A 254,027-nucleotide genomic window follows, 5' to 3' on the forward strand; every position below is an offset into this window, starting at 1 on the left:
TTGTGGTAGTGTTAGACATAGTAGGGGTAGGGTTAAGGGTATGTGTAGTGAAAGTGTTACAGATTAGGTGCAAGGGTAGGTGTAGTGCTAGATATAGGGTAATGGGTAGTGATAGTGTTAGGGGTAGGGTTAGGGGTTGGGATAGGGGTTGGTGTTAGAGTAGGCTAAGGTTAGGTGTCGGGGTAGTGGTAAGGCTAGGGGAAGGGGTAGGGGTAGGAGTAGGTATAAGAATAGTCTTGGGGGGCGGGGGGAAGCCCAGGTTGTTCAGCTGTTTAGCGCCACCTTCAGCCCAGGGCCTGATCCTGGAGACTTGGGATTGAGTCCCACGCCGGGCTCCCTGCATGGAGCCTGCTTCTTCCTCTGCCTATGTCTCTGCCTCTCTCTCTCTCTCTCTGTCTCTCTCTCTCCCTCTCATGAGTAAATAAAATCTTTTTAAAAAAGGAATAGGGTTAGGGGTATGGGTAGAGGTATGGGTAGGGGTAGGTGTATGGATACGGGTTGGGTTAGGGGTAGAGGGTGGGGTATGGGTAGGATTAGGGTTAGGGATAGGGATATGAGTAGAGGTAGGGGTAAGGGATGTGTAGGGGTAGGGGTATGGATAGGGGTAGGAGTAGGGCTAGGGTTAAACGTAGGGGTAGGGGTAGAGTTAAAGGTAGGTGTAGGTGTAGAAGAAAGGGTAAGGGTAGGGGTAGGAGTAGCAGTAGAAGTAGTGTTAGGTGTAGTAGTAGGGTTAGGGGTAGGGTTAGTGGTTGGGGTAAGGGTATGGGTAGCAGTAGGAATAGCAGTAGGGGTAAGGGTAGGTGTAGGGGTGGGGGAGGTGTAGGTTAGGGGTAGGCATAAGGGTACAGATAGGGTAAGAGGTAGGAATGGGGTAGGGTCAGGAGTAGGGGAGGGGGAGGGGTAGGCTTAGGCATGTGGGTAGGGATAGGGGTATGGTAGGAGTAGCATTAAGTGTAGGGGTAGGGATAGAGGTAGGAGTAGGGGATGGGTAGGGTTAGGGGTATTGGTAGGATATGATTAGGGGGAGGGATAGGAGTAGGGTTAGGGTAGGGGGATAGGGGTAGCATTAGGGGTAGGGGTTGGGATAGGGGGAGCATTAGGGGTATGGGTAAGGTTAGGTTAAGAGTAGGGTTATGTGTAAGGGTAGGTGTTAAGGTAGGTGTACTTGTAGGAGTAGGGTTAGGGATAAGAGTAGGTATAAGGGTACAGTTAGTGTTATGGGTATGGTTAAGTTAGGGTTAGGGGTTGGGGTAGGGGTTGAGGCAGGGGTAGGGCTGCAGTTAGGGGTAGAGGTAGGGGTTGGGGTCAGAATAGGGTGGATATAGGTGTAGGGCTAGACGTAGGGGTAAGAGTAGGGTATGAGTAAGAGTAAGTTTAGATGTACGTGTAGGGGTAGAGTTAGAAGTAGAGGAGGGGTAGATGTAGGGTTAGGGGTAGGGGTAGGAGTAGGGATAGGTGTAGGGATAGTGGTAGGGTTAGTTGTAGGGGTGGGGGAAAAGTAGGGTAGGGGTAGGTGTAGTGATAGGGTTAAAGGTAGGGGTAGCAATAGGAGTAGGGGTCAGCATAGTGGTAGGGTTGGAGCTAGGCTTCTTGATAGGGGTAGGAGTATTAGTAGGTTAAAGTTAGGGTAGGGGTATGTTAGGAGTAGGAGTAGGAGTATGGTTAGGGTTAGGTGTAGGGTAGAGGTAGAGTTCAGGGTAGGTGTAGGGGTAGGGGCAGTAGTAGGGGTAGGAGTTGGTTAGTTGGTTTAGGGATAGTGGTAAGGGCAGTGGTAGGGGTAAGGTTAGAGGTAGAATTATGGGTAGGGTTAGGGGTAGGTGTAAGAGTAGGGGTCGTGGTAGGTTTAGGGGTGGGTATACGGTTAGGATAGAAGTAGGGTTACAGGTAGGGTTAGGGGAAGTAGTAGGAACAGGGTTAGGGATAGGGGTTGGGTTAGTAGTAGGGTAGGGTTAGGGGTTGGTAAGGGCTGGGGCAAGGATAGGATTAGCATTAGGGGTAGGTGTAGTGGTGCTGGTACAGATCGGTGTAGATTTAGGGGTAGGGGTAGAGGTAGTGTAGTGGTAGACGTAGGTCCAGGATTAGATGTAGGGGTAGGGGTAGGAGTAGGGGCAAGTTAAGGGTAGGGTTATCACTAACCCTTTTCTTTCTTTTTTTTTTTTTAAATTTTTTATTTATTTAATGATAGTCACAGAGAGAGAGAGGCAGAGACACAGGCGGAGGGAGAAGCAGGCTCCATGCACCGGGAGCCCGATGTGGGACTCGATCCCGGGTCTCCAGGATTGCGCCCTGGGCCAAAGGCAGGCGCCAAACCGCTGCGCCACCCAGGGATCCCTCACTAACCCTTTTCACAAAGGGTTGGGGTTCGTGTGGGGGTAAGATTAGGGTAGTCAGTGGTAGGAGAGAGGTTGGGGTAGGAATAGGTGCAGGGTTAGGTGTGGGGATAAGGCTATGGGTAGGGGTTGGGGTAGGGTAGGGTAGGAGTAGGGTTACAGGTAGGTGTAGGGGTAGGGTTCAGGGTACAATGAGGGTCGAGTTAGAGGTAGGAGTAGGTTTAGGGTAGGGTTATAGGTAGGGGTAGGGTTCAATGTAGGACTAGGGGTAGGGGTAGGAGAAGGGGTAGCATTAAGGCTAGGTTTAGTGGTCGGGATAGTGGTACATGTAGGAGTAGGGTTAAGAGTAGGGGTGGGGTTAGGTTTAGTGTTAGGGTTAGGGATAGGGTAGAAGTAGGGGTTGAGGTAGGAGTAGGGGTAGGTGTTGGAGGAGGGGGAGAGGTCGGGTGAGGGGGAGCGGCAGGAGTAGGGTTAGGTGTAGAAGAAGGTGTAGGGGCAGGAGTAGGGGTAGGGGTAGGGGTAGGGGTAGGGGTAGGGGTAGCTCTGAGAAGCAAGTGTTTTTCGAAAGCAGCTTTCAACTAGCCGTGGGTTCTCCCTCCCTTATGTTAGAGGCAGGTCAGAAGCTGCGGGCAAGGAACGCCGGTTTCTCGGTTTCTCGCAGCGCAGTGGGCTGCGCTTCCCGCTGGGCTCCACACGCGCCTTTGATCCAGGCTCTAAGGCCGGTGGGTGAGGGGAGCGGAAAGCTGCTCTCCAGGAACGCTGCTGCTCACAGTTCAATACCCAGCGCCTCCATGGCCCCTCCGGTCCTGCGGAGCTAGCTCGGCCTCCCGTGGCAGAGCGGCTAGTGCCTAGGGGCAAGCTGCAGGCCCGGGGATCTCGGTCTGGGGTCCCGTAGAGCGCCTTCCGTGGTGCCCCCTAACCTCGGTGCAGCGAGCTTCTAACTCCCATAGGTGAGAGGCGAGAGGAAAGCTGCGTTCAAGGAATGCTTCTCTCTGAGAGTTGAGCCCGGCGCCTTTCCATTGCACACCTGCTGTTCCGGTGGGTCCTTAACCAGTACGTGAGAGGCTAGTGGAAATCCCGTACAAGGAAGGGTTGATCCCAGAGGTAAGACAGGGCATTTCCATTTCGCCTCCTGTTGAGATAGTTTCTAACTCCCTTATGTGAGAAGCGAGTTGAAAGCTGCATTAAAGGAATGTTTGTTTCTCAGAGCTAACCCTAACCCTCGCCCTACTCCAACCCATACCCTTAACTCCACACGTAATTCTACCCCTACCCCCACAGTGGTCCTACCCCTAAACCTACCCTTACCCCTACCCCTACCATTAAAACTAACCCTACCCCTAACTCTATTCTTCCCCCTAACTCTAAATCTACACCTGTCCCTACCCCTCCCCTAACTCTAATCCTATCCCTAACCTTACCCCTAACCCTACACATACCCCACCCTACCACTACACCTTCACCTAATACTATCAGTACTTCAAACCCCACCCCTAACACTACCCCTAGCTCTACTGCTACCCCAACACTAACATACACCAAAACCTACCCCTACCCCAACCCCTATTCCCACCACTACTCCTAACCATACACCTAACCTTATCCCTACCCCTCAACCTACCTCTACCCCTACCCCACACCCCTACCCCTAATCCTACTCCTACCCACAACCCAACCCCTACTCCTAACCCTACACCTACCCCTAATCTTATAGGTACCCCTACCCCTGTCACCAACTCCTACCCTTAACCCTCACACTCACACTAACCCTACCCCTACTCCATCCCTAACCCTACTGCTAAGCCTAATCCTACACCTACTCCTATCCCTACCCTACCAAAACCCCTACCCCTACACCTGCCTCTTCCCCTAACTCTACCTTTACTCCTACCCCTACCCCTACCCATACCCATACCCTAATCCTTCTTCTACCCCACCCCTATACCTAACCTTACCCCTAACACTACCCCAGCCCTACTGCTACCTCTACCCTGACCCTACTTCTACACCTACACCTACCCCTATCTTAACCGTACTCCATCCCTACCCCTAACCATAACACTTCCCCTACCCCTACTCTACCTCTAACCCTCCATTTACCCCTACCCCTACTTATACCTCTACCCCTAACTCTGCTCCTACTCCTACCTCAACCCCTACCCCTAACCTAACCTCACGCTCCCCCTACCCATACTCCTACCCCTAACTTTACTCTTACACATACCCCTCTCCTACCCAAAATCCTAACCATACTCCTACCTATACCCTATCCCTACCCCTAACGCAGCTCCAAATCCTACCCTAACCTCTACATTTAACTCTACCCCTATACCTAATGCCACTCCTAACCCTACCACTACCTCTAACCCTATGCCTACCCCTACCCATAACCCTAAACCTATTCCTAGCCCTACTCCTACCCTACGCCCACACCTAATCCTACACAACCCCTAGACCTAACCCTACACTCACTCTTGCCCCTACCCTACCCTGACTGCTACCTGTACTCATACCACTACCTCTACCCTTACATCTGCCCATAACCCTACCACTAATCTTACACCTACACCTACGCCTATCCCTACCACTCCTCCTACATCTACCACTACTCCTATCCCTAACACTACTCCTACCCCTAACCCAACCCCTACCCATAACCCTATCCCTAACTTAACCTTAACCCTGCCTCAAGCCCTAACCCTATGTCTACACCTACACCTACCAAACCCCTAACCCTAGCCCTCCCCTAACCATACCCCTGACTCTACTCCTACCTTGAAACTTACCCCTACCCTACCCGTACCACTACCCCTACATCTACCCATACCCTACCCATAACCTTACCCATACTCGTAACACTCCATCTACCCCTACCCCTACTCATAAACATACTCCGACTCCTACACCAATCTCTACCCCACTCCTACCCCTACAAGTAACCCCACCCCTACTTGTACCCCTACCCCTAACCTGAACCCTACCCATAGAGTATCTCAACCCTACTCCTACCCCTACCTATAACCCTACTCCTACCCATAAACCTACCTCTTCCCCTAACCCTAAGACTACACCTACCCCTACCTTTACCCCTGCACCTATAACTACCCGTAACCCTGACCCCACCCCTAACTGTACCCCTACCCTTACACCTACCCTTATTCCTACACCTAACCTCATACCTACCACTATCACTACTCCTACCCCTACACCGACCCCTCCCCCTCCCCTACATCTACACATACACCTAACCCTACTTCTACCCCTCCCCCTCCCCTACACATACCCCTACCCATATACCTACACCTAAGCCTACCCCTAAACCTACTTCTACCCTACCACTAAACCTAACTCTACATTTACATCTATCCCTACACCAACCAATACCCCAACCTAATCCTACTTCTATCCCTAAACCTACCCCTAACCCTACTCCTACCTCTAACTCTACCCCTAACCCTACACCAAACCCTACCCTCCCCCACCCCTAATCTTACCCCTACAACTACCAATACCCTAAACACTAACCCTACCCCTAGCCATAACCATTGACCCTACTCTTACTCCCACACATAACCCTACCCTCCAATATGCCTACCCATATACCTAGCCCTAATCTACCGCTACCCCTACCCCTACCGCTAGTCCTATCCCTACCCCTAACATTCCACCTACTCCTAAATCTACCTCTACAAAAAACCATACTTGACTCCTACCACAAACTCTGCCCCAACCATACACCTAACCCCACCCCTATCCCTCACCCTACCCCTACCCATACCCTTACCCCTACCCACCCCCAACCATACCCCTAACACTATATATACCCTTACCTCAACACTACCCTACCCCTACCAATACCCTTATATGTACTCCTGCACATACCCCTAAACCTACCCTTAATCCATACCCTACCCCTACCCATACTCTACCCTTAAACATACTCATACCACATCCCTACCCATGACCCTACTCATATCCATAACCCTACCCCTACCCCTGACCCTAAGGCTAACACTACACACACTACCCCTACTCTTAACCATAACCCTACCCATACACCTACCCCTAAATTTACCCCTAATCCTACTCCTACCCAAAACCTAACCCTTACATCTAACCCAGTCCTTAACCATTCCCCTACCTCTAACCCTATCCCTGACACTACTCCTACTCCTACCTCTACCACTACCCCTAACCTTACCTCTACACCTAACCCTATCTCTACATCTACCCCTAACCTTATTCATAAATGTAATTCTGCTCCTAACCCTACACCTACCCCTATCCATGCCCCTCTACCCTAACTTACCCCTATTCCTACCCCTAACCCTGACTCTACCCATACCCCTAACTAACCTTCCATCTACCCCTACCTCTACTCTTACCCCTCTTTTCCTCTCTTAACCCAAAGAACTTACCATACACTGCTAGAACTTACCACACTCCTAACCCTACCTTACCCCTAATCCTAAACTAACCCTAGAAGTTACTGCTAGAACTTACCATACACCTAACCCTACCCTACTCCTAACCCTACCCTACACATACCCCTACCCCTATACCTAAACTTATCCCTAACTACCCATACATTTACCCCTAACCCTACCCTACCCATGACCCTAATACTACTACTATCCCCTCACACTGCGCCTACCCATAACTCTACCCTTAACCTTGCCCCTAACCCACCCCTAGCCATAGCATTAACACTACCCCTACCCCACCCCATCCCTGCCTCTACCCCTAAGCCTACGCCTACACCTAACCCTACCCTAACCCTACCCCTACCCCTAGCCTTACCCCTACCCATACACGTGACCCTACTCCTACATCTACCCTACCCTACCTGTACTCCTAACCCTACATGTAGCCCTTACCTAACCCTACTGCTAACCCTAACCCTATCACTACCCTTATCCATAATACTAGCCCTACCCCCACACCTAGCACTCCACCTACCCCTAACCTTACCAATACCCATAACCATACTCCAACTCCTACACCATCTCCCCCACCCCTACACCTACAGCAAACCACACCCCTATCCTTACCCCTCTCTCTATCTGCACCCCTATCACTACTCCTAACCCTACCCCTACCCCTAATGCTACACATACCCTTCCCCTACACATACCCTTCCCCCTAACACAACCCTACCCTTACACATACCTGTACACATACCCCTATCCACCCCCTTAAGCCTACCCCTAACCCAACCCCAACCCATAAACCTACCCCTAACTCTACTCCTACTGCACTGCTTCCCTTACTCATACCCCTAACCCTAATGCTACCTATTCCCCAAAACGTATCCTATCCCTACCCCTAAGCCTAATCCTGCCTCTACCCCTAAACCTACCCAAACATCTACCCCTTCCCTTACACCCAACCCTATCCCTAACTCTGCTCCTACTCCTACACCAACCTCAACCCCCACCACTACCCCTACACCTAACTCCACCCTGCCTCTAGCCTTACAACTAAACGTATGCCTAACCCTACCCTACACTTAGCCTATGCCTATGTGCTCCCCTACCCTATCCCTAACCCTAATGCTACCACTACCCCTATTTCTACCCCTACCTTTACTCCTCCCTATCCATACCCTGAACTCTACTCCTAAGCAAACCCCTACCCCTATCCATATCCCTGAACCTAAAACTACACCTATCTCAAAATCTACCCTACACCTACCCCTAACCCTAACCATGCCTCTAGCCCTACCCCTACCCTTACTACTACCCTTAACCCTACCCCACATCTAGCTCCACTCCTACTCCACCCTGAACCTATTCTAAGCCTAAACCTTACCCAAAATCCTACTCCTCAACCTAGCCTATACCTTTTTTTTTACATTTTAAATTTGCCAACATTCAATTTGCCAACATATAACACCCAGTGCTCATCTCATCAAGTTCCCTCCTCATTGCCCATCATCCAATTAATTACCCATTCCCCACCCACCTCCCCATCTGTAACTCTTTGTTTCCCAGAATTAGGAGTCTCTATCTCTCTTTTGTATATATTTTTAAAGATTTTATTTATTTATTCATGAGAGACACACACAGAGAGAGAGGCAGAGACACAGGCAGAGGGAGAAGCAGGCTCCATGCAGGGAGCCCGATGTGGGACTCGATCCGGGGTCTCCAGGATCATGGCCTAGGCTGAAGGCAGCGCTAAACCGCTGAGCCCCCCGGGCTGCCCTGTATATTTTTTTTAATTGGAATTCAATTTGCCAACATATAGTATAACACGCAGTGCTCATCCCATCAAGTGCTCCCATCAGTGCCCGTCACCCAGTCACCCCATCCCCCTGCCCACCTCCCCTTCCACTACACCTTGTTCGTGTCCCAGAGTTAGGAGTGTGTCACGTTTTATCACCCTAATTTGTCCCACTAATTTTCTCTCCTTTCCCCTATAATCTCTTTCATTGTTTTTTATATTCCCTGTATGAGTAAAACCATGTAATGATTGTCCTTCTCTAATTGACTTACTTCACTCAGCATAATACCCTCCAGCTCCATACACATCGAAGCAAATGGTGGATGGGTATTCATTGTTTCTAATGGCTGAGTAATATTCTTTTTTTTTTTTTGCTGAGTAATATTCTATTGTACATATATACATCTTATTTATTCATTCATTTTTTGATGAACACAGAGGTTCATTCCACAATTTGGCCTCCATGGACATTGCTGCTATAAACACTGGGGTGCAGGTGTCTTGGCTTTTCACTGCATCTGTATCTTTAGGGTAAATCCCCAGTAGTGTAATTGCTGGGTTGTAAGGTAGCTCCATTTTTAACTCTTTGAGGAACCTCCACACAGTTTTCCAGAGCAGCTGTACCAGTTCACATTCCCACCAACAGTGCAAGAGTGTTCTCCTTTCTCCACATCCTTTCCAACATTTGTTATTTCCTGTCTTGTTGAGAATTTTCACCATTCTCACTGGTGTGAGGTGGTATCTCATTATGGTTTTGATATGTATTTCCCTGATGCCGAGTGATGCGGAGCATTTTCTCATGTGCTTGTTGGCCATGTCTATGTCTTCTTTGGTGAAATTTCTGTTCATGTCTTTGCCCATTTCAGGATTGGATTGTTTGTTTCTTGGGTGTTGAGTTTAATAAGTTCTTTCTAGATCTTGGATACTAGCCCTTTATCTCATGTGTCATTTGCAAATATCTTTTCCCATTCTGTAAGCTGTCTTTTAGTTTTGTTGATTGTTTCTTTGGCTGGGCAGAAGCTTGGTATCTTGATGGAGTCCCAATGGTTCATTTTTGCTTTTGTTTTCCTTGCCTTCATAGATATATCTTGCAAAAAGTTGCTGTGGCCAAGTTCAAAAAGGGTGTTGCCTGTGTTCTCCTCTAGGATTTTGATGGATTCTTGTCTCACATTTAGATCTTTCATCCATTTTGAGTTTATCTTTCTGTATGGTGTAAGAGAATAGTCTAGTTTCATTCTTCTGCACATGGCTAATTTTCCCAGAACCATATATTGAAGAAACTGTCCTTTATCCAGTGGATAGTCTTTCCTGCTTTGTCAAAGATGAGTTGACCATAGAGCTGAGGGCCCATTTCTGGGTTCTCTCTTCTGTTCCATTGATATGTGTCTGTTTTTGTGTCAGTACCACACTATCTTGATGATTCCAGCTTTGTAATACAACTTGAAATCCAGCATTGTGATGACCCTGGCTCTGGTTTTCTTTTTTAATATTCCCCTGGCTATTCGGGGTCTTTTCTGATTCCACACAAATCTTAAAGTTATTTGTTCCAACTCTGTGGAGGAAGTCCATGGTATTTTGATAGGGATTGCATTGAACATGTAAGTTGCCCTGGGTAACATAGACATGTTCACAATATTAATTCTTCCAATCCATGAGCGTGGAATGTTTTTCAATCTGTGTCTTCCTCAATTTCTTTCAGAAGTGCTCTGTAGTTTTTAGGGTATAGATCCTTTACCTCTTTGATTAGGTTTATTCCTAGGTATCTTATGCTTTTGGGTGCAATTGCAAATGGGATTGACTGCTTAATTTCTCTTTCTTCAGTCTCATTGTTTTTTTAAAATATTTATTTATTTATTTATCTATCTTTATTTATTTATTTATTTATTCATGATAGACTCACACACACACACACAGGGAGGGAGAGAGAGAGAGAGAGAGAGGCAGAGACACAGGCAGAGGGAGAAGCAGGCTCCATGCCGGGAGCCCGACACAGGACTCGATCCCGGGACTCCAGGATCGCGCCCCGGGCCAAAGGCAGGTGCTAAACCGCTGAGCCACCCAGGGATCCCCTAGTCTCATTGTTAGTGTCTAGAAATGCCACTGATTTCTGGGCACTGATTTTGTATCCTGCCACATTGCTGAATTGCTGTATGTGTTCTAGCAATCTTGGGGTGAAGTCTTTTGGGTTTTCTATGTACAGTATCATGTTATCTGCGAATTGGGAGAGTTTGACTTCTTCTTTGCCAATTTGAATGCCTTTGATTTCTTTTTGTTGTCTAATTTCAGAGGCTAGGACTTCTAGTACTATGTTGAATAGCAGTGGTGAGAGTGGACATCCCTGTCATGTTCCTGATCTTAGGGGAAAGGTTCTCAGTTTTTCCCTGTCGAGAATGATATTTGCTGTGGGATTTTCATAGATGGCTTTTAAGATGCTGAAAATATTCCTTCTATCCTTACACTCTGAAGAGTTTTGATGAGGAATGGATGCTGTATTTTGTCAAATGCTTTCTCTGCATCTATTGAGAGGATCATATGGTTCTTGTTTTTTTTCCTGTTGATGCGATCTATCACGTTTATTGCTTTATGAATGTTGAACCAGCCTTGCATCCCGGGGATAAATCCCACTTGTCATGGTGAATAATCTTTTTAATGTACTGTTGGATCCTATTGGCTAATCTTGTTGAGAATTTTTGCATCTGTGTTATTAGGGATATTGGTCTATAATTCTCCTTTTTGGTGAGGTCTTTGGTTTTGGAATTAAAGTGATGCTGGCCTCATAAAATGAATTTGGAAATATTCTGTCCCTTTTTATCCTTTGGAACAGCTTTAGTAGAATAGGTATTATTTCTTCTTTAAACATTTGATAGAATTCCCCTGGGAAGCCATCTGGCCCTGGACTTTTGTGTCTTGGGAGGTGTTTGATGACTGCTTCAATTTCCTCCCTAGTTATTGGTCTGTTGAGGTTTTCTATTTCTTCCTGTTCCAGTTTTGGTAATTTGTGGTTTTCCAGAAATGCACCCATTTCCTCTAGATTGCCTTATTTGTTGGTATAGCTGCTCCTAAAACTTTTTTTAAAAAGATTTTTATTTACTTATCCAAGAGAGATATAGAGAGAGAGGCAGGCAGAGACATAGGCAGAGGCAGAAGCAGGCTCCATGCAGAGAGCCTGATGTGGGACTCAATCCTAGTACCATGGGATCACGCTCTGAGCCGAAGGCAGATGCTCAACCGCTGAGCCACCCAGGCGACCCTCATAATACGTTTTTAAAATAGTTTGTATTTCCTTGGTATTGGTTGTGATCTCTCCTCTTGCGTTCATTATTTTATTAACTTGAGTCTTTTTTCTTTTTAATAAAGCTGGGTAGTGGTTTATCTATCTTATTAATTCTTTCAAAGAACCAACTCCTGGTTTTGTTGATCTGTTCTACAGTTCTTCTGGTCTCTATTTCATTGAGTTCTGCTCAAATCTATATTATCTCTCTTTTTCTGCTTGGTGTAGGTTTTATTGCTGTTTTTTTCTCCAGTTCCTTTAGGTGCGAGGTGAGCTTGTGTATTTGAGTGTTTTGCAATTTTTTGAGGGAGGCTTGTATTGGGATGTATTTCCCGCTTAGGACTGCTTTTGCTGTATCCCAAAGATTTTGAATGGTTCTATCTTCTTTTTCATTAGTTTCTGTGACTCTTTTAATTCTTCCCTAATTTCCTGGTTGACCCATTCATCTTTTAGCAGGATGCTCTTTAACCTCCATGTGTTTGAGTTTCTTCCAAATTTCTTCTTGTGATTGAGTTCAAGTTTCAAAGCATTATGGTCTGAAAATATGCAGGGGACAATCCCAATCTTTTGGTATCGGTTGAGACCTGATTTGTGACCCAGTATATGGTCTACTCTGGAGAAGTTCCATGTGCACTTGAGAAGAATGTGTATTCACTTCCTGCTCTTACAGGAGACGATTTCAGGTTTTCATCATTGTGGATGATGTCAGCTACGGGAACTTCTTGCACAGCCTTTATTCTGTTGATGGATGTTTCCTCAAAACCCACTATGTTTTTTATGTTGTCTTTTGTCCAGTGCTTTTTCTGCAACTCTCGAGATGATCGTATGTTTTTTTTGTCCTTTCTCTTTTAATGTGATGGATCATGCTGACTGATTGCCAGAGGGGAAGTGGGTGGGAGATGGACAAAATGGATGAAGAATATTAAGAGCTAGAAGTGTCTTGTTCTAAAATAAATAAGTCACAGAAATTTAAAAAGTACAGCCTAGGGAATAGAGTCAGTATTATTGTAACAACTTTGTATGGGGACAGATGGTGATGACACTTCTCACGGGGAGAGCTGAGTAATGTACAGAATTGTTGAATCACTAAGTTGTAGCTCTGAAAGTAATGTAACATTGTGTGTCAACTATACTTCAATAGATATTAAAGAATAGGAGTTTCTGATAGAAATCATAGGGGGTCTGTGAAAGGCATTTATACGGCCATTACAGATATGAAGGCATCTCTGCAGAGATGATAAAGATTTCTCAAATGTCTTCGATGTTAATTTTTAAAAGATTTATTTGAGAGAGCATGCAGTGGGGAGGAGCAGAGGGAGAGGAAGAATCTGAAGTAGACTCCTCACCCACCTGGGGCCCAAGCTCCACATGAGGCTCCATACCACAACCTCGAGATACTGACCTGAGCCAAAATCAAGAGTCAACATTTAGCTGACTGAACCACCCAGGAGCCGCTCAAAGGTTCTTAAGTGCAAAACCCATGCTGTGAACCCTGGGGGGCAGGAGGACATCGGCAACCCCCAGTCTACCTAGAAGGGTGGGAGGCCTGGAGGGCCTGAGGATGGGAACTAAGGATGTGGGAGGGTGCCTGCATCCCCTTCCCACCCAAAGTGGTGACAGGACCCTCCCCCGGGACCTTTAGCCTTCAGGGTGAAGGGCTAAGTGCTGATTGGACGCCGCTGACCTACAGTGATAATGAGGGACCCCACTGTGGGCAGAACTGTGGCACCCCATGGTTCCACCACTGCCTGGCGCTCACTCTGTATCCACAGGCAGTCGGAGGCACTCATGTTCCGGATCTGCTCACAGTGACCAAACTATCCCATGCTCTCCAGTACCCCAGTGCATAAAGAAAAGGTGCTCACACAGTGACAGGTCACACGTTGAGTGGGAGCTGCTCCCTGCTCCCCTCAGGCCATTGTGGGGCCTGTGGGGCCAGGTGGGGGTGCTGGCCTCCCAGGCTTGGGTCGAGAACACCCCGGCCCCCATGCAATGACCATGAGGCAGGTCCTGCAGCCCTTCCACAGCTCCATGGGATGAGGGCAGCCACCCGGCTGCTCCAGTCCAGGGAAGAAGGCTGCAATCGGAGCTCGGGCAGCTCACTCGGGACTCCTGCTCCCCTGTAAGCTCTGTGCTGTGCAAGGGAGACCCAAGCCATGACCTTTCCAGCCCGTCCTAGATGCATGGACCCCGACACGTGATGACAGCCTCCCCTGCCCCTCCCTGTGGTCCAGGGTTGATGGTCAGGGCTCTCTGGGTCTTCCTGGCCCATGATCCAGCTTGCTCTTCATGAACTGGAACATGGAGTCCCTCATGCTCCCCCAGCCCCCCCCTCAGGCATGCAGCATGGTTGCATTCAGGGTGGGGAGTTTGGTTGCACCCTTGCTGGCATAAGTTTTTAATTTTGATGAAGTCCAGTTTGTTGCTGTTTCCCTTTGGTCATTGTGCTTGTGGAATCTAAGAGAAACCTTCGATCCCCCCCAGGCCCGCAGGAACACTCACTGGTTGACCCAACCACCACCATCTCGGCGCCAGCCTCAGGCTGGGAGACATCACCCCAAGCATCAGGTCAGCAGTTCCCTGGAAACTCCTGCCCCTCCCCCCACCCCCGTGGGCTCCTGATAATGGGGTGGGAGAGCTCTGTCACCTCACCATGATGGCACATCCTGGGACAGTGGCTGGGAAGGTAGACTGTAGGTGGGCAAGCTACAGACAGTGAGTGCCCATGTGTGATGCTCCAGCCCAGCATGTCCCCCTTGGAGCTATGGGGTTGTCTCCATGCTCCTGTCAGGCAAAAGGGGATCTGCCCACAGGGAGCACACAGACGCATGTGTCCTCTGAAGGTTTTCATGAGGTGTCATTCTTGGATGTGTTTGGTTTGCAGCACCATGCAAGAGGACTTGGAGACCCTGCTGGCCTTGGAAAGGGCTGATATAGCCCAATACCATCAGGTGAGGCCCAGACAGGTACCATAGATGCTAGAGCACCCACTAGAGGTGGGGACCATACTTGCAAAAGCAGGTGAGGCCCAGGAGGGGATCAGAGCCAAGGATGAGCCAGGTCAGCCTAGACAAGGAACATAGTCACCAGGAACAAGTGAGACCCTGAGGATGGTCCCGGGCATCAGGAACAAGGGAGGGTCCATCCTGGATCATAGTCATCAGTAGCAGATGAGCCCAGGCGGTGATCATAGTCACCAGGTCCAGGTAAAGCCCAGATGGGACCAGAGTCACCAGGTCAGGTCAGGTCTAGGTGGGGATCATTGCTGGTAGAAGCAGGTGAAGCTGTCAGGCTGCCCCCACCGGGCAGACAGGCCCTTCCTCTCATGCCCAGCCAATCTCAGAGGGTCCTGGGCTCCCTCAGGATTCAGGATAGAGAGGAGCCAGCCATTCTGCTCCCTTCTGTCTCCATGTCCCTGGCTCTGATCGGTCCCTACCACGGGGCCCCCTGTTTCAGGCACGCCAAGGAGGGTATCCACAGGACCTGTCACTGTGGAAGGTCATGGACTATCAGGGCCTTCTGCAGTGAGTCCCATGGATGCCCCTTCATCCATCTCAGAGGGGTGATTTGCATTTGCAGGAAAGCCTTTCTGGAGGCTGACCCATCCCCTCAGGTCAGGACCTCATCCCCTGGAGCCCTCTGAGGGCCTTGTCTGAAATGGGCTGGAGCTGAGAGAGGCAGGAGGCAAACCCAGGAAGTGGGTGGAAAGGGATCTGGGCTTGGGGGCAGGCCCCTGGGCACTCAGAGGAGTGGCCTGCATGCCTATTTTGGGCAGGGCCAAGTGTCTGATTCATGCATGGGGGGCAGGGGGTTCCAGTCCCTTCAGCAGGGACTCCCAAAGGTGAGGGGCTCTGGGGCTGTGGTGTGGTGAGGACGGTCTGAGCTGGGGCGAGTCTGCAGGGGTGCTCCTCACTCACAACCACCAGGCTAGGGCCTCCACTATCCCGAAGTCTTCTGCAAGGCTGCAGGTAGATGCCCGGGACAAGACAAGGTCAGGGAGGGAGGGTGGGCAACAGAGGGAGGGGCTGAGCAGCTTGGGCAGGAGGAGGGAAGAGGAGAAGGCTGCCTGGGGCAGGAACAAGGGAAGGGGACAGCCCAGTGGCCTTGGTCAGAGGGGAGGAGGCTGCTGGGTCGATGGTCCCACAAGAACCTCGCAGAGCCTGGAGACTCCATGTGGGGCCTGCGGAGCTGCTCCTGGCCTCCTCAGCCCTGCTCACTGCCCAGCGGCTGTTTGGATGAATCAGGGGTGAGTTGTGCTCAGGGGCTCTGACAGGACAAGAGGTAAAATGGGCCAGAGTGGCAGAGAAGACAGCAAGAGGGGTGGAGTCAGTGGACAGCAGGGGGACGGCCAGGGTGCAGGGGGAGGCCGGCTAGACGCTGGGCAGTCAGGCCCTGGCAAGGTGTGTGTGTGGGGGAACCAAACCTGGACCATCACGGGGGCACCCAGCCGCGCTGACAGCTCCCAGGCTGGTCCATACCAGGATGGTGGCAGGTCACCTACTGGGGGTGCCGAGGGGCCCCCGCCCAGCCCACCACCACCACCAACCCTTCTCAGACCCCCCAGAATGCTGCCCCCACCTGCCCACAGGCAGCTGGCAGCTCCTGCCCTCCCTGGGGGGAGGCCTCCCCTCTGGAGTCCCCTGGGCCCAGACATGGGGGCAGTGCGGCCAGGGCCTGGGCCTGAGGGCTCTGCATCTCCTGCCTCCCAGGGAGAAGGAGCTGCCTGGCCTCAGCCCCTATAAGGCCAAGGTGAGAGCCCATCCTGGGCACCAGGCAGGATGTGGGCGATGGTCTGGGGGCCAGCTGTCTGCAGACCCTGTCCCCCAGGATGTCCCTGTGGGTGTCTCCCCAAACCCCTCGTCCCAGCACTGCACGGGCTGCTGGGAACACGTGCCAGACCTGGAGCCACAGTCAGCAGGAGCAGCCTTGCGCCTTCCTGGCTCCTCTGAGTCCCCGCAGGGTGACCGGATGCAGCACTGAGTGCCCCCCTCCCACGGCTGGAGGCTCATCTACTGCCCCCACTTGTCCTTTTCCAGAAACATCACCAGGAGACCCAGCGCGTGGACAAGTGGCTAACAATGCTCAGGAAATGGGGCCACTACTACCACAGTGAGAAGGTGGGGGACTGGGTGCCCCCCGAAGACACTCTCCTGATGGAGCTGGACATCCTCAGTCTCCTCCTGCCCCGTCCCCGGGAGAGTCCCCTGCCTGGGGAGAGTCTGCTGCCAGAGCTGAAGCCTCCCCAGGCCCAAGGACGGCAGTGGGGGATCGTCAGGTCAGGGCCACGGTCCCCTGCTTCTTGTGGGGGATGGGGCCCAGCTCTAGGGAGACCCAGCCTCTCCGCAGACACCGTGGAGCCAAAGCCAGAATCTACTAGATGCCTCCTGCTCCCTGGGCTCCAAGGGGCAGCCCTGGGCCCGTCTCACCAGCACTGCCTTCCTTCCTGCAGCTGTGTCATCAGGTCTATAAGGGGGTCCTGCCCCAGGTGTGGGGACAGGTGTGGTTGCGTTTGCTGGAGATTGAGAACCCAGGGAAATATCAGGTAGGGCCCTTCTACTCCAGGCAGACGCATGGCCCTCAGGGGAGGCCTGGGCAGGAGCCGAGGGGAACCCGGGGGGAGGAGGGGAGGTCAGCTGCCTGGGGACCCGGGGTGGCCCCAGCATCTCCTGGTGCCTCTCCAACCCGAGGGCCCCGCACACCTCCCTGCTGCCCCCACCTCAGTCCCACTGTTTCTGGAGCAGGGTAGGCTTGGGGTCCAGAGAGAGACAGGGCTGAGGGGCTCTGAGTTCCTGGGCAGGGTCAGTGTCAGAGTGATGGGAGCTGGCCCCCTGGACAGGCCTGGAGCTCCGAGGGGGGCCGAGCAGATGGACTGGGGCCAGGTTCCTGCTGGACGAAGCAGGATGAGCCCTCGGGTGGGGATGGGAAGGGGAGGACAGCCAGCCGGTGCTGAGCCCCACCTGGGAGGGCGGGTCTAGGGCTCAGGAGGGCACCAGGAGCAGAGGCCCCCCCAGACCTTCTCAGTTTCACCACGTGCCCTGAGAGGGGCTGGTGCCCTGGAGCAGGTTTCAGGGAGCAGCCTCCCCGGAGGCGGTGGGGGAAGCTCAGGGCACAGCCTGGGGCTCAGTCCTGGACAGGCCCTGTGCTGGGAAAGGGGAGGAGCCTTGGGCTGACCCCTGGGAGCCCTTCCCCATCCGGGCTGGCCGTCAGTCCCTTCCCCACCCACGACAGCTGAGCACAAACCCTCACACAAGCCCCATGGGCATGGTGGGCACTTGTGCCAACCCTGGCTTCACAGGATAAGGAAGTTTCTGCAGGACACACTCCCATGGTGGCCAGCAGTGCTCCCTGCTTAGGATGGCAGTTGGTGACAGTTTGGGTCTGTGTCCCTGATGCCAGCTCCTCCTCTCCGGTTCTCACAACAGGAAATGAAAGAGGCCCAGGTCTCCTCCTGGGACATCAACAGAACCTTCCACAACCACACCACGTTCTGGGACAGCTATGGGGTTGGGTGAGGCTGCTGGGCATGTGGGGTTCTGAGGGCCCCAGGGGAGGCCCGGGGGCTTCTGGGTAGGGAACACGGGGTCCCCGAGGCCAGGGGGAATGACGGCAGCAAACAAAACACTGCCTCATGTAAAGTACTGGGGATGACCTACGTGCCCTCCATGTGCCCCCCACGTGCCCCCTGGGGTCTCAGGGATGGGGAGACCACCAGGATGGGGCCTCCAGGGGTCACTGTGTGAGCTGAACCCCAAGGGGGTGTGGAGCTGCCCCATGAAGAGCAGGGGGCAGGGATGGGAGCTGTGGGGGGCAGTAAAGGGACCTGGGGGCCAGGCAGCATGGCCACAGCTGGACCACAACACACATGGACCCCATGAGGGTCGGACGGGTCAGGGTGACACCCACCCTCGGTGTTTTTATGTATTTCTGAATGCTGTGCATTTTATTTTAGACAATTTGCATTGTTTGTAAACATACATAGTATGATGACCCCCCAGATGCTGCCCCTGGTCCAGCCAGGGTCCTGCACTGACCACACGGGGCCCCAGCAGCAAGTGTGTCACAGAAAACCCCAGACCTGGGGTCGACTTTATCTGTAGACGTCTCCATATGCATCTTAGAGAATGGGGATGCCCTATGTCTGCATGCCCCCCACACCATCCCCCCACACTATCCCCCCACATCATCACCCCATACACCATCTCTCACAACATTCCCCCCGCGCCATCTCCCTCTCCACCCCTACACCATCTCCTCCTACACCACCACCCCCGCTTCAACACCCTGCACCATCGCCCCCCCCAGTGCTATCACCCCCACACCATCCCCCCCACACTTCCACCCCCCACACCATCACCCTACACCTAAGCCCCCAGCGTCATCTCCCCCCACACCATCTCCCGCCACACCATCCCCCACACTCCATCTCCCCCCACCCCCACACCATCTCCTCTTACACCCCCCCCCCATCACCCTACACCATCAGCCTCCACACCATCATCGTCCTATAAGGATGTGGTGCAGCTGCTTAGTATGAGACATGTTCTAGCCTCCTCTGGCTGCCTTGAGGTTCTCTGGACGGTCTGTTCCCGTCAGAAGCCTGGGTGTCCTGTAGAGTCCCCAGGGGCCACACGGGTGGGAGGGGAAGGCAGTGTGCCCCCAGACAGGGTGGGTGCAGGTGGATGGAGCTCTGTCAGTGTGTAGCATGCGGTGGCCGGCGGTGTGTGTTGGAGCCCGGGACCCACAGGGGCTGACCTGGAGGGGCACCAGAGATGGGGCTGAGGAGCCACCAGGCAGGGGTGCACTGGGGCTTCCTGGGGGGCTGCTCAGACCATGTCGATGCTCCTTCCTGCAAGGAACCTGCTAACCCCTGTGTCTCCCATGGCCACCCTGCCAGGGCTGCTGGAGGCTGGCTCACCCTGGACCAGGGGGCACAGGTCAGCCTGACCCAGCTGTGCTCTGAGGTGCGGGGGGTGCAGACTCGGCCAGCTGTGCAGGAAGGCAGGCGGGTGGCTTCTGGCAGAGCTGAGCAGGGCCTCATCCCTATACATCCCCAGTGTGCTCAGAGATAGTGACAGCAGTGGTTCGCATCCTTGTATCCGTGTCAAACCTGCAGGAATGTTCCCTGCTCTTTTCACGACGGCTCAAATCTGGAAGCCCCCGAGATGCTTTGGGATGAGCAGGCACAGGGTCCCCCACAGAATCCAGTTCAGGGACACCTAGGAAGGCCTGTGGATGTGCTCGGTGCCACAGAGGCACCGGCTGTGTTTGCTGAGGGCATGCAGCCAGATGGGGGCTGCTGGTGTTCCCAGGACATGGGGAACAAGCCAGAGCAGGGGGAGGATAAGTGTCAGGAGCTGCCGGGAGCAGGGCAGGGGGAGCACCTGACTCCCAGGGGGGCATTCAGGGTCAGGGGCTGCTCCAGGGCTGGAGGAGGCGCTGGCAGCTCTGGGAGAGTCCAGGAGCTGCACACCCCACAGTGGGAGCTTCCACATGGAGGCACATGGAAAACCCCAGAATGCAGAGAAACCCCCAGCATGCTGTATGTGTGAGGTCGCTGTCACCATGTGCAGACCTGACCCCAGAGAATTGGCCCCCACTGAGGTGCCCCAAAGACCGCTGGCCTTGCTGGACAGGGGGCTGGACTGAGCAGAGCACCCTGCTGTTCCCCGTCCTGGGCAGCAAGCTCTGTTCCACGTGCTGTCTGCCTATTCCATGTACAACACCGTGAGTGTCCCTGCCCCCAGACCTCCTACCCCACGGGTGTCCCTTGTCCTGAGTCTTGGTGACCAACAAGACTCATAGTTAGGACCTCAGCTCCCACTGTCCTAAGATGCAAGGGAGGGTCTCTCTCCTCCGAGACCCAGGCAGGGGGCTGGCGTGCAGACCTCCCTGTGGGAGGGAGGGCGCCTGAGTGCCCAGGTGCTGGGGCTGCCCAGGGCTCTCGGGTGCACTGCTGCTGTCCTAAAACTCGGGTCTGGACCATGAAGGGACAGCACTACTAATCAGAACCCGGCCAGGAGGAAGGCTCCCATTCCCCTGAAGGGCATGAGGCCGTGGTTGACCAGAAGGCTGCTCCATGGTGCACTCCAGAAGGGTCTCCTGAGGAACCCCAGCTCAGATGCTCCATGGCTCTGTGGTGGTGTCTTGGTCCTGCTTCCCTCGTGGGACCTCCCAGGGGCCACAGTCAGGCCCCCGACCTACCCTCATGGTTGGGTCTCCAGACCTGGTGGGTCCCCTGCAGCCTGGCATACCTCACGGAGGCCCCTCCTCCTAGTCTGAGGAAGGGGACCCTGGTGCAGTATCTGCAGGGCTTGGTAGCGGGGCCATGTGGTGCTGCCACCTGCTCTCCTGCCCTCTGGGAGCCTCCTCTGGGAGCCTGGGCTGTGGGAGCCTGACGCCTGCGCAGGGAGGACTCAGAGGGGTCCTCGGGGGTGGACACCCTCCATGGGGCTCTGGCTCTTGCAGGAGGTGGGCTACTGCCACGGCATGAGCCAGATTGTGGCCATCCTGCTGATGTTCCTGACTGAGGAGGATGCTTCTGGGCGTAGGCCCAGCTGATGACTGGTGAGAGGCACACCATGCACAGTAGGGGCTGGACAGGCCACTGGATGGGATTGGAGCTCAGGAGAGCCTCCCTGCAGGGCTGCTCCAGCTGTGGGGCAGGCGGGGACCCCCACCCAGCCGGCCTCACCACTGGCAAGGGCACTGCCTCCCCGGGTGCCCCTCGGGGTCCTAGAGCCACGGCCACCGGCCCCACCATCTGCAGACCAGTCTTGCATTCCCGCTGCTCTCTGAGCCTCCTATCTGGCTGCCTGCTCGCCCCCCAGGTCCCCCTGCCAGCCCATAGCCAGACGAAGCCCAGGGGGCAACATCTCCCCCCTCCTGGGTGCCCCCAGCCTGACTCCCAAGCCCCAGAGAGGACCGTGCACACACATCACCCTCCCTGTGGCCTGAACCTGCTGCCCCTCGGGGCTGGGGACCTGCTTGCCCCCGCGGGAGCCACTGCAGGAAAGAGGGTGCTAGGTCAGATGGGCCTGGTCCTCAGCCCAGGGCACCCACTCCACAGGGTCTCTGTGAGGATGAGGGTGCCTGGGCCCTGCTACCCCCAGCCTGGAAGGCAGTCCTGCTCTCTAGAAAGAGCGGGTCCAGTCAGGGCTCAGAGGGCTGTGGGCACACAGGGGTCAGGGTGTGGGGGAGGAGGCCTCTGCCAGGAAACAGGAAACCCCCTCCCACCCCCGCCTGGTGCAGAAGGAGGCCTGCGGCCTTCTCAGGCTTCTTCATTCCAGGGTTCCCCAAACTGCTGAGGTCCCAGGCCCATCATGAGCACGTTCTAGACAGCTTTCCCCAAGCTGAAGAAGCACATGGTAAGTAGAAGCTCCCCAGAAGCTCTGTCCTTGTGGCCTGGGGCAGGGGGGGCAGCCGGCACAGCCCTTCTGAGCTGCCCAGAGTTTGGGGTCACATTCCTCCTCCTGGGAGCCCTGGCGGTGCCCTCGGGGCTGGGCAAGGCCATGGGGAGTGTGTCCGCCTGGTTCCCCGGGGCCGCGGCATGGGGTCTGAGCACTTCCTGCCCTCCGCCAGGACGAGGGTGTGCACTGGCATTTACACCCCCAAGTGGTTCCTTCATTGTTTCATCGACCTGGTAAGGCTACCCCAGGACCCCTGCTCCCTGACCTGCCCCCTGATCCTGGTGGTGGGGGGTGGCCGAGCTCAGCCCCACCCTCTAGACAAGCCAGGCCCAACCCTGGGGCCATGAGGCTGAGGCTCGCAGCCCAGACCCATCCTGGAGAAGCCCAGAGGGTCCCTGGAGGAGGGGTCCCTGGTCTCTGCCTCAGGGGGCAGATGGTCTCTGCCTCAGCTCCCCCAGGGAAGGCCAGGTCAGCCTGTGGTGTGAACGAGCCCTCGGCCCATTCTGCAGCCAGCCTGGGGTCCTCCTGAGGCGTGCTGCCATCAAGTGGGGGCAGAGTCGTGCCCCCCAGGTCAGAACCCAGAGTAGCCTGGAGCCCTGATCTCCCTGGGAGGAGTGCACACACAGGAGGGGCTGTGGGGCCTCATCGGATGCAGCCAGGGGGTGCACAGGAGTAAGTGAGCCCCTGGGAGCCCAGGTGTGCCGGGGTGGTGGGGGGAGCAGGGTGTTGACCCTGTGCTCTGAGCAGCACCCAGGCCTGGTTGGGGGTACTGCTGGGCAGGTGGGTGGAACAGGGCTCCGTGAGAGGAGCAGCAGGCAGGGGCCTCCCCTAGCCATCGCACTGCCCACAGCACTCCTGGGCACAGCTGGACCCCCAGCCACCCAGGAGCCACAAGGCAGGACCCCTCTGGGTCTGACTCACACCCACCGTCCAGAACGCTTCCTGGAGTTGCCCCTGGAAGGTCTTCGGGAATTTCTGCAAGACTTGCTGGCCCAGCCCTGAGCCCTGGAGGATGAGGTGGTGCTCAGACACCTTCGGGCCTCCATGACCCAGCTCCAAACGATGAAGTGTAACCTGCCTTTCCTCCCCCCAGGTGGGCTCAGGATCCCGTTTCCTCCTGATTCAGCCTGCTGCAGCCACCCACAGTAGAGAGTGCCCCCTGGGCCTTCCTCCTCATCATTTGATGTCTCCTCTTCTGTTCCAGCTTCAGGGAAACCAGGCCAGGGCTGGGCATGCGGGCACTCACTGCAGGGGCTGGGCACCAGCAGTGTGGAAGGCTGTGGATAGGGTCAGGCCAGGGGGGCCACATGGGAGGCATGAGGACCCCTGGGGCGCCCCAGCTGGAGACACACAGTCTGGAGATGCTAACCCAGTTTGCCTCTTTCCAGCGGGAACTGACAAGTTCTCCATGAGGCCCCTGGGCTTGGAGCGAGTGTCTCCAGCGCCCGGGCCTCTCCTCCTTTTTCCTACTGTTGAGACGCTCCCCAGAGTGGATGAGATGGCCTCCCCAGGCTCAGCCACCCAGTCTGAGCCACCTGGACCCCCTCCTGGCCAGGCCATCCTCAAGGCCGAGGAGCCGCTGCAGGAGGGAAGCTTCCCAGAGCCCAAGGCTGCACACCTGTGTCCGGGAACACTGGGGGCTCTGGTTCTGGCCCAGCTGCCCCCAGCCCAGGACCCCTCGCTGGCCTGGGGCTACTCCCCCAGCGATGGAACTCCCTGCTCATCCTGCCAGTGAACCAGGAGGGTGCAGGCAGGTGGCCCCTGGACATGGGCTTGAAGACAGAACACTGGGTCTCCTTCCCTTCGGCACTTGCCTGGGCCACCCCAGAGGCCACATGACAAACCAGGCCCTGGAACCCCCCTGGGACTCCCATCACGGGGTCCACCTGATGGTCCAAAAATGACGCTGTAGGGCCCAGGACACCCTTCCTGCCCTGTGGCCATTGCAGCTCAAGCCCCTCTCTGGGCAGGGACTGGCACAGCCAGGGCAGAGCCAGGGCAGCGCTGAGTCCACTGCCCCAAGGCCCCGCTGCTCCAAGGCCCCCCACAGGCCTGGGGCCCTCTGACCTCTGCATCCACAGGGAAGCTCGATGCTCGTGGGCCTCTGGAGCAGAGCATGATGGTGAGTGTGGGGGCCCTGAGGCCCTGGCCAGCTGGCACCATGCCCTGCCTCATCTCATTGTCCTTTCTGGAGGGCAGCACCTCCCACCCCACAGGACACAAGCACCTGACCAGAGGGACCTGGGCCGGCCTCTCCCTGGGCACTGTCAGGGCAGGGTCGACATGAGCTCCCCCAAAGCCAGGATGAAGACTGATGGGTTCCAGCCTCCCATGGCCCTAGCCAGTCCTGGATTCTGCCCCAAGGCTGAGCGACCCCTCTCAGAGCAGTATGGCCTCCTGGGACCTGGGCATGCCCCACAGATCCAGGTCGCTGACCTAGGGCAGCGCTGGAAATAACAGGAAACCCCAGGGCAGGGCCAGCACGGACAGGCCGGTGGGCCCTACCCTCACCCACCCTAGGAGCTCGGCCTGGGGGCCAGGCAGTACTGGGGACCGAAGGACCCCAGCCCCCTCCCCACTCCCTCCCACACACAGGCAGCCCCAGGGCTCCCCCACTGGGGATGCTTGCTCCTCAGGAGCTATCCCACAGGGTGGCCCCAAGGTCTGGCTCCCAGCTGGAGAGGCATCAAGGACAAAAGAAGCAGCCGGTGCTCAGCTGGGACCCACTGCCAGACACGTGAATGTGGCCAAACTGGACCTTCAAACTCAGCTGACCCTCCAGTGGGAAGTCACTGCACGAGTGAGCCCAGGGTCAACCAGGAGAACCCAACTAGCCACCCAATGCCAGCACCAGAAATGATAAAGATTGTTGTTTCAAGCCATTTCAGTGTTAGGATGACACAGCCTGAGGATCAGATAGCTGCACAGTGATAGATACACACACACCCCAAAATGAACAAAAGTCAAAATCCCCCTCAATGTTGTCCAACGGCAGCAGAATGGTTACATACACAATGCTCTCGTCACACGATAGAATAGATTGAAGATACTACAAATCACCACTGCAGAGAGGTGTTGGAGGCATGGAGATGTGCCTGCTGGGTTCAGACAAAGAGCGAGGAGCGGTAGGAAACATCTTACAGAGGGTGGGCTCTGTCTTAGGAAAGGACACCAGATCCCACAGAGGGCTACAGATGGTGAAATCTTTTCTTCTAGGAAATAGGAAAACCCTCCTATTTTGTTCTTCATAATTCTATTTCAGCCTCCCCCCTTCATCCAAGCCAATGACCCTGCAGGCTTTTTTATGACATTGGGTTCTAAAAGGAGGCAGAGCTGTGGCTACCAGGTTCAGGAATGATTACTGCCTAGGTTTATGTTGATCCACTAAACTTGTGCCTTCACAGCTCTTCTCTCCTTGCAGCACGAGGGGAAACACAGGTCTTATGATGAAAAAAACCCACTCCCACTTGGGTGGGACCATCACTTGTGGAGAATGTCATCTGGGCAAAGTAGTGAATAGGTCGCAGGTTAGACTAGCCTGGTTTGAGTTTTTTCCTGAAGCAAGCACTTACCTTCAATGTCATGTTTTATTTGTTCATCCACTTATTATTTTGTAAATATTTTATTTTTATGTCATCTGTATACCCAACTTGGAGTTCAAACTCACAATCCTGAGATCAAGAGGCAGCGACCAAGCCAGTCAGGCACCCCAGTGCCATGTTTTGTATCTCTTTGCTTACTTACCTATCTCTGCATCCAACTGGAACATTGAGTCCATGACGGGAGAGCTTTAGCTACCTCCGAATCCTAAATGTTCTTGCTATATTGCAATCCTAGAACAACATTTGCCATTGAACAGCACTTCAAATAAATCGTCACTAAAATGAATACTGGTTAAGGAAATTGTCAACTTTTCACATGTGTGGGCCCCACTCCCTGGGCTCCCAGGGAAGCTATGGTTTCTTTAACATTTATCAAGGTCCAAATGACTCCACCAAACCTCAAAGTGTGGGCTCAGTTTCTGCCCTAACACATGCTGCATGTCTGGTTCAATTAACAGGTATCAATTAATCAAAGGGAGTCTGGCTGGCTCAGTGTGGTTGGTAAGAACATGTGACTCTTGATTTTGGGGTAGTAAGTTTAAGCCCCATGTTAGGTGTAGAGATTACAGAAAAAGAAAATCTTTAAAAAAATCACTCAATCGGTTGATCTGGGGGAGACACAGCCCCGGATCCCACAGGGGCAGGGAGCCAGTTTACAGGTCTATGCACAGTATTATAAGCAGCAGAGCACAATCAGAACTTTCAGAAGTCTGCTAAATAGAGTGGGGGACACAGAAACCTTAACAGTGCTCAGGTGGTGAAGTGGGGGGCAGCTCCTGGAGCAACAAGGTGGGCTCAGGATCCCTGGGGTCACAAGGACAGTGGCGCCAATTGTTCCCAGGCACAGGAGCCAAGAAACTGGCTTAGGGGCCAGCTGTCTGCCCTGTGTGGCCTTAAACTGCAAACCCCTGTGCAGTCATGGGGCTGCTTTGGTGGGACGGGCCAGCATAGGGCAGAAGTGGGAGGAAACCCTCCCGGGCTGGAAGAGCACAGGTCTCCACCAGGGGAGTCCCTAAAATTTGAAGTTTTGAAACTGAGTCACTTGTCTGAGATAAAAAACAAAAAAAAAAAACCCAAAAAACAAAAAAAACCTCGGACGCAGGCAGGGTGAATGCAGGGTTCTGACAGAAACTGCGAAGAGGGCTTGATAGCTCTTCTGTGAAGGCTCATTCCAGACTGGGGGCGGGGGAGCGGGATGTTCAGCTCCAGAGCCAGAGAACCCAGTGCGCCCACACTCATCCGGCCCATCAGCGCTGAGTCTTCGGGGGAGCAGAACAGCGCCGCCTGGTGGAGGCCGGAGGCACTTACACCGAGCCCCGCCTCTGAGCACTGCAGGTTCATCTCCACTAAGGCAGGTGCGCACCTGACAATCAGCGCCGGGACCCTTCCCCCGAAGACCTGCACAGACAACTCGCTCCCACCAAGTGTACTGACCACAGCAGGCTGCAAAGCTTCAGCTCTACAGGGAAAGTAGGACCTAGATTCCTTTGTACTTTGTTCTTTCTTTATTATTTTTTTCATTTATTTTCTTCAATTCTTTTTTAGTAATTGCTTCATTTTAATTTTTATGTATATATTTTATATATTTCTTATTTTTGTTTACTTTAATTGTACTTTAATTTTCTTTCTTATTTTGGGATCCAGAATCTTATAACAAGCAGGCCAAAACACACCCAGGATCTAGTCTTTGGGGGGGGGGTTGTTGTTATTGTTATTGTTATTGTTGTTTTTCTTGTTTTTCCTTTTTCTCCCTTCCTTCTTTTCTGGAAAAAATAAGGATATGGAGAAATTCACCTCCAAAAAAGAACACGAGGTGGTACTCACAGCTACGGAGTTAATCAGTTAAGCTATAAGTGAGATGTCTGAACTAGAATTTAAAACAATGATTAGAAAGATAGTAGCTGGGCTGGAAAAAGAGCACAGAAGAAAACTAGGAAATCCCTAACTGTAGAAATAAAAGAACTAAAATCTAGTCAGGCCAACATGGGAGTGGAAGCCATAAAAACAAGAAAGGTAATGGACCAGAGTCAGACTTAGGGAATTCAGCCACTTATTAAAACATAACATTCATATCATAGGAGACTCAGAAGATGAAGAAAGAGAAGAGGGTGCAGAAGTTTTATCTGAACAAATTATGTAAACTTCTCTAATCTGAGGAAGGACACAAACACTGAAACCAAGAGCACAGGGAACTCCCTCTAAATTCAACAAAAGCTGAATCACCAAGGCACATCAGAGTCAAATTCACAAAATACACAGACAAGGAAAGAATCCGAAAAGCAGTGGGGGTGTCTTCCTACAAAGGAAGACAAATCAGTTCACAGCAGATCTATCCACACAAAGTTGGCAGGCCAGAAAGAAGTGGAAGGAAATATTCAATATACTAAATGGGAAAAGTATGCAGCCAAGAATTTTTTATTCTGCAAGGCTGTCATTCCGGATAGAAGGAGAGATAAAGAGTTTCCCAGACAGACAAAAAATAAAGGAGTTTATGACTGCTAAACCAGTGCAGCAAGGAATTTTAAGGGGGACTCTTCTAGTGGGGGGAAAAGAGACCAAAAGCAACAAAGACTAGAAAGGACCAGAGAACATCACCATAAACACCAACTCTACTGGTAACACCAAGGCACTAAATTCATATCTTTCAATAATCACTCTGAATGTAGATGGACTAAATGCTCCAATCAAAAGATATAGGGTATCAGAATAGATTAAAACATGAGATCCATCTATATGCTGCCTACAAGATGCTCACCTTAGACCTATTGACACCAGCAGATTGAAAGTCAGGAGATGGAAAACCAATAATCTATCATGTTAATGGACATCAAAAGAAAGCTGGAGGACCCATCCTTATATCAGACAAACTAGATTTGAAACCAAACACTGGAGACACCTGGTGGCTCAGTGGTTGAGTGACTGCCTTCTGCTCAGGGTGTGATCCCGGAGTCCCGGGATCAAGTCCCACATCGGGCTCACCTTGGGGAGCCTGCTTCTCTCTCTGCCTATGTTTCTGCCTCTGCTTCTCTCTGTGTATCTCTCATGAATAAGTCAATAAAATCTTTTAAAAAAAGAAAGAACAAATACTGTAAGAAGAGATGAAGAAGGGCATTATTTCATATGATTCTCCATCAGGAAGATCAAACAATTGTAAATATTTATGCTCCCAACATGGGAGTACCTACATATAGAAACCAATTAACAACAAGCATATAGAAACTCAGCAATAATAATATAATGACAGGGGATTTTAACACACACTTACAGCAATGGACAGATCATCTAAGTGGAAAATCAACAAGGAAACACTGGCTTTGACACACTGGACCAGAGGTACTCAAAAGATATATTCAGAACATTTAATCCTAAAGCATCAGAATACACATTCCTTTCAAGTGCACATGGGACATTCTCCAGAATACATGGGCCACAAATCAGCCCTCAACAGGTACAAGAAGATTGAGATCATACCGTATACAATTTCAGACTATGACACTATGAAATTTGAACTGCAAAAAAAAAAAAAAAAAAAAAATGGAAGCACCAAAAATACACGGAGATTAAAGAACATCCTACTAGAGAATGAATGGAGTAACTGGGAAATTAAAGAGGAAAATTTAAAAATATATAGAAACAAATGAAAGTGAAAACATGTTTGTCCAAACTTCTGGGATGCAGCAAAGGCAGTCTTAAGAGGGAAGTACATAGCAATACAGACCTACCTCAAGAAACAAGAAAAGTCTCTAATACACAACCTAACCCTACACCTAAAGGAGCTAGAAAAGGAACAGCAAACAAAGCCTAAAGCCTGCAGAAGAAGGTAAATAATAAAGATGAGAGCAGAAATAAACAATACACAAACAACAACAAAACTGTAGAATTAAATAACAAAACTAAGAGCTGGTTTTCAAAATAATTAATAAAATGGATCAAGCCCTAGCCAGACTTATCAACAAGAAAAGAGAAAGGACTAAATAAATAAAATCACAAAGGAGAGAGGACTGATCACAATCAACACCAGAAAAATAAGAATTCTAAGAGAATACTATGAAAAAAATTTTTTTAACCGTTTTTTTTTTTTTAAGATTTTTTATTCATGAGAGACACATACACAGAGAGAGGCAGAGACACAGGCAGAGGGAGAAGCAGGCTCCAAGCAGGGAGCCCGACGTGGGACTCAATCCTGGGTCTTCAGGATCACGCCAGGAGCTGAAGGTGGCGCCAAACCGCTGAGCCAGAGTAGCTGCCCAATATACTATGAAAAATTATATGCCAACAAACTGGGAGACCTGGGAGAAATGGACAAATCCCTAGAAATGTACAAACTAGCAAAAACGGAAATAGGAAGAAATAGAAAATGTGAACAGACCCATAACTAGCAAAGGAATTGAATCAGCAAGGCACCTGGGTGGCTTAATATTTGCGGGTCTGCTTTGGAGCAGGTCATGATCCCGGGGTCCTGGGATCAAGTCCCACATCAGGCTCCCCGCATGGAGCCTGCTTCCCCCTCCCCTCTGCCTATGTCTCTGCCTCTCTCTCTGTGTCTCTCATGAATCAATAAATAAAATCTTTAAAAACAAAGAAAAAAGATGAGAAAGAACCCAAATAAAATCACAAATGACAGAAGAGAAATAACAACCAACACCACAGAAATACAAATGATTTTAAGAGAACATTATGAAAAATTATACACCAACAACCTAGAAAACCTGGAAGAAATAGATCAATTCCTAGAAATATATCACATGGCAAAAATGAAAAAGGAAGACATAAGAAACTTGGACAGATAACCAGCAAAAAAAATTGAATCAGCAATCAAAAAGCTCCCAACAAACAAAGTCCAGCACCAGATGGCCCTCCCAGGGCAATTCTATCAGACATCAAAAGAAGAGTTAATATCCATTCTTCTCAAAGTATCCCCCCAAAAAAAAGAAAAGGAAGGAAGACTTTCAAATTCATTCTATGAGGCCAGCATTACCCTGATACTAAAACCAGATAAAGACCCCATTACAGAGAGAGAGAGAGAGAGAGAGAGAGAGAGAGAGAGAGAACTAAAGGTCAATATCCCTGATTAACAGAGATAAAAAATCTCTCAATAAAAAAAACTAGCAAAGTGAATCCAACAATACATTAAATAAATTATTCACCATGATCAAGTGGGAGTTATTCCTGGATTGCCAAGATGGTTCAATATTTAAAAAATCAATCAATACGATATACCATATTATTAAAAGAAAGGATAAGAACCAAGTGATCATTTCAACAGATGCAGAAAAGGCATTGACAAAACACAACATCCAGTCATGATGAAAACCCTCAACAAATTAAGTTTAGAAGGGATGTACCTCAACATAATAAAAACCTTAGATGAAAAACCCAGAATAGCATCCTCAGGAGGGAAAAACCAAGAACTTTTCCTCTACAGTCACGACCAAAACATGCATGTCCACTCTCATCACTCTTATTCAACACAGTCTGGAAGTCTTAGCCACATCAGTCAGACAACAAAAAGAAATAAAAGGCACTCAAATCAGCTAGGAAATGTCAAGCTTTCACTATATGATGATGAATTATTTTCTGTATAGAAAAACCCAAAAATCTCCATCAAAAAACTGCTAAAACTGATAAATTCAGTAAAATCACAGGATACAAAGTGAACTTGCAGAAATCTCTTGCATTTCTATGCAACAATAATGAGGCAGCAGAAACAGAAATTGAGGACTCAATCCCATTTATGCTAGCACCAAAAAACAATAAGATAGGTAGGATTAAGCCTAACCAAAGAGGTGAAGGACCTGTACTGTAAATACTATAGGACACTGATGAAAGAAATTGAAGATGACACAAACAAAATAGAAAGGCATTTCATGCTCATGGATTGGAAGAAAAAATATTGTTAATAAGGCTGTACTACTCAAAGCAATCTACACATTTAATCCGATCCCTAACAACATAGCAATAGCATTTTTCACAGAGCTGGAACAAATGATCCTAAAATTTGTACAGAAACACAAAAGATTGAAAATAGCCAAAGCAGTGTTCAAAAGGAAAACCAAAGCTGGGGCATCACAATTTCAGAGTTATATTACAGAGCTCTAGTGATCAAAAGAGTAGGGTGTGGTCACAAGAAGAAGACACATAGATCAATAGAACAGAATAGAAAACCGAAACAAGATACAAACCTGTAACTCTATGCTCAATTAATCTTCAACAAAGCAGGAAAGAATATCCAACGGCAAAAAGACAGTCTCATCAGCAAACGGTGTTGGGAAAACCAGACAGCCACATGCAGAAGAATGAAACTGGACCACTTTCTTACACAACATATGAAAAATAAATTCAAAATGGATTAAAGACCTAACTAAATGTGAGACCTGAAACCATAAAAAGAAGAAAAGATAGGCAGCAATCTCTTTGATGCTGGCCATTGGATCTTCTTTCTAGATATGCCTCTGAGGCAAGGGAAACAAAAGCAAAAATAAACTATTGGGGCTTCATCAAGTTGAAAAGGTTCTGCACAGTGAAGGAAACAACCAAAGCTAAAAGGCAACATAAAAATGAGAGAAGACATTTGTAAAGGACATATCCAATAAAGAGTTAGTATCCAAAATATATCAGGCAAATATGAATCTTAGCATCCTAAACACAAATTATCCAACTGAAAATGGGCAGAAGACATGAATGGACATTTTCTCTAACAAGATATCCAGATGGCCACCAGAAATATGGAAAGACACTCAACATCACCCATCATCAGGGAAAAGCAAATCAAAACCACAATAAGCTATCACCTGACACCTGTCACAATGGCTAAAAGTAACAACACAAGAAACAACAGGTATTGGTGAGGATGGGGAGAAAGATAAACCCTCTTACACTGCTGGTGGGAATGCAAACAGGTGCAGCCACTGTGGAAAACAGTATGGAGGTTCCTCAAGAAGTTAAAAATAGAACTACCCTATGATTCAGAAATTGCACAACTAGGTATTTACCAGAGGATACAAAAGTACATATTTGAAGGGGGACACGCAGTCCAATGTTTATAGCAGCATTATCAACAAGAGCTAGCCAAACCATGGACACAGCCCAGATGTCCATCAACAGATGAATGGGCAGAGAAGATGTGGTAAATACGCACACTGCAATATCACTCGGCGTCATCAGAAGGGATGAAATGAAGCCATTTATGATGATGTGGAAGAAGCGAAAGGGAACTATGCTAACTTAAATAAGTCAGAGAAAGACAAATATCATACGATTCCATTCATATGTGGATTTTAAGAAACAAAACAAACTGGCAAAGGGAGGGGGATGAGAGAAGCAAACCAAGAAACACACTCTTAACCATAGAGAATAAACTAATAAATACCAGAGGAAGGTGAGGGGGAATGGGGAAATGGGGCATGGGGCTGATGGAGGGCACCTGTGATGAGTACCAGGCGTCGTATCAAGGGTTGAATCACTATGTTGTACACCTGAAATTATATTATACTGTGTTAACAAACAGGAATTCAAGTAAAACTTTAAAATAACAATTGTTGGGGATCCCTGGGTGGCTCGGTGGTTTAGCGCCTGCCTTTGGCCCAGGGCGTGATCCTGGAGACCTGAGATCGAGTCCCGCGTCGCGGGCTCCCTGCGTGGAGCCTGCTTCTCACTCTGCTGTGTCTCTGCCCCCCTCTCTCTCTCTGTCTCTCATGAATAAATAAATAAAATCTTTTAAAAATAAATGAAATAAAATAACAATTGTTGGTATTGATGAAATGGGTGTGCACAAGAGATAAAAACAGAAAGGAAACTGAAAATCCAAATAAAGAGTATTTAGAGCCACAAATTTCCTCCTTATCTCAGCTCAGGAGATGGCTGCCATATCTATTATCACCCCAGCAGAAGCCTGGAGTTTGATTCTCTGGAGAGAACTCTGAATTGGTGGAGCCAGTCTATCCTCGAACCCCAAACCTAAATATAACGCCTAAAACTAACCCACTGAAGATACTGGAGTCCCAAATGCCACGCACATGCCCACAGCCTAACCCTAACTGTACACAGACAATAAACCTAACCCTAAAATTAATCCTAACCTTAACCTAAGCCTAACACTAGACCTATCACTAACTGAAAACCAAACACCAGCCCCAAGCCCCTAATCCATAAAACCTAACCCTAACTCCAGCCCTAACCCTAACCCCTAACCATAACCAGTAATCCTAATCCTAACCTATAACCCTAACCCTCTGAGCAAAGCCCCACATTCAGCATCCCCCTGAACACAAACTCTGAGCCTGAGCCTCATCCTCACCTTCACCCTCCTCTCAATCTCTGGGCAGATCTTGAAAGCACCCTCACATAGGACCCTCCAAGCTCCTGGGCGCAAACCCTACCCCTAGGGTTGGTTCAGACCCAACCCAGCCCCAAACTTTGGCCTCAAACCTTGAGTGATTTGGGACACCTGAGCAGCAGCAGAAGACTGGGCCAGCAACATAGGAAGAGATCATGTTATTTTGAAGTTCAGCAAAAGCCTGAGTCGGACAAATCAGAAGGAGCACATGAGCGAAGCCCCACGTTCAGTGTTGCCCTGAACACCAATCCTGACCCTGAGCCTCATCCTCACCTTTGCCCTCTATTCAACTGTCTGGGCAGATCTCAAAAGTACTCCCACACAGGACCCTCCAAGCTCTTGGGCACTAACCCTACCCCGAGGTTGGCTTCTGACAGGACCATTCCCCAGAGCCTGGCTTCAAACCCTGAGTGATTTGGGACATCTCAGTGACAGCAGACAACTCGACCAGCAACACAGGAGGGAATCGTCCCATTTGGAGTAAAGGAAATAGCTCAAAGGGAATAAATTCAAAGGACTCCCAGAGCCAAGACCTTCGTTCAGAGTCCCCGTGAACACCAACCCAAGCCTAAGCCTCAACCTCACCTCAGGCCTCCGAGGAGGTCTCCACACACCCAACAGATACGACCCCCTGAGCTCCTGGGCCTCAACCCTAGATTGGGTTCTGACCTGACCCAGCCCCGGAACCTGGCTCTGAACCCCTACGGTTTGGGGAACCAGAAGACTCAGACAGCAACATAGGAGGAAGCTGTACTATTTTGAAGACTGGCAAATAGGTAGGCAGGAATTATCCGATGCCCACCTGTGCTAACCCACACATCAGTGCTCACACGAACACCAACCCTGAGCTCAAGGCTCGCCGTCGGGTACCCTCCACCTCATCTCAGCTCTCCAGGAGGGTTCACAACCAGCAGATAGGACCTTTCAAGCACCTGGGCTCTACCCCTAACCCTAGACTGGTTCTGACCCGACCCAGTCCAATACCCTGGGTCTAAACACCAAGGAATTTGAATGAGCCACACCAGAATACTCTGCCGGCAAGCCAGAAGGAAATCGTGCCACTGGGGTTACAAGAAGGGAGCTATAGCAGTAGCAAGTGGAAGAACTCCTAAGCCAACGCACCCATATTCATTGCCCCCTTGAACACCAACCATGAGCCTGAGCTTCACCCTAACCCTGGCCCTCAACTCAGCCCGCCATGAAGGCCTCTACACTCCTGGCAGACAGGACTTTCCATACTCCTGCATCCTAACCTTGGATTGGTTTCTGACATGACCCAGCCCAAAAGCCTGACTCTAATCACCAAGGGTTGTACCTGGTACGCCTGAGCCACACCGGAAAACTCAGCCAGTAAGACAGAAGGAAATCGTGCCGTTTGGAGACTGGAAAGCAGCAAAAACAGGAGAAATTTGAAGGAAATCCAAAATACACTCTCACATGCATGGCCCCCCTAAACACAAAGCCTGAGCCTGACCTTACCTTTGCTCTTGCCCTCCATTCAGCCCTCCAGGAAGGTGTCCACACTGCTGGCAGAGAGGAACCTCCAAGTTCTTGTGCCCTATCACTCTAGATTAGGTTCTGACTTGACCCAGCTGGAGCCTGGCTCCAAACATTGAGGGACTGGGGACACCTGAGCAGCACCAAAAGTGTGGGAGCAACACAGACGCAATTCATGACATTTGGAAGACCAGAAAGGAGCTAGAGCCAGAGTAATCTGAAAGAAAACCTAAGTAATCTGAAAGAAATTCAGGGCCCCTCACAACACAAACCCTGAGCCTGACCCTCACTCTGTCATCTAACCATAACCCTAAACCCCAATCCTAATCCCTAACTCCTAAGGCCTAAACCTAACCCTCACCTCAATTAGAAAATAGGATCAGAATGTTGAATACATTTTTGATAGTGGGCAGGTGGGCATAGTTGAAAACTGTGCTTCGCGTAGAATGTGTCATCTGTGATATTTCCTCACACAGGGTTATGTGGTGTGTCCTTGGGAGAGTGTCCTTGGTTTGGCTAAAACACACTGAATTATTCCTTGCGAAGTGGCAGACAATGTAAAGAGACGGTGGCCGGGGAGACCGAGGGTTGGGGTACAGAGGATTTGTGCTGGCGGGACAAGTTTACTGCAGGTCTGAAATCTCCGCAGAGTAAGTTACTCCTCCAACCATGTCAGCACCTGGCCAGAGAAGCAGAGAGGACATCCAGCTCTGTGACAGAGGCCAAGCCCTACTCAGGCCCAGCTCACCCACAGCAGAGAGGCCACTCACCCCCCGGGAGGCCGCATGTCATCAGAGGCCCCCGGGAGGGTGACACCAGAGGCCCCGGTGTCTGGGGTGCAATAGAGGCGGGGGATTTGAATTCCAATTTTCCACAACCTTGCATCAAAAACTGGTTAGAAGTGTGACAATGAATAAAGGGAACCCTCAGTAAGTGCACTGGGGAGTCTAGGAGGGGAGGCTGGAAGGGGGAGCCAGCACCACGCCTCAAGTATAGGCCCCAACATCAGGACCCCCCACAGGAGAAACGCCCCAGCTATGGGCCCCAACAGGGAAAGTTCAGGGCATCTCCCACAAGACCCTGACCCCTGCCGCCCTGCCGGCGAGAAACCTCCATCCCTCGAACCTGCTTTTCTCCAGCGGACCTTCCTTCAAAACAACCGGCCCAACTTCCTCCTTCCCCACGAAATAAAACCGTTTCTCACATCTGCCTGTGAAGTGGCCATCGCTTCTTGTCCCGAATTGCAAGTCTCTGCTATTCCTGAACAAACCCATTTTTGCTGGTAAAACAACGGTTAACAGAAATAATAAATTCAGTAAACTTACAAGATATGAAGTCAATATACAGAAATCAGTTCCGTTCCACGCACTGGCCACGAGTCATCAGAGAGAGAGACTCGGAGAACGGTCTCATTTACAGCTGCCTCCGAAAGAACAAAATACCCCGGAGTGACTGCAAGGAGGTGACAGGCCTGTTCTCCCAAACCTGCCCACGCCGAGGACAGACACCAGGGAGACACGCGGGCACAGAAGACCCTCCGTGCTCGGCGAGTGGAAGAACCGATGCTGTAAACATACCCGCTCTCCCCGGAGCTGTCTACACAGCGCAGCCCTTCCAAACTCCCAGGGGCGTTTTCACACACACAGAACCAACAACCCCAAAGCTGTGTGGACGCGGGAGGACCCTGAAGCTCCCCGACTACAGACGGCCTGAGGAGCCGCAGGAATCGAATCCCTGTGGCGTAGAAACACGGACGGACGCACAGACCCGCCCAGCGCATCCTGAGCCCAGAAAGGGGGGGACCCCGCAGCCCCGGGCACTGCACCGCGCGGGACCCCAGGTCGCCGCACACGCCGCCACGGAAACCCCAGCGTGTGCGCAGCCCGCCTGCGTCCGCGGGGTCCTGTGAGTGCGGACCTCCAGCAGCCCCCGCTCAGGCGGCATCTGCCCACCGGCTCCTCCCGCGGCGGGTCCTGAGGAAGCCGGACTCGTGTCTGCGTGGGCACGGATCCACGTCCTCCACAGCGGGTCCTGAGGAGGCTCCTGTCGGCGTGGACGTGGCTTCACGTCTCCACAGCGGGTCCTGAGGAGGCTCCTGTCGGCGTGGACGTGGCTTCACGTCTCCACAGCGGGTCCTGAGGAGGCTCCTGTCGGCGTGGACGTGGCTTCACGTCTCCACAGCGGGTCCTGAGGAGGCTCCTGTCGGCGTGGACGTGGCTTCACGTCTCCACAGCGGGTCCTGAGGAGGCTCCTGTCGGCGTGGACGCGGAACCCACAACTTCCGAAGCCTCCAGAGCGAGCAGTGAGGTCGCGGGTTAGCAGGGCCGCGCATGCCCGCCACGGGCCGGGAAGCCGGGCTCGGGCGCCCCCTGCGGGCGGTGGAGGCCGTGCAGGATGTGGCGCATCCATCCCTCGGAGGCACCTGTCCCCTCCCCAGGTCCAGCTGGATCCATTAGGTTTTGAAAATTCAAACTGAAATGGAGCCCAGGATCCCCTGACATTTCCAGAAATAAGAACAATTAACCGGAAACTACGTGGAGTTAAGTGAAATGCAGATGCAAACTTTACAACTTTAACAAAATTCGTTCAAAATTGTAGGTAAATTTAAAATGCAAAGCTATCAAAATATCAAAAAGAAAACATAAAGGAAAACCTACATGACCTTGGGTTTGGTGAGGAGTTTTAACACACAACACCAAAACCCAATCCACAAAAGGAAAAAAAAACTGATAACATGAACTTCCTGTAATTAAAACTTGTACTCTGTGAAAGACCTTGCTCAGAAAACGAAAAGACAAGCCACACACTGGAAAACAATATTTGAAAAACACATATCTGATAAAGGATTTGTGTTCAAAATACACAAATAAACCTCTCTACTCGACATAAAGGAAATAACCTAATCTATAAGGGGGAAATATAAGAATAGATACCTGGACAAGGAAGATGTACAGATATAAATAAGCACACAAATTAATGCTCAATATCTGCTCTCATTAGGAAATTACAAATTCAAACCACAGTGAGATAGCACTGCACGTCTATTAGAAATTTGCTAAACTACAAAAAAAAAAAAAAAAACAAGAATATCGATTGCTGAAAAGTGGAGAAATGACAGCAACTGTCCCCCATGCTGGGGGAATGCATGTACTGCCACTTCAGAAGACAATTTGGCAGTTTTTTTGAAACACTAAATAGGTCTCACTCTAAGATCCAACAATCATGCTTCTGGTATTTAGACAACTCCTTTGAAAAGCTATTTCCAAACAAAAACTCACATGCAGTTATGCACAACAGCTCTATACCTAGTGGTTAAATTCTTACAGAAATCAGGATTATTTCAATAGATGAATCTCTAAGCAAACTGGGGTGCATCCTATGTGAAGGAAAAAGAATATGCTACCCCAAAATGCCTCTTTGGCACAAGGATTATTTGGGGCTGATTAATTTTAAGAGACAGCTGACACAGGAGAATCTGAAAACTGAGCAAAGCTCACCATTTGGTGAGTGAAATGTACAGTTTTAGAGGAAAGTTCCATTTCTAAGCGTGTCTCCCTCTCCATACCAGAAACAGAAGAATGACTGAATCTCAAAACACTCTTACCAAAAAAGAAAGCACAGACTTAAATCTGCATAACAGCCACACTCTCCTTTACTGTGTTTGGCCTGATAAAGTCCCTTAACTGGCCTTCCCACCACTCAAAATCTTTTGTCTTTAGCTGAAGATGTCATTTGAAGGGGGGGTGGGGGCTTGGGCCACTTTGGGGAGTTACTCAGTTTCTCTGGGATGTATGCATTTTATTAAACTTTTTTTTTTTTAATTTTTTTTTTAATTTTTTTATTTATTTATGATAGTCACAGAGAGAGAGAGAGAGAGAGGCAGACACATAGGCAGAGGGAGAAGCAGGCTCCATGCACCGGGAGCCTGATGTGGGATTCGATCCCGGGTCTCCAGGATCGCGCCCTGGGCCAAAGGCAGGCGCCAAACCGCTGCGCCACCCAGGGATCCCGCATTTTATTAAACTTCTGTTTGTTTTTCTCCTATTTATTCAGCAGTAAAAAGGAATGAACCACCATTCTACACATGGATAAATCTTACGTGCGTTTCGCTAAGTGAAAAAATCCAGTCTGAAGAGGTTGAACACTTCATGACTCCATTTCTAGGACATTCTAGAAAAGACAAAACTACAGAGATGATATAAGGATCAAGAGGTGGGTGTTTGAAGTATTCCACATGATACTTTAGTGCTGGATACCTGCTATTGTTCATTTGTCAAAACCCAAACATTTTCACATTTCACAGAGTAAATTCTAATACACTCATTTAGGATGTGGGAGTGTCACAAGACGGTATAGAGGCCAAGGCTGCCCCAAATGTGCCACTTTTGCCATACTGATCATCTTGAATAAAAGTTACTTTTTTAGGGATCCCTGGGTGGCGCAGCGGTTTGGCGCCTGCCTTTGGCCCAGGGCGCGATCCTGGAGACCCGGGATCGAATCCCACATCAGGCTCCCGGTGCGTGGAGCCTGCTTCTCCCTCTGCCTGTGTCTCTGCCTCTCTCTCTCTCTCTCTGTGACTATCATAAATAAATAAAAAATTAAAAAAAAAAAAAAAAAAAAGTTACTTTTTTAAAAAGATTTTATTTATTTATTCATGAGAGACACACACAGAGAGAGGCAGAGACACAGGCAGAGAGAGAAGCAGACTCCATGCAGGGAGCCTGATGTGGGACTCCATCCAGGTCTCCAGGATAACACCCTGGGCCGAAGGCGGTGCTAAACCCCTGGGCCACCCGGGCTGCCCAATAAAAGTTACTTAAGAGACAGTCTCTGCAATGAGGACACTTAGACCCTCTTCTATCCCCCTGCAAGCAGGAAATCAATCTCCCATGTGAAGATCTCCCTGCTCCAGGAGGTAAAGAGAATTCCTTATCACCACAAATGGGAAATTTAGAGCAGAGAAGGCTGCATAAACAACGCTTCTTATTTTTTACTAGTTTATCACCCCAGCCCAAATTCTGTTTAGAATGCCTTACTAACTGAAGCCACCAAAGGTTGTTTTCTTTCTCCTGTGAATTCCTCACAGGTTTATTTTCTCTTTGTCCATAAAATATAAAAAGATTCCACGCCTTGGGTCATTTCTTTGGGTCTTGATTCATGGCTCTGTGGGCATGTGATTAGACTTCGGTTTTTCTTCTCCTTTTAATCTATCTCAGGTCTATTTAATTCTTAGTCCAGCTATAAGAACTTTGGACTGAGGAACATTTCTTTGTCCCTTTTAGTGAAATACAGAGTATGACAAATAATCTAACTGGATTGAAAATACATGAAACAAACAAACAAAAACCTCGCTGTAAATTGTGTGTCAAAAGGCGCTGACAAGTAACTTTGGAAATCAGTGGAATCTGTAGACTAAAGGGAAAATGTACATAAACAATGGATTTTATAAAGTTCTTTCTCATCAGGGTGGTAGTTAGCAATTCTGAAAACACCACATCTGTAATCTGGAACGGAGCAGTGAATTAAATAAATAGCAGGTGGTGAGAGCCAGGTTTGTCACCATTAAGTAGAAAGTTACAGATTAGCAAAGAGAGAGTATCGTAATATCCATGTGATGACAGACCAGGTTGGAGACATCAGCACAAACTCATCTTTACCTTACTATTGATACAGACAGTTCCACATAGAAATCTTTAATTAGGTGTGTTTACATAGGTGGGAATACATGCATATATTTCCTTGCACTGCCCACTGAGCCCACTTATGTTCCCACAGATAAGACTTTAATACCATTCCTTAATAAAAGGAGTCAGGGCTCTTTGAAGATATTGCTGGTACTAGAATTAAGATAGTAAATATAGGAGCCAGGATAATCTCAAAGTATCAGAAAGTAAGGAAGTACAAGGGGGAAAAAAGCCTGGAAAGATGGAATTATGCCCATGAAATGCAGGAACCAATGGAAAGCGCTGGTAAAAATAAATGATTTGTTGAAAAGAGACCACAGGTCCCAAATGGAGTCACTTATGTTAGGACACCCAGGTCAGCAAACCAGAATTTACTATCTAACCTCACTGCAGTTTCACACACATGCGCACATCCATGTAACTTTGACCACTCAACCTGGGAAATGTACTGAATGGTCCTTTCTGTTCCCCTTAGGAGGGCAACCCTGACTAAAATAATGCATCCTTTGCTAATAATTTCCTTTTTAAAAATTCCCTCTCTGCCTTTCCTTCTATGCAGCTCAAAGGAGGTCCTTTCTATTTGCTAGATAGGATGCCGCTCAATTCATGAATTGTTCAATAAAGCCAATGTGATCCTGCAAATTACTCAGTTGTATTTTTTATTAATGGATTATGCAGGCTTTTTACAATTGGGGTTGAATAGACCTCTCCTAACAGAGGTCTATTTAATAGATTAGAACTCCAAATAATAGATGCAGACACCATTAAGGAGGTGGAGCTAACTCCCCTTTCCTAAAGTGTGGGCTTCTCGCAGTGACTTCCTGCTCATGAAGACACACTGGATGCACATGGGAAAGAGTAACCTCACAGTGGGCAAGCCTGACTGCCACTGCCTCGGCCAGGTGACCAACAGGAACACCCACAGTGACAAGTGTTCCCTTGTTATACAGTGATGACAGAGCACTTTACCTCTGTGATCCACTTCCTTGAAATCCACAAACCCAGACTAACCATGAGGAAAACAAGTAAATCCCAATGCAGGTCTATGTAAAAATGCCTGACCAGTCCTCCTCAATACCAACAAGGTCACTGAAACAAGAGAAGTCTGAGGGACTGTCCCACCCAAGGAGAGCCTGAAGAGACAGGATGACCATGTCATGTGGCACCCTGCATGCCACAATGGAGCCAAAAAAGGTACAACAGAGGGAAGCTGAATAAAGTATGGACTTTAGGAAATAATAACATATCCATATTTGTTCATTGACTGTGACAATTCTGAAGAAAAATAGAAAGAAAGTAGAAATTAAAAGTCAAACAAGAGAAACCTATTGCATCAGACTAGAAGCCTAGAGGAAATGTGGTGATTAGGAAATCACCCTAATAAAAATGCACATTAACAAAATGGACCTTAAAATAAGGGAAAAAATAAGCAGACCAATTAGCCATCCAGGGGCCTCTTCCTGCTGGTTCTCCTCTCACTGCTCTGCAGTTTTCCTCTCCACGGATAGGGAAGGAACAGGAACAGAACTGTTCTGCAGCTCCCCTGAGACCTGACCCACCCATTGCCTCCCTGCCCCCCCTCCGGGGCCATGCCCCACCCAGTGATGACACAGGGAGCAGGGAGCCTCAGGACTGTTGATCCTCACGTGTCGGCTGGCACTTTCTGGATGGCAAGGGACCGGGCACACTCATGGAAGTAAAATAAATTAATATTTTTAATGATAGAAATAAATTAATACTTGCAAGAGGCAAGAGTGGTTTTGGACCTGGCAGGTCCATTCTCACAATGTGACCTAGACCGTCTTCAACCTCCCATCTTGCTAAGTGCTCTGGGGTGGCCCCATTCACAGGCACAGTTTCTCTATCACATCTGGGGCCTCCCACAACTCCAGGCTGACACCGACTCACCATTCTACTGGGAAGGGTTTCTCTTTCTCTTGGGTTCCATGAAAAGTCCTGGCTTTAAGTGTCTTTGGCCTGGCTTGGGTCATATTCTCATCCTCGAAACCATCGGGGCACCCAGAGGATGGAGTGTGGGGTAGGGTGCACTTGGATCATATGCCCATCTTCGATGTGGGTGGAAAGTGAGGTCTGCCCTCTGGAACTGTTTGGATGGGAAGCAGCCGAGATGTGGTTCCCAAAGAAGAGCTGAGATGCTGGATGTGGACATGAGAACAGATGCTGGGCTGAGGAAGCAGTAGATTCCACATCACTGGTGGCTGCCTGCATGGCTGTGGAATCTAAAGCTCAAGGAAGGAAGGAAGGAGTTCACTCAGGGTCAGGGGCCGTAGCCGCCCACCTAATGCTCTTCCTGTCCCCCCACAATGGCAAGATGCTCTTCCACTTGCTAAAAAAGCAACTTTGCTGTTGGTGTGAACTCAGTGTTCCTGCCTTGGGTATTGGGCCCTTGTGTCTCAGAGACAGAAAGGCCCACAGACTTCACTTGTGTCCCTGGGAGGAGGGAGCCCAGGAGCCACATCTGCCCCCACCCTCGCTGACCACATTAATCACCCATCCCCACAGAACAAACTGGCTCCTTTTCCAGTCTCTTCCTTCTCCTTTACAAAGAGCAGAGACCACATGTGAGGATGATAAGGAAATTATAGCTCAGCAAAGCAGTGGGAGGCTCTAGGATTATTCCACACCACAAATCCACACATGATGGGTTTTCTGGAGGCCAGTCCCTAAGTCATGCCTGTGGCTCTCTGAAACCATGCAGCCTCAGTGAGAACTGCCCGCTGGGAGACACAGGTATTCCTATATCCTTGATTATTGACAAGTACACATGTCAAAGGTTTACATCACCGTTAGGAGGCCACAGGATTGCAAGGGCCAGTGTGTTGTACAGCTGTTGTAGCCAGGGCCACATCTGACATTTGTAGGGTTAAGAGACAGCGAGGGAGGAGGTGCTTGTCTCAACCACACAGATGTGCCCATGGACCTGTTACATTGCCAGGAGCACAGTGAGCTCAGTAACTGGCCTTGGGGGTTGTCAAGACCCTGCCTGGTCTGAGCTGGAGGACCACACGTGCCTCCCTGGATGGTCAGAAGCCAAGGGTTATCCTGTCTCCTGACTGTTCACTACTGACTACTCAGATGGAACGAAGGATCCAGCCAGTGCCAGGAGGGCCCCCCCAAGGCTGCACACGGGGGCTGGTAGGCCACTGCAGCCAGTCCTGCATAAAGCCATACGTGTTACTGAGTGCCCTTGTGGGTCAGGGCTGTGTTGAAACCTGGGGCTACCCAGGCAGAGTGTGGGCAGCGGCACCCTTCCCAGGTGGGAGGGTGGAAGAACCTCTGAGGCCCTCTACCACCTTTGGCTGTGGCTGAGTTGGATCTGAAACAGGGAACAGGTGGGACATTTCACTTTTCTTCTGTAAGAGCCTAGGAGTGAAGTGCAGAAAACCAATGCTCCAGCTCACCTCTGACTCATGTGTGACCCTGGGTTAGTCCATCTATCCTGAAGGCCCAGAGAGATGGAGGAGGGAGAAAAAAGACAATTATGCTTAAAACTAACCCAGGCCCTAGCCCTGATCCAGACCCTGACCTGGATCTCAATCCTGGCCCTGTCCGCAACCCCACCTAGATTCTCAGGCTAATCCACACTTGCATCATGAACAGGCCTGAAAAATTAAGTGTTAGAAGGTTCTTATTTTCTCCCAAGATCTCTTTGGCTGTGCAATCCTGCCTACATGCCCACAGAGGTGGCCTGGCCTCACGAGGACTCACAGATTGCTGACTCCCACACCCCTTGCATACAACACCCAGCAGCATGGTGGCATTTGTTTTGATTTTTTGCTAAGTTTATTTTAATCCAAGGACTTTGATTCATACAAAATGTCATTGTAGAAACAATAGCAGAATCCAAAGTCTGGGTGTTCAATATTACTCAGGCAGCAAACTTGTCAATCACAGGATTGTTTTAAAGCAGGTCCCAGTTGTGTTGCATGGTTGGGACTTCTTTTTGGGTTTTTTAACACTGTTCTTAAATATAAAGTTTTGCAACAAACCTTTGATTTATATCAAATATAATTAAAAATTAACAAATGAGTACATTGTATCAAAAAGTACGAAGATATACATTTCCATGCACATACTTGTATATATGTATATATGTATATATTTTACATGCACACATAACTTATTCAAACTACAGCCACTGCTTGACTGGTCCAGATGCAGACAACTGGTTAATGCATTTCAATTTTGGCAACTCACTATGAGATCTCAGTGGAAACATGATAGCTGAGAAGAGACGATACAGAAACAAAACCGGAAGTCAGGAAAACAAGACACAGTTTCTCCTCCCCCCACTCCCTGTAGTTTTCACCAATTCCAGTGTCTAGAAGAATCCAGACAAACTGGTGAGACTGTGTGGGGCTAGAACAGTGATTCTCTACCCAACATGGCCTGGGAAGCAGCCATGGTTCTGCACAGAATGGATACATTCAAAATAACATGGGCCAGAGATGAAACATCAGTATCAAAATACATATCCTTCTGCTTTGCAACAGGAGCACAGCGATCTCATGCACAGTCTGAGATACCATTCCAGTTATTATCTCCTATTGCAGTAAAATACTCTGTAATCTTGAAGTTTCAGAGTGTTGTGCCTTCCAGTAAGGAAATTCTATAAAATGGTTTGGTCACAATCATGCTGAAACCCTAGAACAGGTGGCGGTCTTATGTGATTTATTTCTATTAAATGTGTGTCTTTTGTTGCATAGCCCTATAGGTTAACGACATCCACTCACTGGAACACACCTCCACATGGAGAAACGCACACACACGGCACAGGCCAAGTTTCTTTAAGATGAGTCATGGGGTAAAAGCCAATGAGAACACTCATGATCCAGCCAAGAGATCATCTGACATTTCCAAACATGGAGGATGCACCAAAATCTAATCATCTAAATGTTCCTTTTGTTCACAAAACAAAGGGTCTCCCAGCATTTTATGCACAGCCTCCCAACTATGGCATTTCCCCTTTGAGAGCGGCCATGAGGTTGGATTTCTCCTTCACTTCCTGCTTTCCCGTGTCTCATGCCACAGATAGCGCAGGGCTTCAGATGCTCCCACTAGAGCCGCAGCAGCCAAGCTTCTCCTTGCCCTGTGGCTTCCTCCAGCTTTTGACCTCGTTTTGGTCAGGACATCCCAAGTGCTGGCATCTCCTCAGACAGGACCTCCCTCCTGCCCCGACATTTCTACCCTCCCTCTTCCCACCACCTCTCCCTCTCTGGCATTATCCAAAAAGAAACTTCCATGACAACAGACATCATGCCCCCTTTGGCAGGCATCCCGTCCCTGAGATTCAGATGTAGAACACACTGAGAACACCCCATACAAGGACACGCTCTACACTGCTCTGTGACTTCCCAGGAAAACCCTTCCACTTGTGGGAGGAAATCAGGGAAATGGTTGCTTTGTCTCCAAGACAACCGTCCCCCTGGATGTTACATGAGTGTTCTCCACGGACACCAGCTTTCCACTTGGTTGATATTTGGAACTGTTTCCAGCTCCAAGGATTCACCCATGCTTCATGCAGGCTTCACATCACCGCCCCCAGGAGCCTGGCACGAGAGGGCTCGGAAGTCAGGCACTTGGTCGAGAGCGGCAGGAGCCAGGAGAGCCGGGAGACCACCCAGGCTGATGCAAGAGCATCTCCTCACACAAGCCTCACACACACACACACACACACACACACACACACACATCAAAGAGCTGAGAGCTTCCTATAGGTTGGATTTTTTAAAGTTATATTACTATTTCCTTCCCTATTTTTCTGTTTTTCTCTTTTTTTTCTAAATCAAGTATATGGAATTGACAAAAGAGGGAAGGGTGTTGCGATTAAAAAACCAAAACCAACAGCAAGAATGTTTTCCAGATTTGGTCCCTGTCGGGGTTGACGGCATCTGGGAGAGGATAGAGTGTGTGTGAGTGTATTTCCGGTGTCCATTTGCTGCTTCAGCTACAAAGAGCAATACTGGGCATGTTTGTGGGCACTAACAAGACTTGCATGGAGCCACAGGCCGGCTCCCAAGGCTGCGGCCATCTACCGCCAACTCTGTCTCATCTTGCCAAACTTTTGAACACCCCAGGGTCCTCCGTACCACACACTTGGATAAAGGATGGTCTCCACAAGATTCAGACCTCCTAAAAATGGCTCCAGGCACACACCCCAGATGCTGGGGTCCACCACACAGGATTCAGACTGGCAGGGTCCTAACGCAGCACATGCAGCCACTTCCCGTGTAGGGTCTGTGGTATGAGACCCCGGCAGGCAGCATACAAGGGGATAGAGAGAGCTACGTCCCTCTCTAAAAGGGCTTCAGGAATTGGTCCAGCGTGAAAGAGGAGGTGGGGGCGGGGTGGGGCTGGGGGGAGCAGCGGGGCCTCCCCCCAACTGGCCCCAAAGGCGGGGCCCCTCCTCCCAGGGGCTGCTGCCCCCGCCTCGGTGCCCCTGAGCGTCCCCGGGAGCCCAGCGTGGATGATAAAACTCATCGACTGGAACGCACCCACTGAGCAGGTGCGTGGCGGTGGCGGTGCAGCTAGCACCAGTGGTCTTGGTCAGGGTGGTGGTAGCTGTGCCGAACCCGGCCGCCCGAGCTGAGTCCCAGAGTGCAGTGGTAGCCATTGGGCACGCGGCGGAGAGGGTGGGACTGGGAGGTCAGAGAGGACACGTAGGAAGTCCGGGAGGAGCGGCCTGAGTTGGTGGCCACAGCCTCCTCAAAGGTGAGTGTGTCCTCAGGCTGAGTGCAGGCAGTGTCCTCACTGTCCAGACGCTGCCCCAAGTAAGGGTCAGAGCCAATTCTAGAGCTGGCGGCCAGGGGCTGGCTGAGGGGGTCTCTCTGGAGCAGAGCGTTGTGTTCAGAAAGGCCACGACTAAGCCGACCAGGGGAGAAGGTGGGGAGGCTGGTCTGCGCCCCAACAAAGTGGACAGGGGATGAGTTGGCCGTCTTGTAGGTGACACTGGGACGGGGAGTCAGCGGAGTCTGGGGGAGCTGCCTCCGCCCACCGCGGCCAGGGGTGCTAGCACCGGATGTTGACAACAAGGGGCTCCCATTCACTGAACCACCACCCTACATAAAACAGAACAGAGCAAATAAATATCAAAGGACCAGATCAGAGGCCAGTGCAGGTGAGAACCATGGAGGTGGGGGTGAGGGGCACAGAGAGAGGCAAGTGCCCTGGGAGGGGGGACTGGTAGGGCACATGATGGGGTGAAGGCAGATGGTACCGTTAGGCCTGGGGTGGTGGTCAGAGAACCATGGGTGACAAAGGGACAGGCATAGCCCAGGGAGAGGAGAGACCAAAGGCCAGTCCAGGGCAGCTGGGAGGGGAGCTTTGGTGGGGAGGAAAAGGGGAGGAAGGGGGGAGTACAGATGGGGCCTGGGAACCGGACATGAGAGGATTTGGAGCATGGATGGGGGTGGGGGCAGAGGTTGTAAGAAGGGGCTGTGAGAAGTCCTGTCTTACCGGTCTCGGGGGTCCTGGCTCCTGCCCCGCTGTCGGTGATGTGGGGTGGCTGCTGAGGGATGGTTTGGGCTGTGAGGGCTCACGGCCCCCAAAGCGGTCACAGGAGTAGAAGCGCTGCTTCTCCGAGGAAGACGAAGAGGGCTGCCTCCGCTCCTGGGACCGACCCCGCTCCTGCCTGCGCTCCCTCCGGCAGCCTGCGGGCCCCTCTCCCAGGGGTGGCCCTGGCCCTGCAGCACTGCTGGGTGCTGGCCAGGAAGAGGAGAAGTCAGCACAGCAACCCACGTGGGGAGACAGTTCCCTACCCCAGACCTGGTGCCCAGGGCCAACAGCGGGACCCAGGGGAAGAGGTGAGAGGGCAGGTGACCCCTGACCACCTGACCACCAGGCCTGGGACCCACCGCCCCCGTACTCAAGGATGCTTGTATGGTAGAGGCACAAAAAGGAAGAGGGTCTCAGACCCCTGCATCAGGCCCTGGCCATTTGAGGGACCCCCGCACGCACCACCATCTGTGTCTGCAGACAGGCTGGCCCCCTTCTCCAGAGACTTCTGCTTCCTGTCCCTGCGGCGGTGGCAGCGGTGGTGGTGGTGGGGCACAGCCTGGCTGGCTGGTGCTCGGTCCAGGGCTGCGTTGCAGAGATGAGCCACATGGGGGCGTTGGGGCGCCAGGGTGGAGATGGAGCGCTTCATGGGGCTGGCGTCTGGGGCCGGCTGCAGGCAGGATCAGGGTTGGTGTGCAGCCTGAGAGAGGGGCCTGGAGCAGGCTCCACACTGAGGGCCTAGGGTTCAGGAACCACTAGGCCCCTCCCTCTCCCTGGAAAGGTCCTCCCCACCTAGGTCCACCCTTCCTCCCAGAGTACACTGCATAAGGTGCTGCCCATCTCTGCCAGACTAGGCAGGGGCCAGGCCGCCGGGGGACAGGGAGAATACCAGGAAGGGGGCTGTGGGCCTGGCTGGGAGAACCCCAAGGGGTGGCTGCATGTGATGGCTCTGCTGGGCCAGGGCTGAGATGAGGACCTGTGGAAATGGGCCCTCCAAGTGCTGACCCCCACCCTCTACTTGGTGTCCTCAGGCTGACCGCCCAGCTGGCCAGGGTCAGAAAGGGGAAGAGGGCAGGAGCCACCACCAATGGGAGGCAGAGACAAGCTGACCCCCACCCTCTACTTGGTGTCCTCAGGCTGACCGCCCAGCTGGCCAGGGTCAGAAAGGGGAAGAGGGCAGGAGCCACCACCAATGGGAGGCAGAGACAAGCTTAGAGAACAAAGTCATTTAAAATGTGCAGAACCAGGAACCACAGAAGGAGGCAGGGACAAGGTCCGCTCCAGGCAAGCACTGAACGCCCCAGCCTGCAGGCCATGCCCTTCTAAAGCCCCTAACCCTCCCAGCAAGTGAAAGCAAGGCCCCCAACACAGTCTCAGGTCTGCAGACCCCTCTCTGAGTCCTTGTGAAAGGGCCCACAGCCCCCTTGCCCTGGAGCATCCTGCTCAGTAGTCAAAGCATCCCGGAGGAGCCGGGGATAGAGGTGTTGCCATCTCCAGTGTCCAGAGAAAGAACAGGGCAGATCATCCCCAGAGCTTCGATGCGGAAACAGGAAGCCCAGGATGTGAGGCACCGTGTGTGTTTTGGTGGGGGGTGTGGGTGGGGAGTGTGGGCTGGGGTGGAAGAGGTACATCCTCGAGACAGGGAAAGGCTGGGTCATGGACACAGGCCTGGGGGATGGAGGCCCCAGTGCCCCAACAGGAGGCTGAGCGCAAGTGGGTGGTGGGGACTCTTGGCAGGCCTCAGAGGACTCTGGTTGCACCTCCTGAGACTGTCACAGTATTCTGGGAGTGCCCAATGGGGCCGGCAGTGTCCAGTGCAGTGCAGGTGGGAGCCTTGGCATGGGACACGAGCCCTTCCCAAGCCAGGTCTCCTCATCCCCTACTCCCCAACCCTCCCATGACCCTGACCCTCCCAGACCACCCACCTGAGTCTCTGCAGCCAGGCGGGGCATGGAAGCTGCTCGTCCCTGGCTCTCCAGCCCAGGTTGGGGCTCCCCATCAGGACCTCTCAGGGCCATGCTCTGCATCTGGACATCCACAGCCTGGGCATACAGCAGCCTTCAGTCACACCAGCCCCCACTCCACCCTCACCTTCTCCCCCATTCCAGCCTCCCCACTCCCACCCCACATTCCTGCATCTCCCACCACCCCATGTCTCACTCCCTTCCCTGTGTCACCCCCATCTCCAGCCTGGCTCTCCAGGCCTAGGAGCCCTCACCGGTTTTCCTGGCTGCACCACTGGGATCTCTGTAGAGTGGCCACGCTCCAGGGGTGTCCTTGCCTCACAAGGTGCCTCCTGGGTCCTCTGAGTGCCCCAAGAAACAGACTCCTTGATGCCACTCTCTTGGGTTTGTCTGTAGAGAAGAGAGGATTGTCCTGTTGACTCAGAGGTCTGTGGCCCACAGAATGCCCACCAAGGACCTGGCTCTAATCTGCCCAGAAGCTACACTGGCCCTTTCTGCTCTGGGCTAGAAGAAGCCCAGAGGTGTGAAGCCCCTCAAGTGCAGGTACCCCCAAGCGGCCACACAGCAAGGGATATGGACCCGGTTGCCAGGGCTCAGAGTAGGTGGGCAGAGAGGGCCCCGGAGACTATTCTGAGGGAAGTCTGAGCCCACCACTTCCTGGTCTGGGGATACCCGGCAGGTTCCTCAGCCCTCGACAAGGTCTCCCATGTGCTTTGGGAGCAAGTTCTTGGCAAGGATGAGGCCACGTGTGTACAGCATGCATGGTGCATAGTAAGAATGTTCTGCCCCTGTGGGCATGCAGCAAGCCCTGAGAGCTGCTCCTGCTTCTCACCCCTCCAAATCCACCGCCACCTCCCTGCTTCCTCAACTTCCAGCCATGGAGGCCTTTCTGCACTTCAGATCTAGGCTCAACTGTCATATTTTGGGGAAGGCCTTCCCCAGTCCATGCACCCCATCTGCTTATCCTTACGCCGCTGGTGTCTGTCTCCCAAGTGGCACTGACACTGCCCAGCATTTGTCTGGGCTACTGCTTGTTCTCAGTCATCCAGGTTGCATGGCATGGATCACACCCTGAGCTCAGAGCTGGAGCCTGATGGCCTCAGATGGCCACACTAATGACAAGACCAATTACTGCTGGGGTTTTGAGAAGATCATCCTCCATCTTCCTAGAGTTGCAAGCCTCTCCTCTGCAGCATGCTGTCTGGAGCTGCTGTGGCCCTGAGAGGAGGCCCAGCCAGGAAAATAGCAGCTGGACCTCCAGGCCTTGTCAGCCCTGCAGCCACTACATGATGCAGCAAGTTGCACTGTCTGTTAGGTGGCTCAGTAAATGCCCTGACTGCCTGGTACAGGCTGATTAGACCTGGCTCACTTGCAATAAAAGGGAGTGGTGGCTCATTTTATAAAAATTATAACCAGAAAAATAAATGACATTCATTTTCCCAAACTGAACCTGGCTTAGATCAATCCAAAAAGACATCTCCTTGATCCACCAGCCCCAGGGGAGCTAGCCCAGGCCTAGGCCCAAGGAGCTGCCAAGCTGGCCACTTACTAATAGTGGTATAAAAAGTAACACCACTAAGTTATGACAGTTTATTACTCAACAAAACCTACCTGATTAACAGCCCAAAACCCATCACCAAGCTTCAAAAAAGAACATCCAAAACACGTACAGGAGAGGAAGAAATCTTTCTCCTAACCATGCACACTGTGCCCCGTCTGGTATTAGGCTGAGGTCAGCCCTTGCTGGATGAGGCAGAGAACAAGCCCCCCTTTGGGCTCAGCAAGTGGTTTGCTTTGGCCATGCGATGTTCATAGACGTGGGACCCTTGCTGCTGCGGGGGGGGGGCTGAGGGGGGGCCTGCCTGCTACCACCCCTCAGCGATACACGGTGCAAGACAGGTGACTGTTACTTCACCACACTTGGTTTTAGGTGGTTCATTACCAAGAATTATTGCGGCAAGAATTAGGGGATAGGTAAGAAGAACATTGCCAACTTATTTACAAAATGCAGTTGCTTAAAAAATCAGTACCAGAGTGGAGATCTGAGAGGCAAAATCCTTAGAGGAGTTAGGAAGACTAGAAAACATACAGGCCCATCAGCAGAATAGGGTGGGGAATGAGGTGGAAACAAGTAATTTCTCAGTGGTCAGCAGGCACCAAAGGTCAGTGAAGAAGCAGAGGCTCCTCACCAGATAACGAAATGGGCATGCACAATGGGGAAGTAACAGTGGGAATCACTAACTGTCTAACCCACTGACTGTCAGAGGCACCCAGGAATTAGCTTTGGAGTCCACCACAGCCCGTTCCAGCAGCCGGCAGGAATAGCTTTCAGGCAGCACAGTGGACTATTTGGGTGGACAGTGGAGCCAGTCTCCGAAAACGGTGATGGCACCCGAGGGCTCCCTGTCCTGGAGTGCTGCCTGCAGGCGGCCTCTCTGAGAGGTGGAGAAACCAGGAGTCCTGCCCTCTCCCTGTACCACACACCCTGGCTGGGTACTCACATGGCCCCACCATTGCTGAGGGATGCAGAGCTCTTCTGCCGAAGGAAAACCCGGGCTCCTCGGAGCACAGCTGGCTGTGTCTGCTCCAGCGTGGCCTTCAGAGGGTGGAACAGCGACACAGGGCCCATCTGCAGAAGGGATGCAGAGAAGAAGAGCTCTGAGGACAGAGACAGCTATGTCAGAAAGCTGGCCTGACCCCACAGCACAGGTTGGGGCTCTTTCTGCCTTGCACCCAGCCCTTCACATGAGGCAGGAAGGGGCTTACTTGCAACCTGGCCTGTGAATGACATCAGGAAAATAATTTCACTTCTTGGAGCCTCAGTTTACCTACCTACAAAATCTGGGAACCACATCCAACTACAAATGGTAAAAAGATTTCATCTCATCAAATTGAATTCACAGGTGGAGGCTGCATGAACCCCGGACTGACCAGAATTCTCAGGAATTCTGAGGAGATTTCAGGCCTTGGGGGTGGGGAGGGGGGTATGTATGGGTTTCCACAACAGACAGGGGAATGGAGGGTGGTGGTGTGGGCATCAGAGACTTCCTATCCCACAATGGGTGAATGTTCCTGTAAGCACTGAACACCAGGGAACTTTCTAGAGTCTACATAGGGTCACTGATGGTTTGGCTGTGTGGGAAAGTTATCTTTGAAGCATGACATCAGGAAGATGGGACCCCAAGCCAGGCCAAAGTCATGAGTGGAAGAAATCATGATCCTGGACCCCTCAGCTTGAATCTCTCTGATCCCTGTCTGTGCGCAGGGTAATTGGGTTCTCCCAGCACCTCCCCAAACCACCTCCTCTAGTAGTCTTCCAACTTCTTTCTTCTACCACTTAAAAAAGTGCCATATCCAGGTCACCTGCTCTCAGCCCCTTTTCTTCTGCTCCTGAACACCAGCTCTCCAGGTCAGGAAACCCCCAGTACCATCAAGAGAGCAGCTATTGCAAAGCACACAGGCTGTAAGGAGCTTCTGACTTTGGGGCTGGGGAGGGGAGGCCACAGCAAGAACCTCTCAACTTCCTTTCCTGCTGTGCAATATCCAGGAAGGGTGTGGGTTCTCCCTGCTGTCAAACAATGGGCGGGATCTCAGAGCCTGAGATCTACTTCTTGGAAATCCTGGAACCCGGTACCTGGGACAGGCCTCCCGCGGCCTGGTGAATCTGGTCTCTGGTGGTCTTGTTCTGTTTATAGAAGTCAAATATCATCAGAGCTGCATACACTTTTCCCACTGTCATCTCATCGGCTGGAGGGAGAGAAAACAGGATGCAGTGTAGAGGAGGAAAGGCAAGGAAACAGCCCCCACTACGAGGACTCCTGGACATGCTCAGGCAGGGGCATGGGGCTTGGCCAAAGTCGTGCGGTCCCCATGTGGTGCCTCTGGACACAGAGCGCATGCCCCCTGGAGCTGCACTGACTCTCCCCACAGGTCCCTTTATCTCCTTCCAATATAGTAGACATGGAGTTTCATCTTTAAGCACCTTACCACTAACTGTAGGAGTCTCCTGATTTTCTCTGGATTTTTTTGAGGTATAACCCCCACCAGTAATGTGCGTGACCATCCCCTCCCACAGCCCTTATGCACCCACTTATAAGACCATCTTCCCTGCAGGTGGAAACTAAGTCTAGACTAGTAATGAGGTTACCCTGGCCCAGGCCTCTCGGGTCTGCCTCTGGGTGGGATATAAAAAGGGGGTGAACAAGGGGAATTTCTTACGTTTATGGGGTGGCACCAGTAAATCCAGGGTCTTCTGGGGCAGATTGGCCCACACAGAGGAAATTTCCTTCCTCAACTCTGCATCACACTGATGCTGCTTCGTGCCAGCTGGGGCGGGGGCAGACAAGGGTGTGGAGGGGAAGACATGTTAGGAGCCATCTCAGAGTCCCGTTCGGGGAACAGGCAGGGACAGGTGTTGTATGGGGGGAAATGGGGCAAGGATGGCACTAGCAGGAAGCACAAAGCAGGAGAAAGCAGTGCCAGGGGAGCTGTCAGAGCCCCCTTGATGGCACCTGCCCAGAGACATGTGCACGTGGGCCCTGGCGGTCCAGCTGTTGACCCACCCATTCATCCACTTGTTCAGGAGGACTGAGTGAACACCCACCACAGGCCAGGTGCTGTTCTAGGTGACGGAACAAAAGCAACAGAGCTGCCTTCACGGCACCATGTGGCCTGAATCAACAACAAAGTGGCAGTAAGCAAAAAATCCAGTGTGTTGGATGAAGAAAAAGCCAAGTAGGGCTGGATGAGAACTATGAGGAGGGCTGCAATTTTGGACAGGGGAGTCAGGAAAGGTCTCACGAGAAGGAAGTGTGTATAAGACCCTGAAAGCAGAAAGGGCCCAGGAAGTACAAAAGCCTAGTTATGGGGGTGGGAGTGTGGTGCAAGGAGTAGATGCTGAGAGGGGAAGCAGTGGAGGGTGCTAAGCAGATAAAATACTGATTTTTTTAAGCATCAGATTTACTATGGTTTAATGTACATACAATGAAATGTACCCTTTTCAGTTATCCCATTCTACAAATTTTGGTGATTGCATAAAGCCATGTTTCCACTCCCAGGATCAAGACATGGTACACCCACTGCACCACTGCCAAAGTCCCTCTGTGCTCCCTTTGCAGCTGACCCCTTGGCCTACCATCCCATCCCATCCCATCCCATCCCATCCAACACTGGTGTGTTTCTATCTTGGTTGTTTTGTCTTCTCCAGAATATTACACAAATGACATCACAGGGTATATTGGCTTTTGAGTAGGACTTGCCCACTCAGCATAATGCATCTGAGATTCATCCATGTTGCTGAACATATCAGGAGTCTGTTTCTTTTGGTTGCTGAGTACTATCTTACTGTATGGATACACCACAGTTTATTCATTCACCATTTTTGAACATTTGAGTTGCTTACATTTTGAGGTGATTATGAAATAAAGCTGCAAATATTTGCATATATGTTTTTATGTGGGTATATGTTTTCTCTTCTTCCAACTTAGGAGTGGGATGGCTGAGCCATGGTAAGGAACTGCCAAAACTAGGATCACAAGAATTCCACAATATGCATTCTCACCAGGACTTAGTATGATCATTTTAAAGAGTATTTTAGCCATTATAACCATGTAGTGTTATCGTGCTATGGCTTCATTTTGGATTTCTCTAATGATTAACAATATTGAGTGTCTTCACATGTGTTTATTTGCCTTCCATATATATATATATACATATATATTGGTGACATGTCATTCAAATATTTTGCCCATTTTTATTGGGTTGTTAAATTTATTGGGTTCTTATTGCTAAGTTGTGAGACACTTTATCTATTCTAAACTGATCCTATATAAGATATATGTTTCAAAAATGTTTTCACCACTGCTTTAGCTTGTCTTTTCATTTTCTTAAATGTCTTTTTGAAGAGCAAAAGATTTTAATATTGATAAAGTTCAATATATCAATTTTTCTTTTATGGCTCATGCTTTTTGTGTCTTAAAAAATCCTTGTCAAATTCCATATTGTCAAAATTTTCTCGTGTTTTCTTCTAGAGGTTTTACAATTTCACATTTTGCATTTATGCTTATGATCAATTTCAAGTTAATTTTTGTACAAGGTGGAAGGTATGTGCTATGGACTGCACTGGGTGCTCCTCTCATTCACATGTTGAAGTTTGAATGCTCATTTTGATTGTATAAGGCCTAGAAGGAGGTAATTAGGTGAAATTAGGTCATAGGGGTGGGGCCCTGACCCACAGAGTTAGTGTCCTTATAAGACAAGACACTAGAGAATTCGTTCACCCTCTGTATGCACTCAAGGAAAGACCGTGTGAGCACACAATGAGAAGGTGACCACCTACAAACCAGGAGAACAGGGCCAGGAATGAAACCTACCTTCCTGGCACCTTGATTTACTTTCACCCTCCAGACTGTGAAAAATAAATTTTTGTGTTTAAGCCATTCATTTATGGTATTTTGTTATGGCAGCCCAAGCAAAAACACTAAACGTCAAGCTTTTTCCCTTCTTTTTGGGGGGGGGGGGCATAAAGCAGTCTAAGTTTTCCAGTACCGTTTGTTGAAAAAATTATATTTTCTCCATTAATTGCCTTTACAACTTCATCAAAAATCCACTGGCAATGGGAGTGTGAGTCTCTATTGTGTTCCATTGAGTCATGTCTCTGTCCTGTCACCAATACCACACATCTCAGTTAACAGGCTTTATAGAAAGTCTTTTGATTCAAGTAGAGTAAGTTTTCCAACTTCATTCTTTTTTCAAAATTGTTATTCAAGTTCATTTGCTTTTCTACATACATTTTAGAATCAGTTTGTACATTTCTACCTAAATACCTGCTGGGATTTTGATTGAGTTAACATTTATTCTATTGATCAGTATGGGAAGAACTGACATCATGACAATATGGAGTCTTCAAATGTGTGAAGATGATGCAGTGCTTGATTTATTTAGGTCTTGATTCTTTCAGTGTATGTTTTGAAATTTGCAACATACAAATTTCACATACATACTTTTTAAGAGTTATCCAGCAACATAGAAGTATTTCATGTTTTTGGTGTGATTTTAGTGGAACTTTTTCCCATTTCAATTGTTAATTGCTAATATATAGAAATAATTTGCTTCTTGTGTATTGACCTTGTATCCTGTGACCTTGCTATTATTGTGTATTAGTTTTAGTAACTTTTTAAAATGGCTTAAAACAAGAGAAATGTACTATCTCAGTTCTGGAGGCCGGAAGCTCAAAATCAAGGTGTCAGCATGACTATGCCTCCTCCAAATGCTCTAGTGAAGAATTCATCCTTGCCAGTTTCTAGATGTTGGTGGCTCACAGCCATCTTTGGCATTCCTTGGCCTGCAGATGCCTCCATTTTATTGACTTTATTACAATCTTTCAGATTTCTCCATAATCATGTAAATTGTTATTGTGAGCTATTTTATTTCTTCCTTTCCAACTGGTATGACTCTTATTTCTTTTTCCTAACTTATTGCAAAGGCTAGGACATAAAGTATGATGTTGAACAAGAATGGTGACAGTAGAAATCCTTCCTTTGTTCTTGATCTTAGGGAAAAGGGAGTCAGTCATTCTTTGTTAAGTGTATGATTTGCTGAAGGTTTTTCATAGGTATCCTTGATCAGACTGATGCAGAATTTAAAAAATCATGAATAGATACTTAATTTTGTGAAATGCTTTTTCTGCATCTATTGAGATGGTCATGTAGTTTTACTTCTTTGATGTATTAAATTATATGGATTGATTTTTAAACTTGAACTCAACTTGCATTTCTGGGATAAACCTTACTTTTGCCATCAAGCAAATAGATAAGTATAGTTAGATTCAGTTTGTTAAAATTGTGTTGAATATTTCTGTGCCAATAGTCATGAGGGATACTGATCTGTAATCTTCTTTTCTTATAATGTCTTTGTCTCATCTTGGTATCAGAGTGATTTTAACATCATACAGTAAGTTGAAAAATACCTTCTCTTTTTCTATTTTCTGGAAAATTTTATATAGAATTGGTATTATTACTTCCTCCTTAAATGTTTGGTAGACTTCACCTATGTCAGCTCAGGAGGGGACCCGACAGGGACCCGCTAACTGGGCCTGGGATTTTCTTTGTTAGAAGGCTTTTAACTATATATTTTAATTTCTGTAATAAATATAGTGCTACTCAGATTATCTCTTCCTTTTTTTTTCTTAACCTACTCATGTTCTCTGTTCTTGATTGAACTTGATGGTTGGTGTCAAGGACTTCTTCCATTTCATTTAAGTTGAAGTTATTGATGGAAAGTTGTTCATAAAATTTCCTTGCTACCCATTTAATGGCATTAGGACCTGCAGTGGTATTCTCTCATTCCTTATATTGGTTATTTTTATCTCTTTTTTTCTTGATCGGTCTAGCCAGTTTATTAATTTTATTGGTTTGATTTGTAACATGATCACTCTGGCTGTTATGCTGAAGGCAGAAAAGAACAGAGGCAGACCAAAAGCTACAGCAACAATCTAGTCAAGGCCCAAGATACAGTGGTTTGGACCAGGAGCTGGCAGTGGTCGAAGACAAAGAAGTGATCATATTCTGGTGTATTTTGAAGGCAGAGTTAGAAGACATGACAAGAGACGAGACATGGATCAAAATTGGGGTAAAGAAAAAAAAAAGAGGAGGTAAGAATGACTCCAAAGGTTTTGGCTTGAGTGACTAACTGAAAGAACAGGGTTTCCACTGATGGAGATGGGAAATATGGGAAACATCTGGCAATCAACTCTGGGAAATACATTGGGGAACATCTGGCAATCAAGTCTGGGCAAGTAAACCTCTGGAATGTTTACTGGGCCTCCAAGTGGAGACAGTAAATAACTTTTCTCACGTGGCTCCTCACATGAGAATGCAGGTCTTCAGGAGGCTGCCTGCACTAAAAACACAAAGTTAGAAGTCACAGTATTTAAAGCCATGAGAATAGGAGGAATGACAACGGTTGCAAAGAGAACAGTCTGAGGAATGACAACGGTTGCAGAGAGAACAGTCTGAAATGTCACTGAACAGTGACATTCAGAGGGTGGGAGACATGAGAAAACAGAACAAGAAACACAAAAGTAGGATGTGACAACTGAGGAAAGACTGAGCTGTGGATAGCCATGGTAAGGGCCGAGTATGTGGACGTCCCTGCACAGCTTAATGAGAGCAGCTCCAGCAGCGCTGCAGGGGAAGCCCAACTGCAGCCTAAACAGGAGACCAGATAGACAATACAGACCAGTCTCTCAAGGAGCTGGCTGTGAGGAAGGGAAGAATAAAAATAGAGAAGCAAATGGAGGGGGAAGAAAACTTTCTAAAGATGGGAGAGATAATACCATGTTCATTATTGACACAAATTATCCAATAGAGGGAAAAAAAACAGTCAGGGAAAGAAGCAGGGTGCAGAATTTCTAGTGTGACATCTTTCGGTAGATGAGAACAGGAACTAGAATGCAAGATGGGGGTGGGGGTTACTGGCCTTGACTCATCCACTGCAAACGAAATGGCTGAGCTCAAGGGCACAGGCGCAGCCAGGAGGGCGGTGTGAGGGTAGGGACAGTGCACACTCCCTTTGGTGGCTTTAATTTTCTCAGTAGTCATCACAGGAGGGGGAAGGTGGAGAGGACACCCTGGAGGTTTGTCCTCTCCTAGATTTGGCACAGTCCTGTCAGCTCAGGAGGGGACCCGACAGGGACTGGGCTCACTACAAGGAGTGGACAGAAGGCACACAGACTCTCCACCCTGGGGAAGGGTGCTGCCTCAGATGAACCCGGGCCAGGCTATGTTGTGCCTGCACATGCTCTAGCTCTGGATAACCTTTAACCTCACTGCACCTCAGCTTCCTCACATGAAAATGGGATAATTACAATGTTCATGGGCAAGATGGTTATCAGGAGAATGGAGTCATCGGCCAACAGAGGTGCCATGGGCAGCCATCCTTGGTCCCCTCCACGCAAGCCTCCACATCCTCTTCCCTGCACACCCACCTGGGGTGGCTCTGGAGTGAGACTGCCCAGCCCTGGCTTGGTGCCCTCCCCAGATGCTGCCTTGCTCACCTGGAGCCAGCTTGATCTCCAGTGCGGTCCGAATGAGGGCCATCAGCGTGGACGTGAAGTGGACAGTCATATCCTCATTGGAGATGGGCATGTTCATACGAACCAGGCGCTAGGGACAAGGGGAGCAGGTTAGGGCCAGGCCCACCAGGGTCCCTCCACCACAGGATTCCAAGGTGCTTGAGTCCCTTAGAGGCTGGGCTTGGCCTCCTAGGGGCAGCTTCTGCAGGTGCCCAGGCCCAAGCAAGGTTGGGTGGCTGGGAGTTTTGCCAGCATTCACACTCACCCTTGGGCCCCCACCCTCATTGGAGCTGAGGATTCTCCTAGCTGCAGAAAAATAGAAGACCAGGTGAAGATTGTCACATAGCACCAAGCCAGAAGCCTGGATCCCTCTGAAAGAACAGGGGTAGAAGGACCCCTACCCAAGGCAGGAATAAGGGATGTGTGGCCTGGGCTGAAGAGGAAGGGGTCTGGGCTGTAAAGCGGAACCTGGGGTCCCCTGGGATAGCCTATAGACAGGAGGGAAGACCCCTGTCCCCACAGCTCTGCCATCTCCACCTGCAGCCTGGAGTACTGGACAAGAGGCGGGCAGGATAGCCAGGAGCACAGCTCTGAGTTCTGGCTCCCAGTGAGGCACCCCCCCACCCCAGGAAGGCTTGTGTCTCACACCTCCCAGCCAGAGGGCCAGCAAGAGACATCTGATGCCACTCCCCAAAGACATCCAGCACCTTACAGTCAGAAGGACCTGAGACAGATGGGACTGCACAGGGCCAGCGTGAAGTCTGTGAGGGGAGGCTCAGGGCCACCATGTAGGAGTAAAAGTACTCCGGACCAGACTGGGGCCAGTGCCCTGCTGCTGTGCCTCCTGTTTCCCCATCAGGTGAACAGCCTCTTTCCTCTTCTCATCTTTCAAGGACAGAACAGCTGGAGACAGACGTGTCTGTGCCACAGACCTCTAGGTATAGCCAGCAGCTGCCTAGAGCCTGAGGCTCTGAGAACTTACGTGATGTCCAGGAATAAAAGTATCCCTGGCGTGTCTGGAATGTCCTCAGCATGGGAGATCACCTAGCTGGCAAGGTAGCCCTAGGGGCACCATGCGCCAACCCCACTATCTTCTCACAGCAGCGTCTTGTCCTCTACCACAAGACTGAGCTAGAGATGGGGGCACAAGGTCTCTCCCTGGGGTCTGCCTACCCTCTGCCAAGACTGCATCCTGTGACATAGCAGCATCTCTTTCCCTCTGGGGAGGACCCCCCAGCTCTGCCACCAGTGTCTTGGCCCCAAATCCAACCCTCAGCCTAACAGAGACTGGGTGGCTAGAGACACGGGCCCAGACTCTGCCCCCCTGAATGCTGGCAAAGCCCCACCTGGCACATCCAATCATGGTCCCAGGACCTCACACATCACCTGTGTGATGCACACCAGGAAAATCAGCTTTCCAGAGCAGTGTCCCTGTAGACCAGCACCGATGGCAATAGTAGAGGAAGAGAGATTCCTCTCCAGGGAAGTCAGGGAGTTGGGCACCAGCGTCAAGGAGGAGCAAGCAGGTGATTTCCAAGAGAAGAGAGCTCTGTCCAGGGCACCTTCACCAGAGGCTCTCCTCGGCCTGCCCAGGCCCTAGAGGCACTGGGATCTCAAGAAGCAGGGCAAGACCAGAGTAAACACGTGTCTCTGCCCTGGGCCTAGACCCTCCTGGTCACAGCATCTCTGCACATCTCCTGGACCGTCCCTAGCTCCCCAGGCCCATCCATGCCTCTTCTGGTCTAGTCATGACCAGAACCGCGGAACTGGCTGGCACTGCTGGGGAGGGACCCTAAAGGCTAGCCCATCAAGGCCCTGCATGCCCAACCTGGCCTCAGGTATCAGTGGACAGAACTCTCCTTCTTGGGGACAAAGCTACAGCCTTGCATGCAGGCCTCCAGGCAGGCAGAACATACATGCCAGGCAGGGGAGGGCCGAGGAAGACATAAAAGGGATCTGCTAGTGGCTCGAAGGAGCCACTTAGCTCCCATAGGCTGTGCTGAGCCAGGTGACAGAGGCAGGCCTAGATCGAGAGCAGAGAGACAGGCAGCATGGACAGAACCAGAGAGATGAAGGCTCTGGTGGGAAGCTCGCTCAGAGACAGGGCGGTGGTGGGGAAGCCCCAGACACATGCCGGTGGAGCTGCCAGACTGGGGCTGGCTGTTTTCTGGGAGCTCTAGGAGCTGCAGGAGGGCTCTGGGTGTGGGGCAGTGGGGGGGAGGGCAGTGCTGGAGGGATGGAAGGTGGGGGTGTGGTGACTGAGGGCACATGGGCAGGTGGGAACAGGCTTGGGGCTGGACCATGTGACCTGCTCACCCCCCGAGGAGGGAGGCCTGGAGTTTACCTCCTCCTTGCAGTTTACCTCCTCCTTGCAGCTCAGCCTCCTAGGCTCCTCAGCAACAGAGGGAGGGAGCTTGGGAGCACCTGGGCCCCTGAAGCTGTCCTTACCCAGCAGCAGCCCTCAGAAGCCCCAGAAATGACAGCAGGATGCCTCTCCCTGGCACCCTTTCCTTCTTCATAGCAGAGTGGCACTTACAAGGCCCTGGAGATGCTTCCTCCTCAGGCTGACAGCAGCCCAGGCCTGGGGAGGTTCTGCATGTGTGGGGCTGGGAGTGAGTTCCTCAGGGGTACCAGAGGCCCTGCAGGCCCCTATTACCCCAGGCTCAGACCCTGAGGGCTGGGTAAGTCCACCCTCTTCAGGCACTTATGGGACACAGAAGTCAAGTGCCATCCTGAGCCCAGAGCAACAACAGCTGGTCTGTCCCCTCATTTCCAGGAAATGAAAGAAAAGAAAAAAGGCAGGTGAAGGGCTCTCCACCTTCCTGAGCCTCACAGTGGATCTCAGAGGGGGCAGACCTGCAGGGATGAGGCACGGTATCTGCGTCCCTCTGTCTGAGGAGGTAGAGGACATGGTTGGAGCAGAGAAAAGGAGGAAACAGACAGCAGAGCGGCAGACAGACAGATGGACAAGCCCAGCACAGCCAGCCTCCGGGGTGCAGGGGTGGGGTCTACCTTGTATGCAACTCGAGCAGGGCATTTCTTCCCCAGCCCCAGGGGTGGGGACATGTGTTTCAGCATCTCAAACATGTCATTGTAACTGATGCGCCCACTGGAGACCCGGCCCAGAGAGGCAGAGGCAGGGTGGGGTCCACAGGAGGGGTGCGGCAGGAGGGGACAGGGGGAGGAAGCAGACAAGAAAACAGATCCAGTTAACCAGCGTCAGATTAAATGCCAAACGTCAAAATACAAAAAAATGAGGGACTTTCTCTGCTTGACTCATCCCCTCCTTGCCCCTCCCAGCCTCACCTCCACACTCCAGCCCCACGCAGGGCAGCGGGCAGGGGTGACATCTGAGCTAATGAACATGGAGGGATGAGGAAGGGCTGCATCGGGGCGGCTTTGGGTTGTCAACTTCTGATTTTACACTTTTAGAAACCACAGATAATGCCAAATCAGAAAAGAGTTGTTTCACCATGCCGGGAGAGCTGGCAGACAGAATTACATGACCGATGAGGCCGGCCTGAGAACCACGGCAGAAACATCAGCTTGCCTTAATGCTCAATTTGCTTCCAAGTTAGCCTAGAGGCTAAAAAAGTGGAGAGAAAAAATCTAAAACAAGCCAGAAAACTAGAGCGGGAGCCACGCTGTTCTGCAAGGAGCCCCAAGGCTCTAGAGACAAACTTGACGGGTGAGTCCTGCTCCAAGCCCAGAGACGCCCGAGGCCGCCCAGGGCAGGGCTGCTGCTGGGAGTCAGGGCTGGGCAGGAAATGGGAGACTGCGGAGGGTGGGAGGGGGGAGGGGGCACGGTGGGCAGCTGGGGTGGGATGTGGCTTAGAGCCACTCTTGCACCCTCCTGACAGCACCCCAGGGACAGGGCCGGGGCCAACCAACAGGACAAGGCTCCAGATCCAGGGAGGTGTCTAGGGGCCGATGACTGTGTCTTCCCGAGACGGACAGGCCACCAGGCCTGCAGCCTCGCCTCCACCCCTGGGGACACCTGCCTATAGGACCTGCTTGGGGTCCCAGAGACACGGTCGGGTTCAGGCCACCCAGGAGAGAAAAGGGACAACTTTTTCCTAGCAGGCACATCTGCCCCAGGCTGTGGCCCTCCTCCCAGGGTTCCCAGCCTCAGCTGCGTGGATCCATCCAGAGGTGAAGCAGGCAGGCCTGCCTTTGGGCCTCTGCTCCCTCTGTCCTCTCCTCCCACAGGGACCAGAAACCCTCGGGCTGTTGGGCTCTTCAGACTGGGAGGGGCAGCTGCTCCTGGTGTGCGCGTGCCCAAGCCCTCCTCCTCTGGGGCCCGCGGCCTCCAGCCTGTCTGACCATTAGCCCACCCTTGAGAGCCTGGAGGCAAAGCCAGGTAAGACAGCTGCTTCCTTGGCACAGGCAGGGCCTGGCCCCCAGCTCCCACCCAACAGCCGACCCCTACCCTCAAGGCCCAGCCAGAAAGCTTCATGTGTACTGCCTCAGAAGGCTGCCTCTCCCCAGCCAGCTGGAGGGGTGGGGAGATTAGACGGGAGACCAAAGCGTCCAGGAGGTTGGAGTGCGGGGCAGGGCAGGACGGGAGGAAAGAGAGGTGAGGTGTCATCATTCCCAAACCAGGCAGGGAGTGTGTGCTGTGTTTGCGTTTCGGGCAGGGAAGAGTATGTCGGATGGAGGCTCTGAAGTTGCAAACCTTGTAGGCCAACCTACGAGGGCAGTTCTTCCCTAAGCCAACGGGTGGCGCAATACAACGCAACAAACTGTACATATCCTTATAATGAATCCGGCAACTGGAAAGGAAATGTCACAGGTTATGGCAACCAAGGCACGATGAGCCCGTCCCGCCCGCCCACCCAGCCTGCGACAGGAAGAGGAGCCAGGCGGCTGGACAGGCAGCTCCCTGCAGGGAATCCTGGGGCTTGGAAAGCCCCTGGCAGCGTGGCAATCCCAAGATGATTTCCAGAGCCTGAAGCAGGCAGGACACACGCCATAACAGAACAAGTGCCGGCCCCTGTCCCAGGCCCCCACTGTGCACTTACTGAAACTGTTGGTGCGTCTCTCCCGGGGCCTTGCTCATCCACCCTCTCTGGCAGCCCCTACTCTGGCTCCCTGAGTGCCTGAAACCTCATGCCTGACTGTCCCTACCTCCCAAATCTCTTGGAATCTGCTGGTCCAGCTAAGAACCCCCTTGTCCCAGGGTGGGCACCCTGGCCAACACTGATGTTTCTCTTTCCTGTACTGTACCCCTTGGTCTAATCAGCTCCAAATTACTTCTGGCAAAGAGGGAAGAAAGAGGAAACCCCACTTTGGCCTCACCCAAGGTGCCTGCTAACCTCATGGGACCCAAAGGGTCAGAAAGCATGGTGAAGCCCCAGCCCCAATAATCACTCAACCCAGTTCACAGCCTGCCCTTTGGGTTCATCTTCTCTCTTCCACCATCAAATCCCTCAGATGGCACCAGATGGAAAGTGGGGGCACAATACTGCCACTCCAATTCAAGAACAGTCCTCATTGTCCATAAAACAAAGTCAAAGATATTTCTTTATCCCAAATTTCAAGACCTCCTCAACCTGTCCCAGCTGCCCTTCCAGCTCCTTTGCACTCTCTTCTCCATCAGACACAATCTAACCCCTTTCCCTTCACCCCTGGCCCCATCCCCTTCTCTAGAGCTCAATCTGTCTTGCCCTCTTAAGTCTGGCTCAAATGCCACCTCCTCTGACTCACCAGACAGGTGGGGTCTGTCCCTCCTCCAATACCCCCAGCCTCATACTACAGCCCCTCTGTTCTCTCACTGTCCTGCTGGACTCAGCATCCTCAGAGCACGTGCTTACTTCACCTACAGACCCCCGGTCCCCAGCACACGGCGCATGCTCAGAAATGTTGACTGGACAGATGGATGAACACAAAGATGAGTAGACAGGTTGCTCACAGGTGTGGTTGTGATTCTCTTTTCAAGTCTACATTTCACACAAAGTGAGGCAGCAACAACAGGGAGGATGGGAGAAGGCGGCACCAGAAAGCAACAACCCCACGCCGCCTTCATCTCCCCACAGCACATGTGTGTACACACATACCCATACTCACATGCATTCACACACATGCGTGCACAAACACACATGCCCTGTGCATTTACATGTGCACACACAAGCACACACATACACACTAACATGTCCTGCACTCACATGTTTGCAGTCACAGGTGTGCATGCTTGTATGTGCACACACAAACCACCACGTACCTGTGCACACATGCACACATGTATTTCTGCTGCACACATGCAAACACACAAGCCACATGTATACACAGACCTGTATGCATACACACAACACATCCATATACAATATGCACACACGTATACACCTGTGCACACATTCATATAGCCACACAGGTACAAACATACACATATATACACACACATACACATATGGAAGCTTGGGAAATTCACAAAGTTTAGTTATTTTTTAAGTCTCTCCAAGAATGAGGAGACAGCAGAGTGGCCCCCTGGGATATAAAGATGAACATATCCTTACATCTTCCTGGAAGCAACCTTGCTCCTGCCTGGGATGTGGGTTAGACTCAGTCCCCTCAGCTGCCTCTGCTGGGCCTTCCCGTAGGCCCTGCCATCAGAAGGTGAGCTATGTTCTCAGCCCAGGCCACATGTGCAAGCAGCAAGTCTGAGCGTTAGCTGTGGGTCACATCCATGCTACTTCTGGACCATGGTCCTATGTGCTATTTCGCAGATGCCACCTCTGGGGTAAGGCTTATACTTGCTGTCTACTCCTTCCACAGAACTTTCTTTACCACACTCCCAGTGGCCTCTGCCTTCCAGAGAGGCCCCATTGTCTGAACTCTGGATTTGGGAAACAGTCTGAGCCCCCTGTGCACCATCACAAAAACACAGTCTGGCCCAAGTCCATTTGCTGTATGCCCTAATTCTGCTCCACCCGTTGCTGGGCTAAGAGAAGTCCTGGGTCTACGGTTCGTAAAGATTTGGGGAGAAGTCTTCCCCCCTCACAGGCCTGCACTGACCTGCCTTTGTCCCTAAGTCCAAGTCAAATCCCAAACAGAATCTCTGTATCTCTGCAACACAACCTCTGGAAATAGTGTGTCTAGAACTAGCAGCATCTCTTGAGACCACAGTCCAAATGACACTCCTGGAACAAGCCTCGACCCTGCCCTTGGGTTGAGGGTTACTCAGAGTCTCTCCTGCCCTCTGACCTGACTGGGCCTTCCTGACCAAAGAACCCATGCCTACCCCTGAGCCTGTGGATGCCAGAATGAGCCTGGGCACTGCAGGGCCAATGTGCTGATGCATCAGCAAAATGACAGGACTCTCCAAGGCCACAAAAACGGTCACCTATACCATGAAACATAAATAACAGCCATGCTTGTTCTGCACTATGCGAAAACTAAAATTTTCACTACAATGGAAAACATTCAGAGACATTACAGGCACGGAAATGCCCTAGGGTTGCTGGGGTTGCCAGTGGTTTTTGGGGCTTACCCCGCCAGGGAAGGGTCTTACACAGCACCTTCTGGACCCTCACATGATAGGGTAGTGGCCCTAGGAAGGCTGAGTGAGGAGGGTGAGGGATCCCAGCCAAGCTCCAGGCTCCAGGAGCTTGAGGGCCAGAGAGCTCTGGAGTAATCCCCATGCTGCTTCAGGTTAGGAGAAAACAGGTAGAAGCTCAGGCACTCTGTGGGCAGTGGGGTCCTCACCGTGAGGACACCAACCATCTTCTCCAGGTCTCTACCACGCAAGGGGTGGCCCAACACAGAACTGTGTGAGGGGGACACAGGCAGGCGGGGAAGCCTCAGAGAGAGGAGCTGGGAAGTGGCCACACCCCATCTCCACAGTCTTATTCCCCTGGAGCGTGGGAAGGGACAGATGCCCACCCGCTTACTGGGGCACTGTGCATTCACATTCAGGTCTGCTGATCGCTCGCCATGAGCGAGGCGGTGAGCAAGCCTGTGTCTTCCCCAGCAGCCAGGTCTCTCGGCCCCTCCATGTCCTGTGTTTGGCCTTGCAGAGAGCATTCCCTGAGTAACTACTCAAGTATCTGCTTGAGAGAGTGAATGAATGAATAAGCAAGTGAAGGAGCGCGTGATGAAGGAACAGACAAATGGGCAGATGGCGAGTCCATGCTGCTTTGCTAGCCCCGAGGATAAGAGTATGTCCTGGGTGTGCAGGACTCTCCCACGGATCACAGAACCACCTTCTAACCCAAGCAAGTCCCCTCATGACACACTTGCTCTGTCTGGAAATGAACCACCTCTCACTTAATGCAACACAGTAAACCTTTCCCAACGTGACCAAAGGGTCTTCAACGTACTAGACCCTTCCTGGTAGCTCCTTTAATTTCAGTAAAAGTTCACCAAGCACCTGCTATTTACAGCCTGGGCTGGGGACACAGAGGTGCATGTTGGCTCCTGTTCCTGAGGGAGATGGCAGAGAGGGAGAGGCCTGAGCCCATCAGGGGAAAAAATGTTATTTTTGCCATGAAAGCTTCTAAGCTTCAGGAGGACAGTGAGGCCCCAAGGGAAGGCCCTCCTGCTGTGTCTATACCTTTTCCCTTGAGCCCTCCATGCCCCTCATGTGACAGACCTGTGAGGGGACAGTACACTCCTATTCAGCAAGAGCCCTGAGCCTCACAGACCCCCTGGAACCTTCTAAGTGCTGGACTGAGGGTCTCAGAGCATTTCTCAGCCCAGGGAGCTGTGTAAAAGCACTGTGGGCATGAGAAGGAGAGCGCTACCTCGAGGGGGACCCAGCACCACCCTATGTGGGCCCCATCAAAACCTGAGGGTGATGCCTCATGTGACACAGGTCTGAAGTCCCCCAGCCCTGTCGCAAGATCCATGGCATGGACCACCCTGAGGACCACGGAGCACGGGGGCCACTCACCACGCAGCCGGGTCGTACTCAGCCCAGACCCGGATAAACTCGTCCAGGTGGTGAGGCCCTAGGATGGAAGAGTCCCGTGTAAGGTACTCAAAATTGTCCATGATCACGGCCACAAAGAGGTTCAACATCTGCAGGACAGGAAGGAAAAGGGGTGACATAGAGAGACCTCAGCCTGCCCTCTACCTAGCCCTCACCCACCAGCCAAAGTCTGTGTGCAAAACCATCATAGCAGCAGAGGCCACTGACTTAGAGCTTGTCCAGCCCTGCTCCCCCACAGCCTTTGGGCCTCCACGATGCCACCACCGTCACCACCCACTACAGTAGCCTCCTACCCCAGGGTTCTAGATCCCGCAAACAAACCTGAGCCCCTCCTGCACCCTACTTCTGCTGCTCCAACCCTAATTCATGTCTACAACCCCTTCTGCCCCACCTCCCATGACCATCAGTTTTCTCTCTTAGCTAGCCAGCAAGGAAACCAGTGACTTTGTAGTCAGCAGTTTGGACTCTAGTAGTTTAGACTCTGGACAAAAGCTCAGCTTCTCTCCTTCTTCTTCTTTTTTAAATTGACTTGAAATTCACATAACATATAATTAATCATTTTGAAGTGTATAATTCAGTGGCTTAAGTGTATTCACAACATTACACAACCACCTCTCTAGTTTCAAGAATTCTTCATCACCCCAGAAAATGCCTTGTACCTTAAGTAATCACTCACTTATTCCCCCCTCCCCACATTCCATGGCAACAATCTCTGTTCTGCAACGATAGGCTTGTCTATTTGGGATATTTCATAAAAAAAGAATCATACAATATAGAACCTTTTGTGCCTGGCTTCTTTCACTTAGCATGATTTTTTGAGGCTCATCCATCCATTCATTTGTGGCATGTGTTAGAACTTCATTGCTTTTTAAGGCTGAGTAACATTCCAAGGTAGGTATAGACCACCGTTTGTTTATCCATTCATCCATTGATGGACATTTGGGTTGTTTCCACCTTTTGGCCGAACTGTTTTCCACAGAAGTTGCTGCATTTCACATTCCCACTATGATGCGCAAAAGTTACTATTTCTCCATGTCCTTGCCAATGTTGATTATTTCCCATTAAAAAAAGTTATTATTGGGATCCCTGGGTGGCGCAGCGGTTTGGCGCCTGCCTTTGGCCCAGGGCGTGATCCTAGAGACCCGGGATCGAGTCCCACGTCGGGCTCCCAGTGCATGGAGCCTGCTTCTCCCTCTGCCTGTGTCTCTGCCTCTCTCCCTCTCTTTCTCTCTCTCTATCATGAATAAATAATAAAAAAAAATTTTAAAAAAGTTATTATTATAGCCAGCCCTAGTGAGTGTGAAGCAAGTGTGCAGTTTTGAGTTTTCTTAATGCCCAAAGATGTTGAATATCTTCATGTGCTTGTTGGCCATTTGTATATCTTCTCCAAAATTTCTATTCTGATTCTTTGCCCATTTTTTAGGGGGGCTGTCTTTTGTAGTTCAGTTCTAAAAGTTCTTCATATGTTTTGGATATTATCCTCTTATAAAATATGTGATTAGTAAATATTTTCTCCCATTCCTTAGATTGCATTTTCACATTTTTATAATCCCCTTTGACACACAAAAATATTTGAGTGTCCAGTTTATTTTTTTCTTTTGTTGCTTGTGATTTTGGTGTCAAATCTAAGAATCCTTTGACAAATTTGAGATCATGAAGATCTGCCCCCTATGCTTTCTTCTAAGACTTTTGTAGTGTTAGCTCTTATACTTACGTCTTTCATCAATTCTGGGTCATTTTTGTATATGGGGTGAGGTAGGGGTCCATCTTTACTTTTCTGCAGATGGACATCCAGTTGTCTTTTCATCATTTCTTATTCTTTCCATACGGAACAGCCTTGTCATCCTTGTCAAAAATCAATTGTCCATAGATATTTGGATTTATTTCTGGAATCTCAATCCCACTCCATTGGTCTATCCTTATGCCAATATCATACTGCGACCCCTCCCACCTCATCAGCTTTACTGAGAAATAAATAACTGATATAATTATAAGATATTTAAAGTGCATATTGTGGTATATATACATACATACACATCATGAAAGCATTCCTACTGTCTAGTTAATTAACACATCCATCACAAATTTTTCTTTGGTAGGCTATTTAAGTTCTACTGTCTTAGAAAATTTCAATTAGGGCAGCTCGGGTGGCTCAGCGGTTTAGCGCCGCCTTCAGCCCAGGGCCTGATCCTGGAGACCCGGGATCAAGTCCCACATCAGGCTCCCTGCATGGAGCCTGCTTCTCCCTCTGCCTGTGTCTCTGCCTCTCTCTCTCATGAATAAATAAATAAAATATTTTTTTAAAAAAGAAAATTTCAATTATATAATCTAGTGTTATGAACTACAGTCCCCATGTTTTACTTCACATCCTCAGATTTTATTCATATTATAGCTGAACGTGTGTACTTTTACCAACTTCTCCCTATTTCCCCAACTCTTTAGTTCCTGGCAATGACTCTTCTACTGTCTCTATGGTTTGACTTTTAAAAAAAAAATTCCATATATAAGTTGTACCATGCAGTATTTGTCTTTCCCTGTCTGGCTTTCTTCAACTAGCATAATGCCCTCAAGATCCATCCATGTTGTCACAAATGCCAGACGGATTTCCCTTTTTCCCATGGCTGAATAATTTTTCATTATATATACCAAATCTTCCTTATCTCTTCATCTGTTGATGAACACATAGGTTGTTGCCATATCTTGGCTATTGTGAGTAATGCTGTAATGAATATGGGCATGCACATCTCTCTTCAATACCCTATTTTCGTTTCCTTTGGATATATACCCAGAAGTGGGATTGCTGGATCATATCCTAGTTCCATTTTTTATTTTTTGAAGAACCTCTATACTGTTTTCCACAATGGCTGCACCAATTTACATTCCTACCAATAGTATGCAAGGATTCCCTTTTTTCCACACCTCTGCCAACACTTGTTATCTCCTGTCTTTTTCATGATGGGCCATTCTAAAGGGATGATAGGTCACTGTGGTTTTGATTTGCATTTCCCTGATGATAAGTGATGTTGACCACCATTTCATGTACCTGTTGGCTATCTATATGTCTTCTCTGAAAAAGTGTCTAGTCAGCCACATTGTTTTGACTCATGGTAGCTATATAGTAAGTTTTGAAATAAGGAAATGTGAGTTCTCTCACTTGGTCTTTATTTTTTTTTAATAAATTTATTTTTTATTGGTGTTCAATTTACCAACATACAGAATAATACCCAGTGCTCATCCTGTCAAGTGCCCCCCTCAGTGCCCATCACCTGTTCACCCCCACCCCCCACCCTCCTCCCCTTCCACCACCCCTAGTTCGTTTCCCAGAGTTCGGAGTCTTTATGTTCTGTCTCCCTTTCTGATATTTCCCACACACTTCTTCTCCCTTCCCTTATATTCCCTTTCACTATTATTTATATTTCCCAAATTCTCACTTGGTCTTTAATTTTCAAGATTTTTTGTTATCTGGGGCTCCTCTGCCATTCCATATGAATTTAAGGATCAGCTTTCCATTTCTGTAGAAAGACCACTGGAGCTCTGACAGGGATCACACTGAATCTGGAGCTCACTTTGTGGGGACATTACCACCTTACCAATATTAAGTCTTCTAATCCCTGGACATGCTTGTCTTTCCATTTCATTAGGTCTTCTTTAACCTATTTTGGCAATATTTTTGCAGTTTTCACTGTACAAGTTTTCACTTCCATGGGTATTTATTATTCCTAGGTGTTTTGTCCCTTTGGATGCTACTAGAAATGGAATTATTTCCTTAATTTCCTTTTCAGGTTATTTATTGCTGGTACATAGAGACATAACTGATTTTTACATGTTGATTTTGTATCCTGACACTTTGATTAATACATTTATTAGTTTTAGTACTCTGTGTGTGTGTGTGTGTGTGTGTGTGTGTGTGTGTGTGTGTGTGTTCTTCGGGATGTTCCATATATCTGCAAATAGAGATAGTTTTACTTCTTCCTTTCCAATTTGGATGCTTTTTATTTTTTTATCTTGCCTAATTGCTCTAACTAGGACTCCCGGCACAATGTTGAGTAGAAGTGATAAAAAAAAAAAAGAAAGTGGGCACCCTTGTCTTGTTCCTGGTATTTGGGGAAAAGTTTTTAGTCTTTCACCACTGAGTATAATATTAACTGTAATCTTTTCATAAATGCCCTTCATCATGTGATAGAAACTCCCTTCCATTCTGAGTCTGCTAAGTGTTTTTATCATGAAACTATGTCAAATTTTGTCAAATACTTTTTCTTCATCTATTGAGATAATCATGTGCGGGTTTCCCCTTTATCACACTGGTTAATTTCTGTGTGTTGAAAATATATCCTTGCACTTCTGGGATAAATCCCACTTGATCATGGTTTATAATCCTTGGAATGTGTTGTCAGAATTAGTATCTTGTTTGGGATTCTGACTGTATATTTATCAGGGACATTGGCCTGTACTTTTCTATTTGGGGGCATCTTTCCTGCCTTTGCTATCAGGATAGTGGCAACATCAGAGGATGTGTTAGGAGATGTTTGAATAGGGGAACTTGGATGGCTCAGTCAGCTAAGTGTCTGAATCTTGATTTCAGCTCAGGTCATGATCTCAGAGTCATGAGATTGAGCCCCACATTGGGCTCCACAATCAGCAAGGAGTCTGCTTGAGATTCTCTCTCTCCCAGAAGAGAGAATCAACTTGCAATGTGACATGAATCGGTAACAGGGATCAGTGAGAGATGTAGGGGGACCCGGGATGGACTGAGACAGGGGAACACATGGACACAGTGACCAGGACTTACCAGAAAGGAGCAAAGGAAGATGAAGGAGACGAAGTAAAAGTAGGCAAAGTCGCTCCCACACTCACTGGCATTGGCGTGCTCATCACAGGCCTGGTTGCTGAGACAAGACAGCATGATCTCGTGCCAGGCCTCCCCAGTGGCACTCCTGAGAAGAAGGGCAGAGCCATGAGGCCCACAAAGGAAGGCCCAGACCAGCCTGGGAAGGAATCTCAGAAGAGCTGGCTCAAGTGCACACCTACAGAGAACCTGTACTAGACCGTTCCTGGTAGCTCCTTTAATTTCAGTAAAAGTTCACCAAGCACCTGCTATTTACAGCCTGGGCTGGGGACACAGAGGTGCATGTTGGCTCCTGTTCCTGAGGGAGATGGCAGAGAGGGAGAGGCCTGAGCCCATCAGGGGAAATGTTATTTCTGCCATGAAAGCTTCCAAGCTTCAGGAGGACAGTGAGGCCCCAAGGGAAGGCCCTCCTCCTACACCCTTTCCCTTGAGCCCTCCATGCCCCTCATGTGACAGACCTGTGAGGGGACAGTATACTCCTATTCAGCAAGAGCCCTGAGCCTCACAGACCCCCTGGAACCTGCTCATGTGTAAGGCCTGGGTAAAAAATGCCTCCTCTTAAAAATAATCCTCTGGCATTAGGTTTTCAAATTGATAATTAACCTGGAAAGAACCAGTTACTGGAAATAAGGCCCTACACCAGAAGTGAGCACCACAGTGAGTGCCCCTTCATGGACCTCCTTCTTGGCCTCCCCACTAGCATGTGCCATCCCAGCCTTCCTTGAACCAAGAAATGGGGACTCCATCCCTCCAGTTTCTTAAGCCAAAAAATGTTGCAGCCATTCCTGCTTCCTCTCCTTCTCACCACACCCTACTCACCAGCTCATCTACCTTCAAAAAACAGCTAGACTCTTACCACTTCTCAACTCTGTGGGCTGAGCAGCAATCACCTCCCCTGAGCTGCCTCAACAGCTCCCTAATGGACCTTCCTCCTCTGCCACACCCAAGAGCTGAGTGGGTTCACTAAATGCGGTGAAACCAAGTCACTTCTCTCAGTGACCCTTTTCTTCCCTGCAAAAAGCCAAAATCTGCACAAGTGCCCACAGTTCAATATGACTGGCTGCCTGCTCCCTCCCAGTGGTCTCTGTTCTGTCCACTCCAGCCACACCAGCATCTGTTTCCCCAAAACACCAAGAACAATCCTACTGCCCTGAGTGGCCACCCTGGAGGACACCTCTTCATGGACTTTTGTCCCTGCGAATGCAGCCAGCACAAGGGCCAGATGTGCACTAGACTTGCAGGCAGACCAGAGGCCTGGATTCCCCCTGACGTGGTATGCCTGTGTGGCACAAGCTGAGCCCACTCCTCATGGACAATGTCTAGGAGTAGGAGGCTTTTCCTGCAGGGTAGCTGCCCTGTGCCAGACCTGACTGATATTGGTGCCCATGTGTGACACAAAGATCAGGGAAGAAAAGGGATTTTTGGGAACAAAGACTTAAAACTGAGGCTAGTTTCATAGTTCTGCCTCAACTCTTATAGCATGAGGCAGGACATTAATAAATGAAATTAACATAATAGCTAAAGTCCAGAGAAATTATATTATTTGGAGAAAGTATAGGCCTAAGGATACTTGTCCATCTGATTAAAAAAACAAGAGTCAGACAACTGTCTCCAGGCAGCTCAGCAAAGCAGATCTCAATCTGATCTCCTTCCACAGAAAGGAGAACTTCCATGGGCTCTGAAATACACCTGCATGGGGCTGTGCCGGGCATTCCCCAGGGCTGGCCTCACAGCAGCCTGATGCATTTACATAAATAAACACAAGTGTGGGAACCTCAAGAAGCAGCCTCAGACAGGGTCTCCTTTCAGTACCCCTCCTCCGTAAGTCCCTACAAAGAGCTCCTCTCTTCCCTCCTAGGGTCATGATGGTGGGCTTACCTTAATGAGGAAGACCCTGGAGGCAGTGAGACATATTCACCCCTCTTCCTCAGCCCCCAAACCAGGATGGTCAACAACCCCCAGGCCACAGAGAGTGTGCCATGTGTAAGAACAACAGCTAGCACCAAGCTCTGTAGAGTACACGGTCACAGGGGGCACCTGAGCTAGAAGCAAACCTGTGCCCTCCAGGACTCACCCTAGTGCTGTACTTGGAGCCTAGGGCCTAGTGAATTGCAGTCTTGTGAGCCATGGGGGCAGGTGGAGGCACACTCACACTAGCAGTTCCTTGGGTCACTGAGTAGCACACACTGTGTGCTACTTCCATTGCCCTGCTTCCCCCTGATCCTAGATCCCTGCAACCAACAAGGTGAGAGGACAGAAAGCTTCTGGCCAGCACACTGAAAAAAAGCCCTGCTGGATGTCTTCTGTCCTTCCAGACCCTCAGCTGTAGCATCACTAGAGGCCTCTTGGCCACCGTCAGGGATCAGAGATGAGGTGGTCAAGGCCAGCCTCACCTGGGGCTCTCAGGATGACCTCTCTCAGGGGCTTCCCTTCAGTCTGTTCCAAGGCCCAGGAACCATTAAGGGGAAGGACAGCAGAAAGAAGGGAGAAGCTGGGAAGGTCTCCACTGAGGGGAAGCCAGCACGAGCTGGGGGTCAGAGGGGTCAGCATGCATCCCATCCCTCCCAAACAGAGTCATCTCTGAGCCTGGACTGATTTCCCACACAACACACCTGAACAATAGCATCAAGGCTTGTAAAAACGTCCGGAAGTTGTTATGCCGGTTGATGCTGGTGTCATCATCTAGGGCAATATTCCCAAACACCTGAAATGAAAAGGAAGGCTGAGGGCTGACATCATTGGGTTCTGAGGAGCTGTGGTGAGGTAGAAGGGGTTGTGTGAGCATGAAGACACATGGGCACAGGACACTGCCCTGAGCCACCACCACTACTGTAGGGGCTGGAGGGGCCAGTGCTTCCAGCCCTGGCAGTGTCTGTGCATTTCCAGGGCAGAGAAAACCTCTCGAAAGCCAAACACATCAATGTCACCCAGCTCAGCATGCACACAGGTGCAAGTCTGCATGCCCAGGAAAAATGGGACCCAGAGCTAAGTTTACATGGGTTGTGCTACATTCTGTTCACTCTGTCGTCAATGATTCTGAAGCAGTAATTACATTGGTAATAGCTATGAGATCAACTTGAAAATTTCTTTTTAAATTTCTGTGCAAATATCACAATGGGCTTTTTATCCATTTTAATTTATTTCTTTTTAGGGTCAGAAATGCAAACAAGCCAGTAACTGTACTTGGCTTAAAATCTGGAATCTGGCTGAAAAAATTATGAACTATTATATGATCACCAAAAACAAGAATCAGTGACACTTATGGTCTTGTACATCCACAGACCAAAGCAGGCAAAAATACATATTTGTTTTTTTTTAATTTTTATTTATTTATGATAGAGAGAGAGAGAGGCAGAGACATAGGCAGAGGGAGACGCAGGCTCCATGCACCAGGAGCCCGACGTGGGATTCGATCCCGGGTCTCCAGGATCGCGCCCTGGGCCAAAGGCAGGCACTAAACCGCTGCGCCACCCAGGGATCCCTACATATTTGTTTTAAACAGCATCAGGTCTCAGCAAATTTTAAGGTAAGAGAACTTTCTTAATCCCCAAAATAGAGTTTAAAAATCAGTTTTCAGCTCACCTTTACGACAATGGCCTCTCCCACTATAATTTAACATTTGGGTCCATCCAACCCTGTTGTTGAAAAGTCGCCAAATGCCAAACATTTAAAACTGGAACACTGCTTTGTGTCTTTTAAAGGTCTTTCCAGGGATCCCTGGGTGGCGCAGTGGTTTAGCACCTGCCTTTGGCCCAGGGCGCGATCCTGGAGACCCAGGATCTAATCCCACGTCAGGCTCCCAGTGCATGGAGCCTGCTTCTCCCTCTGCCTATGTCTCTGCCTCTCTATCTCTGTGTGTGACTATCATAAATAAATAAAAATTAAAAAATAAATAAATAAAGGTTTTTCCAAATAGTTGACAAAGGATTCTTTGGCAAAATAGAGGCAATCTAATTACTTGAGCTGAACTGGATAGTATAAGTACAGTGATCTGATATGATCCCATTGACTTTTTTCTTCCGTACTATATGATTTCCTGTGAAGGATCAGGTCAATGCTCTGGACTAACAGAATGACCAGCTGGTGCTCTGCAGACCACTCAGCACTGGGCAGATGTGCCCAAATGCTCCACCTATGCGGCCCACCACCTAATCAAACATGCCCATTCACACCATAACAACCCAATGGAGTTCAGAAGCACAGTTGTGCATTTTCCCACAGACAATGGACTCTGGACGACAGGCACAAACTCTTGATGCACAACCTCAGTGACCTTAGGGGTAGAACAGCCTTTCTGAGAATTAAGTTCATGAAGTGCTTAAAGCAATACCTCCCTCATAGACATGTTCATTAAGGATCAATCTGTCATTGCTATCATTTGATGACCACAGTCGGTGCCCGTCTGCCCCAGGGCATAGGCGCCCCTTGTGCTCCCTGTCCCGTCGGGTGCACCCACCTGCATGCCAATGATGGCGTAGATGAAGAACAGCATGGCGATGAGCAGACACACGTAGGGCAGGGCCTGTGGAGACACATGGAGGGCAGGGCAGCTCCAGGGAGGGCTGCCTAGCCGCCTTGCTTGGGCCTCATCTGCATAGTGGACAGTGGCCACATTTCTGGGACCACTCAGACCCCTACTGACCATGAAGCCCCTCTACCAAGGGACTACCTCAGTCTCTTCATCTATAGTCAGTCATAAAACCCACCTCAGATTCGGCGAGCATTATTGAGATGCTCTCTGGATAACTTAAAATGCCTTTATATAAACTACAATAGGATAATAGGTGCCAACAAGGAGCCTCCAAGAGGAGGGGCTGCTCTGGTGGCAAGGAGGAGATGATGGCCACGCTATTGTGCACAACAAAGGGGACGGTCAGGGCACTAGGGCCGTGACTGGGCTTCACCTTGAAGGACTGGACGAAGGTCCACAGCAGGATGCGGATGGTGTAGCCTTGGCGGAGCAGCTTGATGAGACGGGCAGCACGGAAGAGGCGGAGGAAGCTGAGGTTGATGAAATTGTTCTGTAGGGAAGAGAGGCTGTTCTCTAACCTGCAGAAACCAGCCTCCTGCAGGGACAGGTACACTGCTCCCCACACGCCTCTCCCTGACTTGCTGTGGTCCCAGAGAAAGTCCCCTGCTCTACAGTGTAAGCAGCAATCAGCCACCAGAAAATCTTCCAAAAGTAAAGCTTGTCATTGCAAATCACTTCTCATGCAGCAAATCAAAGAAACCCCTCTGCTCTAGGCTCCCGACAGGGAGGGACAGAGAGAAAAATTCTCAGAAGCAGCTCCTTTCTGCCAGGTGGCGCCAGGAGACCAACGGTGGACAGGCCTCTAACACTGACCACGTCTTGCAGGAAACAGCCAAGCCATCCAAGTGCCGGGCACGGCTGCTTCTCCACAGAGAGCCTCTGGAAGGCCCCACCCCAGGCTTGGTGGCAAGGCACTTCTCTTCTCCACACAGTTAGTAAAGCCTCTGCCTGTCTGGGACCCGGCAGAGGGGCAAACATTTTCTCTGGGGCTGCTCCTGGTGCCTGCAGATAAGTCACCATGGGAGGTGTAAGCGTTGGTGATCCTGCTGCTCACACCACAGAAGCCACTTACAAAAATCCATAAATGGTCTCAGCTCCAGAGATCCCAGGATATTTAGCACTGCTCCCTCATCCACAGGGTTCAAAATCAAGCACAAAAAGAAACAATGATCTCTGGACTCCACAGATTACCTGGGAGTGAGGCTTCCACCCTGGCCCAGGGGCACCTTGAAATTATTGGCACATCCCTTTCAGGGAGCACAGCTCTGGATGGTGTCCATGAGATGGGGGTGCTTGTAGATCTGGGCAGCTTCCCACCCTCTGTCTGCTTAGAGACCAGGTGCCCGCACGCAGCCTGAGAGCAGCTTCCTGCCACTTTGGTGTTTTAACATATGAAAGCAGCTCAGGCTTAGACACATAGTATCGCCAGATTCAGTGGTCAAATGAAGAGAAAAGAGAACACAACATGTTGGATGAGAGCAGCAGCAGTAGAGCATGTGCAAGAGCCATGGGAAGCCTAGGGAGAGCTGGGTGCCCTCCCTCCAGGGCTGCCCATCTGGTCTTGGCTGGGATGAGACGTTCAGTGGAGAGGCCAGCTTCACTCTTACTTCTAAGGACAGTGGCCCCAACCCAGCCCTTGTCTGCCCCTTTGGTTCCTACCAAGGTGGCTGGAGACTCTAGACTGTCTCTGCTGGAGGGCTATATGTTGCAGCCATGGGTGGGAAGTTTGGTAGTCACAAGGAGGTGCTGACCATGGCCCAGATCAGGAGGAAGGCAGAAGTGGACCTCAAGGTGTGACCCTGGAGGACACACAGGCTTGCCTCACTGGCTTGTGCTAAGGGAAGAAAATCTCAGGGGTACAGGATGAGCAAGAAACATCCATACTCACCCCATGGACCCTAGGGTTCTCAAATAAGCCAGTCACTGAGGCAGGGTGGGCAAAGGGATGGAAGGGGGACTCTGTCTACAGTGTGCCAGGAAATCCTTGGTACAAGACAATAAAGTAGAGGAAGAGAAGGGAGCTTCCAAGTGCATGGACTCTTCAAAGGTCTCCACTTGGAAAGCACCTGCTCACTTGAGTCCAGGGAGGCCAAGACCGTTATAACACAGTCAGCATATGCCCAGCCCAAACCACTTTGCTCAGGCCACTGGCATGGACAAAAAGATTTCCTAGAGATACTGGGGAACATATGGGCTCTGAGTGAGAAAGGAGGGATGGAAGACAAACAAGGCAGGGGAAGGCACTGTTTGTCCATATGGTTAGTGCACGAATGCAAAGCTCAACAAGTCACCTATTACTTTTTATTGAGACTCACGTTCTCATCCCTCCTCCTGGACTTCTTTTCTCAGGGCTCCAGTGGGCACTCAGGAGAGGGGTGGGGGTGGCAGCAGACAGATAGCCCTAGAGAGCCATGAGGACGGATGGTGACAGCAGCCACAGACACTTCAAGCACAGTGTGGCAGGCTGAGCACACCGCGGCTGCACCCAGGGCGGGAGCTGCCAGGTAACACCATGCGGACTGCATGCAGGAGAGCAGGGGCAGCAAGCATCGGGTAGCCTTCCCATGGCTGTGCATGGTCGCCTCTGGCCTCAGCCAACCCTTGGAGATGGACGTAGCCTGCCCCATCCTCCCAGAGTCCATGGTTTCTGTCACACCAGGGAGCACCTACTACTTCATCCACTATTTCAAAGCCAGAGCTGTCTTTATTGCCACCTACCTCTATCAGGAAAGGTCTAGAGCACCCCAAAGATGCATTACTGTACCCCTCAATGTGGTATCTCAATGATGGTACACTGGTCTCTAGCTGCTTTGAACCCCCTGCTTCCTCATCCACAAGATGGAGATGTTAGGACATTATGCGCAGATGGTGAGGAATCAGAGCAAAGTGATTTAAAAGCGTGCTGGGCCTTGTGAAACACAGCCCCACAGAGGTGATCAACTGGCCCCAGACCCAGATCGAGATCCCCTGCATCCAAGTGCATCACTGTCTCCAGTCAGGGCCACAGCAAAGTGATCTGTACATGTAGCTGGGGACCACATTCCATGCTAGCAGCATGGTCCAGCAAGTATGGAAAAAAGTACTCTCCTTCTCAGCTTTCTCATGGGACAATGATGAAGAAAAGAAAGGAAAGCTCTGCATACCCCAGCATACACATGTACAGCACATCAGGTGACGGTGAACTCTGAGGGAAGAGGAAGGGCACAGAGGGGATACTCTTCCCAAGTGGATAGGGAATGGCCGTGAAGATGCCTCAGTGAGCTGAAGGCTGTGCCTGGTACTTCTGCAGCACAAATGGCACTTTCTCAAAACTAAGCTTTTATGCTCCACTTATGAAATGCTTTGTCTTGAATGTCCATTTTCCATAACAGGAATATCAAATATTTGCTATTTCATGTGAATGTCACAGCCTCGGTTTAGTCTGGTTCTGGTACGTTTGCTCTCCTTTCAGATACTTCTAAAGGCCTGGAAGGAAGCCCCAGTTCCTGCCACCTGCACTCTACCCAGGCTCACTGACCAAGGGTACACAAGTGGATCAATGATGCCTGGATGCAGGAACCCTGTGCTCCACTGTCTCCTAAGGCAGAGCCTGTTCCTCCTCAGTCAGGACTTACACAACTCCTTCTGAATCATGAAGACAAAATTTTCTCTCCCCTCCACCCCTGTGGCCCAGAAAGGATTCCCTGTAGAAGGGCATGTCCAGGAAGAATGGTATAGGAGGAATCATCAGAAGCCACTGGGGAGAACCAACCTTGTGTGTTGGTGTGATGGAGACAGAGCAGAAGGGAAATGCTGTGGAAGAAACCATGGACTCTCTACAGGATCAGGTCCAAACTCATGTCCTACAAAATCCTTCCAATTCTGAGCCCAATTCTGATAGGAAAATCTGACTGGGTGCTTACTCGTTTCACTCAGAAGACCCCACCTCCTCCTCTCTAGACCCAAGGCCAGTTCCTGAATCAAATGGCTCCCGGGAGGGACCTCAGAAGCCCCTGCTGGACCCCAGGAGCTGAGGAGAAGAGGCCAGAGGGGATGGGTACCTCCAAACTCTGACCACACACCTCAGGAAGGCAGTGGTGAGGGGTCACAGGGAATGGAAGAAAGAACAGGAGCAGAGCAAGCAAAAGCAAGGAGTTTTAAGAACCGTTTAAAGTCATGAAACCAACCGTTTCCTATATGTGATGTTTTCATGGATGGATATTTGCATATTATTTACAAATTGGGATGTTTGAGCAGCAGGTGCGCAACATACAGACGGAGACATGGTTTTCGCATTGTATGTTGGTTGGATGGCGTGAGTCAGCAGGTAGGTTAAGGTAAATCAAGAACAAAAACAGAAAACAAAAGAGAAAATGAGTCATCAACACAAGCAAAAACTCAAACTTTGAGTACCTCACTGGAAAATTTTAGAATTTTAGTAAACTTTGCATATTTTGCTTAAAATGCATCAAATCAAAACATGTTTTTGAAATCTGTAGGTTATGCAGACAGGGTGGCATTAATTTGCATTCCTGTTTGTAATGCAAATCCAAAGATGACTCACAGACACTTGTTTTTTTATTTCCAGGCAAAGAAATCAATGTCAGTTCTACACTTGCGTGGGGGGGCGCCGGCGCTACACGACCCTGCTAAGGCCTGTTATTCTACTGTGATTGTTAAGTTGGAGGTGGGGAACTGACACTCATATTTTTGCCTAAGGAAAAAAAAGTACATTCACAAAGTAACATATGAAGTGACTACGAATGAGCAAAAATAAAGACATCACTAGTCTACACAATGGCTTCCTTTCATCTTCCCCCTGCAGGCGGAACCAGGGTGCAGGCCAGAGCTCTGACAGCACTAGTGGTCAGGACACAGCGCCCCTTCCAACCCAAGTGGCTCCTCGGCCCTCTCACCGGCTCTGCTGGGCCTTGGGGCTGACGGCAGCAGCCATGGAGGGCATATCTGAGGTAAGGTCTGATATAAGCAGAAGCCATCCTGGCCTCGAGTGTCCAAAAGCTGAGGAACACCTACTGGGTACAGAAGGTCTCTGCCCTGTATGAGGGGGCCTCTTTGGCAACTTGGAACTTCTGCCCAGAATATTTGGAGTACTAATGTTTAAAACCATGAAACATACCACATACACAAAAGGATATGTATAAACATGTGTATGTACGCACATTTTAAAGAAAAATAATACAGTGTTCATAGACTCGTCACCCAGCTTAAAGAGAAGAGAATGTCACCATTACTTTCGAAGCCCTTTCTGTCTCCCTTCCTCCTTCCCTGATGGAGTGGCTACCCTTAATTCTTGCTAATAATTGTTTTTCTTTACTGTCTCACCATAAACTCTTAAAATGTGTTACACCTGACTGTTCTGAACCTTTCCAATGGGACTATATGGAATGCAACCTTCCTGGACTTGGGCAGACTCTGCGCTGACAGTGAGCAAACCCTGTTTCTGAGAAGCCTCCCTCTTGGCGTGGAGATCACCCTCACACTTCCACTGCCTCTGGCACTTCACCATGTTGGTGCACAACAATCAATGCACTCTGCTGCTACGTGAACAACATTGCCATGAACATCTGTGTGGAAGTGTCTCCAGGTCATCTGCCCAGACACCCTCTGGCATATGTACCTAAGAGGGAAGCTGCTGAGCTGTAGGCAAGCATATGCTCAACTTTCTAGGGACTGCCACAGTCTTCCTAAGGGGTCGTCCAACAAACACTCCCAGCAGTAGCATGGAGGTTCTGGTGGTCCCACTCACTAAGCATTGGCATGGTTGGGATTCCTGTTTTGACAGACCAGAGGGTGTGAAATGGTATCTCAATGTCATTTCACTTTACATTTCTTTAATTACAAGTAAGGCTGAGCATATTTTCCTATATTAATTGGTCATTTCTGTCCCTTATTCTTTTAGTAAAATGCCCAGTCATACCTTCAGCTCATTTTTCCATTTGGTGGCTTTGGTTTTTCTTAATGATTCACAGAAAAGCCTTGCACATTCTAGACACTAACCTTTCTTAGTGGTTTGGGAAACCACTCTGCCCTCTGGCTGTGCCTTTGTCGCTAACTATTAGTCTATTGCAGAACTCAGTAGCTCATCCTGGCTCAGTCTTCTCTCTCCTTTATTGATCTCAGGCAGTCTCATGGGTCTGATACCATCTTATATGATCCTGATTCCCAATTGTATGATACTGGTATGAATCTCTCCTCCAAACTCCAGGACCATCTGTCCACCTGCCTGTTAGATGATTCCTTCAGGAGGGCCAACAAGCAACTAAAATCTAACATGTACAAACTGCATCCATACAGCTCACAACAAATCTGTTCCACCCACAGCCTTCTCATTTCAATTAATGATAATCCACGTTCTCAAGTGCTCAAACTTTGATGTCACTCTCGCCTCAAGTTTCACACTGATATCTGGTCCATCTGCAGCTCTACTGGAAAATACATCCAGAACAACGGTCTCTCCTCATAGCCCAAAATCCCAGCTGGTCTGCTGGGCTCCTCTGCAGTGCCCCTCAGCAGCACTCATGTCCTCACAGGCCCAATACTCAATTGTCAGCATCAACATATCTTTTTCCTGAGAATTTTCCCAGGCCAGGACTCAAGTGCCAGAGAGTTAACATTCTCCAGCCCCCTGTCACCAGCAGCCTTCAACAGGTGGCTGACAGCACTTGGGTGAAAAATACCCAGTCACCTTGGCCCTTGCTGGGATAATAGGCTCAGAGCTCCCAACTAGGCCCCATAATGGTAACTGACTTCATAGCACCTTATATTGGTGGCCTCCCTTCCCTGGCCCATTTCAGTGCTTCCCTGCTATGCCTGCATCACCTCCCAAATAAATGACTTGCACTGAACTCCTGCCTTGGGGTCTGCTTCTGGGATAACCCAACTAAGCCCTCACTTGCCTCACTGCTTCTGCCTATGCCCTACACTACGTTCTCAATAGAGCAGCCACATCATGTCACTCCACTTCACAAAACCCTCCAAATCCTCCTATCTCACTCAAAATAAAAACCAAAATTTACTACAACTACAAGGCTTTCCACGCTCCCCATTTCATCTGCTCCAGCTCTTGTTCGTGTTGCTCTTGCAGCAGGGCACTCATGCATGCAGGTGCAGGCTGGCGCAGGGCTTGCTATGGCTTGCCCCAGGCCCCCCTACTTCACTTTTTCACCAACCCAGACATCTTTACTTGGAAGTCACCAATTCAGTGACAACTTGTCTGGGTACACAGCCATCAAAGCTCCCCCCCACAAGTCTCATATCCCTTTTTCTGCTTTGCCTCTCATTGTGTACCCTGTGTGTCTCTCACTGGAATGAAATTCCAGAAGAACTTAGAACACTGCTAAGCACATGACAGGCAGTGCATAAACATTTATAATGGATAAATGAAGAAATGTGATACAAATATCCCCTCCTTCTTCATGTATTGTCCTTTCTTTTTTGATAAACAGAAACTATTTTATATAATTTTTTTTCAGTTACAGCTGGTGCTTCCTATAGTTTGCTTAAGTAATCAGTCCCCATCCCAAGGTGTTAAAGATATCTCTTGTATTTTCTTCTAAGAGTTTTAAAGTTTTTCCTCTTACATTTAAGTATTTTCATCCATTTGAAATTGATATTTTTGTGACTGGTGTGAAGATTCAATTTCTGTTTTTCCCAATATTGATCGTCATTATACCTACATTGATTGTTCACTTGTCTCCCCACTAAGTAGCACAGTCATACATTAAGTTTCCATCTACAAGTGATTTAGATTCTAGGCTCTTGATTCTGTCAACTGGCTCATTTACTGTCCTGGGGCCAGCACCACAGTCTTAATACTCTAGCTTTATAAAAAGTATTAATATCAACAAGAACAGTAACTGCCCACCCCCACCACCCCAGCAGCCCTTCTGCATCTTAAGTATCTTGAGTATTTGGGGAGCCTTTGCTCTTGCTCATGAGTTTTAGAAGCCACTTGTCAATTTCCAAAACAAACAAACAAAAACAAAAACAAATTCACTGGTATTTTTATTGAAATTACATTGAGTCTACAGATCAATTTGGGCAAAATCATCTCTGAAATTGACACTTATTATTTAACTGCTATATAATACTATCTAGTTAAGTCTTCCTTACTATCTTTCATTGAGGTTTAGCACTTTTCCACACTAAGGTCTTGTATACGGATGTTGTTACGTTTACAATCAGGGCTGCTGATGCTATAATGACATGTAGTCAACTACTCACTCAGGTACTCTACTCAGCAACAGTGCTAAATAAACACTCTTATCAGCTTGAGATTATTCTGGATTTCATCCATAGATAATAGTGTTGTCTGTGAATAATGACAGCTTTGCCTATTTCTAATACTTCGATGTTTCATTTATTTTTCCAGTCTTACTCATTCAACAAGTGTCTACTGAACACCTAAAGTGTCGGCACCATTCTAAGCACTGGAATATGGCAGTGAACCACACAGAAACCTCTATCCTCATGGAACTGACATTCAATTTATTGAACTGACCAGGCCCTGAAGTTCAATAGTGAAAAGAAGGAATGCTTATAGGTATTGTCCTTTTCTGATTTTAAAGAGAATTCTTTCCAAATTTCATCATTATATGATGTTAGCACAGGATTTTTGGTAAATTCTCTTCATCAAGTCAATAATTCCTAGATTGCCAATGATTTCTATCATGAATACAATTTGAGTTTTATTGAATGTCTTCTCTGCACCAATGATAGGATCACATTAACAGTGTCTGTGGATCTGTTCATGTAAATTAGACTTTCTGATGCACTTTATATCTATGCTAATCAGTAAGAGTGGATCATGATTTTCCTTTCTTATACTTTTTTTACTTAAGATAATTTTATTATTATTATTATACTCTATCTTTTGAATAATTTTGGTGCCCAGATTGTACTTGTCTCATACAAATAGCTGGAGCATGTTCACTCTTTTTCTATTCACTGAAAGAATTTGTTTAGGATTAGAATGATCTTTCATCGTATTTTAGGTAGAAATCTGATGCATAAGACTACTATAATCAGTGGTAGGAGGACATGGATCCCAAGGTAAAAGACAAGTTAATTATCACACCTCACGCTTCCTACTCCTGTTAGGCTTCCTTGGGTTGGAGATGACATACACCACTTAGGAAATACTGCTGTGACCTATTTATCAGGTGACACAAAGCTGTTGGGTTTGAGAGGATTCAGAGCAAGAGAGGGCTCTCTAGCAGATCCATGCTGCAATACCAGGAGCTCTATAACTTGGGCCTTAAGATGCAACAGATTCTATAAAGACACTCTGTGGAGTCCCTGGAAAGCCCACATAGAAAAGTCAATGCAAACACCTAGGATTCTGGAGTAAGGCCATGTCATCTGCTGAAGACATCACCAATGAGAGGGGCCACTCCTGGCTGCTGGTTCCTATTGGAGACTGTGTCTGACTATGAGATAATTGTGTCTATGGCACCAATACTTCTCCTTATGAGTGTGTGTTACAGGCCTGCCAACAATCCAGTGTGTGATGGAAGTGCTACATCCAGGGCCACACCCTGGCACACCTAGAGGGCACAGTCACATGACAGGTGGCCCAGTGCCCCAGGCCTCTCACCTCTGCTTCACCTCTATGTTCCTTAGCTCACTCCTACCCCAACATATCATATGATGATCACTAAAGCCAGGAGGAAAAATGCAAACCTGGTTTATGAAGCAATTGGCTCAATATATTGGTGCATCCTCACTAGAACCCCACACAAGATCTGAAAGACAGTGGTGAGGCAGAGCTCTAGGTGGTGAACCTGATCAGCTATAGCATGGATGGAGAAAGAAGCTGCCCTTGTATGGATTATAGGACCTTAGGCAAGAACTAAAGCTTGGTCAGGACTCCAGAGGGAACAAAGTTCGGATAAAGGGATCCAGATGGGCCTAGGGAATGGGTGTGACATGCAGGTCCTTGTATTATACATCAGTGTTCACCACAGAGCATCCACAGCTGTAGGGACACTAAAAACCAGGCCTTGAAATGGTTTACCCAACAGATGACAGCCAGCCTCTATCCTTAGCAGCCCCAGTGTTCACATAGTAGATCCACGAACGCAGTGACCATGATGGCTGAAAGGAAGGCTGTGTCTGAGCCCAACCAGTGGGCTCCCTTTCAGCAAGGCTGACTCAGCCAAGGCCACTATTGAAAATCCAGCCCACTATGAGCTGAAGTCAACTAGGCCTCTACAGTGCACCATTCTTTAGGCTGTCATCCAGCCACTAGGTGGTAATTTGCTTACACCGGAATCCTTTCACCTAGAAAAGGCAGTAGTTAGTCTCAATTGGGATCACTCATATTCTGGGTTCGGGTTTGTCTTTGCTGATGGAATACCTGGGCCTGCATGATATCCACTGGCATATGATATTCAACATCATTCAGGGGATGCTAACCTGACAAAATATTGAAAAAGCCTCTTAAAGGCACAGATTAAATGCTGGCAAGATGAGGTACCTCATGGGTTTGGGATATTGTCCTTCAAGATGAAAGGATGGTTAAGAGACCAACTGCAGATCCAGAAAGCAAGGGATGGAAGGAGGGGTGGCCCCTCTCCCTATCCTCCAGGAACCCAGGTCAGACTGTGCTCATCACCTCCACCAGTTTAGGTTTGACAAATCTAGAGGTCCTGGCTCAAGGGGTAGGGAAAGCTTCCACTGTGGAACACCAAAATCATGGTGGCCCCCTGTCACTTGCGCTCCTCATGCCGTAAGACCAGCAGGCAGAACAGAATCTCCAGATATACTGGCCAGGGTATTTGATATTGGCTATTGGGAAGGGGCAGGAAGAAGTCTATCTAGAAACCAGGGGGTTCAGTGGGGCCTTTCTAGATGTTCCACAACCAGCCTTAATCATGTCTTGACTATTGTGGCAGCCAAAGCCTCATAGGAGTATGGCAAGCAAGGGCTGTGCTATATAGGGTGACAGTGTCAGCTGTCTCATCCGGCCCAGCAACCAGAGCAGCAGAAAGCTGGACACCAGTCAGGGGACCCCAAAAGAGGGACAGGAAGAATGAGTTAAGGAACATCAACTTAACTCAGACTAGCTCTAGGTGGTTACCAACCTTCCTCTTGCAGACATCGTGACCATCACTATCCTGAAGACTGAGTGAAATGGACCCAGTGTGAGGTGTGGGCAGAGCTGAGCAGGGCCCGGTGACAGCAGACGCTCATGTACTCCACTGTAGTTGTTACCATAGTACTAGATGCTCCTTCATTCCCAACAGTGCCAGAGCCTGCTGTGCCTGCACATGGGGTGCATTCAGAAGGGCTGGAGGTACTCAACAACTAACACCCCCAGGTACAGCTCTTAGCTGTGGACTGGTAAGCACAGATCCAAGAGCTCTGCAGCTCTGAGGTGTGACTACCATGTTTCCAAGCCCCCATGGGGGATGAACCAAATTCACCCTGATATTTGGCTCCAGATATAACATTTCTCATCCTCCTTCTCTTACCCATTCATTTTCCCAAACCTCTCTCTAGTGGTTTTGCCTGAGAATGCTTCCTAAGAAATGATTTGTACAAGAACGCCACCTTAGTGTCTGCTCTTAGAGAATCAACCTAAGACAGAAATGAGATTTTCTGCCATTTAATTCTAACTTAATGGACTATACTTAAAGAATATTGCTTTATGATTCAGTCTTTGAAATTTATTGAGACAAGTTTATGTTCTAACATTTGGTCAGTTTTTACATATAATCCATGTAGGCTTGATATGAATGAGTATCTCCCGTTTTATTTACACACACACACTCACACACACACACATAAAACAAACCTCATATTCTAAAAGATTCTAAATTCTTGTTGGTTTTAGTTTATATCATTTCAGTGCCAAGTTGCTAGATTTGTTAGATATACACAGATTTAAAAGATTCTTGTCTTCCTGGTCACTTGTTACAATGGAGCTCCTAGGTGACTCTCAGGCCTTCAGACTGGAAGACCTTTTGGGAACCACTTTCTTATGCAAAAAAAAAACGCATTGGCCAAGACAATACCTAATCCCCAACTCCACCTCTGGGAAGGAGGGGCTAACACTCAAGACCTGGAGGCACCCTGTGGAAGCACCACCTAGAAGGAAACCATTCTGGGGCCCTGGAGGAAGGACAGGAAATGCTACTTACCGCAATCTCTGTTACTAAAATATCAGTAATACTTCCCAACACAGTGACAAAGTCAAAGACATTCCAGGCATCTCTGAAATAGTTCTAGAGAGAAAAAAGGAGCAGTTATTGCTAGAGGCTGGTAAGGAGTTGTCAGGCAAGGAGTTGCAGGAAGTGCCCCTGATCAAGAAAGGAGCAAAGGGACCAATGGGCCACCCCAGGTGAGACACCACAGCTGGGTAAGCAAACACTTGTGGGTCTGGGCAGGTGCAGAACTGAGAGCTGTGTGTCCAGAGAGGAGGCACCCAGCCCTTGGTGAATTCCCAGCTCCAAGCTGTAAGTCCCTGAAGGTCCCCCTACAGAGAGGCAGCCAGAATGCAGACCACCAAAAAGGCCAAAGGGAGCCAAGGCACCTACCAGCACCCCGAAGGCGATGATCTTCAGCACGCATTCCATAGAGAACATGGATGTGAACACAATGTTCAGGCATTTCAACATTAGTTCATATTCATACGGTGCGTCATAGAACTGTATGGGGAATGAGTGCCATTGGCCACAGGTCCAGCTGCCCCAAGACACCCCACCAGGGATCACTCTGACCTCCTGCCAGAGCACAGTGAACTGCATGCCTACCCTACATAGGGACACCCGTCCTTGATCTCCCTCTGTGTTCTCCTAGGACATTCTCACCCTCTCAGCCCACAGAAAGCCCAGGGCACTGGGCTTCCAGAGACATCCCATGCTGACCAATGATCAGCTACAAGTATGGCTCTCTCACATCCCAGCTGGCACCCAATGTCCCCCATCCTGGGCCCACATACCTTCATCATTAGCACCACTGTGTTGAGGGCGATCATAGCCATGATGAAGTACTCAAAGGGAGGTGAGACCACAAACGTCCATGTCTTGTACTGAAATGACTGCTTGTCCTGGGGCATGTATCGCGTCAGGGGCTTGGCACTGATGGCAAAGTCGATGCAAGCCCTCTGCACAGGGAGGAAGGAGCCCCAAGAACATGGTCAGGGGGAACCCCACTGTACCCACACCTGTTTCCTCCATCCTGGCAGCCAGCCCTGATCAGACACACTCAGTCTCTCCCTGCTCCTGTGGTGGCCACCAGCTACGTGGTGGTGAGTGAGTCCCATGTGGAAGGGAAGTCTATTGGTCCTGCCCACACTGCCCATCAGGGGAGCCTGGCAGAGCAAATATTGCACACACGCACATGGGACAGAAGAGGGAGCCACCCACCTCATTCTTCTCCAGGCTGCATTCAGACATCACCTTGTCCCCCTGCTCCTGGAAGGTGATGATGATCAAGGCCACAAAGATATTGACAAAGAAGAAGGGGAAAACCACGAAGTAGACCACATAGAAGATGGACAGCTCCATGCGATACCCGGGGCTGGGGCCCTGCTCCTCATAGGTGGCGTCCACAGAGTGTTTTAGGACCCTGAGCCAAGAGCAAACACCAAGTCTCAGGGAGACCCTTGAGGACAGAGCCATGGGAAAGTCAAGACCTGCATTACAGGGGAGGCTTCCATGCCTGAGCCACAGATAGCAAGAGGAAGGGGACTTAACACCACGGGCCCAAGCCCGTTCCCCAGGACTGCAGTCTCTTGAGGACCTTCCCAATGGGGTTTGTACTCAGGGCTGTTGGAGAGCCATCAATGGGAGGTCTCTGGGGGCCTGAGGTCCTAACCCCAGGACAAGCGGAGTCCCAGGAGGTTTTTCCTGCCCTGCTTACTCCTGACTCACACCTGCTCGTGCCCAGGTCACCAGTTCATACCCAGATTCAACTGCCTTTAGAAAGCCCTGGAATCCTGGCATAGCACTGATCCTACCTTCTCAGCGGTGGTCCTTTCAGCCCCCAAAGAAGTCCCCTGTCATCCAGTGTGGCACTGAACACATACACCCCTTTGTCTACATCCTTAGCTGAGGCCAGAAGGGTAGCACAGGGAGACGCAGAATAGCCCCCTCCTCCCTCTCACTTTTAGCCACTCAAAAGTGATTTTCTGGAGGTCACCATGTTATGCACTTTGATTTAATCTCCTTCTCTTCCCAGGCTGCCCACTCCTGGAAGGCAGAGCATTGTCTTACCTGGTAGGTACAAGAGCCTAATGAGGTATTTGCTGGGACTCCCTGGCCTACCTGCCCCTCTGCTCTAGCCTGATCTGCCACAATGAGCCAGATGAGCACTCACATGGGCCACCCTTCTCCCGTGGACACTGTGAACAGTGTCAGCAGAGCCCAGAGCACGTTGTCATAGTGAAAATCATATTTCTTCCACTGCCGTGGTTGAGCTTCCACCTCCTCCTTCTCATAATCCAAATATTGACCCCTGGAAACAAGAACATAGAGGAGGTCAGAGATTAAAGCCAAAGGACCCACATATGCCCATTTGTCTAGGGTCAATTGACTTTTGAAAGGCCTGCCCATCCAATGGAGGAAGAACATTCTTTTCAACAGGCAGTGCTGGGACAACTGAGTGTCCACCTGCAAAAGAAGGAAGCTAGACCCTACCTTACTCCATGTACAAAACTGAACTCAAAATGGATCAAATACCTAAAGGTAAGAGCTAACACTAGAAAGCTGTTGGAAGGAAACACAGGAGGCGTGGAATTAGGGAAGGATTATTAGATATGACACCGAAATCATGAGCGACAAAAGAGAAAAATAGGTAAACTGGACGTCATCAAAATGTAAAACTTTGTGCTTCACAGATATCATCAACACACAGAATGGGACCAAATACTGGAAAATCGTCTCTCTGATAAGACTTGAATAGAGAATATACAAAGAGCTATTATAATCAATTATTAAAAAGAAAAATGAACCAGTAAAAGATTTGAATAGACATGACTCCAAAGAAGATAGACAAATGGCCAATAAACACATGAAAAGATGCTCAACATCACGAGTCATCAAGAAATGCAAATGAAAACCACAATGAGATATCACTTTATACCCACTAAGATGGCTATGATTAATTTTTTTAAATTATCACTTATTTATTCATGAGACACACACACACAGAGGCAGAGACACAGGCAGAGGGAGAAGCAGGCTCCAAGCAGGGAGCCCAATGTGGGACTTGATCCTGGGACTTCAGGATCACACCCTGGGCTGAAGGCAGGCGCCAAACATCTGAGCCACCCAGGTGTCCCTTTAATTAATTTTTAGAAAGGAAAATAACAAGTATTGGGAAGGATGTGGAGAACTCAGAACTCTCCCACACTGCTGGTGGGAATATAAAATGGGTCAGCCACGTTGGAAAAGTCTGGCAGTCCCTGAGACTGGTAAACAGAATTACCATGTGACCCATTGGTCCCAGGGCTAGGTATATACTCCAGAGAAATGAAAACATCTATCCACACAAACACTTCACACACATGTTCACAGCAGCGTCAATCATAACAGCCAAAAGATGGAAACAACTCAGATGTCCATCAACAGATGAATGAACAAATAAAACGTGCCATCTCTACAACACAGAATAAAATTAAACCATAAAAAGGAATGATGTTCTGACACACCCTACAGCACAGGTGACATAAAAAACATGATGGTAAAATTAAAGAAGTTAGACACAGAAGACCACATAGGTATGATTTCCTTTATGTGAAACATCCAGAACAGGGAAATCTATAAAGAAAAAAAAAAAAGATTCACGGCTACTTAAGGCTGGAGATGGGAAGCTAGTAATAAAGGATGTGGGAGTTTTTTGTGTTTTTTAACTTAAGAAAATGTTCTAAACTTGACTGTAGTAATGGTTGCACATATCTGTGAATATACTAAAAAAAATCACTGAACTGCATACTTTCAATGGATGAATCATGAATTATATCTTTTAAAAAAAAGGATACCACTAAATGGGGAAAGGATGGTCTTTTCAAATAAGTTGTGCTGAATCAACTGGATATCCTTCTACAGAAAATTTGTCTTTATCCACACCTCACCTAACATACAAAAATCAACTCCAGATAGATCCCAGATCTAACTGTGAAAGGCAAAAATAAAACTTTTAGAGGAAAATGTAAACGGACTTCTCCCTGACCTTCAGACAGATTTTCTGAACAGGACATGAAGAGTAGTAAACATAAGAGAAATAAATTGGATTGTCCTACAATCAAGACTTCATTTTTTAAAAGACCTGTTTTAAAAAGTTGAAAGCATCCCACAAAGGAGGAGAAGACAACCATAACCTGTAGACCTGACAAAGGATGACTATCCAGGACTTTACAAAATTCCTACAAATCAGTCAGAAAGGAAAACAGACAATGACTCGCACAGACCCCTCCCAGGGACACCCGAGTGGTGGATCACCTGGGGAGGCTCCCAAGCTCACTGGTCATCACACAAGCACAAATCAAACTGCAGAGAAATGCCACCAGCTCGTCAGCAAGTCCAAAGAGCCAAAGACAGAAAACACTCGTCTTCCCGTGAGCTCTCATCTGTGTGGCAGGAGTGTAATCTTACACACATATGTGGCAGCAGCTGCAGAAGCTGAGCATAAGCACAGTGCACAACCCTGCCATCCCACTGCGAGGTCTGGTCTGCACACCTCCTGGAACTGCATGCATGTGCTCCCCGGAGACGTGTACGGGAAGAGTCACAGCAGCACTGCTCATGGGAGCCTCAGCCTGGGAACATCCCCCATGCCCATCAGCCACATGGTGACATACTCCCCATGCCCAGTCACGTGGTGATATACCAACTCACACAGGAGAACATTACATGCACGGGGGCAACTGGAATCGTTGCCTGTGGGTAGAGAAGGAGCTATGTGCTACCTCACTCAGCAGCCATGCCAACCTACCTCCATTTCCCCTTGCTCCCCCCACCGAGGGCCCCTCTCCTATTTCCTCGGGGGTTGGGCCAGGTCCAGAAGGGCCTGAGGCCTCCTAGTGATGGTGACAGTGGCTCCAGCCCCAGGGCCGCCCCTTGATCCTAGCCTGGCCAGAGCCCTCCAGCAATACCCATGGCCCCTGTGTGTTCCCCAGTGTCTATGGGCAGGAAAAGCATGTCCTGTGGGAGTGGCTGGTCCCTGCTTCTGCTGAGGAAAGTGAGCCAGAAGTCCTTGGTGTGGCCTTGGAGGCAGAGGCACACCCCCAGCTCGCTGGGGCACCCCATGCTGGCCCCTCCCTGAGCCGGGCCCTGCCTCAGCTTACCGGCAGTCCCTCTCCAGCCCCTTGGACTCATCCGTGCAGTAGAAAAACTTCCCTTTGAAGAGCTGCACCGCAATGACAGCAAAAATGAACATGAAGAGCATGTAGACGACCAGGATGTTGAGGACGTTCTTCAGGGAGTTCACCACACAGTCAAACACGGCCTGGAAGGCAGGAGGGCCCAGCTCAGAACCCCAGGCCCACAACCACGCAGGGACTCGCTGCCTTAACACAGGAAGCTGCCTGCACTGCCTCTCCCAGGACTTGAAGAGTGGGCAGGCAGTGCGAGAAGGGGTGGCGTGGGCAGACGGGCTGCACACTGATGGGAACCTGGTGTGATAGGCCTGGAACCCAGGTCAGCCTGCGTGAGGAGGAAAGAAGTGGGGATGGGGGTATGCCAGCCCCCTGCTCCTGCATCCAGCCTGCCCATGGGTCACACTTTGCCCCTGCGCATCAGTGGGGCAGAAAGGTGGTTCCAACACAGGGACTTGTGGCACATTTTGGTGTGGTTCCGAGGTAACTGTGTCTGTTACCACCACCACCTGGGCTTTTCCTTAGAATCTTCCCTACCTGGAAGCTTGGTGTTCCCTGGACCCCCTGACTGACCCTGTCCTGCTGATCCTGACCCTGGAGGAGATACCCTATCCTGCTCTGGCTGTGCAAATAAGCAGACCCACACTCATCTCCTGGCACACTGCCTGGCACACTCAGACGCCAGCAGCTGCGTCAACAGATGCAGCCACTGCCCACTTGCCAAATGTCCATGACACCCCTGACCTGCCAGCCCAGGTCCAAGTCCCCAGCTGACACCAGGGCCTCCAGCTGCCTTTAAGCCACCCACCAGCCCATCCATTCACAGGCCACCTGCCTCTGTAGTCCCCAGTCCACTTCATGTCTGCAAGGCTTACAACTGCATGCTGTTCACAACACTTCACTGCACGGTTTTGTGGGATTAAATGAGTTTAAGGATCCAAAGCATCCCTCACTGTGAGGAACATGCTAAGTAATTATCATATTTTAGCACAACTCCAAGGGCTTGGGTTCACACTTTTTCCTTTATCCAGAAATGTTACCCCAGCCACACTAATCCTCAAGGCCCAGCCCAAGAACCTTTTCTCAGGGGCCCCTGCCCGCCTTGCATCTCCCTCAGGACCCTCCGCCTCTCTCAGCAGCCTCTTCTTTTATTCTTTTCTTTTTTATTTTGAGAGAGAGAGAACGTGCATACAAGCACAAGCACCTGGCGGGAAGGGTGGAGGGAGGGGGAATTATAAACCGACTTCCTATTGAGCAGGGAGCCTGACATGAGGCTTCATCTCACAACCATGAACCAAAAACAAGAGTCGGATGTTTAACCGACTGACCCACAGGAGCTCCTTGGCAGCCCGTCCTTCCCTGCACCCCGCCCTTAGTGCAGTGGGGTCTAGGAAGCAGCGCCTTACAGAGCACTGTGGAGAGGACACTCTCCTTTGAAGGCCTCACAGAGCTGAGGGACGGATCCACTCACACATTGCGTGATCCGAGGAAACCAGTGTGGGTCCTCTCTCAGCTCTGCCCATCCCATCCCATGTGGGAAGCTGCAGCCAGACAGGGTTGGTTATATGCACACATGTGCACGCATACACACAGCACACACATGTGTGCACTCACATGCAGTGCAACCTTATACACACAACACAGACGTGCACTCACCCCTGTGTACCCATCTGCACAGGCACACACACATACACATATGTGCATGCCTACACTCACATGGACACACACAACCCTGCACACTCCTCAAGCCCCAAACCCAGGCTCTCACCTTGAGCTTAGGCAGCCGTTTTATAGTCTTGAGGGGCCGCAGGACACGCAAGACTCTCAGGGACTTGATGGTGCTGATGTCTTTCCCTTTGGATCCTCTAGAAGGGAGAAGCCACACATGCAGACGAGCAGGACGAGCAGGACGCACACCCACTCCCAGTTCCCACGAAGCCACCTGGGTTGCACTCCCCTGTGCATTCTGTCTTAGGCCCCAGGGCAGGAGACCTAGGAACAGGGAAGCCTCTGCCCTGCAAGTACCACATCTCCTCCTGTGAACTGCACGGCCACAGCCTCATCTGAGCAGACAAGGGCCAGGGCCCGGTCAGCAGCACCAGGTACACAAGGAAAGCTGGGCTTCCAGTGGGAAGATCCCAATCTTCCAGACCACAGCAGCCATTCCTATGCCAGCGCTCCCCTAACACCAGCCCAAAGCAGCTTCATCTGGCCACCATGTTGAGACCAACACTGGGAGCAAAGAGGAGAGAAGGGGGCTGGCCCCAGGATGGCAGACCCAGTTCAGAGCCAGCACACCAACTCAGTCGGCACACTAAGCCAACAAAGCCATTAGTACAAGAGTCTCTGGAAGAGCTGGTTTCTCTTGCTTTTCAGTCCTGGTAGAGGGAGGCAAGGGGAACATGTCTGGATCTTCCTGCCTGTCTTCGCCCAGCTGCTTCAACACTCCTCCAGACAATGTAACACTGATTGGGAGGGAGAGAAGGAGAGGGATGATGGGCATGCAGGAAGGGAAGGAGAGAAACAGAGTAAGAAAGAGAAAAAGTTAGATGACTACACAGGTGCTATAAGGGACAATGCAATGCAAGGAGCAGACAAAGGAAGAAAGAAAGAAAGATCACAGGAAAGAGAAAGAAACAGAAAGGGAGGAGGAGGGGCAAGAGCCCACAGGGAGAGAAGAGAGTAGCAGACAAGAAAATCCACGCTGGAGGAATAAGACAGGGAGTCCAGAAAAGAACATCGCAGGCCCCAGATGCAAGATCTGGAGCCAGACTGGAGCATCTCAGGAAGCCGAGCAGACTGGGTAGCTCACTGAGGCTGCAGGGGCCCAGTGCTGGTCAGACTCAGGGGGCTGGCCTTCTCACCGAAGCCAGATACGGGAGGGGGTGGGGATCTCCTGAATGGCCTTCCTAGACTGCCTCCAGAGGCCACACTTCACCCTCAGCAGTGGCTGAGGATTCAGGATTGGGGGTCCTGTTCTGTCCTGGTCAGAGGTCACTTCTCTCCAAGCTCCGAAGGAGCCTGCAAGTGGGGAAAGAGGGCAGGGCCTCCAGTGGTCTTCTATGGGCTCCCGCTAAGCTCTAGGGAAAGTGAACTATGAGGCCCGGGTAAGATCTGTGGGTTAAGGAGAGCTGGGGAGCCCCAGCCAGGGACTACATTCCAGAACCAGATCAAACTCCCTCTGAAACATGCAGCCTCCAGACCACTATGTCAGGTGTTTCCATCACTCCAGCCTTTCTGACCCCCCACCCCCAAGCCAGGTTCCTTTGGCAGCCCTGTTGAAACACCTGAGGGATGCAGAAGGGAGGGATGCCGCCTTGGTTTCCTAGGGGAGGGCCCTCTGCAGGGCAGGCCTCAAGGTGGTTTGTGTTCTGTGTCTAGAGGCCATATTTCTTGCTTGCCAGCTCAGAGCTTTCTCTGGTTCTGAGGCCAACTGGCTGGATTGTACCCTCTTCCCTTGTCTTACTCCCAAGCTCCTCGCTGACACTTTATATACAAAGAAAGCCAGGTAAGCCCCCTAGGGAAAATGCTGGGCGTTGTAGGAAGGCAGTTGTGGAGAAGAGAGAGAAGAAAGGAGGAAGCCCGTTGCCAGAGAAGAGAGTGGGAAGGTACTTCAGGATGACAAACATCCTGGCATTCGTGGTTACAGCGGCTCCTACCCAGAGCCCTCACTGCCCTCAAGACCCATATTCCCAGCCTCCAGCACTCACTTGGGGTGTCCTGCTCACAGGCACCCCATCCCCGAGGGCTGGCCTTGCCCCAGCCCCAGCCCCCAACCCAGCCCCCAGAGGTGAGGCAGGAACACATGGCCTGGGGACATGGCTCCTGGCAGCATGCACCCTGGCAGTGGAGGAGGATGAGCAAGGGTGAGGCATGGTGGTGAACTGGCCCAGAAGGAGCCAGGCTGTGCTATGATGTGGGGCAGTGTAAGGGGCAAAGGGAAGGCATTACCCCATGAAGCTCCTACCGAGAGTCCAGCAACAAAGAGACAAAGAGAAGAGAGTCAGTGAGGAGGCCTCGAGTGCTCAGAGAGGATGCAAACACCATCCCTCGGACCATCCTGATCTCTGGTTCTCCTCCATAGCTCCACCCGTGCCCCCCACACCTGTCCCGTGCCCACCACCATGCAGGGTCTGAGGGAGTTGACCTAGGCCCAGCCACGAGGGAGCTGAGCATCACCCACGAGGGGGTCTAACACTCCAATAGGGGAAAACACCCACCAGCACCCCCAGCTCTGCCCTACCCAGTGGTGCAGCTGAGGTCAGGGCAAGTAAGTTGTTTTGAAAGATCCAACAGGCAGGCACCAAACAAACCTGAGGCCTGCCCACCCAACGTCAGAACCACGACCTATGGCAGGGACGTGTGGACCCTGAGATGCTTTCAACCTCACACAGCCCATGCCAAGTAGACAGGAGGGAGTACAGACAGCCTTCCATGACCCCACATCCACCACAGCTCTGGAGACTGCAGCCCAGCCAGGCCCAGAGAAGACATGACACTTACGAGAAGGCAAACGCCACCAGGGCCCCACTGACCACGATGAAGTCCAGAATATTCCACAGGTCCCGGAAGTAGGCCCCAGGATGCAGCAGCAGACCCAAATCAATCATCTTCAGGGGAGAAACACACATTAGGTGCTGAATATTTCACAAAGAAAAGCAGGGCCGGGCCCAGACTCACAAGGCCGGGGGAAGGATGCTACCCAGATCACACCCCCTGAGGGTCTCCGTGGGCCTCTGAACCGCAGTGCCATTAATCCAAATATCCCCACATGGGCATGACTGGCTGAGATCTTTCCTGGGCTCCCAAGCCCTCTGAGCCTGAATGAGACCCCTCCTCCCCTGCTGGGTTGCAGGCACACAGCACCGCAGGGAGCCCATGCCCTGCCCAGGCCCTTTGAGGGTCAGCTCTCTGCAGGAGGAGGAAGAGCTGTGAGGCTCCTAAGGACCTGGCTCTGCCACCCCCAGAGCTGTGATTTCTGGCAAGCTCCTTAACATCTCTAAGCCTCAGCTTCCACGTCTATAAAATGGGATGACACCCCCCCCCCAAAAAGAAGGCTTCCCCTCTTGAGTTTTTAAGAGGAAGTAAAAACGCAGAGGTGATACACAGATGCACACACAGGAGGAAGGACACCAAGTCATGGGTGCACCCTACGCAGCTGTGCAAAGATGGCACACGTATGCACATTAGGCTGTGCACACACGCAGCCACACGTCAGATGCCGGTGAAGGCGCAATGCCCGTCAGCACTTAGAGACCGAAATGGTCAGTCCTTATCCAAACACGAAACACCAGAGCTCTTTGAAACGAGTCTTCAGCACCCACTCGCCACGATGTTTGGGTGTTGAGGCCACCGCTCTGTCCCCGAGTGCCCCCTCTTCCTGGTGTGCTGTCACGGTGTAATCCTGAGGTTGAGCTGGGCCCACACAACCCTTGGTTCGTGGTGCAATGGGGATACGAAGGGCACTGGTGAGCTCTCCCCAAGCTGCTGCGCGGACTCTCTGGCGTGCTGGCCTGTCCTCTGCAGCACACAGCCGCACACACGTGTGCATGCCTTCTCTCTCTGAACACACCCACCACAGGCCATCATCGGAGCTCACAGGCCCCGGCCCATGTCAGTCACGAGGGAAGATGAGCAAGGCACGGGGCCACCAGGGCAACCACATATCTCACCTTTATCACCATCTCAAAGGTGAAGACGCCCGTGAAAATGTAGTCCATATACTTCAGGGCCTAGAACCAGGAGGAAGGGGACTATCAAGGCTGGGCCGACAGCTGGAGCCAGGACAATCCCAGCAGTACCACATTTTTCCTCCAGGCCTCTCAACAGACCTTGCCTTGCCCAGAGTTCTGTGGGGGCAGCTGTCTGGGAAGGCGAGTGTGCCTGTGCGTCAGGCCTGCTCTGGCAGTGACTCCGGCCCGGGCATACGCTTCCTCTTCCGTCTGTGCCTCAGGGCTGGCCAGGAGGCGCCCCGGACCTGCTCCCCACACCCCCGAGGGAGCTGACGGGCCCCCAGCACCTCCCAGGCCCAACCAGCCCAGTGCTGTGCTCACATTGTTCCTAGGCGAGTCTGTCCGCACTGGGTCCTCGGCAGCCAGGGCAATGCTGCTCAGGGCGATGACCACAAGAATGACCATCTCGAAGTACCGCATGGTCACGATGTAATGACAGAAGCGGCGGAGCCTGGAGGGCAAAGCATGGGTGGCCTGAGGCCCACAGGTGGGCGGGGCTAGTCCCCGCACTGGAGCACATGCTCAGCCTCACCCTGGGGAAAGTGCCGTGGCAGAACCGAGTTCGACTACATGTCCCTGTGGTTGGGGGACAGCGGTCAGGCGACTGACGGTGACTCAGGTTCTTGAGAGGGTGTCCCAGAAAGAGAGGTGGGAAGGCTGCAGAAACCCACAGCAAGGGGCAGCCAACTAGGGCTTGCCGGGCCGCGTCTACCTCCTGTGTACAGACAGCCTGCCCCGTGGTGTTGACAGCCTTGCTGTAGGTGGCACTGGCCCCTCCAGAGAGGTCCGTGCCGCCCCCACTCTTCTGAGCCCCCAGGGCCGTGTGTGCACACTCACAGCATCTGCCATCCTGCAGCACCGGTCCGTAGTGCTAACCACTACCCTGCTCCGCCCAGGCACAGGCCGGACATGGCCCAGCGCTGAGCAGTGTAGACATAAGCCAACAGGACTCTCTCAATTGCTGACAAACACCACAAGGTGGCAGCAGACAGTGACTAGGAGATCCGGGAAGACCCCTTGGGGGCAGTGAGGCTGCTCCCAGGTGACCAGGAAGAGCAGCCACAGAACCAGAGCTGCGGTGAGGCCTGCCCCTCCCCTCACCACTCCTGCCCTATGCTTCAGGCCTGGGGTCTGAAGGAGCCTCCCACCTCTCAGCCACATGCACCCACTTCCCTCTCTGCCTTGAAGGGACTCCTCAGTTCTCTTCACCATGACCACTGCCACCTTCTGGTCTTCATGCCAACCAGCGCCACCCTTCCCAGGCCCCCTGGTGACCTCCCCTGGTCTTTCTCCATGGACACACCTTTGCTCCCACCTCAGGATGCGCCATCTCTGCCTCTTTCCTTCTCCATCTCTGGAATGACTATTCATGCTCAGCTCCAACCCAAGCGCATGCCCCTGAGACCCGTGGACATAAGACCTCCACCAGCTGCCTCTGCTCTGGTCCCGGCCCTCACGCAGAAACTCTGAGTGTCATTCCTTCCCCTTCTACATCTAACTTGTCAAGTTCCGCAGATTCTCTCCAAAATGTCTTACCAAGCATTTAACTCCCAAACTTCCCCATGTGATCACTATCATCAGATCTCCACTATTTCTTCTTGAAAACCTTAACTGCCTACTGAGCCCTGTCCAAGGATTCTGCCCAAGTGCTGGGGTCCTGCTGACCCCCAGCTGCCTACGGCCTCTCTGCTCTTCACAGCACTTCGCACATAGACTGTGGCCTGTCTGTCGGGCTCACAGCAGCCCACTGGCCTCTGTGTTTTTCCACTTGGTTGTCTCTTCAGCTGTTCTGCGCCCGACGCCCTCGCTTCTGGACCATTGTGATTTCTCTCCTCACCACAAAGAATGCTTGCTCCTCTCTCTTCACCTTTGCACTCATTCACCCTTCAGGATTTGGCTGAGATCCCTCACTTCCTCCAGGAAGGCTGCTTGACCTTCCCCGCCTGCATCCAGACACAGAACCTCCCTACCTCATCTGCTGGGACTGCATGTGACTGATGGGCAACCTGCCCCCTCTTCCACCACAGGTCAGCGCTCACAGGCAGGGGCCGCTCTCCCTAGCAGAGACCACACGCTCCCAGGAAATGTGCACTGGGCGAGAGCATGAAGAGAGCAACGGAGGGTGGATAGTGGAGGCTGGGTGAAGACTGCACACTGGAGGGCTGGGCACTGGGGGTGCAGCTGGCTCCCTGTGGCCCCTGCTCTACCATGCTGGCTTCACGTGCCTTCCACCTTTGCTCTATCTGTTGCCTCTACCGAGGATGGTCTCCCTGCCCTTCCTCAGCAACCTCACCTCCCACTGAGGTCCAAGCTGACCTTCCTGCCCTGACATCAGCACCCCCGGCAGCATTGCACTTCCTAAGACATACCACCACGTGACATCCAATGTTTATGGATTTGTCTGGTTTGCTGACTGTCCCTCCCACCTGCACACAGAGGCTTATCAGTGACAAGGGTCCTTGTTCGTCCTTGTTCTGGGCATTGCCCTGTATTCCCAGGACCTAAAATGCCATCAGTATGTCAGTACTGGTTGACCTGACTTAGTAGTCGGACCGATGAGTGGATGAGAAATGCTGGTGACGTCGTGACAAGCAGTGGGGAGAGTAACGAGCACACACGTGAGCTAATGGGGCGCACACAATGCATGCACAGCGGGCACACAATGGGCATAATCACTGTGGGTGATTGTGACGAGCAATCACTGCAGGCAGGCTACACTGGGACTGACCATCTGGGTTCAAACCCTAGCTCTAATACCAGGGCTGACTGGCTGTGTGTCTGTGGACAGGCCAGGTGCCATCCCTGTGGCTTTGTGTGTTCATCTGGAGGATGAGTAACAACCATATGTGCCTGTGGGTTGCTGTAATGACCAGGACACTAGTACATGTAAAGTGCCAGGAATTGGGGGCTGCTAGGTCACATGTAGCACATATTGCTACCATGCCAATGGACTGTGGCCACAGACATGGGACAGGCACATGGCAGGTAAAGGAGACTCACAGGTTGGTGGGGCTTAAACAGAACATAGAGCTGTATGGGACGATGGGTCGGGGCCCGCTCCTCATCACATCATCAGCTTCCACCTCCTTCTTCCCCTCGGCTTGACTTTCCAGGTCCACGTTACCACCTACAAGGACAAAGGGCCACCAAGTTAGAGATGTGGTGCCCATGAAGCCCGCACCACACAGGTCTTACCCGGGCAACAGATGCAGTCCCAGCACTAACCCCATAGGCCTCCAGGGACCCAGCCAAGGAGGTGCGTGTGGCTGAGAACACAGCTTCACATAAGCCTCCCTCCAGTTGTGGTCAGATCCTACCTGAGCCAGCACTGGAGGCCCTTCTGCACCTCTCACTGCACCAGAGTCAGGTGAGAACTACACTGTGTCTTTTGCTGTTGGTCTGGGTGTGCTACGAACACCAAAGTCCCCCTTGGCCCCAGACATCAGGGCTAGCAGGCTCAGCTCACTAGTTCAGGGCTTGGTGCCTCCTTGGAACAAGGCACAGTGTGGCTGCCTGATGACAGTGCCCCACTACCTCTGCAGGGACCTTGGGTCAGCAGGAGAGGGAGGAGCAGGGGCCAGCCCTGGAGCACAGACACTCTTCTGAACTTGGCAGTCGGGGCAGACACCACCTAGGAGTCTCTCCTTCAGGACCCTGGCAAAGGTCTGCAAAGCCGGGACAGGGAGCCAGGGAGCACCTTTGCCCAGTCCACATTAGCTATAGGCTCCTATTGGGCTCCTCACTGCTCACTCCCCAACCCACCCCCATCCCTCATTTCCATCCTTTGCTTTCCCACTAATAAAACTACCCAGGGTTGCAATGTCCATGACCTTGTTCTTGTTAAGTGGATTCTAGAGTTTGCACGTAGTGTTTTCCTCACAGTGACTTTAATTTTCTACTATCCTAAAGTGTGTTTCCATTGTTGTGGGTAATGGTTCCTGAGACCTCAGGGCTGCCCAGGAAGGTAGGGCAGTGCCTTGGAGCCAATGCCTATGTCTTACGAGAAACATAAAAGTTTCTCATAACATAACATCTCAGAAGATGTCAAAGGGCAGCTGCAATGCGGGTGGTTATCCCCAGAGCCTGGATGGCTGCAAGTCCCATAGAGGATGGCTGGGCCAGAGAAAAGCCCTGGCTGCACATGGAGGAGCTCATGGCGCCAGTGGTTGTCGTCACCAAATCCCTGCGGATGCGTAATGATAGAATCTTCTCAGAAAGAGATCTCGCAATAAAGCCCTAAAAATTCTGTTTATTGATTTATTCTGTAAGACATTAGCTCCCTGGGAAATCAAGCATGCCCACAATAATCTGTATTCACAGAAGAATTTGTCTCAAGGTATTCCACAATGACAAAAAAGTACAAAATGTACACTCATAGGAAAGACTATGTACACAATACTCACATGATTCACATACCACAGAATTAAAAACACCTACAGTTTTAACGACAAAAGAAACTTATGGTATTGTAAGTTAAAAAAAAAAAAAAAGACTGCATACTTGTATATCCCAAATGAGCTCAACTCCAAAACTATAATATATATGGGAAGAGAAATAATACCAAAATAATAATTGTGGTGACCTCTCAGTGGCTGAAAGTCATATTAATTCTCTTCACTGTACTTTTAACATTTAAAATTTTTTTCCATGATGAGCATGCATTACTTTTAAAATAAGAAATGTTTATTATTTTAAAACCAGAGCAGGGATACCTGGGTGGCTCAGCAGTTGAGTATTTGCCTTTGGCTCAGGGTGTGATCCTGGGTTCCTGAGATCAAGTCCCACATCAGGCTCCCCGCAGGGCCTGCTTCTCCCTCTGCCTGTGTCTCTGCCTCTGTGTGTGTCTCATGAATAAATAAATAAAAATCTTAAAAAAAATAAAACCACAGCTTTTCAGACTCCTCCCAATAACAATAAGGCAGGACCAATATGGACTCAATAAAGAATTCTGCTGCTCAAAAGACATGGAACAAAGATGCCAGACACTGGATAGAAATACTCTTCCTGAAAACGATTTACAGTAACAACAAAAGCATCAATTAAGTCAAAGCAAACCAAGAAAACCAGGAGAGGATCAAAATGGAAATGCAGCAGACTAAGTAAACTCATTATTAGAAGCAGGTTACCAAAACAACAACTAACAACTTGACAGTAATAAAAGTTAAATCATGAAAGAGGATCCAGCAAATTGGGCAGAGTGAAGATGAAGAGAACATTGATGAGAAACAACCACATGCTGGACGTGGTCCAAATGCTTTACACCTCATAACAGCACTCACCGCTGGTGCCGTCACCTCTGTGTTCTAGATTAAGACCTGAGACGTTACCTGGGGAACGTGACCTACCAAGGATGGGGTAAGAGCCCTGAGCCAAGGACTCACTACAAGGTAGGGAGCCACATGAGAGTTCATACGGAGCCATCCTTCTCAAAGAGGGCTAAGGTGAGCCCAGACTGCTGGTGCCCTGGGCTCCTGGGAAAGCAAATGTAGTGACAAAAGCATCCCTCATATGGCACCACAGACTGAGCAACCCATCCCCATGAGAAGAAAATTTAAGCCCTACCGACATCCATGCTATAGAAAGTTTCCTTCCTATACATTCAGAATGGCATTAGCTATATACCACCCTTGGGAGAATTGAAAAAGTCATCAATCAATTCATTTTCTATAGAGCTTCATTATCTCACAGAATCCCAGCCAAGAAATGGTGGATTAGGGTCAGTAATATATAAACTCAAAATAAAAAATGTCACCAGACATGGAAGTAAGGTCACCATGAATAAAAGACAGCAGAAGTAAGTAATAGGCTTTACCCTTCATAAACTTCAGATACAAATTTTGAAAAAAAAAATTTTAGATGAAGAATATAAAGTAGCTAAATATAAATGTGTAAGTAAATAAAAAATAAATCTTAAAGAAATGAACAAACAGTAAAAGTCTATAAAATTGACCCATTCCAATTACAGGGCCTCAAAAGAGTCCTGTATTGTTATTTTCGTCACTACCTCCCCAGGTCGGGACTGGGTAATTGATTAACAAGGAAACCACAATGGAAACCACAAATGTTGGAGAGGATGTGGAGAAAAGAGAACCCTCATACACTGTTGGTGGGAATGTGAACTGGTGCAGCCACTCTGGAAAACTGTGTGGAGGTTCCTCAAAGAGTTAAAAATAGACCTGCCCTACGACCCAGCAATTGCACTGTTGGGGATTTACCTCAAAGATACAGATGCAATGAAACGCCGGGACACCTGCACCCCAATGTTTATAGCAGCATGTCCACAATAGCCAAACTGTGGAAGGAGCCTCGGTATCCATCGAAAGATGAATGGATAAAGATGATGTGGTTTATGTATACAATGGAATATTCCTCAGCCATTAGAAACGACAAATACCCACCATTTGCTTCAACGTGGATGGAACTGGAGGGTATGATGCTGAGTGAAGTAAGTCAATCGGAGAAGGACAGTGTATGTTCTCATTCATTTGGGGAATATAAATAATAGTGAAAGGGAATATAAAGGAAGGGAGAAGAAATGTGTGGGAAATATCAGAAAGGGAGACAGAACATAAAGACTCCTAACTCTGAGAAACGAACTAGGGGTGGTGGAAGGGGAGGAGGGCGGGGGGTGGGGGAGAATGGGTGACGGGCACTGAGGGGGGCACTTGACGGGATGAGCACTGGGTGTTAATCTGTATGTCGGTAAATTGAACACCAATAAAAAAAATAAAAAATAAATTTAATTAATTAATTAATTTAAAAAAATTGACCCAGCATTTCCATTACCTGTGTGACAGATAAACTTAAAATGGATTCATCCACTGAAAACACTATAAAAACTGAACAGAATACGTAATATAACTGTTTAAAGGCACTGGGAACTAATCACCTTGGACAGAAGCCAAGAAGCTACAGTCCTCGGGAAAAGGGAAGCACAGAGAGTGAGCCCATGTTCCCCCCCAGCTTCTTCCCTAAGGCCATGTACCTATTTGTAGGCAAGGAAACAGAACCCAGTAGAAAGCAGCACTCTTACAGGGAGAAAGAGAAAAAGACTGGAGTTTGAGAGTAACAAAGTACCTGGAAATGAAAGGCAAAATCCCAGAGTGAAGTGCAGTGGGGAACTGAGTCACTCCATCCACCCGACTTAATTACACTCCCCTCACTGTTGCACATGTGCAAGATGAGGCCAGTCTCCATTAGAAGCAAATCCCCTCAAGGAAGCTCATGTCAAAGAATAGAGCACAGTTGAAGGCTTGATGCTGGGTGTCAATGTCAACAGATTTAACTTTGCTATTCCTAAATTTTATCAGGGTTATTCCTGCTTGTGCCAGTGTCCTAGGTAGAAAGTTGCAGAGATCTTGAATCATTGCCCTTCACCCCATCTTTCCTATAAGGCCTATTATTTTCAGTGCCTGGTGTTTTCAGGAATGCATATATCATGTTGTAGCAGGAATGTCTGTAGTTAAGATAGAAAATTATATTCATAAAAACACAAGAAATAATAAATGTCAGGGAGGATGTGGAGAGAAAGGAACCCTCGTGCACTGTTGGTGGGAATACAAACTCTGGAAAACAGTATGACGGGTCCTCAAAAAATTAAACATAGAATTACCACATGACCCAGTGATTCCACTACTGGGTCTTTACCTAAAGAATAGGAAAACAATAATAATAAAGATACATGCACCACTATGTTTATTGCAGCGTTATTTACAATAGCCAGAAATGGCAGCAACCCAAGTGTGCAGTGACAGTTGAATGGATAAAGAAGATGTAGTGTATACACACACACATATGCTGGAATATTACTCAGCATTAAAAAGAATGAAATCTTGCCATTTCCAACCATATGGATGGAGCTATAGAGTATTATGTTAAGTGAAATAAATAAGTCCAAGAAAGACAAATACCATATGATCTCATTCATATGTGGAATTTAAGAAAAAAAACATTCAAACAAAGAAAAGAGAAACAAACAAACAAAAAAACCAGATACTTCTACACAGAGAAAAAACTGGTGGTTGCCAAAGGGGAGATAGGTGGGGAAATGGGTGAAACAGATGAAGGGGATCAGAGTCCACTTATCTTGATGAGCACTGAGTGATGTAGAGAACTGCTGAATCAGGTGCACCTGGGTGGCTCATGGGCGAAGCATCTGCCTTTGGCTCAGGTCACGATCTCAGGGTCCTGGGATCAAGTTCTGCATGGGCTTCCTGATCAGTGGAGAGTCTGCTTCCCCCTCTCCCTCTGCCTCTTCCTCCCCCACTCATACACACACACACACACACACACTCTTTCTCTCTCTCTCCTTTCAAATAAAAACATTTTTAAAAAATTGCTGAATTACTATATTGTACACCTGAAGATAATAACACTGTATGTTAATTATACTTTAATTTAAAAAGAAAGAAATGATATAAAGATATGAGTTGCAATATAAAAAGGAAAGCCAAGAAACTGATAAATCTAAATAAACATGATCTCTATAATAAAGTCAAAACAATAAAAATATCTACTTTGTAAGATTGGAAAAAGGACTAAAATGTCCAAAAAAGGACAACAATAACAAGGAAGATGGGAGAAATCTGATTGCAGCTGTTGCTCTAGGGTCATAGCATTGCTCTAAAGGGACTTGAGTGTAAAAAATAACTATAGACTTTGTTACACGTACACAACAGTCATTACAAGAGTAACCAGTAAAACAACAACAACAAAAAGAGTTCATACTTCTAAACTACCAGAGGGGAAAATGTGATACACAAGCAAATAAACAACCAATTATTCAATATTTCTAAAAGGAAGGAAAGAATAAAAAAGCATAGGAATAAACGGAAAAAAAAGTCACAATGTAAAATAGATGAAGCAAGTCCAAGTAAACCAATACAATAAATACAAGCACAGTCAGCCTGGCTGTTCACTGACAGATTATTCAGCTGCATTTTTAAAACACACAGTTACATGCAGTTCCCAAGAGACGAGTCTAAAATATAAGGCCACATAAAGGTCGCAAGTCAAAAGATGGAAAAAGATACACCTGCCAAATGTTTTTTTAAAAGTTCAGCTCTGGGGCACCTGAGTGACTCAGTCATTTGGACATCTCCCTTTGGCTCAGGTCATGATCCCAGGATCCTAGGATCAAGTCCCACATCAGGCTCCTTGCTCAGCAGGGAGTCCGTTTCACCCTCTACCTGTCTCCCCAGCTTGTGCTCTGTCTCTATTTCTCAAATAAATATATAAAATCTTTAAAACAATTTTTTTAAATTTCAGCTCTATATTCACAACAGAAAAATACACTTTAAGAAAAAAAATCATTAATAGAGTGACAGAGGGTCAGCACAAGAGGCTCAGACCTTGTGAGATGTAAGGGTTCACACACATATAAAAACCCCCAATACAGAAAGGAATATAGATCTTAATAGAAATAGGTTTTGTGATGAAGAAATAAAACAAAAATCCCCACAAAAGAGATTCAAATACACAGAGCCACAATTTAGAAACATATACAACAGTACTTGGTCATCTGTTAGACTGTTTTCTATACTGAGTTGCATGTTTCAAACTATTCAAAATAACTGTATTAATATATATATTTACACTATATTTAAACATATAAATAAAATAAAATACATATAAATGAAAATATACATATTATATATTCATATGTATATGTTATATATTAATAATATAATATATAATTATATATTCATATTTGTATATATACTGTGTGTATATATATAGTGTACGTGTTTATATATATATATATATATATATATATACACACACACCAAGAACTGACAAATCTAAAAAAAAGAAAGATTCAATGCACCTCACTCAATTATCAATGGGTCAATCAGGCAAAATATTAGTGAATACACAGAATACCAATACAACTAAAAACTTGATTTAGCAGACATATATAAAAAGGCCAGTGTTCCCCAAATTAGAGAAAACATATTCCTCTTTTCTTTTTTTTAAAGATTTATTTATTTATTTGTTAGAGAGAGAAAAAGCATGAATGAGAGGGGCAGAGGGAGAGAGAATTTCAAGCAGCCTCCACATGGAGTGCAGAGCCTGATGTAGGGCTCGATCTCAGATCTTCCAGATCACAACTGGAGCTGAAATGAAGAGTTGGTGCTTAACAAACTGCACCACCCCAGGCACCTCAAAAATGTATTTCTCTTAAGCACATGTGGAAAATTTACAAAAGTTGATCATGTGCTGAGTCCTAAAGCAATTATAAATATATCTCAAAGAAATCATCATACAGGTCATGTTCTCTAACCACAGTGCAATTAAGTTAGAAATTAAGGCAACAATCAGAAACAAAAGGATTAAGATATAAATTTTACAACTGGAAATTGAAAAACAGACTTTAAATAGTTCATTGGTCAAAAATTGTTTATTTATAAGCAGTATAACTGTGTCTACATAGAAAATAAAATAATCTACAAAGAAATTATTTAGGGTAACAAGAAAGTTTACTTAGCAACTCTAAGCGGCTGGAAAGAAAGTCAACATACAGAACTGCCCTGTATTTCTATACAGTAGGAGCAAGCAACTTAAAAATACAAATTTTTAAAACAGTATCATTTAAAAAACAGAATAAGCAAAATAACAAAGACCAAAAAAAGGAATTTTAGGGCAGTGAAACTACTCTTCTGATACTACAAAGGTAGATATATGTCATTATATATTTGTCCAAACCCTTAGAATGTTAGAACACCAAAAGTGAACGCCAATATAAACTATGAACTTTGGGTGTAGGTTCATTGATTCTAACAAATGTATTACTTTGGTGGGGGGATGCTGATAGCAAGGGAAGTTGTACATGTGCACGGGCAGGGAGTATATACCGAATCTATACTTTCTGCTTAATTTTACTGTGAACCCAAAGCTGCTCTAAAAACATTTTAGGGCAGCCCGGGTGGGTCAGTGGTTTAGCGCCACCTTCAGCCCAGGGCATGATCCTGGAGACCCAGGATCGAGTCCCACATCAGGCTCCCTACATGGAGCCTGCTTCTCCCTCTGCCTGTGTCTCTGCCTCTCTCTCTTTCTCTGTCACTCATGAATGAATAAATAAATTATTTTTAAAAAATTTAAAGATAAAATGTTTAGTATAAAAGAGATACAAATACAAAATCAAAGAAGATAAAAATCCTATAATCTTACATTTGGATTACAAATGCAAAAAGGACACATGGTATATTATTCCCTTTAAAAAAGAACACCAAAGAAACAAACAATCCAATCATGAAATGGGCAAAAGACATGAAGAGAAATCTCACAGAGGAAGACATGGACATGGCCAACAAGCACATGAGAAAATGCTCTGCATCACTTGCCATCAGGGAAATACAAATCAAAACCACAATGAGATACCACCTCACACCAGTGAGAATGGGGAAAATTAACAAGGCAGGAAACAACAAATGTTGGAGACGATGCGGAGAAAAGGGAACCCTCTTACACTGTTGGTGGGAATGTGAACTGGTGCAGCCACTCTGGAAAACTGTGTGGAGGTTCCTCAAAGAGTTAAAAATAGACCTGCCCTACGACCCAGCAATTGCACTGTTGGGGATTTACCCCAAAGATTCAGATGCAATGAAACGTCGGGACACCTGCACCCCGATGTTTCTATCAGCAATGGCCACAATAGCCAAACTGTGGAAGGAGCCTCGGTGTCCATCGAAAGATGAATGGATAAAGAAGATGTGGTTTATGTATACAATGGAATATTACTCAGCAATTAGAAACGACAAATACCCACCATTTGCTTCAACGTGGATGGAACTGGAGGGTATTATGCTGAGTGAAATAAGTCAGTCGGAGAAGGACAAACAGTGTATGTTCTCATTCATTTGGGGAATATGAATAATAGTGAAAGGGAATATAAAGGAAGGGAGAAGAAATGTTGGGAAATATCAGGAAGGGAGACAGAACATAAGGACTCCTAACTCGGGGAAACGAACTAGGGGTGGTGGAGGGGGAGGAGGGCGGGTGTTGGAGGGGAATGGGTGACGGGCACTGAGGTGGACACTTGACGGGATGAGCACTGGGTGTTTTTCTGTATGTTGGTAAATTGAACACCAATAAAAATTAATTAAAAAAAAATAAATAAAAAAATAAAAAAAATAAAAAATAAATAAAAAAGAAAAAAAGTACAACATCTATTCATGATTTAAAACAAAACAAAACAAACCCTCAACAGGGTGCCTGGGTGGCTCAGTCGGTTAAGGGTCTGCCTTCAGCTCAGGTCATGGTCCGAGGGTCCTGGGATACAGCCCCATGTCGGGCTCCCTGCTCAGCAAGGAATCTGCTTCTCCTTCTCTTTCTGCCCCTCCCCTTGCTTGTGTTCTCTCTCCTTCTCTCTCTCTCAAATACATAAAATCTTCTAAAAAAAAAATGAGTAAAAACCCTCACAAAGCAGGTTTGAGAGGGAACATAGCTCAACATAATAAAGGCTATGTATAAAAAACCCACAGCTAATATCCTCAATAATAAAAAATGGAGGGCTATCCCCCTAAGATCAGGAACAAGACAAGGATGTCCAGTCTCACCACTTTTATTCACCATAGTACTACAGGTTCTAGCCACAGCAATCAGACAAGAAAAAGAAATAAAAGGCATCCAAATTGTTAAGGAAGAAATAAAACTTTCTCTATTTGCAGTTGACATGATACCCTAAAGAGGAAACCCTAAAGATACCACCAAAAACCTACTAGAACTGATAAGTGAATTCAGTAAAGTTGCAGGGTACAAAATCAATATACAGAAATCTGTTGTGTTTCTACACACTAATAACAAAATTACCAGAAAAAAAAATTAAGAAACTAATCCCATTTACAATTGTACCAAAAATAATAAAATATCTAGGAATAAACTTAAGAGGAGAAAGACCTATGCACTGAAAACTATAAAATACTGATGAAAGAAACTGAAGACACAAACAAATGGAGAGATATTCCATGCTCATGGACTGGAAGAACAAATACTGTTAAAATTCCATATTACCCAAAGCAATCTACAGATTTAATTAAATCTCTATCAAAATACCAACAGCACTTTTCACAGAATTAGAACAAATAATTCTAAAATTTGTTTGGAACTTAAAAAGTCCCTGAATAGCCAAAGAAATCTTGAAAAAGAACAAAACCGGAGGTATTACAATCCCAGATTCCAAGACATACTACAAAGCTGTAGTAATCAACATAGTATGATACTCGCACAAAAATAGACACATAATTTAAAAGAACAAAACAGAAAACCCAAATATAAACCTATGTTTATTACTCTATGATAGAGGAAGCAAGAATTTGCAATGGAAAGAAGTCTCTTCAACAAATGGTGCTGGGAAAACTGGGCAGCTACATGCAAAAAAAATGAAACTGTACCACTGTCTTACACCATCCACAAAAATACACTCAAAATGAATTAAAGACCTAAATGTGAGGCCTGAAACCATAAAAATTCTAGAAAAGAGACCAGAGTAACTTCTCTGATACTGGTTATAACAACATTTTTCTAGATGAGTTTCCTGAGGCAAGGGAAATAAAAGCAAAATTTAACTATAGGGACTACCTCACAATAAAAAGCTTCTTAACAGTGAAGGAAACAATCAACAAAAGAATGGGAGAAGATATTTGCTAATGACATATACAATAAAGGGTTAGTATCCAAAATATATATATAAAAAAAAAAACCTGTACAACTCAACACCAAAAAAACCCACCAAATAATCCAATTAAAAATTGTCAGAAGACATGAACATTTTCCCAAGAAGATATATAGATGGCTAACAGATGCATGAAAAGATATTCAAAATCACTAATCATCACAGAAATGGAAATCAGAACCACAAGGAGGTATTACCTCAGAAAGGATAAAATCAAAACCACAACAAACAACAAGTGTTGGACAGGATGTAGGAAGAAAGGAACACTCGTGCACTCTTGGTCAGAATGCAAACTGATGCAGCCATTGTAGAAACAGTATGGAGGTTAATCAAAAAGTTAAAAATAGAATTGTTACATGATCCAGCAATTGGATTACTAGGTATTTACCCAAAGAATACAAAAACATGAATGCAAAAAGATACATGCAGGGGCGCCCGGGTGGCTCAATGGTTAAGTGTCCAACTCTTCATTTCAACTCACGTCATGATCTTGGGGTGGTGAGATCCAGCCCAATATCGGGCTCCATGCCTAGCAGGGAGTCTGCTTGAGATTCTCTCTCTCTCCCTCTGCCCCTCCTCACCACCACATGTATGCTCACTCTCTCTCCATCTCTCTCTCTCAATTAAAAAAAAAAGTAAATCTTAAAAAAAAAATTAGAAGATACATGCACCCCTGTGTTTACTGCAGCACTATTTATAAGAGCCAAACTATGGAAGCATCCATCAAAGTCCATCAATAGATGAATAAATAAAGAAGATGTGATATATATATACACATTCATGCACACAGTGGAATATTACTCAGGCGTAAAACAATGAAATCTTGCCATTTAAACAACAGAGGTGGATCTAGAGAGTATAAACTAAGTGAAGTAAGTCAGAGGAAAACAAATACCATTTGTGGAACTGCAGAAACTAAACAAACAAGAAAAGAAAAAAGAGACAGACTTTTCACCATAAAGAAAAACCTGGTGGTTACTACAGGGGAGGTGGGGGTTGGGGACAGGTGAAATAGGTGAAAGGGATTAAGAGTACCCTCATTATGATGAGCACTGAGTAATGTATAGAATCACTGAATCACTATATTGCATATCTGAACTAATACAATACTGTACATTAATTATACTGGAATTTAAATAAATAAATAATTAGTTATTTAAATCTAAAAGAGAAAAAAGGTACTGAAAAAGCTGGAAGCAATAAAAATGCAGTGGCAACAACCACATTGCTAAGTAAACACCATTTCTCATTAAAGGAGCCACAGTGTCTCAGATCAGGTTCTACAGAAACAGACCAAGAGACGGGCTGCGTGCAAATGGCTGATTACTCCCAGAATAAACTGGAAGGAAGTGAGGAAAACAGAACAGGAAAGAGAAAACAGCCAAGGAAGAGTGTAGTTTCAGATAAAACTGTGCAACAGCAGGGTCAGGCTGCGCCCATAGGGACTCTGGGGTCTGAGTTAAATCTCAAAGTTGTTCCAACCTGAAGCCACAGGGCTGGGCTTTCCTACTCCTTACACCATCCCTTCATTGGCTCTGGTCACCTGGGAGACATAAATTCTCCTGTATGTCCACCTCCTGTCCTCTCACTCTAGTAGTCAACAGTAGTCCTCCAGGAGGAGCTGAAGTAAGAGGAGGGAAATGTGTAGGAGCAGCCAGTTTCCAGCACCCAGGTCTTTTTGGAGAGACAGCCAACTCCACGTCCGGGGCAGAAAAGGTACATAATAATCCTAGAACATGCTGTTATAGATGAAAACCAGAAAGCTATCAAAGACAACTTAGGTTTGTGAGAAGGCCAAAAAGAGCTGACTGGAGAGGGCTCCCTCTGGCCAAATATGGGACAATTTGAGCACCAAAAGTAATAGCGAGTTCCAAGAACTAAAGCACATCAAACACATTTAAAAAAAAAAACCCACTGATAATTCTCATAAATCTCTCATTGGTCATATTTGGAATTTCTGGGCACCAACTCACTATTGCAAAGATCCATACACAGGGGCACTGGGGTGGCTCAGTTGGTTAAGCACCTGACTCTTGATCTCAGCTCAGGTTGTAAATTCAAGCCCTGTGTGGGGGCTCCACACTCAGTGTGGACTCTGCTTCACCTGCTCTTTTCCCCTCCCCATCTCAAATAAATAAAATCTTTTTAAAAAATAGAAGTAAAAATAAAGGCCCATACATAAAGGGACAGAATTAAGCACATATCTTGCTTAATACATATATAAACTGTATTCTAAATAGTTGATGAGGTAAATTCTTCCTTACAGAAAAGGTAAACATAATAAATGCATAAAGAATGACAGAATCATAAACTCACTGTTGTGTGATACCAAATGAAATAACAGATGTGGGTAACAAATATCTGTGTCTACTAAAACCTTTAGGGGGAAAGCTGGTGGAGAACTTTATAGTGGACAGTCAGGCCAAACCCACTGACCAATCTTAACATCCCCAAAAGGAAAACAGTGTGTCACTAGATACTATGTATCTCCTGCTGTAAGGCAATAGGAAGTGTACAACACCTATGAAGCTTCCCAAAAGACTTCAGTTTGATTCCAATCAAGTCTCTAGATCTGTAGTTTACCAACAAGGGCAATTTTTCCCCCTAGGGACATTTACAACCTCTGGAGATGTGTTTTAGATATCCCGATCAGATGGTGCTGCTGGCATCTGGACGGCAAAGGCCAGAGATGCTGCTGAACATCCTAAAAACCACAGGACTGCCACCACTAACAAAAACAAGGTTCGGAAGATCTACCTTTGATCTATTTTCCAGTTAACAGGAGATACTGAGGATAATAGAATGTATTAAATAATACCATGATGCAATCAATCAAATGCAAAATGTGGAGAGTCCTACAGAATGGAATGACATAGTTTCAACAAAAAAATGGTATACATAAAATAAGAGGGGAGAAGCTGTTATAGAGTGAAAGAGACACAGATCAAGCAACGTCAGATGAATGAACATTGCTTTGGCCCTAATTCTAACAAATCAATTGTAAAAAATTATTTTTGAAATAGCTGGTAAAATTTAAATTTGGGATAGGTATTAGGTAATATTATAAAATTATTATCAATATTGCTACATGTAATAATGCTTTGTGGCTATTACATCCTTAACTGTTAGAGATGCTTACAAACACAGTTACACCTAAAATAATATACAAAAAGCCTAGGGGGAAAAAAAGGAGAAGGTTCAAAGTGGAGATTATCAAAATGAGAATCATTGCTTAAGGGTGGGTGACAAAATATGAGGGTTCATTATACTTGTGTCTCTACTTTCAATGTCTTAATTTTCAATAAAGATAAATAAACAATAGAAGTTTTCCTTTAAGCAGCCTGGAGAGAAGACAGAGCCACACAGAAGAGCAATTTAGACTAATGGCTGGTTTCTCCACAAGATGGCAGGAGGCAGAAAGATAGCAGAATGGTCGCACTATAGAGAGAAAATAATTAACAAACTAGAATTCCATATAAAACAAAACTATTTTCCACTAACAATGGTAAAATAAAGATCTTTCAAGCAAATTGAACAAATTTACCTTTATCCTGTCTGCAGGATCAGGCATCAAGCAAATTTACCACCATCAAACCTCATTAAAAGAAATTAGAAAAGATGTTCTTCAAGCACAAGGGATGGGGAAGCCAAATGGATGTTCCAAGATACAAGAATTGACGAAATATTAGAAGGTATAATGAAATAAACAGCAAAAAAAAAAAAAAAAGCGGGAAAAACAACACATAAAGAAACTTCTGAAGAAGAAAAAGAAACTTCTGCCATGTGGAAATTCAAAACTTATAAATAACTCAAAACTTATAAATAAATATAAATATGGATCAAATAAATCAGAAATCAGAACAAAACCTGGAAAAAAGTTTAGAAGTATGAAAACTACGGCATTTCAAAACTCGTAAGACACAACTAAAACCCTTCTTAGAGTAAAGGTTAAGGACTTAAATACATTACCAAAGTAGAGGAGCTTAAATGCCAGGAACTGAGTATCCAACTCATAACTAGGAAAAATAATATTATGATGAAGATAAAGAAAGTAGAAGAAAAAAACTAAGAAGAACAGAAATAAAATAGAAAAACAAAGATATAGTGGAGAAGAACAAGAAAGCCCAAAACTGAAATATCAAAAATTGATATATATTTTTTTGCTTGACAATTTTTAACTCGACAAATTTTTAGGAGAGAAGGAAGGAAATTAGAAATGTCACAGTGACCATAACTATAAATCCAGCAGAAACTAAAAAGATAAGAGGTTTTCCTACAGATAATTGCAGCCACCTATATTTAAGTTCTCCCTATATCCCCTATAAACTACACAGCCAACAAGCAAAGATAATAAAATAATCCACAGTGTATGGGAAATAAGAAAAGTACAAGCTTGAATTTACATGTAAGTAGGAAAATGAACCCTGAAGTCTGCAGGATCAGGCATCAAGCAGGGATTGTGTGGAGAGGGGAAAGGACAGCAGTGTAAAGGTGATGGTGAGACATGGACATATCAGCAAATGTTCGTCCATGGAAGAGAGGGCCTTGCCCTAAGCAGAGAAATACTGAGGTCTGAGCCCCACTCCTGGTGACCCCCAGGAAGTACATGGAACTAAGACAGCAATCTCAGAAAGACACTGCTTCTGCAGGCAAAGGGCACAGTCAGAAGGGAGCAGCACATTTCAGTGGCTTTGTGATGGCTGTGGTCCAGCGACCTCCAGGGATGGGGTATCTAGAATTAGACATGGAACTAGAACTAGACAGCACTCCCAACAAGGCACCACCTAGTAAAGGGACAGGATTCGCTGTACTACCAGAAGAGGGTGCTCTTGACCCAGAGAGCAAGTGAGTCGTCAAAGCCCTTCCCTGTTCTCCACAAAATCACGTGAAATTTACTGGTCCAGGAAAAGTCAACAAACACACTTCCTCATTTTCAGAAAGTGGAACCCAACATCCATACAAAGCTTCTACCACAAGAAAACAGAAAGTAAGGAGGAAACGTTTCAGCTAATAAAAATACTCCACAAAAGAAATAATGGCAAAGCAGAGGACACCTAGAACACAACTTTCTAACATGAATCAAATATAATTAAACCAGCAATTGCTCATAAGAAAAACCACCACAAATAAGAGGAAAAGCTCAATACAAAAACATATTGAAAACCAGGAGATGAGAGATGTGAGCTGATCAAACTCAGGAGAGAAACTGAAATAGAAATCATCTGAGAAATGAAGTTAAAGAGAAAGACAAGACTGTCTCAGAAACTACAAGGACTCCAAGGAAAAACAGACATGACTGAAATTACAGCAAGATGAAGACAGGGGTCAAATAAGCCAAGAGGAAATGTATAAAATAGAGAATGAGCTTTCAAAAGAATCAGAGAGAAAGTGACATACAGAAGACAAAATAGATCAACATCTGTGTAACTGGAATGTCTGAAAAACAAAAGTAAAACAACATAATAGAATGAACATTTAAGACTGCAATCCCAGAATTTTTCCTGAAATAAAACAGCACCTGTCAATTGATTTTTTATAAAAGTGCCAAAGAAATTCTATGAAAAGAGGATAACTTTTTCAACAAATGACAACAGAACAAATGCATGTCCATGCGGACAGAGGGGGGGTTGGAGGATAATAAATAAATAAACAAAATTTTAAAACCTTTTACTCTCACCTTATGTCATATATAAAAACGGACTCAAGACTTGAGCTCTTATAAAGATCATCCCACTGAGCACAACGAAGACCCCTGGGCATCTTATATAAGGCAAATGTAAGAAAATTCTGAAAGGTGGAGAGAAGCCAGATCACTTAGGGCCTTTGGGGCCTGAGGAATAACATAGCAATAAGTTTTTCTTTTCTGGGTTTTCTTCTATGCCTCAAACAACCTTGGTGTAGGAAAAGCCAGCAACCTAGAAATCCCCATAGGTACAGATTTTTTAAATCCCACAGGAAAGCCAGCTTTCCCTAATGACAGGATCAGGAAAGGTGCAGCCTAGTAAGACAGGAAACTTACAGACAATAACCACTTGACTATAGCCAAACACCCCAGAAAAAAAATGCACTTCTACCTCAGCTCATACGAGCAGAGACCAAGTCGAGAGTGCAGACTTCTACCCTCACTAGCCTAAAATGAGGTACCCCAAAGCCTCTGCTGGGGTGGAATAAGAGATAGCCAAGTAGGGAGCAGAGACTTCCATCCTCACCTTGTGGGAACAAGCCCCCAACCCATGTGATACCAATAAAGATCACATGTGTAGCCTGAACTGCAATTCCTACCCAGAAATAATGAGGCATCCCTTCCTTTTTCTTGCCACAGTGAATTGTAGTAGAAAACCAGGACTTTACCACCCCCCAAAAGTAATGAAGTTCACTCCTATGTCAGTGGAGGTCATGTGGAGAACAGTAACAAGGCACTCCCACATCTCTCAGATAGGGTGTTATCAGTGGAGGCCCCGCAGGAACAAAGAACCTGCTCCCACTGGCTGTGGGTGTCAATGGAAGTCGAATGAGAAACCTGTGCTTTCACCTTCATCTGTCAGTAATGAGGCAGCTCACTCACCCTCCCCCTGCTGGACAGGTACCACAGTAGACAAGCTAAAACAGAAGACTTAAGTAAAACTCAGAGGTTTACAATATTAAAATATCTAAGGTCCAAATAAAAAAGTCACTTATCACACCAAGAACCAGGAAAATGTTAATTTGAATGAGAAAAGACAATCAATAGACACCAAGATGATACAGATGTTAGAATTATCTGAAAATAATTTTAAAGCACCCATCATAAAAATGCTTCAGCAGACAATAAAAACACTTGAAACAAATGAAAAAATAGAAAATCTCAGCAAAGAAATAGAAAGTCATAGCAAAGAAATAGAAGATATAAAGAATTAAATATAAATTTAAGAACTGAAAAATACAATAATTGAAGTGAAAAACTCAATAGATGGGCTCAACAGCAGAATGGAAGGCACAAAGGAAAGAACTGGTGAGCTGGAAGACAGAACAATAGAAATTACCCAATTAGAACAACAGAGAGAAAATAGACTGAAAAAGGTGAACAGAGCTTCAGGGACCTCTGGGACTAGGACAAAAGATCTACCATTCATGTCAACAGAGTCCTGGAAAGAAAAGAGAAAGAAGGCGGAGCTGAAGATGTATTCAAAGACAGAATGGATGAAAAAATTTCCAAATTTGGTAAAAAGACACAAACCTACAAATTCAAGAAGCTGAGCAAATCCCAAACACAATAAACCTAAAGAAACCCATGCCAAAATACATCATAATCAAACTTCTGAAATATAAAGACAAAGAAAAAATCTTGAAAGCAGCGAGAGAGAAACAACAGCTTACCTATAGGAAGAAAACAATTCGAATGACAGTGGATTTCTCATCAGAAACCATGGAGGTCAGAAGGAAGAGGCACACGTTTTTCAAGTGCTGAAAAAAAAAGAACTGTCAACCCAGAATTTACACCCAGTGAAAACATCCTTCAGGAATGAAGGGAAAATCCAGATACTCTCAGATGAAGGAAAACTTAGAGAACTTGTCATCTGCAGTCCAGCCCTAAAAGAAACACTAAGGAAGCCCCTCTAAATAGAAAGTAAATTATGAAAGAAGAAAAATTGGAATATCAGGAAAGAAGAAAATAACAGAAGTAAAAATATGGGTAAATACAACACATTCTCCTTCTCCTCTTGGATTTTCTACATTATATTTGACAGTTGAAGCAAAAATTATAACACATTGATGTAGTCTTAAATATATGTGGGGTCCTAAAGATATGTGGGGAAATAATTAATACATGAGAAAAAAAGACATTTATGCATGGGAAGGAAAAAGAGAGGTAAACCTTCTATATATCACTTAAACTTGTACAATGACAACCCCAGTGGACTGGGATAAGTTAAATATATATAATGTAATACATAGAGCAATCATTAAAAAAATACAAAGAGATACACTCAAAAATACTACAGATAAATCAAAATAAAATTCTAAAATACATAGAAGTAACCCACAGGAGGGAAAGAAAAAAGAAACCAGAAAAATAGAAAACAGAAAGAATAAACAAAAAAATGAAACAGCAGACTTGCTATAACATATACAATTATATTAAATGTAAATGGTCTGAATATGCCAACTATAAAACGGAACTAAAACATAACCCATTTATATGCTGGCTATAAGAAACTAACTTAAAATACAACCACATAGCTAGTTTGAAAGTAGAAAGGTGAAAAGATATACCATGCAAATATTAATCAAAATAAAGTAGGACTAGGTATCTTCATATCAGATAAAGTAGACAACAGAGCAAAGAAAATTATCAGGTACAGAAAGACACATTACACAACAATAAGAGTCAACCTTTCAAGAAGACAGCAATTCTAAATGTGCATGCACTCAACTACAATGATGCAAAATATGTGAAGCAAAAACTAACAGAACTGAAAGAAGACACAGACAAATTCCACAATTATAGTTGGAGACTTGAACATCCCTTTCCCAGCAAGTGACATATCTAGACAGAAGATCAGCATGCACACAGAACTCAACACCATCCACCAACAGGATCCAACTGACACCTACAGAACACCACCACCACCAGCAGCAACTGCATACATTCTTTTCAAGTACCCATAGACCATATACCAAGATATGCCATATACGGGGCCATAAAACAAGCCTTAGCAAATTTGAAAGAATTAAAAATAATACAGAGTATGTTCACTTGCCACAAAATAATCAAACTCGAAAGAAGTCAGTAACAGAAAGATAAGAGGAAAATCTCCAAACACTTGGAAACTAAACCACATACTTCTAAATAATTCATGATTCAAAGATGAAGTCTCAAGGGAAATATTTTAAATAGAACTGAATGAAAATAAAATACCAAAATCTGGAAGACATAGATAAAGCAGTACTAAAACGAAAATTTATGACACTAAATGTTTACCTTAGAACAAAGCAAAGACTCAAATCAGTAACTTAAGCTCCTACCTCAAGAAACTAAATCAGGACAAAATAGAACAAAAGCAACAGAAAGAGGAAAATAATAGAGCAGAAATAAAATGCAACTGTAACCAGAAAAACAATAGAAAAAATAAATTTAAAAAGAATCTGATTCTTTGAAAAGATCATTAAGAGTAACACATTTCTGGTAAGACTCATAGAAATAAAAGAGAGAAAGCACAAATTACCAATATCAGGAATGAGACAGGGCTGTCCCTACAGATCACAAAGACGTGAAAAGGATAATAAAGATGGGCAGCCCAGGTGGCTCAGAGGTTTAGCACGGCCTTCAGCCCAGGGTGTGATCCTGGAGACCCAGGATCAAGTCCCACGTCGGGTACTCTGCATGGGGCCTGCTTCTCGCTCTCCCTGTGTCTCTGCCTCTGTGTGTGTGTCTCTCATGAATAGATAAATAAAATCTTTTCAAAATAAATAAATTAATTAATAATAAATTAATAAATAAAATCTTTAAAATAAAAAAAATACTACAAACAACTACACATACACACAAATTTGACATATTAAACGAAATTAACCAATCAATTCCTTTAAGAGCACAAACTACGACAACTCACCCAATATGAAATAGGTAACACAGCCTTGTCACTTTTGATGACTATTTTTCAATTCCAAAAAGACATGTTTCATTGACAAATCCTACCAAATGTCTAAAGGACAATTAACACCAATTCTACAGAATCACTTCTAAAAAACAGAAGGAACACTTTCCAATTCATATTATGAATTTAGGACTATTGTGATACCAAAACCAAAAGATAGGGCAGCCCGAATGGCTCAGCGGTTTAGCGCCACCTTCAGCCCAGGGCGTGATCCTGGAGACCCGGGATCAAGTACCACGTCAGGCTCCAGGCGTGGAGCCTGCTTCTCCCTCTGCCTGTGTCTCTGCCTTTCTATCTCTCTGTCTCTGTCTGTCTCTCATAAATAAATAAATAAAATCTTGAAAAAAAAAGATAACACCAAAAAAAAAAAAAAAAGGAAAGAAAAAAGGTACCAACATCCCTCATGAATACAGAGGAAATACTTCTTAACCAAATATTAATAAACACAAATCAGCAATATATAAAAATAACTGTAAGCAATGACCAATAGAGCTTATCCTAGGGGGTGCAAGGCTGACTTAATACTTGAAAGGCAATCAATGTAAACTACCATATTACAAAAGAAAAACTACATGATCCCATCGATTGATGCAGAAAATCATTTGACAAAATTTAGTGCTGATTTAACACAAAAGCTCTCAGGGGAAAAAAGGAATAAAGGGGGAACTTCCTCAACTTGATAAAGAACATCTAGCAACACTCCCCTCAAAAAAACAAAAACTAAAAAATTACAGCTAATATCATACTTCATGTTGAAAGACTATATGTTCCTTCCTCCCCCAAGATGGGAATCAGAGAAGGGCATCAGCTCCCACCACTGCTATGCAACACAGTTCTGGAGGTCGATAGTGCAATGAGGGAAGAAAAGGAAATAAAAGGCACACACATCATAAAGTGAAAAATAAAACTGTTCATTAGCAGATGACTTGATCCTTTATGTAGAAATTTCCAAGGAATCTACAAATACCTGGGGGAATGCAAACCAAAATTACATAATTTCTTTAAAATTTGATGAAAATGAAGACACCAAATGTCAGAATCTATAGCATACAATTAAATCAGTAATCAGAGGACAATTCATAGCTTTAAATAATCATATAACAAATATTAAGGAATAAAATAAGTAAACTAAACTCTAACTCAGGAAGCTAGTAAAGAAACAACAAAGTAAAACAAAAAGACAAGAGGGAAATAATACAGATAAAATTGGAGAGTAACAGATTAAAAAACAAAACCACAGTAGAACTAATAAATAAAGTGTTGGTTCTTCTTATGAAAACCTACAAAATATATGTCACTAATCTAATCAAGAAATAAAAGAGGAAAACATAAAGGAGAAAACAGAAAAATTTTTTAAAAACTTAGGCCACTTCTTTGCATAACTGTATATATACATAAACTGGAAAACCTAGATCAAATGATCATTTCTAAGGAAATTGTAATTTGCCAAAACAATCTCAGGAGATAAGTTTAAACAGATAATATCTATACAGAATAAAGAAATTATCAAAGAATTGCCCTTCCCAAATAAACTAGAGCCAGATGGTTTCACAAGAGAATCTAACCAAATCTTTAAAGACCAAGCAATCCTAATGCTACTTAAGCTATCTCAGAAAAGGAAAAGAAGAAAACTTTCTAATTCTTTTTGTGAATCAGTAAGAGGTATAGCTTATAGACCACCTCGGGTAAATCTTCCTCATAGAGTGAGGAAGATTCCTCACTTTAATAATTACCTCACTTCAGGAAAACATATGCACCTCACAGCACAATGTTGTTGGGGGGTTTTTTGGCTGACATTTATATAGGAAAAATGTATACTTCCCCCAAACCCAATCTAACATTTTTAAAAAGATTTACTTATTTACTTATTTGAGAGAGAGCAAGCTCAGGGAGAGGGGCAGAGGGAGGAGGAACAGACTCCCCGCTAAGTGCAGAGCCAGACCTAGGGCTCTATCCCAGTCCTCTGAAATCTCAACCTGAATCGAAATCAAGAGTCCGCTGTTTAACTGACTGAGCTACCCAGGCGCCCCTCAATATAACATTTTTAACCAAAAAAATGTAGGAAAAAACTCTCAGCCAAGATTCCAAGTTCAGTTGGTTAACTATGAGTTAATGGGTGGATGTTTTTGAAAAGTGCGTAAGTTTCAAGAAAGGAAGTGTCCAAAGCAATTGCTTGTTAATAGCTGTTGTAACTGTGGTGATCAGGGAATGCATTAAGCCTTTTTTTGTCCTAATACGATAGTTTTTACTTTTCAGTGTGTATACTTTAATTATATTTCTAAAGATTTATTTATTTTTAGAGAGAGAGAAAGAGAGCACAAGCAGGGGGAGGGGCAAAGGGAGAGAATCCCAAGAAGACTCCCTGCTGAGTGTGAAGCCTGACATGAGGCTAGGTCTCATGACCCAGAGATGATGGCCTGCCTGAGCCAAAATCAAGAGTTGGACACACACACACACACACACACACACAAAGAGTTGGACACTTAACCAACTAAGCCACTCAGGTGCTCCAGTTATATTTTTAAAAATTAATTGGGGATTTTGAGTACAACCAACTTTAATGCATTATAATTTTTATAGCACATTATAATTTTTTCCCATTTAAAATAATAGGAAATGGGGATCCCTGGGTGGCTCAGCGGTTTGGCGCCTGCCTTTGGCCCAGGGCGCGATCCTGGAGACCCGGGATGGAGTCCCACATTGGGCTCCCGGCATGGAGCCTGCTTTTCCCTCCTCCTGTGTCTCTGCCTCTCTCTCTCTCTCTATGTCTATCATAAATAAATAAATAAATCTTTAAAAAAGATAAATAAAATAATAGAAAATGGAAACATTATAACGTTTGGATTAATGAAGTTAAGCATAAGGCAACTATATAGCATTCATATCTAAACCTAATGATACTTGAACATAAGATAAAAAAGCTACAGAACACAACTCACTTTATTTATTTTTTATTTTATTTTTTTTAAGATTTATTTATTTATTCAGAAAGAGAGAGAGGCAGAGACATAGGCAGAGGGAGAAGCAGTCTCCATGCAGGGAGCCTGATGTGGGACTCGATCCTGGATCTATGGGATCACACCCCAGGCTGCAGGTGGCACTAAACCGCTGCACCACCGGGGCTGCCCACAACTCACTTTAAAATATGCAACATAGGGGATCCTGTGTGTGTGTGTGTGTCTCATGAATGAATAAATAAAATCTTTAAAAATATATATGCAACATAATGATTCATAAGAAATATATATTTGGCCACTCAGATGAATTTCTCAGATGCATCTGGCCCTCATCCACAGTTCCTGAGAACACTTCAGAACCATAAAGGTGACTAATGAAGGTGACTTCTGGACTCCACCCAAGGGCAGAGGCTGATTGTCAGGAGGACTAACACACTAAGAGGGTGGAAACTTTCAGCCCCAACCCTGACGTCTAGGGAGGGAATAGGGGGCTAGAGGAAGAATCAGCCAATAGCCAATGACTTAGTCAATCAGGACTGCAACAAAGCCTCCATGAAAACCCAAAGACTGGGTTCAGAGAGCCTCTGGGTTGGTGAACAGATGGATACTGGGAAGAATGGCATGCCAGTAGAAGGCATGGAAGCTCCACATCCCTTCCCCAGACCTCACCCTATGTATCTCTTCATCTAGCTATTGATTCTTTTTTTTTAATTTTTTTTAAATTTTTATTTATGATAGTCACAGAGAGAGAGAGAGAGAGAGAGAGAGGCAGAGACACAGGCAGAGGGAGAAGCAGACTCCACGCACCGGGAGCCCAATGTGGGATTCGATCCTGGGTCTCCAGGATCGCGCCCTGGGCCAAAGGCAGGCACCAAACCGCTGTGCCACCCAGGGATCCCTAGCTATTGATTCTTATCCTTTATCATATCCTTTAACAAACTGGTAAACTTAAGTGTTTCCCTGAGTTCTGTGAGCAAATTTAAAGAGCTTAAGGAGGTCGTTGGAACTTCCACTCTGGAGCTGGAAGGTCAGAAGCACAGGTGACAGCCTAGGGCTTCTCACTGGTAACTGAAGTAGAACGTGGGAGGCACTCTTGTAGGACTGAACCCTTAGCCTGTGGAACCTGATACTATCTACTAGTAGGTACTAGTAGTATTAGAATTGAGTTGAATTCTCAGATACCCTACTGGTGTTCAAGAATTGCTTGGTGCTTGGGGCTGGAGAACCTCTGCAATGTTGAAATTGGGTCTGAGAACCCTAAAAGAAAAAGATGTTTTTCTGACATCAGAAAAAAGTATCAACCCCAAAATCCTACATAAAATATTAACAAATCATAACATCACATTAAAAAAAAATGTTAACTGGAGTGCCTGGCTGGCTCAGTCAATAGAGCATGCGGCTCTTCATCTTGGGGTTGTGAGTTCGAGTCCCATGTTAGATGTAGAAATTACTTACAAGTCTTAAAAAAATGTTAACAAAGTGGAGTTTATTCTAAGATCGCAAAGACAGTTTAATAGCAGAAAGTTCATTACTATAAATCCCCATATTTAAGGGGGAAAAGGTCTTGAAAAGGCCTTTAACAAAATTCAACCTCTATTCCAGATAAATACTTTTTGAAATAGGAATTAGATTGTACACACACACACACACACACACACACACCTCAAGCCCAAAACCAGAATCTTACTTAGTACGGGTAGAAATAAGGTAAGGGTGCCCACTAAATTCATTGTTACCTGATAGTGTATTAGCTAGTGCAATCATGCAAAAAATCTAAAAGTTAAAAAAAATGAGAGCTCTAAATTGGAAAGGAATAGTTAGAACTATATTTGTAGAAGTTTTGCAAATATACTTGGAAAAAAGTCAAAGAGTCAATGCTAAAACTAATACACAATATGAAAGCTCAGAAAGGTAATAGGATACAAAATTGACACAGGAAAGTCAATAGGCAAGATTTCTGCTCCTAACAGAAGCCATGACAGAAACCAAATTAACCCTTGCACCAGTAACAATCAGAAACACTAGACAGTAAGAGCATGAAAAGACAAGGGGGAAATCACTTCCAAACTACATACCTGATAAAAGACTTGTATCCAAAACACAAAAGAAATCTTAAAAATCAATAATTAGAAAACAAATAACCCAGTTAAAAGGAAGGCAAAAATGTCGTTTTCAGGCTATAATGGAACTAAACTAGAAATCATAACAGAAAAATAGATGAAAAACCCCCAAATATGTAGAAATTAAATAGCACACTTCTAAGTAACATATGGGTCAAAGAGGAAATCTCAAGAGAAATGTAAAAATATTTTTAACTAAATGAAAATGAAAACAAGCAGTTTGCTGGATACAGCAAGAGCAATGCTTACAAGGAAATTTATAGCACTGAATGCATATATTAGAAAAGAAAGATTTAAAAATCAGTAATCTAAACCCCCACCTTAGGAAACGAAAGAAAAAAAGCATTAAAAATAAACTGAAGGAAAGAAGTAATAAGAATTAGAGCAGAGGAGCACGTGGGTGGCTCAGTTGGTTAAGTGTCTGACTCTTGATTTCAACTCAGATCATGATCTCAGTGTCATGAAACTGACACATTGCCCATGCTGGGCGTGGAGCCTGCTTAAGATTCTCTCTCTCCCTTTCCCTCTGCCTCTCCCTCCATCCCTTTCCCTCTCAAAAAACAATTTTTTAAAAAATGAATTAAAGCAGAAATAAATGAAATTGAAAACAGAAAATACATAAAGAATATCAACAAAACCAATGCAACTGTTTCTTTGAAAAGATCATTAAAATTGATAAGCCTCTACTTAGGCTAAGAAAAAAGAGGGAAAACACAAAAACTAATATAAGAAATGAAAGAGGGGACATCACTACTGATTTCATGAACTTGTAAAGGATAATAAAAGAACACTAAGAACAACCCTAGGCCCACAAATCCAATAACTTACATGAAATGGACCAATTCCTTGGAAGGACAAATCTGCCAAAAATTCAGACAAGAAGAAATAGACAATCTAAATAGGCTTCTAACTATTAAAGAGATGGATTCATAAATTAACTGCCTTCCAAAATAGAAAGCACCAGGCCCAGATGGGTTCATTGATGGATTCTACCAAACACTTAAAGGAAGAAATTATACCAGTTGTCAACAATCTCTTCCAAACGATAGAAGCAAAGGAAGTACTTCCCAACTCATTTTATGAGGTCACCATTACCCTAATAACAACACCAGACAAGGCATTACAAGAGAAGAAAACTATGGACCAATATTTCTCACGAACATAGATGCAAAAATTCTGAACAAAATATTAGCATATAAAATTCCACAAAGTATAAAAAGAATTATATACCATAGCCAAGTGGGATCTATCCCAGATATTCAAGGCTGGTCCAACATTTGAAAATCATTTAATAATCACAACAACAGATTAAAAAAGAAAAGTCACTTGATAGTATTTGCAAAAAGATGCAAAAAGTATTTGACAAAATCTAACATTCATCATAAAAACTCTCAGTAAACTAGGAATAGAGGGAGACTTTCTCAACTTGATAAAGACTATCTTCTAAAAACCTACAGTTCACCTCATACTTAATGATGAGAAACTTCAAGTTTTCCCATTAAGATCAGGTCTACGAGGCGAGGATGTCACCTCTCATCACTCCTTTCAACATCATGTTAGAAGTCCTTACTAATGCACTAAGGCAAGAAAAGGAAATAAAATGTATACAGACTGGAAAGGAAGATATAAAATTGGCTTTGTTGACGGATGATGTGATAATCTATATGGAAAACCCAAAAGAATAAAAAAAAAACCCTCCTGACACTAAAAGTGATTCTAGCAAGGTTGCAGGATACAAGGTTAATACACAAAACTCAATTACTTTCCTATTTATCAACAATGAATAAGTGAAATTTGGAATAAAAAACACAGTATCATTTCTACTAGCTCTCCACAAAATGAAATTCTTAAGTATAAATCTACCAAAATATCTATAAGATCTACATATAGAAAACTGAAACTCTGATGAATGAAATCAAAGAACTAAATAAAGACAAATGTTCCATGTTCATGAACAGGAAGAGTTAATACTGTCAAGGTATCAGTTCTTCCCAACTTGACCTATAGATTCAGTGCAATCCCAATCAAAATCTCAAGTTATTTTATGGATATCAGCAAAATGATTCTGAAGTTTATATGAAGAAGGAAAAGACCCAGAATAGCCAACATTTTGATACAGAAGGAGAAGAACAAAGTTAGAGGACCAATGCCACCCAACTTTAAGACCCACTATAAAGTTACAGTGATCAAGACAGTATTGTATCAGTGAAGAACAGACAAATAGAGCAACAGAACAGAATACAGAGCTCAGAAATAGACCCCTGGAAATACAGTCAAGTGATCATTGATAAAGGAACAAAGGTAAACAGTGGGGGCAACGATTGTCTCTTCAACAAATGGTGCAGGAACAACTAGATGTCCACATGCAAAAATGAATATACACGCAGACATTACCCTTCACAGAAGTTAAGTCAAAATGCCTCATAGACCTAAATGTGAGATGCAGAACAATAAAGCTCCTAGGGGATAACTTAGGAGAAAACCTAGATGACTTGTTTATGATTATCCTTCTTAAATATAACACCAAAGATATGATCCATGAAAGAATTAATGGATCAGCTGGACATGACTAAAATTAATAAATTCTGCTCTGTGAAAGACAAGGTCAAGAAAACAAGAAGATGAACCACAGATGGCAGAAAATATTTGCAAAAAACACATCTGATAAAAAAAAAATAGTGTTATCTAAAATTTACAAAGAATTCCATAAAAATCAAAAATAAGAAAACAAACTGACTTAAAAATGGGCCGAAGACCTTAATAAACACCTTACCAAAGAAGATAATGCAGATTGCAAATAAGTGTATAAAAAAAATGTCCCACATCACACATTATTAGGGAAATGCAAATTAAAACAATTTGATAGCACTACACATTCACAGAATGACCAAAATATGGAGTAATGACCATACCAAATTCTGGCAAGGATGTGGAACAAGAGGAACACTCACATGTTACCAGTAGAAATGCAAAATGGTATAGACAGTTCACTGGTTTCTTACAAAATGAAACATACTCTTGCCATATGATCCAGCCATTATATCCTTAACCAAAGAAGCTGAAAACAAGTTCATACAAAATCTTACACACAGACGTTTATAACATCTTTATTCATAAGTGCCAAAATTTAGAAGCAACCAAGATGTTCTCCAGTAGATGAATGGATAAATAAACTGTGGAACACCCAGACAATGGAAATTTTATTCGGTGCTGAAAAGAAATGAGCTCTTAATCCATGACAAGCCATGAAAGAACCTTAAATATATATTGGTAAGTGAAAGAAGCCAATCTGAAAAGTTTATGTACCCTATGACTCCAATGACGTTGCATTCTGAATAAGGTAAAACAATGGTCGCTAAAGAGATCAGTGGTTGCTCGAGGTTGGGGAGGGGGAGGGATGAATAGACAGGGCACAGAGAACTATTAGGGCAATTCAAATACTCTGTATCATATAATGATGGATATATGTCATTGTACATTTGTCCAAAACCACAGAACGTACACCACCAAGAGGGAGCCCTAAGGTAAATGATAGACTTTAGGTCATTATGACACGTCAGCAGGCGCATCCTTGGTAACAAATGCACTGTCTGGTGGGGAATGTTGCTAACGGGGGAGGCTATGTATGTGAGGAGGCACCAAGTCATGGGAACTCCCTGCACCTTCCTCTCTATTTTGTTTTGAACCTTAAACTGCTCTTTAAAAAATTAAGTCCCAATTTTTTTTTCAAATAAGAAAATTAAAAAGCCAGCAAAAGATACAAACAGGTACCTCACCAAATAAGATATACAGGTGGCAAATAAGTGTATTAAAAGATGCTCAATATCACATGTCATTAGGGAATTGCAAAATAGAACAATGAAATACCACTGCATACTTACTAGAATGGCAACAATACAAAACACTGACAACACCAGATGCTGGAGAGGGTGTGGAACAACAGGAAATCTCATTCACTGCTGGTGGGAATGCAAAACGATCCAGTCCCTTTGTTAGACTGTTTGTCAGTTTCTTACAAAGCTAAATTGTTGGGAGCCGCGTGCCAGAAAGGGGTTAATGGATCGCGTGCCAGAAAGGGGTTAATGGATCGAGCAAAGACTCTCTGTTGACTCTTCCAACCGCGGCCCACCTGTCTCACCCTTATTGTTAAAGGCTTATGGCTCAAGGACGCATACTATTGCTATCTATTCAAGGGCGCATACTGTTGCTGTCTACTGTGAAAGGACATGTCTGGAAAACTAAGCTTAAAATATCCTGCTTGTTAAACAACCCTACTTTATAAAAAAGTAAATAATACAAATAAAGTTGGCATTGTGGCTGAATCCGGCCATATGTCCCTCCTGCTCCCACTCTGTTTATGTCTCCTTTCTTTTCCTCATTCCCTTACCCTCAGCCCTGAACGGTTGTCGCCCCCAGCGCGCACAACACTAAATAAAGTCTTACCTTACAATTCAACAGTCATACTCTTAGCTATTTACCCAAATGAGTTGAAAACATACAAAATCCTGAACATGAATGCTTAGAACAGCTTTATTCATAATTGCCAACATTTGGAAGCAACCAAGATGTCCTTCAGTCGGTGGGTGGATAAAATGTGGTTATATCCAGACAATGAAATACTATTCAGCACCAAAAAGAAATGAGCTATCAAGTCACGAAAAGACATGGAGAAAGAATCCAATCTGAAATGGCTATACACTGTATGATTCCAACTACATGATTTTATGGAAAAGGCAAAACTATAGGCACAGTAAAAAGATCAGTGGTGGCCAGGAACTGTACCTGCCTCATGGACAAAAGCCAGGTAGAAACCTTCGGCTTTTCCTCAGGCTTAGCCAGAGAGAATCAGAGCAGGGGGGCTGCCTTCCAGGAGTCTGGGAAGTCAGGCCCATTAATATCCACGGATGGTGAAACAAGAGAAGTGGCCAGGGAAAGCTTTCTCCCAAGAAGCAGAGAGGAGGAGCCTAAGAGCCAGAGCTAGCCACCTCCCATTGCTACAACTAGCATTGTACACTGGTTCAGGGCCCCAGGTAGAGCACCTGCACAAGGCATATGGGGCATATGCATAGGTCTATGTGTATGGACGTATCTGCAAACACAGGCAGGTGTTTCATGGCACCTGGTCTGCTTGAGACCTAAATCTTCATCTGGCTTTGCATGTTAGCTCTGCTTCTGTGGTCTCTCCCTCTCCCCCCTGGAACGTTTCCTCTGCCCTTAGTGCACACACAGTGTGAGAAGACTGTATTTGATCTCTATACATCTCTCCCTACTGGACAGTGACCTGAAGATAGGAATAGCATCTTGTTTGCCCTGTACCCTCAATGCCTGCACATGGTCAGGAGCGGAGACGCTGCTCAATCAGGACCTCATGAACGTGTGAGTGAGGGGAAGAAAAAGAGGGGTTCAGGCAAAGGCTTGTGGGGACCTCAGAGCAGGGATCATAGAGCATGTAAGTCCGTGGGAAGACCAGCACCCCAACAATTCCTCCTAGCCTCCTCAGGCTAGTTCTCAGCCCCCATCAAGTCTGGGACCATGATCCTTAGGAGCTTTCACACAACTACACAAGTCATGCTTGTCCTGAGGTCTGTCTTCCCGATGAGACTGTAAGCCCCCCAAGGGCAGTCCTGGTCCAGCTCCCTCCTGCTGTCCCCCAGCACTCTAATTAATACCACTGAGCTGGTAATTTGCAAATATTCTTGGAAGAGAGGAGAATAGAGAATAGTGACATGTAATAGTAACAGTGCTCCTCTGGGCTACTGGGAAACAAAGAGATATCATCAAGGCACAGATGCACCACAAAGGACTTCCTCTGCAGCTGGTGGAATGGTTCATACCGGCATGCTCTGTCCCCAAAGAGTTGTCATGGGGGGTGGGGGGGGACAGCAAACGGAGCCTGCCCCGCTGATATGGGGAGATACTCACTGGGAACAGCCGCAGTGTCCCCAGGAGGACCGGTCAGCGTCACTGGGATATGCACAGTGGCACTCAGGTCTGAGGGTTGGCTGCCCATCCGTGTGACATTCCGCTGATTATCTGCATCCTCTGGCTGTTCCTCCACCTTCTGTAGACAAGTGCTGGGCAATGCATGTACAGGGCCCACACCCATCGTCCCACCAGCTTCTAGGTCACTGTGTGGCTCCCTGCAACCAAGAATATACATTAGAGTCTGATGCAGCCCCAAAATGCTATCCAGTCTGCAAAATCCAGCTCCTTATGCCCCCATCCAGATCAGATAAATCCCTGTCCCATTCCTCTGCTATTCTGGCATTTCATATGTTTTTTATCACTTAATCTGTGTTTTCAGATCTGAAAGGTAAAATGGGGCTGACTCCCCTGACTGTCCCTGGCCTAAGACCAGACATGGCTGACATGGAGTATACGTATGTATGTATATATGTGTATATGTACACATATATATGTATATTTATATACATACATACACACACAGAGTGGAGTGGGGGGAGGGGGACTGTTTGCAGAATGAAGAAGCCTGGAAGAGGATATTTCCCTAAGCTACTCCACCTGGAGCCCTGCCACACCAGCACAGAGCTCTGTACATAAAGACGGTGCCTGGACTGGGCTGACCCTGAGCTGTGGCCTCCAGTTACATGAGTTCTGAGAGGTCCGTGGCCCACGGCAAGCACCCAGACTGTGGGCCTTAGCTCGGGGACTCCTGTGACGCCAGGTTTCTCACAATTGGAGTCGGATCCCGTCCCAGCCAGGAAGCAGTCTGTGTGGCGCTGCTGTGGCCGGGCAGGAGGCCCTGTGTGTCATGGTCACCTAGCAGGCCCTCTTCCCTTCTACCATTGAGTGCAGTGGCCTCCTCAGGCCTCCCTCAGGCTCTCCCCGATTTTCTCTTTTCCCGGGGCTACTAGACTCTTCCCACACCAACGTGTCCGAAACCAGCCCCAACAATTGTCGCCCGTGTCCTCTTCCCCTCCTGCCGACGTTCACTGAACATAGGCTGCCCGGCCCCATGCAGGTTTAATTATCCTACACGTCACCCCACGAGGCAGGATGGTCACCATCGCGGAGGGACAGTGGCGCAGGGCGTGGCGGGGCAGCTGGGCACCCCCCCCCCGGCACCCCCCCCCGGGCACCCCCCCCCCCGGGCACACACACCCACCCCCGCACCCACCGCCACCCCCCCCGGCACCCCCCCACCCTCCCCCAACCCCGGCACCCACGCCCCCCCACTGCAGACCCCGCCCCGCCCGCCCTCCTCCCTCACTTGGGCTGGTGGTTCCGCAGCTCCTTCTCCTTGTCGCGGTCCTCGGCCTCGCCCTCCTTCTCCGCCGCCTCCTTCTCCGCGTCCTCGTGCGTGGGCGGCGCCTTGTGCCGCGCCCGGTGCCGCCGCGCCGGCTCCTCCCCGCTGCCGGCCTCCCTGGGCCCAGCCCGCGGGCCGCCGCGGTGGCGCGCTCGCCGCTCGCCCTTGGCCCCGGCCGCGCCGCCCTCCTTGCCCGGCTCGGGCGCGTGCCGGTGGGCGCGGTGGCGCCGGGGCTCCCGCTCGGCCGCCTCCTCCGGGGAGCCGCGCCGGTGGTGGCGCCGGCCGCCCTCGGGGCCCGGGCCGCGGCCGCGCTCGCTCCGGGCCTCCTTGCTGCGGCTGCCGTGCGGCCGCGGCCGCTCCTCCCGGGCCCCCGGCTCCCCGCCCTCGGCCTTCGGGCCGTCCGCCCTGTCCTGCTCGCCCGCGGCCGCCGGGGCCGGGGCCGGGGCCGGGGCCGGGGCGGGGCCGGGGGCCGGGGCCTTGTCGCGGTGCCGGTGATGCCTGCGCGGCGGGTCGGCGCCCTCCGCGGCCTCCGCGCCCTCGGGCCGGGCCTTGCCCCCGGCGGGAGCCCGCGGCCCGTCGCGGCCCAGCTCCACCACGAGCGGCCGGTCCAGGTGCGTCTTCATGTCGGGGCGCAGGTGGCGCGTGGTGGCGTAGCGCAGCCGCTCGTCCGGGTCCATCTCGCTGTACAGCGCCTCGCAGCTGGCCCGCAGGTTCTGCAGCCGCAGCTGGCTGGCCCGCTGCTCCCACACGGAGCGCGCCTTGGCCGAGTTCTGCGGCCTGCTGTGGGGAGACCGGCAGTGAGCGGAGGCCCCCTGAGCCGCTCTCCAACCTCCCTGCCTCACAGGGAAGCCACAGATGGACACAGCGATGAAGGGATGGCAGAGAGGGTGCAGGGAGCGGGGGTGGCAGGAGCCCTCAAGACCGCCAGCAGTCAGTGCAGAACCAGGAGGCGATACCCAGGGTAACAAGGATTCAGCACTGCCCCTACCGTGTCAGGATCCCAGAGACTGTGAGAGCAACAGCCTGGGGGCGGGGGCTCAAGGCCACCCTCGAGGGTGTACAGGGGCCCTTGGCCAAGGGATGCGGGGCAGTGGGAATGATAGGCACCAGCATGAGGTGGCAGACAGGCTTCCAGGGCAGGTGGGCTGCCAGCCAGGAAGGCCAACATGGGGAGAGTAGGGGGCAGCGCCCAAACGGGGCAGGGCTAAGGAAGAGGCAGAAGGCAGCGAGCCCCCTTCAGCAGTCCTGGAGCCCGGGCCTTGCTGTAACACAGAGTAGAGCTGCCCGGGGAGGGGCTTCTCTATCTCCACTTCCAGAAAAACAGCCGCTGGCCAGAAGGAGACAGGGATGTTTGTGAGAGACCCTGAGAAGAGGCGGGTCCTTGGGAATGAGGCGGGCAGCAGCCTGGGGAGCAAGGGGACAGTGGCAGCAGCCCTATCGGGGGCAAAGGGTAAGCTGTGCCTAAGCTGGTCAGCCCCATCTGGGCAGCTGCCATTTGGTTCAGTGACCACTTGCTCCCAGGAACCTAGCAGTTAGGTCTAGGGCTAGAGATGCAATCTCCTGTGTTCCTCAATGCCCTCCCCTCTCCTGGCTCCACAGAGAGCCCAGTCCATCCACCCGAGCAGAGAGGAGCCCTCCAGCACCAGGCATGGTGCTCCAGAGTCTCGGCCCTCACTGCACAGGCTACCAAAGGCTTGACCCCCTTCAGCCTCACCCACACAGTCCCGTGTGGGGCTCCACAACCGAGGGTACATAGGAAGCCATTTGCATTCTGGAATCTGTGCTGAAAAAGGCTTCCAAAGTAGGCGACCTCAGTCCCACCTCGGCCAAGCAGAAACCTCATCTGAGGCCAGAGTCTTGTCCTTCAGCCTCTGGAGGTTTCTAGACCCACCCTGGTGGTGGTGGTAGTAGCACCTGTGTTGTTCAGAGCCACACTGTGCTGTGGGCTACAGTGCCCACCTCATCCAATCCTCACAACTACCTCAGGAATTAGGTGCTGCTCCTGTCCCCATTTCACAGGTAAAGACACTGAACTTATTAGAAGGCGTGACTCACAGAGGGCCCCACAGCAAGTCACTGACGGAGCCAGGATCAGACGCAGGCAAAGGCAAAACAGAAAAAAAAAGGTCATCTAAAGATGCGAGGCCTTGGCCAGACCCCAACTGCACTGACGGTAGAGAGTCACAGCCTGAGGGGCCTCAAACCAGGGCCCAGGCTGGACAGGCCACCAGCTCCAGTGCCCTGGGTCACTGAGCACCATGCTGACCTGCAAAGACAGAGGTGGCCAGGTGTGGGAAAAGCCTAGTCCCCGCAATTGACCTGCACAAAGTTTATGATGCCAAAGCCTACCTCTTTGGAGGTGAAGTCCAAGCTCCAGAGTGGGGAGCCATTTCCAGGGCAGTGCGTCAAAAACACGGAAGCAGAAGAATACAATATCTGACTCGCACCTAGGAGTCCATACTGTGGGCAGGCAGGGCAATGCACGGGGAACAACTGTCAGGCTCTCTGGCCATCTGCTAACCCACACCTTCGGCTGCCACAGCAGGCCCTGACCTGCCTCCTCTGACACATGTGCTTCCCTGATCCTGGGGACTTCTTGCAACAGTCCTAACACCTTCTGTTTCTTCAGCTTCAGCCTAGAACCACTGGGGACCTACCCATCCCAGCCTGGCACCAAAACAAATGACCCAACTCCAAACAATGCTGAATTGTGTGAAGTGGATGACAGCACTAAGGGGCACTCCTCAGGCATAGGAGCCCGTGAGGACTGACAGCCAGGCCGGCAGCCTGACATAGGCCTAGACTCAGCTCCGCTTGATCAGCAGGGTCAGTGTTGGATGCAGCCCAAGACCTGGAGGCCAGTTCTCTGTCAGAGTGGACCAGCAGTAACGACAATGGAGACACTGCAGTGGCTCGGAGCTCAGGTGAGGATGGGTTCCTGCTGACATGGCTCTGCCCTCGCCCTGATACTGAGCTGCAGCTACTTCTCTCCCAGGAACCAGCTACACTTCACAAAGGAGTGAGCTACCTGCTAAATGAGACTGATGGACTCCCCCTCAGAACTTCCCAGGGGAGCAAGACCCTGAGCAGCCTGGGTCTCTCGGCCTCTCTGGGCCCTAACGCCACCTCAAACTGTCTGGACCCACTCACCCCTCTGTAATATCCTGGCTCCCTCTCTGGTCTGCACCAGGCCTGTCCTCCTTGTCAGTGCCTGAGCCAGCCTGCACCCCCAGCTGCCATTCTGTCCTTGCTCTGTCTGGCACATTAAAGTAGTGTGGCCACCACTGGCCTCTCACTCTCTACCTCTCCACCTGGTTCACCAGCAGCAAGAACACGAGGGTGGGGGCCAGGCTACTATCTGATGCACAGTGACGATAATTCAGGCAAAGTCCTTATTTTAAAAGGCCCTGTAAGGAGTCACATGGGGCAGCAGCTCCCACAGTGTCTCGACCCCCTTGCTGGTGTAGCCCTATCCAGCCACACCCAACCCAGGCTGTGGATGCCTGAAGGACCCAAAAAGGAGCCTCAGTGGCCTGGCTCTGCTTTGAGGTCTCTGGGATAACAGAGCCAGATACCCATAGCTGCTGATAACATAAAGCAGCCCTCACTGTGATGCCATCGATACCTACATCCACATCCCACTCCACCCTGTGAATCAGTCATCCAGGATCCAACTTTCTTACTCTGTGAGACATCAGAGCCCCAACTGCCAGCAGCCCCAAGTGCTTGTAAGCAAGCCCAATCTAGCCTTATGCTAGCTGAGTAGGGAACAGGTGGCTCCGGGGTGGCAAGAGCTCCCACACCACCTGAACATAGAGAGGGCACCTGGCTACCCCCATCCAGGTGTGCTGACTAGACTAAACCACACCAGGGACGTCTCACTTGCAAGAGTTGGTTTTAGCCACGGGAGGAAGCCCCCAGGGGTAAGCGTCCCCAGGACCACTTCCCCAGTCAGACTGGTGTCACCTCCAAGAGGGACATGCTGGGGTTTCTATGGCTCTACCTCAGGCTCTGGGCTATCATGAGACAGCAGCTCTGCTCTTGCTAGGACAACTCCCTAAGGATCACAGATACATTCTCTCTCAAGTCAAAAAGGATGGGGCAGGAGGACCCCATAAATGTCCTCAGTGAGTCCTAGTGAACACTCTACTTTGTGGGAACCACGAGGAGATAGCAGTGGCCACCTCCGGAGAAGCAGAGAGCCTCAAGACACCAGAGGGACAGCACACAGACAGCAGACAAGAGGACCAGGAGGGAGAGGAGGAGGGGCTGAGCTCAGACAGCCTGATGCCCGTGAGCAGGGCTCGGGAATGTCAGGAAGCATGCCCACTGTCCCCTGTCAGCTGCAGAAGGGTTTCCTGGAGGTGCCCTCGAAGCAAGTGGTTTGAGGTGGAAAAGCAGTTAGGAGTGGAGGGGGGTGTTCGCATGTAGCTGCCATGAAGCCACAGATGGGTATCGTAGCAGAGCAACTCACGGTGAGTTTACGCTGGAGACAGATGAGCTGCGAGATACAGCACCTCGAGTGTGCTTTACAAAACTGCACATGCAAAAAACAAAACAAAACACAAGTGAGAAAACCAGAGAGGGTTCTAAGGGACACAGAACACATTTAAGCCACATCAGGTCAGGGTGCAGGCTGCAGTGTGCATCTGGGCAGGAGGCCAGGGACGCTTCCATCAGAATGGGCACCAGTTGAGACCTCGGGGTAAAAGAGAAGTTGAGAAAGAAAGAGCATCGGCAGAGAAGTGACATTGAAAAGAACACAGCACACCCCACCATGGCTGGAAGACAGGGAGCTGTGAGCTGGGGACCCATCCACTCCAGCTCAGCACGCTCTGCCCCTAGAAGGGCAGCAGGGTTGGAAAGAGCCAGCACCACATGCCCCTAAATTCCAAGTGGCCCTCCCCTGCCACTTGGTGTCCCACTCCCACGGGGCCATGGTGGGATGACCTGTGCACCTGCCGTGCCTTTAGGATGGACCAAGGCCAGCTGCCACAGAACACCTTACCTTTGGGCTTCACCTGAGCCCTGCTGTCTGTCCACCCTGCACCAGTCCCCTTGGCTCCTCAGGCTTTAAACCAGGTGCCTCCACAACCCTCCCAAGGGCAAAGAGGCTACATCTCCAACCCACTTCCTTTGGGTGTAATCCAAGCAATTTCCTAGTGACTTTCTGGAAGCTTTTCCAGAATCAACAGAGAAACCAAAAATCTCTACCATCATTCCCCCTTAAGGATGTTTCCCCTGGGGAGAACCACATAGCTTCCCAGCTCCTCCTTCTCATGGCTGAGTCTACACACATTTGTGAGGTGTTCAAAGCAGCTCATCCACCTGCAGGTCCTGGGTGCAAACAGGTGTGTGTGAGAGAGAAAGATAGAAAGAATGTGCAAATCAGTGTGTGACTGAGTGTGAGTGTGGATGTAAATGTGTGAATGAGCAGGAGGTTGTGACTAAGCATGTGTGTGAGTGTGAACGTGTGTGAGCATGAGTGCATGTGTCAGTGACTGTTGGGGACTGTGAATCATGGAAGCTGAGTGAAGGGTGTGAGTGAGTGTGTGCAGCAGCACTTGGAAGTCCAGGTGAGGAAAAGGGTGACAGCAGAGAGCTGTCACCCCTAACATCCCTTCCCCACCGGTCACCTGAGGCTGCAGCCCAACTCCAAGGGACGGGGCATGGAGCCCCTTGGGTGAAGCTACACAGCCCAGGGGAGCCTCTCAACATTAAAGACAGTAAGGGCCCCTCAGCACCCAAGGCATCACAGAGAATTTCTGGACCAGTCCTCTCACTTTACAGACCACACAGCATGGCTGTGGGGAGCAGCATGGAGATGCGTGTCACGCAGGGATCTCGTTCTCACCCCAGCCCAGCAGAGGGGGAAGAAGCAGGAGCCGCCTGTCCACCCAATACGACTCACCAGGAGAGCAGAAACAGCTGGGAGGGTGGGGGGCAGTGAACAGACAGACAGGAGCCTGAGCCTCAGCTTCCAGGGCTCAGAGGTCTCCATACAAACAGGAAAGCAAACACCAACACCTTGTCCCACACACACCCAGGAATTGAGACCTGGCCCAGTAGGCAGGATCTTCAGTGACCACATCACGCTGACGGCCGTGTGTGACAGAGGCAGACTGGGGACATGCCGTACAGGACAAAGCTCCAGCACCTATATCCCCAGAGAACCTGCAGGGCCTACAGCTAGCCCGAGAAGGGGAGCACAGAGCCCATGCCTGGACACACTGCAGGCTGGCACAACAGGAATGAGCTGACACCAAGCTCAGGAGCCACCATGAGGCAACACACCTGTGCATCCCCAGGAGCCCTGCCAGGAGAAAAGCAGCACAGGGTGGTGACCAGGCCAACAGCTGGTATTGTCAGATACCCTGGGCATGCCCTGTGCAGCCCTGTACCTACGTAGCAGTGTCCTCAGATAAGGAACCTCCAGACCTTCCTTGGTGGCCTGACATGGTCTCCAGGGTTGTGCTGAGGGCCCCAGTGCCTGCCTCTCTGGGGTCTCAGCCCCAGTGGGAATGGAGACCTGCCACAAACCCCTAAGGTATAGGCAGCTCTGGCAGGTATGGGGCCTGGGGGGCAAGTGCACTCAGCTCCCAGAGCAGAAGAGGCAAATGCCAAACAGAAACCCGTAAGACCCAATGAATATGCGAAAGGCTCACCTGCAACCTCTGCTAAAGCAGACCACCAGCAGTCTACGAAGCTCCAGAAGGGGCTGTCTGCTGGATCACCACAACCTCCTCAGAGCAAGCCCAGGACCAAGCCGACCAAGTCATTGAATCGGCCAAACAAAACGCAGAGACAACTGGACACCAAGCCACCCAGCAGCTGAGTAACAACTCCGACTCCGTGTCCTGCCTGGCTCCCCGCAGGCCTCCTGCATCCCTGCCCAGACCCGCCAGGGGCCCGTAACTCCTCTAGCTGCTTCTTCTCCAGAGGCCAGGGCTTCCTACTTGGCTGAGGGGCTGGTCCTCTGCACAAAGCCTTCCTAGAACCCAGGCCATTACCCTGGGGACAGCCAGACCAGAATAGGGCTGCATGATGTGCACACACTCATACCTGCACACCCACGCTCCCAGCAAACTCATCCACATGCCAGCACACCCAGCAGCACAGATGCATGTGTCACCACAGACATACCTCTGGCTGGTCCTAGGGAACCCGGAGAGGGAGGGAGGCTAGCGGGACTAGCATGGGAGGTAGAAGCTATGTGGTGGGGTGGGCGTGCCACCCAAGATATGTCAGCAGCTCCAGATGGACTTGGCCTGGCCTAGAGAGCAAGCTTCCAACAAAAGAGCTTCTCTGTGCTCTCTCACAGCCACCCCGACGTTAGGCCAGACTTTCCTCCCACCTTCCATTCCTCCCTGCCCCCAGCAGCGACCTCCCCCAGGACACTGCAGCCTTTGGCCCTGGGCTGGGCACTCTGTCCCAACTCTGAAGGCCCTAACACTTCCAAATGTGGCTCTGCAACATGTCATGAGGCCCAGCTGCACCAGGGAATCCTCAGCCCTGCCTTCGCCTTTTCTCCTCATCAAGGCTTCCCCTTGACCTCTGTTCCTGTACCAAAACCTCAAAGCCATTTGGGAAACTGCATGAAGTCTCTCGGGCTCCTGAAGTACCAGCTGGAATCCTCTGGCTCACGGGAGCCACCCAGGACTGCTGAGGAGTGAATCAGAGCCAATCCTACCCATGATGGGAGAGCCATGCACTGCCACACCCTGCTCCAGCTCAACTTGGGAGGAGCCATGAAGGTTCTTCCTGATGAAACCTCTTCTCAAAAGCTCCCCCAGGAGGGGAGCCATTCCTTCTTATCACAGCTCCTGGGGGTGGGGAGGGGGCTATGTCCTAAGAGGCTCCAGCCAACGCAAGGGAAACTGAGAAAGCCCCCAGAAGGAGTGTTCTGCTGAGGACCCAGCTGCCAGACTCTGCAGCAGCCCCCACCCACCACCCCGCTATCCACCCCCAAGAGCCTTACGCAGCAGCGATGGAGATGTTTGCAGCAGACATGGGGCTGACTTCAGCCACTTCTTTGGCCTTTTGCAGAGCAAGCTTCTGATTGGCTGCTTCTTCCATCTCCTCTTCATCCTGTTTGAACAGACAGAAGGGTGCAGCTAGCCTTGGGAGTGCTGCATCTGTGCTGACGGCATCAGCTCTTCCTCTCGTGGTCTCTGAGTCCTTCCTGCCCTCTGAACCTGCGGGCCAGGCAGCAGCTCCAGCATTGAGCTCCCTGGTAGCCTTCAGGGACCCCCCCCCCCCTTTCTGTACCTGCCTCAACACCTTTCGCCATGGGCTGTCTCCCACGTGCTCATAGCTGGTGACTTACACCCCCACTCCTGAGCTGAAGCCGCAGGGACCCAGCTGCTGCCTACATGCTTGTCCCACAGCATTTCAGACTTGGTACTGTCCAAATGCAAGCCCATCCGTCCTTTCTTCTCACCTGCTGCCCCTCCACCACAGGACGAACCTGTCACTTGGACCTGTCACTTGGCAGAGAAGTTAGTCTCTGCCCCAGAGCCATGAGTAAAAGCAAAGGATGGGTCTCTACACCCTGAACCTAGGTCCTGGCCCAGCATGGCCCGCAGGAATTGTCACCAGGAGTGGGTCTAGCAGGGGCACCTCCCAGTCTCTGAGCTTTCCTACCTGTCCCCAGCTGTGACTGGAGAAAGTCCCTCCCTGTATCCACCTGGACAGCCACTCACAGTGTCTGACTGTGTTCCCTCCACCACCGAACTCCTGGGGAGGACCCCACAGCTCTCTGACACATGTACAGATAACCTGACCTGTCTCTGCCCTCCATGGGAAGGGGAGTGGACACCTGGGCAGGCCTTTTGGCCGACCCCATGTCACTAGGCAAAACCAACATGCTCTGCTCCTGGGATCTGGATGAAAAGCTCTGGGCTAAGCCCGTGGGCCCAGGAAGGGAAACCAAGGCCTCCACGTCATCCAACTAGACTGCTGAAACCACCATTATTTTCCCCAAAAAAAAACCCCAATTCCCTGGCCTGCCTGGCTTCCATGGAAAGTGGCATTCCCAGTGTGGCCCAAAATGTCCAAAATCTTCTCCTAAAGGCCCCCGAAATGACAAAAACTAAGACCCCTGTTAGCTGCCTGCAGATTCTCCACCATACTGAAGAGGTCCTCAAGCTTGAGGCCCCAAAGAGGAAGCAAAGCCTGATCTATCACAGAATTCCCCTATCGAGGTCCATCTATTTTTTGCCCCCCGAGGTCCGTCTTTAAACTATGGACTCCACCCTGGTCGACAGCCCTCCAGGACAGAGGATGAGTTTCTACAAACTCCACTGAGTTTATTTTCACTTTGAAAAGAACCTGATGCTGTAATACATTCTGGGAACATAAGGAGAGATACCCATCCCAGGAAATGCCCCACAGCCTGATACAGTGAGGCCTCTGCCTGCCCCAACTCCCAAAGAAAGGGAATTCCTGAATTAGGTCAGGTGGCCCAAAAGTGCCATTGCACAAGCGGTCTGTTCCTGGAGACAGGGTCCCAAGGACATCACCTCTCTGACATGTCTTCACCCACAGCACAACTTGAAGAGACAGTGAGAACTTGGGGCTCTCAAGCTCAGCCCTGCCCCAAGACAGCCGGTGCTCCTGGGCAGCCCCAGTTCACATGGTCCTGGAAATCCTGACACCAAGATGTGCTCTGTGGATACAAGGGTTCTCCCCCCACCCACCTGTGCCCCCATTAGCCCAGCCAGGAGCCCAGCCAGGAGCCAGGGACAGTCATTCTCCAGCCACTCCTAGAGGGCTGAGTCCTGGCCAACAGCAGAAATGAGCAGCCCAGTGGGCCTTCCAGGTCCTGGGAAGGCAGCTGCCAGAGCAAGGGAGGCATCTGTACCCACAGGCACTGCTGCAGCCTGCATCTGTGCCAGGAAGAGAGGAAGTCTGAGCAGGAGCAAAGGAAGACACGCTGACTAGGCCTGCATCCACCTGGAGCCATCCTTCCAGAGAGCAGGGTGGGGGCAGCAGGGGCACTGGACAACACACACCACCAGAAGCAGAGTAGCACAGGTGTGCCTTCCTCGGTGTGAGAGCCAGGACGTGCTAGGTGGTTAGGGCTGGACTTCATCAGACACACACAGGGATGTGCATAGGTGTGAGCTCCAGCACATAGACACACACTCAAAGAGGAGTGCTCTGTGGATACAAGGGTTCTCCCCCACAACCGTGCCCCAACAGGCCACACGCTCAGCCAGGAGGGCAGGGACTCCTGCAGCCATACCCCCCACACTGGGAGCCAGAGCGGGTTAAAGCACAAGCCTGAGGCCAAAGCAGCAGGAAACCCAGCTACACCATCCATGGTGTGAGGGTGAAGGTAACCAGGCAGGGGGCTGTGTCATCAAGAAGGAAGCCATAGGGGAAGACACATGTAATCACATCCCCCGCCAGGTTCAAGGATGAGAGATGAATATTAGATGCTGCCTGCTGGGTACCGCCGGGAGAAGAGGCTGTCCTGCTGAGGCTCAGACGAGCTGACCAGGGGCAGCAGCTGCTCCTCCAGGCCCAGCATCTAAGGACGGAACCACCCAAGCTCCACTGTGCACACTCGGACTGCCCACAGAGGCTCATGGCCCAGGGACAAGCACAGACAATCCCACACCTCCCTTTAGGGCCTTTATGGGTGGATGTCCCTTAAGCCCACCTGATGCATCCCTCTGGCTGGGGAACAACTGCCCCTTCCTTCAGCCACACCTCCCCCTGGTCTTTGACACCTAGGCCAATGCAGTCTGCCCCCTACCACTTAGGGTCATCTCTAGGCCGCACCTCCTGGTCCTCATCCTCCCTCCTGCCTTCCTGGCCACTCTTTACAGGTCTTAGCTTCCCCAAGAGCTGCCCATCCAGGTATGGTACCTTCAGCTTCCTCAGCACCATGTGCCACACCCGAGGGGCAGCCTAACCTCTACCTATCTGGGACCTTGAGGAGGCTCCCCTGGACAGTGGTCACATGGATCCTGAACCCTGGCCTGGTGCTCTTCATGGATGTCTGGGCTCAGGCCTAGTGACACGGCCTGCTGCCCCTGTCCCTCTGGCTCCTCCCAGCTGTAGGCGGCGTCCCCGTGCACATACCTTGGTCAGCTCCTGAGCATTGGCAAGGTTGTCCACGGCGATGGCCAGGAAGACATTCAGTAGCGTGTCTGGTTGGCTCCAGCTAAGGAAAGGAGCCCTTCTGCCCCCATCCAGAGTCCTGTGGCTTCCCCATGGGGAGAAGAACCCCATCTCCCTCAACCTCCTTTCCTTGGTGGCCACACACCCCTCAATCCCCCTGCTCCTCAGGACGCTGTTACTCCAGACACAGCCCAGCTCAGCGACCAGAGCTGCTGCCCTGTACCACCTTCCCATCTCTCAGATCGGGCACTCACCCGGGTCATTTCAATGTCCCTAGGCACCTCTTCCCACAAGCCCCTGTCCTGAGAGCAGCCCCTCCCTGGAACTGTCCCCTCCCTGCACTCTGTGCCCTGCCTCAGCGCCACTCCCACAGACTCAGGCCTTCCCCAGGTGTCAGCTCATTCCTTGGCTCTGCTGACGTTTGGAGCCATCCCTCCGTTGTTGTGGGATGTTGAGCAGCAGGCCTGGGTGCAGCCCAGCACCTTCTCCTTAAGCAAGCAGGTTGTCTCAGACATTGGCAACATCCTCAGGGTGCCAAGTCACACCCTCAAGGTGGCCTCTTGCACCATGGGCCTGGGATTCACCTCCACCCCTCCCCACCCAGGCCTCGACAGTTCCCACCAGTGCAAGGCTTGAGCAGCAGCAACAGACCTATTGCTGGTCCGGACCCAGCCCTGCAGGGAAAGGCGCCCACATGCCAGGGCACCACCTAACAGGCATGGCGCTCAGGGCTCCAGCAGGGCCCCAAGGACAGGACACTGAGGCTGGGGGCCGCTTCCCCATGCTAAGCACAGCCACCACCACCCCAGAGAACCTCAGCCAGAGAGATGTGGTGGCAGAAGAATGGATTCCCATTGGCCAGCCCAAGGCCTGACCACTGACACACCCGGCCTGTGTAGCATCAGAAGGAGCTGCGATGAGCCTTGGGCTGCTGCTTAGTTGGGGGGGGGGCACCTCCCTGTGGACCCCACTTAGTCTCAACCCTGTCCCCCATCTGAGGCCAAGCTGTAGGCCCCTTCCTTCCCTGATAAGCATGGCTGCCACTTTGGGGTTTCCTCCCCACCAGCACCCAGGTCCCTGCCACCTGCTAAACAGGGATGTGAGCCCTGCCCCTCCCAAGCCCCCTGACTCTTTCCTGGGCCTCATGCTCAGCCCTGAGGGAGGCAGGGCCCCCTGCCCTGGGTCCAGGGCTGATCAGAGCCGCAGTGGAAAGGACAGGCCAGTGGAGGCCAAGAGAACAAAGTGCGCAGGGTCCCAGGTCATAGGCCGGCATGAGAGCCAGCAAGGCAGGGGCAGGTGTCCAGGTGCTCACACAGGGAGAGGAGGCCAAGCCCATAGGTCAGTCTGGGAGAAGACAACCCACAGGTGCTTGCAGCCAGCTCAGACCTTTCTCCAGGCTCTGCAGGGTATTTGCTATGGCATGGCTCAAAGTTAGGTCCCCAAGCCATAGCGTCAGCACACATATCTGTGCACTAGACCCTGAGCTTCGATTGGGGGATGTAGACGTGTGGAGGAGCATGAGAGCCTGAATGCCTCTGCTCAGCCCCAATCTCCCTCCCCAGCCGTGGGACCCCACTGATGCTTCACGTGTCCTGGCCCTCAACAACCCCCTTCCCGTCCTCCTGGGGGAAGTGGGAGAAGCGGGCCCCAGCCAACCACTGACCAGGCTGCACCCCAGCCATGCAGAAGGATACAATTTCCAAACAGCGTCAGGACGATGAAGTAAAAGGAGGAGAACATGCCTTTGCTGACTCCGCCTTGTGACTCGATCCCGTGATACATCACCGCATTCCAGTCCTCTCCTGTTAGGATCTGTGGAGGGACAGCACCACAGGGCATGCCTGCGTGGCTGCCTTTACCCACATGCACACTCAGGGTCAAGACACGGCTGCATCCCAGGAGCCCTGGGCACACCTGCACACAGATTCCTAGATGGTGCTTCCAGAGGCCAAGGTGGCCCAGGGTCCTCCAGAGAAACTTCCAGAAAGACAAGGCTGCTGCTAAGCTGGGTCAGGCCTCAAAAGATGACTATGTTCTAGCTTTTTGGCCAAAAATGGAAGGAAAGGAAGCACCACACTGAAGGGAAGTGTGAGCAAAGGCAAGGAAGAGGATTGTAGCAACAAGCTGGAGAAATGAGGCCGGGCCGGGAGGACAAAGCGCCCTGCTCCCAGAGCCACCGGGCCCTGACGGGACAGTCCAGGGGACAGTGGGTCCGGCAAGTGTGGCCAAATGCAATCCTTGCCCCACCGGGAACCATGTGGGTCTTTGCTACTGTATTTTTGGAAAGTACAAGAAGATAACAAACAGACGTTCACGTGTCTACCTGTCAAAACGAATCCAGCTCACATCTGTCCATTTGCATCCCACTGCCCACAGTCACTCCCACCTGAAGACCCCAGTCACAAAGCTGGGGGGGGAACCATGCCAGCAGGGCTCCCCCTACACCACACACATGCATTTACATGCAAAATACACCACACATGCCTTAAATGCTCGTGGGAAGATACGAGACTGCACACACCATTCTTCATCTGGTCATCCTCACCCAGCACCGTATCTTTGAGGTTTGTCTGTACAAGGCATGCAAATGAGCTTACTCCCATCCCCCACCCCACAGGGTCCCTGCAGGCCATCCACCCATGTGCCTCCCAACGGGCACCTTCCTTCTTTCCAGGGATTTGCCACTGAGCCTCAGCGAACATGTGAAAGGTCTGCACACACCTGGGGTGGCCAGGCAGCAGGCGGGTGCACCTCTGATTTCACGAGACATTTCCAAAGTGTGCACCCTAAGCTGCATCATCACAGGGGCGAGAGGGCCAGTGGGTCAGGGTCATCTTCTGGGGTCTCCTGGACTCGTCTTCCTCATGCTGATGGTGACACTTCCACACATCCTCTGGCTCATTGTCACCCTCCATCTGCAGGAGCGACTACACATGCTTGCAGCTCATGTCTGTGTCCTGACAAACTGTGAAGCAGCTGAGAAATTCTTCCCCTACAAATTCCTACAAATATTACAAATATTCCTACAAATACTCTTATGTCTTCTTCGAACCACTTTGAAATCTGGTCCTTCACAGGTGGATTTCTAATCCACTTGCAGTGTATGGTTACCACTCTGTGCATCCATGGACCCGGAGATCGGCTTTTCCCCAGCGGAAAGCCAGTTTTCAGACCCACTTTTTGAGATATTCTGTGCCCAGCCTCTTCCTATGGCCAGCTCCCCATGTAGCCTGGCCTTGTTTCTGGGTTCTCTGGTCTGCCCTCACATCTCAGGATCCTCCCACCGTAGCTTTGTAAACATTCACGACACACAGTGAGGCAAACCCCTCCTTCCTGAACCACTTTGGCTATCCATGGACATTGACCTGTCCACATTATCAATATGCTGAATTCCAAGAAATTAAATTAGGAGAACAGACCCCTTTCAGGCCTCCCCATTTTAAATATACCCCCTGTGAGCCCAGAACTGTAGGTCCTTTGATAACAAGTCATAATTTCACCCATAAAAGTCTTATATACTGTTTGCAGATTTCTGGGTGCCTTACAGCTTTTGTTGCCTCTGGAATGAAATCTTTCATTTTCGTTGAATTTTTTACTTGAATGGTTACATCACATAGAAAAGCCACATTTTTGAATGTTGATTTTGTGTTCTGTGGCACAAGTGAACTGTATGGACTTGGTAAGGCTCACCTTACACATGCCAGGCCCAGGGCAGGGAAAGAGCTCTACAGATCCCTTGTCTTTCATGGTTAGAAAGCTACCCAGGTTTTTCATTCCCTCTTGAGCTACTTTACGTCTTTGAGGTTTTCCTACTAAAGTGCATGTTTCAAAAAGACATTAAAGGCATTCAAATTGGCAAAGAAGAAGTCAAACTCTCCCTCTTCGCCGATGACATGATACTCTACGTAGAAAACCCAAAAGCCTCCACCCCAAGATTGCTAGAACTCATACAGCAATTTGGTAGCATGGCAGGATACAAAATCAATGCCCAGAAATCAATAGCATTTCTATACACTAACAATGAGACTGAAGAAAGAGAAATTAAGGAGTCAATCCCATTTACAGTTGCACCCAAAAGCATAAGATACCTAGGAATAAACCTAACCAAAGAGGTGAAGGATCTATACCCTAAAAACTACAGAACACTTCTGAAAGAAATTGAGGAAGACACAAAGAGATGGAAAAATATTCCATGCTCATGGATTGGCAGAATTAATATTGTGAAAATGTCAATGTTACCCAGGGCAATTTACACGTTTAATGCAATCCCTATCAAAATACCATGGACTTTCTTCAGAGAGTTAGAACAAATTATTTTAAGATTCGTGTGGAATCAGAAAAGACCCCGAATAGCCAGGGGAATTTTAAAAAAGAAAACCATAGCTGGGGGCATCACAATGCCAGATTTCAGGTTGTACTACAAAGCTGTGGTCATCAAGACAGTGTGGTACTGGCACAAAAACAGACACATAGATCAATGGAACAGAATAGAGAACCCAGAAGTGGACCCTGAACTTTATGGTCATCTAATATTCGATAAAGGAGGAACGACTATCCATTGGAAGAAAGACAGTCTCTTCAATAAATGGTGCTGGGGAAATTGGACATCCACATGCAGAAGAATGAAACTGGACCACTCTCTTTCACCATACACAAAGATAAACTCAAAATGGATGAGAGATCTAAATGTGAGGCAAGAGTCCATCAAAATCATAGAAGAGAACACAGGCAACACCCTTTTTGAACTCGGCCACAGTAACTTCTTGCAAGATACATCCACAAAGGCAAAAGAAACAAAAGCAAAAATGAACTATTGGGACTTCATCAAGATAAGAAGCTTTTGCACAGCAAAGGATACAGTCAACAAAACTAAAAGACAGCCCACAGAATGGGAGAAGATATTTGCAAATGACATATCAGATAAAGGGCTAGTTTCCAAAATCTATAAAGAACTTATTAAACTCAACACCAAAGAAACAAACAATCCAATCATGAAATGGGCAAAAGACATGAAGAGAAATCTCACAGAGGAAGACATGGACATGGCCAACATGCACATGAGAAAATGCTCCGCATCACTTGCCATCAGGGAAATACAAATCAAAACCACAATGAGATACCACCTCACACCAGTGAGAATGGGGAAAATTAACAAGGCAGGAAACAACAAATGTTGGAGAGGATGCGGAGAAAAGGGAACCCTCTTACACTGTTGGTGGGAATGTGAACTGGTGCAGCCACTCTGGAAAACTGTGTGGAGGTTCCTCAAAGAGTTAACAATAGACCTGCCCTACGACCCAGCAATTGCACTGTTGGGGATTTACCCCAAAGATACAGATGCAATGAAATGCCGGGACACCTGCACCCCGATGTTTCTATCAGCAATGTCCACAATAGCCAAACTGCGGAAGGAGCCTCAGTGTCCATCGAAAGATGAATGGATAAAGAAGATGTGGTTTATGTGTACAATGGAATATTACTCAGCAATTAGAAACGACAAATACCCACCATTTGCTTCAACGTGGATGGAACTGGAGGGTATTATGCTGAGTGAAGTAAGTCAATCGGAGAAGGACAAACAGTGTATGTTCTCATTCATTTGGGGAATATAAATAATAGTGAAAGGGAATATAAAGGAAGGGAAAAGAAATGTTGGGAAATATCAGGAAGGGAGACAGAACATAAAGACTCCTAACTCGGGGAAACGAACCAGGGGTGGTGGAAGGGGAGGAGGGCGGGTGTTGGAGGGGAATGGGTGACGGGCACTGAGGTGGACACTTGACGGGATGAGCACTGGGTGTTTTTCTGTATGTTGGTAAATTGAACATCAATAAAAATTAATTAAAAATAATAATAATAAAGTGCATGTTTCATCTTACTTTTCAAACCTCTGGCCATATTGTTTGGGATTTAAGACAACCTCTCCCATTCCTGTAGGTATGCCTCCCTTCCGGGGTATACTTTTGTGCATTTTCTCTTGACCAGTGTTGCAGAGGTGCCGTATTAGTCTTCCCGAGAGCAAGTTTGTTTTTTTTTTTTTATGATTTTGTTGCCTTGGTGTTTTAGTTTTGTGTCACTAATATCTGCTTATTAACCATTTTTTCCCTGCTTTCAATTTTTCTTTGGTTTACTTGTTTTCTTTTCTAGGTTTATGAAGTGAGTATATCACTAGCTTATTTCCAGTCTTTCTTTTATCTTGATCATTGCATTTAAGATCATTCATAAACTTTCCTCTAAGTATTACTTCCACCTCATTCCATAAGTTTTGATGTCATCGTTCACTTCCAAGTATTTCATAAGGTCCGTTGTGATGTCTTCTTTAGCTTGGCCCTTCAGCTTTCAAACCTGGGGGAAGATTTTAAATGACTTTTTCCACAAGGTCTGTGTATTTATTTACATTACATCAGGAATGTGTTCTATAGCATGACAGTTCTTCGATATTCATAGGAATTTCCTGGGGTACTGAACATATAGTCAGTTTCCACAAATGCCCTGTGTGCCCCAAATGAGGACTGTCTTGTTTGCTGTCAGCTGGGTGCAGAGTCCACAGATGTCAGCCTCCTCCTGCAGTTTGATAGAAATGTATTAACAACCCTCTTGTAAGATGGGCATTTCCACGTGCTTCTGGCAGTTTTTGCTCAGTGTATTTTTAGGCCAAGTTTTTAGGTCAGGCAGGCTCATGACTGCGGCCTTCTCTTCGTTGTTATTTAATATATTTATTTATTTTTCCAAAAGCTTTTTTCCCCTTAACTTCTGCTTTGGCTTATGTGAATATTGTGCCAGCCTTCTTTTGGATGATTTCTTAGTTTCTCTTTTTGTATCCTTTGACTTTTTAATTATGTACTATTTCAAACACTCAGAAAGGGATGATGAATAATTTTTAACCAACCTCTGTATACCCACTACCTGGCTTGAGAACCACAGCATTCAAAAGAAGGTGGCGCCCCTTGGGTGGAACTCCCCCCTCACCCAAGTCTGCTATTATCATTCCCATGCAAGCCTTTATACTTTCACCACACGTATGCCATAAACGATATTGTTTTGCATGATTTCGTCCTTATTCAAATGGTATCATATGTTGTGTATTATTCTTAATCTTACTCATTTTTTTTGCTTAATATTCTACTTGTGAGATTCATCCATGTTAATGCTTTTAATTCTAGGTCGCTCATTTTCCTGCTCTATAGATCATACGGCACACTTTTTTTTATCCATTCTTGTGATGATGAGCATTTCTGTGACTTCTGTTTTTTGCTATTATAAATAATGCTGCCCTGATGTCTCACATGGATCTCCTTGTACAACTGGGCAGGAGACTTTCCAGAGCACAGACCCACGACAAGAACCACCCATATGCAAGTTCTAGTTATTAGATTTTATGGAATTACTACCCACACTCGTTCCACCAACCCACCAGCAGCATAAAGGAATCCCTATTTCTCCACATCTTCTCTAAAACGTGATATTAGATTTCTTAATTTCTGCTAAACTGACAGGTGGAGAGGTTGTCTCATGGTGGGTTTAATTTGTATCTCTAGCAACACCAGTAATAGTTCTCACAGGTTTATTCATCAGAGAACTCATTCAACTTCCTCTCCTCTGGTACACTTGTTTACACTCTGCCTTTTCCTATGACGTTATTTGTCTTTTCTCTTTGATTTGTGGAAGTTCTGGACACTAACCTTCCAGTGGTTATTGTAACACTGTGGAAATGTCTTCTCAGAGTCATCTATCTGTGGTATCTTTTGATGCACCGAAATTTCTATTTTAACAGTCTAATTTGTCAATATTTTCCTTTATGATCTGTGCTTCTTATATTTTAAGAGGGACTTTCCTGCCTTGAGTTAGTACCATCACACTCCTGCACGTCCTTCTAAAACTTCAGATTTGCTCTTCACATTTAAGTCTTAATCTATCCAAACTGATTTCAAATCTAGAACAAAGTAGATTGTCATAGAAATTCAATTTTCACATTTTGCTCTGTGGATAACCAAATCATCCCACACCATCTGCAATCACAACATTTGAGTTTTCGGTGTATACAAATATTTTGGCTGTGACTATTCTTTCTTTGTCAACCCTGAGAAATTGCATTTCCTATTTTCTTGTCCTATTACACCAAGGCCACTGAGACCAGCATAATCTGCTAAGAGTTTTTACTTGAAAAGAGTGTTGGGTTTTATCATGCAATTTTACTTTTTTAGAAAAGGATGCATTATGCACATTTTCAGACATACATAAAGTAGAGAGTGTGATGAATCTCCTCATGCTGGTCATCCAGCCTCAACAGTGAACAACATATCTCCCAGGTTTGTTTCTCCTGCCCTCTCACTCTGTGCCATGCTCTTGCCGGGTTCACATATTTTTTCTGATGACATGGTTTTTCCTTAATTGGCTAAAATGATGAATTACGTTAATAGACTTTCCAATGTTAGGTCATCTTGCATGTTTCTAGGATAAACTCAAGTTCATTAACCTGTAGGCGTATCTAATTTGGTTAGTCACTACTTCCCTCTGTCTCTGTGTTTGTGACCATGACCTAAGACCCCCACTGGCCTCCTCCTCCACAAGAATGTTAACCTTATCTTTTCAGAGGAAAGCAACAGAAGGGCTCAGTCCCTGACCCCTACCTGCGTAGGTAGGCCATACAATGCAGGGCAGTTACCTCTATACTTCATTCTAGTGTGAAATCTACTTCCAAGGAGGAGCGCAAACCCCGTCAGCATAACAGACAATGCGTGCATAGGCATGTTTCCCGAGCACATGTGCCTGACCTTATGCCCACCTTTGTAATGACGAAGCTCTGAACCCTAAATCAAAGGAACCCACTCATCCCACACGGGGAGTCACAGCTTTGGAAGTTATTTCCTGTGAGCTCCTTATTTACTGCAAATAAATGTTTCCCTTTTTGTGCCACCCCCCACCCCCACTTCAGCTCCCTCGCTGGAGTTTCTTCCTGTAAGTCACTAAGGAGAAGATTCATGTTAGTTCAGTTAGGGTCTTTTTTTTTTTTAATCAAGGTTACCATAGTCTCATAAAGTGAACTGAGTGCCTTCCTTTTGTCTTCTCTGGAGTCATCTGCATAAAACTGGAACGACGTCTTTCTCAAATTTTAGTAGAATTCACTTGTGAAATTACCAGAACATGGTGGCTTGGGTAAGCAGATTTTTAATCACTCAATTTCTGAAATGGTTCAGGTCTTTCATTTCTTCTTGGGTGTCATGTTATTTTTTTTCTTCTGAATCATTGGCTTTACTAAATACATAAATATCTGTGGTGCTTTGGGTAATCAGGAAGATGGTAACTCTCCGTATTTGCCTGTAAACATGTCCAATTCCACCTCATGCTTGAACCTCAGCTCTCTGGATTGGCATTCTTGGGTCATGGGGCCTGACCCCCAGTGTTTCAAAGTCACCTCCTGACCCTTTGCCATCAGACTGTCATTCTTCTGTGAGGAATCTCTCTCCAGAGTTGCTTTTAAGATTTCCTCTTTATCACAACACATCTAGGTTTGGCATTACTTTTGTTCACCTGGGTTAGCCTGAGTGCACACCCTCTAAGACTCTCCCAGATGGTGCTAGCATCGTCTCCCTCACCCGACATAGCAGCTTCACACCCATGTCCCATGTTCCTCCACACCTTTCAGCTCACCTTTCTTAGGTTGTGTCCAGTGTATAGTTTACCCTTTATTTCTCTATTTTAAAGGCAATATTTTTCATTCCTAGGATTTGTACTTAGTTCTTTTTCGTATCAACCTGTTCTTGGTTCTCAGGTACTTTTGTAAATTTGTGTTACATGTTATAAGTTCCTCCTCGAATACTGTGTAGATCTCAAGCACGTTTGGTGCAAAGTCCCCTACATTTGTTCTCTTATTCTCATTTCTTTAGGAGTGAGCTCACCTTCTGACTGCAGGTGTTGTCAGGCCTCTTCTGTGGGGTCAGTTTCACCATGGTTCAGTCTGCACGCTCACCATGAACAGACTTGGGGTGTTTTTTTCCTGGTCACACACTCCCCTACCCTCTCCAGCCCCATTCAGAAGCAAAAGCAAGCTCCATCCTGGGGTCTCAGGCCCCAGTCCAGCACCATCCACAGAAAGTGAAGGCTTGGCCTGGCCAGCTATCCACCCCTGCAACCTTGTTGTCCTCCTCCAGCCACAGTTACCCTCTCTTAGCTCTGTTCCTATGCTTCTCAAAGGGCCACACACCTTTCCCAGTGCCAAGTCAGGTAGGCCACACAGGGATGCCCCTAATGTCCAACCCATCTGCCTCATCCAGACCACATCCCAGGGACCCAGGTCTCTGGATCTCTCCTCACTGCTCCATTTCCAGGCCACAGTTTGTTTTCTGCTTGGCTGGGTCCTTTTATTTTCTAGATGTATTTATTACCTTATTGCCACTCCAGAGCAGAGAGGGTCTGAGGTCTAAACCAGAGCATCACCTGACCATAATAACCTATCTTTTTCCTCTAACTCTGACTTCCTCTTCCCCTCTGTCCCACACCACCACCATTAACCAACCACATTCACTCCTTTCTTGCAACAAACAGAACAAAGCAGAGCTCTAACTTTCATGTGCCCTCCCTACTTTGGGAGTCTCTGAGATTGCTCCCACTGGGTGAAGCCTCTGGGTCTGCCCTGGAAGGCCCATCCAATCTGACATCTACCAGCGCCAGTCCTTCTGTCACAAACCTTATGCCTTTGCTGCCCTGACTCCATTCACCTTCCCACTGTGCCTGAAACACATTCCCACCAATTCCCTTGCTGACTTTTTAGATCCTGCTGGGCAGCCCTAGCACCGCACAGCAGAAAGGAGCTCCTTCCCATCACTGAGCAGATCTCTGCTAGAGGCCCCAACTCAGACAACAAGAGCAACCCCAGAGACCAGGAGGCTAGCTAAGCCCTCTGGCCTGAGCATACATGGCCGATTGGACTCCCCTAAGGGTCATTCAGAGCAAAACAACAATCCATCCCAACAGCTCAATCGCAGGCACGGTATCCAAGGAGGCTTCATAAGATAGAAACGTCGGCATTATACTATCAGTGAGGCCAGTCATGGAGGCATTAGGGGTGCTACAGCCCTGCAAGAGGTCAAAGTGCTCAACCAAGAGCGTCTTCAAAAGGGAACCTCTCCGAGAGGGCAGAGGTCACCTGAGTGACAAGGTCTGCGTCACAGAGACGTAGGCCAAGAACCTCAGCTTCTCCAGGAGCTGTGGCAGGCATGTTCTCCAGACAGAAAAGAGAACTAAAAGACCACTGGGCCTGACAGGAGGGAGAAGCACATGGAATGCTTTGCTGTTTTATTCTCAAAGGGCAAAAGACAGCTTGTGGCTCGAGGTCCCAGGGGCTGGGACCAGTTGGTGGTTTGAAGCCCAGGGCCACAGGACAGTTGAGCTCCCCAGGGAACCATACATGATTCTTGGGACCCGGTTTCCCTCCAGACCCAGGCTCTAGACTCAGTACAACCCCAGGGAATGTCTCTATGTTCATCTCCCACTTCTTCTCTTCTGTTTTCTGGAAAGTTCTGTCTGAAATGTAGGTTGTCCAGGGCGTGCAGGCACTGACAGGGAAGGCTGCCTTCCCCATACCTGGAGAGCTACGCAGGCCAGCAGTACGCTAAGAGCCAGGAGCCTTACCTGGAAGACAGTGAGAATGGCCGCGGGGAAAGTGTCAAAGTTGGTTGTCGGGGTCTCATCTCTAAAGTTAAACCTGAGGAAAACAAGAAGTCTTGGCAGGAGGTTGCCCACCAGGAGCCCAGCCAGGCACCCGGGTGTGCAGCACTGTCCCAGGCTGGGCGGGGGCTGTGAGGAGCTGTTGTCCCCTCAGGGGACCCCCAGGCAGAAGACAGGTGTGGGGCACTTGGGCAGCACATCTGCTCTGAGCTCTGTCTCCCTGGCAGGGCCCCCAGCCTCCTATACCCCCCAAGGCCCACTTACTGTCCCCCGAATAGCTGCATTCCTAGCAGAGCAAAGACCACGATGAACAGGAACAGCAGGAAGAGGAGGCTGATGATGGACTTCATGGAGTTTAGCAGAGACACCACCAGGTTGCGCAGGGAGCTCCAGTACCTGTCAGGGCAGATGCGGTCTGTCCACGCCCGGCCGCGCCCCCACAGAGCTGGCTGACACCCGCCACCCACCACTGACACCATGCTCCATGGGTCTCACAGTCACACCTATGGCTTCCCAGACTTTCTAAACCCCGTAGGCTTCCCACCTGGATGGGCAGCCAGAGCACTTCTCCACCAGGGACGCCACGGGGGACAGCCACATCCAGGGCTGGGCTCGCCCTCATCTCCCAAAGCTGCCCCTATTGCTGCCATCCCTCTCCACCTCTCCACACCCAGGCAGCCTTAGGGTAACCTCCACCTAGACCACAAGCTGAGGAGTTGCAGTGGAGGGTAATCAGCCCATGGCCTGGGCAGGTCCTTGGTGCTGTGATAGGTGACATGAAACCCAGGTGTGAAGGCCCCTCTCACCAAGGGCCCAGGACACAGCGTGGATTGGAGGGGGTCAGGGTGGGGGGCAGTGTTGTGAGACCGTTCCCCTGGCATCCCACAACCCCCACCTCTCCACCACACTCCTCAAATGTTCCTGGAGGTCAGATACTGTGTCTCTTGTGCCTCCCAAGGGCACACAGGCCCCACTGAAGTCCACTGAGAGGGGGCATTGAGGCTGCTGACAGCTTGCTCATTGGGAGGCTGGGGGTTCAACCTCATGCCCATGGCTAGGGAGCTCCTCCAGAAAAGGCTGGGGCATGTGGCTTTCCCTCCAGCCACCAGAAGACACGCCATATGCCTCTGTGTCTCTGCACATAAGCTCCCAGCACCTTGGAAAAGCAGGAGTGGCAGGACAGATCACAGTCTCCATGTTCACCCTGCCCCTGGGTGTCCCTGGACCCTCCAATCCTGTCCTCCCTACTGCTGGTGGCACAGAGGCTCACTTGTGTTCCATGGATTCTCTTACAAGGTACATGATGGACTGGGAAAACTCTGGAAAAGCCAGCCCACTTCAGGACAGGGGCTGCCTGGCTTCCAGAAGGAAGCAGAGCCCTAGGACACCAGGCCTCACAACCAAGGTGAAGGCGGCTGTCCTGGCATCCTCCCAGGGTGATGTACCTGCATCGCATGGGGAGGCCACAGAGGATGCACAGCAGCATTTGTGGCCCTAGATGGGCCACATTCTTGGCCAAACTCTCTTGCAGGGACACCATCGTGTCCTCAAATGGTCTCAGGTTTGGATTTAAAACAGACTGGGGGCGGCAGCCGGGTGGCTCAGTAGTTTAGTGCCACCTTCAGCCCAGGGCGTGATCCTGGAGAGCCAGGATCGAGCCCCATGTCAGGCTACCTGGATGGAGCCTGCTTCTCCCTCTGCCTCTCTCTCTCTCTCTCTCTCTTTCTCTGTGTCTCTCATTAATAAATAAATAAAATCTTTAAATAAACAAACAAACAAACAAATAAACAGTTTGGGAAGGACCAAAAGAACTCCTGTCTACCCCGGGGAGATAAGAGGTTTTGAAAGTCACTGGAGGGGTGACCCAGGGCCCAAGGCCTCCCACACAGGCCCAGTGTAGCCAGGCCTGCTCCCTGGGTCCCATGGCTGGGGATATGGCATGGAGCCCCGTGCTAGAGCGTGTGTGGGCTGTGTGCTCACAGCACAGGGGTCCAGGCACTCAGGGTAGGGGAGGTCCTGCCGTGGGGTGCCCCGTCTTCCCACCCCCAGGCCCTGGCGTAGACAGTGGTCTCTCGGTAACCGCACCACACCCTCGCCCTGGGCTGCTGCCCCTCGCAGACAAAGTGGAGCAAATGGCCTCCAGGGTCACGTGAAGAACCAAGTGGAACAGAACTGAAAACAGACCTGGCGCCTATCCTCCTGCCACGGCTTAAGCAAGGCAGCGTCAGGCACAGGGTGGGGAAGGCAGGCCTGGGTGTGGGAGCCACGTGGGAGCCATGCCGGCTCAGGTGAGAAGGGCAGAGTCAGCTGAGGCCTCCCTCCCTCTCAGGGCTGGGGCCACAGGCAGGTGGCCAGGTGCGGGGGCGGGCTAGACCATAAAAAACACCTCCTTCTGGTAACTTCTATTTTCTCTGTTAACTATGAAGCCAAGTAATCGTTTGAAGGTTGACTGGGACTGCTGGTTTCAGAAGAGGGGACAGTATGAAACTGTGGGAAGCAAGCTACCCAGAGAACCAGGAACCCTGGCGGCAGCACTGGGGCCAACGGGGAACCACCCTGAGAACAGGTACAGCCCTGTGACAGAAACAGTCATGCCGTGCAGGGGCTTTAAAACTGCCAATTATGGGATCCCTGGGTGGCGCAGCGGTTTGGTGCCTGCCTTTGGCCCAGGGCGCGATCCTGGAGACCCGGGATCGAATCCCACATCGGGCTCCCGGTGCATGGAGCCTGCTTCTCCCTCTGCCTGTGTCTCTGCCTCTCTCTCTCTCTCTCTGTGACTATCATAAATAAATAAAAATTTTAAAAAATTTTTAAAAAAACCTCAAAAACTGCCAATTACAAGCACAAAAAGAGACTGCAGATAGTAGAGCTCAAGGCCAGCCCCATGAGCCCTCAGGAGCAAGCACGCTACTTGGCCAGTCTCACGTGTGGCCTGTGTCCCTCCTCCCTTCACCCAGGAGCACGTGGATAACATACTTTGTGACTTTGAAGATCCTCAGCAACCGCAGTGCCCGCAGCACACTGATCCCAAAGGATGTTCCTGGCTTGATGGCCGCCCAGACCACTTCAAAGATGCTCCCCACAATGACCTGCAGGGAGACAGGGTCAGCCTTAGGCACACACACACCAGCCCACACGTGCGCATCTGGAGGCAGCAGCTGCAGTCCCTCTGTGAGCATCCACAACACAGGATGCACATTTCACACTAAGCTCCTGCAGCCTTCGGGAGCTCCGCCCCCACAGTCCTGGGGCCATCCGTCCCCCAACAGGTGCCCCCCAGTGTGTCCAGGGCATGGAGTGTTGGAGGCCTGATGGGTTCCCTGACTGACCAACTGCAAATCACATCAGCTCAATGTCAGCATTCTCCCCCAGGGTCAGGAAGCTGGTGACGTACTAGGACCCAGGCCCCAGGCATGACTGGAGGCTCTGGTATAGTGACCACTGGTCTAGGACCCTACACATCTGCTCTGGCAGGTGCCCCGGTGATGGCTCACCCCAGCTCACAGCCCTCCTCTGCACACTTTTCCACACTGAACACAACAGCATCACTTAGAGCACATCCGATGTCCTGCTGGCATCCAGACAGCCCAACAGCTGCACTCATTGTACCCTGGGCAGCACAACAAAGGGGATGAGCATGCTGCCACCTGTCCTTGGTGACCCTGAGCAGCTCCGCCAATTTCCTGCAGCAGGCGCACAGCACCCCATGTTTGTCTGGGGCTGGAGCTTCCGGTTTCCTAAGTCCATGTTCTTACCGTTTTCCTTAACCCTCAGACTTTGTCCCCACGTGTTCCTGGAGCAGATGGCCCCTGAGACGCCCACCGTGACCCCCAGTATGTGGTGCTCCCCTGGACAGCCTTGTCCCCTCACTGGGATGGACCCAGTGACTCACTTCTAGCCAACAGAACGGGACAGAGTGATGAGCTGTCCCCTCTGAGATCAGGTCACAAGGACCAGCTTCCTCCTGGGTACTCAGCTCTGCTGCAGGTCAGAGCTGCTGTGTGGTGGGACACGAGGAGCTATGGCTAGGGACTAAGTGGCCCCAAGAAGGAGCCTGGACGTGAGCTCCCCACCCAAAGAGCCTGCAGTTGCTGCAGCATGGTGGGGCAGTAGGAGCCGGGGGCTCCTACCACCAAAACAAGAAAGAGCAAGTGTTGGCTGTTTTAAGCCACTAACCCTTTGGGTGATTTGTTACATGTCAAGAGAAAAGCAATGCACATTTTGGAGACAGAAGTGAAGCTCTGAACAACACAGCAGTGGTTTGGGAGCCAGAGCAGGCACTGAGTGGCATGTCGGATCCACAGCCCTAGACGCACCACTCATGGCTCTGGACTGCAAGGGAGCGCGGAGGCCACACCTGCACATCCGCAGGACACAGGGTGGGTGCCCTATTGTGTCCTGGCAGGAACCTCGGCCACACAGTCGCCCACAGTTCTGTGAGCAGAAGAAAGTGTGCCACTCTGACCATGAGGGCTCTGGATCTCCACATAGAGTGTGCAGGTACGGCCTGGGTCCCCCGCCACTCATGGTCAATGTGCGAGGAAGGAAGGGCTGTCCACCAGGACCTGCTGGCTTTGGAAATACTCAGCCTCGTCACACAGCCAAGGATGCCAAGGTCAGAAATGACACAGTCCACAGAGGCAGTGGGTGCTGCAGGCGCCCGAGAGTACCGTCCAGTCCCACATTCTAGCCCCATGGAGACGGTCTTGCACGGCAGCCCCAGGAACAGCAAGGCTTCAGCTGTGTCACCATGGGACCCTGCAGGGAAGGGCCTATCCCCAGAGTTCAGGTACGTCTTCTGTTGGGTGCAACAACCTCCAGGAAGACCCACAACACACCCAGACGCTCTGAGAAGACTTGGCTCTGCAGAAATGCCCCCTGCTCGGGGCGAAAGACAAAACGACAGGCCTTTGGATCCTGGAATCCTACTGGTAGGAAGCAGGCTAAGAGACCTGCACAACTGAAAATACTCGCTACCTTTCCTAGAACAAAAAGGGTGATCCAGAAGCCAGCTGAAGGCCCAAAAAGCTTCTCAGGCCTTAAGGTCTAGTCCCAGGGTCTCTGACTTTTCCCAGCCAGATTCCAGAGACTCCCTGTGGGTCCTACCGTGGGTCGCCTCTGGGCAGGAATGCCTATGGCAGCTCCTCTGAGCCCCTCCAACAACTGTGCAGGTGACAGCTCGTCTCCTTTGTTCCACAGGTCCGCAGGTGGGGAGGGGCTGAGCAGCCATCCTGGAGGACCCTCGGCCACACCTGGGCCTGGCTTGGATGATGAGGCCTGGACCCTGAGCTGATGCTGGGATGCAACGTGCTGGGAAAGCCGGAGGACATGCATGTATTTCCCATGGGGAAGGGTCTGGGCCACTGGGGTCCAGAGCATGGACTGCGGCAGGCAGCCTCTAAGATGGCCCCCGTGCCCTGTGCCTCCTGGGGGTCATTACCCCGGGTAACACCCCCACCCCTGTTGGGCATGGGCTCAGCCAAGTGACTCACTCTGAACAAAGAAAATGGCACAGTTTGATCATCTCTGTGAGACTGGGTTTCCGCGGCTCTGTCTCAGGAACTCTCAGTCTCTGTGTCAGGTCACAAGCTGCCAGATTATAAGGACATGAGGCAGCCCCAGGGAGAGACCCGTATGACCAGGACTGAGGCCTGCTACTGACCACGTGAGTGAGCATGGAAGCCAGTCCCCTGAGGCCCATCAATAGCCTCCTGAGGAACTGAAAAGCAAATTCTCCAGTGCTCATCACGTCATGAGGCTGTGGCTTCCTGGCTGTCAGCTGTGCCCCTTAAGAGACCCTGGACCACAGGCCTGTGGCCGAGGCAGGCCTGGGCCCCTGACCTATAGGAACCATGAGACGACACATGCTTACTCTGTGTGGCTACATGCAAACCTGGCCGCGGCCCAGGACCCAGTCAGCTTGGAGCAGAAGATGTTTGAAAGATCAAGGATCCTCTGAAATCCCCTAACCCCTTGGGGTCCCCCTGGCCTGCGTGCCCCACAGTCTTTCCCAGTAACTAAGTGGGCCAAGGACAAGAAACCTTCCCCCAGAAAGAACCATGGCATCCACGGCTTGGGGCACAGCCTGGGAAGCCTCCGCTCCTCCCTCTCCACTGAGACCTTGCAGAGCCGTGGGGCATCACCTGAGGCTCTGGGGCCAGGCCTCCGGGTCCCCGCTGTCTCCCCTGTGGACACAGCATTGCATCAACTCCACTGATGGGAAAAGTCAAAGCCATGCTGAATTTCTGAGCTGAGGTTTTACTTCTACCTGTGTCCAGGCTGCCCCCTGCCCACCAGCTTCTCAGGACTCTGCGGAGGTGGGAGCCTTCCTCAGGGCTGGCATGCCACTTCTGGAAAGCCTGCACCCGTCAGAGCTCACCCCTGGGCTCCAGGCTCGGCACAGGGAGGTGTCCACGCTCCACTGGCCTGGGAGGGCCTGTGTCACTCCCTGGGCTTTGTCCCAGCGAGTCCTGTGAGCACTCCCAGGCCCAAAGAAGTTGTTTAGGGACCCAAGCCAGGCCCACGAGGAAGGCTGCACCACCGCCAAGCCCCCATCCGCCCACCCCTAAGCAGGTGCCCAAGTTGCCCAGAGCCAGCTCTCACCCCCCTGAAGCTCCGCTGGGAACACTGAGCCCTCTGCAAAACAGCAGCATATTTAAAAGATGGTTGCACCAGGTACAAAGGGGGCCACAGTGCCTTAAGCTGACCTTGAGATTCTATAGACGGGGCCGGAGGCAGGGAGGAGGATGTCCTGCAGCTGACATCCCCGTAAATCAGGCCTGGACTCCTCTCTGTCAAGGGCCCCTCCCTTTTTGACCCACACAGGGTCATAGCATGCTCAACTGCCTGGGTCCTGCTGCACAGACCCCACAGCACACACGGATACAGCATGGTAGGAGGGGCTGTGTGGACGCTCAGTCCAGATACAGACCTGCCGGGACCCCAGGCCAGCACCTGAGGATCCTACTCACCCCAAAGTCAAAGCAGTTGAAGGAAGATCGGAAGTAGCTTCTGGGCCCCAGGCCATACATCTTCAATGACATCTCTGTGAGGAAGAGACCCAGGAAAACAAACTCTGCAAAGTCTAGGAGAAGCCGGAGAAGAGGGGGATTAGCTCTCAGCCTCCTCCCACCTGGCTCCAGCCCAGACTGGAGGACACCAGACCTCTGAGCTTCCCAGGGTTGAGCTCTGCAAGCCTAGTCTGTGGCCCCTGAGCTGGGGAATCACAGCTCAGAACGAGAATGATGAACCAACTGGGACTGGGAGGGACACACAGATGGTGGCTCCACTTTGACACGTGGTACGTATCCAGTGCCTACAGCGCCAGAGATAGCCATGCAGGAGGCGAGACCCTGGGCCTGGGCTCAGGAGTGCGTTCTTGGTGCCACTCAGCACCCACCGGAGGATGGGCTTGGACTTGTCCTTCCACCTTCAGGCTTGCTCCCCGCCTCATGCTGTGAGCACCACAGAGACCCTCAGCCTCCTCATCAGAATTGCCCCATATTTCCGCGGGAGCTTCCCTGACACCTTCCTCAAAACCCCACATCATGGTGTTTGCTGTGACCTTTGCTCACCTGGCACATGAGCATTGCCTGGCCAGGCAGCCTGAGGCTCCCAGGAGGGCCAACGCTTGCTTGGGGCCAGGAGGATATGCCCCCCTCACTATGTGAGGCACTCAGAGGCTCCTGCAGTCACCTCCACCTTCCTGCAGGTGCCCCTCCTGCCTCACCCTGGAGTCCTGCCACCAGCGGTATGGACCCTCGAGGGCCTAGGAGCCAAAGGCAGGCCGTGCTGGCTGCACTGGAACTAAGGGCAATACTGGGGAATCCAGACACACAGACAGCAGGACCCCGAGCCAGGCCGAGCTGGTCCAGGAGCCAGACAAAGCCACAGACAGCACGAGGCACAGCCGGGCCCTGGCTCCAGCCAAACCAGGAATGCCAGATGCCAGAACAAGGGCACTGCCTTTGATCCTTCCCCATGAGTGTGGAGCTGGCATTGGCATGTTATTCTGTAGAGCAGCCCACAGGGACCATGCCTACCTCCAGCCCCAGGGCAGCTCAGAAGCGTGGGCAGGGCTGGCCCCAGAGGGTCCAGGCCATGAGCATGAATGGACGGTTAGCTTCAGAGAAGTCCGCTCCCTGGAAAGTTATCAGTCCAGCCTCCCTGTGGCTTCTAGTACTCAGATCACTTGGGAAACTGGACCCCAAGCACCTCCCGGTAGAACAGACCACACACCTCCTGCCAACCCTAGGGACCCCAACGTGTGCTGTCTTCCACAGCTCTCCACCAGCACTGTGCTATGGACACTCAGCAGCCTCTGCTAGGGGCAAACCTGCAATAGCCCAGATGCTGCACAGCCCTGCTGCCCACACAGCCCTCTGCACAGCCTGAGGTCTCAGGTAGGGAACCCCTCCTCTGCCTTGACTACATGGATAATCAGCTCCTGGCAGCAACTCACACAATCAGCCTGGCCTCTGAGGCCAACCAACAAGTCAGTGACTCCCCGGCCATGCATGGGATCTATCATGAGAAGGCAAAGCTGACTCCCTGGAGGAGCCAAGAAGCCAGCGTGCCAGGCACAGATGTCCACCAACCTGGGCAGAAGAACCCACTCCAGCCAGGTCTGAATGACTGAACACTGGTCCTGGCTGTGCGGAGCAGCAGGCATGAGGGGTGGTTGGAGGACAGCACCATGCCCCCAAGTCCAGCTCAGAATGCCCTAGCAACCTGCCAAGATCCATGGCTGCTGAGTCCCAGAGCCTCTCCACATGTGCCCTGGGGCACCCCACAGGAAGACCTCAGGCCCTGGAGAAAGAGGCCACAAAGACGGGACTTCCAGCTGCCCACATGCCAGGCCCTGGAACTTCAGCTGCCTGGTCACTGATCCTGCTCCCAGGAGATCCAGTGAGGGCACCACGAGGAGCAAGCCCAGGACCTGCCGAAGGTGCGACTTCTTCAGGAAACGGGAGCAGTCCTGCCAGCCCTCTCACTCTCCTGAGGAAGAAACACCCTTGGCTTCATATGCTCACTATCCGTTCATTCACTCCTGAATCATTCGTTCAACTCCCAGGCACTGGTGCTGCCTTGAACCTAAAGAGGAAACAGAGATGACCCCTCTCTCCAGGCGCATGCCAAGGGGGAGCCAAGGCAGATGTGAACACTGTTCCATGTGCCAGGGGACCCAAGGGGCAGAGGAGAGGGTGGTCAAGGTGACCTGCAGGACCAAGAGGGCTCATGCGACAACAAAGCCCAACGGCCGGCTGCCTGTTTGAGCACAGCACCCCCCCCACACCAGCTAAGCTTTGGGGGTTCTAGAGGTACAGCAGGGGTGGATCCTGGCTGGACAGATAACCACAGTGCACAGAACTCACTGTCTGCACCATGGCCAGCCTCAGGGCAGTGCCCTGTGGGGAGCTCCAATGCTGCTAGTCCTGGTGGGCACCCCCTTCCTACCTCTGCCACTGCCTCTACCCCTTGCAAGACTTGCCCTTCCTGGCTAGATCAGCCCTCCTCAGCTCCAGTCCAGCCGAGGATGGAGCCCAGGACGCTGAGCAGAGGTATGTACACCCAGCATGCAGCCACCTCTCCTGCCAGCCTGGGAGCTCCCTGGTAATGCCATGAACTCAGAAAACCACAGAAAAGACAGAGCAGCAAGAGGGAAGATCTGGGGCCAGGCCCAACAGCTGGGTACTCTCAGTCCTATGCTCCCACACCACAGACGGGTGGCCAGGCTGTGCAGCTTCCCACCTGCCCCTCGGGTGGCAAATCCCCAGGAAACAAGGAATAACCACAACACTGACTGGGCACCATGGGAAGGAAAGGCCTGGACGCCCCAGGAATAGCTCCCTGGGCCCCTCCGCCTTCCTCTCCACCCTTCCCCATTACATGAGAGATCTCTATACAAATGTGAGAAACTATAGCCCAGCGTTGCATCCCCAACAGTCACCGCCACCCACATGTGTAAGTGGCCTGTGGAGCCATCAGAGTCTAGAGCTCCTAAGAACACTTCCAGAGCTGCCTAAGCTCCTGCTTAGAGCTGACCAGGCTCTGTGGTCTGAAAGAGGGGAGTGTGGCTGGCCCACCAGGGAACTCAGGTCCAGGACGGTTCTTCTCTGGAGAAAAGACTCTCTTGCCACCTCAGGGTAGCTTCAGGCATATAGGACCCCCATGGTGAAAGCAAGGCCCTGATGGGAGCCCAAAAAAGGTCCTATGCCCACCAGCTCCAGATCAGCCCCAGATACCAAGCAGGGTGAATGCAGCTGACCTCCAGGGAATGGGAGATGGAACCCCTGACCAGAGAACAGAAACCACCAACAAGCCTTCATCTTGAGATCTCGTGAGGTGGGATGACAGACCAGGACCAGGCTCCCCATGACCTGCAGAGCCCTAGGACGTGAAGGGCTGGTCCTGGAAGGGCATCCTTGGTTCCTGCAGAGGTGCAAGCGGCCTCAACCACCCTGGTCACCTTCCTCTCCTCCTTGGAAATGTAACAAGAGAAGTCATGACTCAGACTCCAGTGGCCGATCCTTGGGCTCATCAACACGGGTAAGTTAGCCCTGGTCTCAGACACAGGTTCAACAAGCAAAATGAAAAGTGCAGACAACCAAAGGAGCCCAGGAAGAGCCCAGGAAGAGCCAAGGAGGCAGGACTCTTTTCTCCTCAGGGGTCCTGGGAGGGAGCTCTAGCCTTGTGGCAGATTGGAATGAGGGGCTAAGTGCCCTGGTCCACAGGTCTGAGGCCCTTACAAGGGAGGACACAGGTCCATCTGGCCTGGCTTATGCCTGCTCACCCCATCAACCTCCTCCCAGGGTGCCCTGGACCCCTCATCATTTCCCACCACACTGACAGATGGTTTATAGCCCGTTCCAACCAGCTAGGCCTCCTGCCACCTGGGACGGGGAGCTCAGGCCCCAGCAGAGGCCCTTGGGGCCCTTTGGTCAGTGCAGGGGTCCTACCCAGGGCATTCCAAGGCAAAAGGCTGTGAACCAGGATTTCCAGGCTGTAGACCAGAGGTGGTTCGGGAAGAGGTGAGGGGGAGGCCCAGGCTGCAGCTACGTACACAGCGCCGTGGTGAGCCGCTGTGGCTGGTTGTAGTGCACCATGGCCACGCACAGAGTATTCAGGGCCACCACACACAGCACCACCCAGTAGAAGCTCTGCGCCTTCACCATGCGCCGAATGAAGAACCGGAACATCTTCTCCTTCCTACGGAAGTACGACGAGCTCTCCGTCTTCCCGCTCTTGAGGCTGGCACGGGCAAAGGGGGATCCTGGGGGAAGAAGGGGTCACTGAGGACACACTCTCCCTCCACAGACGTGTGCCTCATGGACACGCTTCCCCGCCCATCTCAGAACTCTCCCATGGGCACCTGTCCTAGCCCGGGCCTAGCCCAAGGCCCAAGTCCTGGTTGCAGGCACCATGTGTGTCAGACCCTGTGTGCTACTGGCATTTAGCTGATGACCCCTACACATCCAGTGAAGGGTCTTGACCGCAATCCCATGTCACAGATGAGGGGACCAAGAGCCTTGTCCCCATAGTCACTAGGCTCCTAATGGCCTCAGCACCCCAGGCCACCTTCCAGCAGCCCCAGCCATCCCAACCCCTCTGTGGGCCTCCCTCTCTCTTCAACTCGGATCAGCAACCACTGCCTACCTATTTTTTAATTTTTTAATTATTTAAATATTATTTAAATTTCTATAATTTAAGTATATAAATATAAAACATTAAAATATATTGTTTAATTTTAAAAAATATTTTATTTATTTGAAAGAGAGAAAATACAAGCAAAACAGTACAAGCAGGGAAGCAGCAGAGAGAGAGGGAGAGGCAGGCTCCCCACTGAGCAGGGAGTCTGACATGAGGCTCAATCCCAGGACCCTAGGATCATGGCCTAAGCAGAAGGCAGACACTTCACTGACTGAGTCATTCAGGAGCCCTGGCCACCTATTCTTAAGTACTTTTATTAGAACGCAGCCAAGCTCCCTGGTTTGCCTCTGGTCCACGGCGGCTGTCCTGGTGCAGAGGCAGAGGGGAGGCAGAGACACAGCCTCACATGGTCTCTGGAACATTTGCCTATGAAGCTACCACAGCCTCCCCATGCCTCCATGTGCATAATCCCTCTGCTCTGCCGTGACAATAAATGTGAGATGCTTCCCACTGCCAGTTTCTTTCCACAGCTGGCTGCTCCTCAGCTTCACACTTGGACTTTGATGGCACCTCCATAAAACACCCTTCTGTGGGTGCTCCTTCTGAAATATGGTCATCGGCCCCCCAGCAATAATCACTACTCACACCATCTGCCCCCATATTGGCTTGTTGACCTGTTCTGTGCCCTGCTTCCAGACCAGACCACACATTCTGTGAGGATAGGAGAGGACAAGGCACTCACTTCAGCCCCACGTACTCCTTGACAAATGAGCCAAGGGTGGGTGGTGAGTATGCATGGCTGTCTCTCAGCATGGGCTTCAGGTCCCCAGATGAGGGTGTGGAGTATGTGTGTGTGTGTGTCCTGCGATGTCCTATGGACATGCACATACATGTGTGTGCGCACCCAGACTTCTGGTAGCACACTAATAGCATTTTGGGACTAGTATCCTTGAATTCACTGAAATGAGAACAGGCCCTGAGGTCTTTGGAGAGACTTATCTGTATGCTGACCAGCTGCATGGGTGGGGAGATGCTATGTACAGCAGCCCCAAACACAGAAAGTAGGCCCAGAGGACAGGATCCATCAGCCAGCCCTCTGAGGACCCTCACAGTGCCCTAGATGCCAGACCTCATCTATACCCATGGAAGACATGGCCCCATCACAGCCTCCTGAGAAACCAGGACACAGCCTCACAGTCTATGTCCAGCCACCAGCCACTGCCAATTAGTCAGAGTGACCTCATTCAACAAAACCTCTTGGCCAGCCTTACTAAGGGCTGCAAAGTGCCAAGGCCACAGCCAGACACACCTACTCCCTCCTCAAAAATGGCAGTAGGGCCCCAAGGAAGGCAGGCAAGCAGCCCCGACAAGGAGAGACCACATGTGCAGAGCCATGCACAGGTCCACCTGGAGAACCCACAGGCTCAGATGTCCCAACACTTCCTGAGATATTTAGAAATGAAGTCACACACATACACTGCAGAGCACATACCCACACCCTGACCACCTCACTGTCAAACACACAACCACTCATGGAATCATACAGGGACACACTTGTGAGCACACACAGGATCACTCTGGGAAGGAAAGTAAAGGGGACATGTGACTCACATGAACCACTTTGTGCGTACACATATAGCCAGCGAGACAAGCAGCAAGTTCTCCAGGGGAGGCTCCATGGCCATCCCCACCTGGCTCACTGGACCTGCCCAGTAAGAACCAGTGAGCCCTTGCCATGCAAAAGGCCTCACAGGAATGCTGCCCTACCACAGCTTCTGACCCCCCAGCCCACCCAAGCCCACATGTAAACCACCACACAGCTTCACCTGTCAAGGCAAACCCAGTGATGTCTGCAGCCACAGTTGTGTAAAACCACGCACCCCTGCTTAGCTTTTGAAGGCCCGCCCATCCCCTCACAGCGCACTTCAAGGGATGGGATGGGGAGCGAGAGCCCCGGCACTGCACAAGGTGCTCCCTGCTCTGTCCCGAGGGAGAGGTGTTTCTACACACATGCCATGGCACAACTAAGGATAGAGACCTGCAGCCTCCTGGCCTCCACTTGGTCAGGGAACAGGGAGATACAGGCACACACCACACAGGCACTGCGTCTCTGGAGACAGGTGCAGGCCCCGGAGGACAGCCTTTCCCAGCAGGCAGCCAGTGTGTGCTCAGCTCAGCTCTGGACAGTGAGTCCGGCCCAGCTCTTTGGTGAAAGCAGGGGTCCACCGTGTACACGGACACACGTCATGTCAGAACTGTAGCTCTGGGAGGGAAAACCGTGAGAGACTAGGACTGCTTTTCCTCACATTGCGCGTTTTCCATATTTACCTTAATCAGTGTATATTCTTTATAATCAAAAGGCTTATTTCAAGGAAAAGAACGTATCATCAAGCTAGAAGAAATCAAGAATCAAATCAACCTGTGAATGACAGCAGTTAAACATGAGTGAGAATGATGTTCGACTGAACGCAACATCTGGATCTTTCCCTCATGTCAAAAGGGAGTTCATTAGTTAACGTAAAATCTATGCTGGCCCTGTACCCATCCCTTCCACAAACATATACAGTCTTGTGTCAGGCCCTAAGCGGCAGTGAGAAGACAGAAGGACTAAGATCCATCCCTGCCCTCAGTGACCCCACTAGAGGCCCGTGAAGAGACGGAGGAGAAATGTGCGTCTCCTTCCTGCTCAGCCGTTACACTCACCAGCATGGGATGATGAAAGTGATGTTCAACAACAAGCCACAGAGACACAAGCCCTGTCCCCCCTGCCCTGGGCACACAGCTTTCTACCTGTCACACAGCCTAGAGAGTCCTCACTCAAACACAGATGGCAGGTAACCTGGACCTCGCGGGTTGGGTAGGAGTCAATGGACGATGGCATGGGGGCTGGCACATGGGGCCTAAGCAACAATGCTGGCGACAGGGTGGATGGAGGGGTGACAAGCCAGTGCCCGAGACACGACCGTGCTTGGACATATGGACAGATGGAGAAGGTGTCTTTCCTCTCTCTCCAGCCCATGCCCAACCTGTCCCCAACCAGCCCCCAACCAGCCACTGCTGAGGTCTGAGGCCCGGCTGGGGACCCCAGAGGAAAAGTAAGCAAAATCCCAGGGACGGAAGTATAGCACCAAACCTATCAACAGAAAACTGAAAGGAGAGACTTTCTGGAGAAAAAAGTAAATTCCCTTCAGCAGATGAAAGGAAATGAGCTTCTGTCTTAAAACCCTGAAGAGTCCTGAAGGACAAGCATAAGCTGTGTTCAATGAGGGCAGAAACCGTGAGGGACACAGGGTGAGACAGGAGCCAAGTGGAGATGGGACCAAAAATACTGGGATTCCAGGTGCAAAACCAAAAAGGAGATGAGCTCATTACACCAATGGGAAGGCACTCTGTGAGGGGTAAAGGAAGGCTCCTGACCCTGCCAGCAGGGGTGAGGCCAACAGCACAGAGCAGGAGGAGGCCGCACAGAGGAGCACCCGGGAGAGCAGAGGCTGTGGAAGCTGCAGGACAGGGCCTCTGAAACCAACCCCATGCGCGAGAGCAGCCGCCTCTGCGAGGGCGGCAACCATAAGGACCAAGGGTTCTGGAGTAGCAGCCATAGAGACTGAGGACAGCCCAGGGCCACAGTCCTCAGACAGGGAGGGAGAGGGAGTGGGGCAGGAAGGGGGAGGCAGAGCAGGTCATATCTTGACTTTTGGGGCACACAGGGGCAGGCTGATGGCAAATAGAGCAAGTCCCTCACGGACTGGATGGTGAATCCTGTCACTAAGGACACAAGACCCCATAGTGAAGAAGCTCCAACCACGGGCGCGGGGGGAGGGGGGGGGAGCGCAGTGAGCAGGGCCGATAACTGAACTGGATGCAAAGTGCAGAGCCTGCGGTCTAGGCCAAGAGAGGCCACCACGCAGGCATCAGGCAGAGGGGCGGCACTGCCTCTGTGTCCTCGCAGGTAAAGAAGAGACAAAGAACAGGTTGCACGTTTGGAAGAAATTGGGAAAGTAATAATAAAGTCAATCAAAATAATGTAGAACTTGATGAAGATCCAAGTGGATGTCATGACATTTAAGACAGGAAGTGTAAAATCGGGAGATTTTATGTGATAGTCAAGGCCTATCAGGTATGTGTGATCCAAATTTGTAAACCAGACCACAGCCTGCCAAGCAGAGAAGAACAAGAGCAATGTGGCAGGTCCAGGCCCCAAAGGCCCAAACCCTCACCACTGGGTGTTTCCCTGCCCCACAACAGCCTCTCCATCTAGCCCCCCGGCCCCCCATGGGCTCTCTGTCCAGCCCCGCAGTGTGCCCCCCGCCCCCCCACAGCCTCTCTGTCTAGCCCCCCGGGTGTGCCCCCAGGCCCCCTCCACAGCCTCTCTGTCCAGCCCCCCAGGTGCGCCCCCCACACTCCCAAGCCCTCTGTCCAGCCCTGACCCCTGGGGGAGTGAGTCTCCCCCAACTACACGTTGGGCGGCACACCCCGTGTGCTCGCCTTCAGAAAGCACCCAGACCCCGAGGCTCCCGCGCCTCCTTCCCTTGGGGCCCTGCAGCGTCTCCCCTCCACACACCCTCCAGTGGTCCTCACCTCCCATGACCTCCCCACCCGTGGCACTGAGCCCCCAGCCTCTCCAGCCACACAGGCCTCTCTGACGGTCTCCACCTGTGCTGCTCCCTCCTGCTTGTTGCCGGAATGTTCTGACTTCCTCGCTTCCTTCAGCTTGACCCAGAGGCAAGGACTCTAACTGTCCCCGAGGGTCCTTCCGAGGCCTTTCTCATTAAACGCCCAAGCCCCTTAGCCCTCCCAGCCCTTCTCAACTCTGCCCTTTTCCGGGGGTGATGCGCTGCATACATTTCCTGTTATTTTGCTTGTGATCTGATGCCACCCTGGAGGAAAAACCACGAGAGGAAGGGGCACTGTCATCCTGATCAATGCTGTTGCCCCAGCATCGGGAATAGTGACCCACACACCATGGGCTCATAATAAATCTGCTGAGAGAATGAATGAACACACGGTGACAGCTGAACACAGGACAGATGAAGAGAATGATGAGAAAAGTGCAGGTGACTCTACAGAAATGAGTGTGAAACGCTGAAAAAATGGAAGATTTCCTCACAAAGCATGATTTATAACACTGGTTCAAGTTTCTTTTAATTTTGGGTTCACAGTTTTATCTCACCTCTGAAGAACACATTGGCTAGATGTTATTAAATTATTCTAAGCCATAGAAAAAGACTTTAAAAAATCATTCCAATTATTGCTACAAAATCAGAATAAAAACTAGGTAAACTCGGTATTTAAATATAACTACGTGATAAATCTGTAAAAATTGTAACAAAAGTCCGATCCACCACACACATTAGCCTCTTATTAATTAGCAAACACAAACCACCCAAAAGAAAAATGAACAGGATATATGAAGAATCACCAAAACCCAGATTCAAATGGGAAAATTGACGTTTAAAAAGAGACTCACAAATCACTGGTAGTGAGTGAAATGAGAACGGCAGTCCTAAAGAAACATCGTTTTATTATCATCAAAGTGGCGTCAAGCCAGCAGACATCACACGTGGCTCTGGCACGGACTGGAGGGGGCATGCTAGGAGTGAGGAGCCACTGCAGGGACAGAAGCCCTCGGAAGGAAGCGCAGGTGCTTACAGGGTTCAGTTTTCACGATGAAGATAAAACAATCTAAAAATAAATTAATGGCCATGGACAGAGAGCAGCCCAACGATCTATAGTGACCCCACAGAGCACCATGCAGCCGCTGCTGAGGTCGAATGACAGTCAGGCTTCTGGGGGTGTGGTCTCCAGCTCGTACTGAGAATCCATGTGAAAACACTTCTGTAACATGCAAAGGTCTCAGAACTCTACATGCGTGTATGTGCACGTGCATGTGTGCATTTATGTGAGAAATGGGTAGGTCCCAAGCTACTGACAGGTGCTCAGTGGGCCTGAATGAGAAAAAAAAGAGGAGATAGATAGATGATGACTGGCAGGTGATGAATCAATAGATACACAGATTGATAGATGATTGATGATAAGTGATACATAGATTGGTAGATGGAAAGAGACACAGGACATGGATAGATTGATAGACACACAAGTAACTGTGCTCGTAAGTGTGACCATGCCAGGAGAGCAGACCTTGACCGTGGTGCACTCACTGCTGGAGACCAACACCAGCTGCACAGTGAATGACCCGGTGCCTCAGTGAGCTGCTCCCTGCCACCCACACCCTTCTCCAACTGCTGAGGCAGAGACCCCCAGAACATGTAGTAACAGGGTGCTTGGTGGGAAACGCCTGGCATACCAGCCACGGGATGGAAACCAAAGCAGCTCCGAGTGATGAAACTAACCACTGTTGTTCTTCCACTGTTAGAGATGCAGACGGAGCCAGAGGCCCAGGAGCACGGATGGCAGGCAGGGGCTGGGAGAACCTTTCAGTCCCCATGGTAGGGGGGACCATGATTTATATGTATGGACATGTGGACCATTGTCCACACAGGGGTGGCATAGCCAGGGGCAGCAGCAGTGGGCAGGGGAACTTCTAGGAGCTGTACATACTCCCCCTCACTGGCTGCAGGAAGGAGAGTGGGACACACACAGCAGGGCAGAGGGTGCTCTCCCTGCTGCCAGGAGCCTGGATGCAGGAGGAAGGCAACGAGGGACCCTGAGGGCTGGGGAGCCCAGGGGACAGGCAGGAAGCCAGGTGCATCCTCTATACCCCATCCGGACAGACACCACCCAGCTAGAAGGACTCAGGGACTCACCAACAGCACAGAGGTCAGGAAACCGGTCCTCTCCCTCCTCGGCATGGATCAGGTCATTCCGGCTCTTCTTCGTGGCTGCTCTCTTCAACACTGCTTTAAACAACGGTGGGGAGAGGGGACGGCATGAGCCAGTACAAAGTGACCCCCTCAGGGCTGGGCTGTCCTTGAGCTGAGGGTGAGTCCGTCTTCCGGGGTCCCCCATCCTGGCCCCTAGGAGCCCCTCTGGGTCTTTAGAGCAAAAGGGACAGGGATTTGCAGCGGAATCCCACCTTCCTTTTCTCCACACTGCTGCCAGAGGGAAGCCCCAGCTCCCAGGGAGATCAGGCCAAGGCCAGAGCTGCAGCCAGTCATCCAGCAGCCCATACAGCAAGGCCAGGTGGGAGCAGGGACCAGTCAGGCCTGCGGAGGGGCCAGCGCAGACCAGTTAAAGCTCCAGCTGCAGGTTCTACAGAGGCAATGGCAGACATGGCCAACCTCTCTGGCCTCTGCATCGATGTAAAAAGAGGACAGCCTTCCCGCCACTGAGGCTGTGCTAGTAGCCTGACTGGTGACTATGGCCACACTGGCCGCCCTGGTCTCAGTGGCCCCAGACTGCCAGGAGTCCTTTCAGGGCTGCATGGGAGCCCTATCATCCTGAGCCCTGCAGACAGATGCAGCTTGGCTTAAACCTGATGGAAAGCTTCTAGAAGCTGCAGCGCCCAACAGAACTTTCTACAATGATGGAAATGATTTACATCTATAGTGACCAACATAGTAGCCTCGAGCCCCATCTGGCTATGGGACACTTGAAATGTGGTGGGTGAGCCCGAGGAACAGGACTTTCACTTGTATGTGACTGCAGCGCACTTACAAGTACACTGGACAACACAGCTCTCGGGACCATACTGTGGGCACGGGCTCCTCTGGGTCCCAGGCTGACACTTTGCAGGTGTCTGAGCCCCCCAGCAGCTGCATGCACTCTGGTCCATTGCACACAAGCCCCCAGGAGCACGCACTGACCTCCAGATAGGGTTCCACCCAGGACCGTGCATGATGTGACAGATGGCATCAAGAGCATCATGCATCGCCCATGCGAGCATGCACACACATCTTGCTAACAGCAGTGACAGTGGTCACCTACCATCCAGGGGGGACTTCTCCTCCGCATTCTTGTCCTCCTCAGCCAGCATGACTTCCTCTGCGAGTGACACATAGCCTCAGGTTGAAGCCTTCCCGTCCCTACCCCCAACCGGGGCTCGCTACCCAGAAACACACAAAGATGAAGGTGCCCCTCTGCTGCAGGATCTCACCTTCTCAGCCCTAATAGCTCCAGCAGCCTGTGGGGCTCATGGCAGAGCATCTCCTACTAGGACAGACGCCCTCTACATGTCCCGCAGACAGTGCCCTGAGGGGGGCCTGGCCTATTTCCATGTTCCCATCACCCTCCCCGCCCCAAGAGCAGCCATCCCACTAGGTGACAAAGCACAGCAGGTGCCCCATATGGAGGAAGGAATGCTGGTCTGGGGCGGGGCGGGGCGGGGAGGGGGTTAGTCAGAACCCCAGGGCATGGAGCACAGGGCAGGCTCACGTCAAGGGCAGGGCACTGGAGTCTGACAGGCAGAAACTAGCCTTCGGCTGGGCCAGGCCAAAAGCCTCCATTACAAAGGCCAGCGTCCCCAGAGCCACATAAGAACACACCTCAGACGTCTCAGCACCCCTCCCCTACTCTGGCGTCACCCTCCCCAGGGCCCTGACAGTGGGGGGGCCACAAAAATAGCAGCAGCCCTTGGTGCTCACCGGCTTTGAAGATCCACTCCAGGTACCCGTTGAGCTCCCGCTCGATCTGCTGCTGGCGGCGGAGCTTCAGGAACGCCCGGCGGTTCTCCACCCTCTCACGCTCCTTGGCAAACTCTCTGCATTGTGCAGGGGCCGGAAAAGTAAGCAAATCAGGTTAGTGTGAGCACAGCTACCAGCCCCACGACACAGAGGCAGACGGGGCCAGGAGGCCACATCACCACAGCCTCTGCCAACCTGACCCCTCCTTCCTCAGATCCTCCCGCACAGGGACAGCACTTCAGCCCCCAGAGCGGGTGCCAGAGACAAGGACAGGCCAAGGGCACACCCTCCGAGGCTGGGTCCTGCCGTTGGCCATCCCACAGAGAACTTCTGTGCGAGAACTGCCCAGAGGACTGGCACTTTGCTTCTTCTGCTGGTTCAGACCCGGAGCCCTTGCTGGGAGGGGAAAGGCTGACAGGAATGGAGCCAGAAGGGACTGGATGGGGGTGAGCCAGGCACGGAAGGAAAACATTCCAGAGCCCCTGCAGCCACCTCAGCCAAAGCTGCAAGGCTCACAGTGACCAGGAGAGAGATCTCTGCCCACCTTCATCCTCAGCACCCCAGCCCAGCCTCCCAGCCCAGCCTATAGGCTCCTACAGGCACATGAGAACACCCCAGTACCCATGCACACATGCACCCTGTGTCCAGCATGGCAAGCCTCTCAGCCCAGGCTTGGGACAAGACCAGGTCCCCAAAGGACAGATGGGCACACCCACACCAAAGCAGTGATGTCTGTTCTCAGCTGAATAACTATTTCTCCTCCAGAAGAGGCAGCTTTTGGGCTTAGAGCCCAGCAGGCCACACAGCCGCAGTAAGAAAGAGAGAGCTTGGCTCTGGCCAGCACTGACCCAAGCCCATGACCAGTGTCTACCAGGGCCCGAGCTATGGCAACCCTGGCAACGAGAGGAGCCAGCTCCTGCCTGGACCTCTCATCCCTCCCAAGCCCCGAATCTGCAGTGACACAGGGCGCCTCCCTTCTGTCCAGGCTCTCTGCCTTAGCCTGATGAGGGCAGGCGGGCCAGGGGTGCAGGGGTAGCACAGTGACACCGCTTGAGTCTGTCTACGAGCCCCCAGCAAAAAAAACGCTGCAGCCATCTCTGCCTTGCACAGAGCAGCCACTTCTTACATGGCAGCCAACAGCCTGTCCTCCCTGGGCCTCAGTCCTCACTGTTAGGAAAAGCCACAAGAGAAATTACTGACCCTGCTCCTCCCAGATGCTTTGGGGATGACAGCCTGTGGCATGAAGGAGCACAGGGCTTGTGCCCTCCCAGTCCTCCCAGCAGCTCCTGCCCAGAGTCCACAGAGCCATGGCTGAACCGAGCCTGCACGGTAAGCTTTCCCCGAGTCTGGTTCTAGAGGCCGAGTCTAATTACTGCAGCCTGGAGTGCAGCCAGCATGGGGCCCACAGGCAAGGCACTGACTAGGGGCCTTGCCGTGCCCAAGCCTGCCCACACCTGAAGGAGAATCCGGGAGTCCCTCTGCTGGGCCTGGATGGCCAAGGGAGGGCTCAGCTGAGACTAATTGGGAAAACCATCCCACATCACCCCATCCTCAGAGGCCAGGATGCTCACAGGTGGGAAGAGGCTGGGAAGCCACAAAGTTCATGGCCCTGCTCAGTGAGGAGCCACCCAGCCTCAACCCCTCAGTCCTTTCTGCACATTCTTCAGGGTAAGCCGCACAAAGCCACCCCAAGCAGGCTGCTCTCCCAACTCACCATGAACCCACTCATGTTCCTACCACCTCCCCACTGTGCACTGTCCTCAGCACAGAGCCCACGCTCCACACAAGACTGCCGTCTGCCAGCCCCAGCACCCTCTCCCCTCCACACCTTCTGGTTCCAGCTCTAAGCACCCTTGCAGCACACATTGTGTCCTTCTGGGTAGCCCAGAGCCTCTACTCCAGCTCTTCTCTGCCTGGGACACCCTTTCCCCTCCTTTGCTACATTCACTGCTGGTCTCCCTTTGGGTCTCAATGTAAATGCCCTCTCCTGGGCATTCTCTGAGCCCCAGGCCTCCTCTGGATTCCCTGTGCAGCTCAAATCATGCAATTCCATCAGACGAGAAGTTCTACATGCATCCACTGGGCTGTGGGTTTGCCTGTCCCTATGGAGGTGCTCGGAAAGACATGCCAGTGACATACCACTTACAGGACAGGATGGAGGCTAAGGACACATTCCAGAGTCAAAGCAAGCAGGCCTTGGCCTCCATCCATTGTCCTCTCAATGGCTGTTCCTTTCTAGGCCCTGTGGATCTACCAGGCTCTCCCCGAGCCTACCTCAGAAGCCCTGGACCTGAACAGGAATCTTCAGGGTGGGCAGGATGGAGATGTTCTTCTCCAGCCTTACAGGGAGTATGATACCAAGGTGGTGACAGAGCACAGACCAAGCCTTCCCTACACAGCTTCCCCAGACTGGTGGAAGTGGGGGAATCCCCAAACACCAGCCCCATGTGCCCCTAAGCACCAGCATGTCTGTAGCCAGTGGCCCCACTGTGGGGTCAAGAACCACCTCCCTTCAGGAAGGAATCCCAACCCCTCACCCTCTCTGGTTCTCTCCTGTAGGAGCTCAGCACAGAAAGGTATCTGGAGAGGAGGAGCAAGCCAGGGGCCAAAGCTAGGGTGGGGATCCCAGTGACCACTATAGACAGGATATAGGTCTGCTCCCCACTCTCCACTCTACCAGGGAGGATCCTCTAGGCACCAGGGCTGCCAGCAAACCCCACCATGGACCCCAGTGAGATCCAGGAGCATCCCCTCCACCATCATCAGGGGCCAAGGTGAAGGCCAAGGGTGAGATGGAGGTAAGGAGGCCAAGAGAGAGTCAGCATAGTAGCACAGAGGAAAGGCTGGCCAGAGCTCAGGATAGTGGGAGTGGCCACCACAAAGGGTGGCCATGAGGCAAGGCCAGGCCCCGACATCACACATGCCCCTGTCTGACTCTACCACCTGTCCCCTTAGCCTGAGAACACAGAGGGGCAGGCAGGCAGCACACAAGCCCACAGGGCCTCTTACCCTGAGAGCACACCCAGCACCAGGTTGAGCATGAAGAAGGAGCCAATGATGATGAGAGGGATGAAGTAGAGCCAGTTCCAAGTGTTGCCAGCTGCATCATTTGTCTGCAAGCAAAAAGGAGATGAGGAAAAACAGGTGGACAAGACACATAGCCTGGGCTGTAGATGTGCCCTTAACCCCTCCTCAAAAACTTGGCAGGGCCTAGGCAGGGAGAATTCAGATATTGGGGGGTCCAGGTAGGGCCCACATGAGATCTGCCTGCTCTTGCCCCACAGAGCTTTCTTTGGAGCTGTCTTGGAGCTCTCAAAGAACCAAGGACAATTAGCACTCCTGGTCACTGCCCAACAAAGCTAAAAAGCTAAGGAATTGTTCCAGGGAGCCAAAGACTTCCAAGATACCTGGAAGGCTGCATGCCTGGCCTCCGCTTAGATACCTTCCTCATTCTTCCCAGGCTACTGGACATACAAGTCAGCTCTAAAGACATTTCTCTTGAATGGGGCCCACAGGCCCCAGGCCCAAATCTAATCTGTCTATAGTAGCTTCCATAGCTCAGAGGCAGTGAGCCCTATGCCATATTTCCCCCATATCAAGAGCAAGCCTACAAGTTCCCCAGGAACAGTTTTTACCATGTGCCTGGCTTAAGCCAGAAGCCAGCACTCATATATGATCCAAAAACAGAATGCAAGGAAGGGCATCTCCCAAATCTTTTGACTTTTATATAGCCTGGTCTCATGATATGATACCAAGTGTCCAATTTTTAACTGAAACTCATTTGCTATGCCAAGAACCAGGAAAACCACAAACTGAATGAAAAAAGATAATCAATAGATGCCATGATGGTTAATTTTATGTGTCAACTTGACTGGGCCATGGGGTCTCCAGATATTTGGTCAAATATTATTCTGGGTGGTTCTGTAAATGTGTTTTTAGATGAGATTAGCATCTTAATGATAGAGTAAAGCAGATTGCCTTCCATAAGGTGGTAGACCTCATTCAATCAGTTGTCTGAAGAGACAAAAAATAATAATAATAATAACTACCCTCCAAGTAAGAGGAAATTCTCTAGTAGACTGCCTTCAGATTTCATCTGCACCATTGGCTCTGTTGGGTCTCCACCTGCTGGCTTTCAGACTAGAACCATAACACCATCTCTCCCGGGTCTTGAACCTGCCAGCCTGAACTGCAGATTTAGATTTACCAACCTCCATAATCACAAGAGCCAATTTCTATTAATCAATTGGTCAGTCTCTCTCTTCACACATATCTATGTATGCACACATACATATATACACATCTTACTGGTTCTGTATTTCTGGAGAACCCTGACTGGTGCATATTGCCAACACTAAGATGACAGAGATGAGAAAAGTATCAGACAAAGACTTTAAAGCAGCTATCATAAAAATGCTTTAAAGAGCAATTATGTACACAGTTGAAACACACTCAAAAATAGAAAGTCTCAACAAAGAAATAGTATCAGCAGACAAGTAGAAGATATAAAGAAGAACCAAATGGAAAACTTAGAACTGAAAACCACAATAATCAAAATAAAAATCTAAATGGAAAGGCACAGCATCAGAATGGAGAAGGGGGAAAAAATCAGTGAACAGTAAAAGGGAACAAGAGCAGTTACCTAGTCTGATACGCAGAGAGAAACTGGATTTAAAAACAAAAACAAACAAGAAAATCTCAACAACCTGTGGGACTATTAACAAAAGATCTAACATTCATGTCCTCAGAATAGCAGAATACAGGACAAAGAGGAGAAGGCTGAAAAATACTCACAGACCTAAAGACAAGAACAATAACTAGAAAACTCCTAAAAAGAAAATACAGAAGTGAAGCTTCATGACTTTGGATTAGGTAATGAATTCTTAGCTATAACACCAAAAGCACAATGGTGAAAATAAAAATAGAAATATGAGGGCAGCCCGGGTGGCTCAGCGGTTTAGCACCACCTTCAGCCCAGGGCCTGATCCTGGAGATGTGGGATCGAGTCCCACATCGGGCTCCCTGCATGGAGTCTGCTTCTCCCTCTGCCTGTGTCTCTGCCTCTCTCTCTCTCTCTCTCTCCCTCTCTCTCTGTGTCTATGAATAAATAAATAAAATATTTTTAAAAAATAGAAATATGAGACTTCATCAATTTAAAAATCATTTGTACTTCAAGTGACACCATCAAGAAAGTGAAAGGATAACCCACAGAATATGACACAATATTTACAAATCATATATCTGATAAGGGTCTAGCATCATAATATAGAGAGAAAAATTACAGATCAATAAAAAAATGACAAATTAACCAATTTTAAAATGGGAAGAGAATCTGAATATACATTTCTCCAAAGAAGACATATAAGTGGTGCAATAAGCACATAAAAGATGCTCAATATCATAAGTCATTAGAGAAAATGCAAATCAAAGCCAAAATGAAACACCACTTCACCACTTCACTTCATGGTTGTTTGGTTAAATTTAAAATTAAATTTTAAGGACAGCCCGAGGTGGCTCAGTGGTTTAGCGGTGCCTTCCGCCCAGGGCCTGATCCTGGAGACCCGGGATCGAGTCCCACGTCAGGCTCCCTGCATGGAGCCTACTTCTCCTTCTGCATGTGTCTCTGCCTCTCTCTCTCTCTCTCTCTCTCTCTCTCTCTGTGTGTGCCTCTCATGAGTGAATAAAATCTTTTTAAAAAAAATAAATTTTAACAGGAAACAACAGGTGCTGTTGATGACGTTGAATAAAAGGAGCACTCATGCGCTGTTGGTAGGAATGCAAACTGGTGCAGCCACTGTGGGAAAGAGCATGGAGGTTCCTCAAAAAGTTAAAAATAGAACTACCCTACAATCCAGCAATTGCACTACTAGGTATTTACCCCCAAAATACAAGAACACTAATCCAAAGGGATATAAGCACTCCAATGTCTATTGCAGCAGTATTTACAATAGCCAAGATATGGAAACAGCCCAAGTGTCCACTGATGGATGAATGATAAAGATTATACACATGCAACGCACACACACATACACACACTCAATGGAATACTATCCAGCCATAAAAAAGAATAAAATCTCTCCATTTGCCACAACACGGATAGAGAGTATTAAGCTAAGTGAAATAAGCCAGTCCAAGAAGACAAATACCGTATTATTTCATCCGTATGTAGAATTAAAAAAAACAAAAACAAAACAAATGAGCAAATTAAAAAAAAAAGAAACAGAAAGACAAACCAGGAAACAGACTCTTAACTTACTATATTGTACACCTGAAACTAATAAAACACTGTAAAGAAAATAATAGAAATCACTTATATCATGAATGAATAAATGGATGTTTTAAAATTAAATTTTAATTTTACTAGGATGCTTAAAATTAAAAAGACAGATGATAACAAGTGTTGATGAGACTGTGGAGGATTTAGAATGCTTGTGCACTCCTGGTAGGATATAGGGTGCTGCAGCCACTGTGGAAATCAGTCTGGCAGCATCTCAAAAGGTTACACACAAAGTTACCGTATGAGCTAGCAATTCTATTCCTAGGCATATACCTAAGGGAACTAAAAACATATTCCACACAAAAACTTGTACATATTGGTTCATAGTAGCATGATTCATAATGTAAAAAAGTTGAAACAACCTAAATTTTCATCAGGGCATATCTGCTTAATGAAATCATATTTGATAATCAAAGCAATGAGATACTGATACTTGCTACAACATGGATGGACCTTAGAAACACAAAAGTCCACATATTATATGATTCCATTTATAAGAAATGTCTGGAATAGACTAATAGAGACAGAAATGTATTAGTGGTTACCAAGGGCTAGTGGATGGAAGAATGAGGAATGACTGCTAATGGACACAGGGTTTCTTTTTTGCTTGACAAAAATCTTCAAAAATTAGATAATGCTGATGGCCACACAACCCTGTGAACATACAAGAGTCATTAACTTTATACTTTAAAGTGGTGAATTTTATGGTATATGAATTATATCTCAACAAAAGTGTTATTTAAAAAGAAATCCATGAAAGAAATCTCTAGACTTAGATTGCATAATTTGTACCAATGGTACCAAAATGTATCAGTTCTCTACAAAAGAAATAATACCACTTACATAAATCTCTTCTAGAAAATGGAAGAGATAGAATTACTTCCTAATTAATTTCTAAATCTTATATTGCCCTCATACCAATACCAAACAAAGACAATTCAAAAAAGGTGGAAATTACAGACCAAAAGAACTCATGAATATAGATACCAGAATCCTTAATGAAATATTAACAAATAGAACTAAGGAAAATATAAAGATAATTATACATGATGATTAGATGGAGTTTATTCCTGTTTACGCTCAAGCTGTTTCAAAATTCAAAAGTCAATCAGTATAATCCACCATATTACAGGCTAAAGAAAAAAATCACATTATCATATGCAGAAAAAGTATTTTACAAAATTCAATACCCATGCATGATAGAACCCCTCAGAAAAGTAGGAATAGGGGAACTGCCTCAGTATGATAAAGGGCATCTACAAAAAACAAAAAAAAAACAAAACAGAAAAACTTGCAGTTAATTTTATATTTAACAGTTAAAAACTGAATGCTTTTTCCCTAGGATTAGGAGCAGAGAAATATGTCTGCTCTCCCCATTCTTATTCAACATAATGCTAGAAGTTTTGGCCAGTGCAATAAGGCACAAAAAGGAACTAGAAGGCATACAAATGTATGCAGGACTTGTATGCTGAGAACTACAAAATGCTGATTAGAGAAATCAAATATAATCTACATAAATGGAGAGCTATACCATTCTCATGGATTGGAAGACCCAACATTGTAAAGATGTCAATTCTCCAAAATAGAATAAAACAGGAAAGATCAGTCTACCTGCTTTAAAAGATTTACTCTACAGCACAGCTACAATAATGAAGGTTGCATAGTATTGGTAGAGAGGGACACATAGATCATTGGAATAAAACAGGCCCACACAGGGCATCTACCTGGCTAAGTCAGTGGAGCACGCAACTCCTGGTCTCACGATTTTGAGCTCAAGCCCCACGCTGGATGTAGAGCTTGCTTTCAAAAGGAAAGAAAAAGAAAGAAACAGACCCACACGAAATACACCCAACTATTTTGGCAGAGGTGCAAAAGCAAGTCAATGGATGAAACATAGCCTTTTCAACAAGGGGTGCTAGAGGAACTGGACATTCATAAGTTCAAAAAAAGTGAAGGAGGGCAGCCCCGGTGGCCCAGCAGTTTAGCGCCGCCTGCAGCCCAGGGCATGATCCTGGAGACCCTAGATCGAGTCCCATGTCAGGCTCTCTGCATGGAGCCTGCTTCTCCCTCTGCCTGTGTCTCTGCCTCTCTCTCTGTCTCTATGAATGAATAAATAAAATCTTTAAAAAAAAAAAGTGAAGGAAGGGAAGAAGGGAGGGAAAGGGGGAAGAGAAAAAGAGAGAATCTAACCTAAACCTACCACTTTATACAAAAATTAACTCAAAATGGATCATGGACTTGCATATAAAATGTAAAAAAAAAAAAAAAAAAAGCAAGAGAAAATCTTCAGAATTTAGGACTACACAAAGAGTTCTTAGACTTGACCACAAAAGCCCAATCCAAAAAGGCAAAAATTGATAAACTGGACTCTATCGAAATTTAAAATGCTTGCTCTGTTAAAAAAAAGAAAAAAAGAAAAAAGAAAACTTGTTCCGTGAAAGATCAGGTGAAGGGTATACGTCAAGGCCATGCAGTCAATGACTAGGAAAAATATTTGCAAAACACATATCTGAAAAAGAACTAGTTTCTAGAATATATAAAAACTCCACAGCAAAATAACAATCCCAACAGCGGAGGAGGCAAGATGGCAAAAGAGTAGGGGTCCTCCATTCATCGGGTCCCACAAACTTGCCTAGATAACCTTCAAAACACCCTGACCACCTATGAATTCAACCTGAGACATAAAGAGAGAAGAGCTGGGATGCTACAGAGAGGAAAGGATCGCTTCTGATAAGGTAGGAAAGCCAAGAAGAAAGTAGGGGAGGGGAGCCCCGGGGAGCCGGGCAAACCGGCAGGAAAGCCAAGCTGCAGACAAGTGGGAACTTTAAAAATCCACGCCTGAGTCTTCCCTGACTGGAAAGTGCTCAGCAGGGACGTAGGGGCAGGCAGAATCGCAGGAGGGGCAGTCAAGCCGCAAGATTCCCAGACACACTGTAAGACTAGGGGCCTAGCCCCTAGGCCTAAGACCTAGGCCGGTGCGCCCCGGGAGACCGCGGTTTGGCGCTCCCAGGGAGCTCTTAGCTCCGGAGCTGGAGATCTGGACGCCGCCTTTTTTTTTGTTTTCTTTCTTCCCCCCCCCCCCCCCCCCGCTGTTCACCTGGGAGCGGCAGGGCCTCCGGGGAACAAAGGCCTCACGGAGTAAACTGCTCCCACCGAGCCCGGCACCTAGTAGGGGCGGGGCAGCTCTGCCAGGTACACACACCTGCGAGGCAGCGCAGCAGGCCCCTCCCCCAGAAGCCCAGCTGGAAGGACGGGGAAGAGCAAGTCTACTGACCAAGCAGCACTGGCAAGCTCCAGGACTCACGGAATAGTATACAGAACTAGAGGTTTTGTTCATTACAATTCATTTATATTTAAGGTTAAATTTTTCTAATTTTTTTTCTCTTTTCCTGCCTTAACTACTATATTTTACCAACTCTTCATTTTTAACCTTTTTCCTTTTTAGCTTTAATATTTCTACAATTACATGTCTTAGGTATATTCTTCATTTTTATATTCCCTTCAACATACTCAATTTAATTTTGGTAGATACATGAGTCATGAGTTTTTGTTTTTTGTTTTTTGTTTTTCTGTCTCATTTTGTTTTACATGGTGGAAGTTAGTACCTTTTAACACACAGACCACAATACACCCAGAACCAAGTGGAACACTGAGTTGGTTCATTCTGTGAAACTATATTCTCTCTTCCTTCCCATTCTGCCCCCCTCTTTTATCTTGTTTATGCTCTTGTGGTCAATGTTGGGGCTTTATATAAGTTTTACTGCTTTATATAAATTTGGAAATGAGCATTTTCTAACATACAGAACAAAATACACTCAGAACCAAGAGGATCACCCTCTAGGTTCCCTTGGGGAGACTATACTCTCTCTCCACCACCACTTCCTCAGCACCCCCTTTTTTCCTTTGTTTTTTGTTTTTGTTTTTTAAAAATTTTTTAACGATTATTTATTTATTTATTCATGAGAGAGAGAGAGAGAGAGGCAGAGACACAGGTAGAGGGAGAAGCAGGCTCCATGCAAGGAGCCCGATGCAAGGCTTGATCCCGGGTCTCGATCTCCAGGATCACGCCCTGGGCCAAAGGCAAGCGCTGAACGGCTGAGCCACCCAGGGATCCCCCGATTTTGTTTTAAAATTTATCACTATAGTAGTCCTTTTGTTTTATTTTGTTCTGTTCTTCTTTTTCTTTTACTTTCTGGAATCAGAAATCTGGAATTTTCTGGAATCTGGAATTTTCTTTGGAATCATCTAGGGTGTATTTTACTTAGGTCATAGTTGATATTTTTGACTCTGCATGCTCATACAGCCACTCTACACTGACAAAATGACTAGAAGGAAGAATTCACCACAAAAGAAAGAACAGGAAGTAATACTCTCTGCCACAGAATTACTGGATGTGGATTTAAATATCATGTCAGAGATACAATTCAGAAGTACAATTATAAAATTACAGGTGGCTCTGGAAAAAAGCATAAAGGACTCTAGAGATTCTCTTACTGCAGAATTGAGATCTAATCAGGCTGAAATTAAAAATATTTTAAGTGAGATGCAGTCTATACTGTATGCTCTGACTGCTAGGGTTAATGAAGTGGAAGAGAGAGTGAGTGACACAGAAGAGAAGTTGATGGAAAGGAAGGAAGCTGAGGAAAAAAGAGAAAAACAAAACAAAAGACCACGAGTAAAGGCTTCAGGAAATAAAGGAAAGCTCGTGAGGGAAGAATATTCATCTTATTGGAATCTCAGAAAAGGCATATATATATAGAGAGAGAGAGCGAGGACCACAAGTATATTTGAACAAATCATAGCTGAGATCTTCCCTAATCTGAGGAAGGAAATAGGCATTTGGATCCAAGAGATAAAGAGGAACCCCCTCCCCAGAAAAGTCAACAAAAACCATTCAACACCTCAGCATTTAATAGTGAAACTTGCAAATTTCATATATAAAGAGAAAATTCTTTTTTTTTTTTTAGAGAAAATTCTTAAAGCAGCTTAAGACAAGAGATTTTAAAACATTATGAACAGGTATATGCCAACAAATTAGGCAATCTAGAAGAAACAGATGCATTTCTGGAAACCTACAGATTACCAAAACTGAGACAGGAAGAAATAGAAAACCTGAACAGGCCAATAACTAGCAAGGAAATTGAAGCAGTCATCAAAAACCTCCCAAGACACAAAAGTCCAGGGCCAGATGGCTTCCCAGGGGAATTCTATCAAACATTTAAAGAAGAAATAATACCTATTCTACTAAAGCTGTTCCAAAGGATAGAAAGAGAGAGAATACTTCCAAACTCATTTTATGAGGCCAGCATTACCTTGATCCCAAAACCAGACAAAGACTTCCACCAAAAAGGAGAATTATAAACCAATATCCCTGATGAACACGAATGCAAAAAGCCTCCAAGATACTAGCCAATAGGATCCAACACAACATTAAGAAGATTATTCAGGGATCCCTGGGTGGCTCAGTGGTTTAGCGCCTGCCTTTGGCCCAGAGCATGATCCTGGAGTCCCGGGATTGAGTCCCGCATCGGGGTCCCTGCATGGAGCCTGTTTCTCCCTCTCCCTGTGTCTCTGCCTCTCTCTCTCTGTGTCTCTCATGAATAAATAAATAAAATTTTTGAAAAAAAGATTATTCACCATGACCAAGTGGGATTTGTCCCCAGGTGGTTCAACACTCATAAACAATCAATGTGATAGATCACATCAATAAGAGAAAAAACAAGAACCATATGATCCACTCAATAGATGCAGAGAGAGCATTTGACAAAATATAGCATCCATTCCTGATCAAAACTCTTCAGAGTGTAGGGATAGAGGGAACATTCCTCAGCATCTTAAAAGCCATCTATGAAAATCCCACAGCAAATATCATTCTCAATGGGGAAAAACTAAGAGCTTTCCCCCCACTACAGGGATGTCCACCCTCACCACTATTATTCGACATAGTGCTAGAAGTCCTAGCCTCAGCAATCAGACAACAAATAGAAATAAAAGGCATTCAAATTGACAAAGAAGTCAAACTCTCCCTCTTCGCCAATGAAATGATATTGTACATAGAAAACCCAAAAGAGTAGCACCTGGGTGGCTCAATGGTTGAGCATCTGCCTTTGGCTCAGGTCGTGATCCTCGGGTCCTGGGAACCTACAGGGTTCCAGGCATCAGTCTCCACAGGGAACCTACTTCTCCCTCTGCCTATATCTCTGCCTCTCTCTCGAATAAATACATAAATAAATAAAATCTTTTAAAAAAAAAAAAGAACACCCAAAAGTCTCCACCACAAGATTGCTAAAACTCATACAGCAATTTAGCAATGTGGCAGGATACCAAACCAATGCACAGAAATCAGTGGCATTTCTATACACTAACAATGGGATAGAAGACAGAGAAATTAAGGAATCAATCCCATTTACAATTGCACCCAAAACCATAAGGTACCTAGGAATAAACGTAACCAAAGAGATAAAGGATCTCCACCCTAAAAACTACAGAACACTTCTGAAAGAAATTGAGGAAGACATAAAGAGATGGAAAAACATTCCACGCTCATGGATTGGAAGAATAAATATTGTGAAAATGTCTATGCTACCCAGGGCAACTTACACATTCAATTCAATCCCTATCAAAATACCATGGACTTTCTTCATGGAGTTGGAACAAATAATCTTAAGATTTATATGGAATCAGAAAAGACCCTGAATAGCCAGAGGAATGCTGAAAAAGAAAACCAAAGCCTGGTGCATCACAATGCCGGATTTCAAGCTGTATTACAAAGCTGTGATCATTAAGACAGTGTGGGCCTGGCACAAAAACAGACACCTAAATCAATCGAACAGAACAGAGAACCCAGAAATGGACCCTCAGCTCTATGGTCAACTAATATTCGACAAAGCCAGAAAGACTATCCACTGGAAAAAGGACAGTCTCTTCATTAAATGGTGCAGGGAAGCTGGGCAGCCAAATGCAGAAGAATGAAACTGGACCAGTCTCTTACACCAGACACAAAGATAAACTCAAAACGGCTTAAAGATCTAAATGTAAGACAAGAATCCATCAAAATCCTAGAAGAGAACACAGGCAACAACCTTTTTGAACTTGGCCACAGCAACTTATTGCAAGATACATCTATGAAGGCAAGGGAAACAAAAGCAAAAATGAATTATTAGGACTTAAGTTAAAAAGCTTCTGCACAGCAAAAGAAAACAGTCAACAAAACTAAAAGACAACCTGCAGAATGGGAGAAGATATTTGCAAATGCCACATCAGATAAAGGGCTAGTATCCAAGATCTAGAAAAAACTTATTAAACTCAACACCCAAGAAACAAACAATCCAATCATGAAATGGGCAGAAGACATGAACATACATTTCTCTAGAGAAGACATACACATGGCCAACAAGCACATGAAAACACGCTCCACATCACTTGCCATCAGGGAAATACAAATCAAAACCTCAATGAGATACCACCTCACACCAGTGAGGATGAAAATTAACAAGACAAGAAACAAAAAATGTTGGAGAGAATGTGGAGAAAGGGGAACCTCTTGCACTGTTGGTGGGAATGCAAACTGGTGCAGGCATTCTGGAAAACTGTGTGGAGATTCCTCAAAGAGTTAAAAATAGAGCTATCCTATGACCCAGCAACTGCACTACTGGGTATTTACCTCAAAGATATAGATGCAGTGAAACACGGGGACACCTGCACCCCAATGTTCACAGCAGCAATGTCCACAATAGCCAAACTGTGGAAGAAGCCATGATGTCCTGGACACATGAATGGGTAAGAAGACATGGTCTATATATACAATGGAATACAATGGAACTCAATGAACGTTAAGCAAACTGTAGAGTCCACCCACACCACAGAAGACTGCTAGGGATCAAGGGGAATCAACTGCTGACACACAGTAATCTGCGTGAATCCCCAAAGAATCATGTGAGTGAAACGAAGTCAACACCAAAAAGTTACAGAGACTATGGTTTCATTTACGGGACCTCCTTGAAATTGCAGATATGGCCAAAAGATCAGTGATTAACAGGGATGGACGGGGTAAGAGAGAAGTGGGTGCAGCTACAGGAGGTTACGCAGGGATCCTGCTGGGATGGAAGGTTCTCGGTCTCCACCGTGCCCACACCAGCATTCTGGTGGTGATACTTCTGCAGATTATCACCATGAGAGGACACAGGAGATCTCTTGACAGATTTCCTACAACTGCACATAAACCCTGAATTATCTCAAAGTTTAGGTTTACAAAAACAGCCAGTCCTCAAGTCTCCCTCGCTTACCTGCCACTACCCCTCCCGGGAAACCCCGGGAAAGAGCTGACTCTCTCCGCTGCCCTCATTCCATCTCCTGCACGTTCCAAGGTCCTACCCCCATTGCTGACACTGCTCTTGTCAAGTTTAGCAGCATCTTTCTCGACCTCTCAGAGACACCTGATCCTGGTTGATCGCTTTCTGAAAACTTTTTTCCTTAGCTCTGCTTCCAAGACAAGCTCATGGTATTGTACTTACCCTGCCTCAAAGGCTCCACCTTGGTCTCTCTGCCAGCTCCTTTTTTCCTGCTCAGCTTCTGAACGCTAGAACTTCCCTCCACAGCCAAGTTGGAGAGGGCTCAGTCTTTGGCCTCCTTTGCTTCTCTTTCTACAGCCCTACTGGGCCAATCATCTCCCATAATGTGGAACACCATCCGTGACCTCAGGCAGACACTCTCAGCCCTACAGTCTCCTCTCCGCTATGTCACTGCATACTTAGCGTGAAAATAGTTCTCTGAAACATTATGCAGCCAAAGCAGGGTCCTTGAGCTCTACTACTCATCCAATGAAACAAAACTGAGCAAATATCTCACTCCCAAGTCTCCCTTCTCAAGAAAAGACACCACCTCTCCTAGTCGCTGAAGTCACATCTTCTTTGGCTCTTCCTTTTCTCACATTGCACATTCAGTTGATGAACAAGCCCTACCTGTGCTAACTGTAAAACACAGCCTTGGAACCTACACATCTGAACACCCCTTCTTCACATCTTTATGTAACCAGTTCAATGAACATATGCAAAGTCATATGTATGTATGTATGTATGTTCTCATGAATATGTATGTTCTCATAAATACGTATATTCTCATGAATACATATGTTCTCATAAATACATACGTTGTCATAAGCCTACTTATTTATCTTCTAATGTCCCTTTGAACGTATTCATGTCCCTGGATAAAAATTGAGATAAGTCTTATGACTTTTTTGATAACTCCTGGGTAACAGAAAGTTCTCCAATCACCTCAAGTAGAAAACACAGTCTCAATTCAGTAATTAAGTGTCCAGTCCCAGCTGGCAATAAAACTGTTTAACATGCTTCACGCTGAGAATCTGTACTCTTTTGGCTGGCCTACCACAGCTGGCTGCTTTCATGGGGTGACGGAGGCGTGGCCCCTCTTTGCCCCTCCACGCCTAACACGGCTCCTTCTTCCCCAGCTTGCTGCCGGGTTACTGACCCCAACACAATCCAGGCCAGGAAGGGAGCGGAGGGGGATGGGCAAGTTCTCAGGGTGCTGCCCTGAGATAATCTTGTCTCTCTAGGCCTGACAGAAATTTCCTGCTGACTGGTCTCTCACAAGGCACTTCTGTGTATCTTCCAGGACCCTATTTGACTTCACTTACTTTTCAAAATACAGGCAAGCCATTTCTCCTTCAGTCACAGAAGGACTGAAGGAGAACTCCTTCACCCCCCACCACCAATTTTCTAGCAGTCTGTCCTGAACAGATGTTCTCTGCTAAGACCTCATCATTCCCCTGGTCAGAATTCAGAAGGGCTGCTGGCTGCCCACAACCCCTCAGCTACAGCTGGTCTGTCCATGAGAAACACTCACACGTTCTCCCCTGTTCCCAACACCAAGCATGCTCTCCACCTCCCTCCCTTCTGCCCACCACTGCGGGCCCATGGCTCCTGCCCCTAAAGGGCAGGCACTGTCACTTGGCCTCTACACTCAGGGAGCGGGTCTGAAAGGATCATAAAAGCCCCTCTCGCTGGGCTGAGGAAAGAGGCAGGCTCTCTCTCTCCAAAGAATCCCCTTCAAAAACCCTGCCTGATTTGCAACAACCCACCCTGTTAGTGTGGAGCGTGCACCCAGTCAGACCTTGGCCACCTGCTCTGGGCACCAGCCTCAGCTGACTGCAGTTACTGTGGCCTGGTGCCATGCCAAACCCCCAGTGCAAAATCTCATAACACCTGCATGTTTGGCTTCCAGACCTTGCCAGGCCTTAACTTCACAAGGTTCTCTAACTCATCACTACCTGCTCCTCTTCAGAGCACTTGCCATTATTAGGCCCTTACTGAATGCCTCCTGCTCGCCACTGTACAGGGAGCGGCTTGGGGAGTGTTCAGAGCCTGATGAGTTCCATGAAAATATGTGTCCGATGAATCCTCTGTGGCTCTCTTGACCAGTGTGTGCTGCCCCAGGGTTGAGTTCCTGCCCAGCCCCATCCCCCACAGGGCACAGACCCACCAGTCTGAGTCACGTGGGCCAGTGGCCAAGTCCCAGTGGGCACTGAAATCTGTAGAAACCTGTTCTAGCACTCCTTGTTCAGGTGGGGTTGGCAAGGATGTGGCCAGCTCAGAGCTATTTTTAGGGTCTGTCTTTGGAAAACTGCTCTTTGATTGGCTACAGGAAGAGAACAGCCAAGCTCCTCAGAACTGCCTTTGTGCCTGTTCTCTTTTCCTCAATTAAACAGAGCCTGTCATAAGACACAACTCCCATTCCACGGAGGGATCTGGTTCAAGGAAATTCAGGCCAGCTTTTCCTAGCTCCTCCTCTTCCCTGTGCCTCCTCAATGAGCATTCACCAGGTACCTGCTAGATGCCAGCTCTGAGATCCACCTGGGTCTCTATGAACCCAGGCAGAAGGCATAGGGCAAAGGGTTCCATCCTGTCCCTTTCATCCCGTCCATCATGCCACCAGCTTATACAACCATCATTTCCTCTCTAGGCTCCAGGGGCTTGTAACCCAAACCACACATCAGCATACAAGTGGCAGGATCAATGTAAAGTACCTTGTGCTGCAGGGTCCTCTACCCCCCAATACCTGAGCACAGCATACTCCAGCTATCCAGGACACAGCAATCTACCCACTGTACCTCTCCAGCCAAACCTTCCAAGATTCCTAGCTCCTGTGTACCTTCTTTCTCTACCTCCTAAAGTCCCTGAGGGACTCATTTAATTATGCTTATGCCCTGGCAACTCACAAGGCTCTAGGGGGTAGAAGGCAGCTAGGGGTTTCATCACATAAAAAAGAGACAGAAATCTGCTCAAGAATTCATGGTAGAGTCCTCCAAGGACAGCTTCACATGGAGGGGAGGTGGGAGTGAGAGGAGTCACCAGGGAAAGGCCTTAGCCCATCTTCTGTCATGGGCACTAACCCAGACTGCCCTGTATACACTGCTGTGACAGGCAGGCACCCTAATGGGCAAGAAGACTGAGAGGAAACAGCACCAGAAGACACAGCAAAAAAGACAGAAATGTGCAAGACACATGCTCTGACCTCAGCACCATCAGAGAGGTCTCCCTAAGCATTAGCTCCATGCAGCCCGAAACCCTGCCCTCCTCTGTCTTCATCAGGCAGCCTAGGGACAAGGAGAGGCCAGTAAGCTTCACCACCCCTAGTCCATCCAGAAAACCCCAGCAGGGATAGCTTAAATAGTAGTTCCCAGCAAGCCGCCACTAGTCTTAAGGCCTTGAGCAGATTAAACAGCCTCTCCATGCCTGTTTCTTCCTTGTACGATGGGCTTCTTGAGATGATTCTATGAGGGATGAGACACTTCACACAGGACCTAACTTGGAGCAAGCTTGCAGCGAGCCTGAGGGATCGTGCTGCAGCCATCTTAACCATCAGCAGTAGCATCCAGTAGCCCTTAGTGTTACTTTCACACAAAGAGCTATCCTGGACACTCTAGGGTCAAGGTCAAGAGTTTGAGTTGACAGTGATAATAGTGGGCCCTTGGTGGAGCCACCTGAAGGAAGGCACCTGTATTTCATCCTACGGTGGAGGAAGGAGCTAGGGGATGGGCAGAGGCTCTGAGGTCAGAAACCTCACCCCAAATGGGACCCCAGGAGCTCCAGAGCCCATCCACTGTCCCAGGGCCAAGACACAACTCACATTGTAGAGGATGTCAGTCCAGCCCTCCATGGTGATGCACTGGAATACCGTCAAGATGGCAAACAGGATATTGTCAAAGTTGGTGATGCCAAAGTTGGGCCCTGGCCAGTACTCCCGACATTCAGTGTCACCCTCACACAGCCGAGCCGGGGCCTCCTTGCCACAGGGGAAGTCCCCCACTGGATCTGGATCTGTGAAGAGAATGAAGCACAGACCCTGAGCCCAGAAACACCAAGTTCGAGAACCCCTGCTGGGATTCCTGGGCTGTGGAGACCTGATAGAAATCCTCCCTCAACTTCCCACCACCCCTCCTTGCACCAGCTCTCTCCCTGTGCCTACAGCCTGCCTTCACCTGAGTTTAGACCAACCCTCCCAGGAACTCCTGGTCAACTTCTCCCTCTTGACTGGAACTTGCCCCTCATCCTTTAACCATGCTCAGGACTTATTCACTTGAAAATTTTTAAAAAAAGAAGTCCTAACACCCAATTCTTCCTGCCACTACCACCTGGTTTCTCCTTTTCCTCACAGCCAAGCCACCACCAAGACTCTCCTGACGCGCGGATCGGCCTGTCAGCCTGGATGCAGCCACTGCAGTCCCTGTTTATCAGGCAGGTTGGCTCAGAGCCCACCCAACACATGCCTGGAGGTTGGCTGGGGGCCCGGGTCGGGTCCTCACTACGTTGGCCCCTGCAGCATGGATATGCTTCTACCAGCCTTGAGAAGAGGTTTTTAAAAATCACGAATGATCTAAATTTTAGTAAGAGTTTCCTCTGCATCGATGGACATGATCATATTGCTCATTGGCCTCACTGCAAAATACACCCAGAACCTGCCCCACTCTGACCACCTGCAGCAAAGCACCTGGTCACAGCCACTGTTCCTCCCAGATCGAGACATCAGCCTCCTGCCCAAGCCCGTCTCTCTCTGCCTCGGCCTCTCCAGAGCAGCAAGAAGACTGGGATGATGTCTCTGCTCACATGGAGCCCCCCACCACCTTCCTGAGTTCTCCAGAATGACACACACAGTTCCCCCCACAGCCACGAATGCCGCATGGTTTCCCCCTATTCTCACTGCTCCTTGCTCCGGCCTCTCACACACTGTTCCTTTAACTGGTGCTCCCTGGCCCAGTGGCCACCCAGCAATCCCCCTCCCTGCACCCTGATGGCTACCCCACTGTCACCTCGGGAGAGAGGCCTCCCGGGCTGGTTTCTGCGAAGTAGGCTCCCAAATTATTCTACTGCAAGTTCCCCTTTTGCTTTTTCCCTAGAAATCAGTACAATGTACAGTCACTGTGCTCATGTCTTTGTCCACGTATCTGTGTTCTCCAGGTCATGCTGTGTGTCCCCCACCGGAACACAAGCTCCACCCCACTCGTCTGGCACCTGTAAGGCCAGACCTAGAGCCGGGCCTGTCTCCTGGAGGAATGAGGAGGGGTCAAAGGGGTCCTGCCAGGCCTCACCTGTGCTGTTGGAGAAACAGGCCTTGTGGAATTTGCCCATGTAGAACTCAAGGCCAATGATCGCGAACATGAGGATGGCGAAGAAGAGAAGCAGCCCGATCTGCAGGAGTGGAACCATGGCCTTCATGATAGACTTGAGCACCACCTGCAAACCTGGGCCAGAGTAGCCCAAGCAGGGCAGGTCAGAGCCGGTGGGCAGGACAGGGGCTCAGGCGGGGGTGCGCAGACTAGTCACAGCCTGGGCTGGGTAGCACCGGGCATCCTGGGGAAAGGTGCTGAGGGAGGAGCCTGCAATGTAGGGATGGGGCGGGGACTGTGGGGAAGCATGAGTCTTGGGGGAACCACATGTGCTTACACGAGAGTCCTCAGGGTAGGGGAACAAACATAAGTCTTGGAGGGAAATAGACTGAGAGTAGGGGAGGAGCAGAGTGTGGGGCATCTGCTGGAGAGCATGTGCTGACGAGATGTGTGGACCTATGAAGGGCTCTGAGCGGAGCGAGAGCAGAGGATCCTACGGTGGGGAGGCAATGCTGGGAGGAGAAAGCAGAAGATTCTGGAGTCTGAGAGCAGGAGATCTTGGGAGAGAAGTGCAGGAGGTCCTGACAGACCCAACTCCTTAAGGGAAGTGAAGGAGGGGACTGCTCGCAGGAGTGTCTTACCACTGACCCCAAGGCAGGGTGCATCCAGGCCAAAAGAACTCAGCACACAAGGGAAGCTCAGCCCCATAACTCCATTCCCACCTGGCCCATCTCTTAGATACAGGCCAGAGCTTTTGCCTAGCAGGGTCTTGGGGCAGAACAGGGGCTTCCCTACAGTGGCTTCAGGTCCATCCCTGGGTCCCTGCCCACTCAGGGCTCTCAGAAAAACTGATGCCAAGCTTCTCATTGGAGTGGATGAACAGGGGCCAGGGTCACTCCTGCCTCTCAGCCCTGGCCATCCTCCTCCCCAGCCTCGGCTCCTTGGGCAGCTGAATCCGGGAGCCTGTCTTAACCTGGCCTCATTCTCTGTGGCCCTGCCAGGCCTGAGCCAAGATAGGTGGTCCTTTGCAGCCTCTGACTATTTTCTCAAGCATCCCCACTGCCTTGCTCAATCTCTTATCTGTGCATTGACCCCAGAAAAAGAAAGCAGCAAAGAGCTGGAAATAGAGCAGAGAGCATGAGGAGAAACAAAGCTTCCATCTGGGGAAGCCAAGTCAGGGCAAAACAACAGGATCACTGTCTGGGCTTTCACAGGGAATTCCAGGCTCCTCACACCTGATTCCTAAAGGGCCCTCTGGTTAGGGCTTAACAGTGGCCATAGCTGTAGTGGGCTTCGGGGAGATGGTTAGGCTTGGGCCTGGTTGCTTTTGCCAGACTCACTTGGAATCCCAGACACCAGCTTCAGGGGCCTGAGCACACGCACAGCCCGCAGGGTCCGCAGGTCAAAGTCAGTGCCAGCTGTGGCCAGGATCCTGGCAGGAAAAGAAAAGGAGGAAAATAAGGGATTCCATACTCAGGTCGGAGGCGAACACATGCCCCATCACCCACATCCCCACCGTCCAAACACAGGACTAGCACAGGGTGTGGGGCCTGCCAGGCAGGGAGAAGCAAGGAGTAAATTCAGATGTCCCCACAGCGCGACCCCCCAGCTCAAAGGAATCACCCTGAGAGGACACTTGGTCTCTGGTACCTGGCCTGGCCTTTAATCCACCCTCCAACTAAATCCAAGCCAGAACCAGGTCCCCAAACCAACCCCCACTGCACTGCAAGCAGCCTCACAAGGTGAGGAGGAGTAGAAACAGGGATAAAATAAGGCTGATTTTCCAGAGCAGGTGCCACACATGCCCTTCTTCACCTTCTCTTAGGAGAATAGCAGAGTGGGGCCGGAAAGGTGAAAGAAAAGGTTCAGGGGTCTCAGGAAAGCCATCACAATCAGTTCCATTAGCAGAAAAACATATTCAAATGTCTCCCATTTCAAAAACAAAACAGGGATCCCTGCGTGGCGCAGCGGTTTAGCGCCTGCCTTTGGCCCAGGGCACGATCCTGGAGACCCGGGATCGAATCCCATGTCGGGCTCCGGGTGCATGGAGCCTGCTTCTCCCTCTGCCTATGTCTCTGCCTCTCTCTCTCTCTCTGTGACTATCATAAATAAATAAAAATTAAAACAAAACAAAACATCTGACATCCACCTGTCAGCACAGCACATTTCTCTGCTCCCTTCACACCAGAGCTCAAATCAGATGGTCAGTCCTGGGTCTCTCCACCATCACAGGTCTCCATTAGCGGTCCCCATCAAGCTCTCACCTGCACCGTCCCACTGAAATGCTGTTTGAGACTTGCCACCCCAACAGCAATATCTCCCTCTCTACACAGTTTCTTTTCTGCCCTTTGGTCAACTCTCTCATTTCCCCTGAGCCCCCCAGGAGTCCCTCCAGGTCCTTACTGCCTCCGTTGCCTCGTCCACCAGACTCAAGACGTGGATGCCCCTGGGCTCACTCCCAACCGGACCTACGCCATAGCCCTGAATACCACAGCATGCTCATCACGCATAATCACACATCTTTAACTCAAATCTGGAACTGAGGACTCATACATCCAACCGCCTTTTTAACATTTCCACTTGGATACCAAAAAAGTATATCAAGCATTATATAATTAAAGAACTATTTTTTAAACGTTAATGTTTAAAAGTGTTGAAATGTACTTCTTTAAAAAGTCCAGAGCTGTCACATTGTGGTGACTAAGAACTTTGATTCTTACCCCTGGCCTTGCTTCGTCCCTGATACCCACTCAGTGAGCGCTACACCTCAATTGTTATTTCAGTCACAACCACAGTTTCAACCTCAAGTCCTCTCTCCCCATCACTCGACATCTAATGCACCAATAATCCTGGTGGCTCTGCTTTTAGAATGCATCCTGGACTCTTGCTGAAGAAAGCCTTGTGCCCCCCTGCTTAAGATACCTAGCAGTGAGAATAGAATTTGAGATGGAGCTGCAGTCAAAATAAGATGAAACTCTCCGTGGAAAGGAAGAGAAAGGCAACAAGAAAATACCTATTTAAACCAAAAATCCAGAGCACATGAAGAAACCCAAAGCTAAGGGGGGACATTCAACTATTGAAATGGACTATTGGAAGATTAATTTTGTTCTGATGAAATCAGCAAAGTATGAAACAAACAAAGCCAGAAACAGGTAGGTATTTTAAAGGCTAGCTAAAAGTTTTGTCAATAAGCAAATAGTTATTGAAATAATATCAATAATAATAGTAACAGTAATAAATTACATTCTGGGCTGGAGACACAGTTTGCGAGCATTAATGGTTTAGAAAACAGTACAGAGGCTAGTACTGAGGAACTCACCCACAGATATCAAAAAGCCAAGGAAGGAACATGAGAGAGATATTGAGCAATATGGAGATTAGATCACATGCCCAGCACACACCCAGTATGAGCAGTGGAAGAGAACGGGGGAGATGGTGAAGAAGCAACATTTGAAGAGGTAGCAGCTAAGAAATTCCCAGAATGAAAAATGACTTCTTGGGGCACCTGGGTGACTCAGTTGGTTAAGCTACTGCCTTTGGCTTGGGTCATAATCCCAGAGTCCCTCCTCAGCAGGGAGTCTGCCTCTCCCTCTGCTCCTTACCCTACTTGCACGCTGGCTTGCTCTTGCTCTCTCCCCCTCTCTCTCAATCTTTAAAAACCTTTAAAAAATAAAATAAAACAAAAATTATTTCTCAAATTCAAAGTGCACTATAAGTACCAATCAGATAAAGAAAATATTTCCAGCTAGAAACAGGAAGGAACTGCAGAACATCAAGCATAAAAAGACAGCCTTAGATGATACCAGAAAGAAAAAGGAAAGACAAAGTATCTAGAGAAAATGGATAACTAAAAAGAAAAAACAACTTAACTTTGGAAGAAAAATATGCTAGAAGACAAATTATACCTTCAAAGAGCAGCAGAAAGTAATGGTCATCTTAGAACTTTATATCCAGCTAAACTGTCAATGAAGAGTGAGTTTAAAATAAACATTTACAGATATACAAGAAGTCATCGTCCCAAATTCAAGCCTAGTCGAAGATTCTAGCAAAGCTCCTATCAGAATCTGGGGACACCCAGGTGGCTCAGCAGTTGAGCATCAGCCTTCAGCTCAGGTTGTGATCTCGGGGTCCTGGGATTGAGTCCTGCACTGGGCTTCCTGCAAGGAACCTGCTTCTCCCTCTGCCTGTGTCTCTGCCTCTCTCTATATATATATATATATGTCTCTTGTGAAGAAATAAATAAAATCTTAAAAAAATAATCTGAAGGACTGAATACCAAAATTCAGTAAGGCTACATAAGATCAAAACAAAATTAACAGCCTTGTGGCACCTGAGTGGCTCAGTTGGGTAAGCATCTGACTCTTGGTTTTGTCTCAGGTCATGATCTTAGGGTCGTGAGAGTCCACACTGGGTATGGACCCTGCTTAAGATTCTTTCTCCCTCTGCCCATCCTGCCACTCCCATGTGTGTACTCTCACTCTCTCTCTCTAATAGATAAATCTTTTTTTAAAAAAAAATTAGCAGCCTTGATCTATTATATAGTTCTAATCTTCTATATCTTTCCCATCTTACCTATCAGAATCTGCTCCTAACAAATAGAGAACATAGCCTTTTCTGAGTACACAGGAATATCTTTGAAAATTGCACGTGTCTGGGGCAGCTGGGTGGTGCAGTCACCTGGGAATCTGACTCTTGGTTTCGGCTCAGGTCTCATCTCAGAGTCATGAGATGGAGCCCCATGTTGGGCTCTTCACTCAGTGTGGAGCCTGCTTTAGTTTCTCTCCCCCCTCCTTCTGCCCCTCCTCACTTTGAATAAATAAATAAATATTTTAAAAAGAGAGAAAATTGCCCATACCCTACATCACAAAAGGAAAGCTTCAGCAAATTTCAAAAAATTAGTTACATCATCACACTTCCGCTGTTCAATAAATGTAATTAAATGAGAACTATAAAAACACACTGCAAGAAAATTCATATGTATAGAAACCCTCAAAATGCTAAATAACTCATTAAATAAGGAAGTAAAAAGAGAAATTACCAAAAATTTCGACCCCATCAACAACAAAAATACTACGTATTATAATGTGTGGGGGCCAGTTAAAGTGATGTTTAAGAGGAAATTTATAAACTAAAATGTTTTGCTTTTTTAAAGATTAAAAATAAGTAAACCAAGCACAGATATGTCTCAAGAATCTTAAAAAAGAACAGCAGAGTAAATTTACAGAAAAGAGAAAAACGGAAATAATAAAGGTAAGTATAGACATGGTTCAATCAGAAAATAGAAAAATAATAGAAAGCCGAATTTGAAAGTTGAATGAACTTGAACTTGAATAAAATGAACAAGGTTCTTGCAGGAATCATCAAGAAAAAGAGAATGTGCACATATCTGTACACACCTGTATGCAGATACACACATATACAAACACATGCATGTGTGTGTATGCTCAGACTTGTGCACACATGCACACATATGTATATATATGTATGGTGATGTGTTTACATACAGGGAATGCAACCGCAGACAGGAGAGATTTTTAGAATTACAAAAGAATATTATTAACTATTTTATGCCAACATTAAAATAAAATTCTAATAAAATGGATATATCTCCCCAAATGTTAATGATCAAAAGTGACTGAAGAAGTAGAAAACCTGAATAAACCAAGAGTGATTATATTAGTTTTCTATTGCTGTGTAAAGACTTGCCACAAATTTAGTGACTTGAAAAGGCACCCATTAGCTCACAGCTCCATAGGTCAAAGCCTGGGCACACCGTGACTAGGTTCTCTGGGGTCTCATGAGGCTGAGATCAAGGTGGAAGCAGCCGCATCATGCTCATAGAACTTGTTTGTAAAATTGACTGGGTCCGATGTTACCCAGAGGCTAACCCAGGGCAAGTCCTGCTTCCTGGCTCCTTCACATCCTTTGCAGTAGAACTGGAGGCCCACTGTCCTGCTGTCAGCGGGGGGCTTCTCTTGGCTCCTGGCAGCCATGCTCAGGTCCTTACCAGCTGGCCTCAGCAGTCCCTCTTACACCTCTGAACTCTCTGACTTTACAAAGGGCTCAGTCTCTTTAAAAAGATTAACTTAATTAGGTTGGACCTTTTCAGTTAACTCAGTCAACTGTTTGGTAAACTAACAATGGCAGTGATATCCTATCATATCCATGCTCCTTCCCACACTCAAGGGGAGACGACCACAGGCAGGGATGGAAACCTTAGAGGCTGTCTCAGAATTCTGACTAACAAAACTATTTATAAAAATGAATTTGGATGCAGGTTTCCTCCAGCAAAACATCGGACCCAGTCAATTTTACAAACAAGTTCTATGAGCATCCAAAGAACAGATAATTTCTATGTTATACAAACTGTTTCAGAGAATAAAAATACAAGAAAATCTCAATTCATTTTATGATGCTAGTATACTCTTGATATCAAAACAAGAAAAGGACAAGAGAATTTTATACACATCTTAATTATGAACATAAATCTTAAATTACTAATTAGAATGAAATTCAAAAGTACATACTTAATGACCAATGAGTTGTCATAGGAACATAAAGAATAGGTCAATAGTAGAATGACTATTAATGCAATCCACCACATTAAAAATCAAAACAGAAACCATGTCATCATGTCAAAAATTTCAGAAAAATTATTCAATGAAATTTCAATATCATTAAATAAGAATTAGGGATAGAAAGAAAAATCCCTTAAACTGACAATATGTGTTTGGAGCAACTTCTTTAAATTCAAGAATAATACAAGTAGGGTAGCTGAGTGGCTCAGCGGCTTAGCGCTGCCTTTGGCCCAGGGTGTGATCCTGGAGACCCAGGATCGAGTCCCACGTCGGGCTCCCTGCATGGAGCCTGCTTCTCCCTCTGCCTGTGTCTGTCTCTCATTCTCTCTGTGTCTCTCATGAATAAATAAATAAAATCTTTTAAAAAAGAATAATACAGGGATCCCTGGGTGGCGCAGCGGTTTGGCGCCTGCCTTTGGCCCAGGGCGCGATCCTGGAGACCCGGGTTCGAGTCCCACGTCGGGCTCCCAGTGCATGGAGCCTGCTTCTCCCTCTGCCTGTGTCTCTGCCTCTCTCTCTCTCTCTCTGTGTGTGACTATCATAAATAAATAAAAATTTAAAAAAAAGAATAATACAAGTATACTATTTATATCATATGGAGGTCCTAGCCAAGGCAATAAAAAAAGAAAAAGAAATAAAATATATAAAGATTAGAAAGGAGAAAACAAACTGTCATATTCAAAGGCAATGTGATTTCTACACAGGAAACCCAAAAGCATATATGAAAAACTATAAGAGTTTTACAATATATAAGTATATAGAATTATACATAATTATAGCAAGGCTATAGAATATATAAGTATACAAAAAAGATTATTTTCATTTACAATTAGAAAATATAACTTTTAAAAACTATCATTCCAGGCAGCCCGAGTAGCTCAGCGGTTTAGCACCGCCTTCAACCCAGGGCATGATCCTGGAGACCTGGGATCAAGTCCCATGTCAAGCTCCCTGCATGGAGCCTGCTTCTCCCTCTGCCTGTGTCTCTGCCTCTCTCTCTCTCTCTCTCTCTCTCTCTCTCTGTTTGTGTGTATCTCATGAGTAAATAAATATATTTTTTAAAAAGTAAAAAATAGGGATCCCTGGGTGGCGTAGCGGTTTAGCGCCTGCCTTTGGCCCGGGGCACGATCCTGGAGACCCAGGATCGAATCCCACGTCGGGCTCCCGGTGCATGGAGCCTGCTTCTCCCTCTGCCTGTGTCTCTGCCTCTCTCTCTCTCTGTGTGTGACTATCATAAATAAATAAATAATTAAAAAATAAATAAATAAATAAATAAAATAATAAAAAATAAAAATAAATAAAAACTATCATTCCAATGGGTATGGAACGTCTTTCTGGGGTGATGAAAATGATCTGGAATTAGACAGTGATCATGGCCGCACATTCTGACTAGACTGAAAACCACTGAATGCGTGTTACACACTAGAAGGATGAGTTTCATAGTGTGTGAATTATATCTCAATAAAGCTGTTATAAAAATATTGTTCATAAAAGCAACAAAATCAAGAGTATCTAGGGATAAACTCAATAAAATAAGTGCAATACCTTAATAATAAAAGTCACAAAACATCTTGAAGAACAAAGGGATAATTAAAATGAACCGTATTAACAGATGAGACAATTCAATACCATTAGATATCTCTTTTCCCCAAATTAATCTACAAGTTCAATGCAACTGCAATGAAAATCCCAACAGATCTCATATGTAGAAAACCCTAAATTTATAGAAAATCCACTAAAAATTACCAGAACGAATGAATTCAGCAAAGCTTCAGGACAGAAAGTCAAAACAAGAATTAAGTTGTATATTTATACACTTGCAAAAAACAAAAAACAAAACAAAAAAGAAAAAAATTTTTATCCATTTGTAGTAGCATCAAGAAAGAATTAAATAGGGACTCCTGGGTGGCTAAGCAGTTGAGCATCTGCCTTTGGCTCAGGGCATGATCCCAGAGTCCCAGGATCGAGTTCTGCATCGGGCTCCCTGCATGGAGCCTGCTCCTCCCTCTGCCTGTGTCTCTGCCTGTGTCTCTGTATCTCTCATGAATAAATAAATAAAATCTTAAAAAAAAAAAAAAGAACGAAATAGGAATAAAATTAACCAAGGAGGTGAAAGATTTGTACACTGAAAACTATAAAACGTTGCTAAAGGAAATTAAAGAACACTAAACAAACTGAAAGACATCCCATGTCCATGAATTGGAAACCTTAATATTGTTAAATGTCCATGCTACCCAAAGCAAACTACAGATTCAATGCAATCCCTATCAAAACTCCAATGACATTTTTTGCAGAAATAGAAAAAATTCAACCTAAAATTGATATGGACTTTCAAGGAACCCTAAATAGCCAAAATAATATTGAAAAAGAACAAAATTGGAAGACTCACATTTCCTGATTTCAAAACTTACTACAAGCTACAGTAATCAAAACAACATGGTACTGGCATAAGGATAGATATATAGACCAACAGAATAAAATAATAACCCAGAAACAAATCCTCACATATATAGTCAATTGATTTTCAGTAAAAGTGCCTACACCATTCAATGGGGAGAAGAAAATCTTTTTACCAAATTGTGCTAGGAAAGCTGAAAATTCACATGAAAAAAATAAGTTGGACCCTTATCGAATATACATAAAGTTAACTCAAAATGGATCTTTGCTTATCTAAATATAAGACCTTAAACTATAAAACTCTTTTGAAAAAAAATAGGAGAAAATCTTCATGGCACTCTATTTGGCAATGATTTCTCGGATATGACACCAAAAGCATAGGCAATAAAAGAAAACACACGTAAATTGGACTTTGATGCACAAAAGTTTTAAATTTTTAAATTTAAGGGCACAATCAAAAGAGTGAAAAGACAACCTACAGAATGGGAGAAAATATTCACAAACATTTCTGTAATAAGGGATTAATACCCAGAATACACAAAGAACTCCTACAACTCAACAACAACAAAGACCCAATTTAAAAATAGGCAAATGACCGGAATGGATATTTCTCAAAAAAAATCAAATTAAAAAATATACACAAATGGCCAACAAGCATATGAAAAGATGCTCAATCAACGTCACTAATCATTGGGGAAGTGCAAATCCAAACTACACCACCTCATACCCATTAGGATGGTTACTATTAAAAAAAAAAGGAAAATAAGTGTTTATGTGTTGGTGAGGACATGGAGAACTGGAAGCCTGTGCACTGTGGATGGGAACGCAGCATGGTGCAGCCGCTGTAGAGAACCACAGAGCAGTTCTTCAAAAAGCTGAACATAGGGGCACCTGGGCGGCTCAGTGGTTGAGCGCCTGCCTTCGGCTCAGGTCATGATCCTGGGGTCCTGGGATCAAGTCCCACATCAGGCTCCTTGCAGGAAGCCTGTTTCTCCCTCTGCCTATGTCTCTGCCTCTTTTTCTGTGTGTCTCATGAATAAATAAATAAAATATTAAAAAAAAAAGCTGAACATAGGATTACCACACAATCCAGCAATTCTGCCTCTAGGTATATACACAAAAGAATTGAAAACAGGGTCTCGGAGAGATATTTGTTCAGCCAGGGTCATAGTCAGCAGCATTGCTCACAATAGTTAAAAGTGGGAAGGAACCCACGTATCCGTTACTGAATGAACAGAGAAGGAAATTATGGTATTTACATACAGTGGAGTATTAGCCTTAAAAAGGAAGGAAATTCTAACACAGATGCAACACGGATGAACCTTGAGGACACAATGCTGATTAAAATAAGCCCATCACACACAAAAAAACAAAAACACAAATACTGCTTGATTCCACTTGTATGAGGTACCCAGAGCTGCTAAAATCACAGGGCTCAAGATTAGAATGGGCAGCTGCCAGGGTCTAAGTGGAGGGTCGGGGAGCTAGGGTTTCACGGGGACAGAGTCTCAGATTTGCAAGGTGAGCAGAGTCCTGGGGACAGATGGCAGTGGTGGCCGCACGACACAGTACACTGAGCACCGCTGAGCGTGCGCTGAGCAGTAACTAAGATGGCAAAGTCCACATTCTTTATGTTTTTCCACAATTTTAAAAATTAGAAAATAATTTCTAATTATTAAAAAGAGGCCTAATTGCAGAAAGCAATCTAAAACTCTAAAACAAACAAGGAAAGAGTTCAATGACTGTGAAGTAGATAGGGTTTCTAAAGACCAAACCATAAAGATCCCAGGCCATATAGATCCCAAACCATAAAGTAATGGGTTGATAAATTTGACTCCAATAACATTTAAATTATAACATGAAAGAGACTGGAGAAAATGCATGTAACTGACATAGAATTTGTCTCCAAAATCTAGAGAGTACGTATGAATTCCTATTAAAAATACAAATAACCTGTCAGAAAAGTAAACAAACTGCAAAAGAGACAAGAAGATGCTCAAAACCACTGGCAATCAGGGAAATTCAAATTACAGGACATGTCATTTTATCCCCTCACTTTAGCCAAATCACAGCCCAGTGATGTCGCTGGACAGCCCTGCAGGCAGAAGAGGAAATTGTAAATTCCTTTTGGAGAGCATATGGCTACTTCCAGAAAACTTTAAAATGAGCATGTCTGTGACTCAGAAAACCACTTCTAACCACACACTAGACACGTGGCACCAACACTCTCAGACACACATACAGGCCCATTCACAGCAGCTCCCTGTTCGTAACAGTGAGACACAAGAAAACCTGCTGCTCCGCACATGCCTGCAAGCGACATAATGCTACTCCACCTAAGATGGGCAGGGGCCTGTAACATCGGGCACACCTATGCATATTAACACAGAAAATGTCTAAAACAGTGTCAAGGGACACAAACACAAGTCAAGAAATGATGACATCCCTGTGTGTATACCTCCACTCACACACCTAGAGGCACTCGAGCAATGCTGCACATCGCTTGTGGGTACAGACGCACGTGGTAGGAGTGTGAGTACTGACGTGCACACCGGCGCCAAAACCACATGTCAGGCCAGTTGCTAATGCCAGAAGGTGAGGGAGAAGGAAAGTGGTGGAGGGGGTGGGCACATGCAGGAGAGCTCAGCAACCCCGGTAAGGTCACTCGTCTGAGAGAAATCCCCAGACCTGTAGGGAGCCTGTGCCCAACGGGCACGCGCCCAGCAGAGCTCACCAAGCAAGGACACCACACGCCTAGTTGCCAATTGGCATCTGCAAAGCCCCAACGCTGAGAAGAGACCAACACACAGGAGGGAGCATCGCCCTTCACCCAAGGCTTCCAAGCACCAGGGCTCAGGGGGGCACAGACGGACCCTGGTGCGTCAGTCCGAGGACCTCCGAGGCAGTGCCGGGCAGCAGGGACGGCCGCCACACGGAAGCAGGCACGGCGATGGCCAGGTTGGCGCAGTCGAGGCCCAGGGAAACAGCTGCTGCTTTTGGACAGAGGTTCCAAGGGTGTTTAGACCCAGAGAGAATGTATCCACAATCTTAAAAACCATCAACACACATCTACCCACAAAAAAATGACAGCTGACTGGCAGTCATGGGTGCTCTGAGCATGGAGCCTGCTTCTCCCTCTGCCTGTGTCTCTGCCTCTCTCTCTCTCTCTGTGTCTCTCATGAATAAATAAATCTTGAAAAAAAAAATCTAGATCACAAAGGATGATAATCAGGCTCCTGAAGCCTCATCTGCAGAGTGGTGAGCTCCAGAGCATGGATCCCCAGGTGCAAAAATTCAAATGCATGTGGTGCTGTGACCCAAGGGCCAAAATGACTTTAGTAGAGGTGACCGTTATAAAACAAGCAAATATCTGGCCTTCACCAGAGGCGTCTGTGGTCCAACTTGAGGGCTTCCTCCCCACTGTCCTGTGGGATGTGGAGTCAGCCTCACTGCTGCCTGGCTGAATGGCCTTGGGCAACTTGCTTCATTGCTCAGAGCCTCAGTATTTGCTCAACTGTAAAATGGGGATGCCAGCTGCCTACCCCACAGAATGGTAGAGAAGATTAAGATCTTAAGTAAGAAAGTACCTGGCATGCAGGCTGGCATTTGGTAAATGGTGCTTTTTGGGTCTCACCTTTACAATATATGTGCACACACAATGTGAATCACCTAGGACCCTAAAGTATCTGGCATGTACTCATTAGTACTAAAAATACGCTCTTACCACTCCCATGAATTAGCATGACCACTTGGAAAAAGCATCTGCTATTGTGAAGGAGAAAAAAAAAAAAAACCATCAGCCTCAGCCTCAGGCTCAGCCTCAGCCCAGGAGGCACTCCAAAGCCAATGGGAAGGGAGCCTCCCCCTCATTCATTCGAAAATGGTTTCCTCGCCGGGACACCTGCACCCCAATGTTTCTAGCAGCAATGGCCACAATAGCCAAACTGTGGAAGGAGCCTCGGTGTCCATCGAAAGATGAACGGATAAAGAAGATGTGGTTTATGTATACAATGGAATATTCCTCAGCCATTAGAAACGACAAATACACACCATTTGCTTCAACGTGGATGGAACTGGAGGGTATTATGCTGAGTGAAGTAAGTCAATCGGAGAAGGACAAACAGTGTATGTTCTCATTCATTTGGGGAATATAAATAATAGTGAAAGGGAATAGAAGGGAAGGGAGAAGAAGTGTGTGGGAAATATCAGAAAGGGAGACAGAACATAAAGACTCCTAACTCTGGGAAACGAACTAGGGGTGGTGGAAGGGGAGGAGGGCAGGGGGTGGGGGTGAATGGGTGACGGGCACTGAGGGGGGCACTTGACGGGATGAGCACTGGGTGTTATTCTGTATGTTGGCAAATTGAACACTAATAAAAAATAAATTTATTATAAAAAAAAGAAAATGGTTTCCTCAGGGGATGAACATATTTAATCCCTGGGAAGATGTACAACTAAACATGGAAATGTCTACAAAAGTCAAACTTTCCTCATCATGTGTTGGGTTATGATGAGGTGAATTTGTCAGAACAACCAGCACCCTGAACGTGACTGCATCTAGCATCACATTTGCCCTGAGGGTTGTAAGTTTATAAATGTAATGGAAAAATTTATTTAGACCTGTGATTTCAAATGGAAAACATAATAAATTTGTAAAAAAAAAAAAAAGTATTGGAACATTTTAACAAACTTATGATCCACCATATTCACACTTTAAGTTACTGGATACACATTATGTAAGTCCTTAGGAAGAGCCAGTTACAGTGAATTTATAAAAGAAATTTTAAATGTTGGACAATGACTAAGTTTATGAAATGGGATAAAGCACTATTTCGAGTCATCTTGAAAGTCATGGTTAAAAATTGCTAAATGTAGGGACGCCTGGGTGAGCGTCTGCCTTCGGCTCAGGGTGTAACCCTGGGGTCCTGGGATCGAGTCCCACATCGGGCTCCCTGCATGGAGCCTGCTTCTCCCTCTGGCTGTGTCTCTGCCTCTCTCTCTGTGTGTCTCTCATGAATAAATAAAATCCTTTTTTAATTGCTAAATGTATAATTTTTCATAAGCAGAATCTAAAAAATTTTTCCCATTTTACTGAGAAATAATTGGCCCACATCACTGAGTGTGAGGTGTACAGCAGGTGCTCTGATTTACACCTGCTGTGAAGTGGTCACATGACAGGTCTAGGTAGCACCACTATCGCCCATAGATGAACGTAAAAAAGACGTGGTGAGCTCCCACCACCCGCTCTCTGCAGCATCCCCATGTGTCGCCCAGCTCATTGCATCCCTGGTACTTCCCATCCTGATGTTGTAACTGAACTTTGTCCATTCTGACCAGCTTACCCGAGCCCTTGCCCCCAACCCCCACTTTTGGTAAACCACAAATCTGACCTCTTTATGCAGTTGGCATTTTGGTTTGTTTAGCTCTGGTTTTGGATTCCACACTAATGTGAGGCCATATGGTATTTGTCTTTCTGTGCCTCACGTCACTTAGCATAATGCCCTCTAGGTCCATCCGCATTGTCACAAGCTTATCTAAATTTTTTAAAAAGAATGACACTTGGGGCAGCCCGGGTGGCTCAGTGGTTTAGCGCCGCCTTCGGCCCAGGTGTGGTCCTAGAGACCCAGAATCGGGTCCCATGTCCGGCTCCCTGCATGGAGCCTGCTTCTCCCTCTGCCTGTGTTTGTGCCTCTCTCTCTCTCTCTCTGTGTCTCTTATGAATAAGTAAATAAAATCTTAAAAAAAATAATGACACTTGTGTATTTGTGACTTTAATAAACTAAATGTTAATCCTTAGAAACTAAAACAGAAAAAAAAAAAAAAAAGAAACTAAAACGGTTTCTGAATAACATTCCATGCTCAAAACCCACTCTTAAGAGTAGCAACAAAATGCACATTCATCATGCAGGATTTCCTTTAAAATCAGATAATAAGAATCACCACCATTATTCTCACTTAATCATATTAAAGAGTCCTAGGGAACATAAAAGAACTTGAATGAGAAATGAAGACATGAATAGATATGGTGGTTATTTCCAAAGACAATGATCAAACTTGCAGGAGCCTGGTCAGCCTCGCCCGGGATGTTGATGAGGAGCTCAGCCTCAGGGGTGGGCCCAGGACTGCGAGAAGCCCAAGGGCAACTGTGATGCCCCTCAAGGGTCGAGGTCTGCAGGCCAACAGCACCAGCGTGAACATTGCCAGCAGGATTGCAAGGGACCCTCCCCTCACTGCAACATTTGTGGAAGACAGAAGATAGCATAGAGCCTTTGAGGAAAAAAGGGCAGAGCAAGAGCAAACGCAAGGAGAGATAACAGGTACACAGTGGCTGCTGGCAGGTGCAGTGATCCCACCACGTGGGGAGATCCAGGCTCAAAAACAGAGCTGGCTGTAAGCCATCCATTAGCAAAGACCAAAGCACAACTCCACCCAGATGCAACCTGCACCAACAGAGCCCCGCAGCATGACAAGAACAAGAACACAAATGTGCAAAAGTGCAAGGGACCCCAGACGTCACTGCTTGCAGATACCGGAACATCAAACACTCCCATCACGTGGGCTTCCGGGAATACAAGCCACTGAGAAACAACTCTGAAAACAGGAGTGACCAAAAAAAAAAAAAAAAAAAAAGAGGAAGAAACAGGAGTGACCTACAGAAACAAAACCACAATATCTGATTTATAAAAAGCAGGGGAAACCCTGGATAAATGGTAAGATACACTGAACTCCTGGATGGACAGACAAAACATGTATCTTTAGAATCCGATTCTCACAGATCAACTTAGAGATTCTCCATCATTGAAACAATATCCCAAGGGGAATTCTTGGAATTATAGCAAATCGATCTCAAAATTTATCTGGAAAACGAAACAGGCAAAAAAAAAAAAAAAAACTGAGGAAAGATTCAGAAAAGAAGAGCCAAGGGGATCCCTGGGTGGCTCAGCGGTTTAGCACCTGCCTTTGGCCTGGGGTGCGATCCTGGAGTCCCAGGATCGAGTCCCAGGATCGAGTCCCACATCCGGCTCCAGGCATGGGGCTTGCTTCTCCCTCCTCCTCTCTCTCTCTCTCTCTCTCTCATAAATAAATAAATAAGTCTTTAAAAAAAAAAAAAAGATAAGAAAAGAAGAGCCAAGAGCAAAGGACTCATTTAAGGAGACATTGGAGCCTTTGCTCCGAGCTCAGCAACTGGAGATATACCGGCAGAGAGAGCAAGCACCAAGCGAGTTTGGATCGAAACACAGAAGCAGAGCCCTTAAGCACAAAAATGCTTAAGGATGTGACAACAGAACCATAACCAAATGACAGGAAACTAAAGAATTTTTAATTCTGATTTACAGAGGGGAAAAAAGCAAACTATCATTCAATGTCTAAGCATTTGCCCCAAGGGAATAATCAGGGGTGTGATGAAGATACACGTACATCTTGGGTCTTCTCTGTAAAAGCAAAATTGGACCTAAACTACATGCTTGACCAGAGGGGTTGGGTGACCCAGGCCCATCCACATGGCAGGAGAACCGCATCTGCAGAGTGCACTCCGCGTGGTGGTGGCCTGCATGAGGCGGAAGCAGGGTGCCGGTGACATCCCTGCAGGATGATCCCAGCTGTGTATTTAAAACCTACACATAGAATAATCTTGGAAAGAAACTGAGTAAGATACTGACGGTGGTTACCTCTGGACGGTGAGACTGTGGGCCATGGTTTTTATTCTTTTCAATGGCAGCATTTTAAAGTCAGAGAAACAATAGTTTTTATTTACACAGGAAAAAGAAATGTTTATCCTTCACTGGAATTAAAAACCACAAGATAAAAAAAATAAAAATAAAAACTGCAAGATAATAATGACTCTGAGGTCCTTGGAGCACAGATGTCACGTTAACAACAGCATCAGTATTAACAGAGATAGATGGTCTCAGCACGCGTCCTGGTTTCAGCAAGTGTTTCTTGGTACTGACTCTTCCCGAGGTCTTGGCTCTAGAACAATCCTGGAGGGCAAGGTGGTGGTGCAAGTCAGGGAGGGAGGGGACGGTGGGGGTGGGCTCCCTGCCTCCAGGGCCTGCCAGGTAAGGAAGCGCAGTGGTCTTACTGCGCAAGGCAATGGCAAGGCATCCACAGAGGGACCGCGTAAAATTAAACAAGCTCGGTGGGTGCCGCATGCACACCCCAGCCTCGCCAGCCATGGGGACTGAAAGGGAAGCAGCCAGAGGTGGAGAAGTCAGTGCCCTGGAACATTATCGCCCCTGGTGGCAGAGCTGCTGCGAAGCCAACGATTTCAATACAACTGGTGGGAAACGTAAGGTAAGGCCTCCCCTCCAGTCCGAAAACAACTCGGCAAAATGAAACAGCACCGCACACTTAGGCACTTGCGGCCGGTCCGCACTGGGAGTCTCTCACATTGAAATAACACAAAATAAAGCAGCCACAGTCACGCGGAGAGGTGTCACGGGATGGTGGCTCATCAGCCAGACGGATCGCGACAGCGCAGACGCAGAGGAGCTCCACACGGACCCAGCCTGGAACGCGGCACCAGGTGGCGGTGCAGAAGGTAACAACTTAGGGGACTTCGCGGTGGTGACACCACGGGAACGACAGGCTGGCAGAGCCAGGAGAACATGCTAAGTGGGAGCAGTGAGACCCGAGGGGCCACGTCGGCAGTGAATATCCCAAACAGGCTGCCTGGAGCCCCAGGAGTCCAGGTCTGCCTCCAGCTCAGAGTATGACCCCGGGGTCCTGGGATCAAGTTCCGCATCAGGGGGCCTGCTTCTCCCTCTGCCTGTGTCTCTGTGTCTCTCTCTGTGTCTCTCATGATCAAATAAAATCTTAAAAAAAAAATGTCCAGAACAGACAAGTCCATAGACAGGAAGGAGGGTTGGGGTGGCCAGGGGCTGGGGGGCCAGCAGGAGGTTTCCCTGGGGAGCTGGCAGAAATGTTCTAGAATTAGGTTGCAGCAATGGCTGTGCCACTCTACAGCCATGCTAAAAGCCACTGAATTACACACACTGTAAAAAAAAAGTGAGCATTATGGTACGTGAGTTTTACCTCAATGCGCTGCTATACAAATAGAAAAGAGGTGACATACAAGTATATATGACACACGGGGATCTGGGCCCCAGAGCACACGGAACCGCCGTGTGTGATCATCACCCAGCTGCCAGGTCCAGGTCACCTTCAGCACATGGGGCACAAAGGGGTAATGTGCTGGGGATGTGGGGACACACACAGCAGACCAGGGACAAAAGGACACAGGGCATCGGGACGCGCAGACACAGCAGCCTGTCCCCTGCAGAACCCCCTCTCCCCCTGCACTGTGCGACAGCACCGGTGGGCTCCCTAAACAGGAGCTTACCCCCCAGACACTGGGGGCCCAGCCGAGGTCACCCTGCCTTTCACCAGCTGTCTGTGCCGCAGCCCCTGGGATCCTGTCACAGGGTCACAGCCAGAGCCGGTGTCCGACGCCTTACCCCACCTAGCCACACCCCACAAGGCCACTCTTCTAAAAATGCCAAGACCTGCCAGAGGAGGGCGGGAAGCCACAACCGCTGTGCATCTGAGAGGAAGGGGGAGGATAGGGAAGCCCCCACTGCCCCCAGCCCTAATCCCCAGCCCAACATTAACCCATTAACGCATCTTGGTAGTTACCCCGGGCCTGCCCCTACCTCCTGCTCTTGCTCCTTGCGGCCCCTCCCAGGACACAGCCCTGCCCCAGCCTTTCGGAGGGTCCACGCTGAGCTGGGGGGCACCATAGACCCAGTAGGCCCAGCAGTCCCCAAGCTTATCAGCCAGTGTTTCGGGACAGCCATTGGAACCATGACACAAGGCTGGTGAGGACGGCCTGGGGTTGGAGGGTCCTGCCCTGCTGAACCTCACAATTGTCCCCTGGGAAGGGGCATGGCTATCATGTTGTTTTACGGTGGTACATGGAGTCCCTGGCCCACCCCCAGGTGCAGCTGGCAGCTCAACCTAGGACTCCCATTCCATCAAGTGCAACAAAGGGAAGAGAGCCAGGGTGACCACTTCTCTGCCACTGCCCCTGGCAGCCTTCGCCAGTGCTCCTGACCCAGCAAGTCCCTTTGACTTTGAAGAAAACCTCAATTTGGACAACACATCCATGAGAAGGGTCTGGCGTGCAGGTGCCCATCCATCTCCTCAGAGATGCTGTGACCCTGGCAATGGTTGTTCTGGCTCCAGGCTGAGCTGAGCTCCCTCCCAGCCCCAGCCTGAGGTAGGAAGCTCTTCAGAGGCACCACTCAGCCCCTTCTAGGAAGCCCAGGCCCTGCTGAGGCCAGGTTGCTGGGAGTGCCCTCTCTGCCCCGACATGAGCCCCCCGGGCTCCACAGGCCTCTCCTGGGGAAACCTGAGCCCTGGGCCACCAGAGCTAGGATCCAGGTGTGAGCCTGCACCCTCCTGGCCACTGGACTTCGGAAAGACACCACACGCCTGAGCGTCCAGTTTCTCCTCTGTGATATGGAAATAACAGCATGAGAGTTCCATGAGAGAACCCTTGGAAGATGTGCGTGACAGTATCAGCACCCGCTAGTGGCAGCGGTGCCAGCATCAGCATCCTCAGAACTACCACTGCTGTCCTCAACGAGGGGGTGAGGAGGTGAGGGGCTCCCCAGGAGACCAGCATCCACACTGCATGACCCTGCCTAAGCTCACACAGGCAGGCTAGGGGTCTCCGGGCCAGGACCCACTGAGGAGCCATGCCACTCAGGCCGCAGCCCAAGGAGACCCAAGAGCTGAGCAGGCAGACTCATGGAAGAGGCAGCACCATCTCCAGGAACTGCTTTGTCACTGACTTCCCAGGTACTGGTTCTTGCCCAGGAGGCTGCTGGCAGTTGCCATGGAGACAGCCTGTGGGTCTTGGCCAAAGATGCCTCAGCATCCTCTCAGCCTCCCATCCCACTCTCAACCCAGAGCTGAGCAGAAAGCACAGACGTAGGGCCTGCTGGGCCCATGTCCCCTGCACCAGAGGCCCTGAGCCTACGGTAACCCAGGCAGCCTCGGGGAGAGAAGAAGGGCCAGGTCTGGCGTGGGTAAGCCCCTACTCCTGGCACTGACGGCACTCACGTGTCCCTCAAACAAAAACACTATGGGCTGTCTACTGTGCACTGGGGACTCTCAGAGGTCAGCATAGGGACCCCCACATTGTAGAGGAAGAAACATGTTCAGACAGTACACTCAAGTGTCCAGCTCACAACTCAGGAAGCTATGGGGCTGGGACACTAGCCAGGGCCTCAAGCCACATACTGACACACGTGCTGAGGTCAGCCCTCTGTACCATAAGTGTCAGTTCCTGCCCAAAGCACAGAAAAGTCCAGACACATGTGGCCATTCTCCCCAGTCACTTCTAAATAGGGCAGGACAAGAGGGAATCCTGCAGAGTGGACAGTAAGAACTACAGGCCCCAAGCTCCTTCAGGGCACAGTGAGTGACTCTTGCAGGGATGTGCTATGCAGCCCCTCATTCTGACCTCTCTGACCCTCACCACCCCTACCTGCACTGGCACAAGGTGGCCCCTCAGGTGTTCATCAAGCCTTTGAGTTGCCCAGGCTCACAAGAGGCCTACTGCTTTGGTGAAATGCAGTAAAGCCCTGATCAGTGAGGTCATCGTGACCTCAGACTCTCACAGCAGCCATGGATACCCCAGGGAGAGACACCTCCAAGTCACTAGCATGAGGGACCCTTAAGGATCAGGTTCAGAGATCCAGCTAAAATATGGTTAAGTAAGATCCAGTCTCAGAAAATACTACAGAAATGTCCAGGTTTCAATCAAAAGTCATTCAATGAAAACAAGAATATTTTAAACTGAATGAAAAAAAGGCAATCAACAGATGCTAATGCTGAGATCAAAGAAATGCTAGATATTGAGGCAGTTATGATAAAAATGCTTCCACAAACAATTACACGCATGTTTGAAACAAACAAAAAAAAACAAAGTATCAACAAAATAAAAGATACAAAAAAGAATCTTATAAAAATTTTATAATTGGGGGCACCTGGGTCATGCAGTCAGTTAAGCATCCAACTCTTAATTTCAGCTCATGACCTCAGAGTTAAGAGATGGAGCCATGTTAGGCTCTGTGCTCAGCAAGTAATCTGTTTGAGAGTTTCTGCCTCTCCCTCTGCCCCTCCCTTCCCGCATGTGCTCTCTCTCTAAAATAATAAATAGGGTGCCTGGGTGGCTCAGGTCATGACCCTGGGGTCCTGGGATCAAGTCCCACATCAGGCTCCCCACTAGGAGCCTGCTTCTCCCTTTGTGTCTCTCATGAAATAAATAAAATCTTTTTTAAAAAATAAAATAATAAAAAATGAATAAATAAATATTTTTTAAAATTTATAACTGAAAAATACAACAACCAAAATGAGAAGCTAACAGGATGGACTCAACATCCAAATAGAGGAAATAGGAAGAAGGAGGAGGAGGAGGAGGAGAAGGGAGAGAAGGAGGAGAAAGAGAAGGAGAGGGAGGAAGTGGAGGAGAAAGAGAAGGAGGAGGAGGAGGAAGGAGAAGGAAGAGGAGGAGGAGGAAGGAGGAGGAAGAAGAGGAGGAAAAGGAGGAGGAGGAGGAAGTGGAAGATGAAGAGGAGGAAGTGGAAGAGAAGGAGGAGGAGGAAGAGGAGAAGGAGGAGGAAGAGGAGGAGGAAGAGAAGGAGAAAGAGAAGGACGAGGAGGAAGAGAATGAAGGGGAAAAGGAGGAGGAGGAGGAAGGAGAAGGAAGAGGAGGAGGAAGAGGAGAAGCTGGAAAAGAAGGAAGGGGAGGAGGAGGAAGCGGCACCAGTACTCCCTGGTGCTGAAGAAAAAGAAGTATCAACCCGACACCAATACCCAACAAAAATATCTTTCAGGAATGAGGAAATCAGGACATTGATAGGTGAAGAAATGCCAAGAAAATCCATCACTTACCCTAAAAGAATGACTTAAAAATAGTCTCAAGTCTGGGATGCCTGAGTGGCTCAGTGGTTTAGCCCCCGCCTTCAGCCCAGAGTGTGATCCTGAAGACCCGGGATCAAGTCCCACGTCAGGCTCCTTGCATGGAGCCTGCTTTTCCCTCTGCCTGTGTCTCTGCTTCTCTCTCTGTGTGTCTCTCATGAATAAATAAATAAAAATTTAAAAAAAAGTCTCTAGTCAGAAAGGACATGATGGAAACAAGGAATCACTGGCCACCCCGAAGGAGGCACAATGGAAAGATTTAAAATAAGGGTAAAAACCACACAATTTCTTTCTCTCTTTGAGTCTTATAAGTTATGTTTGACAGTTGAAGCAAAGTTAGAGCCGTTCTCAACACAAGCAGTGGACGGGGCGCCTGGATGGCTCAGGGGGATGAGCGTCCAGCTCTTGGTTTTGGCTCAGATCACCATCTCAGGGTCATGAGATCAGCCCTGAGTCAAGTTCCCCACTGGGCATGGATTCTGCTTGAGAATCCCTCTCCCTCTGCCCCTGCCCACTCTGCTCACACACGCAGTCTCTTGCTCTCTTTCAAATAAATAAATTAAAACTCTTAAACACAAGCACAGGGGATCCCTGGGTGGCTCAGCGGTTTGGCGCCTGCCTTCAGCCCAGGGCGTGATCCTGGAGTCCTGGGATCGGGTCCTACATCAGGCTTCCTGCATGGAGCCTGCTTCTCCCTCTGCCTGTGTGTCTCTGCCTCTCTCTCTCTCTGTCTTTCATGAATAAATAAATAAAATATTTAAAAAAACACACACACACAAGCACAGGAAATATGTAAGGTAGTTATATTACCAGTGGAGGAGGGTGATGGGACTCAAAGGTACAGAAAATTTCTATGCTTGGGGCAGCCCGGGTGGCTCAGTGGTTTAGTGCCGCCTTCAGCCCAGGGCATGATCCTGGAGACCTGGAATCGAGTCTCACATCCAGCTCCTTGCATGGAGCCTGCTTCTCCCTCTGCCTGTGTCTCTGCCTCTCAGTGTGTGTGTGTGTCTCTCATGAATAAATAAATAAAATCTTAAAAAAAAAAATTCTATGCTTGACCTGACTTAGTGAAATCAACAGACTGGATAAGTTATGTATATAACACAATACTTGGAGCAACCGTTAAAAATACACTCAAAACACACAGATAAAGGGCAGCTCGGTGGCTCAGCAGTTTAGTGCCACCTTCAGCTCAGGACCTGATCCTGGGGACCTGAGATCGAGTTCCCCATCGGGCTCCCTGCATGGAGCCTGCTTCTCCCTCTGCCTGTGTCTCTGCCTCTCTCTCTCTCTCTCTCTCTCTGTGTGTGTGTGTCCCTCATGACTAAATAAATAAAATCTTAAAAAAAAACAAAACAAAACACAGATAAGTTACAAAATCTGTTCAAGTAGCCCAGGAGAAGACAAGAAAAACAAAATCAGAGACATAAAAGAGGGAGGCCAAACAGAAACAAAAAACACAATGGACTCAAGTCCTAACGTCAATAACCATACTGCTTGGAATTGAACTAAGTCAAACAAAGGAGGTGGCAAGGAGAATAAACAATCATGACGCACCTGCGGGCTGTCCAAGGGAAAGTCACTTCACACGTCATGAGACAGACAGGCTGGAGGTAAAAAGGTAGAAGAAGACATACTGTGCTGATATGAGCCGAGGAAAAGCCAGAGCGACCGCAGTGTGTCTGCTAATTTCTGCTTCAGGGCAGATCAAACCACCAGAGACAAAGACGGACACACAGCGGCGGCGCTGCCCACGCGCCCAGCAACAGGGCTGCAGGATGCCGGACAGAAGCTGGCAGCCTGGAAAGACCAGCACCCCCTCCCGAGTTACAGGGGGGCCCTCAGCGCCCTCGCGACCGAGGCGGGGGCACGGGGACTGAAACCCAGCCGGGACACCGGGGACCTGGGAGCGCCGTCTGCAGCCAGCCCCGGAGGGGCCGGGGCTCCCGCCCGACCTGGCCCGGAGAGGCGGGACACAGCACAGCGGAGCCAGAGTGGAGACCGGTAAGGCAACGCTCCGGGAAAATGTCCAGACATTCGGAGCTGCACAGCACGCCGTTAAGCCTGCGGGTCCGAGGAGAAGTCTGCGGGGAAACTTAAACACATGCGGGACTGAATCATGGGGAAAACGCGGCCTATGCAAAGTGTGGGTGCAGCTTGCGCCGGGAGGCTGGCTCCTCACACGACAGGCACACATCGGAAAGGAAAGGAAACATCTCAGATCACTAACTGAAGTTCCACCACGAGAACTGAGGGAGAGTAAAACAAGCCCAAAGCAGACGAAAAGCAGAAAATAATGACAGAATAAGTGAAATTGAGAAGAGAGAGAGAGAGAGAATGAAACTAAGAGCTGGTTCTCTGAAGAAATCACATAGTGGATGACTCCCAGTGGGACTACGGGGACAGAGACGGGACGGGCACAGTGTCCCAAGAGGTGAGGCAGGCTGTGCACAAGGAACGGAGCAGCCGCATGCTTGGGAATCCGACCGTGGAGACCAAGCGGACCACTCCCCTAAACAGCACAAACCACTACAACTCATCCCATGTGAGAGACATGATTAAAATAGCCCATTAATTGTTAAGGAAATTGAATTCATAATTTTAAAACTCCCAAAAAAGGAATTGTCAGGCCCAACTGGATTCACCACAGAATCCTACCAATTTTAAAAAAATATTTATTTATTCATGAGAAACACAGAGAGAGAGGCAGAGACACAGGCAGAGGGAGAAGCAGGCTCCATGTAGGAAGCCCAATGTGGGACTTGATCCCAGGACCCCGGGGTCACGCCCTGAGCCAAAGGCAGATGCTCAACCACTGAGCCACCCAGGCATCCCAGAATCCTACCAAATATTTAAAGAGTTCACGGCATTTTTACACAACGGTTTCCAGAAAGTAGGATGGCAAGGGGAGCTCCAGACTCACAGTATCCTGACGTAAGACCTGATCAAGACGGTACCAAACCCAAAACAACTGCAGAGCACCAACCCTCATGAACACAGATACAAGAGTCCTTCACAAACTACCAGCATGGGGACGTCAGCAGGGTGTGACAAAGAGGTGCAAACCATGCCCACATTTACCCCACAAGGCAAGGCTGGTTCAGTATGCAGAATCCATCACTGTGATCACCATATCCCAGAGCCCAGAAATCACGGGATCTGATGCAGAAAGAACATTTAATGATGTGACCCTGATTCACAACAAACATCCTCAGAAAAATAGGAACAGAGGGGAGCTGCCTCACCTGAGTCACAGACACCTGCAAAGCTGAGCGTGAACGTCTGAGTGTCTTCCTCCTGAGAGGGGAACCAGACAGACGTCCACTCTCTACCCCTACTCAGCACGGTGCCCTCTGTCCTGTGAGTGTGGGAAGGCGGGAAAAGCCGTGAGGAGGCAAACAGATTGGAACAAAAGAAATAAAACTGTCTCTACTTGCAAACGACATAGTTGTCTACGTAGAAAATTACAAAATACCTTAAAAAAAATATCCCCTAGAACTAATTAATTCAGCAAGGTTGCAGGATGGAAGACAAGCGTTTAAAAAATCTATTGTCTTTCTAGATACTGGCAATGGACATGTAGAAACCAAAATTAAAAACAGAATACAAAAATAAATAAATAAATAAATAAATAAATAAATAAATAAATAAATAAATAAATATAAAAACAAAAACAGAATACAACTACACTTCCACTCAAGCAAAAACACAAGAGAACTTAGATGTAAATCTTACGAAACATGCGCAGGACCTGAATCCTGAAAACTGCAAAATGCTGAGTAAAGGAAGTCGAACAAGGTTCACACGGAGAGACAGACCATGCTCACGGATGCGAAGATGCAACAGAAAGAAAGATGTCCATTCTCTCAAATTAGCATACCGGTTTTACACAGCTCCTATCAAGATCTGTGAATATATTGACAAGATTGTTCCAAAATCTTATATGAAAGGAAAGAAAAAAGAAGAGTTAAAACAATTTGGGGGAAAAAAAGAAGAAAGTAGGAGGCCTGCGTCTATATGATTTTAAGTTTTACGAGACCACAGCAATGAAGACAGCGCAAGTCTGGTGTAGGGCTGGATGCACAGGTTGGTGGCACAGAAGAGAGAATCCCAAACACATCACTCAATCATGCCCAGATTGTTTTTGACGGAAGTACAAAAGAAAAAAAATTAAGGGAGGAAATAGAGCCTTTTCAACAAATGGTTTTGGAGCAACTGGACATCCATCGACAGGAGGGGAAAAAACGTATCTCGGCCTCCTCTTCAAACCTGATATAAAACCAACTCGACTCAGGTCACAGACTTAAAAGTGACATGTCAAACAATAAAATTTGTAGGGAAAAAAAAAAAAAAAAACACACAAAAAACCAGAGGAGAAAATCCTCAGGACTGAGGGTTGCCAAAGAGTTCTTAGACTTAAAACTGCAAGCCCAGCCCATGTACAGAAAAGCTGGTAAACTGGACTTCATTAACCCTCCAGTCTTCCACTCTGCAAAAATCCCTTTTGTAGAATGAAAAAATAATCTACGTATTGGGAGAAAGTACGTGCAAGTCCCATGCCTGACAACGGACCGGCATCCAACAATTCCATTTCCACTGAAATGGACACACAGATGGGCAGACAGATGCCGCAGAGGCTGTCTGTGTCACCAGCACCACTGGTCGGTGGTGAAATGCAGAGCAAAACCACCCTGAGATTCCGTGGCATGTCTATTGGAATGGCTAAAACAAAAAGTGGTGACAACACCACATTCCAGCGAGGATGCTGAGAACCCAGAGCCTTCACACATTACTAGTGGTAACGTAAAGAATGTGAGATAATACCACCTCTCGATAGCAGTTGGGTCATCACACTCGTGGGCATTCGTCCCAGAGGAAACACGTTCACGCGAAAACCTGCATAGGAATGTGCATGGCAACTTGCTTGTGTTGTTTCAAAACCTGGAAGCAACCCCGTGTCCTCGAGCAGGTGAGTGGTCAGACAGACCGGGAGCCACGGATGCCTCTCAGACCTTCCCCTTTTGCCTCGGCCAAGAAAGCCAGTCCCCAAAGGTGTGGCTGAATTTCTATAATGTTCTTAAAAATACAGGGGGATCCCTGGGTGGCTCAGTGGTTTGGCACCTGTCTTCAGCCCAGGGCGTGATCCTGGAGTCCCGGGATTGAGTCCCACATCAGGCTCCCTGCGTGGAGTCTGCTTTTCCCTCTGCCTGTGTCTCTCCCTCTCTCTCATGAAAAAATGAATAAAATCTTTTTTAAAAATAATAATAAATAATAAATAATTTAAAAAATAAAACATTTTGGAAATGGAGAATGGATTTGTGACAGCCAAGGGGCCAGGGAGGGCAAGGCCCGAGGCCAGTGTGGCACGGCCACGGGGCCACAAGGCACAAACACCCACCTGGGATTTTGTGCCTCCGTCTCATCACTGTCTGTGTATATTGAGAATCTACAAGTAGCTCAAAATATTCAGTTTTTCAAGCAGAGGTGCTAATAGCGGCACATGGCTCGACAGGACTATCGTTTCAGAGCAGCTGCCAGCTCAGGACACCTCGTCGCTCTCAGGAGCCAGGGGCCACCCGGGGTCTCTGGAACCCTTCTGCATCCACCCCGCCTGGGTCCCCAAGGAGGAAATGCACCATCCGGTGGGAGGGGAGGTCCAGCACCCACCCCCACCCTTTGCCCCGCCCATCCTCAGTGCTCACGGGTCCCGCCCAGCTGCTGCTTGCTCAGGGCGCAGAGCAGATGCCCACAGGGGACAAGACGGGGCCCACTGTCAGAGGAAGGGCAAAGGGCCGGAGGAGGATGAGGTTCAGCCACACACGCCAGCCGTGGCAAACAGAGGCCTGTGTGCAGTCCCAACAGCACCCTGTGCCTGTGGGCTCAGGTGGGCTCCCTCTCTCCAGGCTGGGTTCCAACCCCACAGGATTGGGTGAGCATATCAGCAATGGGGCACGAGGCTGATAGGAACAGAAGAGCCTGGGGTCTAAGCACCGTCTGAGGAACGGAAACTGTGTCCCCCACCACCAAATCCCTACATGGAAGTCTCGCCCTAATGTGACTGCATGTGGAGGTCACAACACTGGGCCCTAATTCTGTAGGACCCCCCTGTCCTCTGAGAACAGGAAGAGACACCAGAGACCTCTCAGTGTGCATGGAGACCACGTGAGGACAGCACGACAGGTAGGCGGTCCACAAGCCCAAACCAACCCTGTCAGCACCTGGTTTCAGCCCTGCAGCCTCCAATGAATGTCTGTCGCTTGAGTCACCCCTGCCAAGCTGACCCCGCACGGCCCTTTAAGGGAGCATGTCTGTGAGCGGAGAGATGGGTCTGTCGAGGAGCTCCGGATGGAGTGCCTCGTGGGGCCAAAGGATGAAGAAGCCAGAGAATAGGGCAGGAGCTGGAGAGAAGCCACAGAGGGCCCCCCATCACCTGGGGGAGGGCAGGGGACCCCACACACCAGCTCCTGCCTCCCGGCTGGTGTGGTGAGGGCTCCTAGAGGGTCTCCTCAGGGAGGAAGCCGAGATACAAAGCTGGGAAAGCAGGTGCTGAGTGGGGAGCAGCGAGGGGTGCAGGATGGCGCTGGCAGGGCAAGTGGCAGGATGCCCAGGGCCTCCTGAGAAACACTGTGCTCTAGGTCCATCTGACAGCAGATTGGTGGGGGGTGGCCCAGGCAGGGGAGGGAGGCACAGGGTCGGGAAAAGCCCAGCCCTGCTCAACCCAGTGGTACAGCCTGGGAAGGGCCCAGGAGCCGGGGAGGCAGGGGGCGCAGCTGCTCAGTGTCCCCCCTTCTGCACCGGCTCTGCCACCACCAGCCCCAGGCCCAGCAGCAAGAAGACATTCACAGCCATTCTTACATCAGTGTGAATGCACAGCTCCCGGCTCACCAGTATGAGAAGAGGTGGTCAGGGCAGCTGCCTGAAGCAGGGGGTGCTGGGGGACCCTGTGGGCAGGACTGTGGCGCCTGGGGTAGCAGAGCCTGGATAGGAGGCCACAGACCTGCAGGAGCCCAAGGGAACAGAGGCTTCCAGGCCTCTCCCAAGCCAGATGGAAATGCGGATTTTCATGTAAAAGTTCCTTCTGCTTCTTTTTTTATTTTTCAGCAGGCTGGCTCCATGCCCAAGGTGGAGCCCAACGAGAAGCTTGAACTCAGGACCCTGAGGTCAAGAGTCAGACACCTCACCAACTGAGCCACCAGGCGCCCCGAAGCTCTTTCTTCTGAAAGGTTGACAACTAATTCGGAGCCCATCTCAGAACTCTGGTTGCGGCTCCCCAGCCCACCAGCCCCAGACCCAGGACGGAGCAGCCTGGCTGTGTCCCCTCCCTTCCCAGAAGCCGCCTTCCAGCACCCTATCCTCTCCCAGCAGCCAAAACTCCACTGATGTCCCCAGGCTGCACCACCCACCTCCCCTCCATCCCTCCCTGAGGAACCTGATGGGAGCTGGGTGGAGGGGCCCCAAGTCTGATCCCCGAGGCTCCAAGGCTCCCTCAGGATGAAACCTCCTCACTCTCTGTCCAGAGCTGCCCAGGAAGCAGCTGGCTGTATCTCTGCCCTGGGCTCCATGGCAGCAGGTTTGCAGAGACTGGGCCAATATTCCCTCAGGCTGCTGTGTTAGATGGCATGGAAAAGGTGCTCCCAGGTCATGCAGGGCCCCCGAGGCATCTGCACACTGACCTGAGGCTCCTGCCCAGAAGTCCTCCAATGCCCACCACCCATGGGAAGGCCTAGGCCCAGCCAACTTTCAGGACACCCCAGAACCAGAGCCTGAATCTGGAGTCCCCTGCCCGCAGCACCGCTCAGCTCCTGAGGGCCAACGATCTGGATCCCCTGCCCTACCCAGGATCACTGGGCCCTTGGTGGTCCCCCTCAGCCATGCCGCTGGACATAAGGCAGGAGTGGGGGGTTCTGTGGGCACCGCCTGAAAAGGGGCCTGGGTCTGGCTGCTTCTAGCCCCAGAGAGCGTGAAGAACCCCAAAACAGAGGAAGAAGGGGGAAGGGGAGTAGGAGAGAGGAGACATGAGAGGCGGCAAGCGGAGGGGAGTGAGCCGGTCCTCTATAAATACCTAGCCCGGGGGCGTGTGCTGCTGAGGGAGGCCGGGATTCCACCCTACCCACCTCCTTCCAGTTACATAAGCCAGCTCAGAGCTCCAGGCCTGGCCCCAGGGACCAGCAGACCCCAGGAGCCCACAGTCAGCAGGAAGGCAGGGGGGAAGGGGGGGTCCACACAGCACCTCGCCCCGTCCATCCCCAGCCCACTCTGGGGGTGGACTTCTCCATGATACCACAGCACCCTGGGGTCCACAGAAAGGTCTGGATCATCAGTGATGCCCCTGGATGCTGCCTAGAGGACCTGAGACTTCAGCAGCCTCCTTCGGCTGCTCCGGGGACCACTTGTTAGAGCTCAGCCCCCCTCGCCCTGGTCCCAGCTACATGTTGAGGAGGCTGTTTCCAGCCCCAGGTGAAGACAAGGAGAAAAAATCCAGCAAACCCCCAACCAGACCCAGCACCAACTCAGCAACCACCAACCTGACCAGGTACTACCCTGACCAGACCAGGCATAGAGACCCCCCCCAGGAACCCCCTGACCTGACCAGGCATAGAGACCCCCAGGAACCCCCTGACCTGACCAGGCATAAAGACCCCCCCAGGAACCCCCTGACCTGACCAGGCATAAAGACCCCTCCAGGAACTCCCTGAGCTGACCAGGCATAGAGACCCCTAGGAACCCCCTGACCTGACCAGGCATAAAGACCCCTCCAGGAATCTCCTGACCTGACCAGGCATAGAGACCCCCCAGGAACCCTGACCTGACCAGGTATAGAGACCCCCCCAGGAACCACCTAACCTGACCAGGCATGACATGACACTGCTTTGGCGCCCAGGGCTCAGACACACACGGGGCAGCCCACGTCCAAACCCACTGTTGCTGGGCACTGAGATATGGTGTCTCTTGTCATCTCAAACTCACACACAGGGTCCCCCTGTATTCAGGTGTGAAGTCACCTGTCATCAGCTCCCTGGTGTCCACACTTGGATGCACAAGTCACTGCTCACCTGGGTCCACACCTCTGGACCCCTCTGACCCAGGGCAGGGGGGAGCACTCTCCACAGCACTCTCCTGCACCTCACCACCTTCTTTAGCCAGGCCTCCTTGGTGCCAGGAGGCAGGCTGTTCATGTCCCCTGCTTGACAGGAAGCAGCAGGCCTACTGGTGGCCAAGGGCTGGCCACACAACCAAACTCCCCTCCCCACCCCAACACACTGCAGCCCACTCCCCCTCCCCTTCCCACAGGAGGCCCAGTCCAGGGAGGCAGGACCTTGAGCTCTAATTACATGTCCTGGAAAGAAATCCCAGTTTAATTTGAAGTAAAATGAGAAGCTGCGGTTGGAAAGGTCCCCTAGAGGAGCCAACCACCTGAGCTGGGACACATTTCTCTGCTGTCCCCTAGGACCAGCAAGGAAAGCACCAGGCTGAGGCCATGGCAGGAGCAGGGATACTCAGGGCTTGGAGATTTGGGCTCTCCGCCAGCAGGAAGAGACCCCTGGGGTCTGAGGGGACCCTACCCCCACCCCTGCCCTGAACACCAGCTGGAATCAACCCTTAGGACCAAAGGTGTGGCGGGGCTTCCAAGGGGATTGGGAGGATGGAGACAGTGAAGGGGGCAGCATCAGGAAGTCACACACAGACGGGCTGCGGTACAGGTGCCACACCAGGGTTGCCTCAGGGTTTCCTGGGCACCAGGACCAGGCCAATGATCCCTCCAGCTGCAGCGCAGTGCAAGGCCCCAGCATATCCAGCCAGCCCTGCACCCAGAGCCCCCCATGGCCCCGCGGCCTCCTGCATGAGACCCACCCATCCTGCCTGTTCCTTTGCAAAGCAAAGTGCTTCTCAGGGACCTTCCTGACCCCCACGGAGGGACAAACTTCATCCTCAACCTGCCCAGGCCATGTGCTCGCCACTGCTCTTCACCATCACCCCCAGGAGAAGGCAGCCCCCCTGTCATCACCGTGTCCCTAGCAGCTAGAGCATTTGACAAGTACCTTCCAAGTGCACGAGGGGGTGGACTGCTCCACACCGAGGACAGGAGGGAACGTGCACAGAGAGGAAGCCAAGGAGGAGGTGGGAGATGGGACAAAGCCATTCTCTCCGTCTCGCCATCCCTCTCCCTGTCCCTCCCCGTCTCACACCCCGTTGGTCCTTGTACATCAGCCTCTAACCTTCTCTCTGCACCGCATCTTAGCCCGCGTGTTGCTTCCGAGCTCACCAGTCACACAATAGTCTGAGTCCTGGTGCACCGACAACGCTGCTTCCTCACAGGCCAGCCCAGGGCACACTTGGCTCCACCTCCCCCACCAGCGCCCCCCCCTCCCGGGCCCCCACCTCCACCTCTGCTTCCCACCGAGAGACCCAGACACCTACGCATTGCACCCCTGGTGGCACCTCCCCTCATCCACCCAGGATGTCTCTCCAGCACTTGCTGTCTATGTCTCCTGCTAGTCCTTGCCTCCTGGACGAGCCCACAGGCTCCAGCCCTCATCCTGCCCCTTCATCTCCCTTCTGCTACTACCCCAGCTTCTGCCTTGTTTTGCTACAAAACACCCTGGAAAAGAAGAGCCACCACAGGTGCTCACCACGAACCCCCCCTCCGTTGCTGCAAGAGCACTTCCCGGCAAGCCACTGTCAGGAGCCCACCACGTGCACGCTGCTGAATGCCATCCTCAACTGTGCATCCTCCTCCTGCTTCTGTTCAAGAAGAGCTCCTCCTTCCTGAAACACCATCCACTTTCCTCTTGGGGTTCTCCACCCACCTCACTGACCAGTCCCAACCCACAAACTCAGGTCCCTGGGCTCAGAGGGCGGCTTCCCCAAGGATCCTGTCTAGTCTTGGGCTCAGATGACCAGCAGTTCGCCTGTGCCCTGCGCTGACACCTTCACCACAGCCTCCCTAAGTATCTAGGTGGCTCATCCCTCACAACATTCTAAACTCACCGTGGAGGATTCCCCCAAGCATCCCACACACAGCAGCTTCCCAGGCCACACTCTGCACCCCTTATTGCCTCTTGCATGCGGGGAACTAAAGGATGGAGTAATCTTCATGGCACCCCACCCGCAAATGCAGTGATATATTTGTCATATATTCAGGGGCAGGGGTCGTGAGGGCCACAAGGAAACATCTCACGTTAAGTGAAGTATAATGTTCTAGGAAGACTATCCACAATAAGGAGAAACAGCAGGGCTGGGGAGACTGTGCCCCCCGGAAAGCTGCCCACAGGCCTCAGGGGTTTTGTCCACTGCTGTGTCCCCAGTGCCTGGCAGAGGCTCAGCAAATTCTGCATAAATGAGTGCTGAGTGGTCAACAAATGATTAGCAGGCAGGTGCATGGACGAGAGGGCAGACAGAAGGACCACAGGCAGGACAGCCCTCAGCTCATTCCCCTGTAGCCAGGACAAGGTGCTGTGCCCCCTACCACCAAGGGTGAAGCTAGGCTTGGTTTACGGGTGGGTGTATGAGGGAGAGAGCATTTCCTGAGGTAAGGTCAGGACCCCACCCCGCCCCAGGCTCCTCCCATGACCTATTCACCAGCCTCAGAAGCACAGGGTCCCCAGGTGGCCTCGAGGGACAAGCTGGGCTTCACCAAGCAACAAGGACTCCCCAGCCAGTCTCCCCTCCCCACCCTGGGCCTCCAGCCCTCTGAGCGCCAATTAACTAAACCCTAATTAAAAACAACAAAGTAATGAGAAGTAATGCCCCTCCCATGGCCACCCACAGGGACCTCAGCTCTGGGGCGGCTGGGTCAGGGTAACTCCCTGGATTCCCCACGGGCTAGCACTCACCCCAAAATGGGCCTGGGGCCTCCTTCTAGCACATGCCCACGTGCAAACACACCCAGGTGCATGAGTCCCTGTGAGCTGCAAGCAGGAGCAACAGAGCAAGTTCCCCGTGAGGCTCTGGGCTCCGGTTCCCCGTGCGACTCTGGGCTCCCGGGTGAGCCCCCTCCCCACCTAGGGGCCCGCTCCCAACCTAGAGCCACCTCTGGGGACAATGTGCAGAGAGAGGGAGCCTGGAAACCACTGGTGCCAACCCTGGCCCTCTTCCTGCAGACAGAGCAGAGGCTCTGCCTCCCCGAGGAGAGACGCAGAACAAGGCCAGAAAGAGAAAAAGAGCAAGAAAGAACAAGAGGAAAAGACAGAGACGGAGAGAGTAGAGAGAGAGAGAAGGTGTGAAAGGCAGAGACAGGACCAAGGAAGTACGGCAGGGAGAAGAAGGGAAGGAGGCAGAGATGCAGAGACAGGGGTGAGTGGACGACAGAGCGCAGGAGAGAAGGGGACCCAAGAAAGAGATAAATCAGAGAGAAAACAAATGCACAGAGAGAGGGGTCTCCAAAGAAGGGGCAGGACCGGGGACCCCTCGCTGGGGCCAAGGTGAGCCCATCCTCTACCCTCCTGTGCGTCACTGGGCACAACCCCACGGAGGGACCGGCCCCCTGACCTGGAAGCAGGATGCATCTCTCAGAAGACCAGGGGTCCTGCCAGGGGCGTCAGCAGGGGCTGCTCTGCCTCCCTGCCTTGCTCCCAGAAGCCCAGACACTCTATACCTCGATGGCCTCCCAGGGGCAGGACTAGACCTCCCAGACCGTTCCCTGCACCCCTGCTTCAGTAACCCGTTAATTCAGCAGATGCTCTCCTCTGACCCCTCCTGGGATCACCCCAAGCAAGGCTCCAGAGACACCCTGAAAAATAAGCACTGTTGTCCTCAGGGACGCATGCCTAGAGGGAGGGAGCAATATACACAGGGACACTCCTGGACACCATTCCCGGAGCCCCGTGGACTGGGCCACACTCACCTGCACACCCCCACCAGCATCGTCCACGGGGCTGCGATCTCCACCAGGCCTCAGAGGAATTTTGGCAAATTCACCAACACCACCCCCACCAGGGAGTGGGAGTGCCCCAGGCTCAGGCAGCTGTGGGCTGCATCCACCTTGCCTCAGAACCCCACTTCTCCCAGCAGAAGGCTTTCCACTCCTGCTCCCTTCCCAGTCACTATGAAGCATGGAAGGGAAATCAGCCCCTGGTGCAGAAAACCTACTAATTCAGATTCCAGAGGCACCCATCCCATCAGTGGTGGTGCAGGGAAGTGCATGGGCTCTGGCACAGAGGGCAAGCAGTCAGCAGTGCCATCCCTGCGAGACAGCAGGCAGCTGAGAGGCCCTGATGCTTCCTGTTGCTCCCTGTTGCTCCCTGTTGCTCTCTGATGCTCCCTGATGCTCCCCAATGCTCCCTGATGTCCGCTGTTGCTCCCTGATGCTTCCTGATGCTCAGTGATGCTCCCTGATGTTCACTGGGGGTGCCCAGACACTGTGGCCGAGCCATCACCACCTGGAGCAAACAGGGTCAGGGCAGGCAGGCACCCCGAGAGCCCGTCTGCGGGAGCCCAGAGGCTAGTTAGCCAATCTGTGTCCTCTCACACGCAGAAGCCCGTGGAGGCCTAAGCCCCAGACCTGGGGCACCTGCTGTGCCCTCCTCCATCCCCGCCTTCTGCCCAAAGCACCTCTGCACACTTGCTCACTGCACGAAGGCAGCTCAGCCCAGCACAAGGTCAGAGGCCATGTTCACAATCACCAGCCTTGGGAAGGAGTGTTCAGGGCCACGGCAAGGCCTGCTCCCTCCCCCTGATCTGGGCTCTGGGTCTTTCTGAGGAGGTGGACCGAGGCCCCAGGGAAGAGGAGACTGCGGTCCCTGGGGCCTGCGCTGTGCAAACAGGTCCTGTGGACCCAATTCCCCAAGCACTCAGCCACTGCGCCCCGAGCAGAAGCAACAGCTCTGCTCCAGGGCTAGGGACAGACAGGGACCCAGGGGACCGGCTCGCGGGCGACAAGCGAGGTGCCCTGCCTGCGCCTTGCGCCGAGCCGGTCCTCCTGGACTGCTCTGGGAACCACAAACCGGTCACTATCAGGGGCCATTCGGGGAGGAACGTAGTGGGTAGGACACACTGAGGAAGCGCATCAGGCGCACGAACTCATCCCAGCGCAGCGCCTGCACTAAGAATGTGCTCAGCGCACCTCCGGCCGACCGCAGGCCGACCTCGGATGCGGCCTTGATCGTGGACATGCGTCGGACGCTGGACGTTGGCCAGGCTGGAGCCCACAGCCCCGCCCCTGCCCCGGGAGCCCCGCCCCGCCCCTCGCCCGCCCCGCCCCGCCCCCACGGACCCAGCGGACCGGGCCTGTGGCTCTGCAGCAGCCTCACCTGGGACGAGCACTGCCAGTGAGCCCTTCGGCCAAGATGGCCATCCTCGGGCAACAACCCGGCCCCGGAGCGGGAGGGGGGGCCAGCCTGTCCTCACGCAGCCGCCCGCACCCGCCACACCCGCGCGGCCGGGCGTGCACACTGCGGCCCAACCCCCAGCCCCAAGCAAGGGCGCACCCCGGGCCCTGGCCGCCTACCCTGTGAGAACCACCACAAAGTCCATGACGTTCCAGCCGTTCCGCAGGTAGGAGCCCTTGTGGAAGACAAAGCCCAGAGCTATGATCTTGATCCCCGCCTCAAAGCAGAAGATGCCAATAAAATAGGGCTCTGTGTCGTCCTGGGGAGAAGCAGAGAGAGGATCGCCACCACCCCCGAGGCTAGCAGCCACACCGCAGCCATGGCCCCAGCTCTGACTCCCCACTCAGCCTCGCCACCCACAGACATCTCCAACTTGGCCCTTGCCTCTAGCCAGCCTGCTCCTCCGCCCTGCTCCCATAGCCAGTGACATCCCAGTCACCATGGGGAGGGGTCCTGGGACGGCCCACCCCTCGAAGCCCTTAAGCAGTTGACAACATTTGTGAGCTTTCCTATACTCCATCCAACACCCCGCGTGTTAAGCACTGTTCTCATCCTGTTCCTAAAGGGAACAGGCACAGAGAGGTCAAGGTCTAGGCTGGAGACTCACAGTTTGTTGGAAAGAGAGCCATATTCAAACCCTGAGCGACCTGGGTTTGGTCCTGAGCTCCAACCACTACAGAAGTTGCCTGGATGATGCCCCAAGTCCCTAGAGTGCAACCCAGGACCCACTTAGTCATTCAACACACATCTTCTGGATAATCATAACTTGCAAATACAAATCTTGATGGGCACAAATACAGCCCAGCCTCAGGGAGCCTCTGGAGAGTAAGGCATCCAGCTGGGCAGCAAGGAAAGGAATTCCAGGTGGAGGGGACAGTGTGACCAAAGCAATCTTGTCACTCAGCCAAGAGCATCAACGAGGGCCAGACCCCTCTGGTGCTGAGCAAGGCAGGAAACAAGCTGCATGGAGCTTGGGGACGAGGATGCCACACAGAGGCATGCAGAGACAGTGCAGTAAGTAACCAGGAGCATCGCTCTCTGGGGGAGGGTGGCATAGAGAGCTTTGGTGCTGGTGTGCCCCAGGGAACTGGGCCAAGGGAGTGCACTGGGAGGGTTGGCCTAAGAAATAGCCTGAGTGCTGACTCTGGACACCTGTGCTCCAAGGCTGCTGTTGCAAAAAGCAGGTAAGCAGATAGCGGGAAGGGCCTGCCCTCAGGAAGCCACAGGAGGCCCTTCGGAAACTGGCTCTGCCCTGCCAGAGAGGGGCCAGCGCTGGAGGACTGGAGGACAGCCACCTGGGGGCTGCAGGGGACAGGAGAGCCAGATGGGCTCCCACTGAGGGCCAGCGCCCTGTGCCTTCCTCCCCCAAGGAGCTGGTCCTCAGGAGCTCTCCCCATCTGACCTGGTAACCCCTGCTCCTGGGCCTTCCCAGCTGTGCCTGGCGGAAGCTACCGCCCCCAGGGGCCCGGGCAGCCCAGCTCTCCCATTCTGCTACCCAGATGCTGACTCATGACAGACATCATCCCCCGGAAGCTTTAGGTCCAGCCAAGTTGGAGGGTCCCCTCTCCCCAAGGGAAGGGGCTGCTGACCATCTGGCCCAGGGAACAGCTTGGCTCGAACACACACATCTTCACAGAGAGCTTCTGGACACATAAGAGAGCAGGCCAGAGCTGGGAGATGGGGTGTGACCCCACCCCAGGTCCCTCTCTTCATGGCTCTTCCCCCAGCCCCTCTCTTGAGGGCTGGCTTGGGGAGGGGTGGGGTGGGACTGCCAGCTGAGGGTCCTGGCTAAAGGCTGATAGGTGGCTGGGAAGCAGAGCCTCCAGAGACAGGGAGCTGTGGAGGCCCCACCCTGGGCCAGGCTGGCAAACAATGAAGAGGCTGTCCTTGCACCACCAAGCCCCAAACCTACTCCCCTGGCACCAGCACAAGCGTCCTGGACTGAAGGCCAAAGCTGCCACAGCCCCTCCTCCCCAGGCCCTGCTGTGTGTGCAGCCTTCTCTCCGACCAGGAGTCTAAGGCCTATGTCTACACACAGGACTAAGGTCAGGAGGGCTCCTCAGGCCTCTAGGCCCAGCCCAGGCTGGGCTCATTCTGCTTGTCTTCCCAATGGCCCACCCCCATCACCAAAAGCAAACCTTCCCTCACCGGGAAAGCGGGAGCTCAGACTTGCTCAGATGGCCGGCTGGCCCATTCGAACCTGCCACCCACCAGGGACAAGCCTGAGACCAACTGCTGTCTGCTGGCCTCCCTGCCCCCCACCATTTCTTGGCCCGTTGCCTTCTGGCCCTACCCCTGCCAGACTTCCCTGGAGGCACGGCCACGCCCTGTGGCCTGGCAGAGGTTCCGTGCTCTTACTTTCACCCTTTTCTCCGGCCTCCAGAACAGACGCTCAGCACAAGCACACGCAACACCAGTGTGCACATGAGGCCCACAGGAGGCCAGTGACCCATCTAGCTCCACATGGGGTAAGAGTCACCCACGGGGACCACACCCACTCTTGCCAGGTGGCACGGCCATGCCTTCCTTCATACCTCTCCTCTCCCACAACCCTGGCCTTCCAAGTGCCTGCTTAGGGCTGCTCCAGGAACCTCCCGTCCCCTGATGTCCACTTCCTTGCCGTCTTTTGGTGCCTTGCCCAAGGTCAGCCTCACTCTGTCTTCCCTTCCCCACCCCTGGCCTGGGATGGCAGGGAGGGGAGGCATTCAGGGCTCCTACAGTGAGCCTACTGCCTTGTCCCACTGAAGTTAGGAAGAGAAGCTATGGAGAGGGTCAATCATCACTTGCCAGGGTACCAGGAAAGAGGGATTCTCTCTCCATGCTCAATGCCCCCAGGAGGTGGGCTGTCTCTCAGGGACCTTAGGACCTCTGCAGCTCTGCAGCCAGGCCCCAGGTCCCCTCTCCAGTCCCCTCCCCACTTTGAGGCTCAATCTCTCAGGCCTAGGAGCCTACACCGAGCCCAAGCAAAAGGGTCAGGTCAGCAGGAAAGACTGGGGGGCTAGGGGACATGGCCTCACCTTTGAAATGGGGCTCAGTGCTCCAAATACCACCCTTCCTCTGTCTCTGTCCCTCCAGAGCCCCTGCCCTAGACTGTTGATTCTCATGTGCAATAGAGGACACCACAGGGATCTGTGGAGCTCTTGACAGGAGTGGGTGAAAATGATTCAGGATGTTTGGGAAGAAGGCCTGGGAAGGGGTGGCCCTAAAGGGAAGGGATTCCAAGCAGAGCAGGAAAGACAACTCTGAAGGACAAGTGGACAGTCCCTAGACCCAGGTCCCTACCACAGGGACCGGCCCTGCAGGAAAGGGTGGCAGCCAGGCCACCCCTCACCAGGGTGCCCAGAGACCCTGACATTCCTGACCCTGGGCCATTACTAACGCCCCTTCCCCGTCTCAGGTTTCACTTAGTTTCTTGGATCAAGATTTAAGGTCATGGATCTGGACAGCCCATTCAGGGTGTGGGTTGGCTGTGGACCAGGGCAGAGGAGCTGCTAGCCAACGTGGCCTCTCTCAAGTCATCCTTCCTATCAGGGGCTGGGCTGGCTACCCCAGTCCTCTTGTCCCTGAGGGAGGTGTTCGCTGCTTGCGTTCTCTCCTCTTCCTCCACTAAAAAAAAGAAGGGAGCCACCTGGATGAGCCTGCTCCAGGAACCTAAACTGACCCACGGATCCTGGAGGGTCGTGGAATCGGGCAAGCGGCTGCCACCCGGCCGCCACCACACTCACCAGCCGCTCAGACATGGGCGTCTTGTCCCCGTCGGGAAGGTGCTGCTCCAGTGCCAGCACGATACAGTTGGCGATGATAGTGGCCAGGATCATGTACTCAAACGGAGTGCGTGGGTTAAGGACTGGCCAGGAGGCGCCACGGGGGAAGGTAGGCGCGAAGGCCGAGGCCCACGGAGCGCGGGGCACGCAGCAGCCGCGGCCAGGCCCCCTCCGGAGGGGCTGGGCAGGGCGGGCGCGAAGCCCACGCCGTCCCCCCGGCCCTCAGCCCCCGCCGCCTCGGGGCGGGGCCTCTGCAGTGTCAGCGGCCAGCCCCTCCGCACGTCCCGGCGGCCGTCAGCACCGCGGACAGCGCCCCCGCTCCGCCCGGCTCCCCGCGACCCACGGGAGGGGACTGCGCCCCCCGCGCGAGGCCGGAGGAAGGACCCCGCGCAGGCGCACACCCCGACCTGGGGACACGTAGCCACACGGACCCACAGAGGCACTCGCACATACGTGTACCCGGGGTCCTGAACGCACGCACGCGCACCACCGGGCTCGTGGAATGCCCGCACACACACGCAGGCACCTGCAGCCGGGCACGCGCCCGGGCTCGCGTCCACAGGGGCGCCCACACCTCCACGGACACGGATTCGCCCTCGGGTGCCCTCCAGGCTGGCCGCGCGCTCCGCACCCACACCCGGGGAGTGAAGGGGCGAGTCCAGGGACAGGGGGCTCCACCCAGCGTCCAGCCCGCTCCCGCAGCCGCCGCCACCAGGACCACGCGCGCGCGCTCACACACGCACACGCGGCGCGCGGAGGGCCCCGGAGCCCCGCCCCGCCCCCTCCCCGCCGAGAGCCGCGTCCCCGATCCGCCTCTCCCCAGGTCGCACCCTCCTCCCGACCCCGGGAAAGATGGCCACTGGGCGCAGCACGCGACCCGCCCCAGCGCCCGCCCCGGCCCCCCGCCCAGGCCGCCCCACCCAGGCCAGCCGGGGCGCCGACGCCGGACGCCGCGCCCCGGCCCGGCCCCGCGACCTCGGCCGGCCCCCGGCCCCGCGCGGCCCGGCCCCCGGCAGGATATGGCCACTCGGTGATGCGCTTGGCGTATTTGCGAACGACGTTGTCCTCGCTGAAGACGAAGAGCGAGCGGTTGACGGTGAAGCAGTTCTGCTTGACCGGGATGGGGTTGTACAGCGCCATGGTCCGCGCGCGCTGCGCGATCGACTGCTTGTAGAGCACCCGCTGGCCCGGCTGCAGCCCCCCGGGGCCCGGGCCGCCCGCCCCGCCGGCCCCGCCGCCCCGAGCCCGCTCCCCACCGGCGCCCCCATAGCGGCTGCCCAGCTCGTCCCCGAAGCGGACCATGGCTCCCGGGCGCCGCGCGCATCCCCCGGCCCGGCGGCCCCGGCAGGGAGGGCGCCGGGCGCGACAGCCAGGCGCTCGGAGCCGAGCAGCAGCGGAGCCGCGGGACCCGCACCGGACCTCGCCCGGCCCCGCCGCCGCACCCGACTCCGCCGCCCGCACCACGCCCTATAAGGGGCCGGTCACGTGGCGGCTCCCGGCCAATCGGCGCTCGCCCCGCCCGCCAGGCTGCCGCCCGCCCCGCCCCCAGCGGGCCGCCCCCGCCCTGTCCCCCGCGGCCGGTCCCCGCCACCAGCCCTCCCGGCTGAGCCCCGGGCTGGGGCGGGCGCGTGGCGCGGGCGCCGTCTGCGCGTCCAGCCTCGCGCCGGGGCGGGCGCTGGCCAGATGCTGAGCCGGGCGGCTGCGGCCGGGAGCCGGAGGGGCCTGGGCGCCCTCGACGGCGGAACGGGCGGCCCAGCTGACCTCCTGGACCCTCCCTTGCCCCCAGAAGCAGGAGGCGTCACCGGCCGCGAGAAGCTCCAGCCCAAACTGCGGACGGTTAGGCCCCTGGCTCCCCATGTTTCTTTCCACACCTCACTCCCCTTGCTGCAGACCCCTGGCCTCCTCCAAGAAGATCCCAGCTCCGGGGGCCCTCTCCTGCCATCCTCTCCGAGTCTGTGACACCTCTATACACCATGCTTTCAACTCCCTAGTCTTGGGTTCTCAGGAGGCACAAGTCTGTCCTGGGGCCCCTCGGAACCTCCGTCCTATCCTAGGCCTTCCTGTCAACATGCACTGAATCACTTCCAAAATCTCAGTTCAGAAATTCCTTTGTTCCACCATCCAGTCAATGAAAATTAACGAGAACCTGCCATTACTCTTAATCCATCCATCCGTCCATCCATCCGTCCGTCCATCCAATGACTCTTCTAAATGTCTAGTAGATGTCAGGCACTCAGCACCCAGCTCTGCCTTCGTGGAGCTGACAATCTCATACAAGGAATGACAAGTGCTTCCACAGTGGCTACTGTGCCAGACCCTGCTCTACTCCATTCATACGCTATTCGTCCATTCGGTCCTCACAACATTCAGATAAGAAGCCTTCGGGAATCGCTCCTGGTGAGTGAGGGGATAAAGTAGATGTGGAACCCGGTGCCCCCTTCACCAGTACAGGATGGCAAATCGGTACGGAGGGCAGCACCAGGTGGCAGTGAGTGCTGAGAGGACAGAACAAGGACACAAAATGGCAAGTGACATTGGGGGAGGCTTTTCCATCACAGAGTCAGGAGAGACCTCTGGCAGGAAATGATCCCTGCACAGACCTGAGTGTCGTAGAGAAGTGAGACCAAGACAGAGCGCAGAGCCCCAGGGGTTCAGGAGTGGGGGGTAATGGGCTCCAGCTTCTGTTCCTAGTGTGACAAGGGAGTCAGAGAAGAGTTCTGAGCAGAGGAGTAATGATGACTCCAGTTCCTCAGGCTGGTGAGCAGGGAACAGACTGGGAGGCCAGGGTGCGCTGCCCAGGATGCGTTCCAGGGTAAGCGACTCCAGCCAGTGACCCGCGGCTCACACAGCACAGCTTTAACCTCATGAACTATGCCACCTTAGGAACACAAACTCTTTCCATCCTCAGCATGAGGACAGCATGTCCTCGTGCTTGTCACCTCATGGCCCAAGGTGGCAACCATAGCACAAAATGTCCCATCTCAAAGGAAAGAAGGGGAGGGTGTAAAAAAAATTCATTTTTAAAAAAATAAATATATGATTTCCTTTTATAACAAAGGAAAAGTTTCTCAGCAGCTCCTCAGCAAATTTCTATTTATTTATTTATTTATTTATTTATTTATTTATTTATTTCTCTTTAAATTCTATTGGGCACATCTGGCCCATGGACCAGCCCTGGTTTCAAGAGGGTGGGGAAGTGGATGGGTAGCAAAGAGGTGGGCACGTACTGATTGACCCCAGACATACACAGGGTTCACTTAGCTGCCAAGTGGAAGGGAAGTCTATAGGGAGGCTGCCAAATAGCCTGTCACTGGGGGAAACTGGGAGGCCATCAGGAGTCTTTGGCCTCCTCTTAGGTCTTGGGCATCTCAGCCCAAAGGAGAGATGGCATGGTTCGGATGAGAAGCATTACACATGGCAGCTCTATCATGCAGCTGGCTGAGTGGTGATGTGTTGGTTGTAAGACGTGAAGGAGAAGGAATGGAGGCTCCTAGTGTTTCACCCAAGTTACAGTGTGGTCTTTGCTGCAACAGGGAAATGAGGGGAGGAGCTTCTTGCACCCAGGGCAGAGGTTAAGAATTCCGTGTTTGACATAAAAGTGGTGATGTTGAGTCCACAGTTGGCTGTGGCAAGGGGCATTCAGATGAGAGGTCATGGCTGGAGCTGGGACGCAAGAAGCTGTGTTGAGCACTTTGTGCCTGACCCTCCCATTCTCTCTGCCCTTCCTCACTCTGCTCCATGCCAGGCACTGGCCTGTGTAGACTGTTTCAGCTCCCTCCCTTGACGTCCAGCTCTTGGTTGTATTTGGCTGACAGGAAGCACCAGGAAGCCCTCAGAGGAAGGAAAGAGGGAGGTCGAGGTCTGTGTCCCCCCAGCTCTCTCCTGCTGGCTCACCTGGGGTTGCCCATGAGCCTCAAGTGAAGGTCTCCGTTCCTGTCACCCCTTCCAGTTACTGCTCCCTGTCCTTGTCTCTGCAGGTGTGGAGTCGTTAGTCCCTCGAAGCTTTGTTACATACTGCACGGGTCACGGTAGAGAGTCCCCGTGAGTGTGCCACCCGGTCAGACCACTGCCTGAATCAGAAGTCATCATGGAGGGAGAAAGTGTAGACAGAGAGAAGAGAGCCCAGGGAGCCCGGGGGGGGGAGGGGGGAGCACTCAGAGAGAATCAAGTAGATGAAAAGGCGGCTGAGAAGGAGCAGAGAACTTAGGGAGGGAAGGGTCAGGACAGCCTGGTTTGCAGGGCCATGGAAGGAGCAAATGTGGGGTGGGGGTATACTCATCTGCCAAATCCTGCTGAGCAATCCAGAGAGATGAAGGCCAACGCCCAATCATTAGCATAGCAAGACAGAGACACCTGTTACCTTGATCAAAGCAGTTTCCACAGACGAGTAAGATAGCCTGAGTGCAACGGATGAAAGAGGGTGACTCATGAGGAACTACATACAGCAAGGGCATTAACCTTGTACGGGAAGTTTTTCTGCAAAAGGGGAGCAGAGACATGGAATAGTCCAGCTAAAGAGAGGTGTGGTATTGAAGGAGTCTGTGTGCTTTCTTTCTTTCTTTTTTTTTTTTTTTTAAGATGGGGATGTTAGGGACACCTGGGGGCTCAGTGGTTGGGCATCTGCCTTTGGCTCAGGTTGTGATCCTGGGGTCCTGGGATCAAGTCCTGCATTGGGCTCCCCACAAGGCGCCTGCTTCTCCTTCTGCCTGTGTCTCTGCCTCTCTCTCATTGTCTCTCATGAATAAATAAAATATTTTTAAAAGATGGGGACATCATTGCACTTTCTATGCACATTGGAATTACTCAATAGGATGAAAACTTGGTGGAGCAAGAAGGGCGTGCAGCCTAGTGCAACCAAGAGAGCAGAGGACTTGGGACGGATCACTGGTCGTGACAGAAGGGAAGACCCGCTGCACGGTCATAGGCACAGGTGGGTTTGTAGACTGAGGGGAGGAAGAGGACTCTGTTCTGATTGCTCTACTTTCTCCATGAAATAAGGAACAAGACAATCAACCAAGAGGGGGTAGGGGTGCTGCAGGCTGAGAGGAGGAGCAGCAGGTGGAAATGCTCGCCCAGAGAAATGAAAAGGTGAATCCGCTGGGGAAATGTGGTGGGGCCAAGCAGTGCCGAGCTGGGAGGTAGGCAGAGGGAAGCACCACTGGGGGTGAGGTTAGGAGCCTGTCACCCTTTATTTATTCATGAGAGATAGAGAGAGGCAGAGACACAGGCAGGGGGAGAAGCAGGCTCCCTGCAGGGAGCCCCATGTGGGACTCTATCCCAGGACCATGTTCAGGATCCCAGTTCAGGATCATGAACTGAGCCAAAGGCAGACGCTTAACTGCTGAGCCACCCAGGTGCCCCGAAGCCTGTCACCCTTGATGACACCGTCTCCCTCCCTGGGCCGTCCAGCTCACATGCTCTGTGTCCCCCTACCCCCCAGATCTCAGTGTTTCCAACTCCCCAGCTCCCTCGTCTCCTGGCAGGGCCCCCTGGTACCTTACCGGCTGTCCTCACTGGCACAACACCCCCCTCTGAACCTCCAGGGACACCCCCTGAGGTCCCAGCAGCTGCAGAAGGCCACACACTGGACAGACCGGGGTCACCACAGTCCCCTGGGAAGTCTTCAAGGGTCTCCAGGTCAGGACTGCCCCATGCTTGACGACAGCATCATCATAGTGTCCCACTGTCCTCAAAGGTCAGCCACCGTCCATTCTCAGAGGATAGAGGCCTTGCCCCCTTCCATCCACATACCTGGAAGCCCAGCGCTGCCTCAGTGTCTCCTACAGAGGTCACTCCCCCTCTTTCCCCCCACCCTACTGAGATATAACTGGCATATAACACGGCGTAGGTTTAAGGTGCACAGCGTGATGAACCCACATGGGTGTATATTGCAGAATGATCACCATCGTAAGGTCAGCTAATACACCCATCGCTTCACATAGTTTCTTTTCCCTCTGTTGCTGTTGAGATAGCTGAAGTATGTGCCTTTGGACCAACATCTCCCCATTTCCCCCACTCCCAGCCCTTGGCAACCACCATTCCGCCCTGTTTCTAGGAGTTCAGCCTTTTTAGGTCCATCACATGAGTGCATTGTACGGTATCAGCCGCAGAACTAATCTGTTCAGTGCAGCTCCCTCCAGGATCATCTGTGATGTCACGGGGTGGGGAGGGGGGGCGGCGGGATTTCCTTCTTATGACTGTACTCAGGTACATCACTGTACTTAGGTCTCACATCTTATGAACCCGCTCATCTGTAAGGAGACACTGGGCTTGCTCCCACGTCCTGGCCACTGTAGAGAAAGCCGCAGTGCATGTGGGGTGCAGACACCATTCCAAGACCCGCATTTCATGTCCTTTAGATGCATACCTAAGGGTGGGATGCTGGTCCTAAGGCAGCTCTATTTTTAATTTTTGGAGGACCCTCCACACTGGTTTCCACCCTTGCTGCATCACCTGGCATCCCTACTCACGGTGCCTGAGGGCTCCCCTTTCTCCACATTCTCGCCAGCGCCTGTTGTCTTTTGTCTGCTTGATGCCCGGCATCTTAGCAGGTGGGACATCCCACTGCGCATTCCATCTGCAGTTTTCTGATGATCAGTGGCGTCGAGCACCCTTGCATGTACTTGTTGGCCACTTTTAGATCTTCCTTGGGAAAATGTTCAGGTCCTTTGCCCATTTTAAAACTGAGTTATTTGGGGATTTTTTTTTGCTCTTAAGTTCTATACATCTCCTATATATATTTTGGATATTGACCCTTTGTCAGATATGCGGTTTGCAAATATTTTCTCCCACATTGTATTGTTGCCTTTTCTTTTGCGGTACAGAAACTTTTTATTTTTTTGTCAAAAATTTTATTTTAAAGATTTTATTTATTTATTCATGAGACACAGACACACACACACACACACACACACACAGAGACAGAGAGAGAGAGAGACAGACACAGGCAGAGGGAGAAGCAGGCTCTATGCAGGGAGCCCAACACCGGACTTGATCCCGGTTCTCCAGGATCAGGGTCTGGACTGAAGGCGGCGCTAAACCGCTGAGCCACCGGGGCTGCCCATGATTTTATTTTTTAAGTAATCTCTACAGCCCCCATGGGGCTCGAACCTACAACAGTCCCATGCTCCACCAACTGAGCCAGACGGGGGCTCCCCTTGCACAGAAGCCTTTTTTTTTTTTTTAGTTCGATGACCACTTGTTGGTTTTTGCTTTTGTTGCTTGTGCTTTTTGTGTTACATCCAAAAAAATGTTTGCCAAGGCCAATGTCAAGGAGATCTTTAATAATCTTTTCTTGCAGTGGTTTCATGGTGTTGGGTCTTGCATTTACCTGTTGAATCCATTTCAAATTCACTTTTGTGAGTGGTGTGGAAAAGCAATCCAATTTCATTCTTTTGCATGTGAATGTCCGGTTTTCACACCATTTATTGAAAAGACCATCCTTTCTCCCTCAAGTATTCATGGCTCCCTTGTCAAATATCGTTGACTGTATACGTGCAGGTTTATTTCTGGGCTCTTGATTCTGCGTCGTTGGTCTTTGTCCGTTTTATGCTAACACCACACTATTTTGATTTGTAACCAAAATAGCTTTGTAATATAGCTTGAAATCAGGAAGTGGGATGCTTCCAGCTTCCTTCTTTCTCAAGGTCGCTTTAGCTGCTTGGGATCTTTTGCGGTTCCATATGAATTTTAGATTATTATTTTTTTCTACGTCTATGAAAAATGTCGTTGGAGTTTTGATAGGGATTGCATAAGTAGATGGCTTTGGACAGTGTGGACACTTTGATGGTATTAACTCCTCTGGTATACAGACACAAGGTGTGTGGGGGGGCTGTCTTTCCATTTTATGTATGTCTTCAATGTCTTTTTTTTAAAATTTTATTTATTCATGAGAGACAGAGAGAGAGAGAGAAAGAGAGAGAGAGAGAGAGGCAGAGACACAGGCAGAGGGAGAAGCAGGCTCCATGCAGGGAGCCTGATGTGGGAGGACCCGGGACTCCAAGATCACACCCTGAGCCGAAGGCAGACGCTTAACTGCTGAGCCACCCAGGCATCCCTCTTCAATGTCTTTTATCAACGTGCAGATCTTTCATCTCCTTGGTTAAATTTATTCCTAAGTATTTTATGCTTCTGATTCTAATGTAGATGAAAGTTACCTTCCTTCCTAGACACAACTCTGCCACTAGGTGTGGGGTTCCCATACAGGCATTGGGGAGAGAGAAGTAAGGGGAAATTTTTGTTGTTATATAAATTAATGTTTAATTCTTTAAATAATAAAGGCAAATGGAACAGGAAGCCAAGACTCCCACACTTCCCACTTACCTGTGCAACCCCCTTCTGACTTCCCACCCCATATGCTCCCTCCACACCCCCACTGCTCTTGGCACCCTCCCTAATCATCCCCATATTGCCATTTAGTTTTTAAAATCAAACAATGAACACATGCAAATTATAAAATATGCATGAGGTTTAATGAATAACCCACCAACCAGCTTAGGAAATAGACCCAGGATACTCCATGAAGCCCCCATGTGCCCCAGACCCCCCACTTCCCACAGAGGCTACTGCTGTCCCGAATTTTATTTTTAAAGATTTTATTTACCTATTTGACAAGGAGTGAGAGACCACAAGGGTGCACAAGCAGGGAAAGGGGCAGAGGCAGAGGGAGAAGCAGAACCCCTCCCCTTGAGCAGGGAGCCTGACATGGGACTCGACTCCAGGACCCTGGGATCATGACCTGAGCTGAAGGCAGACACTTCACAGACTGAGCCCCAGGCGCCCCTGTCCTGAATTTTATGCTCACCCTTCCCTCCTGTTGTCCCTGCAAAATATTTACATAATTCTCCATGCTGGTGACAGAACCGAGCTGTGTATATTCTCCTACAACTTTATTCCCACTCGATAATCAGCTGCCACCGAACACTCACGTCACTTCATGAAGCTGTGAACCATCTGTCGTCATCACATGTTAGTTGATTGCATGATAATTCGTTTATTCATCTTACTGTGATGTAGACACGCTGCTTTGTTTTCTGCTGCTTCAAAGAATTTTCTAATAAGCATCTAATATGGTTCTCCTGGAATATGGGCAAGAATCTCCAGGAGTCTCAAATCAAGGAGAGGGATTACTAGGCTGTGGGATGGGATCTCAGCCTCCCTGGGTACCACCTGATTAATGCCCAGAGGGTGTGAGCTGACACTCCTTCAGCAACCCTCTAATAGGCCACCATTATCAGGACAAAATTTTTGTCTATCTGGTGGACATTTCAAATATCTCACCATGGCTTTTACTCTGCACTTCTTTGATGACCCATACAGTTGAGCAGCTCCTCACGTATTTACTCCCCATGCACGTTTCCCCTTTGTCACATCATCCATTCAAATCTTGGTCCACTTGCGATGGGGTTATCTTTCTCCTTGTTATTGACTCAGAAGTTCTTGCACGTTCTTACATGAGCCTGTCAGGTGTAAGTGATGCAAAAGCTCCTCTCATTCATGATACAGATGTATTTATTATGATGTAACCTAAATCTACCTCATTTTTCCTTTGTGTTTTAGTGATTTTTAAAAAATATTTTATTTATTTATTCATGAGAAACACAGAGAGAGGCAGAGACACAGGCAGAGGGAGAAGCAGGCTCCCTGCAGGGAGCCCAATGCGGGACTTGATCCCAGGACCCCGGGATCACGCCCTGAGCCGAAGGCAGATGCTCAACCACTGAGCCACCCAGGCATCCCAGTAATTTTTGAATCATAAGAAATTCTTCCTTAATTACTGTTGTGAAGATACTCTCAAAATGTTATTTTGGAATGGTAAGAGTACATTCTCCCATATTCTCTTCTAAAATTTGTACATTTGCATTTTACATTTCAAACCACATGGAACTAGTTTTTCTATATGATGTGAGACAGGAGTCCACTTTAACTTTTTATATAGTTAAATTGTCAGAACACCATTTGTTGAAAACTCCTCCTCCCCCCTGCAAAACCAGCTCTTTCATAAACCACAGTTGTGTGTATTTGTGGGTCCATCCTTGGGTCTGCTCGGATGGTCCATCTGTCTCTCTGCCAGCACCATGCTGTGTTCATGTGTTATGAAAGCTCTACAGTAAGGTAAATATCTCTACCTGGTGTTCTCCTTTAGAAGAGTTTTTTCTATCCTTGTTATTTAAGTCTATATAATTTTTAGAATCAATTTGTCAATGGGCTTTTGATAGGAATCACACAGACTCCAAAGATCAATGTGTGTGTGTGTGGGGGGGGGGGCTGACACAGAAGGTTGTGTCCAACTCTTGATTTTGCCTCAGGTCGTGATCTCAGGGACATGAGATTGAGCCCCACATTGGGCATGGAGTCTGCCTTGGATTCTCTCCCTCTCCTTCACCTCTTCTGCCTGCCTCTCTCCCTCTCACTCTAAAAAAAAAAAGAAAGAAAAAGAAAGAAGAAAGAAAGAAAGAAAGACAGAAAGAAGAAAGAAAGAAAGAAAAGAAAAAAGAAAAGAAAAGAAAAGAAAAGAAAAGAAAAGAAAAGAAAAGAAAAGAAAAGAAAAAAGAAAAGAAAAGAAAAAAGAAAAGATCAATTTGGGACAAATATACATCCCTGTGATATTGAGACTTTCAATGCATGAGCAAAATATCTATTTTATATTAATTTATATGAGCAGTCTTTAGTTTATTTCAGTAAAGTTTTATCATTTTTCCCATAAATTAGGTCCTACATATTTATATGAGCTTTATTCTGTGGTGCTCTATGTTTTCATGCTATAATAAAGGATCCCATTAAAAAAAAAAGATGTATTTATTTATTCAGAGAGAGAGAGAGAGAGAAAGAGAGGCAGAGACAGGCAGAGGGAGAAGCAGGCTCCATGCAGGAAGCCTGACGTGGGACTCGATCCCGGGTCTCCAGGATCACACCCCAGGCTGCAGGAGGTGCTAAACCTCTGTGCCACCGGGGCTGCCCAGGATCCAATTTTTAAGTCACGTTTTCTGTTGCTCATATTTAGAAACGCAGTTTTCTTTGGATATTGATTTTATATAAGCAATTTTTCTAAATTTTCTGCTTATCTTAACAATTTATTGTTAGAGACGCGTGGGTGGTTCAGTGGTTGAGCGTCTGCCTTTGGTTCAGGGTATGACCCTGGGGTCCTGGGATTGAGTCATGCATCAGGGAGCCTGCTTCTCCCTCTGCCTGTGTCTCTGCCACTCTCTCCGTGTCTCTCATGAATAAATAATATCTTTAAGAAACAAAACAAAAACAATTTATTGTTATTTTCTATGTCGATAATATTTAAAAATAAGTTTCATTTTTCCTTTTCTAATTCTTGTATGTGTTTTCCTTATCTTCCTGTGCCAGTTGGTACAAAAAAGTCCCAAAATGTGCCAGTGGGCACAGTGTTTCATTCCTCATCTTAAGTACTTTCAACCTTTCACCATGAAGCATGATGTTTGCTATGCCCCATAGTATGTATCCTTCATCAGATTAAGAAATCCTCCTCTAGTCTTAATTTCTAGTTTTTATCATGAAAAGGTGATGGATCCTACCAAGTGCCTTTTCTGTATTAGCGCCGTCATCTGACTTCTGTGCGCTAAGCCAGTGGCTCACAGTCATCAATTCCTGAAGTTAAACCACCCTCTCATTCCTCAGGCAGGTCAAACTTGGTCAGACTGATTACTGTCTTTGAGATTTGGTTTCCTAATAATTTGTCTAGAATTTGTCTAGAGGTTTCACTGGTTTCTGAATGACATCCCCCCACAGCTCTCCTTGGGCTCCCATTCCTCCCAGAGTTTGGTATCAATGTCATGCTGTCCTTTAAGGGAGCTGGGGAACATTTCTATAGAGAATTTGTACTTTGAAAATTCAGTGGAACTCACTGGCTGGGGTTGATGTTTTCTTTGTGATTCTAATTACTGATTCTCTATTTTTAAGGGTTATAAGACTGTTCAGATTTTCTATCTCCTCTTGGGTCAGTTCGATTGAGTTCTATTTTTCTAGAAATCTACTAGCGCAAAGTTGTTCACATCATCCTTTTAATCCATGTATTATCTATGGCTATGTTTGCTTTTAAGTCCCTAGTATTACTTACGTATTTTCCTCTCTCCCTCTTTCAATCTTGCTGGAGGTTTGCTGTTTTTATTAATCTTGTCAAAGAACCCATTTTGGCTTTCCTGATTGTCCCTATCATACATTTATTTTCTAGTTCATTAATATCTGCTCTTTATATTTCCTCTCCTCTCCTTCATTTTGGGTTTATCCATCAGTTCTTCAGGTGGATGATTAGCTAATTAATTTTCAGCCTTTCTTAAAGGAAACACAGGACATTATTATCCTTTTAAACAGTTGTGGCTGAATGAAAACAGGAGTCCTCAAACTGCTAGAAACACGACTCATAGGGGGCTCAGCCAGTACGCTCCAAAACAATCATGGCGTTTGTGCCATAGACACACTTCTTTGGGTCAATGACTCTATGGTGGCTTTACTGAACTTGCCTCAGATGCTCAAGGATGGAAGATGTTCCCACCCAGGCTCCGTCACTCTCTACTAGAAGTCAGAGCTGCTCCAGTCTGATGGCTCCCACAGCGGCACCCCCCACTGCCTCCCAATTTATTCCAGTAATAATAACATCTACTCATTGTCACCTACTACCATCTAATAAAACCCATGTACATTTAATCCCATCTGCACCTTGAATGAGTTTTGAAAACATCATGCTAACTGAAAAAACCCAGACATAAGAAGCCACCTACTACATGAGTCTATTGTATGAAATGTTTCAAGAATAAGGAAATCCGTAGACAAAGAAAGGAGCTTAGTGACTGCCAGTTAGGGAGGAGCTGATGGGGAGGTACTGATCACAGGTATGGGGTTTCTTTTTGGAATGATGAACATTTTCTGAACTTAGATATCAGTGATGATTGTATAACATTGTGGATTGATTCAAAGCCACTGAATCGTACATTTTTAAATGGTTAAAATGCTGAATTTTATGTTAATGAATTTTACCTCAATAAAAGCTTTTAAACAGAAAATATAAGTCATTTAAAAACTAAGATATTTGGGCCTCTTTCATCTCCTTTCATTGGTGTGTCCAGCCTCCTGTTTGTTGGGCAAGTGCTGCCTGGACCTGGGAATGCTGTGGCCCTGTCCCATCCCTGTTCTGCAGCCAAGAGGGCCTGTTCCAGTTTCAAACTTACCAGCGTCA

The 254,027-nt window shown here is 49.3% G+C and overlaps 1 protein-coding gene across 7 annotated transcripts; it reads right to left on the reverse strand.

The window, feature by feature from the left end:
• Positions 1-45,128: 45,128 nt before the first annotated feature.
• CACNA1B (calcium voltage-gated channel subunit alpha1 B) lies at positions 45,129-242,257 on the reverse strand. Of its 7 annotated transcripts, none has more exons than XM_072747977.1 (47): positions 241,851-242,257; positions 240,791-240,896; positions 237,185-237,324; positions 202,174-202,265; positions 200,816-200,968; positions 199,357-199,547; positions 183,942-184,045; positions 180,894-181,009; positions 180,238-180,294; positions 179,118-179,210; positions 171,767-171,976; positions 167,676-167,788; positions 163,681-163,793; positions 160,969-161,100; positions 160,669-160,741; positions 150,732-150,849; positions 148,999-149,066; positions 145,886-145,995; positions 142,382-142,444; positions 137,872-138,687; positions 136,563-136,780; positions 105,254-105,380; positions 102,575-102,704; positions 102,194-102,253; positions 101,025-101,131; positions 98,290-98,386; positions 96,492-96,652; positions 93,524-93,661; positions 92,572-92,773; positions 92,145-92,309; positions 91,741-91,851; positions 91,345-91,428; positions 79,575-79,691; positions 79,127-79,192; positions 77,283-77,374; positions 74,614-74,758; positions 69,786-69,913; positions 63,911-64,007; positions 60,881-60,989; positions 55,045-55,152; positions 54,461-54,573; positions 53,328-53,455; positions 51,081-51,216; positions 50,788-50,904; positions 49,325-49,532; positions 48,824-49,068; positions 45,129-48,426 (listed from the first exon to the last, which is right to left on the reverse strand). In XM_072747977.1, the coding sequence occupies exons 1-47, from the start codon at positions 242,129-242,131 to the stop codon at positions 47,896-47,898; spliced, it is 7,089 nt and encodes a 2,362-aa protein (XP_072604078.1). In that variant the 5' UTR covers positions 242,132-242,257; the 3' UTR covers positions 45,129-47,895. The 7 variants fall into 7 exon arrangements, with proteins under 7 accessions (XP_072604078.1, XP_072604074.1, XP_072604073.1 ...); XM_072747973.1 differs by having other exon boundaries at positions 179,118-179,207; positions 241,851-242,240; XM_072747972.1 differs by having other exon boundaries at positions 137,872-138,684; positions 241,851-242,240.
• Between the last annotated feature and the right edge of the window lie 11,770 nt (positions 242,258-254,027).

Source organism: Vulpes vulpes, chromosome 2 (genome assembly GCF_048418805.1).
Source record: "Vulpes vulpes isolate BD-2025 chromosome 2, VulVul3, whole genome shotgun sequence".
NCBI classification, from domain to species: Eukaryota; Metazoa; Chordata; class Mammalia; order Carnivora; family Canidae; genus Vulpes; species Vulpes vulpes.

Bases quoted from the DNA above. Each gene is read 5' to 3' on its own strand.
- CACNA1B (XM_072747977.1), bottom strand. From the start codon at position 242,131: ATGGTCCGCTTCGGGGACGAGCTGGGCAGCCGCTATGGGGGCGCCGGT. The intron at 51,217-53,327 runs GTGAGTACCCAG...TCTTCTCTACAG, and splicing joins CTCAGCAATGGTGGGGCCAT to ACAAACCCAAGAGAGTGGCA. The intron at 48,427-48,823 runs GTAAGACAGGAC...TGTTTTATGTAG, and splicing joins AGCCAGGACCCCCGAGACCG to GGTGGTGGTTCAGTGAATGG.